The 228,009-nt window shown below is 37.3% G+C and overlaps 4 protein-coding genes and 5 pseudogenes across 13 annotated transcripts; 5 read left to right on the top strand and 4 right to left on the bottom strand.

The window, feature by feature from the left end:
• Nucleotides 1-5,328: 5,328 nt before the first annotated feature.
• LOC120588448 (uncharacterized) lies at nucleotides 5,329-5,447 on the bottom strand (annotated as a pseudogene).
• A 5,465-nt stretch (nucleotides 5,448-10,912) lies between these two features.
• Nucleotides 10,913-61,202, top strand: LOC120588305 (broad substrate specificity ATP-binding cassette transporter ABCG2). Of its 2 annotated transcripts, none has more exons than XM_039845674.1 (16): nucleotides 10,913-11,051; nucleotides 27,119-27,340; nucleotides 34,131-34,190; nucleotides 34,919-35,033; nucleotides 35,655-35,807; nucleotides 38,159-38,316; nucleotides 41,985-42,136; nucleotides 43,523-43,627; nucleotides 44,578-44,828; nucleotides 49,328-49,410; nucleotides 53,817-53,906; nucleotides 55,064-55,188; nucleotides 56,394-56,548; nucleotides 58,297-58,386; nucleotides 59,220-59,302; nucleotides 60,714-61,202. In XM_039845674.1, the coding sequence occupies exons 2-16, from the start codon at nucleotides 27,138-27,140 to the stop codon at nucleotides 60,859-60,861; spliced, it is 1,971 nt and encodes a 656-aa protein (XP_039701608.1). In that variant the 5' UTR covers nucleotides 10,913-11,051; nucleotides 27,119-27,137; the 3' UTR covers nucleotides 60,862-61,202. The 2 variants fall into 2 exon arrangements, with proteins under 2 accessions (XP_039701608.1, XP_039701607.1); XM_039845673.1 differs by lacking the exon at nucleotides 10,913-11,051 and adding an exon at nucleotides 11,193-11,332.
• On the top strand, nucleotides 11,225-161,907 carry LOC120588304 (broad substrate specificity ATP-binding cassette transporter ABCG2-like). 8 transcript variants are annotated; one of them, XM_039845669.1, is made up of 18 exons: nucleotides 102,368-102,785; nucleotides 103,096-103,203; nucleotides 112,778-112,854; nucleotides 127,805-128,026; nucleotides 134,757-134,816; nucleotides 135,426-135,540; nucleotides 136,155-136,307; nucleotides 138,658-138,815; nucleotides 143,509-143,660; nucleotides 144,862-144,966; nucleotides 145,958-146,208; nucleotides 150,500-150,582; nucleotides 154,796-154,885; nucleotides 155,510-155,634; nucleotides 156,657-156,811; nucleotides 158,593-158,682; nucleotides 159,535-159,617; nucleotides 161,702-161,907. In XM_039845669.1, the coding sequence occupies exons 4-18, from the start codon at nucleotides 127,824-127,826 to the stop codon at nucleotides 161,847-161,849; spliced, it is 1,971 nt and encodes a 656-aa protein (XP_039701603.1). In that variant the 5' UTR covers nucleotides 102,368-102,785; nucleotides 103,096-103,203; nucleotides 112,778-112,854; nucleotides 127,805-127,823; the 3' UTR covers nucleotides 161,850-161,907. The 8 variants fall into 8 exon arrangements, with proteins under 8 accessions (XP_039701605.1, XP_039701606.1, XP_039701603.1 ...); XM_039845667.1 differs by having other exon boundaries at nucleotides 112,754-112,854; XM_039845665.1 differs by having other exon boundaries at nucleotides 112,751-112,854.
• LOC120588507 (uncharacterized) lies at nucleotides 74,952-75,070 on the top strand (annotated as a pseudogene).
• On the bottom strand, nucleotides 78,517-88,179 carry LOC120588306 (polycystin-2-like). Its single transcript, XM_039845675.1, has 5 exons — nucleotides 88,174-88,179; nucleotides 82,405-82,410; nucleotides 82,047-82,049; nucleotides 79,273-79,420; nucleotides 78,517-78,916 (listed from the first exon to the last, which is right to left on the bottom strand). The coding sequence occupies exons 4-5, from the start codon at nucleotides 79,396-79,398 to the stop codon at nucleotides 78,680-78,682; spliced, it is 363 nt and encodes a 120-aa protein (XP_039701609.1). The 5' UTR covers nucleotides 79,399-79,420; nucleotides 82,047-82,049; nucleotides 82,405-82,410; nucleotides 88,174-88,179; the 3' UTR covers nucleotides 78,517-78,679.
• Nucleotides 102,041-102,159, top strand: LOC120588514 (uncharacterized; annotated as a pseudogene).
• On the bottom strand, nucleotides 107,936-108,054 carry LOC120588403 (uncharacterized; annotated as a pseudogene).
• An 8,528-nt stretch (nucleotides 161,908-170,435) lies between the features above and the next one.
• Nucleotides 170,436-170,554, top strand: LOC120588630 (uncharacterized; annotated as a pseudogene).
• Nucleotides 170,555-170,759: 205 nt separating this feature from the next.
• On the bottom strand, nucleotides 170,760-224,881 carry PKD2 (polycystin 2, transient receptor potential cation channel). Of its 2 annotated transcripts, none has more exons than XM_039845662.1 (15): nucleotides 224,238-224,881; nucleotides 216,610-216,723; nucleotides 208,817-208,950; nucleotides 206,004-206,254; nucleotides 201,795-202,019; nucleotides 199,179-199,407; nucleotides 194,745-194,912; nucleotides 192,319-192,500; nucleotides 191,092-191,212; nucleotides 187,804-187,902; nucleotides 178,164-178,285; nucleotides 177,794-177,911; nucleotides 176,471-176,634; nucleotides 173,476-173,623; nucleotides 170,760-173,131 (listed from the first exon to the last, which is right to left on the bottom strand). In XM_039845662.1, the coding sequence occupies exons 1-15, from the start codon at nucleotides 224,809-224,811 to the stop codon at nucleotides 172,895-172,897; spliced, it is 2,886 nt and encodes a 961-aa protein (XP_039701596.1). In that variant the 5' UTR covers nucleotides 224,812-224,881; the 3' UTR covers nucleotides 170,760-172,894. The 2 variants fall into 2 exon arrangements, with proteins under 2 accessions (XP_039701596.1, XP_039701597.1); XM_039845663.1 differs by lacking the exon at nucleotides 224,238-224,881 and adding an exon at nucleotides 217,922-218,429.
• Nucleotides 224,882-228,009: the final 3,128 nt, after the last annotated feature.

The raw sequence follows: 228,009 nt of genomic DNA, 5'->3' as shown, positions 1-228,009 counted from the left end.
ATAAGATAGACTCATTTTTATTATTCAGTCAATATATATTTATTAAATATCTGTTGTGTTCAAGGCCTTGAGCAAGGCAATATTTAGGAAATACCATGAGATGTCAGATATACTTTCTACCCTTATAATTTTCATTAATACTACAAAGTCTTTAGCTTCTCAGGTTTGAGATCTTGAAATCAACTCTCACCTTCAATGTTCTATCAGTTACCAGGTACTGTAAATTCTTCCTTTATAATGTCTTTTTTCATGCCCCATTCATCACAAATTTTTCCACTGTTGCTCTAGTTCAATCTATATTTTTTATTTACAGACTGATCGCTGCCTTCCAATATCCCTCCATAAACAGTACATAAACAGATTAACCTTTCTAAAAGACTATTTGGGCAATGTCATCCTTTTACACTAAACTTTTAATGGTTTCTCCCTCTCAAGATTAATCTGAACTCCTTGGTTTGGAATTCAAGGCCTCCACAATTTCACCCCAGAAAATTCTCTCACATTTCTGTTTAAGTTGAGATGCTTCTTGAGGGATAGGTTTTATGAATAAATGCTGTATACATGTTCTGCAATGAACATGTATACAGCATTTATTTAATTAACTTGTTTTTATCTAGCATTTCCCCATCTTTCTTTCCCTCATAACACTTATTATAGTTTGGAAGATAAAATAGTCTTTCTCTCATTTGATTATTCATTGTATATTACTGAGCATCTATGACATGCCTGGCACAGGTTCACAAATTACTGCCACACAAGACAGAATGTGCATAGCGGTAGACAGTGTTTTGGAGTTGAAAATAACTTCATGATCGAGTGATCAGGAAAGACCTCATCAGTGTTTACACTCTTAATGTTTAATTACGCAATTATACATTACTCAAGAATGAGTATTGGCAATTCATGACCACAAATAAACGAAGAGAACTATGAGCTTACATTAGAAAACTGTAAAATGAGCAAAAGCTATTTCCAAAAGAACTGCCCAGAAAAACAATATTTTTGTTGTGGTAAGATATACATAACATAAAATTAATCATTCTAACCGTTTATAAGTGTACAAGTCAGTGGCATTAAATACACTCACAATATTGGGTAACTATCACCACTATCTATACCCAAAAGTCTTCTGTCATCCCAACCACCCAGGAATTTTTAAACTTCTGCTCATACTAAGCTCGAATGTTTCCTCCAGGCTCAGTATTCCATGACTCTCATCCCCATATAGACTTAGTTATACCACCCACAGTGGCATAACACTTTTCATACCATTTTCATCATGATTTATCCATTTAGGTATCTGTCTCCCCTTTTCAATGTGTTATTTCTCTTCCTCCACAGGATGTAACACAAGGGAAGCCCTCAGGAAAATGTTGCTTAATTGGAGGCTGGCTGGCGTTCTGGCTAGAGAGAGAAATAGAACCATGGCTTATAGGTTCATGCTCTTCTATAACTCTGATCCTCTCTCTAATTTTTTTTCTTTATGCTATTTTAGCATAATCAAGGGGAAAAGATGATTTCAAATTTCAGGCCTCCACTTGTGCCATTCTACTGGGTGATGGGGTTAGTCGACCATTAGGATTCTTTCCTAATTTGACACTTTATGGTGTGTCTCAAAACTGGAAACAACCCAAAAGGCACATCAATAGTAGAATGAATAAATTGCAGTATATTTATACAATGGACTCCTACGCAAAGATGGAAATTAATAAGACTTTACTATGTGCAAACATGTGGATGAATCTCATATAAGTAACACTGAATAAAAAGAGGCAGTTTCAAAAAAGTAATTACTTTGTATATACAGTTTAAAAACAGACAAAACGCATGGATGATAGAAGTCAGGAGAGTGGTTACCTTTGGAAGGGATGACTAACCTAGAGCGTTAGGAGGCTTCTGGGATTTTGATAATAAATCAGATGTGTTCACTTTGTAAACATATATCAAGCCGTTTCCTTAGATTTTTCTACTTGTTCTGCATGTATGTTATACTTCAATTAAAAAGTTTACTTAAACAGGAGACTTTATGGACATGTGAAATTTAGCTTGGTGAACTCTCAACATTTAACCTTTCAGCCTGTTTTGAAGGAACAAATGTTACTCCTTCTATGCCACTTTCTGACTCTGCAGGCTAATTATGAGTACCTAACCATATGTATTCCACCCCACCCTACCCCCACCACTGTGCTCATTTTTCAGTAAAATGAATAAATTCTACCTCTATGAATTTTATAACCAAATGAGTTATTTCTTAGTTGGTCTCTTTTCTGCTATATAAAGCAAATTATATGAATCAACGTGGTCTGGCTCCAGATTCTAGGCTCTTAATACACTTGCCAGCTCCTGCCACACACACACATAAACTTGCACACACATACACACATAATGTCTCTCTCTGTATTAATGCCACCTTCTGTTCTCCATATCCATAAGACTTTGACAACTGTTTTTTGGCATTTTTCTTCTCTTCAAGATGGTTACTACTTGGGCAAAGTAGTAAGATGATCGAAAAGTATTTAGATGATCAAACAATCACTCTAGCTTCTGTGCTCTTTGATTTTCTCAACTTTACCTTCAGGGTGGTCAGAATTCTAAACATCCTCTCCTCCCCCAGCCCTCAAAAGTCCAATTCACCTACTGGTTATTTAACCAAACACTAGTCTATGTACTGTTCTGAGGAATTGTGCAGTTGTAGTTATAGTCCCAAGTCGGTTGACTCTAGGGTAGTGCAATTATCAAGGTGGGCCTGATTTAATCACAGCAGCCCTTCAAAAGGTAGAAGGGGAAGTCTTAGAGATACGAATTTTGAGAAGGACTCACCTGCTTTGAAGATAGAGGGAGTCACATGTGAAGGAATGTGAACACCCTGTAGGAGCTGGTTGAAGCAAGGAAACAGGGATCTCTGTCCTAAATCTGCAAAGAATTGGATTCTGCCAACAACTTGAATTTAGAAGCAAATTCTTCAGATAAGAGCCTCCATAAAAGAGCCTGGTTGGCTGACACTTTGATTTGGCCCTGTGATAACCTAAACAGAGCCTACTTTAGCCTACCTAGATTCCTGACCTCCAGAACTGTGAGATAATGAATGAGTGTTGTTTTAAGATGTTAAATTTATAATTTGTCACAGCAATAGAAGACAAATACATCTCCTTTCTACTTCCACAATCCTACTATCATGTTCAAGTGTTGGGACCTTGTCAAAATCTGGAATGCCAATATTAAATGTCAGTTTTCTATTTGGTGACCTTATCCTCCTGTTTCAGCTCTGAGTGACCCCTCCCTAGGAAGGGGTCTCTTCCTGGTTTCATTTTTCTATGATGAATCGCTTGATCCGCTCAACTTCTTGCTGCATCTTTCTATTGCCTTATCCATCCAGCAAAATCACATCTTAGAATTTTTTCAACCTTCTAAACTTCTCTATCTTTATTTATTTCTTTGTGAATGGGAAAGCCACGCCCGTTTGTGACTTTGATGCCACAGTATTTATAGACTCTAACCTTAGGCGTCCTCAGTTTTGCCATGCAGTCTCTCTAGGTCCCTTATTAGTGTTAGGAGGAAGAATTTTCCCTCTACCAATTTAAGTCCAGTGGGGCAGGGAAGGAGCTGAAAGTTAACTGACATCTGACAGATTAAAGGAGAAAAGATAAAGTTATGGGGTTTATAGGGGAGAGGTGAAAGGGGTAAAGGGGCTTCTATGGGAAAAACAAAGGACTTTTAGGAAAGACAAATGGGCTTTTAGGGAAACAAATGTAAGTATGATAGTTTTTGATAGTGTTAGTTTATGTAACTTCTTATCCAGGCACGAGTGGTTGGTCTTCCTAGCGGTAAAGCTCCCCAAGAGGGCATTTATGACAGCTTCACTCTCTGAAGGCCCTGCCTTTAGTCAGATAAGGGAAGTTCCAAAAAGGCTTCTTTCTGCACCAGCTCTATCTCAAATGTCTTCAGTTTAAAATAATCTTCATATCAACTCTGTGGGTCTGGGTGAGTCCCTACATTAGCATCTTCTTTGTTTCCTTAGGGCCTTGTAGTAGGCATCCACCCAAAGATGTCCATGTCCTAATACCCAGAATGTGAATGTTAGGTTACCTAGCAAAGGAGAATTAAGGTTGCCAATGAAATGAAGGTTGCTAAGCAGATGACTTTAAAATAGGAAGATCACCCTGGTCTATCCAGTGGGTCTAATGTAATGACCAGGGTCCTTAAAAGTAGAAGAGGAAGACAGAGGGTGAGAGTCAAATAAAGCTATGTGACCACAGAAGCAGTTAGAGAGTCAGAAAGATGCTTTTTTGTTGGCTTGGAAGCTGGCGGTATAGGGCCATTCACCAAGGAATGCAGGCAGCCTCTAGAATCTAGAAAAGGTTCCAGAAAGGTACCCAGACCTGATGACATCTTTGGTTTTAGTCCAGTGAGGCCCATATTGCACTTCTGATCTACTGAAATGTAAGATAAAATTTTGTTGTTTTAAGCCACTGAGTTTGTGGTACTTTGTTACTGCAGCCAGGGGAAATGAACACAGGCCTATTCTAGTATTCATCATCTATCTTCTCATTCACACTCACACTCTCAGCAGTTCCTCTAACTTCAGAGAGAAAGTGTAGTTATGGGCTAGACATTTCTTTCAGTCTTTTCTATTTTCCCTAATTAAAACATATGTCTGCATGAGACATACCCTGATTCCCTTCTCTTATGCCACAATTTAAAAAAAAAAAAAGGTTTTTTTTTTTTCTAATGCTAATTCCTCTGGATTCTGTTTCTATTCTGCTTCAGAAGGAACTTGATCATACCAATTAACCACTTTTTCTTCTTTATGGCAACTGCCTGTTCTGGGAACCAGCACAAACCAGCACAAACCAGCATGCTGTGGGACGTAGGGTTGGAGTCGATCAGATGGTGTATGAAGGAATTCAGGGGAAGCAATCTCTGTTCTGCCCCATATCTAGCTGGCAGGTACAGCAGCGCTCAGGCAGTGGTCATGTCATATAATAATCTTTCCTCTACAGATGTTACATATATAACCCAAATTCCCCCAGCTCCCTAATAAACCCTGCCTGAAACCTGGATTTGTGAGGAGAAAATTGAGTCTTCAGTTTACCACTAGGACTAAGCACTAAGGAACATACTGGGTTCTTAGAAGACTTTTGTACCTGGTAGCCAGGCGGGCAAATAGCCTGAGAGCTCAGGGAAGCTGGAAGAGGCTAGGAGGATATTAAAAATCCTGAGAAGGATGAAGAGAGCTTCTTTTATTTTTTTTATTTTTTAGGCAAGGCAACCCTTGGTTGACCCTACAGATTACAAGGACCTTATCAGTTTAAGATCTTTTATTTTATATGTCTACAGTACCTGATCTTCCTAGGTGGTCTCCCATTCAATTACTAATCAGGCTCGACCCTGCTTAGCTTCCAAGATCAGATGGGATCGAGCTTGTTCAGGGTGGCATGGCCATAGACAAGAGAGCTTCTCTTAGGTTCATATGGGAACTTTGATAGTAGTGTTAGGTAACTAGTCAGATGTGGGGGAACAAAGGAATAGGGCTCAGCGGATAGACCACCCAAAGTACATCATATTGGCAGAAAATCTCTCCTGCATCCCCAGAGACAAAGGACAAGAGGGTCATAATCTTAGCTGGCCTAATCCGGCTACAGATGCCAGCACAGAAGATACTGCTCTAATTTGCCCACAATTTAAGCTTCATTATAATACTATGTTTATGTCTGGAAGTTCATGAATCTAATTATAACAGATAATTCTGGGTAAGCACATGTGCACTAGGCAAAGAGTTAAATAGCAGCCAAGTGTCAATCAAAATGACCTCACTTGTTAATCACCTAAGAATGCCTTTGTAACCAGCCATCATGGCACTAATATAATGCAAACCCCTCCCCACCCAGGTTTGTTAGTTGTTATTGTTGGTGTTGTCCTTGTTGTTACAGCTCTCTGTTATAGCTGCGTTTGCTGAAATCATGTGCTTCCTTAGAGCGTGCTTTATCTTTCTAGAATATACTTTTAATAAATCTTTTCTAAATCTCACTGACCTGTGCTTCTTCACTGCATCAATGAGGAAGAACCGAGGAAAAATACTAACTATACTTTTGCACCGTTATCTGCCCCCCTCCCATGCTGTTGGGGCAACACCAAAGTTCAAATCACTCCGACTGTAACAGTAGGGCACCTGATTCATGGAGTTACAGGCCCAGGAAGTTTCTTCCTTTAATGAAAAGACTGCTTTGGTTGCCATTCTATATAATAAACCATATCCTTTATCAACATTAAATGAATGTGTATCTTTTGCCTATATCTATTGCTGACACTCCACCAAGCACTGATATCCTCATGAAAACCATACCAAAAAGCCCCTCACTGATTTAATTATTGGAAAGTATTACCCCACCCCAAATTCTCCCAGTTATTTTTGAAATTTTCAAAAGCGAGGCTCAAGTGATTTCACGAATGAGTCTATCTGCTCCCTTCACTGGAGGACATCTTCCTAACTTGTCTATTTATGTCCATAAACACTGCCTGCAAAAACACAGTGAGACACCTCACCCCTGCCAGTGCCCATCTAAGATCTCCATTGTGTGTGTCAAGGGTAGGGACTCTAGATGGCCCCTAAACCTTCAATTAGAATTGTAAAGAAAGTTTAATTTTGATAATTCTGTGGTTTGATTGCAAGGCACATAAAATGTGACAGTGACTTTAAAAGTAGCTTGGAGATAGCCCAGCAGATCAACGATATCATTAGAGATCCAGACTCTTTCTGTTTACTTGTTCTGCCATCTAAAAAGTTAATAGAAAGAAATGAGAAAGCCTTACATAGAAAAATTACAAATAAACCACGAATGATCATTAAATGTTTAAAAAGTTTACTTTCACTTACTAAGTCAAAGAAACATAAATTAAAACATTGATATGCCATTTGCCATATATCAAAAATTTTAAATTAAACTTATTATTCTATTCAGTATTTGTGAGAGTTTAGGAGAATAAACAACCTTTTAAATTGTTGGGAGACTGAATTTGGCACAAACTTTTTCTGGGAAAATTGGCTAAGTGTGTTAAAAAAATTTTTAATGAGCATAATCTTTTACCCCAGCAATTCCCCTTCTGGAGTTTACCTGGATGTGTGCAATGATGTAGCTATAAGGTTGTTTTTTGAATAATAGAAAGATTGGTTAAATTAATTACGGTACATAACAAACAACAATCACGCAGCCATTAAGTGTAAAGTTGTAGCTAGATACCGAATGACAGGGAAGCATGTCATCCCACAGAGAAGTTTATGAAATGATAATAGATACCATTTATTGAGTGCTAACCAGCCAGCGATAATAACTAAGTTCAGTGCTTTACACACATTATCTCATTTTATCTTTGTACCTACCTTGTGGAGGGAGGAGGGCTGTCGTCCAAGAAAAGCTGTGAGTCACCTGTTTATCCTAATTTTTGACCTGAATAAATTTGTCCACTCTGGAAGGTCATCTTTAAGTTCCTTCCTCGCTCATATTCTGTGTCCTAAGATACCTGAACACTAAAAGAGAAAAGATTTGAGAATAATCAGCCCCAAATAAAATGCTTACTTATAGTTAAAATGACTCATTTCTTTAAAATGCAATGCACTTATGTAGGGCTGGCTTTAATCTGAATTTGCCAAAGCAGTCTTGAGAAAAAAGAACGAGGCTGGAGGCATCACTCTACCTGACTTCAAATTATGCTACAAAGCAATGTTAATCAAAACAGCATAGTAGTGGCAGAAAAACAGACACACAGAACAATGGAACAGAATCGAGAGTCCAGAAGTAAACTCCTATTTATATGGCAAATAATTTTTGACAAAAGAGCCAAAAACATACAATTGAGAAAGGACAGCCTCTTCAATAAATGGCAAAGAATGAAAGTAGACTGCTATCACCATATACCAAAATTAACTCCTAATGGATTAAGGACCTGAATATAAGGCCTGAAACAATAAAATGCATAGAAGAAAACATAGGTACTAAACTCATGGACCTTGGGCTTAAAGAGGATTTTATGAATTTGACCTCAAAGGCAAGGGAAGTAAAAGCAAAAATAAATGAATAGGATTATATCAAACTAAAAAGCTTCTGCACAGTAAAAGAAACCATCAACAAGGCAAAGAGACAACCATCTGAACGGGAGAATTTATTTTACAAACAATGTCTCTGATGAGGGCCTAATATCCAAAATACACAAAGAACTTATACGACTCAACAATAAAAACAAACATTCCAATTAAAAAATGGGCAGAGGACCTGAATAGACACTTCTCCCAAGAAGACATAAAAATGGCCAACAGATCTATGAAAAGATGCTCAACTTCACTAGCTATTAGGGAAATGTAAATCAAAACCACAATGAGATACCATCTCACACCTGCTAGAATGGCTATCATCAGTAGGACAAGTGATAACAAGTCTTGAAGAGGATGTGGAGTAAAAGGAACCCTCATACAATGCTGGTGGGACTGCAAATTGGTGCAGCCACTATAAAAAATAGTATGGAGATTCCACCAAAAACTAAGAATTGAATTATTGTATGATCCAGCAATCCCTCTTCTGGGTATTTACCCAAAAAACCTGAAAACATTTATCTGCAAAGATACATGCACCCCATGTTCATAGCAGCATTATTCACTGTGGCCAGGACATGGAAGCAACTAAAGTGTCCTACTATAGATGATTGGATAAAGAAAAGGTGGTACATATATACAATGGAATATTACTCAGCCACCGGAAAAGATGAAATACTGTCATTTGCGACAACATGGATGGATATTGAGATTATCATGCTAAGTGAAATAAGTTAGAAAAAGTTGAAAAACACATGATATCACTCATATGTGGGATATAAAATTGAAACCAACAAACAAGACAAACAAACAGAGACTCATGGACAGGGACAATGGATTAGTGGTTACCAGAGTGAAGGGGGAAGGGGGAGGTAGGTAGGGGTAAAAGGGTTCAAATATTTGGTGATGGAAGGAATCTAACTGTAGGTGGTGAACACACAATGCAATATATATGACATACTGTTGAACTGTACACTTGAAATTTATTTGATTTTATTGTTACCCCAATAATTTTGAATAATAATAAAAAACCCTTTCACTAAAGACATTTTAGGCCTGGGACAAGACTACCCACCACGACCTGCACAGTTAGGAATTTATGATTTATTAAACTATCATTTTTTTGGTCTACATTGTCAAATAGAATTTTATGGGATGATCAACGTGAGAAAATATTAGAGTAAGGTTAAGTTCTAATATAACTTTAGCTAGCAAATAAACTGACATCAAAATGAAAAAACCACAAACTAAAATTATACAAAAAGCAAGGCAGAAAGTTTTTTGGTTTGTTTTGGTGATTTTAGCTCTATTTTGGATGAGGATATGACTCAGTATTATCATGTGTCTTTGTATGTATGTGTTACTGATTAAAAATAAACAGACATTTTATCACTTTATTTGATTTTTAAACAAAATTCATTTTTCCAAAATAAAAGTCGTATATCTGCATTATATCATATCAAATTTAGAAGATTATTGTAAAGTAGAAGAAAAAAAGAACCATGTTACTACCCAGAAAACAAATATTTTGTTGTATTGCCGGCTGTTTTCTATGTATAGGTTTTGGTTTGTTTTTATTTTATGTAATGGCAGAATGCTGTATTCAATTTAATATCTCTTTTATGTGCCTTTAAAGCTATTTCATGTGTGTTTTTTCCATTTTTATAAGTGGAGAATTTTTGTAATGGCCTTCAGAGTTTGCTAGAAAATTTTCATCTTTACTGCTAACAATAAAATTATATTCTTTAGAGGGTGTTTTTCAATTACGCAAAAAGTTATTATAAGAACCAGCTCTGGAGAATTTTTCCAAACCTTGGCTTAAAATGACAAATGTATTTGTGTAAGTGTTTTTAAACTGACTGAGATGTTTAATGCAAAAAACAATTTCACCCAAGTGTTTGGGCCCATCATAGATATATACTCTTTAGTCCTTAAAAAGTATACAGTATATTTTTAATATTTTTAAATATAATGTATAATCAATTTTCTTATCTAGGCCTCCTAGCCAACCCTATCTTGTATGAGGTAAAGAATTAACAGTAATTCCTAGTGTTGCTTTAAAAAACTTAGCTGATAATATGATTTTTGTTTGTAAATACAAACCAGAAATTATCTAGATGCAAGCACTAATTTCTGCGAGTAGATGCAGCAGGTAGATTTGAGCAGAGCCAGACACTCATAAAGTCTGAAAACCAGCCCTTTCCGTAAATCTGCACAATCACTTTCCAGCTCTTTCACTCGATCAGCGTCTTGCAAAGAAATGTTTATTACAGGATTGTGAAAAAAATATTTTTAACTGTTTCCAGTAATATTTTCATTCAAAAAGTTTTCCTCTTCCCCTCCCACCGCCCGCCCGCAAATCAGCACCATAGATTTAGTTTGTGATTTTATTGGCTTTGGGGCTCACAAACCTAAATTCTCAGACGCTCATTCAATGGAGACCGCCTACTTGCTCTAGGTGGGCAACATTCGAAACTGAAAAGACGAGGCGTCAGCGTCCAGTGGTGCTTAGGGGCACGCGCAACCGGCAGAGACTCAGTCCATCCAGGCCAGAAAAGGTATTGATCAACCATGGTAGGGTCCTATGATTGCCAGGGCCGACTGTCTATTTCGAAAGAGCCCTGGAGAAGGGAGTTTTCGGGCTGTCCTTGCGTGCTTCAACATAGTTATCACCTTTTTCCCGCCTAGCAGGCGCGGGGCGCGGCCGCATGCGGTGCGGAACTCGGTACCTGGACCACAGGGGGCGCGGGCTCAGCTCCGCTGCTTATCGCAGCCTGGCAGCCGGCGCCACGCCTTCCGCCCTCGGGCAGCCACTGACCCCCAGAGATTCCTAGGCGTAAGGGAGGGGCCAGAGGTGTGCGATATGAAGCCGGCGTCCGCGCTACTAGCGCTCGCCTCGGCGCCGCCTGCCGCCTCTGACTGTAGCCACCACCGCAGACCCCGCCTTCCCACGCTGTTCGTCGCGCGTGTGAGTGCCGGGCCCGTGGGGAGCGCGCCGGCGCGGTGGGGGACTGCCCGCGGGGCTGCGGGTGTCGGCGGGGAAAGTCGCCTGGGGCCGAGCTTTGCGGCGCGCGCGCGCTCTGTCCTGAGACCGAGTCCCGAGCGCATTGGAGGCTCGGAGAGGTGCAAATGCTTCCTTAGGGTATGTTCGGAAGGTCTGGCGGACTCATCTCAGCGTTTACATAAACGATTGATAGTGTTCTGCCTCGAAGCGCACGGACCCTGACATCGGAGCCTTCGAATCTCTGAGTGAGTAAATGGTGACAGCCCTTTGGGATGTGTGTGGCTTGAAAGGTCGGTGAGTATCGGGTGTATATTTAGTAGAAAATAGAAAACTGTTCATTTGAGATGACTAGGTTTTAATTAGTCCCTACCAGTTTCATTTGAAAGTGAACATAAAATACAAACTGAAAATTCAGACTGCTTTTTTAGAAAACGATGCGTTGGTACAACTGATTCCGTGTGTGGTAGTGTGTGTTAAGGGCCAGTTGGTAAAACTCTTGCCTTTCTCCAAACGTGTGAAACCAGGGCTGATTGATATTGGATAGTTAAAAACTTATTGAGCATGGACATTACTATAAGGTGGGAGGAAAGTTTGTTAATGTTAGTACCTTAAAAGGGATTAACCAATATATTCGATCTTCTTATCCCCAGGGCATAAAGTTTGTCCACAGCTTTGGATGATTTACCAAAAAGTTATTGAGCTCTCTTGCACAATTTTTCTGTGGTTAGTTTAATGATTAACATCAAAGAGTTAACCAGCTTCTTACAATACTGATTAAAAATAATACCGAAGACGTTAAAACAAAAGGAAAATAGACCAAAAAAGTTAAACTGCAAATCTTGCAAACAGTTAAAGAAATGTTGCCTAGGTTTATTTTCTTGCCTAGTATTAGACATATAAAAGCTGATCGCACTTTCAGATAAAAAAGTAGATTCATAGTAACAAACGTTTATTGGTCATCTTTGTCCAGGACTTGAGCATTCAGCAAGAGCTCTTTTAGGAAACACATTTTTTTTTTTTTTTTTTTGCACCGAGATGGTGTTAAAATACACTTACACCCAAAATCTATTTCTTATTTTATTAATATATATTTTATTAATATCCATGAAGCAGTTGAGGCAAACGTAAGTGTTAAAAACGGAAAATAAAATACAACTGATAGTTGAGTTACTGTTGGGGGGGCATGTTAGAAAGGGCATGGACTGACCATAGGACTCTATGCAAATTGAATTGCATCTTGGAGGCCATCACTTACAATTCAATGCAGATAAAGGGGAGAAACATACCAGCTCCTTAGAGAAGCTTTTCCTGGCATTTATTTCTGAGGGAACTATCTTGTGTCACAGAAGGATGTAGAAGAGCCTGAACCAAGGCAGTGGGAGGGCATCTTGTGTACCCATCTGATAGTACATGCAATGGTGCATTTTCTAGGACTGCTTGCTGTAGTTGTAATTTTTCTTACTCTTTATGAAAAATACTTTTTGCTTGCTAAGACCCAATAGTCACACATATAGTCACAGCATGTCGTTTAATGGCTTGGGGCTTCTTTAAGGATAAATGTAGATTTTCTAGTGGGATAGGTGGACCTGACATTCTTCAAATCCTTTATATCTTTCTGTCAAGAGTTTTCAGACACAATACAGTATATATATGCCTTACTGTTAAATTCTACACCTGAAACTTACTGGATTTTGTTAACCAATGTCACCATAAAAAATAAATTAAAAAATAAAAATAAATTAAAAATGAAAAAAAAAAAGAGTTTTTGGTAGATGTTTGCCAACAGTACAAGAATATATCAAGTGGGAAGGTTTATTCTGTGTTGCTTACTGGGGTCATAGGGTAGGATCGAGATCATTAGTAAAAATTAATGAACCTGAATGGCCATCCTCTCTAGGATATAAGATGTATAGGTCTGTAGGAAGCTGAAGTGTATCCTTTAAAAATTAAGGGTCCAGTTTTCTCCAGGGTGTGAACCAATCTATCTAGATGTATCTAGATGTCTTTGGCCTCTTGGTTTTTTTCTTTTTTACAACAGTTTTATGAGATATAATTCACAGATAATATGAAGTGTACAGTTGTGCAACCATCACATTTTCATCATCCTCCCCTTTAAAATCCCTCCTCCGTAGGGATTTTAGTCCTCCCACTCCATAGTTTTTTGAAGCAGATATCCTGCTTCACTGGGAGATTGTTAGAAAGTGGATATCTAATTTTTTAGCTATATAATTCGCTTATTTATAGAGAAATATTCTGAGAATTGTAGCATTGAAAGTTAGAAGTGTAGTGGTTGTTTAAACAGGGGTGGGTAGTGGTGGGTAAAGCAAAATTGCTGCTCCCATCTTTATTTAAATGAATTTGATTTCAACACTGAAAAATATTGGCATTTTATTCTGAAATAAATTTTACTTATTGGAAGTCGTAAAAAAAATGGTGTAGAATTCATGATGTGAAACTATGGAATTGATATTAAATAGATAAAAACTTACTGAGCATGGAGGTTACTACAAGGTGGGGAAAAAAGTGTGTTAATAGTAGTACTCTAAAAGCAGTGGCTGTATTATATAGCCAGTGAGGTTTATCTGAGACATGATTATTACTGCTAATTGAAAACTTTTCCCAGTACCCTGCTAAAAGGGACTAATTAATATAGTCTATCTTTTTCTTATCTCCAGGACATAAAATTTGTCTATAGCTTTGGATCGTTTGCTGAAGTGTTATTGAGCTTTCTTTTATAATTTTTCTATGGATAGTTTAATGATTAATTTTAAAAAATTAAGCTGATTATTATAGTACAGATTAAAAATAATACAGAAGTTAGTACAAATAAAATAAAGAAGTTAGTACAAAACAAAAATAGCAGAGCAAAAAGTTAGATTGCAAATATAGCAACAGTTTAAAAAATACCTATAATATTGCCTCGTTTTGTTTTCTTGACTGATAGTAGACATATGAAAGCTCATTCCTTCAGTAAAAATAGATTCATAGTAAACGTTTATTGCTTATCTTTGTTCCAGTAATTGGGCATAAAGAGCTCTCTTGGAAACACATCTGTTGCATCAAGGGTGTTAAAATACACTTACACCCAAAATCTATTTCTGCATTTATTTTGTTAAGCATTCATGAAGCAGTAAGGTGAACATATCTTTTACAAATGAAAAGTAAAATACGATCACGATTCTACTTAATGTGTGAGAGTACATTAAAATGGACATGGACAGACCAAGGACCCTATGTAAATTAAGTTGCATCCTGGAGGCTGCCAGACACAATTCATTAGGATTAAGGAAGGAAACATACTAGCTCCTTAGAGCAGCTTTTCTTTGCATTTACTTCTGAAGGAAATGTTTGTGTCACAGAAGGATGTAGAGGGACTGAACTACGGCAATGGGAGAGCATCCTGTGAGCCCATCGGATAGTACATGCAATAGTGCAACCATAGGGTCTTAGCATCCAACAAGTGTTTTTCAAAAACTTTGAGTAAGAAAAATATAGTAAGCAGTCTTACAAAATGCACCATCGTATGTACTGTATCATGGGCACTCAAGATGCTCTCTCGCCGCCATGGTTCAGTCACTTTTTAATAGTCTGGGGCTTCTTTTGGGATAAATCTAGATTTTCTAGAGGGAGAGATGGATCTCATGTTCTTCAGATACTCTATTTCTCTCTATCAAAAGTTTTTGATAGAAGTTTGGCAGTCACTTCCCCCTTCTCATGATAGATCCCCCCATCCCATAGGTTTTTAAAGCAGGCGTTCTACTTCCACTGGGAAACAAATTGGATATCTAATTTTTGAGCCACATAGCTTATTTATAGAGATAAAATATTCAGAGAATTGTAGCATTGAAAGTTAGTCTACTGGTTGTTTAAACCGGGATTGGATTGGTGTGTATAAAGCAAAATATTGCTCCCCTCTTTATTTCAATGAAGTTTTGTTTTCTGCTGGAAGGGTAAAATAAAGTCTTAACTAGGCCAGAAACTTCATCAAACAGGGTTTCTTACACTTTTCTTGATGTGAGGGAGGAAGAAACGTAAGTCTACCCTTAAGGTTCTTTTGGCAGGTCTAATAATCAAGTAGACATGAGACAGATCAGCAAGAGAAAATAACCAAATTTAATACACACGTATGTATGTATTAAATCTCACATACACGAGAGAGTCAAAGAGCCCACAGTTACAAGCGGTTCAGAGACTGAAAGGAAACATGGGTATACAAGACATTCTGAGCCAGGGATGAGGTAAGGTGCCTTGGGGACTTCAAAGGGTCATTGCAAAATAAGAGTAGATGTTTGTAAATAGAAGTTTGTCCTGTCATGTAGGTGAGTCAAAAAGATTAAAGTTGATAATCTCCTATTCTGGGCAAAACCTCTAATTCAAGTTGTTCTGGGTAGTCAACGGGGAGGCGGGGTGGGGGTGGGGGAGGCGCAGAAGTTCATGAGCCTGAGGTTGAAGTTGCCTTTAACTCAGAACATCCTCCATACCACAGAGACACATCTTGGGGTGACTTGTTCTGAACTCCAGCACTGATCACTATCTCAAATGCTTTGGGCCAGTTCTTAGGCCCAGGTAGCATTCGGTAGCTCTCATATCACTGACATTAAGTTCTTTGTTATCTGGAAGTATAAAAATGTAATTTTCTAGAAAGCAACAAGCCCTATGATCTCCTTCTGAAGCCACCTGAGGTGAGTATCTTACAGGGAAAGAGGAAAGCCTGCCTGAGAGGTTACCCAAACTTTGGACCCTCTCACACAGGAGGACTGACCTCTGCTTCCTGTCCTGCAAAACCAGACCCTGGCCTGACTCTGACCCCAGGGGTCAGGGAGAGAAGGGATGGAAAAGTTAGAGGGACAAAACAATACTTAGAAAGGAAGAAGAGTAAAACATTCATTTTGCCCCTTTTTCATAACCATCACATATTAGTTTGGAATGGCTTAAGACAAATTCAGTCTGTCCTCAAAAGAATTAAAGGAAGTGGCCATTAAGAAGGGGTGTGGTGGGGTTGGTTCAGTGCTTAGTGCATGTAGATGTTTCTTGCATTTATTCTCATTTTATGCTCATACTATGCCTTTCAGGGAGGTATTTTAGTCTCCTATTTGTAGAGGAAGAAGCTCAAAGTTCACAGGGTCACTCAGAGCTGGGCCAAGAGGACAGTATTGCACTTTATTAAATTTCACCATGCTTTCCTTCCTTCCTTCCTTCCTTCCTTCTTCCTTCCTTCCTTCCTTCCTTCCTTCCTTCCTTCCCTTCTTCTTCCTTCCTTCCTTCCTTCCTTTCTCTCTCTCTCTCTCTCTCTTTCTTTCTTTCTTTTCCTTTTTTTTTTTTGATCTAGCCTGATAATTTTTTTCATATTTTCTTTACATGTTCATACAGCAGCTCATTATAAAGGCATGCAGAGACAAGAACAGAATGCATGAGTTGGTAGATGTAGGAGGCCCAGACCTAACGTGGGTCTAATAAACTGTCATTTCTTCATTTTCTACCTTGGATGAAGTCACTTCATCTCTCTGGATCACAATTTCTTTATGAGACCAGAGAACATGTAAGTTTGGATGGAAGGGATCTGTATTTTATTGAAGTAGCCCAGAGTGAGTACAGGTCAATTGAAAGTACCAAAATCATATTAGTAGAGAGTGATAAGTGTGCTGAGAACACTTAGTATTCTTACCCAACCCATTACTGGGGATGAAAAGGCATCCCCATTATGATCCTGTTATTAGTAAATACTGTTCAAGTGATCTTCTTACCTAAGTGTTTGGCCAGTGGAGTCGTCACTCTATAATAGTCTAAAAGACCTAGGATCTGGTCCTGGTATGTCAATACTAGCTTGCTGGCTCTTCTGTAAAATGGAATAACTGCCCAAGTTGTGAGGATCCAGTGAGACCATATAGCTTAGTATTGTTCAGAAACTGCAAAACGCTACCTATATCTATCTATCTCTCTATGTAAACAACATATTAAAGACATAATTTCAATATGCAATCAATGTAGAATTATGGAGATATTTTACCTTCTTGTATTAATATTAAGTCTTTGAAATCTGGTCTGTGTCCTACTTATACAGCATATCTTAATATGATTGTCTACATCGCAAATGCTCAGTAGGCACATGTGGCTACTGAATTGGGTAGCACAGGTCTAGGGGCATTAATTGATGCACTGGTAGAAGTTGGTTTGGACGATGCCTCTTTCATCCTGAAGGTAATGTATTTATAAATGTGCCTCTTACTTTTAATAACTAATAACTTGTTTCTCATATCTAACTGTTCTTAATACAGAAGGCATAAAATTGCAGGAAATGCAAGAATCTAGAAAATAATATATGTCCATTATTTTAGTATATACCTACTGTGGGCAAGGAAGTCTAGACCTGAGTTTTGTTTCTGCCAACCTGCCATCTGACTTAGATTTACAACATTTCTTATTTTTTCCCCGTTTTATAATATGAGGATATTGTTATGTGTCTTTCCAGTATAGCTAACATGATAGTTACTCAGACGAAACATGTATGTCACAAACCATTAAGTAGTAGGCTAATTTTAGTTAAAAATCTAATGGTAGTATTTCAGTCTACTTAAATCAGATAGTGCTATTATTATCATGCCAAACCACTCACCTACTTCCATCTAAGCTAGAGATAGAATCCATTTGAGATGTGCAATGTTGACTTATGCCGATTTAATTTGCAACCTAGGGTCAGTTAACCCACTCCTGTATAAATCTGTTCTTGCTACTTATCTTTCCCTGGAGCTACAAACCACTTCTGTTCTTATTTCATAAATAGATGTTTGTCTTCCCTTTTCCCCAGCCAGATATGTTCTATCTTGCCTGATAGAAACTGCCACTCAACCCAGTGATAAATTCAAGTAGTTCGAATTTTTCAATGAACACCAAATTACTATCCTCCTTCCTCTGTAATTTCTACATAAAGAGATGTAAATCATTTCTGGAGAACAGTTTCTAAAATGAAAGCTTCCTGCTCTTACTTCCCTCTCAGTATGATTGAGATAGCCCCTAAATCTTGGTATTCAGGAGGATCTCACAATCTTCATATCATTTGAATTTCAGCTAATGATAAATATGCCAGAGTAACAGGAAAAATATGTCTTTGATATGTTATTTTTTATAAAACAATACTTTTCAGAATACTGTTGTGGAGAAACGAACTTTCCTCTACTCACAAGATTCTCCTGGCTGGGCTAATAATCAAATAGACGTGAGAAAGAGTAACAAGAGAAAATAACCAAATTTAGCACATACATATAGATGGGAACCCCACATACATGAGTGAGTCAGAGACCCCCACATGCAAGAGAGGTTCAGAAATAGAAAGGGCACATGAATGTATATGTCAATACTAGACATCCTGGGCTAGGGATGAGGTAAGGCTCCTTGGGGGTTTCAAAGGGTCATTGCAGGATAATAAGAAGAGCAGACCTTTAGTAAACAGAAGTTTGGCCTGCCCTATAGATAGGTCAAAAGAAGTTATCTCTGGTAATCTCTTATGTGAAAGGTCTATAATTTAAATTTTTCTATGTAGTTAAAGGGGAGAAGGTGGGGGAGAAGTTTCTCTTGAGCCTACAGCTAAAGTTGCCTTGAGCGCAAAACAATCTGCATACCATAATGCACTTTATGGGGTGACTTGTTCTATACCCTCAGGCTACATGTAGCTGTGACTTGGTTGTATAGATCTGGAAGAAGTTCTCAAGAACAAAGGTTTTTAAGTCTAACATTACACTTCCATTAAAAACACTGAAAATTATTGGCATTTTATTATTTCTTTTAATTTTTTATTTTGAAATAATTTTTAGACTTACTGAAAAGTTGCAAAAAGAAATGGTACAGAGTTCCAGTAACGTTTTGCATAACTATAGTACAATTGTCAAAACAAATTAACATTGATATGATACTTTAATATTGTTAAGTAAACTATATAGACTTATTTGGATTTCACCTGCTTTACACTATTTTTACTGTTCGAGATTTGGTCTTGGATGTCATGTTGCATTTGATTGTTATTCATCTCTATTTCCTCCAATCTATGACAATTCCTGAATGTTTTCTTGTTTTTCATGACCTTGACATCATGAAGAATATTGGTCAGTTATTTTGTATAAGGTTTTTGAAATAGTACTTGATGTTTTCTCTCGAAAAGATTGAAGGTATGCATTTTGGGAAAAAATACCAGAAGCAATCCCAGTGCATCATATCAGGGGTATGTGATTTCTTATTACTGATGTTAAACTGGATAGGGTGATGTTTGCCAGGTCCTCAGTGGAAAGTTATCATTTTCCCCTTTGTAATTAGGAGAGAAACTCGGACTAATATCCCGTTTCTACTGTAAATGTAACCATAAACTCAGATTATGCAAATATTCTTTACTTCTTAAAATATTATTCATTAATTTTAAAACCCATTTGTGGAACTTATTGTTTAGCACTATGTTGTTCTAATGGTGATTTAAATTTTTTTCTCATCTCTTTTATGTTTATTAATTAGAATTCTTTTGTAAGGAAGAGCTGTTCCTTCTCCATTTATTCAACTAGTGGTATCAGTACAGAGTCATGGGTATTTATTTTATTATATGAGTTATAATCGAATGCTGTTATTTAATTGGCAGCTCAAATTATTCGAGATTTAGCCTCTGGGAGCTCTTCTTTCAGGTCAGCCCCTGTGCCCTTTTGGCATACCACCATTCCTGTCTCCTGCATCTAAAAGCATTTCCTTACTTTCTGGTGTCATAAAATGCTCCAGGCTCATTTTGCATTTCCTTTCCATGCCTCAACCATGGAATCAACCATTTCCCCAAGACACTCTGGTTCCTTTTTTTGGAGAATGTTATCAGAAACCAAGATGTGGTTACTATCTGTGCTACTGGAATAAATTTGAGCTTTTTAAGTTTCATGTATGACTTAGCGAATGGATGTCTACAAAGAAGAGTGATGCCTTAAATTTTAAACACCATGCTGGACCCTATGTTAGTTGTCAGTTGGAGTTCGATCTCTTATGGGAAAGAAATGAAATTGGCAGGCTTTAGTGTTTTTAGAAGTTGCCAGTTTTTCTCAAATGATAACCCATAAACGCTTACAAAACAAACAGAATGAACATAGGAATTTTTATTTATTTGGATCTTATAAGAAAACAGTTTTTAAAATTTGTAACACAATTAAACTATTTTCTGACTGATGGCTGATTATATGTGAAGGAGAGATATGCACAGGTCATGTCTTCGAGATGTGCTGTTAACCTAACAATAAAGGCAACAAGAGAGATCCAAAAGAATAGTCATTTTGCAAGCACCGATTCAGGCAGCAACACAAATAGTATTCTGATTAGGAGGTGAAGGCAAGGGAGTATTTATGAGAAAGGGAAGAGGAATAATTATATGAATAGAAGGAAGGAATTTCTATGGGAGTCAAGCTAAAGAAGGAATTAGTATAGGTCCAGATAAGATAACATAATGATGCTAATCCTAAGCAATATCTTCAATTTGTCCAGTTTTAACATTCTAAGGGTTTGAGGAATAAGACCTAGGAGGCAGTTCCTCTGGGATGGCACCTCTGACTCTCTGTTAAAGTGGCTCCATTAATATTATTTTTTATATTTCCCTCTATTGATTGAGATCTTTCTTTGAAAGCATTGCTGATCAATCACTGGAAAGTAACATATATCATTTATTAAAAGGATTGTTTGTCCCTTGTTACTGGTAAAGCTTATTTTTGGTATGTCATTTCCCATGTGGGAGGGAAAATGGTTTTCTTAGAAATCTTTAGGCCACATTCGAGCAACATGGATGCCAGAATAACTGAGAAAGGCTTTATGTTTTGTTCTTTTAAGGGCAAATGTCTGAACCAGGAAATAATACCTGAGGGCAGCCAGCTGAAGATATCAAAGAACCATGAGGTGACAGTGGGCACTGTGTTTAACCTTTTAGCTAGTGCCTGGATTTTATCTAGCTTCTCTTAACTTCACAAGAGGTGTTTTATCCAAGTGCATCAAGAAGTTTTATCCAAGTGCATCAAGAAGTATTAACAACAGAGCAAACCCCAATTGCTCAGCTAGGATATGATCAAGAGAAATTCTACTATCTAAAACAATTTGTGCAAGAGAATTTAAAGATTTATCCTGGTTGACTATTTGGCAGTAGCTCCCCGCAGTTCCCCACCTGCCCAAGGAGAATGTATTCTTCTGAATCTGGCACCTTTGCTGAAGTGGCATCCTTTATATGTTTTTCACATAAGTATATCTGTCTCTTATGGGGTTATAAAATCAATTATTTGTAAAGTAATCCGGGAATGACTAAATATATTTAAAAATAATAAACAGTCTGGACCTGCATTGACCAATATGGTAGCCATTAGCAACATGTGACTATTTAAGTTTAAGTGAATTGAAATTAAATAACATTACAAAATTACTAGGGACATTTCCACATGTTTTTTTTTCTACTGTAAACAAAAGGTTGATTAGGGATTCCAACAGAAACAGGATTTATTCGGGAAAAAGAAAGGATCGTAATTAGCATTTGAAGCCGTGGCAAGACACATATAAGAGAGAGCAAGAGGGAGGAAGCTCTATTTTAGACGAGAGGAAGAAGTTAATGGGAAGGGTTGTTGTAATGACCAAAGAGCTGTTTTCACCATAGAGTTCTTCCTGTGGGCTTTAGGACTGACTTGGGGTGTGAGGATGCCTTTGCAGGCCCTCTCAGTGCTGTCTTGGTTAACGTCTCTGTCATAAATTTTGACAGCGTCAAAAGACAGTGCTATTTTATTCCCCTTTCATGTCGCTGAGGAATGTGGAAAGCATAGGTATTTTTCAGTCTGACCCCGAATTATGTTGTTCTGCGATTCATAAAATAATCACTTACTTGGGCCTTACTTACAGACTTTTTAATGTCAGGAACGAGATTATCATCTATTAAAGAAGTGATCTGTTGTGTAATTTGTAAGGATAAAAGGAGTTGGTAACATTTAACTTTGTTGAATTATGTATCTTTGCTTGTGCTGCTCAATTTTCACAAATTTAATCATAGACTTAGGCTTCAGTCTAAGAATTTTTTTCTCTAGCTAGAGTGTGGGGGTGAGAAAACATTCTCTGCTCTCTTAAGTTTGTGATTGGGGGACCCGCAAATTAAATCGATAAAAGACATATTAGCAAGAGAAAAAGATCAGATTTAATCATGTGATAAAGGAGTTGACAGAAAAATGTGACTCAAAGGGGCATTAGAATTTGGGCCTTAAAACCACCTTAATAAGAGAAGGGGACGGGGAGAAAGGCACATATGGGAAAATAAGTGGTTTTTAGGAGAGCTAAACGGGCCCTTAGGAGGGTAGAAGGGAAATAGGACAGTTTTGTGACAGGTCTGTTTTGGTGTGGTGCCAACTTGTCTTTTACTGTGATGGTAAGAGTCAGCCTTCCCAGGTTGCTTCTCGGAGAGATTTATGACAATTAAGTTCCTTTGAGAGGCTCTGCTTTCAGGCAGACAGGGATTTCGGGAAGTCAAACACCTTCAGCTGAATATAACTGCTGTGCCACATCGATGTACTCAGCAGCTACCCCACTTCGACCCTGTCCAAGTCAGGGCCCAACACCATCTCCAGGACATCTCTTGTGAACTGTGGACCCTCCAGCCGTCTGCATCTTCTCTGCATGAATATCTAGGAAGTACATGTTCCAAGCTGAGTTTCTAATTTTGTGTCCTGAAATCAAAGTGAATAAAGCATTTCTAGGAGGGAGTATTCTACTCTTGTCAGTGTTGCTGGTGGTTTGCCTCGGAGGAGGACTAAGAATTGATCATTAATACATGAAAATCTACTTAATTATCCATATTTTACAAGGGTGGATTTTATGGTCTGTGAATCATATTTTAATAAACAAATTGGTCATGAGATATGTTATTTTGTCAGTCACCTAATTTTGTGAAGAGTATGGGAGTGAAAACTGATTGGAGGGGATTCAAGAAGAAAAGGGAGGGAGAGAAACTGGAGGGCTATGGACAGGAACTGTAAATTTTTTTTTTTTTTTTTAAGAAACAAGGTGTAACTCAAAGGGGTAGTTAGTATTTGGGGCTTATCTGTCATCTTAATCGGAGGAGTATAGGGAGAAGAATTACAGAATTTTTATAACCAGTAGAGAAGGAAGAATTGGTGCCAGGGAGAAAAAGTGAGGGGTGGAGGAAATTCCTGGAGAAGGTGTCCTGGAGTAGGCTGGAGGGAATGAGAAGCTGGGTCAAGCAGAGGGTTCCCTTTAGGGAGCAGCAGAGGGAGTCCTAGGGGAGTTGGCCTCTGATACATAGAGGGAGTGGGTGGGCAAGGTTGGAGATGGATGAAAGATGAGAAAGAAAGGAAGGGGAGGTGGGCGAGACGACAGGGTCTTTTATTTATGATGCCAAGGTGGGAGCATGTGTGGCTGAGATAGTGGGGAAGGCGAGATCATTAGAGGAGAGAAGGCCAAGTGGCTAGCTGGGAGCGGGCAAGGACAAAGATCTACATGGGGTTTGAAATCCCCTGCAGCTACCAAGATTCTAAACTTCAGAATTGTGTATGACAGTGTAAATCCATCGACACCTATTGGAAAACAGTTCACACTTGGATGCTCAATTGAACTTCGGTATGTAGCATGTCCTTAAAATTGAAGAGCAATACATTATTGCATAATGAAGACCCCAAGAGAGTGGGGTGGTTTGTCATTCATAAGAGTCTTGTTTAAGGTTCTCAATTTTTAACCAAAGCTATCCCTTCCTGGGATATCTCACAGATGCCTAAAACTTACCAAGTTCTTGCTGAGCCCTTGGCCTTTTGAAGTCCCCCTCTGTCATGACCTAGGCCCATCCCCTTGTCCAAGCATGTCTCACCTGGTTTTCTGTAATAGCCTTCTAACTGGCCTTTGCTTCCACACTTGTCACACAGTAGCCAGAGTGGTCCTTTAAAAACCTAGTTAGTATCATGGGACTTTCCTGCTTAAATAACCGCAGTGGCTTCTCACTAACTGTACAAACTTCTGTGATGGGATCTATTCTTCTCTGTCTGATAGACTTTGTCCTCGGTACCAGGACAAGATACTGTCCTGTCCTGGACAAGATACTGTGCTACAAGGTTATTGGGGACTCATATTGCTCCCTCAGCCTGAAGACTTCAGTGCTCTACATTACTGAGCAGTCTTTGGACCTGAATATAGTGTCAATACTGGATGCTTCAGGGTGAATCTGTCAAATCAGAGGCAACTCATTAATTGATAGAGAACATTTTAAATGCAAGGTTTAATTTATGGAAGTTGAAATTCAGATTTTGTTTTTTCCTAACAAACTTTAATAGTGTCCTACTTTTGTGTCATTCATAAGTTTATAGATATCACCTGGCAGTGATTTGAGAACTCCAACTTCTTGTCAAGATTATAATCTCTTGGCCGGGCTTCTACCAGCCTTTGTAAAAATTCCATTGTGGGCAGGTGTCTGGGTGAGGACTTTAGAATCAACCTGTGTACTTTTCTTACATGCAATTTTCATTGCCTTACACACTCCATTTACATAGACTATCAGATTAAGAGTATGATAAAAAGTAAAATACAGGAAAATGGCATTTTAAATGCAAGTTATCATTTTTATAATAGGTATAGCAGTATCTATGGAAGAAAACTGTTTAAGCTTTGCAAAAAAAGTAAAATATGGCCTCATCAGTTAGAAAGCAACAAAAAGAGAGGAAAAGTGACATAGGTAGATTACTAGAAAAGGGACAGCTGGAAAGTGCAAAGGAATCTCATTATTCCAAGCCCCTTGATTCTGTTTCTTTAAAAAAAAGAATAAATAAAAATAAAAAGATTCTGGTTTTTGACAATAGTCTCTTTTCATTTACTTTCTTAATTATATAAAGCAATTATTTTAATGTCAATGTCTGATGACTTCTGTCTGCATTAACATGGGTCTAGTTTCTTGTCACTGGAACATTATGATCCTGTTTTCTGTAATGCCTGGTATTTTGTTCAATTATAGTAACAGTCAGTATTATTTTATACTAGTTTCAGGTGTACGGCCTAGTGGTTAGACATTTATATAATTTTCAATGTGATCCTCCCCAATAATTCTAGTACCCACCAGGCACCATGCATAGTTGTTACAATATTATTGACTATATTCCCTATGCTGTACTTTACCTCCCCATGACTATTTTGTAACTACCAGTTTGTACTTAATCTCTTCATCTTCTTCACCCAATCCCATAACCCCCTTTCACCTGGCAACCATTAGTTCTCTGTATTTATAAGTCTGTTTCTGTTTTGTTTATTTTGTATTCCTGGTAATTTTTCTTGAAAATCTGGATGATTATATCTCCTTTGAGATTGGACTTTCTTAGGGTAGACAAAGTTATTCAAGTAGAGGCTGGTCTGTTCCTGAGTTGCCCAGCTCTTCCGGAATCTCAAAAGCTTGGGTTTCTAGAGCCCCTCCTTTTTGGTAGGCTTGTCACTTCAAATTTTGTTTCCCTAGCACCAAGAGACTGCTGAAGTATTTGCTCAGTTTTTTAGGCTCTAGTAGCTTCTTTCTACGTGGTGTTTTTGAGTTTCGCCCCAGGTGTGTGCAATCTGCCTCGAGAGGAAGGGGCATAGGATGCAGGGTTTGCATTTGTGTTGTTCCCTCCTTTCCAGGATTTTGGCCCCTTTGGTACTGGCTGCTTTTGTTGCTCTCATCAGAGAGAGCTCTTCAAACTGTTGCTTCTTGTATTTTATCTACTTTCACAGTTGTTCTTAGGGGATGATTGGTTTTGAACAGCTACTCTGTCATAGCCAGAGTGAAAGTTCTTCATAGATTACTTTGATTTTTAAAAATTAAAATAGGTTTATTTAAGTTTCAGATTTGAAACCTATTCGCAAGCTCTTAAGTTCACTTTAAGGTCTTACCCTAATTAAATCTATTCAAGGGACTTTTTGTAACTTCCTTAATGAAACATTTGAAACTTCATTTATTAATTTAGGACTCAGTTTTGTTTTAAATTCATTAACTACTTAACTATTAGTTTTATTTTCTTAATCATTTTTATTTTTAATTCTAAATCTTCCTAGAATTTAAATATGTTTGCCCATTAAGGAAATGATTGTATCATCCCAAACAATTTTAGAGTTTATCTCCTGAGCTGCCTGAAAGAGAGTAACAAGTGATATAAATCCTGGAGCTATAAATTCAGAGAAATTTCTCTTGTCCTTGACTCCTGGCTAAGCCCCTTTTTGTAATAACTATGTCATAAAGTCCAAAATTACACACACACAAAAAATACCCCTAATACCCCTAAACAATAACATAGTCTGCCCTGCTCTTGAGTCGTATCATAATATGCTTTTAAAGCTAGATAAGTTTAACGTCTGGTCATTTTTTCCTGCTTCATAAGTAATTTTCATGCTCTTCCTATTTACTTATTAGATGTGTAATTGATATCTAATTGGAGTTAATGTATTCAGAGTTGTATCTGCCTCCCTAACATGGGTACCAAAGTTGTTCTTATCATAGTGATAAGTGCTGTTCAACAGAGCCATTTATTGCAGTGCAGTTTAAAACACTTGTTTTTTTAATGTTAATAATATGGGGGTACTGAATCCAATATATCCAAAACATTTTTACTTAAACATTTAATTAGTATAAAAATGAATCACGAGTCATTCTTTTTTTTAAAATTTGGATCTCTATTTTTATTTTTTAATTGAGATGTAATTGACATATAACATTATTTTCAGGTGTACAACATAATGATTCAATATTTGTATATATTGTGAAATGATCACCACAATAAGTCTACGTAACATCCATCACCACGCAGTTGTTTTTCTCTTCTCATGATAAGAACTTTTAAGATCTACTCTTAGCAACTTTCAAATATACAACCTAGTATTGTTAACTATAGTTACCATGCTGTATGTTACATCCCCAGGACTTATTTATTTTATAATTGGAAGGTTGTACCAAGATGAAGTTGTTTTAGGTGTACTGTTACTGAGTGTTTACAGTCTCATTTATCTGGATGGTCAACTTACTCTTGCTTTTCCTTCCACAGAAAAGCAGTAACTCTCCAGATGTCTTCGAATAATGACCACGTTTTCATCCCAATGTCACAAAGAGACACCAGTGGGCCCCCTGGGACAACCTCCAACGACCTGAAGATGGTTACTGAAGGAGCCGTGTTAAGTTTTCATAACATCTGCTATCGAGTGAAAGTGAAGAGTGGCTTTCCACTTGGTCGAAAAACAGTAGAGAAAGAAATACTAATGAATATCAAGTATGTGCATGAACTTTTATTTAAATCTCTATTGACATCACTTGAACTTCATAGGTTTTGCCTATTAGTAAAGGTACTATCGACATTTGTACACGTGTCTACAGATGTATAGACACACTTTCATTTCTTTTGGCTTAACTGAGTGAAATAGTTGGATCATGTGTTAGGTATATGTTTAATTTTTAAAAGCACTGCCAAAGTATTTTTAAAGTGGTTGTACCACGTGTATCAACTTTCATTTGAGAAGCTGAATAATGAATGTGTTATTTAGTTTTTCCTGGGCAACTCTTGCAACTCTTTAGTTGAAAGATGCCTGGATGTATGACTTCTGATTTTTCGATTGTGGAAATATAATTATAATCTCTGAGCTTCAGTTTTCTAATCTGTGAGATAAAAGATCTATCACTGTACTTTATGAGCCAGACACTTTAAGTACTTATGCACTTTATGTCCTTATATTCTAGAAGAAAGAGTCAGGAATATATTGTCATTTCAGTCATATTGAAATGACAATATATTGTAAAAGTACTTTGGGTTTCAATAGACTTGTTTTCAATGAGTGGCCTATTTGTAGTCGTTTATAATCTGTAGCAATTTATATAATGTTTTCCCCAATCATACAGACAGACAGGAGCAACTTACATATAAGACAACTCTAGCTTAGCTTAAGGTATGTTGCTGCAGAACAGTGTGATGGAAAATTTAGGATCCAAATGAATACAAAACTACGATTTTCATTATTTTCTTCCAGCAATGAATTCATCACCTGGTGGTGGCGTGGGCAGTGGAGTGGGGAGGGTAATGAGAAAAGAATTTAGTAGGTACCAAGTATCGCTCTTCTTTCACAGATGATAGCCATTAAGATTGTTCATGTTTTTCTTATTTCTAGAGAACTGAACCTGATTCTTCCTCTCTGTGGTTTGGGAAGTACATCTAGATTTGCTCAGACAGCATGGCCTCTGTGTTTTATTTTGTTAATTTTTGTTAATTTATTTGTTGGAGGGGGAATAATTCTTCCTAGATAAGACTGGCAGCCTTTTCTAATTCTCTTAGATTGGAGGAGTGGTTATAAGAACACTTTGGCCAGGTGTGGCTGCAGACCTATATAGAATCAGATGTTTCTCATGTTTTCTTGAGGCTTTCTCTGGGATTGTGGCCTTTTCTGTCACTAGCAGCCAACTGCTCCCAGAAGGCTAGGAAATGACAAATAAGGGAGAAAATTTTTGCATGTGGGTAGGGAAGAAACGATGGGGATCTGAGATTGATTGTGTGTGGCAATGTCAGGGGCTGTGTAGGGTTAGATAGAACTTTCTTCATGTAGTAACACTACTGTCAAGCCTACTTTCTTGGTTTCTTGTGTTGGTTAAAAGAAACCCTGACTAAGAAAATATGGAGAGGAACGGTAGACACAAAACTTTTATCTTTTGCCACATGCCTAGATAGAATTGACTGACTTGTTTGAAAGGTGACTCTTTTTTTGTGGAACACAATCAAGTTGGTCACTACAAATTTTGTGCTAAGTGAAAGGTAACACAACTTGACTATGTACAGATTGAATGGATTTCAAATGAATGCTGTGCAAGGATACATTTATCTTGCTTATGTTTTTAAGATTAGTAACTTAATGCTCTTAACTGTATTAAGTACAGTTAATACACTAAAAATGTCATCTAAGCACTGCTTCATCATGTTTTTATGGTTCAGTGGTATGCGTTCCACCAATAGATGAGTCCATCTTCACCTGCATTCCTAGGTTAATAAAAATAGTGTCACACTTTTTTTTCCTTTTAAAAATGATTTTATTTTTCAATTATAGTTGACATAAAATATTATATTAGTTTCAGATGTACAGCATAGTGTTTAGAAATTTATATACCTTGTGAAGTGATCTCTCCGATGAGTCTCTTAGGATATCAGGGATTTCCTGTTTACTCATATTTCTGGTTTAGGCATCCATGTGAAAGGGCATCCGTTTTATTCAATGTAGCATTTCTAATTTTTTTTCTATTTTCTATCTTCTACTAAATAGTGTTTCTGGGATGGAATAAAGGTTGCTTTCATATATCTTATTTTTGACTTATGTTTGATTGCACCATAATCATTCAAAATATTGTTTATATTCTAAAAAGTCCAATAATTTCTGTTTTTCCTTTGGAACTTTTTTGTAATCTCATGTTTTAGACATAAGTAACTAGAATTTGATGTTCTCTGTGGGGGTAAGAGGATAAAACAAAATCTGACTATGAGAATTCAAAAAGGTAAGATTTTACTACCTTATGGAAAATATTTCTGCTACGCTTAGTTTGTCTCCATACCCAGCATTCGAGCTTATTCTCACCAATGCCGAAGATGTATAAAAAAAAAAAAAATGGTACATTCCACTAGATGGGTGGATATCCTATAATCATCAGGGAAATTCATTATATACATAGGTTTTTAAAATTATAATTTATTTGGAAATAATTTCAAACTCAAACCTTGTGGGAACATAATCCTTTTACCCAGATTTCCTACCTGTTAACTTTTCACTGCATTTGCTAGTCATTTTGTCTCTTTGGATACCCATTGTCATTAGTGTTATTCTGAATCATTTGAGAGCAAGCTATCTATATGGAGCTCAATTATCCCTAAGTCCTTCAGTGTATATTTTTTAGAAATAAGGAAATGAGGACCCTCTCCAATATAACCACTTGGTCATTGTCTGGGAGTAGCCCAGGAGAAGCAAAGCGCCATAATGGATGCAGTGGTGGGCTCTAAGAGGCTTTTGGTTAACCATGTTCTTTGCATAGCTGACTGACTATGACATCATGTCTCTCCCCTTAGTCTCATCCAACCTGGCATTTTCTTGTCCCACTCCAGGTATGTTAACCTTGGTCACCTGGTCATGTTGGTGTCTGCCAGCCTTCACTCTAATGTTACCATTTCCCCCTTTGTAATTAATAAATATCATGAGGAGAGATACCCTGACATTATTCCAAAACTCTATTGTTCATTAAACCTCAACCCACCAGCTTTGGCCCATTTGATGACCGTTCCTGAATCAACAATAACTGTCACTATGATAGTTACCAAAGAGTGATTTTTCTGTTTTCATCCATCTCTTCTGTATAGAGTAGTTTTCATTTTACTAAAAGGAAAAAGCTTTATTTGGCATTGCCTCATTTATTTATATCAGTGTAGACTCATGGATTTGCGTTTTATTCAGTAGCATTCAATAGTAATGCATTATTATTATCTACCTTGAAATTTCTATTGTTCCTAATTTGGTCAGTGGGAGACCTTTCAAGGTAGGTTCTGTGTTTGTTTGTTTTTTAAATTCATACTTTTGACAAATTCTCTCATTCTTTGAGTATTTTGCTGGCACAGCAAGAAGTTTCAGACTCACTGTGTGCTTACCCTGCCTCAGATCTGGAATGAGCTGATGTACCTTTTTGTGGAGTTTGTATTTACCAACCCAGATCTGGGTGTTTGGAACATTCGTTGCTGTTGGGTCATCATAGCTCCCAGGCCTCCTCAGTGGACAGCCCTAGGGAACATATGTATGTATATTCATATATACACATCTAAACCTTTTTATATCTGTCTGCATATACATTAAAACCCATGACCTCTAATTCTGATCTTACACCCAAGGGTTATTTCCATGTTTTGATGTTCGTTAAACATTTTCCCCAAAAGTGAAAAACTTGGCTCTCATTATTTTTAATATATTGACTGACTTAATCAATTTTCTTATTCCTTAATATAAGCTATCTCTCCACCCCATAGCTGTCTCCTCTCTTTCTCTCACCTCTTTTGCAGCCTGTGTTCTTGGGTGCTGGTGGTTGCTGCACCTCCACCCAGCACTTCCATCACCTTCGCACTGTGAAGGGAAGGTAGAGTCTAATAGCCATGACTGATGTATTCTTTGAACATAGTATAGTAAGTAGGGAATGTAACTACCTATTTTCCAGTCAGGCTATACTTATTATCTATAAGTTATTCCCTACTTCTTGACATTTGTTTCTATTGAAAACATTTGATTTTCCTATAAGTAATTGTCATTTATAAAAATGTAGGGACTCATTTATTCAACAAATTTTGAATGTCTGTTAGGTGCCTGACATTGTGCAAGTTGCTAGTGACAAAGATATATCATATCCTCTGTTGTCAGAAACCTTTTAATCTAATGGGAGATTCAGACAACTAGAGCACTTCACTGTGTTCTACTGTGATAGAGGAATTAGAAGACAAGATGGAAGTCTGTAACCCTAAGTTGGAGGGCTAGGAGCATGGGGAGAGAGAAAGTGACGATTGTGTGTGTGTGTGTGTGTGTGTGTGTGTGTGTGTGTATTTGAGAAGGACTACGCTCTGAGCAGTGGGAATGACATTGACTTTCTGCCCATAAAGTGAGACCAAAGGCTTTACAATTATTCACAAAAATATAATAGATGTGGCAGGAATCTTGTAATTAGGTTTCATTTTATGTATTTAGTATTTAATCATCTACCCATTTTAGACCATCGTGCTGCATGCTATAGAGTTGAGAGTAAAGAAAGATGACACAGTTCTTATCTGCATGGTTTTACAGTATAGCAAGGGAGACTTTCTTGCATGCAAATATTATCAAGCAATAAATAAGTGTGAGGAATGGATTTTGAGGGATGATTCTAGAGTGGAGGGCAGCGTAGGGCAACAGAGGAAATGTAGACCATGGAATAGAACAGAGGTCAGCAAACTTTTTCTGTAAAGGGCATGATAGTAAATATTTTCAGTGTTATGGACTGTACTTCTGTGTTGCAATTACTCTGTCATTTTAGCATGAAAGAGCCATTGTCATAAGTGAGTGAGCATGGCTCTGTTACAATAACACTTCATTGATGCAAACAGAAAATGTGAACAGCTGTAGTTTTCTGATCCCTGAACTAGAATGTAAACTCCAGGAGAGCTAGGACTTTGTTTTATCCTTAACCCTGACCCATATTTTAGAAGAGTGTCTTCTATACACAAAGTAGATATTGAATAATTGTGTTGAATGAAGAATTCACCACGGCTCCAAACTGGAACTCTTGCATTTGTGATGGTCTCTTTTTGTTTTGCGTAATGCTAGGGTTTAGTGCCAAAGGAAGCCCAACTCAGAGGTCTGTAAAATCCTTTGAGTTAGAAAGTTCACATTGAGTTTTGGGTTAATCATTTAGTGTTGCTTGGTCTTTTTTGAGTAGATTTTGTAAAAGCCTGGAAAGTTTTTCTGACAAGGAAATCTTAGTGAATAACAAGCTGATTTCTAGTTATTTTAGAAACAGTTACTAGGTAGCTATTACTAGAGAAAGCACATCAAGAGCTACAGATAAATGCATCTTGAAAGTTCACCCAGCCATTAGCATATATTTCTACATCAGGGGAAAGGTCTCAGAAAGAATAAAATATTTTCCTGTTTTATAGGTTGTTTTACCTAACTCACTGTATTTGTCCAGTGTTTCAGTGAGAGGCTTCTCAGTTAATGAGCAGAGTGGAAGGTACACTTCATTCACCCTAGCACCCACCAGCCATTTTACCCTTGTGACAGTTTAAACACAATAGGCAGTAAATGCGGAGGTCCTCCTGGATTGAAGCACTGTGATACAGCTGCATCGTGAAGTTTATCACTCATGACACTTGTGTAGCATAGTGTTTGCCTCTGTGAAAGGCATTATTTGGAATAAAAAGCCTTCCACTTTACCCTTTCTACTTGGAATAGTTTTCTCTGGGTGATACATTTTACTTGCCTCCCCATCGTACAGAGATTGGCGTAGACACCAGGGTTTTGAAAGGGCTTCATCAGACCCCGTTTCATCATGCCCATTTAACTGCGGTGGTCCCGCCCCTCATTCTCCTTGCTCCAGTCCATTCTCCTTACCTTTCTACCGGTTACCTTCAGGATAAAATTCAGACTACTTATTTGCCTTTTTCTTGATTCTCAGCACAGTCAACACTGCCTTAATTTTTTCTACTTTCCTGCTCTCTGTCTGAATATTCTCTACCCTTAAACATCTACGTAATTTGTTGGGAACATGCAGTGTCTACACCACATCTGTACATCCTTAAGAAAGTGGCGTCTTCTCTTCTAAACTGAGAAGTTTCCTGTTTACTTATCTGACACTTTACAGGGAAGAAAAAAATCATATATTTGAAGGGTATGTATTTTATATTTCCAATTTGATTAAGTAGTCACTAAGGGTTAAGAACCGGTGAGGTGTTTTTTTGTTTGTTTTTGTTTTTTTGTAATGCCTGAGGTGCTTTTTTCTAACCATTAAATTTCTACTTCAGATATATTGTTTCTTGGTCTGACTAGATTCAAGCAGTGAGAACACTAATACTGGTGATTCTATAAATCCATTGACTTCTTAATTGTGTAGAACTTGACTAAGTAGCAAATGAGGTGACTATTAGATAATTATTATCAAATATTGCTCAAGACTTTGCCTTGTGTTAAGATAAGTATAACAGAGGCTTTACTAGAGTCTTTTTTTTTAAAAAAGAACCTTGAAAGTTTATGTGTCCTTTTGAATAAAATGTAAGTGGTTTAGAGAATAAGTGGAAGGAATTTAGATGGACCTGAGCCTTTTTTTCTTATAGATTCTGACTAGTAATGACATTCTGTGTATGCTGGACTTCTATTAATCAATCATTGGATTTCTTTTTCCTTTAAAAGCAGTTTGTGCTTGTTTTCTGTCTAATTCCATCAACTTTTATCAAGAGTTATGAAATGCAAACCCTAAATTAGTAGAACTGGGTTTAAAGTGAACCGGTAAATCTGTTTCTGCATTTACAGTGGGATCATGAGACCTGGCCTCAACGCCATTCTGGGACCCACAGGTGGAGGCAAATCTTCGTGAGTATAGCAGAGAACATCAGTAAGGTTTTTCTTTGCCATTTTAATGTGCTTTTAAAGATCACTTTTAGGAGGTATTTGTAGCGCATTACTGCATGCCTAGCCTGCTGTAGGTGCTACGGATCACACACAGTTATGCCGTGGTTCTGTCCAGAGGAATAGAGGTCATTAGGTCAGCTATACTGACAGGACGTGATAAGGTGGTTGGCATACAGCTGCCAGCTGTGAATTTGAGCTAATGAGGCAGAAAAGGAAGAGGATAAAACTGAAAGTGGGGAGATGGAGCTGAAGGCATAAGTGAAGACTAACAGAGCACATTGCCTGTGTTTGATTTCCCAAGGTCACACAGCCTGGAGGGCAGTTTGGGAGCTCTGTGCTGGGTCAGCCAACAGTGCTTTCATGTTTGGGGGCTTTATTGTAGCATAGAGGAAAAAGGAAGACAAGAATTAGAAGACTATATAATAATAGTTGAAACATAGAATTTCTTGATCAGTTAATTTTCTAACTTGAACAGAATTTGGATTCAGAGTAGCTAAGACATATAGCCTGCGTTTAAAAGAATCGATACCCTTTTAAAAATATATATTTTAAAAAATTAATTTTTCAATTATAGTTACATACAATATTATATTCATTTCAGATGTACATCATGGTGATTAGACGTTTATATACCTTACAAAGTGATCAGTCCAGTAAGCCTAGTACCCACATATATGTCCTTTTTGTAGGTTGTTAGATATCTTAGCTGCAAGGAAAGATCCACGAGGATTATCTGGAGATGTTTTGATAAATGGAGCACCTCGACCTGCCAATTTCAAATGTAACTCAGGTTATGTGGTACAAGTAAGTATTTGTCAATTTGCATTTTAGATTTCTCCTGTTTCTATGTGAGCATGTGCCTTGGCTGATAGTTTAGTATGTTTCCTGTTAGTTCTGTGCCCATGTCATAGAACCAACATACTTTAAACCAGCTTTTGATAATCTCCCATAACACGTAGTATTAAGTGAAAAGGCACAGAGAATAGAATATGACCCTTATCAGCACATTGATATGAATGCTAGTTATGGAATATGACCCTTGTAAGGGCAACGTTAGCAATTCTAGTCATCACATTACGGAAAGATACTGCTGTTTTACTTTTTTCCCTACCTTCACTTTTCTCCTTCCCCTTGCTTAGAAAACTATTTTGACAATATTTGTGAAAAGCAGTCTATAAATATCTGCTAGTAATAGTTATAATTACCTGTGTTCTATTTGAGTGTACAGATTCTGAATGAAAATTATTTGTCAGGCTTTGCATCTATCTGTATATAGATTATTATAATTTGTATAATTACAGGTTCATAATTAGCTAGAACTTTCCCTTGAGTATGTTATTTATGTGGATTAAGTTTTATACACTAAAGAATAATGGGACTAGAAAAGACCTGATATGTTTTGCTAAAATGCCATTCTGCCTTAAGGATGATGTCGTGATGGGAACTCTGACAGTGAGAGAAAATTTACAGTTCTCAGCAGCTCTTCGGCTTCCAACAACTATGACGCAACATGAAAAAAATGAACGGATTAACACAGTCATTCAAGAGTTAGGTCTGGCTAAAGTGGCAGATTCCAAGGTAATGTGGAAAATGGATGGTAACATTGCCAGAACATAGGACCTTTCCTGTGTGATAGTGTAACTTTTTTTTTTTTGATAATATAACTTATTTAGAAGTTTTCTATAATGCGAGTGGTCAAAAGTGGGTACTTTCCATATCTAAGAGCAAAGTGACTAGTTACATAATATGTAGGTGGAAATTAACGAGGGTAAAGTAAAAAAATGATTGAATCCTGGAAATGAGGTATGGCAGTGTGGTCTAGTAGTAGACGTGTTCTTTGCAAAGTCACATGCCTCTTCTCTGTGATTACAGTTTTTGATCCTCCTCCACAGTAATTGTTTAAGTCCAGTCTCAATATCTGTACACTAACTTTCCTTCTTTCTATTTTCTCCTTCTCTTCTTAGCTATTCTTCCTTTCTTTCTCCAGGGGTCTTTGTTCTGTTGCTTTGGAGGTATCTTTCTGGAATTCATAAATGATGAAAATCCATGAGATCTTGCTCTGTATGTTTCATTGTGCTAAAATTTGGCTTCTAATGTTATATTCAGTCAGATTAGGGTTTATTTCTAATTCTTGTGGCATCCAAGTTGTTTTTCTATACCATTTTTTTTTCTTTTTGGTACTTTGTCTTCTTTCCCTTTCTCTCTCCCCTCTTCCTTTGGCCAGTATCACTGCAGACTGTCATGTGCTGGTCTCCCTTAGGTTTTATAGATTACAGCCATGGGCAAGGGAGACAAAGTAACTGCTTATGTGAGTTGTGCAGGATCAGGAAGATGAAATGAGATGAATGAGTGAACTTTACAGTTGATAAGTAGGTATGGAAGGTTTGCTGGGAGGACATTTGAAGTTTTGGGTGAAGATGAACTTCTTAGATTGTCATGGCTCTAGTTTAATCCCCCTGCGATCTCTCTTCCTTAGAGTAATGAAGAATGGGAGTATTCTGCTGGTCACTGCTTTATTTAATACTTTCTGACAGCCTTTTATGTAAAATGTATTTTGCTTTATTTTATTTGGAAGAATAACTCTGAGATGCTACTGTTTACCACTTTTGTTCGTTTTATGAGTGTTTGGGTTCCCTGTGCTGGGGTTCTGTTTATTTGATTTTGTCTTTCCAGTAAGTGCTTTCCATTCTTTACCTTTGGGCAGCCATTGCCCTGAGTTCCTTGCATGGATTTCCAGGGAAAAGAAGCTGAAGGCAATTGATGACTTCTCAGAATTCCTTGATCTAATTGATTGAAACACCATAGTAAAAATGTTTACTTTTTATGAAATTAAACATAACAGAAATGTAGAGAGAATAGTCTGATTATTACAGTAATGACATAGTTGTAGTATAATTAATATGGTGTGATAAATAACATGCACCTAGATTTTCCAGTTGTTAAACATTCAATAATGTCTTCAGGTTTGTCTTTATGAACTATTTTTTAAAAATTTATAAATATTAAATTTTACCACTGAATATTTATGTATCTTTTTTAAAAATAAGGGCATTTGCCTACATTACTGCAATATCATTAACAATTAACAAAATTAATAATATTTTAATATCGATTATATAGATGGAGCCCATATTCATTCACATTTTTCCAGTTGTCTTAAAATGCCTTTAATAGCTCAGTGCTTATGGGATATAATAAAGGACATGAGTAACATTTAATGATTATCTCTCGAAGACTCTTACTATAAGAATCGTTTCCTCTCTCTTGCCTCCCCTAAAGTCTTCCACCTCCCCCAGTCACACACAGTGACATTGAGTGGTTGAAAAGACTGAGCCAGTCACCTTGAATTTGTCTAAAAGAATGAGTCAGGAATTCTGCCATGCATTAAAAGTATAGACAGGGTCAGCTTGGGAAGCCTTGCAGTGATCTAAGAAGTGCTAATGTGAATGGTAGAAAGGGAACTTTTTTAGCCGCCAAGGCCCAGTTCTTCTTGTAAGTCCATTTGAGGATTTTTCTTGGTGGGAGAGAAAAAGAGAAGTGTAAGAAGACTCATAAATTATAGGTACTTTCATCGTTTTCTCTCATATCTTTTATCCCTTTTTGGACTGTGATTTCATAGGGCAATATCTGTAAGTTCTAACATACAATCTTAAAACTAAATATTTGACTTGGTAAGGAACATATAGAACTGTTTAAAGCACGGGCTTCATATGAGGCTTAGCCACATACCAGCTCTGACTTGAGCCTCAGTCTACTCATCTAATTAAAGAGAAACCTACCTCTTCTCCCAGATACTCATTTATTTGCTGTTCAGCATAAATGAGGATGTGAGATAAAGTGCCTCTTACAGGGTTGGCACATGTTAATAGCTTAAGAAACTATAGTGGCTATGGTTGTTATTGTTAATAATGATAATATTTGTGTTTAAGGTTGGAACTCAGTTTATCCGTGGTGTGTCTGGGGGAGAAAGAAAAAGGACTAGTATTGGAATGGAGCTTATTATCGATCCATCTATCTTGTTCCTGGATGAGCCCACAACTGGCTTAGACTCAAGCACAGCAAATGCTGTCCTTTTGCTCCTGAAGAGGTAAATGCTATGGGAACATTATTTTAATATTTATGCACTATCTGATCACCTACTATGTGCCAGGTAGTATTCCTGGTGCAAGGGATTCAGCAGTGAGCCCAAGAGATAGACATTTGTTCCTTCTTTATTGTAGAGGATCAGTCAGTTAACAAATATATAAGTGTTTGAAGAGAAATGAAGCAGGATGAAAGTGTAGGGAGGACTGCTGTGTTGGGGTGGTGGGTGCCCTATTACATAGTGGGATAGTCAGGGAAGACCTCAGTGATGTGCCATTTGAGCTGTGAGCAAGACCTAGATGTCTGGGAGGAGAGAGTTCTAGTTGGAAGGAACAGCCAGTGGTCCTGAGGCAGCCCATGCCTAATGTGTTTCGAACTCAAGGGGCCAGCGGGATGGAACCCAATGACCTAAGGAGAGCAGAGCTTGGTTAGTGTATTAGTTTGCTTGAGCTTCCAAAATATGGTACCACAGACTGGGTTATGTAAACAACAGAAATTAATTTTTTTAGTCTTGGAGTCCAGGATTACAGTGTTGTCAGGATTGTGTCTTCTGAGGCCTCTGTCTTTGGCTTCTAGGTAGCTGTCTTCTCTCTGTGTCTTCACTTCATCTTCCCTCTGTGTGTCAATGTTGTGATCTCCTCTTGTAAGAACTAGTCCTTATTGGATTAAGGCTCACCCATAGGACTTTTCTCAGCCTTAATTACCTCTTTACAGAAAAAGTACAAGAATTATGCAAAGAAATCCCATGTCTCCTTACCTAGCTTCCCCGAATCTTAGCATTTAACTGCTTTTGCTCTCCCTTTGCCTCTCCCCTATCCACACCTATTTTTTTTTTGTCTTTTTTTTTCACATCATTCCTCATCACCCAAAAATACACTGTAATGTAACTCTAAAATATAAGGACACTTCTTTTACATTATCATCTTATATACCTCCCAGCCAGGAAGTCACATTGATACCACTGCCACCATCCAATCCACAGATGCCACCCAATCCACAGACTCTACTCAGACTTCAGCAACTGTCCTGGGAGTGTCTCTTTTTCCTTTCTGTGTCTGAGGCTCCTCTGCAGAAATTCTCTTCTTCTTCTTCTTCTTTTTTTTTTCTTAATGTGTTTAATATCTTTATTTTTTTTAATTAAGTTTATTGGAGTAACATTGGTTAATACAATTATATAATTTTCAAGTAGGAATTCTCTTCTTTAAGCCTGAGCAACTCTTTATTCTTTTTTTTTTTTTTTTTTTACCTCCCATGTCCTCATCTGTTTTTGAGAGTAAATATATAGGGTGGCCCTCAACCTAGGTCCAGCCAGTAAGTTTTTATGTGACTAGATCAGGCCATGAATTCTTGACAGGGATGCCACAGAAAGGAGGATGTGTTCTTGGCTGTATAACATCAGGGGCTGCATGGCTCTGGGTGATGTTAACTTCCATTACCTGGACATGTGCGTGTCTGCTGGGTTTACCTGCTCTGAAATAGCTAGTTATCCCTTTGTAATTAATCCGTATTTTGTCAGGGGAGATAATCAGATGTAATGCCAATATCCTGTTCCTCATCAAATGTCCACCCAGCAGTTTCAGCATGCACTAACAACTCTTTCTGTGTCAAGTACTAGTGCGATTTTCTGTTTACATCATTCTTTCCTCATATATTAGTTCACATTCTGCTGTAAAAAAGTTTTCCATAAGTTCATAGTAATATTTTCAGTTCGAAACTAACACCTGAGTACTGTTTTTCTCTTTACCCTTTCCATGTTTATAAGTGACCTTTCAGACAGTGAGAAACTTGGCTCCCATTATTTCAATATATTTACTTAATTGCATAGCCAACTAACTTAATTGCTCAGTATGACCTAACTCTGCCCATTCTCTTTACCTACCATCCCTGGGAACCACCTTCTCCCGGCTCCATTTTTAAAAAGATGCCAGACACACCACTTTCGTATGGCATTCCTTCCCTATTATTACGTTGCTTCCTCTGATCTTCATGCATTTGTAAGCAAGTCTCTATGCTAGGATGAGAAGAAGGAAATGGAAAGAAGTTTAAGATTTTAGACATCATAAGTTTGGAATGTCAATTGTACATATTAAGTAAAGATGCCAAGTAATTAGTCTGGGGTTCAAGTTCAGTTAGAGAATACTTCTGTGGTATTTTTATTATCTGTAACTATGTTAAAACAGTGTTCGCTAGGGACTGATGAATTACTAAAGAATACTGTAAATATTTTCACTATGCTTCAGACCAGTTAGCATGCAAGCATCTTTCCTCATGCTGAACGCTCTAACCCAGTCTTTCTCCAACTCCACTATGCACACTAATACCTAGCGTCATGTTATAATGCAGAATCGGTTTCTGCCGCTCTGAGCTGGAGCCCAAGATTCCCCATTTCTAATAGGAGATACTGATAACTGATGCCATTGGTCCTTAATAGCAAAGCTTTCACACCAGTCCATTACTTGCTTCTAATACTGTACCGATTACTTATTGTCTACTGACTAAAGTTCCAGCTTCAGAGTAAAGGGATTCGTCACAGCCTTGTTTATTAATGCATTTTCTTTTGTTAGTTTCTCTCTTCCCCACCCCCCCAACCCAATTTTGCAGTGACAATGAACTACGTGTCGTTTCCTGAATAGACCTTGTCATTGCACACTTTTTTCTCCATGTTTCTTCACCTTGACTACCCTTTTTCTTTCTATGACTTATTCCCGTTGGCTCCTTTGACATTATTCTTAAATCATCTTCAAACTGGGTTATAATCTATTTTGCTTACAAAGAACTCTCACCTACTTCTATTTCACTTTGTATTGAAATGATTGAAATACTGGCCTGATTCTCTTTGATGCATAACAAACTTGTATACACTGCTAGCATAGAAAATGCTAAAATTGAATGATTCTTCTCATAATATATATTTAATAATAACAGTTTTTAAACAGTGATTTTGGCCTTTGTTTCTTCTACCCATTGGTAATAAATCCTGTGTAAAGGTAGTTTAGCAATGTTTTGACCATGAGTCATTAAATCTTAGCCCTGCCACTTACATCTGTGACACATTAGGCCAGTTGCTTAACGCTCTAAGCCTTTTCTGGAAAATGAAGGCAATAATACTATTGGTATTGTCAATATTGCCTCATAACTGCCTTGTAACTATATTGTGAAAATTTAGATGGATTTATCTATAAAGCCTTTAACGAAGACATCATAAGTACTCAGTAAAGTTAATTGTATTATTAGGATAGAAGAATGAATACCAGTTTCTAAAGAGCAGAAGACTTCAATGATCAATGAGAAAGGGGCATACAACCACTGTTTTGATATTTAGTCCGTAATAAGTTCTCAGACTTGAATGTACTTACAAGTTTTCTGGCTGCTTTTTTAAAATGTGGATTACCAAGACATAAGAGGTCTGGGAAGACTGTCAAGGAATCTGGAGTTTTAGTTAATGTTGTAGTTGATTCTAGATCATTCATGGGATGCATTTTAAGAAACAGTCTTTCATAAAAGCATTGAATTTAGGTTCCTTAATAGGGAGATAACATGAAATGAGAAGTTAGTAAGAGAAAATCAAGTTGAATTAGGGTTAAGGACCTAAAGGCAGGAATAAAGTATTTTGCTAAGAAGTGCACATTTCAGAAGTTTAATGACATGTTATTTTCTCAATTTTTAACTTAGGATGTCTAAACAGGGCCGAACCATCATCTTCTCCATTCATCAGCCTCGTTATTCCATCTTCAAGTTGTTTGATAGCCTCACCTTATTGGCCTCAGGAAGACTAATGTTCCATGGGCCTGCTCAGGAGGCCTTGGGGTACTTTGCATCCACTGGTATGGCTGCCTTTTTCATGCGCCGAGATCCTTCATGAATATAATATTGAAAGAGAGCAGAAGAGGTAGACGAGAGTTCTGTTTGATCTTTGAGTAGATGTATTATGGGTTCCACTACTCGAGTATATGTTTGGTCAGTTTGTTGCTTTTTTCCTTCATTTATAGCACTGACTGTTATTTAGGTCTTTTTCTTATCCTAAATGAGTATGCATACATACTCTGTGTATGTGTAAGACTATTTTTCCTGGGCCTATATCTGTTCTGCTTCCCAGTTCTGGTGACTTTTTCCTAACAGTTTAATAAATATGTTGGCCTCATAGCAGTTATCTGTCAGTTGAACATTCTTAGAAAGATCTAATACCCCCAGATCATTTGTCTTCTTGATCATACGACAGATCATTTTTTCCCTTTGCGTGGGATGTTGGTCTGCATTTATGAGGGTTCATGGAGATACCGCTTAATTTTCTAGTAGCGTCAGATTACAGATTTAGGCCTGGAGTTGATGTGAGTGTCTTACCTGTCAATAGAATGGCTACTCCTGAGTTTGTCAATGATGGGCCAACATTTATGATAGTTCTGAGCTTCCTGGTTCTATTTCAGATGGATATAATATTTTTTATAGTTCATGCAGTCTGCTTCATTTTAGAGCTATTTGGAAATTATTATAGATCATGCTCCATGACCAACTATAATTTTAAATAGTCTCTATCTTTTAAAATTTGTTTTTGTTGACTCTATCATTTAAAATAATCAAGCACACATGGATCTGGGTCGTCTAGGGGAGAGGAATCTAAGAGTCAGACTCTAGGCCAAGTTGAGTTCAGATGATCAGGCACAAGAAGTCAAGGCAAGCCTTCAGGTAGGTGTGCTATGCTGGTCATGTCCTCATGAGAATGCTGCTCTAGTGATTTGTTCTCTATATTGGAATTATGTGAGCATAATAGATGATGATTTGGACCTGAATTGAGCTGATGGAGAAGGAACCATTGCTGTAGTGGGATACTGGCAGTGCCTAGGTGAACTCAGAGAATAGGACAGTCCCTGTGCTGCTTTGCTTGACGCCTTGCTTTGAGAAGCATTAGTCCTACCTACAGCTTTTTATTTTCTTTTCAACTCTTTTTTCTTGGACTGACATTTAGATTTTAAAAGAAGTACTAATAAACACCAGAGCATATTGATGACTATTTTATGAATTACGATAGGTAAGGCTTTCTGAGAATCCAAGCTTGGTTTAGAGTATGTTTTTTTCCAGGAGAAAAAGAATTGTTAACATATTGTGTGACTGAATACACAAAAAGAAAGGGTAACTTGGTGAGGGGAAAAGAGAGAAGATGAGTATCTTCCAAGACCATCATGTCTGTGTACCGGAGTTGCCTTCTTTTGTAGGTCACCACTGTGAGCCCTATAACAACCCTGCAGACTTCTTCTTGGATGTGATTAACGGAGACTCCTCTGCTGTGGTATTAAATAAAGAGTATGAAGATGGTGAAGGTATGTGAACCTGTTGAGAGTCACAGATTGTCACCTAACTGAATTGGCTGACATGTAGCAGTGTGGTAACTCATTAGAATGTGGTTTTATGAATTTATATTGCTAATGCTGTTCTCTGATACCATTTATCTTAGTTTGCTCAGGCTGCTGTAACAAAAATACCATAGGCTAGGTGACTTAAACAACAAACATTCAATTTTCACAGTTCTGGAGGCTGGGAAGTCTGGATAAGGCGCCAGCAGATCGATGTTTCGTGAGGCCCTGCTTTCTGTTCATAGACAAATGACTATCTGCTCATTATCTCATCACATAGTGGAAATGGAGACAGAGCTCTCTGGGGCCTCTTTAATAATGGCACTGATCCCATTCACGAGGGTTTCATCCTCATGACATGACGTAATCACCCCTCAAAGTCCCCACTTTCAAATACTATCATGTTGGGGTCTGGATTTCAGTATACGAATTTTGGAGTGACACAAACATTCAGTCTATACCACCAGTCAAAACAGATTTTGTTGTCCAGGAGTGCTGTAAGTGCTTCTAATTTGATTTATAAATGAGCATTTATCTGATAGTGTCAGTTCTAAGAGGAATTTTCTATTAAAAAATACACTCATTGTTTATAAAGTGTTTCACAATAAGAGAATTGGCAGTTTATGCATTTGCACATAGCAGAAAGCAAAGACGAGGTTTTATATTAAGAATTACTACTCCCCAAGGATAGAAGTTTATTTTAGAAGAATCACGGTGCACATATTATAGTTAGGGAAAGGTCAGCTGGTTTGCTGTATCCACAGTTTATGGAAGAAGTCAGGCCAATTAATTATATTTTTCTAATGTATAGAGCAATGACAGAGCACAAAATTTTTTATGCTCAAGCTTTAGCTCAGAAAAATGGGCTTAATCAGTCATTTTGTTAATGTTTTCCTCTATCTACTTTTATTACAAAGGCAAGGAGACCGAAAAGCCTTCCAAGAGAGATAAGCCACTCATAGAAAAATTAGCCGAATTTTATGTCATCTCCGCCTTCTTCAGAGAAACAAAAGTTGAGTTAAATCAACTCTCAGAGGTGCAGAAAAAGAATAAGAATGTAGCCTTCAAGGAGATCACCTATGCCACCTCCTTCTGCCATCAACTCAGGTGGATTTCCAGACGTTCCTTCAAAAACTTACTGGGTAATCCCCAGGCCTCTATAGCTCAGGTAATCAGATCCTTCTAATTAGGCTGTAAGTACTCAAGCAGGAACATTAAATTCTGATACAATCTGTTTTATGATTATGCTTATTTACTACCTACCCTTTCATTATTTATCGTTTTGGGTGGAATGTGGAATCAGTCAATAAAACAAAACACGATTAAGTTTTAACATGGAGATAACTTTTTTTAAGTGGTTTTTGGAGTACCTAATTCAGATTTTTTTGTTGATTTAGACAAGCTGTAATGGATAATCTTTGTAGAGAGAAATTCTTTTCAAAAACAGTAAGTAAAGGAATTCTTTAGCCACACTTGGGGTTTTCTGTAGCTGTGCACGTTCATGTTCTGATTTATTCAACAAGTTCTTATTGATCGTGTGCTACATTTGGGAGTTGGTCAATAGCTGTAATCAAAACGGGTAAAAATAAAAAACCCCTGTATATGGAGCACATTTTCTTATGAGGAGAGACAGCTGCTATATTTATACAGAAATAAAATATGTAGCAATGCAGAAGGTAAAAGGGGCTGTGGAAAAATTTAAGCAGAGAAGGGAGAAAGGAAGAAAGAGAAAGAGTGAGATGGAAAGGAGAGGAGGAAAAAGGGAGACAGGAAAAAGGGATTGATTTGTGTTTAAATCAACTGGTCAGGGAAGCCTTCATCTAGATGTGCAGGAATGCACCTGAATGTAGGAGGGATCAGCCTCTGTCTGAGGGAAGAGCCTGAGTGGAAATTCTCATTTAGGGATTCTAACATTAGGAGAGCACTAGATACCTAAAACAGTTTGCAGTTAACACAAAGGTAGTAAACAGACTTGACTTCTGTTAAATGAAGTGATTCACTGTCACATTAATTTTCTCTTCATTAAGATTAAATACTGTTCTTTTCCTATTTTGGCTGGCTCTGTTGTCAATTACTCTGTTGATTATTACTCCTTTATGGTTTTTCTGTCATTTTCAAGCCCTATGTCATACAAAATCTAGTATTACCAATTCACTGGTCCATCCTTTCTTAGGACGTTAATTTAGCAAGTTATTTTGGGGGATGTTAATTTTACTATCAATCACTGAATTTCTGTTGACTACTACACAATGCCATGTACTTGGCTCTAATGAGCTATTACTGACTTCTTACCCCGTGCATCATAATTTTCATACTTCAGTATGTTGCCTTCTAAGTATTCATACCTAGAGAGCCTAGATCCCTCTTTGAGATATACTGCTAACTGCTCCAAACATTTTTGGGGCTTTTTATTTGACATTTCTCTCAGAACATGACCACTTTTGTGTACTATCAATCAGGGGTAAATTTTAATTTTTTTAGAGTAGATTTGATGTCATTTGGAAACAGTCTGGTGAGTGAATCAGGTGAACCTAGGTGGCCATTGGTCAATGGTTAAATGATGTAATGGAGTTGATTCTTTAGTGTGATTTATGCATTCATTTTTTTTTTTTTAATAAATTTCTCTTGCCTCTAAAAGTGGATAATAAGTTTCTTGTCCAAGTCACAGGTATGGTAGTTCTGGGCAGGACAGATTAGAATGTGGAGCTACTACCAATGCAGACCAATTCTACATCTTCGGTGCTAGGCTTCCTTTAGCTGCAAAGCCCAGGCCTAGTGCCTCCAGGTTGCATGTTCAGTCTACTTACCTCAGTGAAGTCATGTCCGCAAAAGGAATTCCAGCAATCTTCAGAGTAGTGGCAATGTCATAGAATAAGGATAGAACATTGCATCTCCCTGAGCATCTGCTTAATGGGAGCAGCTCTAATTCAGATTTGTGAAAACTAGAATATTAGCTTGGGGCAGGAGTAGGCAAACCTTTTTTGTAAAGGGCCAGGTAGTAGATACTTTAGGCTTTCCAGGCCATGTGGTCTTTGTGTCATGTAGTGAACTCTGCCATTTTAGTGAGGAAGCAGCCACAGATAATCCATAAACAAATGAACATGGCTATGCTCCAATTGAACTATTCATGAACAGTACAATTTGAATTTCATATAAATTTCATGTGGCAAGAATATTTTTCCCTTTATTTTCCACCATTTAAAAAATGTTAAAAATTGTTCTTATGGACTAAACAAATAAATAATGGGTCCTGTTTGGCCGGTGTGCCACATGTTACTAACCTCTGGTTTGGGGTTTTTATTTATTTTATTTATTTATTTTTTCCCCCTCTTTAATTGCCCCTGCCCCACTTCCACCCCTGACCTATGGATGTTGCTGTTTCCCCTTAAGAGCTGGATCTCTGAAGGTGGGGTGTCTCCTTTCACATACTCACGGAGCACACCCGGGGCATGAACCCGGGGCACAAACCCAGGACCTTCTGCGTGTAAAGCAGACATGGTAACCACTACACTATGGAGCCACCCCTTGGTCTGGGGTTTTTAAACTTCCATGTATGTCATTTGCTTCTTTAAGTGTTTGAATGTGTAGGTATTAAAATGATTTATGGCTTCCTGCTGATAAATCTTTTATCTGTTGTCTTACAGATGTACTTGAGTTTGAACTAGTCATTCATGTGATTCAGACTTTGCTTATGATAATGCATTTAACCAAAGGTTGTTTTAGGAAGATTTTAGAATGAATATATTATCTGTATAAGAAGATTAATGTTCATTTGTTGTGCGAAGGGTTTCTTGATCAAATCAATTTGGAAAACATCATATCTCTTAGAGATTCATCGTTTTAATTAACATATTAAACATTTGACCATGCATTAATTTTGTGTGTGTGTGATGGCCATAAACATTCCTCAGAAGTCACCTTGAGAAATATTGATAAACATTTGAACAAAGATAGTCACATATTCAGGAAATTTTATTTTTCCTGTTCAAAACAGAGGCCAGATACATAGATTCACAGACAGGGTCTCTTTGTCTGCTCTGTTGTACGGTGTTTACTTTGTATGTTTTTCTCTTTCTTAATGCAAGAAAGAATAACAGACCTTGTAAAAGCATGAAAATATTCCAGGATTAATCATTTTATCAACATATTTGAAAGCTGACTTTGAAAATACTTTTAGAATTTTGAAAACTTTAGGAAACATCCTAATGATAATACCGATAATCTGTTAGTAAAAGATATCAAGTTTGAGTGCAGAAGAAGCAAAGCATGTGGAGTGTTAAGTTTAAAAAGTGTGAATATTCTTAATGTTATACTGCGTGAAAGTACAGGCTTGCACATGCATACGTGTTGGTGGAGTCCTCATTTGTTTTGGAGTCATCATGTCTGTTGACATGAAATAAAGTGTTTTCTGAGGATAATTGAAATATGGCAGGGTAATAGATTTTTTTCAAATTTCTTACTGTCTTATTAGCAAAAGAATTTTTAAGTCCTTCTCAAATCATATTCTTTGCAGACTGATCTTCATAAGCTTCATAGATCATGATCCTGTTTTCCAATTTAGTTTCTTTGTGCCAAAATTGTGCTTGACAAGTTACTTTAAGTCTTGATACTGTTGTGCTGTTGTAGTACTGAGATTTTTTTTTTTTTAACTTTGAAGGTTCCAAAGTACAAGGTTAGATGTTTTATTTCTATCAATTATCATTTATTGTATTTTTATATTTAATATAATTTAAAAGTACAATAAGTAGAATTTCTTTGAAGAAATTATATCATAATATAACCCTTAACCCTTTGCTGATAGAAGTGTCCTTAAGAGACATTTATCAATCTTAAAAACAAAGTGGTTTCTTCAATATTTTTAGTATTCATCAAGCAGACTGAGGGTAGGTAAGTGTGGCAAAGAATTAGAGGCTTAGCCCTGCACTGGGGGCTGTCGGCCCTACTGGCTGAGGTCGCTGGGGAAGCAGTGACAAGACAATGGGTAATGGAAGCACTTGGGTGCCCTCAGGGAAAGCTGTCTGAATGCTTGACGACAATGACAGTGCACTTTTTCATGCAGGCATGGAGTCCCCCTCTCCCCACCCCATGGATGGTTCCTTGCTTACCCCCACTTCTTATCATGCAGAATTCCATTGTTACAAATTTTGTTACATGTGCCTTCAAATTTTTACTTATTTTTAACATTAAGAGTAAAGATACCCCGTTTTCACTTGAAACCTCTTGAAATATTATAAAAATATGGATGGTCACTAACTCAAAAGTTGAGAAAAGTTTTGGCCAGAACTCAACCACTGAGATCTTATTTTATTCCCTAAAGGACTCTGCTAAGCACTTGTGGTATTCTACCCTGTGTGGTATTCCCAGGTTCAGTAGCTGAAATGGACCCCGAATTGGCAATTCTGGGGAAGAACTTGGAGGAATCAACTTTTCTAGTAGTCTACTTTGTTCTCCTTCAGATTCCTCAGCATAAAAATTAAATTATTTTTAATTTTAATTTAGAAAGTACTCCAACGACATATACTGTTTTATATTTTCTTAAAGACTTCGGTCAAGCCGTTTAAATTATCTGTCTTGATGGAGAGATTTGATTATAGCCATATATTATAATAAATGGTGTGTTAAGGTTTTGCCTTTAATTGAAACTCTTTTCTTTTTCTTTTTGAAAAGATCATTGTAACAATTTTCCTGGGACTGGTTATAGGTGCCATTTTCTATGATCTAAAAAGTGACGCTATGGGAATTCAGAATAGGTAAGTAAATTTGGACCTTGGTTTTGAGAAAGTGCTGTTACTTTTTTCAAGGTTTTGAAAATTCATTAAGTTTGAATTTTAGACAAGTACAGGACAAATTGAGGAATAGGGTAAGTCAGTGAATTGAAAGCTGAATGGAAGAGTTAATTTTCATATATATAGTGGTAAAATATACCGAATATAAAATTTACCTTCTTAACCAGTTTTAAGTGTACAGTTCAGTAGTATTAGTTACAGTCACATTGCTATGAATTATACCATTATACTTTCTGTCTCTGAATTTGACTGCTCTAAGTACCTCATATTAGAATCATACAGTATTTGTCTTTTGGTTACTGCTTATTTCCATAGCATAATATCTTCCAGGTTCATCCATGTTGTAGCATGTGTCAGAATTTCAATGGAATGACTGAACAACATTCCATTGTGTAGACACACCACACTGTTTAGCCATTCATCTGCCCATGGACACTAGGTTTGTTTTCACCTTTTGGGTGTTGTGAATCATGCTGCTGTGAACATGGGTGTACAAATAAATATCTGAGCGTTTGCTTTAAATTCTTTTGGGTATATACCCAGATATTGCTAGCAAGGAAAGCAGCTACCAAAGTAACACCTTGAACACATTTGTGTCTTTCCACAATGCCAGGTTTATTGAGTGGAACCTTCTCAGATAAACCAATCAGATACCCACGCAGATTAACACACAACACACAGAGAAGGGAAGTACAGAGTCTTATGTGACAGAGAGAAAGGAATTGAGTCTTTATCTCCAAAGCAAGTTCTCTTGACTGGCGGCTCAGAGAGCTGTACATAGGTCCCAAGCCAGTGGCTATGATGGGTAGAAGGTCAAAGTCTTTGGGTCTCAGCGCACCATCCATGATGCTCTCTGGTCAGGCTTGAGCAGCGTTTAAGGTGTTCCGCTTATATGGACCTTACAAGGTGGGATCCTTATGCTTATTGGCCCCTGCAGATTGGGGCTTATCCAGGGCAGTTGTTGCTGTTTCTGTGGTTTTGGGTGTTCCAGTCAAACTCGAAGGGTGTTCCCATTATGTGCCAGTTGACACTACCGTCATGGCTTTCATGGAATCCATTTTGTAAAGTCCCAAAAGTCCTCAATTTTTTATGCACTATACACCAGAAGCGGAGTTACTGAATCATTTGGTAATTCTATTTTTTTTTTTTTGAAGAACTGCCATCCTGTTTTTTACAGCAGCTACATCATTTTGCATTTCTACCTGTCGTGCACAAAGTTTTAAATTTCTCCTTAACCTGATCCACACTTTAGTATTTCTTTTCTCTATATTAGCCACCTTAATTGGTATGAAGTAGTATCTCATCGTGGCTTTGATTTGCAATTTTCTAGTGATTAGTGATGTGAGCACCTTTTCATGTGCTTATTGGCCATTTCTATGTCTTCTTTAGAGAAATGTTTATTCAAATCCTTTGCTCATTTTTAAATTGGATTTTTGTTGAGCTATAAGAGTTCTTTATGTATTCTGGATGTTAACCCCTCATCAGATATAACTTTACAGATATTTTCTGCCATTCTGTGGGTTGTCTTTTCACTCTGTTGATAGTGTTCTTTGATACACAAAAGTTTTAAATTTTGTCATAGACTGTTTTATCCTTTTTTTTTGTTTTGTTGTTTGTGAATTAATTTCCTTTCTATTATTTGATTTGTTGGCTGTGGGGAGGTAGATGGGACTCCGTTTTTTCTAACTGTAACATGGATTACCACCTTGAAAAGAATTAAAATACATTAAATTCTTTAACAGACACTATTTACTATAAGATAAATTCTTAACAATTCAGAAGGAATTTTACTATCTACTAGTTCAGAATCATTATGAACATTATTGTACTGTTAGATGCGAGACTTAGCAAATTGAGCTGAATTATTACCAGGTCTCATGTTTCTAAAATAAACTTTTACTTTTGAAATTAGTATTTACTTTGATATTAGGCTTTTTTTTCTGTGTCATTATGGTATATGGTTAGTACTTATGTCTGAAGAAAGGAAAAAATTTCTGGTGCCATATCCTAGGAGAAGGAGGTGTCTCTGGTCCATCTATCCTGACTCAATTTTACTTTTGAGGAAAGTTGCAGTGGCTGTAGTTGAATGTATTTTGATGTCTGGACAAGGATGGTTATTTATGAAAGGAAAAAAAAGTATAAAAATCAAGCCCTCACTCAGGTAAAATAAATAATCTCTTGTGTGGAATCAGATAGTGTTCTTCTGACATGAGATCATTAAGACAATTCTTACCACAGTTCTGTCGTTGTTTTTATCTTTACTTTCCCTGAGGACTGTGTTCTTTGCAATGTTTCCGAACCTACTAGTAGTTGATGGTTTGTACCTTTGTAGTTGCCATATTTCACCCTGCTGCACAGAGTTGTAGTGATAGCTAAACAAATTAATATGTATTTAGAGGAATAAAAATGTATTTGGATCCATAAGTAGATATTACAGACATGAATTACCACCTTAAAAAGAATTAGAATATATTAAATTCTTTAACAAAACTGTATTATCTATGAAATAAATTGTCATGATTTAGAAGGAATTTTACTATCTACTAGTTCAGAATCATTATGAATATTATTTTATTGTTATATGAAAGACTTAAAAACTTGAACTGAATGTTGCCATGTCCTATATTTCCAAAATTTTTTCCTTTGATATTAGGCTTTTTTGCATATCTAGAAAGTTGCATAACTGCTTGTGTACCAGGCCTGGCTATTTTCCATTTATTCATTATTGTATAAACATTTACTTTTAAAACAGCCTGTTCTCCATGTTCTATTCTTTATTATTATTATTTTTGCTGCTAAACACAATTACTGAGTTTCTATGGACTCTTTGTTTTTAGGGTTGTAACTTGGGCTCACATTCTTTTTTAAAACTTTTATTTTTGTGTCATTTAAATAATGTGCTGCTTCATCTCTTTTAGTTTTAAATCACATTCTCATTGGCCATTAAATTGGTTATGAAGGGAAGCCCCAACACTGTTTCAGGGATGTTGGCGTGCATTCATAAAATTTATATTTCTATCAAAGTGTAAATGAAGTGAGTACTTTACTTTTTAAACCTTAATTATTTCGCTGAGAGAGAAGCATTAATGGTTTTCCTTTCCTAACACATGCACAAACTGATCTTTCCTTTAATTATGATTTATTTTCTTTCCGAGCACGCTGGAAACCATTTTAGTGATGGATTGTCAAGGATAATATGAAGATTGTTCTGATGATTGTGTGGTAAATGAATATAATAAGGTTTCGATAGGAGTTTCTCTCCACAGCCTTTTATTTTGCCTCCTCATGTCTTTGTATTTTTTTTACTCAACTTTAAAAAAGTAGCTAAGAGAGATTTTAAACTTTTGCAGGATTTATTTGGCTCTATCTTTGTTTATGCACGAGGAATGGTACTTATTCAAAGTGATAATATTTTTATGACCTACGTAATCGTTAGCTTGGCTGTCATAATGAAGAATCACATACAGGCGGCTTAAAAAAAAATTTTTACTTCTTACAGTTCTGAATATCTAGATTCCACATGGTCAGGATCTGATGAGGATCTGCTCCTGGCTCGCTGTATTCCTACTGTGTCCTCCCATGGTACAGAGAGAGCTCTGATATCTCTGCCTTTTATTATAAGGGCAATAATCCCTTCATGAGGACCCTACCCTCATGACCTTACTAATTACCTAATTACCTTCCTGATTACTACCTAAATTACTACCTAAAACCTAATTACTTTCCAAAGCACATTGAGGGTTCTGACTTCATCATAGGGATTTAGAGAAAATATAGTTCAATCCTTGCCAACACAACCATGAATTTCAAACTGTGTCGTAAGGAGTCTTAGGGGCATGACAGTAGAGACACAAGGATGTGGAGAGACCTGAGGGGACTCATAGATCCTTTTATTTTTTAACCAGAAGAGTTGTTTAACATTATAAAGTATTTGATGAAGGAGTTTTACAGGTAGGTAGGTGTTCTGCAGGTTTGGAGTACCGAAGCTTGGAGTGCGTAGTTCTGGCAGCTGGAAGAATATGCGAGGAGCCGTGAGCAGATAACACATAGCTTTATTCAGGCATAGAGGACACAGCAAGGCACAGGCACAGTTTTAGCTTCCCCCAGGCCATACATGCGGGGCTTATAACTTGGCGCATAATAGTAGCTGAAGGCCAGGTACTATAATCAATCACAATCTACAGGTTGTATAGAACACTGTATCTAAGGTCACCTGGGACGCTGTAGCTAAGGCTGCCCAGAAATCTCAGGGTTTGCTGGGAGGGAGCCTGACTGCATTTTGTTTGTCAGTTCCCTCACCCAACAGTGGGAAATTGGTCTAAGAATGTTTATTTGATTGCGATGCTTTTGTTCTCTTTCTTTCATCACAGAGCTGGGGTGCTTTTCTTTCTGACGACCAACCAATGTTTCAGCAGTATGTCATCCGTAGAGCTCTTTGTGGTTGAGAAGAAGCTCTTTATGTGAGTATGTCTCTATTTCAGGATGAGCTCTGTCCAGTGTCAGGACTGCTGGTCAAACTGGTAACACTCAGAAGTGGGCCACGGTTTGGTTCCCGGAAATTACCATTGTTAATTGTGAGAGAAAGCAGCCAGAGGCTAGGAGGAAAATCATGAGGGGCCAGAGACCAGAGGAAAAAAGAGGTTCAAGTTGAGGGCATAACATTGAATGCAAATGCTACAGAGAAGGCAAGCAATAAAGTGGCTAGAAAGGATCTTTTGTTTTACCCAAGAAGAAGTCATGGTAACCTTCACAAGGAAAGTTTGAGGGGCTTGATAGAGAGAAAGTAGTGGGTTGAACAGTCAATTGAAGGTGGGGAGTTAAAAATGACAAAGACTATAGGGAGAATAGAAAGAGCCAGAAGGCAGCTTTGAATTAAGTGTGGGCTGGTTTGTTTATTGTGTTTTTCAGTGTTGGAAGAGATTTGTCCATATTTACACATTTGAAGAAATTAATCATTAGAGAGGGAAAGAATGAGGATTTTGGTGGAAGAGTTTGGAATCATGAGAGGAAGATGTTTGTAAGAGAAGGGTTCTAGGACTTCAGAGGGGAGAAAATAGGATTAGATAGCTGACAAGATGTACAGTTGTCAGGCACGATCATTGAAGAAAGAAATGCGGCTTTCTTCTTTCATCATGAGAAGGAAGGAGTAACCAGGGTTTAGTGGTCAGAAGCTGCACTGGGGGGTGTGGAGGATAGGCGAGCCACCTTCTTCATAATGAGAAGTTGAGAGAAAGAAAAGCCTCTCTGACCAACTGAGATCAGCTACTGAGTGCTCTTCACAGAGAGCCAGTGTCAGAAGAGAGGGAGGAGGTGCAGAACCTGTTTACCTGGAGGGGAGTCCCTGAGGGCAGAGTGGATGGCCTTGGGAGGGAGTTCTGTAATGAGAGGGAGAGGTCATTGCAAAGAGCTTGGCGGGGACTGTGCCTCAGGGGAAGCTTGCACTTGACAGTGTCTAATGCTGACTGGGTGGAGGTGGTGGGTTAACCTGGTAGATCTGAGAAGGTGCAGCTGTTAAAACCCTGGTGGCAGTAGAAATCTGTACAGAGGTGTGTTAATTATCTGGTCTGTGCCTTCTTAAATTAATGTGGGATGTATGATATGAATTTTTGTTTTTTAGACATGAATATATCAGTGGATACTACAGAGTGTCATCTTATTTCTTTGGGAAACTGTTCTCTGATTTACTATTCTTGAGGATGTTACCAAGTATTATATTTACTTGTATAACATACTTCTTGTTAGGTAAGCAATAAGACAAAAACTATGTATCTTTAGTCCGGTAGGTGAGGGAAAGCAAATTTCTTTTTGCAAGTATGTTTTTGATTCCCAAAAGTATAAACCAAGCCATGAGATAAGGAAGCATCTATCTATTGTGCACACTCTGAAATAGCTGTTCTCTGAGGACATTTTTGTCAAGACTTTCTCCAAACTAACATTTAAGCCTATTTATAAAACTACTTTTTACTGAGAGATGATATGTGTCATGTAAACCTGGAAAGAATTCATGAAGTATTTGAGACTGTGCTGGAGGAGCTGGAGGCGGGATATTTTATTACCTATCTAATTATATTCTTGTGTATATATGGATGGATGTGTGCGTGCGTGCATGTATGGGTATGTGTGTGCGTGAGAGAGAGAGATATAGAAAGATTCATTTGTGTATTGTGTTTAGGCTTCACCCCAGGCTCAAAGCCTTGGAATTTCCATGTATTTCACTGATATACACATACATACCAGAAATGTAAAACACTATAGAAGATTCACTGAGCCTAAACTTCCATTTTAAAAATAAGAGATATATCATGAATTAGGCATAGAACCTAGATCCTCAGACTCCTGACTGTTCTTATGGCTGTTCCAAAATGATTAGATTGTTTGACCCATAATAATAGCCCATTATAGTTTATAAGGAAGTTTTGTGAATCGTAATTTAACCCTTTCTTAATTTCAGAGCTCTATGGCACTTAGTCTCAGAGACTTGGATCCTGGAGGCAGTCCCTCAGATAGTGAGGCTACTTACTGGGAGGTCACAATATTCTAATCTTCTCCATTCTTCGCTAATGCACTTACGACAAACACTCAGTAATGTGGCGATGTCAGAGTAGAAAGACTGTGCTCTTGACAAGTTTCCTTCTTTAAGAGAAGGCAGTAGAATTCTGGCCAGGTGCATCGCTTCCCACTCTCCCTCTGAGGAACTCAGAGATTGTTACTACTGACACATAAGGAGCATAGGTGATACATGGCAAAGTGCCTGTGCAGTAAGTATAAAAAAGAAACTTTATACAGTTATATGGGGAGGAACAGTGAAACTGGTGACTCAGGGTGGTTGGATAGAGGATGAATTTTTTCATTCTGATAGTTTCTCAAAATATTATAGTGTTATTTGTAAAGAATCACAGATGTACAGTGCCCTAGGCAGTTAGACTAACCCCTCTTTTTTCCCTAAGGATTGAAAGCAGAGGTGGGAGCTTTCTTCATCATGATGCTTACTCTTATGATGGTGGCTTATTCAGCCAGTTCTATGGCACTGGCCATAGCAGCAGGTCAGAGTGTGGTATCCATAGCAACACTTCTCATGACCATCTCTTTTGTGTTTATGATGGTGAGTAGAAACTGTGCTTCTCTGAGAAGTAATTATTTCCCTTTGTCCCTTCCTGCAAACTCACCTGTCATGGAAAACCTGCTTTGAGGATTCTGTAAATGGGACTCTTTGCATTAAGGAAGCCATATATTAAAATATAGCTTGTATTAGGGAATGAATCGGCTTTTTCCTGACCTTACCCAGCCTTTTTTGCTACTGTTCTAATATAATGCCTTAACTTTAGTTAACATGTTGTTCCAAATGAGATTTTAAAAGATACTTCTTATGACATATAGTGAAATCTTGATAAATGGGAACTTCAAAAACCAGAAAACTTTGATTGAAAAATTCCCTCATGAAATGACAAATTAATTGCCTTTCTTCGGCACTGGTTTTAGAGAACTGCTGGCTTATTTAACCAGTGTCTCAGCTGGTTTGGTTGGATCAGACATTCTCCAAGGGAGAAACTGAGCTCCATGAACAGTATGTGGCATGGGTCATCCTTCTTGGGTTCCTCCCATATTTTGAAAAAGAATGTTTTAAAAATACTGAAAAATTCCAAAGTCCACACAGTGTTAGGTCTCCTCCTTTCTGGGTTCGTGACATTCTCTTATATAAATATTTCCACATCTTTTTTTTTTTAACGGTTACTTTATCCTAAGCTTACATGCCCCTTCACTTTGCACACACATAGATGAATCAACAGGTAAAGGGAAACAGTTAGCACATTTCCCCATACTACATCAAGTAAATAGGAATACTTAACCTACTTACTTAATACGCATGTCCTCTCTGCTAGAATAGAAGTAGATGTCTTTAAAAATTTGTAATTAGCACAAACTACACCATTGAAAACTACCAATCTAAACATTATTGAGAAGTTGATAAACTTTGTGTATGTTTTCTGTAACGTCATTCAATAGATAAAATGTCCTTTAGTATATAAAAATATTTTGTTTGACATATTAGATATTCGATTTATTATTTAATGGTTTATATTTAGAACTTTTTGAACTACTCATGAAATTATATTTTATTGAGAGATGATATATATTCAGCACTTGGTAGTCAAATCAAAAAACATGTAGTCATACCAGCAACATATTCATTATTATGCCCATCCCAGCAGACCGAGTGCCAGTTAGGAGAAGTTCTGTATGAATCTCTTCTTACGTGGCTGTCTGTTGCTGGAACGATCCTTCCTGGGGTCTCCGTTGCAGTATTGCTTTTTGGTAGTTTTAAATGAAGTTATTGACCATATTTTATGCTGCACTTCATGACATCATGCTGTGTAACAGCTCTACGTTTTGAGTTATTTAAAGCATGCATTTTGAACACCAAGTTATTCCTAAAGTCGTAAAGAGATAGAATGCAAACCTCTGCAAATAATGAAGCTTACTGTTGTGGAAGTAGAGAGGGGCAGGAGATGCTCAGAATGTGCTATGTATGTCTGTTGGTGGGAACATATAGTGGTTGTAGGATGAGGACAGTCATGCTTATGGACCTTCCATTGTGTGACTTTAAAAAGAAAGTAAAAGCCTCGACAAGTAAGGATCTTCCAATTAAATGAAATATATATTTTCATTCTTTTAAAATCATAAACAGCCTCAGTTATAGAAAAGTATGCACAAGCAAAGAGGATATGCTAAGTCTTTAGAGTAGTGGAACAAATTTCAAGAAAGATTGTAGGGGACTTAAGGAGGGTGTTGTCCAGAATTCTTCATGAAATCACTCCATCAGTCCCGATTCTTGGTATTCGCTTTTTGTAGATTTTTTCAGGGCTGTTGGTCAATCTCACAACCATCGTGCCTTGGCTCTCATGGCTTCAGTACCTCAGCATTCCTCAATACGGCTATGCGGTAAGTTTTCCTCACCTGTCCCTGTGACTGGTTCATTGCTCCCAAGCTAGGAACAACCAGAATAAAGCCTGACCATCTCACGTGCCCAGACGTGAGCTGTGGAAATCTCCAGGAATTTTCTTTTAGGAGCAATGAAGAAGACTTTTCTATTAAGCCTTAGGTCACCTTGGTTGTCACCTGGCTTTCCCCAGTCACCCTGTTGTTTGAGGGAGAGGCAAAGGGTGGGGAGAGAACTCATAGTGAAGGAGAAAGGTTGACCAATTGATGGAAAAAAATGTAGTTGCTTTTTAGTTCAGTGGGGAAATAAGTAGTAGGATGTTGAGAGCCTAGAATTCATATTTTATATGGAAAGCGAATTTAGAAGAAAAACCAAAACCATATAATATTCACAGCTACTATTGGCTTTAGAATGTAATACAAAGGAAACTGTCTGTCTTAAGTGGTTTTGATTAAAACAATATAAAAGATGTTACCATAAATTCACAAGTCATTGTGTACCACTGTATCATTTAAATTATAGTGTTTATGGGGTTATACATTGGGGAGAGGAGGAAGGAGCCATGGGGTAATATAACCAGAGGTTTCACCTCAAGGCCAAATACTTTATGTCCTTTGATTTAGAAGCTGAAGTCCTACCCCTAAGGCCTCTTGATTACCAGGAAGAATCATTTTAGTTGCTTTGGTGTGACAAAGACTAAATGTGAACCTGGTTTGTTGCAGAAACAATAAAGATTAAACCAGGAGAACGCAATTGTGATCATTCTTTGGAAACTTTTTGAAATTTAAAACTATTTAAATAGTTTTCCACTTGTCCACTTCCTCTTGTATTATAGGCTTTGCAGCATAATGAATTTTTGGGACAAAACTTCTGCCCGGGACTCAATATAACAGCAAACAACACCTGTAGCTTTGCAACGTAAGTTTGCATTCAGTGTGTTAGTGGGTTTGCTTACTGTGTGGTGTGATGCAGAAAGGCCACTGGGCTTAGAGCTGGTATGAGTCCTTTCAGGGACACTGACTTTTTTGGTCCTAAGTTTTCTTGCCTGTAAAGTGATTTGTCCACTAATGCTTGTCAAGGTGCTGTGCAACAACTAGGTCTTCTACTATGTTCAGAATTGTATTTACATTGGAGAAATTGTTCTTATGTATTGCTTGTTTGGGGCCTTTTAAAATATCCTTTTGCTGTTTTGATTGTGAGTGTGAGTTTTGATTTTCAGAACTTGCGAGTTTGAAATGCGTTGCTTTGATGTTTTACCAAGTCCTTACAGTATCTGCACTGTATAGATTACGTGCAGTGAATGGATCCACACACTTAGAGCTTCCTGTGAGCTCAACCCATGGTCAGCAGTAAGAGCTAAAAGGGCAGCAGAAGGAAAGGGAGTGGACATTTTCCTGCCATAGTCCAGACACTTGCCTCTTCCTCCTGCATTTAGGAGACATCATGAAATCAAACGTGGCACATTTTTGGTGTTTTTGGTATCCTAAATCTCATGACCTCATGACCATTCAAGTGGAACAGAAATAGCTTTGGATAATAATACAAAATGCTCTTCTGAAGTAGAGTTAATTCTTGAACAACACAAATTTGGACTGCACGGGCTCAGTTATATGCAGATTATTTTTCAATAAATGCTGTAAATGTACTTTTTCTTCATGATTTTTTAAATAACATTTTTCTCTCGCTTACTTTATTCTGAAGAATATAGTGTATAATACAGATAACATACAAAATTTGTTAACTGACTCTTTATGTTATTGATATGGCTCCAGGCAACAGTAGGCTGCATACAGTTAAATTTTGAGGGAGTCAAAGTTATATGTGGCTTTTCAACTTTGCATGGGCCTGTGCCCCTAACCCTCATATATATAGAGATTTGATCGTCTTTGTGAAGATCTCAGATGTCACCTGTTAAAGCTGAGGTTTTCCCCCTCAAGAATAAGTGAAAAATTACTTAGTAAATGTTTCTGCCCTTTGAAGGCATCATAGATCTGGACACAAATGAATCTGGAGAGGCAGCTTGGTTCAAAATGTGAGTCTGTGAACTTGGTCAAGTTCCTTAAACCATACTCTCTTCATCTTTTAATGTGTGTAATATTAACCCCATTGCATTGTTTTAGGTATTAAGTAAACTATTACATGCAGGTTGCTCAGCGTGTATCAAGCAGAATTGTAAGCACTCATTAACTGTTACCTAGTTTATACGAAGGGATAGTTATTTAAGACTTGGTAACCTATAGGCTTCTTAAACTAAGGAATGGTGATTATATTGAGCAAAATTGTACTCATGCTAAGATTGAAGTCATATTCTTTTTCTGTTGAATTTCAGATGTACTGGAGAAGAATTCTTGATAAAGCAGGGCATCGATATCTCGCCTTGGGGCCTGTGGAAGAATCACGTGGCTTTGGCATGCATGACTGTTATCTTCCTTACAATTGCCTACCTAAAATTGTTGTTTCTTAAAAAGTTTTCTTAAGTTCCTCTCTAATTTACCTGATCTGTCTACATATAAAAAGGGAGCACTTTAAGTATTCAGTGAAGTATTTTGTTGTCTTCTTTTCGTCTGCCATCAGATGTGCAGCCAGAATTATTTTGTACAGAAACTTTCATAGAAATCACAATGCACTGAATTATGCATGAAGCATCCAAGTCATAAATTAGTGGTATTATGTACTGCTTATTAACCATGGAGGAGAAATCTAGTTTAATTGATTTACCTAAAAAATAATTGAATTCTAGAAACTTGTGACAAGTTACTAATAATCTCTGGTAGCAGTTTCCTCATCTCTGAAATGAATAGTTGCTCTCCAGCTTCAATATCATATGAATCTATAAATCTGCCATTTTTAATAAGCAAGAAATAACAAATGTATTAATGCTGTAGTAGAATAATGAAATCTAAACTGTGTTGGAAAACTCAATTTTGCGTAAGCCTTTTTAGGTTAGTAGAACCTACTGAGATTGATTTTTCTGTTGTGGAATTAGGATATCTCAGGGGTCTCAGCAAGACCTTTGGATGGCAGATGGAGAGAGCCAGGAATCTGGTGACCTAGGCCGCCTGGGGTAGTTCAGTGATTTGTGACCTGGGTGTGCATCTGGATCACCTGGAACTTGCTTGAATGCAGATGCCCGGGCCTGTGAGCCCTGCTCCAGCAGTATCTCCAGGGCCCCTCCATAAGAACTGTTCATGCCAGGTGCTGGTGATTTCCAAGATCCTTCCCAGTTCTGAAATTTTAGACTTATGATACAACTGTTGTAACTGGCCCCATACAGGTTTTTACTTCTCTATGTATATATCTCATTTATTTAGACATTGTTAATACCTAACTTCTTTTTACTGAAGGGCAATGTAGGGAGAAGTACAGTTTAGTAATTATCATAAAAAGAACACACTGGGGCCTCCACCAATCCAGGTTAGGAAATAGAAATTACCAGCATGTAGCTGCCTCCCTTATGCCCTACTCCCAATCACTACTTCACTTCTCTCTGGGATATTTTTAAAATGACGCTTGTACACTCCCCTCTGTGCTTTTATCAGAAAGAACATCACCACAGCTCAGTTTTGTGTTCCTGTGTGAATAGGTACCTACCTAATAAACTATTAATTTTGAAAATTTTAGATTTACAGAAAAGTTGCAAAGGTAGTATAGAAAGTTCTCATGTCTGTAAGTCCATCTTTTCTTTCTTTCTTTTTAATTAAGTTTATTGGGGTAACATTGGTTAATACAATTATATAATTTTCAGGTGTACATTATCATTTGATATCTATATATTCTATTGTGTGTTTACCATCTAAAGTCCAGTTTACTTCAGCTACCATATATTTGATCTCCTTTACCCACTTCACCCTCCCCCTAAACCCTATATCTGACCCACTTTACTCTGTCTACCTCCCCCTTCCTTCCCCACCCCACTAGTAACCACTAGTCCATAGTCCTCTGATAACCACTAGCCTATAGTCCATGTCCATGAGTCTCTGTTTGTTTGTCCTATTTATTTGTTACTTTTAGGTTTATATCCCACATATAAGTCATATCATTTGATTTTCAACTTTTTCCGTCTGGCTTATTTCGCTTAGCATGATTATCTCGAGGTCCATCCATGTTGTTGCAAATGGCAGTATTTCATCTCTTCTTATGGCTGAGTAATATTCCACTGTATATATGTACCACAGCTTCTTTAGCTAATCATCTATCGTAGGACACTTCGGTTGCTTCCATGTCCTGGCCACTGTGAATAATGCTGCTATGAACGTCAGTGTGCAAATATCTTTTCAAATATGAGTTTTCAAGTCTTTAGGGTAAATACCCAGTAGAGGGATTACTGGATCATATGGTAGATCAATTCTTAGTTTTTTGAGGAAACTCCATACTGTTTTCCATAGAGGCTGTACCAATTTGCACTCCTACCAACAGTGTATGAGGGTTCCTTTTTCTCCGCATCCTCTCTAACAATTGTTATTACTTGTCCTGTTGATTATAGCTATTCTAACTGGTGTGAGATGGTATCTCATTGTGGTTTTAATTTGCATTTCCCTAATAGCTAGCAATGTTGAGCATCTTTCCAAATATTTGTTGGCCATTTGTATGTCTTCCAGGGAGAAGTATCTGTTCAGGTCCTCTGCCCATTTTTTGACTGGATCATTTGGTTTTTTTTTTTGTTGTTATTGAGTTTTTTGAGCTCTTTGTATATTTTGAACATTAGGCCCTTATTGGAGGCGTTGCTTGCAAATATATTTTCCCATTCATATAGTTGTCTCTTACCTTGCTGATGATTCCTTTTGCTGAGCAGAAGCTTTTTAGTTTGATGTAGTCTCATTCATTTATTTTAGTTTTTACTTACCTTGCTTTTGAGGTCAAATTCATAAAATCTTCGTTAAGTCCAACTCCTTGAGTTTAGTTCCTGTGTTTCCTTCTATGCATTTTATTGTTTCAGGTCTTATATTCAAGTCCTTAATCCATCTTGAGTTAATTTTGCTGTGTGATGATAGACAACAGTCTAGTTTCATTTTTTTTGCAGGTGGCTTTCCAGTTTTCCCAACACCATTTATTGAAGGGCTTTTCTTTCTCCACGGTATGTTTTTTGCTTCTTTGTCAAAAATTATTTGCCCATATAAATATGGGTTTACTTCTGGACTCTCAATTTTGTTCCACTGGTTCGTGTGTCTGTTTTACTGCCAATACCATGACGTTTTGATTACTGTCGCTTTGTAGTAGAGTTTGAAGTCGGGCAGAGTAATGCCTCCAGCCTCGTTCTTTTTTCTTATGATGGCTTTGGCAATTCGGGATCTTTAGTGCTTCCATACAAATCTGATGATTTTTTGTTCTATTTCTTTAAAAACTGCCAATGGGACTTTGATGAGGATTGCATTAAATCTGTATAATGCTTTAGACAATATGGTCATTTTAACTATGTTGATTCTTCCAATCCAAGAATACGGAATATCTTTCCACTTCTTTGTATCTTCTTCGATCTCTTTTAATAGGGTCTTGTAGTTTTCATTATATAGGTCCTTCACATGTTTTGTTAAATTTATTCCTAGGTATTTTATTCTTTTGTTGCAATTGCAAAAGGAATTATTTTTTCCACTTCTTTTTCTGACACTTCATTATTAGAGTATAGGAATGCTATGGATTTTTGAATGTTGATTTTGTATCCAGAGACTTTACTGTATTTGCTTTTTTCTAGTAGTGTTCTTGTGGAGTCTTTAGGGTTTTCTATATAGAGAATCATGTTATCTGCAAATAGTGACAGTTTGACTTCTTCGTTTCCTATTTGGATGCCTTTTATACCTTTCTCTTGTCTGACTTCACTTTCTAGGACCTCCAATGTTATATTGAATAACAGTGGTGATAGTGGACAGCCTTGCCTTGTTCCTGATCTCAGAGGGAAGGTTTTTAGTTTTTCACCATTAAGTATAATGTTGGCTGAGGGTTTGTCATAGTTGGCCTTTATTATGTTAAGGTACTTTCCTTCTATACCGATTTTGTGAAATATTTTGATCATAAATGGATGCTGTATCTTGTCGAAGGTTTTTTCTACATCGATGGATATAATCATATGATTCTTATTTTTTAATTTATTTATGTGGTGCATTACATTAATCAATTTGCATATGTTGAACAATCCCTGTGTCCCTGGGATGAAGCCCACTCAATCGTGGTGTATAATCTCTATAATGTGTTCCTGTATTCGGTTTGCTAGTATCTTATTTAGGATTTTTGCATCTGTGTTCATGAGAGATACTGGTCTGTAGTTTTGTGTGCGTGTGTGTTATCCTTACCAGGTTTTGGTATCAGAGTAATATTGGCCTCATAAAATGAGTTGGGAAGTATTGCCTCCTCTTTGATTTTTTGGAAGAGTTTGCGGAGAATAGGTATTAAATCTTCTTTGAACGTTTGGTAGAATTCACTGGTGAAGCCATCTGGTTTTGGACTTTTACTTTTTGGTAGATTTTGATGATTGTTTCAATTTCCATACTGCTGATCTATTTAGGTTTTCCTGTTCTTGATTCAGTCTAGGAAGGTTGTATTTTTCTAAGTACTGGTCCATTTCTTCTAGGTTATTCGATTTGGTGTTACATACTTTTCATAGTATTCTTGCATGATCTTTTGTATTACTGTGGTGTCAGTCGTAATATCCCCTCTATCATTCCTGATTTTGTTTATTTTGTCCTTTCTCTTTTTTCTTTACTGAATCTAGCCAGGGGTTTGTCAATTTTATTAACCTTCTCAAAGAACCAGCTCTTTGTTGCATTTCTTTCTTTTTTTTTTTTTTTTTCAATTTGATGATTTCTGCTCTAATTTTGATGCTTTCTTTCCTTCTGCTGACTTAAGGCTTCATTTGTTCTTCATTTTCCTGTTATTTAAGATGAAATGTTAGATTGTTTATTTGGGCTCATTTTTGTTTTTGGAGATAGGCCTGTAATGATATGAATTTTCCTCTTATGATCGCTTTTGCCGTGTCCCGATAGTTTTGATATGTTGTACTATTATTATCATTCGTTTCTATGTATCTTTTGATCTCTCTTTTTATTTCTTCCCTGACCCAGTTATTCTTCAGTAGCATGTTGTTTAATCTCCATGTGTTTGTAGTTCTTCCTGATTTCTTTTTGCAGTTGATCTCTAGTTTCAAAGCATTATGATTCAGAGAATACAGTGTGTATGATTTCAACCCTCTTATATTTGTTGAGGCTGTCTCTGTGTTCCAGTATGTGGTCGATTCTTGAGAATGTTCCATGTGCACTAGAGAAGAATGTATAAGCAGCTGTTTTGGAATGGAATGTTCTGTAAATGTTAGTTATGTCCAGTTGTTCTAATGTGTCATTTAAGAATGTTATTTCCTTATTGATTTTCTGTTTGGATGATCTTTCCATATCCAACAGTAGGGTATTTAGGTCCCCTACTACGATAGTGTTTTGAACTGTTTCTTCCTCTAGTTCTGTTAATAATTGTTTTACATATTTCATGGCTCCCTGAATGGGATCGTATATATTAATAAGTGTTATGTCTTCTTGGTGCATGATTCCCTTTATCATTATGAAGTGTCCCTCAGTGGTTTTCTTTACCTTTTTTATTTCAAAGTCTCTTTCGTCTGATATTAGTATCGCTACTCCCGCTTTTCTCTGAATGCCATTTGCTTGAAATATCATTTTCCATCACATTTCACTCTGAGTCTATATTTGTCTTTGGAGCTGAGATGTGTCTCCTGGAGGCAGCCAACGTTGCGTTTTGTTTGAACTCTGTGCCTTTTTATTGGTGAGTTCAGTACATTTACATTTAGGGTGATTATTGAAATATGAGGTCTTCTTATAGCCATTTTATCTTTTGCTTTCTGATAGCTCAGTGTTTCCGTTGCTTCCTTATCCTTGTGTTTCTGTTTTCTTTATTTTGGTTGGTTTTTGTGGATTTTGCCTCTGGTTCTTGTTTTATGTTATGTACTTCAGTTTTGAATCTCCTGTGTGTGGTTACCATTACGAATATGCAAAGGATAGTTTTTTATATATATACAGCCGTCCATTTTCTTCTGCGCATGCCTTATCTCCATTCCCCTTTGCAATTTGGATCTTTGAATCCCTCCCTTTTCAGTCATTGTTATATCAATTTGTCCCTATGTATGCTGACCGTTCATTATTATCTCATTATAACAATTCTCTTATTATTTAAGCTTATAATGCCCTGTTCTTAGTAAGGGTTGCACTCCTCTGCTTCTATTTGCCTGATAGTCACTTTTCTCCTAATTATGTTTTTTTTTTCCTTGTCATTTTGTTTTAGGTGAGCTGACCCCTTTCAATATTTCCTGTAGTGCAGGCCTTGTAGTGGAGAATTCCCTCTATTTTTGTATGTCTGGCAAGGTCTTAATTTCTCCTTCATATCTAAAGGAGAGCTTAGCTAGATACATTATTCTAGGCTGATAGTTCGTTTCACTTACTATTTTCAATATTTGATTCCCTTCCTGTCTGGCTTGTAAGGTTTGTGCTGAGAAGTCCAAGGATAATATAATGGGTTTTCCTCTATAAGTTACCATTTTCTTTTCCCTGGCTGCCATGAGAATTCTATCTTTGTCACTGATTTTTGATAATTTTAATACAGTGCGTCTTAGTTGGCCTTTTGGGGTTGAAATAATTGGGTGTTCTATTGATTTCTTGTTTTCCAAGCTCCAGCTCATTCCTTAGATTTGGGAAATTCTCGTTATTTATTTGTCTGAAAATGCTTTATATTCCCTGCTCCTTTTCCTCATCTTTGATAATGCCCGTTATTCTTATGTTTCCTCTCCTAATGGTATCAGCTAGTTCTTGAATTTCTCTTTCATTATTTTCCATTCTTTGGTTTCTCTTTTCTTGCTTCTGATTTATTTCTAGATTTCTGTCTTCAATATCACTGATCCTTTCCTCCATCTGGTTGACTCTATTTCCCAAGCTTACTATTTTATTTTTCAACTTTTGCAGTGTGTTTTTTTATCTCCAGAAGTTCTATTTGGTTCTTTTTGAGGGTTTCATTCTGCTTGCTCTCCTCATCTAGGTGTTTTTTCAATTCCTGAAATTGTTGATATGACTAGTTTCGGAATTCACTGAGTTTTTTTATAAATACCATCCTGAATTTTCCGTCATTTAAGTTTCTTATTTCTAAGTCTGTAAGCTTAATTTCTATGATTTTTCTCTTTCTTTCTGAGATACCTTGTCTCCTTGGCTGTTCGTGGTGTTTAATGGACTATTTCTCTGTCTGGACATTAATGGTAATGTATTCTGCTTTTTTTCCAGAAAGATTTATTATATAAAGGTCTTTCTTTAGCTGTTGCAACGAAGATGCTTTTCTTTTGGTTTCCAGTAGGTGGCATTTAAGCCTCTTTAATCCTTGCTTATAAGAAGCCTTAAAAATGCCTTTTTATTTTCTTGTAGATATTTAATCACGCTCACTACCCTCAGTTTCAGTCCTTGTCAGTGTTAGCAACAGTTTTGCTAGTGTTTGCTCAGATTCCCCTGGGGTTCTGTGGTGATTGGTCTTGGAGGGTATGGGGGGAGGGGCCTTCTGTATTAGGGTTTGAGGGCTGCAGCTCAGCTTCGGTTTTGCAACCAGGGCCGATAAAAATCACCTGTTGTTTTTCTGCCATCTGGCTTCTCTGCCTTCTGCCCTGATGACTTGGCACTGCTGCCAGCTGGCTGTGGGGAGCTCACAGCTTTCCCAGGCAGGGCTGTTCAGGGAACTCGCTGCTCCTTCTCCCCTCCTACTCCTCTTACAGGGAGCTCTGGAGGCTGCGAGAGGCAGCTTCTTCATTCCTCCCAGTCCACTGCCCAATATCCGGGGTTCTGACCTGTGGTAGCTCTGATGTGCAAATCCCATGCTCAGACATGCTGGTGTTCAGTTTGGATGTTTTTTGTTGAGTTTTAGATGTTCAGCTTATTGTTGTTTCAGGGGGAGAAATCTGGGGGTGTCTCTCACTTTGCTATGTTTCCAAAGATCTATCCATCTTTTCTTAATGTTACCATTTTATATATCATGGTGCAGGTCAAAGATAGGAAATTAACAGTGGTACTTTACTGTTAATTAAAACTCTCACTTTATTTAGTTTTCATTGCTTTTTCTCTAATCCTCCTTTATTGTTCCAGGATTCAGTTCAGGAGATCACTTTGCATTCACTATCCCCTTTTAAATGTAAACACATCTCAGTATTACAGGGATTAGGGACTCAGTGAGCCGAGGATCACCAGGGTGTAGACCCCTGTGACTGGGCATCTTAGAGTATCATTCAGCATCAGCAGATGCCCTGCCATATGGTTGCAACAATCAGTCTGAGAACATGGCATTATATTTTTATCTTTGAAATTTAAGTATAATTTTTCTGATTTTTTTTAAAAAGTGATGTATTAATACATCATCTAAAAACGCATTATTATACCCTCTTTTTACATGATTATTATATAACCCTCAGGGTTAATTAGTTTTTCTTTTTCTTGGTACAGTTTCTTCTCTTTCCATAACCCTGGCTTACCTGCAGTTCTCTGAATACACTCTTCCTCACACAGGAATAAATATTTTACACAGAGAACTGTGTAAAATATAAATACAGAGAGAAATATAGATCTATACATCATATACAAAAAATACTTTAAAAAACAGCCAAAAATACTAATACTACCTACTTTTAAAATTAATAAGATTTTAATATGTCCTGTCATTCTTATCTTCCCTTTGTGTTAGTTATCTTTTTATATAATTCTGTTTTAATAATCGTTTAGAAACATAAAATTTTCATCTTAAACATTAAGTAAATAAATTTTTTAAAGTATATGTAACAGCATAAGTCCTATAAGTAGAAAGAAAAATGTTAGTTTATAGAAATTTACTTCAGAATATGTCTATATATTCTTTTGAATTTTGTTTTTGTATGGTAGAAGAACATATTTATAATGGAAAGGATAAATAAATTACTTTGGTTTCAAGTAAAAGAAAACAGGTATAAATGAATGTCAGGTACTATTTATACTCCTTTATTTGCTCTAGTGAGGCTTTCAAAGAAGAGTACAGGAAGACTTGCTATGGAAGGCTCCTCGGCACGTTGGGTGAGGCAGTAAGAAAGGAATGGAAAAGTAGGAAGGCTGAAGAGGCAGTTGCTGGAGAGGAAGCGGATGTGCTCATATGTTTTCCCATCTTTGAAGCTATCCTTCATGGTCTTTAGATTTGAATTTTATTAACCTCAAAACCACCTACATATATTTGAAGCCGCATTACTCCTATTTATAAGACCTCTTTAGGCCACACCATGCTTGCTCAGTGGGCCCCAGAACAGACAAGTCGAGGTGCAGTGACGGAGGGCACTCATGGTCCAGCGGCGTGGGCTCTCACCACGGCTGGTCTCCTGACAGCCACTACTAATGACCAAGTTGTCAGTGAAAGGGGCTGATGCTGAGCTCTGCACATGCTCCTATCCTTTAGACACTTGGTGACAAGCTGGTAACATGTGATAACTTTATGATTGTCCCTGAAGCCTCTGAGGATCACTGTCTTGGGCTGTGGGTCCTACCGAAGGCACTAACTTTATAGAAATTTTGTGCTTTCTGTTTTATTTTACGTCCCTGTGGCAGAACTGTGTAATGTTTTATGATATCTCTTGCTGTGCTGTGTCTAAAGTTTTCTTTTGATGTAGCAGTAGGATTACAGAAGCTCGTTGGCTTGAGAGCACTTCCAAGTCATTGTAGTGTTAAAATTTTTGACTAGTGTCCATGGTAAAAAATATATATTCATATTGCTTATTTATATTACAACCCATTTTGTGTGTGCACACAGACATATAATCCAAACTAATTTCATGTGGTGAATTATGAATTTTTGAAAATAGTGTTTGAGTAAAACTATTTTACATGCCCACCAATATAATAAAATCAATTGTAATCGAAAAATACTGTCAGAAAGTTATATAATTTTATATGCCTCTTACTTTTTTTTTAGTCTCTTGGTATGATAAATTATATAGTTATGCTGGAAATATTGCTTTATCTATCTCAGATGGAAATCAGAAAGATTAAGTAATTCTTAATACTTACTTTACTTTTTATGTTATTTATTTTCATACATCTTTCCATCTCTGAATTCCTTCTTGCATCTATAAAATGATAATTTTTTTTTTTTTTATGCCTATAATACCCGGTCTTCCTAGGTGGTCTCCCATCCAAGTACTAACAGGCCCAACCCTGAGCTACCAAGATCAGACAGAGTCCGGCTTGTTCAAGGTGGCATGGCCATAGACCAAATGAGAATTTTTTTAGCTTTAAAATTTAATGATTACACGGTCGTATATATTGAATTGTTTATTGTCAACCAACTTCAAGAGAAGCAGACACCCATATGTACTTTTTCAACTTCAACTACATGCTTTTTCACTAAAATTTCTTTATTTTGAATTATTGCCAAAATATTTTGAATCTTCTGTTATGCAGATTTGGACTAAAGTTGCCAAAAGCAAGGAAGGCTTTCTTCCTTTGGTTCAAATGTCAGCTTTTCACTTCCTCTTCCTTCTGTTTAGTTTTGTAATGTTTTTGTTAGTTTGTTTGACATTTTTTTGAGTGGTGGCAGGACTGGGGATTGTGCTTTATTTCTGTACTAGGCATTGACAATCTTTTTCTGTGAAGGGACTGAATAATAAAACTTCACAGTCTACTGGAAAAACAAACAAACAAACCACTTTTTAAAAATGTAAAAACTATTCTTGAAAAATTTTAAATGGATTCTTAGCTATACAATAGGTAGTATGAACCAGATTTGGCCAAAAGGCCATAGTTTGCAGAGACCCCTGCTGTAAACAGTTGTTGCTCTGGCTTCATGTGAAACTGTAGTTAAAATGTTGGTAAACCAGATTCCTAAGAAATTTGCTGGTAATTTTATTAAGACATTTGATTTTCAAGATATATTAAAATCCTGTTTCTGCATAATAGAACAGGTATATTGCTCCTTAATACTTCATTCTCTCTTACCCCCCTCCCACTTCCTGAATTGTCAAAAGACAAAAAGTGAGTTTATACATCTGGAATTAGTTTTGAAGTTGCCCTCAGTATACTCAGCCTTTGTGACAGCAGTTCCTGTGGTTAAGGGGGTTAAGAGGGCTGGCTACCAGCTGAGATCAGGCTTCCCAGGGAGTTTGTGCGAGAGCCCATTTTGAATGTTCAGGAACGGGATTTTATTTTTTCAGTGCATCCAAGGGGTGTTGTTTTGCTCTGAGGAATTCATTCATAACAGCCAGCCTCAAAAAGGGATCATTAAGCCAGAACACCAGTTTGTTAATTTAAATAGTAAAATGTTATGTGGACATTTACTAATAACATTCATCTCAAGTGTGAAGTTGAGGTCAGAGGATTCTTGGTAAAGACAAGAGTTAGGACTTAAGACTAATTCAAACCATATCCATAGGAATTTGTATGTCAAGCTAACCCAAATAATTGCAACAACTCATCTTCACTAAGACAATGCAGGAGATAATCAGCATCCCCACCTCACCCTAAAAGGTTTGTTTATCCTCCCTGGAATAAAGATCCCAAGAAAAGAAAACTTGGAACCCCACCAGCATAGCTACCATCTTTGTGTACCTCCTGGCTTTCCATATCTTTGTATACACATTTTTTTAAATGGACGATTCACATGTTGACCTATAGCCTACTTTTTGTCCCCCCAGCAATATGAACATAAGATACTTGCATTCTAAATCAAAGTGACTCTTATTTTCTAGACTGAACTTCCACATTTCTTTGCTGTTACCTAGGGTGAGGTTTTCTTTGCCTGCCTCATAAGAATCGGTGATCATCTGGGATGCTTATGGAAAGAAGAGAAGAAAGAAAGATTATTGTTCTTTTTTTTCTCTCTGCTGTGTTGTTATCTCCGAGGTGTGGACCTGGGAATTCCAAGTGATTCAATGGAAATTTCTGATTTAGGATTGTAATAAGCAATTAAGGCATTTAACCTACATTCGTTATATATATTTTTTGAAGATAAAATTGGTTTTATTAAATCACTTATAAATTGGACAGCATCCATTTTAGCAACAAGAAGGGCCCTCCCCTTTCCTCATAATTTGATCTTGATCTAATGTGTAACGATTGTGTCAAAAGCCATATATTTTGTATTCACCAAAATATCAGAATCGTATTTAGAACTAAATGAGCCCTTAACATTACCTGGTCCTCAAATCTTTTTTAAACTTGCAGAATCATATTTTTTTCACCTGGAAACCCCACAGATTGGCATATCTGGGTCTCTGATAAATGACAGTTGAAAGTGGTGCTGCTCTGATCCAAGTAAGGATGTGGCCTCTCCATTTGGCCTCCTTTTTTTGCAAAGCAGCAAAACCTGAGGCATCTCAATAATTAAGGGCTTGGCGGTATACTGTTTGGAAAACCTCAAGCCGTCCTATCATTTTCATTTTGCAGATGAGATATCTTGAGTTTCAGAGACTGTGACCAGCTCAGAATCACAGACTATGTCCTTGCTAAGATTGGGGATGTACTGCAGAATTACCAGGGTAACTTGACAAATCACCTGTGGTGGGTCACTTTTGCAAACATACAGAAGCCAGGATGGGGACAGTGGGCTTCACCAGAAGCTAGGGAGTTGTACTTAAAAGAAGTGTTCCAAGAGTTCCAAGTGAGGGATACAGGGCCTCTTTATCTCCATAGTTACAAATTTCTTCCCTCTACTCCCATACCTCATCCTTCATTCATCAGGTCTGTGGACTTGATTAACTTACTTAGCTTAGTCTGTATCCTTATCCACAAAACAGGGATTCTAGTAGTATCTAACCTCTGCAGAGGTGTAAAGATTAAACAAGGGAATGCATGTAAAGTGCCTAGAAGTACCTGGTTCATAGGATGCTCTCAGTACATTTTGGCTATTACTGTTACAACCCACTGGTTATCAGCATCATGCTAGTTCCAGTTCATGGATGACACACTCAGCAGGGACTGGAGTGCCATCCTCCATGATGTGTTATATGCATTAAACTAGGGGTTAAACTAAGCAGTGTTGCTCCACTGCTTGTTTTTGTAAATAAAACTATTGGAACGCAGCCATGTTCATTCATATTTGTATTGTCTATGGCTGCTTTTGTGCTATGATGGTAAAGTTGTGACAGAGAACATTATGATTCATAAATCCTAAAATTACTATCTGGTCCTTATGGAAAGTTTGTAGATCCTGCATTAAACCAAGAGTACCTGTTCCCAACAGTTAGAATACACAAGTCCATATACCAAGTGATACTGGCCTCTCTCAGTATCATTCCTACTAACCCATTTGCAGAATTTGTGCTTCCTGTCTCTGTAGCTTTAGGCTCTGCTGCATTGGAGCTCCTGAATCCTCAAGAGTAGGGGACACTTTTAGTTACTGTAGGGGATACAGTAAGAGTTCTACTCAACCTGAAACCATCTGCTACTCAAGTCACTTTGAGATCCGCATGCTGGTGGAATTGCAGGCAAAGAAAGCAGTTGTCACGTGAGCCATCTCTGTTAGGAGAAGCTAGACTTTACTATTACTTGTCAGGGCGGAGAATTCACAGAGGTAACTTGGTGTTTACAGAAAACAGGCAATCTTAATAACCATAGCTTGAAAAAGGACAAGGGAACCAAAGACTTCTTTGCTGTCAGCAAAGAAGGTGTAGATTAATGCACCACATGAACAACCTAGTACAACCTAAGTACTGGCCAACAGCAGGGAACTGTAGAAAGGTGAGTAGAGGAGAAAGATGAGAAATAGTTATGATCTTGTGATAAACAGCAGCAACGGGGACTAACTAGCTCCACTAACCCTTCTGTATTATGTTTTCTAGAGGTTATATAGCCTCCTTCAAAAAGTCCAGAGTGGACTTAATGTGGGCATGAGTGGATCTGAGTGGTGCCGGGGTGGATGAAGCAGATGCTTTTGGTGCTCTGTGTCATATTTCCTCTGACCTCTGATTTTGGTTGCAGCTGTGGTGAACAGTTCCTTGTGTGCTCAGATCATGTTGCTAGCACTCCTGGTCAAGCCTATGACACAAATTTCTTCACTTTTCTGCTGTGAGGTCTTCTCCAAAGCTGAAAGAACCTGCTCCGCCCAAGGGCAAGCATAGCCTGAATGTGAAGGTGTTAACATCTCCGGGATGCCCCTCAACCAGTAGGGATTGGGGTCAGTTGACACATGCCCCAGCCTTATGTTCTTCGACAGGGCATTATGGGATGCATTTCATAGTGTATTCAGAGGTGGAATTGAGTTCCTGTTGCCTACAGGGGCAACTTCAATATTATACCTGTATATTGGCATTTTCTCCTTTCCTGGCACGTTCTGTTTTCTACTCCAGTTTCCTAGAATCACTCCCCAAATAAACTGCCTCAAGTCCTTGGCTTCTAGAGAAACACAAACTGAAACATTTCCATTAAAACCAGAAACAAGACAAGCATGTCTACTATCACTGCTAATTTTCAACACCGTACTGTCTTTATTTACAAAATGAGCTTATCTTCTACACAGAAACCCAAAGAATCTTCAGGATTTATTAGAGCTAGTAAAGGGGTTCGACAAGTGCAATTTATGATTAATTTATGTAAAAATAGTCTACAGCCATGCCACCCTGAACAAGCCCAATCTCGTCTGATCTCAGAAGCAAAGCAGGGTTGGGTCTGGTTGGTACTTGGATGGGAGACCACCTAGGAAGACCAGGTGCTGTAGTTGTAAAAAATAAAAAAATAGGGGATTGTAAGCCAACAAGGTCCTTGCAATCTGTGAGGTCAACCAAGGGATGCCTCGCCTAAAAAAAAAAATTATGTAAAAATAGTAATTTTCCTTTATACCAGCAATAACAAACTAGAAAATATGGAAGAAAAGATTCTGTAGCAGTAAAACTATGTTAAAGAATATGTAAGATCTTTAAGAAATTTTAATGAAAACTTAATGGACGTTAAGGAAATTTTGAATAAAGAGTTATATTTCTGGTATTATAAAGATCTTGGCTCTCCCTAAACTAATCAATAAATTCAGTGCAATTCCAACTAAATTTCAGTGAGAATTTTTCTCCACCACCCCCACCAAGAATCAATCAAACTTATCCTAAAATTTTTATGGAAAAATAAAGGTTCACAAAAATAACTGAGTTAATTTTTCAAAAAAATAAAAATTGTTATTTGTAGATAGGTGTAAGAGCCTAAGATTTCAAAAACACGCATATACATGAACATGAACTACGTTGGTGATACCATGAACTAGTAAAAAAAAAAAAATGACTTATTTAATAGAGTGTTGATAAAATTGATTCATTGTATGGAGAAAAATACCTATGGACCTTATGCAAAGTTGCTCTTAAGATATTAAGTATGAAAGGTAAACTATAATTTAATAAAAGTTTGTGACCTTACAATGAATGTTCTCTTTAACATTCCCCAAAACTATAAAAAAAAAAAAAAGATGGATTTTATTATATAAAAATCTAAGGAAACTTTGACAAAGTTATCAGTTGAATAAGAGATATTAACAGACTACACAATTGATAAAGAAATCAATACTTAAATTATACAAGAAAATTCTGCAAATCAACAACAACAAAAAGAACCCTTGACCCAGTAGGAAAATAGGCTATAAATAAAAATATACTTGTTTCCCATTAAATCAAAGTGTAAAATTTTTGAGGGTTTAATAGGCAATTTACAAAAGAAAAAAAATTTTGAACAACTAACTGTGAGGGAATGTTTAACCTTATTAGGAATCAGAGAAATGCAAAATAAAATAAGAACTCACTTTAAAATCATTCCATTAGCAAAGATTGGGAAGCTGGGTGGTACCAGTGCTGGTGAGGGTATGGATAACAGTGGTACTCTCATGCAGGCCGTGGATCTGTAGACCGGTGCAGTCGATTGGAGGGCAGCCTGACAGTTCTGGGTAAAATTAAATATGTATATCCCTGAGACTCAGCACTCTGACTCCTGTTATATACCCACTGAGGAACTCATGAAAAATCAACAAGGGAATTAGGTACAAAGATTTTGGAATGGCAGAAATATTAGAGACAACCCATCACTAGTGTGTGGTGGCTAACACTATTCAGTCATCAGAATAACTTACTAGAGGTACATACTGCAGAGGAATTAACGTGTCAATTATGTTATTTTTGGACATAAAAAGAGAAGATGTCTTTTTGAGAATCTAAGCCTTTACCATTAGGCTCATGATACAGGGCAAATTACACAACTGCTGCTACTTAAGAAAGACAACCCTTAAATCTGCTTTTATATCATGTCTTTATTAAGGAGTAAAATATTCAGTATTGCACATCACTGAAATTCTCTTTTGTTGAGAGAGACCAGCATATATAACATCTTAATATCAATATAGAGGGGAAGATGATAGGGGAAGGATGAGGACAGAATGTTCCGATTAAAGAAGAAAAAATATGTAATTTATGAATAAAAATAAAAAACTTGCAAACTTTTACAGGTGAAATGAAAACAGTATAATAGTAACTATCAAAAAAGACTTTCTAGTGACATAATTGATGTATATCATGTGGTCAATACACATGCATACCACATAATGGCTGCACTTCAGATTGAAGTTTGTTTACATGTAACAACTGGAATGCAGACTACCCAAAGGACTTTGTGTAGCATACTTCAAATAAAGCTAAAGCCATGGGAAATAACTTAAAGAAAACCCATGTGATCACTTCTTTACAAGCCATCTTAGAAAGGTTTGTTTCCTCATTAAATGGACACGTGCTTTAAAATATAGCATAAAAAAACAGGCCTCTTTTCTGTTATTCTCTGAGTGATTCACTAGCAATGCATTTTCTCTTACTTATCCAATCAGCTCTCAAAAGGGTCATCTACTCAACATTTCTGAAAAAAAAAAGATTTTCATTTTTTACTGAGTAGAAATTTCTTCCCCACAAATTTGGTGAGACCCTCTCCTTATGAAAACAAACAAACAAACAACAACAACAACAACAAATAAAAACCCCAAACTGCTGCCGACTCAAACTTTGGCTGATACCCTCTGATAATGGATGAACTTTTAATACCCAAAACTCCTTTTCATTAAATGAGCTCCATTTAGAGTATAAATTCTAGGTTTGAAATGCAGGGTCAAGAGTATTTGAATTGTGTATTCTTAAAACAGTATGAAACTTTAGTTTTATAGTATTTTTTAATGAATCTCAAAATTCCCCTAAAATTTTATTTAATATGAACATATTTGCTGAGGTAAAAATTTCAGTACATACTAAAAATTTTTAGTAAGTTGCTATTCCTAGATTAGTCACAACATTGTTTTTAGTTGCAAATAAGTTGAGACACATGGTAAAGAGAATATATAGTTAAGTCTTTATAATAAACTAATTATGGAAATAAGCAAAGCAGTGATAGGGCTCATTCCAATTCTCTGATGTTACGGTTAGAGATAATGTTTTAACCCATAATTGATCTTTAGTGGTTTCATGCAGTACATTTCAAATGAGAGTGAAAATAATGTAAAAAATTAAGCAAAACAGTTATTCTCACAGACATTAGATGTGATAAAATAACAAAGCATATTATTCAACATGTACCTTAATCATTCATACAAACTCTAGCGTAATGACTAATACTCATTCTGTTTGGAGTTCTTTTCTAGCTCATCTTTTAGAAAAGTTTAGCCTAAGAAAGTAGTTAAAATAAAAGGCTCTTTTCTTATAAGAAAGCTATGTAGTACGTCCATGAGCTAAGCCGGAAGAGGAAGGAGTGCTCCTACTTTCCCTTCACGCATTGGGCAAAAATGACAATACTGATTTTTGTGATTGAAAATGAAACTCAAAAGCCTTTTGCCAGTTCTCTTCTAACTTTAAAAGGCGACTTCATTGTCAGCTGAGACTCAGTCATGTTAGCAAGTGGACTTTCCACTCTCTATATACTTTACAAAGACTTTTTTTTCTGTACTCAACATTTACAACTAATTTCTTACCTGAAGAAAAGAAAAAAAATCTTTGATCCATGGGCAAGATTTACCTAAAATAAATTAAAGTGCAGAAGAATTAACAATTGATTACAACAACCAGCAGCATATGGTGGTCAGGGCATATAAATACAGTGGGCCCTGGATTAAAGTCGTTCAATTATAACGTTGATGAGATGCGGAGGAACTTAACACTTGCGTATGTCAATGAGCCTATGGTAAAGCCGGTTTCATTACGCCTCATTTCACCACCGTTCCAAGAACCTGTCCACAATGTTAAGTGAGGACTTACTGCAGTGTCGTTGCTATGGAAATTCAGGACGGCCTTCTCACCTATTAGGAACACATTTACGAACACATGTCCTAGACGTTGATATTGGAACTGCCGGTTCCACCCGTACCTTCTATTCCTTCCGTAGACTGAGAGGAAGAAGGGCGGGAGCTTCTGGGGCGAGGCTGACCATTTAGACCCACAGGTGTGCCTAAACCATGACTTATTTGGGAAGCTGCATCATCGGATTCCCAGCGTTCCAACTCTTCCCGCACTAGCCGTTCCATCTGTTCCCTGTGGATTTCACTGTCACAACCCAGTCTTTCATCCTAATGAAGGAGAAAGAAACCATGTTAGGGAATAGTGATGCATATTCTCATACTTAAAAATTGCTCTAGGAAATTTGGGGGGGCCAAATCTGTCTATAAGAGGTAAGGCTGGAGATTGAGAGCATACAACAGCAATTCTCAGTTACTAGAGTAACTTTTGCTTAATTCTACTATCTAGCAAAGGCAGGACCATCAGTATGTAAAGCTTAAAGAAAATAACACCTCTAGATAATCATTTGATCTACAGTTATGGAGAGAGAGAAACCTCAAATTAAGGGTTACAGAAGAGGGCATTTCTGTTTCAGGCGACCTGATACCTTACAGAAGAGGGCATTTCTGTTTCAGGCGACCATTACCTCGGCCACGCCATCCAGCAGCCTTCCCAGCACCTCTCTCCTCTTCAGTTTGGCCTGCTCCATGATCTCCAGCTTCACTATCACAGCATCGATCTTGGACACAATGCTGCCGATGGAGTGCTCCATTCGGTCCACTCGTCTCACGAGGCTGCAGGAAACCACAGTTGAGTGGGACAAAGCCAGTTGTCTTTTCAGCCCAGTTGGCTTTTCAAATGGAAGTGCTAAGATTTGTCCTTAAATAATATGATAATCTGAAATATTTTCTAAGCAGTCTCTAATTTTAGAGATAATCTCTCATTCATTGCTGGTGGGAGTGCTAAATGAAACGAAGTTTCTACAAGTCAACATTTTATCAGAAGTCTTAATGTATGCCTACCTTTTATTTATATATTCCTTGTTTTGAAAACTTTCTAAAGAAAATAAGCATATGTATAATTTTTGGCTAGCAGGATATTCTCTAGACTTTTGCTTATTAATAGTGTTTCAATGAAAATGATTAAGTAATTAATAAGAGATTACTTAAAAATATTGTTGTTCATCTATACAATGAAATTCTAAAGAGACACCAGAAATTATATCGTGACAGAATATTCAATGAAATAGAGTGATATTCACAATATAGTGAGTAAATAAAACAAAAGAGTATGTTCACTTATGATCCCAGTATTTTGCATAAACAAAATGTTATATAAATATTTAAAATCATAAATAGACAACTTCTAAAAGAGTAGCACGAGAGCTCTATAGGCCCTCTCCCCAGTAAGAAAATTACAAATACAAAAAAAAATTATTATTTTTTTAAGTTTTGAAAATTTTCTTATGGGCATATAGCAAATGAATGAGCATTTGTTTTAGAAAATCAACTAAATTTCAGTAAGAAAGAGTGAATGTCTGTGATATCTGAGCCATAATCTGCAGCATCTCTCCCACTCCCAGCTCAGTGTGACAGAAGCACCACCCTTGGGTAGGGTGGGGTGTGGCAAAGGACACAGGTCTCCTTCTCTCCTGAGCTCCCAGTGGAGGGCTACGGTATCTCTCAGAAAGGGACAGTATTTCTCATTTCTATGCTTCCATATCAAATCTATGTTTCAGAGGCTCTAATTCAGACAAGAGTGGCTGAGAGGTGAGGCTCTCTCCTCCCATTCAACTTCCAAATGTAGGGTGGAGATTGAATGCCAGGAGAGGCGAGCTGAGAAGTTCAAATGCCATCATCCCAGCACAGTATCTTATTCATGAATCAAGGGTGTCACTTTGAGAGAGATGGGCCACTGTCCCTGCCCCTATCTCTGGAGCAGTGGCACAGAGGTTTCACCTCTATAGAGTCAGGCTATAAGACAGAGAGCTTCGAAGCTCCCCACAAGTCAACCGGCTTTATCTGGAACAGAATGTGGGACATTTAAGCCTAAGAGTGCTCCTGAAAGCCATGGAGATGGTGGTAATAAGCAGATAATAGGAGACTGGTCATTTCAAGAGGTCAACAAGTTAAATTGTTTACCAGTGAGAACTAGGGAAAGAGACAACTAAGAAGACAGCTAAAGACTGGCCTCAAAGACTATTCCTCAAAGGGGCCTGAATTTAACTGGATCAGACTATAGAGTAATTTATATCCCAAGGCATTAATGATAATAATATGCCACTCAGCCAACAATTAGCAGAACCTAAGAGGTGGAAGGGATATCAACAGAGGGAGAAGGCTTAACAGAGAGATCAGGGAAAGACAATGAGAACCTTGCTAAAATCACCATCTTCCCAGGAAGGCTGTGTGCATGGTCATGGCTGTGCCCTCTGAGAAGCAACAAGTCCGGAAGTGGGGAGGGGCAGAGAACTAGTATCTAGAATTGCTATAATATATTATTTAACATCTCCAGTTTTCAATAACAAATTAAAAGCCATGCAAAGAAACAGCAAAATATGAGCAAAAGAAAAAGCCGGCAACAGAAACTACCTTTGAGAGAGATCAGATAGACTTAGCAGACAAGGAGTTCACAGTAGCTCTTCCAAATATATTCACAGAACTAAATGAAACAATGCTTAAATAAATAAAGGATGGTATAATGTCATTGTCTCTTCAAATAGAGAATACCAATGAAGAGATTATTTAAAAGAACCAAGTAGTGATGTCAGAAGCATGGCGGAGTGAGGGATCTCCCCAGATCTCTCCCCTTGAAATGATAATAAGCCGAATATCTAAAACTCAACAAATAACACCCAGCCTGCACACAAGCACATCTGAGAGATCTGCTCAGAAAAGCTTTTATAGGAAGAAAGGGGAAGGGATAAGAAAAAACGGGATTACCGCTTTTTTGGGGGGATGGAAAGGGTCTGTCTGGCAGTTTACCTCATTGTTGCTGACCAGAGAATTTCAGACTGACCTTTTAAGATCACATTCCTGCGGAAAGTTGAAACTGCATTAGGTCAGGTATTAAGCCTTAGTTTGGTGACATGGGGTTAGCACAGGTGACTCCATTTTGGACCCATTGTTTCTTTTTAATAACCAAACTCTACCTTACTGGACTGTGATCATTTCAAGTGAATTAACATAAAGTACATGATCTCATGTACTATGAGAATCTATGAGAAGCGTTTACTCCCACCAGTGCATGGCACATAGTGTTTTAATAAATGGTAATTTTCTCAAGTCACATGAATATCTTTGAATACTTGTTGAAAATAAGTTTAGGTGACTGGCATTAGTATGGGAAAATGCATTTCATGCAGGTGTTTTGGAGCTCTTTATTTACTGTTAATATTATTAGTGTATTTTTGAGAATCACACTCTGCTAGCATTAAAAGAGGGGAAGAACATGTGCCAGACTTATGGCCATGTGACTTTTTCTTGTATTCCAGTGTATAGTTGTTCATACTGTTCATTATTGGATGTATGTATATTTCGCCTTATTCTGCAGAAGAATTCAATGGTTTAATTTAACACAAAGAAACTCTTGACCTCTCAGAGTTGCAGTACTGAGGATTAATCTTTTAAGTATGAGAACCTGGACTTTTATTTTAATGTCCTTAGAGGCTTATCACTATGTCTGTTACTTAGTAGATACTTAATGAGCATCTGAAAGGCAAACCATCCATCGAATGGAGTGACCGTTAACTAGAATGACCTCTAGAGGAGAGGAAGACTGAAACCTATTGTAAAATGGTTGTTTGGGGCTCTTTTTTCTCCCCACGAAGGGATTTGCTTCCTAAAGAGAAGAACTTGGAAACTGTGTTGACCTTGGCTTTTCTAGAAATAGATGAAACCTTTTTGAGACACACCCACCTGTCTGCTGATGATAAGTAAAATAATCACATTTCTTAGGGTCCTGGGGAATGTCGGGTAAAATAGAAACCATTTAAATTCTTTAGGGGTTGGGAATTGGATGTTTATGTTGAAAATGATTTTACATAAAGAATCGCTTTAAACGCTTTAAATCCAAACTAATGTATCTCACTTTTGAATGAAATATATTGGAGAATTTTTTAGATCTGAAGCTCTAAAATGGTTCTGATATTGAATTTCAGTTTAAAAAAGACCAAAAATGTTTTAATCTCATTTGGTGGACAAGATGTTCATACTATGAGAGGGTTTATTATTTTTGTTTTTATCAGATGAATCTGATGAGCAAATACTGAAATACACTGCAGGGTAATCTTGTGTAGCCAGGACAGTAATTGTCCAAGCAAGAGGAAAATTACTAATTGGTTCTAGATAGGAAAGAACAATAACTAATATATACTACTTTGTATAATTAGAATGAAGATATATTTTTTCTCTCACTTATAAAAAGCTTGATCTTGCAGCTTTTCTGTGTTAATTAGTGATTTTTTTTATTTATTAAACACAAGCAGAATTAAAAATTTTTGTGTACTGTATGTCCTTAAATTTTGAAAGTAAAATGTTTCTGATTTTGCCTAAATTTATCAAACTATTTCAGGAAAATGTAGTGACTGTTTTTTAGTTAGCTGGCCCCCAGATCTTTTGCTCAAAGGTTAATTTTGAAAACTTCTGCAGCAAAACCATGTAAATGTGTGCCTATAGAATGAAAATGAATCATGCAATGATATTGAAACTGGAGGGAAACTGAGTCTGGACTCTTACTGCCTGTGCCACTCAGCCAAATGACTGACACAGGCATTGGGCTAACCAGTATAAGCATTTATTAGAAAATTGCAGTTTCCCGGAGACCCAGGTGAGCTTCTGCTCTAAAGACCTGGCTCCCCAGGTTTTTCGGGTGCACAGATCATATAGGGATATTGGTAGTCATGGAAACTAAGGGAGCGTCGTCATGGGAACTAAGGGAGTTGGGTTGGCCAGGCCATCTATCTTGTCTTTTCAGCAGGGGCTTATTTCCCAGGCCACCTGGAGGGGAGTAACTGCCTTTCCCAAGTGAGTGACAGCAAATGTGCTGCTTAGTTGCAGGAGCAGAGGGCGTTTTTTAAAAATGGTGGACCAGCTAGCTGCCTTTCTTGAGTGAGCAGGCAGATAATGTCCATGGGAACAGCCAAAGAAGCATACAGTGCCCATGGGAACAGCAGAAAATGTCCTTGGGATCAAGTATTGCCCAGAGAGTCCTTTGTTCATTGTCTTCCTTGGGGCTGCTGACCAAGCAGCCCTTTTTCTGTCTTCTGAGTATGTGAGGTCCTTCTTCAATATTAACCATTATTTGGTTCATCCTTTGTTTAAGAAGGTCAAAGTGCACCACTGAAATGTCGTTTTCACAGTTTTCACTTGGAGTGCCTAGGGATGGAAATTCCTCATTTTCCCAGATCAGGAACTGAAACTCAAAGAGAGGTAAAGGGCTATTGCTTGGGTTTTCCTGGCACCCACGGCAGCCTCTTTCATGGGTGTGTTTAATGATCAGAGAAGATGACTCTAGGATGGCTCTTTTTGCTATCTCAAGAGGTTTTTCCTGCTCTTTTTTGAGAAACTTTCCATCATCATACTCCTCAGAAAAGCATCAGAGTCCATCTCTTTGTTTAGGAATTTATTTTCTCATTTGTAGATCATCCGGCCCATTTTCTCTTCTCCTTCATTCCTTTGGACCTTTTTTTCTTTCCAGCTGGCCCCTCACCTTTTGAAAATAGGGGCTGAGAGAGTGTACCTTTTAGGCATAAGATTTACCTCTTGTTTCTAATGGGTAGAATATATGAGAAGAAGAGGAGATTAAAACACTTACTTATCATTTTATTTTTATAACTCTGAATATTGGTATCCATATTAATATGCTTGTTTCATCCATAATCAGATTGCCTGTATCTCACACTGCAATGTTTGTTGGCTGCAGTGCAAATGGTGTGCCCTAGATCTTCTATAAACATGCAGAGCTTACTGAGCAAGGTTTTCAGAAAACATCGAAGTTTATCTGGACATGTGGCCAGCAATCTACAACCGTTCATGGGTATAGTCTGCCCTTTCTTAAGGGAGCTAATCAATGAAGATGCTTAAGACATTGATAGATTCAGTGTAAATAATAATAAATTATAATTAAAGAGAACTTAGGAAGAGAATTTACTTAACTTGCCTTAAAAGAAACTTACTAACGCAGAAGTTTGTGCAAAGAAATTAATTATAAAAATGTCATCCATTCCTAATAATGAAATTAAAATGTTTTTATTTAATTTAGTTCCTCTGTCATATGTTTTGAGTTAGGGATCAGAACTTTCATAAAAGGATTCTAAATTTACTTCTCATTTAATGACCACTTGTTTGCAAGTATACTGAAGCATGGCAGAATGATGCTTTGTACGTTACTAAAAGAAAAAAGTCTATTATGACATTATTGTTTTTAAATCTTATTTTGTATGTATTCTTATAGATCAATTACTCTGTGTGTGTTTTTTAAATAAGTATTTTGAGAACAACTTTAAAATTTATTTTTAATAAGTTGCTAAGGCTTTCAGAGATGGCAAAAAAAATTGCTGTTTGATATTTAGGGCATATTTTATCAAATATATTAAAGCCAATAAAGATAGAATGCTATATGTTGTTTAACTTTTCAATTTGTGGATTAAAAAAACTTTTAAGGTTTCAAATTTATTATTTAAATTAAATTTTTTTTTTTCAGTTTTAGTAAGAACTGAAGCAATATCAGTATTTTGAGTAGATAATACTCTTGGTCATAGATATGAGTAGGACCAGTGTTAGTTAAATAAAATTATGAAGTAAATGCAGTTCTCCCTCTCCAGTTTCTTTCAATATCAGCCTCATTTTCCCTCCTTGAACCCTTTTTATGTGGACCTAGCAAGTAGAGACCATGCTTATTCAGTTTTGAATTTCCATTGGTGAGCATCTTGCATAGAATCTGGAAGGTACTCAGTTGGACTAAATTGGTCTCCGCTACCTACATTATTATAGTTTATTCCTTGATTATCCTATAGCTGATTTAATCAAGCTATTAATATAATGTATGTGTTTTAATGAGTTATCACTCCTGAATGGATTTGAATTTAAGTAGAGGAAGCCTGAATAAAAAATTGGTAAACTATAGACATGAATCACTAATGGTGAAATGGTATAAAAGGGAGGAGTGCTCGTCAGTCATGTTATATTAGCTTTCTTAAGAGAGAGAAAGTGAAAATAATAAAGTGAAAATAAAACATTCTCATTTTTCAAGACTTTAGTCCAAAGCTGTCACATCTACAGAGAGTACTTCAAATTATCCCATTAACATTTACTATTTCAGTTTAAACTGGGGGTAGTTCGAGGAGAATAAAATCAGAACATCACTTACCAAGAAAGGGCAAGAATCTTGCCCCTAAGATTGTTGGTTATTTTTACTGATTTGTTTTTTGATGAATTTTGAATTTACCCTTATTTCCAAATAGCCAATTTCATCACCATCTTTGAATATTTTTGTATTCAATTTATACCAATTTTAATAAAAAATTTCAAAAGAAATTAAAAGAGAATTTTATTCATATATGATTTGCAATTTAGGGATGTAGCCTTCAGCATTGTTTCGGAACTCAAGAGGTTCACCACTTGTGGTGTTCTATTCAAAAACGAGATGTGGTGTTCTATTCAAAAACGAGATGTGGTGGTTGTCAGGTAGTTTTATTTTCTTACAGCAAGTACAGGAGACAGGAGATTCACATCCAAAGCCTTCCCAAAGGAAGGCTTAGCCATTGCTTATATATGACATTTGGTCAATTATATGTTGATTTCTTCTTTGCAGTTGGCTACACTTATCCCTAGTTGGGTTCTTGTCAAGCTCATCCTGTTTACAGCTGGTCTGCAAAATATTGTGCTACATTTTAACATTTTGCAACAATAGCATTTAGTAACAATGGCCCAGATCTTGAGACTCTTGGCTGATCAAACAGTATGAACTGAAGATATTTCAAAATGGAGGGGATAAGACAGGATTTAATAACAGGAAAAAAGCAGGGAGCTGATAATTGGAGATAGGCTGCTAATGGAAACAGGACTATAAACTTACATTATTCATTTTCTGATTGGTGGAGGTAACATTTCAACAATGGGCTGGCTCAGTGGTCAAGCAAGTGGCGTTCTGAGATGAGAACAATGAGTAATACCTGATTAAGTATTTATCGACATCCTAGTTTCAGCCCCTGCCTATAGAATACAAATCTGTCTTTGATGACACAATTAAAGCACAAGGAGTATTATTTAACAACAATGCAAGGAGTACGATTTATGGAGCAGTACAACCAGCACAAGGGAGCTGCTCGCTCTGCAGGCAACTTTGGAGCCCAAAGGGCAAAGTTATGCTCTGTAAGTAGCTTCAGAGCTCAAGCTGAAAAAAATTAAAATATTGGGCCACAAGTTATGATATTAAAATTCTTATAGGTCCTCACCAGTTATGTGTCTTTTTACAATTAATGAAACCGGCCACTAAATTCAAATGATATCTCATTAGTCTATTGCTTGCGAACAAATTGTCACTTAAAACAAATGAGATGGTAGAAAACTTAGGTTTTATCCTATATACTCCAGAGTGTTTCTAGATTGCTTAAGGTTTGAAAGCAACAAAACTTTAAAAGACAAATGGATAAAAAAGAGAAGACTCGCTCTGTCTTTCAGAGTTGGAGGTGGTGACAACAGTGTGAGTCTCATCGGAAACTTCTGTGCTCTTCATGTTATGTGATCTCTTTATGGAAGAATTAAGCTACTACACAGCGAGTGTTAGAAACACCACGTTTTTGAGTACCCTTTTTAGGCTGGAGGTAGGCAAAAGAAAAAAAGAAAGTGAGGGCAGGGCACTGCATCGAAGAGAGATTTTTATTGTGCTGTTCACTGCTTTCAGCTCATTGCTTTGATTCGGGGGTTCGTGAGTCATACATGTCTGAAAAGCCCATTTTTTTTTAATATTTATTTTTAATAAATATTAAAACAGTATTGGTATATATATATTGCCGTTTACACAGTTAACTAGTTTCCGGGAAGGGAGAGGTGTTATACTTTGAAAAGTACAGCTTTTACTCTTTCTGTTGCCTTTCAAATTCTCCATCATTTTTCTTCTGATATGTGGACTTGCAACACTGGGGGAAAGAGAGAGCTGCAGAAACACCCATTTTATGAATTATATAAAACTATAAACATGCATTAGAGCTCAAGAGCCTTACGAGCCTTTATTTAAGTGATTAAATTAATCATTCTATTCCAAAAAAATGGTTTCTAGATACTGAAAACTGTATTGAACACCGGAACAAGTGTGTTACTCCTTGTATCTGATTTAGGAGGTGCTTCGATTCCTTCTTGTTATATTAAAATCCTAGTATTTTGGTGATGTATTGTAGTTCACATCCTCTCAATGTACTGCTTGTCAAATATGACAAATATTTAGTTATGCCCATGAAATTTCCCTTCTGTTATTGGGACGATTCTGATATTGCTACCAAAAAAATATACAGTGCATTTTTTTCAGTTCAATAAAGACACTGATTTACTCTTCAAGATCGATTGAGTGTGCATGTATGTGTGTGTGTGTGTGTGTGTGTGAGAGAGAGAGAGAGAGAGAGAGAGAGAAGGAGAAAGAGAGAGAGACAGTATATAAGTATTTAGATGTGTGCCTGTGTCACGCATATGTGTTTTGGTACACACGCATTTGTATATAGTTTTTCCTTCCTTGGGAAGCCACAAAACTTAAGTGTTACTCTGTGATGAAAAATAGACTCAACTACAAAATACCATCAACTTGGGCAAACTGAGTTTTGGAATCTTTGATTTGGCATCCCCTGGAATATTATATAATTTGCAAGTGAAATTTTCACCGAAATAAAAACCCTTCCCCTTATTTTACTGCTCTTTTTTTACCCTCCCCTGTGTTGCAGGTTTGTAATGTTTGAACAAAACTCCTGGGTGAATTTCCTATTTGCCTCTGTGCGTGTTATTTGTGGCAGAGAACTGTGCCTGGTCAGCAGCTCTAGACCTGGAGCCCGTGGACACTATATGCTGGGCTTCAGTGGCAAGAGAGATCTGCTTAATTTTGTCCCAGGTGGAGGAGTCCAGCGGTTCCTAGCCTGAACTACTGGAAGGTTTCCACATCCTCTTTGTCCCATTAGTTGAGATGACTTGCAGTAGAAAATGTCCAGTGAGTGTTAAGAACTTATTGAAGATGTCTTAGTTTTATAGTTTTGTTGTTAGGACAAAAAGTGAGAATTTTTACTTCTATGTTAAATGAAAATAAATGTTGATTTAATAGTTATATTCTTAAATGTTTAGCAAACCAGAATTGAGTTAGTTTTGAGAACTTTCTCATAAATGCTGGGATTTTGCAACTGTCATGTTGGGCTGGAAAAAAACACAGCTCTTTCAAATTCCTAAGTGTCTGAGCCATGAGTTATAATCCTGAATGGCTACTCTTGAAATTTTCATTTATGAAATCGTAACTCTTTTGATATAACTAATTAAAAGCAACTTTTTAAAAAGCTGCTGCTGACAGTTTAAACAAAGGAGAGGAATTCTGAACTCCCTGAGCAGTTATCACCTGAGTAAATGCTGTCTTCCCTTGCCTGGCTCCTCTAGTCATTTGAAAATGTTACAGAAGATAAACTGTCGAGAGTCATTGTATTTGGGGAAATTCAAGAGTTAACATTTGTAATGTAAATATTACTGATACACTAAAACATTTCTGAGATACACTGACAAATATATGTTAGCATTTCCAAGATATTATTGCTTTGGCACAATAGTTCCAAAATCAAGAGACAAATGGGAAGGCAGTAGAACTGTAAATATTATTTTTCAATAAAGTAAATTCAGCATGGATATAAAAGATTAAGTGGGTTTTATTCATGTTTTTCCATTTTACTTTTCTGATTAAATAAAGTATGCATTTTAATATACTGACTGAAAAACATATTTATATATATAGTTTCAAAATGCATTAATGGTGTATTTTTAAAAATTGTTTCTTTTAAAAATTTTTAGAAAGACTAAGCCTCAATCAGTCAAATTAACAGCACTTCGTTCATCTTAAATTTACCTTTGAAGTCAAAATCACTTTTTTCTTAAATTTTGTTATTTATTTATTTTACACCTACAGCACCTGGTCTTCCTTGATGGTCTGTCTCCCATCCAAATACGAACCAGGCCCGACCCTTCTTAGTTTCTGAGATCAGATGAGATTGGGCACATTCAGGGTGGCATGGCTATAGACCAAAATCATTTTTCAATGATCACTCGAATATATAATTTAGATGATTTAAAGAATTAACCATGTTATGGAAGACTACCTGCATTAAATAAGTTATTTTTTAACATTTTATTTTTATTTATTTTTTAAAATTATAGTTGATATACAATATTATTTTAAGCTATACAACATAGCGATTAGACATTTATATACCTACAAAGTGATCCCCAGATAAGTCTAGTACTCACCCGATACCATACATAGTTATTACAATATTATTGACTATATTCCCTATGCTGTACTTCACATCCTGTGACTACTTTTATAACTGCTAATTTGTATTTCTTAAAATTCTTCACCTTTTCACCCAGCCCTTCAACCCCTCTCCTATCTGGCAACCATCGATTTGTTCTCTGTATCTGAGTTTGCTTCTGTTTCATTTATTTTGTTTTTTAAATTTCACACATAAGTGAAATCATATACTATTGGTCTTTCTCTAAATGACTTATTTCACTTAGCATAATACCCTCAGGTCCATCCATGTTGTCACAAATGGCAATTTCATTCTTTTTTATGGCTGAGTAATAATTTATTGGATATAGGTATTCTTTATCCATTTGTTTATTAATGGACACTCCGATTGCTTCCACATCTTGGCTATTGTAAATAATGCTGCATTGAACATAGGGGTGCATATATCTTTTTGAATTAGTGGTTTGGCTTTCTTCGGATAAATATCCAAGAGCGAAATTGCTGGTTCATATTTTTGAGGAAACTCCATATTGTTTTCCGTAGTGGCTACATCAATTTACATCCCAATCAACAGTGCACAAGGGTTCCCTTTTCTCCACATCTTCACCAACACTTGTTGATTATTGATTTATTGATGATAGCCATTCTCATAGGTGTGAAGTGATAGCTCATTGTGCTTTTAATTTGTATTTCCATGATGATTAGTGATGCCAAGCATCTTTTCATATGTCCATTGGCCATTTGTACGTCCTCTTTTTAGGATAGTTGGTTTTCTTTAAATATTTCTTTGGAGGAAGGAACACCTATTCAATTAGAGGTCTTTTATTTTATTTTTTAAAATATATCATGCCATGAATTCATAGGAAATGGGCTCCAGTAGTTCAGGTTACTTTCCATTCATTCTCACAAAGTGCACTCCTTCTGGGTGGATCAGGCTGGCACTTCAGTTGAATCCAGGTACCTGTCTCTTCGGCTTCCTTCTTTTTTTTGACCATTTTCCTTCACACATTTCAGAAATCTATCTTGGCTCTTAGAGAGCTTATGCTCAATACATACATTAACTCTCTTGGCAAAAATCGTGCCCTTAACTTGTTTGTTTACAACAATGCCAACTGTATGTTGGGTGACACTGTAGACTCTTCCAGTTTTGCCATGGTAACATTTGTGGGGCATTCCTTTTTGAACAGTGCCCATTCCCTTGATGTCTACAATACCACCTTTCTTATAGATTCGCATGTATGTGGCCAAAGGAACAACTCTATGTTTTCTAAAAGGCCTAGGGAACATGTAGCCAGTGCCTCTCCTCTTTCCCTTTGTGTTAATTATTCTGGCAAATTACTGGAAGATGGCAGTTCTACCTGTGTGTCCTCTCTAGAGAAATGTAATCTAATCCCAGCCTTTCTTTCTCACACCTTCATGTAATCTTCCTTACATTTCCCCCTTAAGTCAAAATGCATCAAAGAAGCTGCAAACTGCCATTCAAAGAAGCATTTTCTCAGTCTGTTGAGATCTTGCTTCCAGGTGTCTTCTGTTTGTCTTGAATTCTTATAAAACTTCTCTACAGGTTTGGACATCCTTATATAGAAATGACTTTAACAGTATTTATATCCTTGACTATAAATTGAAGTCTGATTGGTTATAAATGCCAATTTCTCCCATCGACAGCTATGACAAACACTTGTTTGTTTCCGTGTTTGGATTAATTCTCCAATGATGAATTGCTGCTCATGCAGAAGTAATTGGTGCTTGGTAAGTACTACTGAGGTAAGATTAACCTAGCTAAGAGGCTGGGCCTCACCTACGTGGGTCCACAAACTGGATCTTTTCCGTGTTCTTGTACTGATGGGGCCCATACTTGCTGATTCATAATAATTAAATGCACAATAATTTGAGATGTGAATCAGAATGATAATTGATTTTCTTATGAGACATTTATTTCTATGATTGAGATACTCAAGTCTTCCAGTCAGGCACTTCCAGATATCAGGGAAAAAAAGTGGATACACTTTAGAGCGTTTTCATCCTAGTGGCGAGAAATGCTTGTGTGAGCTATCTCTACCCATAACAGAGTAAAATCTCTTTAGGGACTGGAAATTTTATATTGCCTTCATCCAATGTTAAAAGTGTGGTTAAGTATTCTTAAACTCTAAAAATTGTGACAAATGATAATGAAGACACCATTTACGAGTTGATTCTTCTGTGCCAGAAACTATGCTAAACACTCAATCCTCACAAACTCTTTGGAAGCAAAATGATTACACTTTGGTAGGTTAGAAAAGTTAAATGGTTTAGTTGAGGTCACCCACCCAGTTAGTAAAACTCGGAGGCAAGATTCAAACACAGAGCTCTCTGAGCTGACCATACACCATATGGATTCTCAACAATTTTGGACTGTTTACTCAATTTTCATATAGACCAAACCCTATGTGTTAACACATTCTTTATTCTGATAAGTTGTTGTGCAACTAGTTGTAAATGATTCAGTGTTAGCTTTGGCCAATTCATAAAGGTGATTGTCAAGTTTTCCATGAAGTTTTATAACCTAGAATTTTTAATACGTATATAAGTATTGTAGTAAATACTTATTTACCCACCATGAAGATTTTTACACATTAGCAGCAGTCTGTTCTCTACAGAGAGATTCTTTTAAAATATAAATCAATCAAGTCACTTTTTAAAACCCTTCAATGGCTTCCCACATCTAAATAAAAGCTCAAAATACCAATGAACCACTAAGTCCTAAGTACACACCATCTGGCTCTGTTAGCCCTCAGCCCATCTCCTACCATTTTCCTTCTTGTTATTGGTACTCCAGACACCCTAACCTTACTATGCCTTGAAGATGCCACACATTTCTTATCTCAGAGGTTTTGTGCCCACCACTCCCTCTATCCGCACCACTCTGATCTCAGTATAGTAATTAGGATTAATTTTAGTTGTAAGATGGTGGCATCAACAATATAAATGTTTATGTCTCATGTTCAAGAAATCTAAAGGTAGGCATTCCAGAGATAGTATAACAAGAACCCACATTCCTTCTATCTTGTTGCTTTACTCTGTGTGGCTTCTATTCTCAAAGTCACCTTACAGTCCAAAGCAGGGATAAGAACTCCAGTCAACATGTTTGGATTCCAGCCAACAGGAAAGAGGAAAGGGGAAAGGGCACTCTGTGTTTCTATGAAGTGTTGGATAAAGGAGGAAATAGAACATCTCATTTTTTAAAAATGTTTTTTGAACTTATACCTTCGCTGTCTAAGTAAAATCTCATTTGCCTTCATGGGAATCTTAGAGGACAATAATAAGGTTGTTGGTTTTGTTTTTTTGTTTGTTTGTTTGGTTGGTTGGTTGTTTTAACTGGATTTGTTTCTAATCACCCTTCTAGTACAAATGTAGTTGAGCTTGATCTTATTGTACCACCTGTTGATGTAAGAACACTGAAACCTGTAGAGAACTTTTGTAAGAGTTTATGTGAGCTCAAACTGACAAGAATTGCTGGGAAGCAAGACCTCAAATGCTCTGGAGAATGACTGTTTTACATTTTCTTTAATGTATTTGAGATTAAAGAGCAAATGTAAGGAATATTACATGAAAATGGGAGAACACAAGGTGAGGATTGGATTACAGGATAATTAACAAGATTATGTGCTCTCTTGATGGTGATTCGCTTATTTCAAAGCTATGTTACCTAGATGCACAAAAGCAATGGACAGAGCTTAAGGCAAAGACAAATTTTTTACTGAAGAAGTTGTATGCCTGGGGTGTGACTTACCCACCATGACCTACCTAGTTGGGCATTTATGATGAGATCACCCTGTGAGGGTACTTTCTGTAGAACTCCTTTCTGTCTACACACCTGTGGTCCAGGAGAGTTCAGATTTCCTTCATTTTAGCAACAAGTGCCTTTTTAATAAACAAATATTTATCATTATTTATGTGTTATAATTTTATAGTGTTTACTTATTAGGAAATTAGTCAACAAAAACAAAGTATTTTTGATGAGCACAAAAATGTTGTGATAAAGGTTTGTTATAGTGGCAGAAAGTCTCTGAAGTAATTTTTTTCTGCATTTGTTTTAATTGTACAGTACTGGGAAAAAATCTGATTCGTGGACTCAGTCAGAAATAGTTTGAGATTTTTGTATTGTTTGGTTCATCTGGCAATTTTATGATTTTCTCTGATTAAGCAGAGATGACAAAAGAAGATTTATTCCGAGATAATATAAAGAAAGCTCTAGTTAATACTCGGGCTTCCAATATGTTAAACTTTGGTAGATACTATATGAAAGAGCACAATATGTGTTTGTACAATTTCTTAAATGTTTTAAATAAATAAATGCTTCTCTTTATATGTAGAATGAACATTGTTGTTTATTGGTTTTTTAAAAAACTGCTTTATTGAAATTTAGATATCATAAATTAAGTGTACGAGTCAATGAAATTGAATAAATGTATACAGTTGTATAACCATTACTAGAACCTTTGTATCACCTCGAAAGTCTTCCTGCAAACTTATGCTTACTGGTGCCAGTTGCACCCCTTACGCCCCCTCCCCCGTATTTCCTGGCCTTCCAGGTGAGGAGAATAGATGGTTCCTGGAAGCTGGTGTGTTAGTGTCTCTAAAATATCCGTGGTCTGGGATCTTGTAAAAAGTGTCTGAATATAGCTGTAGAACTTGAAGCCTTGATCTCGGGATCCTACACAGAAGCACACAGCTTTATTGGGCCAAGGAGGGTTATTCCCTCAGGAAAGTGTTCTTAAGTGGCAGATCAGATGTGGTGAGGGGTTGTTCCTTCAGTGTCGGTACCGCGAGTGTGAGAGTCCTTGGTCCTTCATCTGACTGGTCAGTCTTTGCGGAGACGCCCTCAATTTGGATTTTGTTTTTCATCTTTGAGATGATTTAGTTCATGGTGACGTCTTGTGGCCATTCCCTGTAACTACACTCTGGGTTTTTGCTCTTGCCGGATACAGGGGTGATTTTTCACTCCCAAGGTAAGAGACAATCACTCTTTCCCTCCTTCTCGGGCGCGTTTCTAGACTCTTTACGAAAGAGTCTGGACTCATAAATAAATCTGTGAAGTGCTGTGGGTCTCGCCGGGCTCCCAACAGAAGAATACACCCCTAGCTCGTGGGTCAGAAGGGACGTCGCGGGCGCGTCGGGGAGGTACACAAAACGGCTTGGTCGCCTCGGTACCTCGAGCCCCCGAGTCACGTAAGGGAGTGGCCCCCGACGCAGCTGGGAGAGCACCCTCGGCCACGCAGCGCTCTGCTGACGGGAACAACTTCCCAGCCTTGGTCGTTTGAGAGCAATTTTAAATTATGGAAAATCAAACTTCTGACACGTCCCCGGCCCCACGCCACAAAATGCCTCCTGGTGCCATGAATAAGAAATATGAGACCGAATCGTGCACATTCACATCTAAATGGGTTAACCTTACTAAAGGTGACGTGTCTCTACAATTCCCCGAATGGAGCACTTCTGGTTTGGAAAAATTGGTCTTTTTACGAGCTAAATTAGGAATTAAACGTACTAAGCAATTAGAATGGGAAGTTTATTTTAATTGGTACGCTGAAGCTAGAAGGTGAGCTGCAGATATAAAATAGCTTTATACAAGAAGCTATTTCTAAAATGACTGAAACCTGTAGTAAATTAAAAGAAGAAAAGAAAGTTTTGGAAAGCCGCAAAGAAACTTTCCCTAGTACTAGTTCGTTTTCAATCTTCGAATCCATTTATGCAACCCCTCCCCCTTGCCCTGGAATCGTTTCCTCCCCACCAACACCCCTATCTTTCGCAGCTATTTCCTGACCCTCTGAGCCCATCTCAATGAATCCTTTTAAAATTAAAAACCCAACCATCAAGTGCAATACTCCCAGAACCTCCTCTTGAGGCGAAAGAAGCTGCCCCTGCAGTTGAGGCTGCAGCTGCGGCAGTCTCTGATGAAGGAGCAGGCTATTATCCTGTCCTAATTGACACCAGTACCACCACCCTTTCTGCCTTAAACCCTGTGCTGATTGAGGATCCCTCCCTCGGAGTACTAAGAAAATTGAAGTCTTAGGCATTGAGAACGCCTCATAAACAATACCTCTTTCCAAACCTCACTTTTTCTTTAATACCATTAATGGACACTCACTGCTTTCTAATCAGTCTATCTAACCGGTAAATATATTAGGTCGAGACATCCTACGCAAACATAAGCCCTCAATAAGTTTTTCTCCTAAGGGAAAATATCTTTAACATTGCACTATACTTTTTCAAATGGGGACACAAATGAAATTAATGGGGCACATAAAGGACATGGTAAAGAAAATATTCTTTTTCTTGAGAGTAACCCAAAACATCTAACTGATAACCACTCTCATGGGCCTTCTCCAACACTGATGTTGGCAGAATTCACAGTGCTGCCCCATAACAATCACCACTGATAAAATCATACCTTATCACAGGTTAACCAATATCCCCTCAGCATGCAGGCAACAGAAGGAATAAAACCAATAATTGAAGAATATATAAAGAAAGGGTTAGTTATTTCCTGTATAAGCCTATGTAATACCCTAATATTGCCTGTTAAGAAACCTTACAACAGACATTGGAAATTTGTTCAAGACTTGTGAGCCATAAATCCTATAGTAATTCCAAGACATCCATTTGTCCCAAATTGACATACTCTCTTCACCAGTATTCCACCAAGAAGTGAGTGTTCACTGTCATTGATTTATGCAGTGTTTTCTTTAACATTCCTGTGAATCCAGAAAAACAATTCTTATTTGCCTTTACCCGAGACAATCAGCAATTCACCAGGACTGTATGCCATAGAGAATTATTCAAAATCCAACTTTTTGCAAACATTGGAGCAAGATTTAAATGATTTCACATTCTCTGAGAAAACAGTTTTGCTACAATATGTCGATGACTCACTACTCTGTGCTAATTGTTTTGAGGCCTGCAATAAAAACAGCTATACAATGCTCTGAGCTCTGGCTGACAAAGCACATTAGTTATCTAAGGAGAAAATGCAGTATGTTGGTGAGTCTGGGCCATGTTCTACCTTCTGAAGAACTTAAGCTTGATGGTGATTGTTTGGCAGGTGTGCAAAGATACCCTAAGCCAATTACTAAGAGACAATTAAGAGGTTTTTGCAGACTGACAGGGTACTGTTGCAATTGGATCCCTACTTTTTCCTTGATTCCTAAACCAGTGTATGAGGTGTTGCATATCTGCTTATCAGAACCATTAATTTAGTCAGTAGAACAACAAAACGCTTTTAAGACTTTAAAGGACAGCTTGAGCAATCCTCCAGCTCTGGGTCATCCAAACTGGGACCTGTCCTTTTGTCTGTGCATGAACAAGATGGCACTACAGTAGGGGTACTCATGCAGAAGCATGAGGATCTCATCAGCCTTTAGGATCTTATAGTCAACAGTTGGACTGTGTAGCACAGGGAATGCCTCCTTGCCTGCCAGCAGTCCCCGCTACTGTCCTTTTAGTGAAAGCTACTGAAGACATTGTTGCAGGAACTCCCTAAATCATTTATGCTTCCCATGCAGTAGAAGACTTACACACCTCACATCCTACGTGGCACCTGTCTGTCAGCGGGATAACTTTGTATGAGACAACTCTCCTTTTGGCAGTCCACATCACCCTAATGATACGGCAAACACTCCATCCAGTAACCTTGCTGCCCGCAGAATTCGGTTACCGCATATTGCTGACTGTCACTATTTTGCTTCCTAGGAAATATTTAAAAGAAACTCCAACACCTAAAGCTGATGTATCCTGGTATACTGATGGTTCTCACTTAAAAAACAAAAATGGAAACTATATTGCTGGTTATGAAATAACTAACTTATTTAAAAAGTCATCAAGACTGGCCACTTACCTTATACTACCTTGGCCCGACAAGCCGAACTGCATGCTTAAGCATAATTAAAGCATAATTTAAGCATAATTAAAATCTTGCAGACGTTCATCGGCGATGCTTTCTTTGAATGACCTGGATGAAAAGAGGAGAATGACAAGGAGAAAATTCTGAGGTGTTCTAAATTAAATTACAGTTGCTGAAGAATGAAAGAGACAGAACTGTTAGTCTGTTAATAGCTGCTGACCAGCTCTGACAAGAGACTGCTCACATTCCTGTTTTGCCTGTAGGGACTTTGGATTAATTTCCAGGTGGCTATTACCTCAGGTTATTTCAGCCAGGCACCATCTAACTCCAGGAGCCTCCACTGGTGGGTTTCCTGGGCTGCCGCCCGCAGCCAATCTACAGGAGTGGACATTCGTTTATGGGACTCTGTGTCTATCCCAGGGCTGGCCTTGCCTCACCTTCTCCCAGCCCTTGTCTATAGCTCATGTAAATTCCTTCAGACATCTCTTTCTTCCCTCCTCCCCCTCCCTGATATACAAAAATGCTTGGAAAACTCGGGGGCAGTGAATATGCTGTCTTTTCTACCTAACCATGCTGCTGGTGGTTTAGAATCCATGCCCTGATCTTCTTGGCTAGCATTTTTGGCTCAGCAAAATCTAACTCACAAAATGACTTTCAGCTGTGGGAGTTAATTTTGTTTTTTTTTTTAATTTAACAGAGCACATTAAAAATCCCCTTAGAGAAATGAAGAGAGCCTCTCATAGGTCCACATGGCAGCTTTGAAATGAGGACACCTGATTTGTGGAGTTATAGGCCCAGGAAATTTCTTCCTTTAATGAGAAGACTGCTTTGGTTGCCATTCTGTATAATAAGCCATATCTTTTGACAACATTAAATGAATGTGTTTCCTTTGCCTGCGTCTTTTGCTGACAGTCCATCAAGCACTGATACCCTTGGGAAACCCATACAAAATAGCCCCTCACTGGTGTGATTATTGGAGAGAAGTATTACTACCTCCACCTCCTCTTTTAAAAAAAACTCCCAGTAATTTTTGAAGTTTTCAAAAGTGAGGCTCAAATGATTTCATGAATGAGTCTGTCTGCTCCCATCACTGGAGGACATCTTCCCTATTTGTCTATTTATGTCCATGCACACTGCCTGCAAAAACACAGTGAGACACCTCACCCCTGCCAGCGCTCATCTAAGATCTCCAATGAGTGTGCCAAAGGTGGGGACTCTAGATGGCCCCCAAACTTTCAATTAGAATGGTAAAGAAAGTCTAATTCTGATAATTCTGTGGTTTGTTTGCAAGGCACATACAATATGATAGTGACTTTAAGCAGCTTGGAGATAGTCCAGCAAATTTTCAGAGATCTAGACTTTTCTGTTTACTTATTCTGCCATCTAAAAAATTAATAGAAAGAAATGAGAAAAAGGCCTACATAGAAAATTTACAAATAAGCCACCAATGATCACAAAACATTTTTAAAAAGTTTACTCTCACTCCTTAAGTCACGGAAATATAAATTAAAACACTGATATGCCATTTGTCAACTACCAAATTAAAAACAAAACTTATCATTTTATTCAGAATTTGTGAGAGTTTAGGAGAATGAACAACCTCTGAAATTGCTGAGAGACTGAATTTGGCACAGAGTTTGCATGGGAAAATTGTCTATATGTATTAAAATTTTTTAATGGGCCTTACCTTTCACCCTAGCAATTTCCTTTCTGAAACTTATATGATTATGTGCAACGACATAGCTACAAGGATCTTTTGAGAGTAATAGAAAGATTGGTTAAATTAATTCTGGTACATGACAAACAATTGAATACAATGCGGCCATTGAGTATAAAGTTGTAAAAAGTTATTGAATGACAAGGAACCATGTTTGCAATAGAGGAGTTTACAAATAATAGCTACCATTTATTGAGTGCTAATTAGTGATAATGACTCTGTTCAGTGCTTTACATGCACATTATCTCATTTATTTTCTATAACTAATTTGAGAGATTGTTTCTCCTGTTTACTAATAACTCCGCTAAAAGACTAAGCAACTAGTTCAAGTTCAAATCTTCAGGGTTTGGGAGAGCCAGGATTCAGACAAAGGCCCTTGGACTCCAGAGATGATGCCCTTCATCCCCGTGCTTTGTATATAAACCCACTTTTGTTTTTTTTAAGAAAATATAGAGAAAAACTTAAAACAGATGGCATATGGCTTATGCGTTATAGGCGATTTTTATTTTCTTCTTGTTGATATATAATAAGAGAGAAAAATGTTTAGTTAAATGGAAAAGAAAAAGTGCCAGATTGAGAACACATTTAGTGAGAGTTCCAATACCAGGCTCTATAAACACTGGGCAGTTACTCTTTTCAGGTAAAATAACAATGGTATCATGAGGTGGAGGGCAGCAGGCCCTGGTCGGAGAAAAGCTGAGTCACTTGTTTTTTCTTTTGACTTTTGACCTTGTATAAATTGTTCACCTTTGGAATAGGTGACTCATCTGTAAAATTAGCAGGGTTATCCTTAGGTTCCTCCCTCCATAATATTCTGTAATCTAAAATACCAAAACACTAAAAGAGAAAATAGGGCACTTGAAAATAATTAACACAAAATAAAATACTAACTTATGAGTTAAAATGACTCATTTCTTTACAATACAATACATTTATGTAACAATGACTTTAATCTGAATTTGTCAAACAGAATATGACAGCAATGATCAGCTTGGGAAGTTATTAGGGTGACGTTAGGATCTAATATAGCTTTAGCTAGCAAATACATGAAAATATCAATATGAAAAAAATCACAATCTAAAATATTTTAAAAATTAGACTAAAAACAAGTCAGAAAGTTTTTTGTTGTTTGTTTTAGTGGTTTTAGCTCTATTTTGGATGAGGATATTACTCTGTATTATCATGTGTCTTTATATGTACTTTTTACTGACTAAAAACAAATACTGACATTTTATCAATTTATTTTGTTTTTAAACAAAATTCATTTTTCAATATAAAAATTGTATATCTGCATTATATCATATTAAATTAAGAAAATTATTCTAAAGTAGAAGAAAAAAAAAAGAACCATAATGTTACTACCCAGAAAATGAACATTTTCTTGTATGCCATTCTATTTTCTATGTATAAGATTTTGGTTTGTTTTTATTTCACGTAATTGCAGAATGCTATATTCAACTTACTATTTTTTTAATGTCCTTTTATTCAATTCCATGGTGTTTTCTCCATTTTTATAAGTTCTCCTCTTGGAATTGCCTTCAGAGTTAGCTGGAAATTTTTTCATCTTTACTAATATCAATAAAGTTTTATTTTTTAGAAGGTGTTTTTCAATTTTGCCAACAATTATTAAGAGCCATCTCTCAAGAATTTTTCCCAACCTTAGCTTAAAATGACAAATGTATTTGCATAAGGGTCTTTAAATTGACTCAGAAGTTTAATGCATAGAAACAATTTCACCCCAGTGTTTGGGCTCATCCTAGACATATACTCTTAAGTCATTTAAAAGTATACAGCATGGTATTTTTAAAATTCTAAAAAAATTATGCGTAATCCATTTTCTCATTCAGGCCTCGTGGCTAAAACTTTCTTGCAATGGAGAGTTAACACTAATTCCTAGTGTTGCTTTTAATAGCTTAATGGATATTATTTTTGTTTGTAAAAGCAAACCAGAAACTAGATACAAGTACTAATTTCTGAAAGTGTATGCAACAGGTGAATTTTGGCACAGCCATACATGCTCATAAAGCCTGATAACGAACCCTTTTCCTGAATCTGTACAATTACTTTCCAACTTTTCCACGTGATCAGTGTCTTGCAAAGAAGTGTTTATTACAGGAGTGCAAAGAATACCTTTAAACTGTTCTCAGTTATATTTTCATTAAAAAATTTTGTTCTCCTCATCACTCCCTGCCCTCCCACACCCCCCATAGATTTAGTTCCTGATTTTATTAGCTCTTGGCCTCAAAAATTTCTCGGAAGCTAATTTCTCAGAAGCTTATTCAACAGTGACCTCCTACTTGTCTAGGTGGGCAAGGTTTGAAACTGAAAAAAGTCTATGGCCATGTCACCCTGAACAAGCCAGATCCCATCTGATCTCAGAAGCTAAGCAGGGTGAGGCCTGGTTAGTACTTGGATGGGAGACTACCTAGGAAGACCAGGTGCTGCAGTGCTAAAAAATAAGGGATTGTAAACTGACAAGGTCCTTGCAGTCTGTGAGGTCAACCAAGGGTTGCTTCGCATAAAAAAATAAATTAAAAATAAAAGAAACTAAAAAAAACCAAGGCCATCAGCGTCCCCTGGTGCTTAGGGGCGCACGCTACAGGCAGTGACCCAACCCATCTAGGCCAGAGAAGGTATTGCTCAGCTGGGGAAGAGTCCTGGGATTACCAGGGCTAATCGCCAACTGTCCATTTCAGAAGAGCCTTGGAGAAAGGAGTTTGGAGTTGTCCTTGCGTGCTCCGGGGTAGTCTCAGTTTTCCTGGCTAGCGGGTACGGAACTCGGTAACTACGCTACAGGGGACACGGCCCGTCCAGGCGTGTATAGCAGCCAGGCAGCCAGCGCCAGGCCTTCCGCCCTGCAGAGGGCTCTGTCCCCAAGAGAGCCGGGCGTGAGGGAGGGGCCGCCGTCCCGCCTTCTCCCCGGCCGCTGCCAAAGGCGTGCGATGTGAAGCCTGCGTTCATTCTACTCGGCGTTCGCCTCCTCGCCGCCCGGCTCTCCTGGTTAACGTCTGCCACCCCTGACAGTGACCGTGACCACCACCGCGGACCGCACCTTCCCAGGCTGTTCGCCGCGCGTGTGAGTGCCGGGCCCGTGGGGAGCGCGCGGGCGCGGTGGGGGACTGCCCGCGGGGCTGCGGGTGTCGGCGGGAAGGTCGCCTCGGGCCGGGCTTTGCCGCGCGCGCGGGCTCGGTCCTGAGACAGTGGTTACAGACCGAGTCCCGAGCGCGCTGGAGGGGAGACGGAGTCCCGGGCGGTCAGGCAGACTGGGGAGATGCAGGAAGGAGGCAGTCTGGGAAGGAGCCAAGGAGATTTTGGAAAAGCTTCACGGTTTAGAAAACACAGTACAAATGCTGGATGTCATCGTGAAGCAGGATCTGCTTCCTTAGGGTATGTTCGGAAGGTCTGGCGGACTCATCTCAGCGTTTACATAAACGATTGATAGTGCTCTGCCTCCGAGCGCACGGACCCTGACATCGGAGCCCTTGAACCTCTGAGTGAGTAAATGGTGACAGCCCTTTGAGATGTGTGTGGCTTGAAAGGTCGGTGAGTATCGGGTGTATATTTAGTAGAAAATAGAAAACTGTCCATTTGAGATGACTAGGTTTTAATTAGTCCCTACCAGTTTTATTTGAAAGTGAACGTAAAATACAAACTGAAAATTCAGACTGCTTTTTTTTTTTTAGAAAACGATGCTTTGGTACAACTGATTCCGTGTGTGGTAGTGTGTGTTAAGGGCCAGTTGGTAAAACTCTTGCCTTTCTCCAAACGTATGAAACCAGGGCTGATATTGGATAGTTAAAAACTTATTGAGCATGAACATTACTATAAGGTGGGAGGAAAGTTTGTAAATATTAGTACCTTAAAAGGGATTAACCAATATATTCTATCTTCTTATCTCCAGGACATAAGGTTTGTCCACAGCTTGGATAATTAGCTAAAGAGTTATTGAGCTCTCGTGTGTAATTTTTCTGTGGATAGTTTAATGATTAACGTCAGAGTTAACCAGCTTCTTACAATACTGATTAAAAATAATACTGAAGACGTTAGAACAAAAGAGAAAAGTAGAAGGCCAAAAAAGTTAAACTGCAAATCTTACAGTTAAAGAAAATACCTGTAATGTTGCTTAGTTTTATTTTCTTGCCTAGTAATAGACATATAAAAGCTCATTCTACTTTCAGTAAAAAAGTAGATTCATAGTAACAAACGTTTATTGGTCATCTTTGTTCCAGGACTTGGGCATTCAGCAAAAGCTTTTTAGGAAACACATTCTTTTGCACCGAGGTGGTGTTAAAATACACTTACACCCCAAATCTATTTCTTATTTATTCTATTATTAATATCCATGAAGCAGTTGAGGCAAACATAAGCGTTAAAAACAGAAAATAAAATACAACTGATAGTTGAGTTACTGTGGGGGAGCACATTAGAAAGGGCATGGACTGACCATAGGACCCTATGCAAATGGAATTGCATCTTGGAGGCCATCACTTACAATTCAATGCAGATAAAGGGGGAAAACATACCAGTTCCTTAGAGAAGTTTTCCTGGCATTTACTTCTGAGGGAAATGTCTTGTGTCACAGAAGGACGTAGAGAAGACTGAACCAAGGCAGTGGGAAAGCATCCTGTGTACCCATCTGATAGTGGTGCATTTTCTAGGACTGCTTGTTGTAGTTGTACTTTTTCTTACTCTATTCATGAAAAATACTTTTTGCTTGCTAAGACCCTATAGTCACACATACTGTTGTTTAATGGCTTGGGGCTTCTTTAAGGGTAAATCTACATTTTCTAATGGGATAGGTGGACTTGATCTTCAAATACTCTATTTCTCTGTCAAGAGATTTTCTTTTTCAAATTTGCATACTTCACTTTATTCATCCACGCAGCAGAATGCATGGCTTTGTATACATTTAACATCACAACATAACCGATTCAACCAGTCTGTCATTCTGGTGGGTCTGAGAAGGCAGAGGAGCCATTCACTCAGGTTTTCAGTTCTAGCATCCCTCCAATTACTGTCAAGAGATTTTAATAGAAGTTCGCCAACAGTTGAAGGTTATATCGAGTGGGGATGTTTATTCTGTGTTGCTTACTGGGATTATAGGTTAGGGTTGAGATCCTTTAGTAAAAATTAATGAACCTAAATGGCCATCCTCCGTATAGGTATAGGATATATAGGTCTACAAGAAGCTCAAGTGTATCCTTTAAAAAATCAGTTTCCAATTTACTCTAGAATGTGAATCAATAATTGATAAATTATCTAGATGACTTAGGCTTCATAGCTGTTTTTTTTTTTTTAACAACAGTTTTAGGAGATATAATTCACAGATGATACAAATCACCTATTTAAAGTGTACAGTTTGTGTAACCGTCAAGTTTTCACCGTCCTTCAAAAACCCATTAGCAGTCCTTCCTCCATCTCATGATAGTGTCCCCACCCCATAGTTTTTTGAAGCAAATATTTTATTTCACTGGGAGACTGTTAGAAAGTGGATATCTAATTTTTGAGCCACATAGTTAGCTTATTTACAAAGATAAATAAATATTCTGAGAATTGTAGCAATGAAAGTTAGTAATGTACTGGTTGTTTAAATTCAGGGTGGATAAGTGTGGGTGAAGCAAAATTGTTGCTGCCACCTTGATTTTGATGGAGAAGTTTTGTTTTTGGCAAAGAAGGGTAGAATAAAATCTTAACGGCCCAGAAACCCTGTTGAACAGGGTTTGTTGCACTTTTCTGATGTGGGGCAGAAGAAACTTTCATTTACCGTCAAGTTTCTTTTGGCAGGTCTAATAATCAAGTAGATACGAGACAGATTATCTGGAGAAAATAACCAAGTTTATACATTCATATGGATGAGAACCTTGCATTCATGAAAGTCAGAGACATAACATGCAGGGGAGGTTCAGAGACCGAAATGGAACATGGGTATACAAGACATTCTGAGCTAGGGATGAGGTAAGGTGCCTTCGGGGCTTCAAAGAGTCATTGCAGGGAGAGCAGATATTTAGTAAAGAGAAGTTTGTCTTGCCCTATAGAAAGGTCAAAGAGGTAATCTCTGATAACCTTTTATCATGTATGGGCAAGGCCCCTAATTCAAGTTATTCTAGGTGGTCAACGGAGGGGCAGAAGTTCATGAGCCTAAGGTTGAAGTTGCCTTTAACTCAGAACATCCCCCATACCACAGAGACACATCTTGGGGTGACTTGTTCTGAACTCCAGCACTGATCACTAGCTCAAATGCTTTGGGCCAGTTCTTAGGCCAGAGTAGCATTTGGTAGCTCTCATATCCCCGAGCCATTAAGTTTCCCAAAGCAACAAGAGCCTATGATCTGTGAAAACTTTGAGGGTGAATATCTTACAGGAGAAGAGAGGAAAGCCTGCCTGTGGAGGCAGCTCCAAGCTATGGACCCTCTCTCACAGGAGGACCCCCTCTACTTCCTGTCACCCAAAACTGGACCTGGCTGACTCTACAGCCCCAGGGGTCAGGGAGAGAGAGAAGATGGAAAAGTTAGAGGACAAAACAATACTTAGAAGGAAGAAAAGTAAACATTTATTTTGCCTTTTTTCTATACCATCATATTAGTTTGGAATGGCTTAAAGACAAATTCAGTCTGTCCTCAAAAAAGTGGGAAGTAGCCATTAAGGGGTGTAATTGGGGTGTGGTTCAGTGCTTAGTCAGTGCAGATTTTCTTGCATTTATTCTCATTTTATGCTCATACCTCGCCTTTCGGGAGATATTTTTTAGTCTCCCTATTTATTGAAGGGAAGAAGCTCAAAGTTCTACAGGGTCTCCTCAGAGCTGGTTCGTTCACCATACCACTTACCTTCCTTCCTTTCTTTACCTTTCTTCCTCCTTCCTATTCCCTCCTTCCTACTTCCTTCCTTCTTCCTTCTTTCCCTTCCTTCTTCCTTCTTCCTTCCTTCCTTCCTTCCTTCCTTCTTCCTTCGCTTCCTTCTACCCTTCCTTCCTTCCTTCTTCCTTCCTTCCTTCCTTCCTTCCTTCCTCTCTCTCTCTCTCCTCTCTCTCTCTCTCTCTCTCTCTCTCTCTCTCATCCCCAACCTGGTAAATTTTTTAAATATCTTCCTTACATGTTCATACAGCAGCTCATTATAAAGGCACGCAGAGACAAGAACAGAATGTATGAGCCGATAGGGAGTGGGAGGCCTAGACCTAATGTGGGTCTAATAAACTGTCATTCCTTCATTTTCTACCTTGGACGAAGATCTCTGGATCAAATTACTTCATGGGATCAGGAAACATGTAAGTTTGAATGGGAGGGATCTGTATTTTATTGATGTAGCCCAGAAGTAAGTACAGTAGATTGAAGGTACCAAAATCATAGAGAGTGATAAGTGTGCTGAGAACACTTAGTATTCTTATCCAACCCATCACTGGGGATGGGAAAGGCATCCCCATTATGATCCTATTAGTAAATACCGTTCAAGCAATCTTCTTATCTAAGTGTTCGGCCAGTGGAGTCATCACCCTGTAATAGTCTAAAAGACCTAGGATCTGGTCCTGGCATATCAATACTAGCTCGTAGGCTCTTCTGTAAAATGGAATAACTCAGCCCTAGTTGTGAGGCTCAAAAGAGATCAAATAGTGCAGTATTTTCAGAAACTGTAAAACACTACCTGTAGCTATCTCTCTTTCTATATAAACAATATGTTAAAGATATTCTAATTTCTTAGTCTATGTACAATTTCTAATGAGCTGTTTTTCCTTCTTTTATTCATACCAAATCTTCAAAATCTGATCTGTATCCTACATGTACAGTACATCTTAATTGGACCATCCACATCTCAAGTGGCACATGTGGCTACCGAATTGGATAGCACAGGTCTAGGGGCATTAATTGATGTACTAATAGAAGATGGTTTGGATGATGCCTTTTTCATCCTGAAGGTAATGTATTTATACATGTGCCTCTTGCTTTTAATAATTAATTTGTTTCTCATACCTAACTGTTCTTAATACAGAAGGCATAAAATTGCAGGAAATGCAAGAATCTAGAAAATAATATTTGCCCATTTTTTAGCACCTGCTTACTATGGGCAGGGAAGTCTAGAGACCTGAGTCTTATTTCTGCCAACCTGACATCTCACTTTTGTGTGTGTGTGTGTGTGTGTGTGTTTTTTTTTTTAGTCAAGGCAGCCCTTGGTTGACCTCACAGATTGCAAAGACCTTGTCAGTTTACAATCCCTTATTTATTTATTTTTTTTTTACGCCTACTGCACCTGGTCTTCCTAGGTAGTCTCCCATCCAAGTACTAACCAGGCCCAACCCTGCTTAGGTTCCGAGATCAGATGGGATCTGGCTTGTTCAGGGTGGCACGGCTATAGACTGACTCACTTTAATTTGTAACATTTCTTATTTATTTCTCCTGTTTCATAACATGGGGATATTGTTATATGTCTTTCCAGTATAGTTAACATTATCCTTACCTCAGATGAAACATGTGTACATCAGAAACCATTAACCAGTAGGCTGATTTTAGTTAAAAATCTAATAGTATCCTCTCAGTCATACCCAATCTAATAATGGTATTATTATTATGCCAAACTAGTCACCCACTTCCATTTTGAATCTAAACTGGGAGTAGAATCCATTGGACAAGTGCAATTGATTTACGCCCAGATATCACTAGTAACCCAGTGTCATTGTATCCACTCCAGTTGCTACTGTATCTGTCTGTTTTTGCTACTTAGCTGTTCCTAGAGCTACAGACCACTCTTGTTCTTATTTCATATATAGATATATATCTTCCCTTTCTTCCTGCGATGTGTTCTATCTTTCCTCACAGACTGCCGCCTAACCCAGCATAATTTCAAGTAGTTTGAATTTTTCAACAGAAACCAAATTGCTATCCTCCTCTCTCTGTAATTTCTACCTAAACAAAAAAGAGGTGTAAATCACTTCTGGAGAACAGTTTACCAAATGTAAGCTTCCTGCTCTTACTTCCCTCTCAGTATGATTGAGATAGCCCCTAAATCTTGGTATTCAGGAGGATCTCACAAGTCTCATATCATTTTAATTTTATCCAATCACAATATGTCAGAGAAACAAGAAAAATATGTCTTCAGTGTGTTATTCTTTATAAAACAATGCTTTCAGAATACATGTAGCTGTAACTGGATTGAATAGATCTTGATGAAGAAGTTTTCAAGAACAAAGTTGACATTTTAAGTCTAACATTCTGCTTCCATTATAAACATTGAAAAAAATTGGCATTATTTTATTTATTTTAATTTTATTTTGAAATAATTTTTAGGCTTATTGAAAAGTTGTAAAAAAAAAAGCAAGCCATAGAGAGTTCCAGTAACATTTCGTATAACTATAGTACAGTTGTCAAAAACCAATAAATTTACATTGGTTCAATATTATAATACTGTTAGCTAAATGGTAGATTTATTTAGATTTCACTAGCTTTTCACTATCCTTTTTCTGTTCAGGATCTGATCTAGGACCTCACATTGCATTTGATTGTTATACATCCTTAGTTTTCTCCAATCAGTGACAATTCCTCAACTTTTTTTTTTTTCACGACTTTGCCACTTGTTAAGAGTACTTACTTGTCATTATTTTGTAGAATGTCTCTCAATTAGTACTTGATGTTTTCTTGTAATTAGACTGAAGTTATGCATTTTTTGGGAATAAAGAATACCAGAAATAATCCCAGTGGATCATATCAGGGATACACAAAGTCTTTTTATTTTTTTTTTTTATTTTTTTAGGTGAGACAATCCTTGGTTGACCTCACAGATTGCAAGGATCTTGTCAGCTTACAATCCCTTATTTAAAAAAAAATTTTTTTTACATCTACAGCACCTGGTCTTCCTAGACGGTCTCCCATCCAAGTACTAACCAGTCCTGACCCTGCTTAGCTTAGGAGATCAGACAGGTTTGGGCTTGTTCAGGGTGGCATGGCCGTAGATATGAAGTCTTATTACTGATATTAAACTTGATTAAGGGCTGTTTGCCAGGTGCCCAAGGAAAGTAATAATTTTTCTCTTTGTAACTAGTAGATTGCTTGGCAAAGAAACTTGGACTATGTAAATATCCTGTTTCTACTTAAATTTAATTTTGGACCATTCGAATATCCTATTTCTCTCTAAAATTTTATACACTAATTTTAGTATCCGTTGGTAGAGCTTGATATACATTATGTACTATATTATTCTAATGGCAGTTTGAAAAAAAATTTCTCTCATTCCTTCTATGTTTACTAATTAGAATTCTTCTGTAAGAAAGAGCTGTCCCTCCACCCATTTATTTATTCAATTATTGGTATCAGTACAGACTCATGATTTATTTTATTATATGGGTTTAATCTAATACTCTCATCATGTAATTTGCTGCTCAAATTATTCGAGCTTTAGCCTCTGGGAGCTCTTCTTTCAGGTCGGCCCCTGTGCCCTTTTGACATACCACCATTCCTGTCTCCCGCATTTAAAAGCATTTCCGTACTTTCTGGTGTCATAAAATGCTCCAGGCTCACTTTGCATTTTCCTTCCATGCCTCAACCATGGACTCAACCATTTCCTCAAGACACTCTGGTTCCTTTTTTTGGAGAATGTTATCAGAAACCAAGATATGGGTACTATCTGTGCTACTGGAGTAAATTTGAGCTTTTTAAGTTTCATGTATGACTTAGCGAATGAATGTCTACAAAGAAGAGTGATGCCTTAAATTTCAAACACCATGCAGGACCCGATGTGGCAGCGGAGGCCAAGCTAACCGTTTTCTATAACGGTTGAAGGTTGTTCACTTCCCTTCCCATAATAAGTAAGGGACTTTTCAGTGTCACATCTGATGTAGCACAGACCACCAGCCCTGGTTGGTCACTCCCCTTACGGTCTGCCAACCAATCGAAATACACTTTCCTTATATAGAAAGAACATGCAAGTCTGTAACTATGAGGACTATACGATGTGTATAAAAGGGAAACCCTGCTGTGATCAGGGCTCAGCCTTTGGATGCGAATCCTCTGAGCCAGTGCAGGCACCAATAAACGCTACTTCCTGCTATTGCCTCGGTGTCCCATCTCTCTGTCCGAGTATCCTGCAACACCCATGGTAGTTGTCAATTTGGGTTCGGTCTCTTGTGGGAAAGAAATAAAATTGGCAGGCTCTAGCATTTTTAAGAGTTTCCAGTTTTTCTCAAATGATGACCCATAAAAGTTACAAAACAAACAGAATGGACATAGGAATTTTTATTTATTAGAGTCTTTATAAATAAGCCATTTTTTTCTCCAGCATATTCACTTAAATTATATTCCTACTAATGGCTGAATATATGTGAAGAGGAGATATGCACAGGTCATATCTTTGAGAAGTACTGTTAATCTAAAATAAAAAAAAAGCAACAAAAATTTATTTGAGATCCAAAAGAATAGCTATTCCAGCAGAAAGACAAATAGTATTCTGAATAGGTGAAGGCAAGAGGTATTTATGAGAAAGGGAAGAGGAATGATTATATGAACAGAAGAAAGGAATTTCTATGGGTGTCGATAAGCTAAGGAAAAATTTTTATAGGTGCAGATAAGCTAATATAGCTATGCTAATTCTAAAGAATGTCTTTAATTATCAGTCCAATAGTCTTGATAACTGCTATCTTGGTTTTGCAAACAGTTATTTGGGATACAGTGCTGCTTTAGGCACAGTTCAAAGGTTGTTTTGCCCAGTTTTAACATTCTAATGGTTTATAGAGTGAAACCTGTAAGACTCCATTTTTGAAGAGGCTTTATTTATATTATTTTCACACAGGTGTAAGTATTTTTTATGGTTTATAAAATTGATTATTTATAAAGTAACTCAGGAATGAGGAAATGTATTTTTAAAAATTAAAGCATCATGACCTACATTTGACCAATATAACCATTAGCCACATGTAGCTATTTAAATTTAAGTGAACTGAAATTAAATAACATTACAATATCACTAGAGCATTTCAAGTGCTAAGTAGTTTTCACATGTTTAGTTGACCACAAATCAAAACTCAAATAGGTATGCTGTAAGCAAAAAGGATTTATTTGGGGAAAAGGAAGGATTGCAATTTGGTACATGCAGCCATGGCAAGCCACATACAAGAAGAGAGAGCAAGAGGGAGGAAGTTTTATTTTAGAGGGAAGAAGTTAAGAGGAAGGGCTGTTATATAACCTAAGAGCTCTTGTCACCATAGAGTTCTTCCTGCGGTGCTTTATGACTGATGTAGCGTCGCCATTGCTGTCTTGGTTAAAGTGTCTGTCATAAAATTTGACAGTGTCTAGGGGGGCAGTGCTAGTTTATTCCTCCTCCCTGCATGTCACTGAGGAATGTGGAATTTTTCAGTCTGACCCTGAATTACGTTGATCTGCGTGCGATTCATAAAATAATCACTTACTTGGGCCTTTTTTACAGACCTTTTCGTGTCAAGAACAGATTACCATCTATAAAAGAAGCAATCTGTTGTGTAATTTGTGGTAATAAAGGGAGTTAATTTTTAACTTTGTCTAGTTAAGTATCTCTTGATGGTGCTTCCTAATCTTAGCCTCAGGGTTCGATCTTTGAACTTCTTCCTTAGCTAGAGTATAGGGGTGAGAAAACACCCCTATAGGTTTGTAATTGGGGGACCTGCAAATTAAATCAATAAAAGACATATTAGCAAGAGAAAAGACAGATCAGATTTAATCATGTGGGAAGGGAGTTGACAGAAAAATGTGACTCAAAGAGGCTTTAGACTTTGGGTCTTAAAACCACCTTAATAAGAGAAGGGGAGGGGGAGAAGGGCACTTATGGGAAAATAAGTGGTTTTTAAGAGAGTTAAACGGGCCCTTAGGAAGGTAGAAAGGAAATAGGACAGTTTTGTGACAGGTCTGTTTCAGTATGGTGCCAAATCGTCTTTTACTGTGATGGTAAGAGTCAGCCTTCCCAGGTTGCTTCTGGGAGAGATTTATGACAACTAAGTTCCTTTGAGAGGCTCTGCTTTCAGGCAGACAGGGATTTCGGGAAGTCAAACACCTTCAGCTGAATATAACTGCTGTGCCACATTGGTGTACTCAGCAGCCACTCCTCTTCGACCCTGTCCAGGTCAGGCAAGGCCCAACACCATCTCCAGGACCTCTTCTGTGAACTGTGGACCCTCCAGCCGTCTGCGTCATCTTTGCGTGAGTGTCTAGGAAGTACATGTTCCAAGCCAAGTTTCTAATCTTGTGTCCTGAAATCAAAGTGAATAAAGCATTTCTAGGAGGGAATATTCTACTCTTGTCAGTCAGTGTTCCCGGTGATGTGCCTCGGAGGAGGACTAAGAATTTGTCATTAATACATGAAAATCTACTTAATTATCCATACTTTACAAGGGTGGATTTTATGGTCTGTGAATCATATTTTAATAAACAAATTGGTCATGAGATATGTTATTTTGTCAGTCACCTAATTTTGTGAAGAGTATGGGAGTGAGCTGGAGTGAAAACTGATTGGAGGGGATTCAAGAAGAAAAGGGAGGGAGAGAAACTGGAGGGCTATGGACAGGAACTGTAGAATTTTTTTTTTTTTTTTAAGAAACAAGGTGTAACTCAAAGGGGTAGTTAGTATTTGGGGCTTATCTGTCATCTTAATCAGAGGAGTATAGGGAGAAGAATTACAGAATTTTTATAACCAGTAGAGAAGGAAGAATTGGTGCCAGGGAGAAAAAGTGAGGGGGTGGAGGAAATTCCTGGAGAAGGTGTCCTGGAGTAGGCTGGAGGGAATGAGAAGCTGGGTCAAGCAGAGGGTTCCCTTTAGGGAGCAGCAGAAGGAGTCCTAGGGGAGTTGGCCTCTGATACATAGAGGGAGTGGGTGGGCAAGGTTGGAGATGGATGAAAGATGGGAAAGAAAGGAAGGGGAGGTGGGCGAGACAACAGGGTCTTTTATTTATGATGCCAAGGTGGGAGCATGTGTGGCTGAGATAGTGGGGAAGGCGAGATCATTAGAGGAGAGAAGGCCAAGTGGCTAGCTGGGAGTGGGCAAGGACAAAGATCTATCTACATGGGGTTTGAAATCCCCTGCAGCTACCAAGAGTCTAAACTTCAGAATTGTGTATGACAGTGTAAATCCATCGACACCTGTTGGAAAACAGTTCACACTTGGATGCTCAATTGAACTTCGGTATGTAGCATGTCCTTAAAATTGAAGAGCAATACATTAATGCATTATGAAGACCCCAAGAGAGTGGGGTGGTTTGTCATTCATAAGAGTCTTGTTTAAGGTTCTCAATTTTTAAACAAAGATATCCCTTCCTGGATGTCTCACAGAAGCCTAAAACTTACCAAGTTGGTACTGAGCCCTTGTTGATCTTTAGACATCCTCCTCTGTCATTAACTAGTGTCCCCGTCCCCCTTGTCCAAGCATGTCTCACCTGGTTTTCTGTAATAGCCTTCGAATTGGCTTTTGCTTCCACACTTGCCACACAGTAGCCAGAGTGGTCCGTTAAAAACCTAATTAGTATCATGGGACTTTCCTGCTTAAAAAACCTCAGTGGCTTCTCGGTGACTATATAAACTTCTGTGATGGGGTCTGTTCTTCTCTGTCTGATCAACTTTGTCCTCAGTACCAGGACAAGGTACTGTCCTGTCCTGGAAAAGATACTGTCCTGCAAGGTTCTTGGGGCCTAGAGTGCCAGACTAAGATTGCTCCCTCGGCCTGAGGACTTCCACTTTGGACCTGAATATAGTGTCAATGCTGGATGCTTCAGGGTGGATCTGTCAAATCAGAGGCAACTCGTTAATTGATAGAGAACATGTTAAATGCAAGGTTTAATTTATGGAAGTTGAAATTCAGATTTTGAGTTTTTTCCTAACAAGCTTTATAAGTTTATAGGTATTACCTGGCAGTGATTTGAGAACTCCAACTTCTTCTCAGGATTATAATCTGTTAGCCTTAGCCTCAGTAAATAGTTGAAGGACACGTGTGCTTATATAGCATGTCCTCTTGGCTGAGTGCAGCTCTGCATTTCCTAGCATTATTTCTAGGAAAACAATGTGAGAGAAAGGCCCGGGCTTCTACCAGCCTGTGTGAAAGTTCCACTGTGGGCAGATGTCTGGCTGAGGATTTTAGAATCAACCTGTGTACTTTTCTTACATGCAATTTTCACTGCCTTACACACTCCATTTACAATAGACTATTAGATTAAGAGTATGGTAAAAAGTAAAATAAAGGAAAATGGCATTTTAAATGCAGGTTATCATTCTTATAATAGGTATAGCAGCATCTATGGAAGAAAATTGGATAAACTTTGCAAAAAAGTAAAAATGTAGCCTATCTAGTTAGAAAGCAACAAGGTGACATAGGTAGACCACCAGAAAAGGGACAGCTAGAAAGGGCAAAAGAATTTCATTCATTCCAAGTCCCTTGATCCTGTTTGAAAGGACTTTTCCACCTAGCTGAGAGATGTAATCAGGCAGGTAACAGACTAGGCCAGTTCAGGTGAGTTGTGAAGCGTTTGGACATCTCTTTTATCTCTAAGGATTTGAAGTCCTTATCTAGGACACTGAGGGTGATAAAAACCCATTTAGGACTAGTAGGTGCTCTGGAAGCTAGGAAGCAGCAGTAGTTGGGAAGCTGATTTTTTTAATAGAGAAATTTAGATGCGATTTAGGTTTTTTTTTATGTAAAAAGGAAGAGAGCAACACACATGCCCAGAAAGCTTCCATCATAGGGAGAGGTTAATGTTTACTTGTAGTGAATCATATAAATCCAGTTATACTGTATAGAGATTGGTAATTATTACTATCTATTTTTTTTGTTTCAATTTAGAGTAATGCTCTGTTCCATATTGATGTCAGAAATTTAAAAAGTCTGTGTTTCGGTATACTGTGCTTCAGATGGGTGGTGAGCCTTGGTTACCCCATCTCTCAGGTGATTCCTGACTTGTGAATCACTAAGGCCCTGCTGTGTGTCTGAGGGAGACTGTCAGGATCTTAGTGAGGAACCAAGTAGCTAGGTGGATTACAAACTTAATTCTACCACAGCAAAGGCAAAGTCTTTGTATGCACAGGCTTCTAAAATTGTGATTGTATTTACTATCAGTTTTAGGCCCGAGTCATGTATGGGCATGGATGATTTTCTTTGGGTACTTGAGTTCTAGTTGGTGCTTTTCATTAGGAGGAAATCTCCTAATTTAAATTCTGCTAAATTTCCATCTTGAGCCAATGACTTATTTAAATTTATGTAGCCTGTTACCTGATTCTCTTAATGAGTCTTGGGAAGAGGGTTAGCACGTGTCCTCAGTGGCTGAATCACATCAAATGAACATGGCAGCAGGAGAAGTGAATGTTGTTTTTGGAACTGGTATATTTTGACTTCTGAAGACCTCAGGAGATGGCTTTGAAAATTTGTCAAGTCGAGATTTGGGGCCCTTGATCTTTGGAAACATGGCAAAGTGAGAAACGTCCCAAGATTTCTCCCCTTGAAACAACAATAAGCTGAACATCTGAAACTTAACAAAAAACACCCAAACTGCACACCAGCATGTCTGAGCGTGGGATCTGTGCATAAGAGCTACCACAAGTCACACCCCAGGTGTCGGGCAGTGGACTGGGAGAAATAAAGAAGCTGCCTCTAGCAGCTGCCGAAGCTCCCTACAGGAGGAGGGGGAGAGGAGAAGGAACGGCGAGTTCCTGCGGCGTGCTCCCAGAACAGCCCTGCCTAGGAAAGCTGCAGGGCCCAGTCATCAGAGCAGAAAGCAGAGAAGAGGAATGGGACTGCAGAGGAATAACAGTTGATTTTGCTGGCCGTGGTTGCAAAACCGAGGCTGAGCCGCAGCTCCCAACCCCGAACCCAGAGGGCTTCTCCCCTCATACCCTCCGAGACCGATCACCGCGGAGCCCCAGGGGAATCCAAGTTAAACACTGCCGAGACTGTTGCTGACACTGACAGGGACTGAATGAGGGTAGTGAGTGTGATTAAATACCAGAAAAATTTTTAAAAGGCATTTTAAGGCTTTATATAAAGCAGGAATCTAAGAGGCTTAGACACCACCTACTGGAAACTAAAAAAAAAGTGCCTTCTTTGGACCAGACTAAAGAGAGAACTTTATATAATAAACCTTATTTATGGAAAAACAGCAGAATACACTTCTATTAATACCTAGGTGAAGAAATAGTCCATTAAACACCAATGACCAACCAAGGTGACAAGGCATCTCAGAAAGAAAGAGAAAAATCTCCAGAAAATAAGCTTACAGACATAGAAATATGCATCTTAAATGACAGAGACTTCAGGAGGGTACTTCTGAAAAAACTCAATGAGTTCCGAAACAAGTCATGTCAACAATTTCAAGAATTAAAAAAAACAACTAGATGAGCAGAGCAAAAAGATTGAAACTCTCAAAAAGAACAGAATAGATCTTATGGAGATAAAATGAACACTGCAAGAGTTGAAAAATGAAATAGCAAGCTTAGGAAATAGAGCCGACCAAATGGAGGAAAGGATCCGTGATATCAAAGACAGAAATCTAGAAATAAATCTAGAAAGGATCCATGATATCAAAGACAGAAATCAGAAGGAAGAAGAGAGAAACCGAAGAATGACAAATAACGAAAGAGAAATTCAAGAACTAGCTGATATCAGGAGAGGAAACATAAGAATAATGGGCATTACCTAAGGTGAGGAAAAAGAACAGGGATTAGAAAGCATTTTCAGACAAATAATTGACGAGAATTTCTCAAATCTAAGGAATGAGCTGGAGCTTGGAATTCAAGAAGTCAACAGAACATCCAATTATCTCAATCCAAAAAGGCCTTCACCGAGACACATTGTATTAAATTTATCAAAAATCAATGACAAAGACAGAATTCTCAAGGCAGCCAGGGAAGAAAAATGGTAATATATAAAGGTAAACTCATTAGATTATTCTCGGACTTCTCAGCGCAAACCTTACAAGCCAGACAGGAGGGGAATCAAATATTGAAACTATTAAGTGAAAGGAACTACCAGCCTAGAATAATGTATCCAGCTAAGCTCTCTAGATATGAAACAGAAATTAAGACTTCCAGACAGAAAAATTGAGGGAATTCTCCACTACGAGTCCTGCACTACAGGAAATACTGAAAGGGGTCAGCTCACCTAAAACAAAAAAAAAAAAAAAAGGACAGAAAAAAAAAAAAAACCGTAATTAGGAGTAAAGTGACTAACAGGCAAATAGAAGCAGAGGAGTGCAACTCTTACTAAGAACAGGGCATTATAAGCTTAAATAATAAGAAGAGAATTGCTATAGCAAAATAATATGTACATTCGACATACAAAGGGACAAATTGAGATAACAATGACTGAAAAGGGAGGGATTCAAAGATCCAGATTTGCAAAAGGGAATGGAGATAAGGTGTGCGCAGAAGAAAATGCACGACTGTATAAATATAACTGTCCTTTACATATTTATAATGGTAACCACATGCCAAATATTCAGAACCGTTGTATATAACAAAACAAGAAGGACCAGAGGGAAAACCCACAAAATCCAACCAAAATGAAGAAAACAAAAACACAAAAACAAGGAAGCAATGGAAACACCGAGCTACCAGAAAGCAAAAGATAAAATGGCTATAAGAAGACCTTATATTTCAATAATCACCCTAAATGTAAATGGATTGAACTCATCAATAAAAAGGCATAGAATTGCAGAATGGATCAAAAAACAAAACCCAACCATACGCTGCCTCCAGGAGACACATCTCAGCTGCAAAGACAAATATAGACTCAGAGTGAAAGGGTGGAAAATGATATTTCAAGCAAATGGCATCCAGAGAAAAGTGGGAGTAGCAGTTCTGATATCAGATAAAATAGACTTCAAAATATAAAAGGTAAAGAAAGATACTGAGGGACACTTCGTAATGATTAAAGGTATCATGCACCAAGAAGACATAACACTTCTTAATATCTATGTTCCCAATCAGGGAGCCCCAAAATATGTAAGCAATTACTAACAGAACTAGTAGGGGAGAAACAGACCAAAACACTATCTTAGTAGGGGATCTAAAGACTCCATTGTCAGATATGGACAGATCATCCAAACAGAAAATCAGTAAGGAAATAATATCCTTAAATGACACATTAGACCAACTGGACATAATTGACATTTACAGAGCCTTCCATCCCAAAACAGCTGCTTATACATTCTTCTCTAGTGCACATGGAACATTCTCAAGAATCGACCACATACTGGAACAGAGACAGCCTCAACAAATATAAGAGGGTTGAAATCATACACACCGTATTCTCTGAATCATAATGCTTTGAAACTAGAGATCAACTGCAAAAAGAAATCAGGAAGAAATACAAATATATGGAGATTAAACAACATGCTACTGAAGAATAACTGGGTCAGAGAAGAAATAAAAAGAAAGATCAAGAAATACATAGTAAAGAATGATAATAACAGTACAACATATCAAAACTTTTGGGACACGGCAAAAGCGTTCATAAGAGGAAAGTTTATATCATTCCAGGCCTATATCCAAAAACAAGAACGAGTCCTAATAACAACCTAATGCTTCATCTTAAAAAATTAGAAAAAGAAGAAAAGATGAAGCCTTAAGTCAGCATCAAGAAGGAAAGAAAGCATCAAAATTAGAGCAGAAATAAATGAAACTGAAAACAAAAAATTGATAAAAAAATAAATGCAACGAAGAGCTGGTTCTTTGAGAAGGTTAATAAAATTGACAAACCCCTGGCTAGACTCATTAAAGAAAAAAGAGAAAGTACACAAATAAACAAAATTAGGGATGAAAGAGGGGAAATTATGACTGACATCACAGAAATACAAAGGATCATATAGGAATACTATAAAAAATATATAACACAAAATTTAATAACCTAGAAGAAATGGACCAGTACTTAGAAAAATACAACCTTCTAGACTGAATCAAGAAGAACTGGAAAATCTAAATAGATCGATCAGCAGTATGGAAATGGAAACAATCATCAAAAAACTACCAAAAAGTAAAATTCCAGGACCGGATTGCTTCACCAGTGAATTCTACCACACATTCAAGAAAGATTTAATATCTATTCTCCTCAAACTCTTCCAAAAAATCAAAGAGGAGGCAATACTTCCCAACACATTTTATGAGGCCAGTATTACTCTGACACCAAAACCTGGCAAAGATAGCACAAAAAAAGATAGCACAAAAAAAGAAAAACAATATCTCTCAGGAACATAGATGCAAAAATCCTAAATAAGATACTAGTGAACCAAATACAGCAACATACTAAAAATATACACCATGATTAAGTGGGCTTCGCCCCAGAGGCACAGGGATGGTTCAACATATGCAAATCGATTAATGTGATACACCACATAAACAAATTAAAAAATAAGAATCATATGATCATATCAATAGATGCAGAAAAAGCTTTCTACGAGATACAGCATCCATTTATGATCAAAACACTTCACAAAATTGGTATAGAAGGAAAGTACCTTAACATAATAAAGGCCATCTATGGCAAACCCTCAGCCAACATTATACTTAATGATGAAAAACTAAAATCTTTCCCTCTGAGATCAAGAACAAGGCAAGGCTGTTCACTATCACCACTGTTCTTCAGAATAACTTGGAAGTCCTAGTGAGTGCAATCAGACAAGAGAAAGGTATAAAAGGCATCCAAATAGGAAATGAAGAAGTCGAACTGTCACTATTTGTGGATAACATGATTCTCTAGAAAACCCTAATGACTCCACAAGAACACTACTAGAAACAATAGGCAAATACAGTAAAGTCTCTGGATACAAAATCAATGTTCAAAAATCCATAGCGTTCCTATATTCTAATAATGAAGTGTCAGAAAAAGAAGTGGAAAAAATAATTCCTTTTGCAATTGCAACAAAAAGAATAAAATACCTAGGAATAACTTTAACAAAACAAGTGAAGGACCTATATAATGAAAACTATAAGACCCTATTAAAAGAAATCGAAGAAGATACAAAGAAATGGAAAGATGTTCCGTGTTCTTGGATTGGAAGAATCAACACAGTTAAAATGACCATATTGCCTAAAGCATTATACAGATTTAATGCAATCCCCATCAAAGTCCCATTGACAGTTTTTAAAGAAATAGAACAAAAAATCATCAGATTTGTATGGAAGCACAAAAGACCCTGAATTCCCAAAGCCATTCTGAGAAAAAAGAACGAGGCTAGGGGCATCACTCTGCCCGACTTCAAATTATACTACAAAGCGACAGTAATCAAAACGGCAAGGTGTTGACAGCAAAACAGACACACGGATCAGTGGAACAGAATCAAGAGTCCAGAAGTAAACCCGCATTTATATGGGCAACTAATTTTCGACAAAGAAGCCAAAAACATGCAGTGGAGAAAGGAAAGCCTCTTCAATAAATGGTGTTGAGAAAACTGGAAAGCCACCTGCTAAAGAATGAAACTAGACTGTTGTCTATCACCACACACCAAAATTAACTCAAAATGGATTAAGGACCTAAATATAAGACCTGAAACAACAAAACACATAGAAGAAAACATAGGAACTAAACTCAAGGACTTAGACTTGAAGAGGATTTTATGAATTTGACCTCAAAAGCAAGGGAAGTAAAAGCTAAAATAAATCAGTGGGACTACATCAAACTAAAAAGCTTCTGCTCAACAAAAGTATTTGTCAACAACGTAATGAGACCACCATCCAAATGGGAAAATATATTTGCAAGCAACACCTCCAATTAGGGCCTAATGTTCAAAGTATACAAAGAACTCATACAACTCAATAACAACAAAAAAACAAATGATCTAATAAAAAATGGGTAGAGGACCTGAACAGACACTGCTCCCTAGAGGATGTACAAATGGCCAACAAATATATAAAAAGATGCTCAACATCACTAGCTATTAGGGAAATGCAAATCAAAACCACAATGAGATACCATCTCACAGTGGTTAGAATAGCTATAATCAACAGGACAAGTAATATAATAACAATTGTTGGAGAGGATGCGGAGAAAAAGGAACCCTCATACACTGCTGGTGGGACTGCAAATTGGTACAGCCACTATGGAAAACAGTATGGAGTTTCCTCAAAAAACTAAGAATTGATCTACCATATATGATCCAGCAATCCCTCTACTGGGTATTTACCCTAAAGACTTGAAAACCCATATTCGAAAAGATATTTGCACACTGATGTTCATAGCAGCATTAGTCACAGTGGCCAGGACATGGAAGCAACCAAAGTGTCCTACGATAGATGATTGGCTAAAGAAGCTGTGGTACATATATACAGTGGAATATTACTCAGCCATAAGAAGAGATGAAATACTGTCATTTGCAACAACATGGATGGACCTCGAGATAATTATACTAAGTGAAATAAGCCAGACAGAAAAAGTTGAAAATCACATGATATGACTTATATGTGGGATATAAACCTAAAAGCAACAAATGAGCAGGACAAACAAACAGAGACTCATGGACATGGACTATAGGCTAGTGGTTACCAGAGGACTATAGACTAGTGGTTACTAGTGGGGTAGGGGAGGAGCGGGGAGATAGATGGGGTGAAGGGTATAGGGTGAGGTTCAAGTGGGTAAAAGAGATCAAATATATGGTAGCTGAAGGAAACTGGACCTTGGGTAGTAAACACACGATAGAATATACAGATGTCAAATGATAATGTACATCTGAAAATTATATAATTGTATTAACCAATGTTACCCCAATAAACTTAATTAAAAAAAAACATTTGGGGCCCATAGATTACTTATTATGTGCCTTATCTTTCACTGATTTAAGAGAATAAGATTTTGGCTAATTATTGCCATTCACTTTGTGCACTGATTAAAAGTAAGCTATGTATCTTTAATTTTCTGGGTGCTAATCTTTAAGTGGTTTCCTACTTTTCCAGTTTTCAACCTTGACTACCGTGTTGAAATGTGATAACAGTAGGGTAGTTTTTGGCCACAGAAACAATTACTCAGAGATTAGTTTAGTTTTTGGCAGTTGTACTTATGATATGCCCAGGTGTGGTTTCCTGGTCCTTATCCTACTTTGGGGATACTAGAGCTTCTTCAGTCTGTGGCTTAATACCTTCATCAGTTTTGGAAATTGCCTAGCCGGTATTTCTTCATATATTAATTCTGCTCCATTTTTATTTCCCTTTTTTTATGTCTACAGTTACATGTATGCTAGATCATTTTCATCATGTCCCATATGTTTGTTAGGTTTTTTTTTTTTTTTTTCAACTGGTTTTCCTCCCTGGCTTTATTGAAATATAATAGACAATTAGTTGCTCATATTTATATTCTACAATTCAATGAGTTTTTTTCAATTATCGTCATCATACAATAGTATACTAGTTTCAGTTGTACAGCATAGTGATCGGCGATCCACCCCTGTTTCCCCTTACATATTTATTACAACATTATTAACCATATTCCCCATGCTACACTCTACATCTCCATTTCTATTCTGCAACTATCCATTTGTATTTCTTAATCCCTTTGCCTTTTTTCACCATCCTCCCAACACCCCTCCCATCTAGTAGCCCTCAAAATATTCTCTGTATCTATGAGTTTATTTCTGCTTTTGTTGTTACTGTTGTTTATTTTGTTCTTTAAGTTCCACATATACATGGAATTATGGGATATTTGTCTTTCTCTATCCTTCCCATTTCATTCAGCACAATACCCTCTAAGTCCATCAAGGCAATATCTTTTTCCATCCTCTTCCTTTTAGTCTGTGTGTGTCTTTTAATCTGAAGTGAGTCTCTTGTAGGCAGCATATGTAGGGGTCTTGTTTTCTTATCCTTTTAGACACTATCTTTCGGTTGGAACATTTAATTCTTTTCCATTTGAGGTATTTGTTGATAGAAATGTAGTTATTATCATTCTTTATTCCTGTTTTTGATACGTGTTTTTTTCTTCTTAAAGAAGTCCCTCCAACATTTCCTGTAATACTGGCTTGGTGTTGATAAATTCCTTTAGTTTATTTTTGTCTAGGAAGCTCTTTATCTGTCTTCAACTCTAAATGATAGCTTTGCTGGATAAAGTATTCTTGGTTGTAGATTCTGGGTTTTTATTACATTAAATATTTTGTGCCAAGCCCTTCTGTCCTGCATAGGTTCTTTTGAGAAATCAGCTGCCAGTCTTATGGGTGCTCCCTTGTAGGTAATTGCTTTTCTCTTGCTACTTTTAAGAGTCTCTCTTTCTAGTTAACATTTGACATTTTAATTATGATGTGTCTTGGTGTGGGTCTCTATGGGTTACTCTTTCTTGGGACTCTCTGAGCTTCTTGGGGTTGTGTGTCTATTTCCTTCACAAGGTGAGGGAAGTTTTTCATCATTATTTCTTCAAATAGCTCTTCAAGCACCTCTATGACACGGATATTTTTACGCTTAATTGTGTTTTCCCTCAGGTACCCCTATGACACGGATATTTTTACATTTAATTGTGTCCCATATGCTTTTTAAATTATTATTATAGCATTAGGTTCTTTTTTCTTGCCATTTTGATTTGAGTGTCTTTGGCTTCCCCATCCTCTATATCAGTGGTTTGAGCCTTTTCTTTATCTACTCTGTTTATTCCATCTAATATACTCTTCATTTCAGAAAATGTGTCCTTCATTTCTGACTGGTTCCCTTTTATAATTTCCATTTCCATTTCTATGAGTTTTTTTTACGTCTTTGTTAAAGTTCTCACTGAATTGATCTACACTTCCCTAAGTTCATTGAACATCTTTATAACCAATGTTTAGAACTTTGCATCTGTTAGATTACTTGACTCCATTATATCTGGATCTCTCTTCTGTTCTCTCATATGGTTTCTGCTTCTTTGTTTTCCCATTTTGGCTGCCTTTCTGTATCTGTTTCTATGTACTAAGCAAAGCTCCTAAGTCTTCCAATTTTATTAGCGTGGCTTTGTGTTGGTGTCCAGTGGCACAGTCCTGAGAGGGGTTCAGCTGCAGGCCAAATTTAGCTCCAGCCTGTGCCCTTCTGGGGCCACCTGTTAAGATTCAGCAAGCAATTCACAGATGTTGTGCTTATAGTTGCCTCAAGAAACCACACCAGAAACTGAGGCCAGCTGCCACCAGTGTGAGTCCTGGCGCTGTCCAGCAAGAAGCACCTGACTTGCTGAGGATACACTTGGATGTGGCTTGGGTGGAGCCAAGAGTGGGGGAGGCAGAATTTCAGGGAATTCTCTGGGCGGAGTGACCTCTGTTTTCCAGTTTGATGACGTCTCAGCTATGGTGGCGCTGTGTCCGCACAGTGGGAGGGGGGAAGGCCAAACAGAGGAACAATGGATACCGCCAGCACTTCTGCCAGGGAGAGATCCTTGCCCTCACTTGGACAACTCAGTGTCCCCCTGTAAGTCCCTGGTGCCCCCCCATGCAGCCCACCCAGCACTGGTGCACAGAGCAAGCAGGTCTGTTACTGAGAAAGTCCGTTCACCAACACGGCTGCTTTAAGAGGCATCTGCAGCTGCCACAGCCTCTGTCCCACTCAGCCACTGGGGACCAGGCAGCCTTGTATCTTCACCCCCTCCTACCGTCTACCATTGCAAGTTGATTAATGATTTCTCTCTCTAGTTGTAGTGCTTCTGTTTCTCTAGATCGCAGGTGACTTTCCTTGCTGTTTGCTCTGTGTTTCTGTCACAACTTCGACTTGGTCGCAAGAGGGGTGAACAAAGCCTCTATCGTCTATGCCATTTTTTCTTGTCTTGTTTCTTAGTCTTTTTAAAGTACAGTTTTCTTCCTTTACAGTCTGGATTTTTTTCTCTTCCATAGTGATAATTATCACCCCACACCTTATCTGGATGTTTTCTCATACCAGCCTACCACTAATCTGCATCTAAATTGCTGTTTAAATTATATATCGATTTTTAAAAAAATTATTATTTTATTTTTTTCGATTTTTTTAAAATAATAGACTCTGGTTCTTTTCAATTATCTTCTTAAATATGTTAAGCAGCTATTTTAATGTCAATGTCTGATGACTTCAGTCTCCCTTACTGTGGGTCTATATCTATTTTCTTGTTGTTGGAACATTAAATCCTGTTTTCTGTGATGCCTAGTAATTTTTTTTCAATTATAGTAACATCAGGATTTTCTATTAGTTTCAAGTGTACAGCATAGCAGTTAGACATTTGTATAATTTTCAAAGTGATCCTCCCCAATAATTCTAGTACCCACCTGGCACCATGCATAGTTATTACAATATTATTGACTATATTCCCTGTGCTTACTTTACATTCCTGTGACTGTTTTGTAACTACCAATTTGTATTTCTTAATACCATCATCTTTTTCACCTAGCCCTCCAGACTGCCTTCTAACTGGCAACCATTAGTTTGTTCTCTGTATTTATGAGACTCTTTCTCTTCTGTTTGTTTATTTTGTATTCCTGGTAATTTTTGATTGACCATTTGGATGATTATATCTTCTTTGAGAGTGGACTTAACTTTCTTCTGGCAGATCACTTTGATCGAGTAGAGGCTGTAGTACTACTTCTGGATTTGCCCGTATTACCAAGGCACAGCCCTTCTAGAATGTTGAAAGCTTGGGGTTTCCAGGGCCTCTTCTCTTTGGGTAGACTTGTAACTTCAAATTTTGTCTCCCTAGCACTGAGAGGCTGCTGAAATATTAGCTTAGCTTTTTAGTCTCTAGCAACTCTTTCTACCTGGTGTTTCTGAGTTTTGCCCCATGTGTGTGCAATCTGCTGGAGAAGCAGGGGCACGGGATGCCGGGTTTGCCTTCCTGTTCTCTCCTTTCCAGGATTTTGGCTCCTTAAGTCTTGGATGCTTTTGTCACTCTCATTAGAGAGAGCTCTTCAAACTGTTGCTTCTTATATTTTATCTACTATTATAGTCATTCTTAGGGGATGATTGGTTTTGAACAACTACTCTACCATAGAAAGAAAGTTCTTTATAGATGACTTTGATTTTTAAGAATTAAAACTAGGTATATTGAAATTTCATATTTCAAACCTATTCAATCTGTTAAATTTGCCTTAAGTTCTTACCCTGATTGAACCTTTTAAAGGGGCTTTTTGTAGTTTCTTTAATAAAACTTTTAAACTTTATTTATAGATTTAATACTCAGTTTTTCTTTTAAATTTATTAACTGCATAACTATTAGCTTGATTTTCTTAATTATTTTTGTACTTAATTCTAAAGCTTCCTGGGATTTAAATATGTTCACCATTAAGGAAATGATTATGTCATCTCAAACAATTTTGGAGTTTAGCTGATTGAAGGAGCATAAACCAGTGATATAAACCCTAGAGCTGTAAATCCAGAGAAATTTCTCTTGTCCCTGACTGCTTGGCTAAGGGCCTTTTTGTAATAACTATGTCACAAACTCCAAACTTATAAAAACAAAAACAGAAAGAAAAAATCAGTGATAATGGTGATCTGTCTTTAATCTTGGGCCATATCATAGTATGCCAAGTTTAACTCTTCTTATGTGTTTCCTGCTTCTGGAGTTTTTGAGTAATTTTCAAATTCTTCCTATAATTAGATATTTAATTGACATCTAAAGGGAGTGTTCGCCTCCCTAATATGGGTTCCAAGTTTTTTCTTATCATAGTGACATGGGCTGTTCATTGGAAATGGTGCTATTCATTATAATGCAGTTTAAAATGAACTTACTTTTTAAATGTTAATAATATATCTTATTGAACCCAACATATATAAAATATTTTTACTTAAAATGTAATCAATATAAAAATGACTGAGGTATTTTACATTTTTGTAAAATTTAGATTTATATTTTTAAAATATTTTTAATTGAGATATAATTGACATATAACATTAGTTCAGGTGTACAAGATAATGATTCAATATTTGTATATATTGTGAAATGATCACCACAATAAGTCTACTTAACACCTATCACCACACAGTTATAAGTTTTACTCTTCTCGTGATGAGAACTTTAAGATCTACTACTCTTAGCAACTTTCAAATATATAATAGAGTATTGTTAACTATAGTTACCATGCTGTACGTTACATCCCCAGGACTTATTTATTTTACAACTGGAAGTTTGTCCAAAATGGACTTGTTTAAAGTGTACTGTTAACTAGTGTTTACAATCTCATTTATCTGGACTGTCAACTTACTGTTTCTTTTCCCTCCACAGAAAGGCAGAAACTCTTCAGATGTCTTCCAATAATGACCACGTTTTCATCCCAATGTCACAAAGAGACACCAATGGCCTCTCTGGGACAACCTCCAACAACCTGAACACGGTTACTGAAGGAGCCGTGTTAAGTTTTCATAACATTTGCTATCGAGTGAAAGTGAAGAGTGGCTTTCTACTTGGTCGAAAAACAGTGGAGAAAGAAATACTAATGAATATCAGGTATGTGCATGAACTTTTATTTAAATAGCTTGATTGACATCTTGTGAACATCACAGGTGTTGCCTATTAGAAGTAAAGGTGCTATGGACATTTGTCTACAGATATATAGACACATTCATTTCTTTTGGCTCAATCGAGAGTGAAATGATTAGATCATATGTTAGGTATATGTTAAATTTTTAAAAGAACTGCCAAACTTTTTAAAGTGATTGTACCATATGCATCAACTTTTGTTTGAGAAACTGAGTAATTAATGTGTCATTTAGTTTTTCCTGGGCAAGCCTCATGTTTTAGTGGAAAGGAAGCCTGGGTATATGACTTCTGACTTTTTGATTGTGGGGATAAAATTGTAATCTTTGAGCTTCAATTTTCTAATCTGTGCGATAAAAGATCACTGTACTTTATGAGCCAGACACTATGGGTACTTATGCACTTTATGTCCTGTATGTTCTAGAAGCAAAAGTGAGGAGATCGAAATGACAATATATTGTGAAAGTACTTAAAACAAATAGACTTGTTTTAAGTAAGTGACCTATTTATAGTCGTTGTTAATCTATAACATTTTACCTAATGTTTTCCTCAATTATACAGACAGAAACAACCAGAGTATAAAACAGATCTAGCTTAGCTCAAGGTATGCTGTTGAAGTCCCAAGTGATAGGAGAATTTAGGATCCAAACCGGTACAAAACTATGTTTTTATTCTCACCTCTAGCAACGAATTGATCACGTGGTGGTTGTGTGGGCAGTAGAGAAGGGAGGGGAATGAGAATAGAACTTGGTACCATGTATCTCTCTTCTTTCACAGATGATAGGCATTAGGATTGTTCATGTTTTTCTGATTTCTAGAGAATTAAGCCTGATTCTTCCCTTCTCTGGAGAGGGGAGTGTATCTAAGTTAGCTCCGACAGCATGGCCTATGTGTTCTGTTTTGTTACTTTGTTTAATAGGGGACATTTTTTTTTAAATTTTTGTAAAAATTTTTTTGAAGCAATACTGAGAGTGTACACTGAGGAGCAAGATCTCAAATGCTCTCATAAGGGAAATTTTTATTTCAAGATAGAACAAGGAATCTTTTCTAGTTTTCCTAGACTGGAGGGGTGGTTTTAAGAGCCCTTTGTCCAGGTATGTAGACTCAGATGTTTCTCATGTTTTCTCCATGCATTCTATGGGATTGAGGCCTTTACTGTTACTGGCAGACTACTGCTCCCAGAAGAGTAGGAATTTACAGAGGAGAAAATATTTGGATGTGGGCGGGTAAGAAACAATGGAGATCTGAGATTGATTGGGTTGTGGTAAGGTCAGATTGTGTAGCATGAGATAGGGCTTTCATCATGCGGCAACACTTTCTGTCATACTTACTTCCTTGTTGCTTTCGTGCATTAGTTAAGAAACCCTGACTAGAAAAATAAGAAGAATGGTAGACACAAAGCTTTTATCTTTTGCTATATGCCTAGAGAGAATTCACTGACCTTTTTTGAAGAGTAACAAATTTTTTGTGAAACATAACAATAAAGAGTTAGTCACTTCAGATTTTGTGCCAAGCGAAAGGTAACAAATGATTTGACTATGTAAGTTTGAATAGATTTAAAATGCATACTTGCGAGAGTACATTTATCTTGCTTATGTTTTAAAGCTAACAGATTAGTAACCTGATACACTAAAAATGCCATCTGTTCAAGGCTTTATGTTTTTATGGTTCAATGGTATGCATTCCAGCAATAGAAGGAATGTCCATCTTTACCTGCATTCCTAGGTTCAGAAAAACTGTCAAATCTTTTCTTTAAAATTAAAAAATTATTTTAAAAATATAGTTGACATACAATATTATATTACTTTCAAGTATACAATATAGTGATTAGACATTTACTTACCTTACGAGTATTGCCTCTATAAGTCTTGTAGAACATTAGGGTTTTCTTGCTTCCTCATATTTCTGTTTTAGGCATCCATGAGCTAGCTATATTATCCCTTTTATTCATAAAGCATTTTTAATTTTTCTTCTATCTGCTGTCTTCTACTAGTATTTCTGGGATGGGAGAAAGGTCGCTCTCATTTATCTTATTTTTACTTGTGTTTGATTGCACCACTAGCATTCAAAATAGTAATTTTATTCCAAAAAAAGATGATGAGAATTTCAATTTCTGTTTTTTCTTTGGGCATTCTGTAATCTTATTTTTAGAACTAAGTAACTAGAACCTGACATCCTCTGTGGAGGAAAGGGGAGGGAGATAAAACAAAATCTGACTATGAGAATTCAAAAAGGTGAGATTTTACTACCTTATAAAAAATATTTCTGTAATCCTTAGTTTGTCTTTATACCCAGCATTTGATCTTTTTCTCACCAAAGCTGAAGATCTGTGCACAAAATGGTCCATTCCAATAGATGGGTGGATATCCTATAATTTTCAGGGAAATTCATTATCTTTTTGGAGATTTTTTTTAAAATTAATAACTTATTTTGAAATAATTTCAAACTTAAACCTTGCAAGAACATAACCCTTTATTCAGACTTCCTGTTAACATTCCAGTGCATTTGTGAGTCATTTTGTCTCTTTGGATACCCATTTTCATTAGTATTTTTCTAAATCATTTGAGAGCAAGCTGTCCATATGGAGCTCTATTATTCCTAACTCTTCCTGTGTGTATAGGACCCTCTCTGAGATAACTACCTAGTCATCATCTGGAAGTAGCTCAGGGGAAGCAAAGCTTCATAATGGATGCAGTGGTGGGCCCTAAGGGGCTGCTGGTCCACCCTGCTCTCCGCATAGTTGACTGACCATGACATCATGTCTCTCCCCTTAGTCTCATCCAACCTGGTATTTTCCTGTCCCACTCTAAGTGACGTTAACCTTGGTCACCTGGTCATGTTGGTGACTGCTAGCCTTCGCCTTAATGGCACTATTTTCTTCTTTGTAAATTGTAAAAACCAAAACAGGAGATGCCCTGACATTTGCCCAAACTCTACTCTTTATTAAACCTGAAGCCAGCAGTTTCAGAACCCGCTGATGACTCGTGCCAGAGTCAGCAATTACTGTCAGAATGATAGTTACCAAAGGGTGATTTTCTGTTTCCATCCTACTCTTCGATATGGATTTGTTTGCATTCTGCTTAAAGGAAAAAGGTTCATTTGTCATCTCTTCATTCATTTATTTCTATCAGTATAGACTCATGGATTCACATTTTATTCAGTAGCATTCAATAGTAATGCATTATCGTCATTATTTATCTTGATACTCCTGTTGTTCCTGATTTGGTCAGTGGGAGACTTTCAAGGTAGATGTTTTCTTTTTCTGATATATTCTCTCATTCTTTTAGTATTTTCTTAGCACAGCAAAAAGTTCCAGACTCACTGTGTGCTTACTCTGCTCCAGACCTGGAATGAGTTGATGTACCTTTTTGGGAAATTTGTATTTACCGATCTGGTTCTGGGTGTTTGGAACATTCATTGCTATTGGGACATCATAGCTCCCAGGCCTTTCAAGTGGACAGACCTAGGGAACATATATATGTATATTCATATACACATGTCTAAATCTTTTTATATCTGTCTGTATGTAGATTAAAACTCATGACCTCCAAGTCAGATTTAACATGCAAGGGTTATTTCCATGTTTCCATGTTTGTAAAACATCTTCTCAAAAAGTAAAAATTCTGGCTCGCACTCTTAATATACTTACTAATGTGCTCCATTTTTTTTTTTTTATTCCTTAATATAAACAATCTCTCCATCCCCCAGCTGTCTCCTCTCTTTCTCTCACCTCCTTTGTGGCCTGTGTTCTTGGGTGCTAGTGGTTGCTGCTCCTCCACCCAGCACTATGTATACCATGTATTCTTTGAACATGGTATAGTAAGTAGGGAATGCAACTATACCTATTTTCCAGTCAGGCTATACTTAATATCCATAAGTTATTTCCTACTTCTTGACATTTGTTTTTATTGAAAACATTTGGTTTTCCTATAAGTAATTGTCATTTATGAAAATGTAGGAATTCATTTATTCAACAAATTTTGAATGTCTGTTAGGTGCCTGACATTTTGCGAGATGCTAGTGACAAAATTATGTCCTCTGTTTTCAAAAACCCAGTCTAATGAGTGGTTCAGACAAGTAGAGCACTTCACTGTGTTCTATTATGGGATAGAGAAATTAGAAGACATGATGGAAGTCCCAAACCCCAAATTGGAGGGCTGCAGGCATGGGGAGAGAGAAAGTTAAGATTTGGGGTGTATGTTTGTGTGTATAGGGCAGGGTAGGGATGGATGATGCTCCAAGCAGTGAGAATGGCATTGACTTCTCACTCACAAAACAAGACAAAAGGATGTACCATTATTTACTAAAATGTAATAGATGTGACAGGAATCGCATAGCTTGCTTTCATTTCATGTATTCAGTATTCAGTAGTCTACTCATTGTAGAACATTGTGCTGATGCTGTGGATCAAAAGAATATGATACAAGTTTTTATTGGCAAGGTTTACAGTATAGTGAGAGATACTTTCTTATCCTGCATGTAAATGCTATAAAGCAATAAATAAGGGTGGGGAGTGAATGATGAGGGATGAGGGTAGGGTGGAGGGTGGGGTGGGGCAACAATTAAATTGTAGACTATAGACTAGAACAGAGGTCATCAGCAAACTTTTTCTATAAAGGGCCTGAGAGTAAATATTTTGAGTGTTATAGGTCATACTTCCATGTTGCAACTACTCAACTCTGTTGTTGTAGCATGAGAGCTGTCATAGACATAAACAAGTGAATGTTGCTCTGTTCCAATAACATTTTGTCGATGAACACAGAAAATGTGATCCCTAGACTTAGAATGTAAACTCCATGAGGGCTAGGACTTTTTTTATTCTCAGCTCTGACCTGCGTTCTAGAAGAGTGTCTCGTACACACATAGTAGACAATGAATAATTGTGTTAAATGAATGGAAGGACAGTTAGCCACTACTGGAACTCTTGCATTTGTAATTATACATTATTGTTGTTTTCTGTAATGCTAAGGTTTCATGGAAGCCCAACTTAGGGACCTGTAAAATTCTTTGACTTAGAATGCTCACATTGAGTTTTGGGTTAATTATTTAGTATTGCTTGGTCTTTATTTGAGTAGATTTTGTAAAAACCTGGAAAGATTTTCTGACAATGAAATTTTAAAGAATAACAAGCTTATTCCTGGTCATTTTAGAAACAGTTACTAGGTAGCTATTACTAGAGAAGGCACATCAAGAGCTATAGATAAATGTATCTTGAAAGTTCACCCAGCCATTAGCATGTATTTCTACATCGGGGGAAAGGTCTTGGTAAGAATAAAATATTTTTTTGTTTTACAAGTTGTGCCTAATTTTCCTAACTCACTGTATTTGTCCAGTGTTTCAGTGAGAGGCTCCTTAGTTAATGAGCAGAGTGGAAGGTACACTTCACCCTAGCACCCACCAGCCATTTTACCCTTGTGACAGTTCAAACACAATAGGCAGTAAATGCGGAGGTCCTCCTGGATTGAAGCACTGTGATACAGCTGCATCGTGAAGTTTATCACTAACAACATTTGTGTAGCATAGTGTTTGCCTCTGTGAAAGGCATTATCTGGAAATGAAATAGCCTTCCACTTTGTACCCTCCACTTGGAATAATTTTCTCTGGGTAATAAATTTTACTTGCCTCCCCATCGTACAGAGATTGGCGTAGATTTTGAAAGGGCTTTGTCAGACCAGGATTTTGAAAGGGCTTCGTCAGACCCCGTTTCATCATGCCCATGTAACTGCGGTGGTCCCGCCCCTCATTCTCCTTGCTCCAGTCCATTCTCTTTACTTTTCTACCGGTTACCTTCAGGATAAAATTCAGACTATTTATTTGCCTTTTTCTTGATTTTCAGCACAGTCAACACTGCCTTAATTTTTCTACTTTCCTGCTCTCTGTCTGAATATTCTCTACCCTCAAACAACTATGTAATTTGTTGGGAACATGCAGCATGCAGTGTCTACACCATGTCTGTACATCCTTAAAGGTCACCCCCTATGGAAAGTAGTGTCTCCCTTCTAAACAGAATTTTCCAGTCTACTTATCTGACACTTTACAAGGAAGAAAAAAATAATATATTTGAAAGGTATATCTTTTACATTTCCAATTTGATTAAGAATTTTGTGAGGGTTAAGAACTGGTGAGGTTTCTTTCTTTTAATGCCTGAGGTGCTTTATTCTAGCCATTGAATTTCTACTTCAGATATATTGTTTCTTGGTCCGACTAGATTCGAGCAATGAGAACACTAATACTAGTGATTCTAGAAATCCATTAACTTCTTAATTGTATAGAACTTGACTAGGTAGCAAATGAGGTGACTGGAAAATAATTATCATCAAACATTGCTCAAGACTTTACCTTGTGTTAAGAGAGGTAGTGTAACAGAGGCTTTACTAGAATCTTTATTTTCAAGGAAACTTGAAAATTTATGTGTCCTTTTGGGGAAAAAAAAAAAAACTTAAGCGGTATAGAGAATAAGTGGAAGAAATTTAGAGGGACCTGAGACCTTTTTCTTATAGGTCCTGAAAAGTGATGATATCCTTTGTAGATTAGACTTCTATTAATCGGCCATTTGGTTTGTTTTTAATTTAATAGTTGATTTGTGCTTGTTTTCTGTCTGATTTCATCAACTTTCATTGAGTGTATGAAATGCAGATCCTATATAAGTAGACCTGGCTTTAAAGTGCACCAGTAAATCTGTTTGTTTCTGCATTTACAGTGGGATCATGAGACCTGGCCTCAATGCCATTCTGGGACCCACAGGTGGAGGCAAATCTTCGTGAGTATAGCAGAGAGCATCAGTAAGGTTTTTCTTTGCCGTTTTAATGTGCTTTTAAAGATCACTTTTAGGAGAGCAGGTATTTGTAGCGCATTACTGCATGCCTAGCCTACTCTAGGTGCTACAGATCACACGCAGTTATGCCGTGATTCTGTCCAGAGGAATAAAGGTCATTAGGTTAGCTTCACTGACAGGATGTGATAAGGTGTTTGGCATACAGCTGCCAGCTGTGAATTTGAGCTAATGAGGCAGAAAAGGAAGGGGATAAAACTGAAAGTGGGGAGATGGAGCTGAAGGCATAAGTGAAGACTTGAGTCCCAGCTAACAGAGCACATTGCCTATGTTTGATTTCCCAAGGTCACACAGCCTGGAGGGCAGTTTGGGAGCTCTGTGCTGGGTCAGCCAACAGTGCTTTGTGTTCACGTTTTTGGGTGTTATTGTAGCATAGAGTTAAAAATGAAAGACAAGAATTAGAAGACTACATAATAATAGTTGAAACATAGAATTTCTTGATCAGTTTATTTTCTAACGAGCAGAATTTGGATTCAGAGTAGCTGAGAGATATGGCCTTAATTAGAGGGGAAAAAACTCATATATGTTTCTTTATAGGTTGTTAGATGTCTTAGCTGCAAGAAAAGATCCGCAGGGATTATCTGGAGATGTTTTGATAAATGGAGCACCTCAACCTGCCGATTTCAAATGTAACTCAGGTTATGTGGTACAAGTAAGTATGTACAGATTTGCATTTTAAATGTCTCCTGTTTCTACATGGGCATGTGCCTTTGCTGATAGTTCAGTGTGCTTCCCCCTGGTTACATAACATGGGTGTAGAACCAACTTACTTTAAACCAGCTTTTGATAATCTCCCATCAGATGTAGGGTAGTGCTAAATGGAAAGGCAGGGGGAATAGAATATGACCCTTATCAGGACAGTGATATGAATGCTAGTTATGTAATATGACCCTTGTAAAGGTAACGTTAGCAATTCTAGTCATTATATTACCAAAGGCACTGCTGTTTTACTTTCTTCTCTACCTTTACCTTTCTCCTTCCCCTTGCTTAGAAAACTATTTTGGCTATTTTTATGTAAAGCGGTCTATAAATGTCTGCTAGTAGTAATTACAATTACCTGTGTTCTATTTGGGTGTACAAATGCAGAATGAAAATTATCCATTAGACTTTGTATCTCTCTATACATGGAATTTTATAATTTGTATAATTACAAGTTCATAATTAGCTAGAACTTTCCCTATTTTTGTGGATTAAGTTTTATATACTAAACATTGATGGTACTACAAAAGACCTGATGTGTCTTGTTAAAATGTCATTTGCCTTAAGGATGATGTCGTGATGGGAACTCTGACAGTGAGAGAAAATTTACAGTTCTCAGCAGCTCTTCGGCTTCCAACAACTATGACGCAACGTGAAAAAAATGAACGAATTAACACAGTCATTCAAGAGTTAGGTCTGGCTAAAGTGGCAGATTCCAAGGTAATGTGGAAAAATGGAGGTAACATTGACAAGACATGGGCCCTTTCCTGTGTGGGTGGTGTAACTCTTATTCGCATATTTTCTGTAATGTTTGTGGTCAAAAGTGGGTGCTTTTTGTAACAAGAAAAGTGACTAGTTATATAATATGAAGGTGGAAACCAATCAGGACAAAATTCAAAAAAATGGTTGAGTCCTGGAAATGAGGTATGGCAGTGTGGTCTAGTATGTAGAAGTGTTCTTTGCAAAGTCACACACCCTTGCTTTGTGATTACAGCTTTTGATTCTCCTCCACGCTAATTGCTTAAGTCCAGTCTCATTCAGTATCTGTACACTAACTTTCCTTCTTTCTGTTTTTCCTTTCCCTTTTAGCTATTCTGCCTCTCTTCCTCCAAGGGACTTTGTTTCATTGCTTTGGAGGTATATTTCTGGAATTCATAAATGATGAAAATTCATGGGATCTTCCTCTGTGTTTCATTTTTCTACAGTTTGGTTTCTAAATTTATTTTCAGTCATATTAGGGTTTATTTCTAATTTGTATGAAATCCAAGTTGTCTTTCTATAGCCTTTCTTTTGAAACTCTGTCTCCCTTCCCCTCTCTCCCTTCATTTGGCCAATATTATGTGCAGACTTCAAGTGCTGGTCTCCCTTAGGTTTTACAGATATCAGTTGTGGGCAAGAGAGATGAAAGTAACTGCTTTTGTGGGTTGTGCAAGATCAAGAAGAAGAAATGAGATGAATGAGTGAACTTTACAGTCGATAAATAGGTTTAATAGGTTTGCAGGGCAGACATTTGAGGCTTTGGGTGAAGATGAACTTCCTAGGTTGTCATGGCTCTAGTTTAATCCCCCTGTGTTATCTCTTCTTTAGAGTAATGAAGAATGAGAGTATTCTGCTAGTCGCTGCTTCATATGATACTTTCCGATAGCCTTTTATGTAAAGTGTATTTTGCTGTATTTTGTTTAGAAGAATAACTCTGAGATGCTACCGTTTCATACTTATGTTTGTTTTATAAGTATATGGGTTTTCTATGCTGGGGTTCTGTTTATTTGATTTTGTCTTTCCAGTAAGTGCTCTCTATTCTTTATCTTTGTGCAGCCATTGCCCTGAGTTCCTTGCATGGATTTCTAGGGAAAAGAAGCTGAAGGCAATTGTTGACTTCTTAGAATTCATTGATCTACTTGATTGAAACAATATAGTAAAAATGTTTATTTTTATGAAAATTTAAACATTTTCTTTTTAACAGAAATGTAGAGAGAATAGTCTGATTACTACGGTAATGACATCATTGTAGTATAATTAAAAATGTGATATGATTACTATGATATGATTACTAATAACATACACCTAGATTTCCCAGCCGTTAAATATTGTATTCAATAATATCTTCTGCTTTTTCTTTTTGAGGTATTTTAAAGAAAGGTATAGATATCATATTTTATCCCTGAATATTTATTATGCATTTAAAAAAATAAGAGCATTTTGTCTACGTTACTACAATATCTACCAACTAACAAAAATAATAATATTTTAGTATCAACCATATAGTGCCCATATTTATTCTTATATCACCAATTGTCTTAAAATACCTTTTATAACTCAGTTGTTATAGGATATCATGAAGGGCTTGAGTAACATTTAATGATCATCTCTTGAAGACTCTTACCTTAAGAATTGTTTCCTATCTCCTGCCTCTTCTGAAATCTTCCTGCTTCCCAACCACATACAGTGACACTGAGTGGTTGAAAAGACTGAGCCAGTCACCTTGAATTTGTCTAAAAGAACGAGTCAGGAATTCTGCCAGCATTAAGGTATAGTCAGGGTCAGTTTGGGAAGCCTTTTGATGATCTAAGAGGTGCTAATATGAACAGTAGAAAGTTAACTTTCTTAGCTGCCAAGGCCCAGCTCTTCCTGTGAGTCCACTTGAGGACTCTCCTTGGTGGGGGGAAAAAAAGAGATGTATAAGAAGACTAATAAATTGTAAATGCTTTCCTCTTTTCCTGTACTATCTTTTGTCCCTTTTTGGACATGATTTCACTATGTCAAGACCATGTCTTTTGAGTTCTAACTTATAATCTTAAAACTAAATACTTGACTTGATAAAAAACATATAGAACTACTTAAAGCATGGGTTTCATGTGAAGCTTAGCCACATACCAGCTCTGACCTGAGCCTTAGTCTACTCATCTAATTAAAGAGAAAACTACCTCTTCTCCCAGATACTCATTTGCTGTTCAGAATAAATGAAGATGTGAGATAAAGTGCCTCTTATAGGGTTGGCACATGTTAAGAGCTCAAGAAATGATAGAGGCTGTGGTTGTTATTGCTAATAATGATAATATTTGTGTTTTAGGTTGGAACTCAGTTTATCCGTGGTGTGTCTGGAGGAGAAAGGAAAAGGACTAGTATTGGAATGGAGCTTATTATCGATCCATCCATCTTGTTCCTTGATGAGCCCACGACAGGCCTAGACTCAAGCACAGCAAATGCTGTCCTTTTGCTCCTGAAGAGGTAAATATATGGGAACATTACTCTTTCATGCACTATCTGATCACCTGCTATGTACCAGGCATTATTCTTGGTGCAGTGGATTCAGCAGTGAGCACAACAGACAAATGTTTCTTCCTTCTTTGTTGTAAGAGATCAGTCAAATAACAAATATGTATTTCAAGGAAAATGAATCAGAGTGAAAGTATAGGGAGGACTGCTGTGTTGGGGTGGTTGGCGCCCTATTACATAGTGGGATGGTCAAGGGAGACCTCAGTGATGTGCCATTTGAGCTGTGAGCAAGACCTAGATGTCTGAGAGGAGAGAGTTCTAGTTGCAGAGAACAGCCAGTGGTCCTGAGGCAGCCTATGCCTAATGTGTTTGAAACTCAAGAGGCCAGAGGGATGGAACCCAGTGACCTGAGAGGGATGGAACCCAGTGGTTGGTTAGTGTATTAATTTGCTGGAGCTTCAATAACACAGTACTACAGAATGGGTGCCTTAAGCAACAGAAATTAATTTTTTTACAATCTTGGAGTCCAGAAGTCCAGTGTTGTCAGGACCGTGTCTTCTGAGGCCTCTCTCCTTGGCTTATAGGTTGCTGTCTTTTCCCCTATGTCTCATTTCATCTTCTCTCAGTGTGTCTGTGTCATGATTTCTTCTTGTAAGAACATTAGTTCTTATTGGATTGAGGCTCACCCATATGACCTTTAGCCAGAATTACTTCTTGAAAGATTCTGTCTCCAAATACAGTCACCTTTACTGGTGCTGGGGCTTAGGAATTCAACATATGAATTTGAGCGAATGGGGGGATACAGTTCAGTCCTCAACAGTTAGAACAGGAACCAGATGGATTTAAGTAGTTGGCAGATTTTATAGGCTTTTGTAGGCCACCGTAAGAACTCTGACTTTGTCCCTTAGGTGACATAGAAGCTTTTAGAGAGTTTTAGAATGGAGGAGTGATAGCTGTGTAGAGAAAAGATTATATATATAATTGGAGAAGGGTAAGTACCAGGAAACCAGTCAGGAGGGTGTTTGTAATAGTTCATTTGAGATATAATTGTGGCTTTGACTCAAATGATAGTGATTAGGGGGGAAGAAGGAGGTAGATTCTGGATCTATTTTGAGTATAAAACCCATAGGATTAGCTTGTGAATTGGATGTGGGTTGTGAGTATTGAGAAGATGAGTTCTAAGATTTGAGGACTGAAGCATGAAAGAATGGAATAAAAACAGTGGCATTTCCTTTTATCAAGAAAGAAGACTGTGGAAGGATCATATTAATAGGAGAAATTTAAAGAGTATTTGTTGGCATCTTTATTTAACATTAAATTTTTTAAAGTTTCAATCTTACAGAAAAGGCATAAGAATTGCACAAAGAAATCCCATGTCTCCTTACCTAGATTGCCCAACTCTTGGCATTTAACTGCTTTTGTACTCCTTCTGTCTCTCTTCCCCTCCTCATATGTGTTTGTTTTGTTTTTTACTTTATTTCCTATAACCCAAAAATATATTGGAGTGTAATCCACAATATAAAGACAATCTTTTTACATTATCACCTTATACACCTCCCAGCCAGGGGGTCACACTGATCCTGTTGCCTCCATCCAGTCCATAGACTCCATTCAGGCTTCAGCAGCTGTCTCAGAAGTTTCTCTCTTTTTCTTTTTCCGTGTCTCAGGATCCTTTGCAGAAATCCTCTTTTCTAAGCCTGAGCAGCTCTTCAGTCCTTCCTTGCCTCTCATGTCCTCGCCCATCTTTGAGAGTACATATCATAGGGTGGCCCTCAATCTGGATCCATCCAGTAAGTTTTTATGTGACTAGATCAGGCCATGAATTCTTGGCAGGGATGCTCCAGAAAGGATGCTGTGTTCTGGGTGTATAACATCAGGGGCTGCGTGGCTTCGGATCATGTTAACCTCTATTACCTGGTCATGTGCATGTCTGCTGTGTTTACCTGCTCTGAAATAGCTAGTTATCCCTTTGTAATTAATCAGTATTTTGCCAGGGGAAATAATCAGATACTACGCTAATATCTTGTTTCTCATCAAACGTCCACCCAGCAGTTTAGCATATACTGACAACTCTACATGTGTCAACTACTAGCGTGATGGTTGCCAAATGGTGATTTTCTGTTTTCACCATGTTTTTCCTCACAGTTGGCATTCTACTGTAAAGAAGTTTTTCTCCTCTATTTATATTTTCTCATATTCTTATTTTAGTTAATGCATTATAATCTGTTATTCTTATTTATTTTTATGACCAAATTAACCCTTAGTTGGCCAATGAAAGCCCCTTGAATCTGGCTTTTAATTCCTTTTGACATGTCTCTGATTATTCTTCAAGCGTTTTTTTGCTTTATGGTCAGCAAGATGTTTCAGCCTCATCTTGCGCCTTTCCTGTGTCAGATGTTTCTCTATGGAGCCCTAGTTCTTTCTGATACTGTTAAGATTTAGAAACTTAGTGTGATCACTGCTGCTGGATTATCATTGCCTCTAGACCATTTAGCAGAGAGGGAAAAGAAATATACTGGTATGTGTGCATATGTGTGTATATATAATATAGAAATATATTTCTGTATTGGAAAATATATATTGAATATAAAATATAGTGAGTATATGCAGTTTGTATAGAAAGACTCATAAACATACATCTGAAAGTATTGCTGTCTTTATAGTTATGTATATATTGAAAAATCCATGAGTTCATAGTAATATATTCAATTCAAAATTAACAACTGAATATCCTTTTTAGGCCTCGCCCTTTCCATGTTTATCAGCGATTTTTCAGAGAGTGAGAAACTTGGCTCCTATTATCTCAACATATTTACTTACTTGTGGAGCCAACCAGCTTTACTGTTCAGTGTAACTAATTACCCTGGCCATTCTCTGTGCCCGCCATCAATAGGAAACTCCCTGCTCCCCAGCCCCATTTTTAAAAAGCTGCCAGACACTCCACCTTTGTATGGCATTTCCTTCCTTTTATTACCTTGCTTCCTCTGATAACCATGCACTCATAAGCAAATCTCTATGCTAGGATGACAAGAAACATGAAGATGGGAAGATGTCTAAGATTTTAGACATCTTAAGTTAGAGATGTCAATTGTACATATGAGTGAAGATGCCAAGTAATGAGTCCTGGGTTCAAGGTCAGTTAGAGAACACATCCATGGTATTTTTATCATCTGTAACTATGTTAACAGTGTTCATTAGAGAATTATGAATTGATAAAGAATACTGTATAAATATTTTCACTATGCTTTGGACTAGTTAGCAAACAAGCATCTTTCTTTATTCCAAAGAGCTCTAACCTAGTATTTCTCCAGCTCTACTGTGCACACGAATCACCTGGGGTCTTGTTATAATGTAGATTATGTTTCTGCAGTTTTGAGGAGGAGCCCATGAGTCTCTATTTCTAATAGGAGAAACTGATACTGATGCTGTCTGTCCTCAGACCAAACTTAGATTAGCAAGGCTCTCACCAATTTACTTGCCTGCATGCAGTCTTTTACCAGCTTTTTGTTCTCTACTGTCTAAAGTTCCACTTTCTGAGTAAAGGGATTCATCGTGGGCTTGTGTTTTGATGAAGCCTCTTTCGCTAGCTTCTCTCTTCCTCACCCCTCCCAGCATATCTCTGAAATAACACTGAACTACATGTAATTTCCTGAGTAGACCTTGTTATCACATACTTTGTTCTCCATGTTTCTTTACCTTGATTATCTTTTTCTTTCTTTCTTTGACATATTCCTGTAGGCCCCTTTGACATTACCTTATATTATCTTCAGATCAGGTTATAGTCTCCTATTTTGCTTACAAGGGATCCTCAGGTACTTCTATTCCTCATTGTATTGAAATGATTGGTTTACTGGCCTGATCCTCTTTGAGGCAGAACAAACTTGTATACACTGCTAGCATATAGTAGATGCTAAGAAAATGCTTAAATTGAAGTGATTGTTCTCTTAAAAATTTTTAATAATAACAGTTTTTGAATGGTGATTTTGGCCTTTGTTTCTTCAACTCATAATTAACAAATTCTGAGTAAAGGTAGTTTAGCAATGTTTTGGCCATGGTCCATCAAATCTCAGCCTTGGGTCTTACTAACTGTCACACCTTGGGCCAGTTATATAACCCTCCCAGCATTATCTATAAAATGAGGGTGATATTACTATTGGTACTGTCAGTATTGCCTCAAAAAAGCATTATGAAAAACAGATGTGGTTATCAATAAAGTATTTAGCAAAGACATAGTAAGTACTTAGGAATGTTAGTTGTAGTATTGGGGCGGAAGAATGAATACCAATTCGTATAAAACCAGAAGACTTCAATGATCAATAGGAATGGGGTATCAACCATTGTATTAATATTTAGTTTATAGTATGTTCTCATCCATGAGTGTACTTACAAATTTCCTGAGTGCTTGTTAAAAATACAGATTTTCTAGACCCAACAGGTCTTGGAAGACTGTCCAGGAATCTGCAGTTTTAATTAATGTTGTAGTTGATACTGGACTGTTCGTGGGATAATTTTAAGAAAGCTTAGTCTTTCATAAAAGCATTGAATTTAGATTCCTTAACCATGAGAGAACATGAGATGAGAAGTTAGTAAGGGAAAATCAGGTTGAATTAGGGTTAAGGACCTAAAGGCAGGAATAAAGTATTTTGCTAAGAAGTGCGCATTTCAGAAGTTTAATGACATGTTATTTTCTCAATTTTTAACTTAGGATGTCTAAACAGGGTCGAACCATCATCTTCTCCATTCATCAGCCTCGTTATTCCATCTTCAAGTTGTTTGATAGCCTCACTTTATTGGCCTCAGGAAGACTAATGTTCCATGGGCCTGCTCAGGAGGCCTTGGGGTACTTTGCATCCACTGGTATGGCTGCCTTTTTCATGCACCGAGATCCTTCATTAATATAATCCTGAAAGAGAGCAGAGGAGGTAGACGAGAGTTCCGTTTAACTTTTGAGTAGACATATTATGGGTTCTGCCACTCCAGTATATATTTGGTTAGTTTGCTGCTTTTTTCTTCATTTGCAGCATAGACTCAATTAGGTCTCTTGTCTTTTTTGAGTATGCATGCATACTCTGTGTATGAGTTGGACTGTTTCTACTGGGCCTTTATCTATTCTGCTTCCCAGTTCTGGTGACTTTTTTTCTAACAGTTCAATCAATATATTAGCCTCATAGCCACTTATCTGTCAGTTGAACATTCATAGAAAGGCCTGGTACCCCCAAATCATTTGTCTTCTTGACCATACAACAAATCAGGTTTTATCATTTTTTTCCCTTTGCGCTGGATGTTGGTCTGTATTTGTGAGGGTTTAGGTAGATGCCACTTAATTTTTTAGTAACATCAGATTGCAGACTTAGACCTGAAGTGGATATGAGTGTCTTACCAGTCAAATGAATGGCTACTCCTGATTTTGACACTGATAGGCCAAAATTTCTGACAGTTCTGGGCTTCCTAGTTCTATTTCGGATGGAAAGGTGCAATATTTTTATGGCTCATTTAGTTCACTTTATTTTAGAGATATTTGGACATTATAGATGATGCTTCAGGACTCCAAATATAATTTTAAATAATTTCTATTTTTTAAAATTTGTTTTTGATGAATCTTTATCATTTACAATAATCATGCATACGTGGATCTGGGGAGTCTAGGAGGAGAGGAATCTGAGAGTAGGACTATAGGCCAAGATGAGTTCAGATGATCTGGCTCAAGAAATCAAGGTAAGCCTTCATTTGTGCCACGCTGATTACATCCACTTGAGAATGCTGCTCTGTTGATTTGTTCTCTATATTGGAATTACAGCAGCATAACAGAAGATAAGTTGGTCTCGAACTTGTATGTGTAGAAGCAACCATTGTTAAAGTGGGTACTGGGGTTCTGGCAGCCCCTATGTGAACTCAGAGAACAGAACCCACCCTGGGCTTCTTGTAAAAACAATCCTGCAGTGCCTTAGCTGGCTCTGCTTGTGGCTTTGCTTTGTGGAGCATTAGTTCTAGATACTGCTTTTTTTTTCTTTTTCAAAATATGTTTTTTCTTGTGTACCAGAATTGCCTTCTTTTGTAGGTCAACACTGTGAGCCCTATAATAACCCTGCAGACTTCTTCCTGGATGTGATTAATGGAGACTCCTCTGCTGTGGTATTAAGCGAAGAGGACGAAGATGGTGAAGGTATGTGAACCTGTCGAGAGTCACAGATTGTCACCTAACTGAATTGGCTGACGTGTAGCAGTGTGATAGCTCATTAGAATGTGGCTTTGTGAATTTACATTACTAATGCTGCTCTCTGACACCAACTGTCTTTGTCCGTTTGGGCTGCTGTAACAAGAACACTATAGGTTGGGTGACTTAAACAACAAAGATTTATTTCTCAGAGTTCTGGATGTCCAAGATTAGGTGCCAGCAGATTTGGTGTCTGTTGAGGACACCAAAGATTAGGTGCCAGCAGATTTGGTGTCTGTTGAGGACCCTCTTCCTGGTTTGTAGGTGGTCGACTATCTTCCTAATGCTTCAACACTTGGTGGGTGTGGGAAGGGAGCTTTCTGGGGCCTCTGTTATAAGGGCACTAATCCCACTCATGAGGGCTCCATCTTCATGACCTAATCATTCCTTGAAGTCCCCACTTTCAAATACCATCACTGGGGACTGGGTTTTGGTATACGAATTTTGGGGTGACACAAACATTTTCAGTCTATAACACCAGTCAACACAGATCTTGTTGTTCATGAGTGCTGTTTTTGAATTAATTTAAAATTTGAACTGTTAGTGTCAGTATAGAGTTTTCATTTTTAAAAAATGGTCATTGTTTATACAGTGTTTCAAAATAAAAACTTGACAATTTTTAAATTCACACATAGTACAAAGCAAGGTTGAAGTTTTTATATTGAGAATTACAACTCCCCAAGGATAAAGTTTATTTTAGAAGAATCACAGTGCACATATTATAGTTAGGAAATGGTCAGCTATTTTGTTGTATCCACAGTTTTTGGAAGTAGTCAGGCCAATTAACTGTTTTTTCTAATGTATAATAAGACAGTGCAAAATTTTGTTATGCTAAAGCTTTAGAATGAAGGTGTTAGGGAAGAATGTAAGAAAGGGGTTACAGAAAAATGGGCTAAATTAGCTATTTTGTTAATGTTTCCAATCCACTTTTATTTCAAAGGCAAGAAGACCAAAGAGCCTTCCAAGAGAGATCAGCCACTCATAGAAAAATTCGCTGAGTTTTATGTCAATTCCACCTTCTTCAGAGAAACGAAAATTGAGTTAGATCAACTCTCAGGGGTGCAAAAAAAGAAGAAGAGCGTAGTCTTCAAGGAGATCACCTATGCCACCTCCTTCTGGCATCAACTCAAGTGGATTTCCAAGCGTTCCTTCAAAAACTTACTGGGTAATCCCGAGGCCTCTATAGCTCAGGTAATCAGACAGATCCTTCTAATTATGCTGTTAAATATTCTCTTGGGAACGTTAGATTCTGATAGTTTTTTTTTTTTTTTTTTAAGGATTATCTGTATCTTCTAGGCATGTTTCATCCCAGTCCATTTGAGATATAGAAATAGTCAATCGAAGAAATAAAACACATTTAAGGTTTTACTTTGAAACTTTTTATAGTGTTTTTTTTTAATACCTGTTTCAGAATTTTTGTTGATTTAGACAAGCTATAATGGATAATCTTTGAAGAGAAAAATTTTTTCAAAAATAGTGAAGTAAAGGAATTGTTCAGCCACATTTGGTGTTTTCTGCTTTATTCTACAAGTTCTTACTAAACGTGCTGTTTTCGGATCTTGTCCACAGCAGTGAGCATGATGGGTAAAAATAAAAATCCCTGGTCTCATGGAGCACGTGTTCTTATGAGGAGAGATGGCTAATAAACCCATACAGAAATAAAATATATAGCATGGCAGAAGGTAAAAGAGGATATGGCAAAGTTTAAGCAGAGATGTGGGGAAAGGAAGAGAAAGAAAGAGAAGGAAAGGAGAAGAGGAAAGAGGGAGACAAAGAAAAGGGGTTGGTTTGCATTTTAAATCAGGTGGTCGTGGAAGCGTTCATGTAGATGTTGGTGAATGCACCTGAAGGTAGGAGACAGCCCCTGTGGAAGGGAAGAGCCTGTGTACAAATGCTGTTCTTTATAATTGACCTTATTCATTTAGAAATTCTAATCTTAGGAGAGAAGTAGATGCCTAAAACAGCTTGCAATTAACACAAAGTAGTAAGCAAACTTGACTTCTGTTAAATAAGGCTGTTTGCTGTCAGATCAACTTTTTCTTCATTAAGATGAAATAATATTCTTTCCTCTTTTGGCTGGCTCTGTTGATAGTTGTTAATTATTGCTCTTTTATGGTTTTTCTGTTATTCTCAAACCCTCTGTCATATAAAAGCTTAGTATTTCCAGGTTCTTTCTGGGGAAATCAATTTAGCCAGTTGTTTTGGGGGTTGTTAATTTTATTATCAATTGTTGAATTACTATGGACTTCTAAACAATGGCATATAGTAGGCTCTAATGAACTGTAACTGATTTCTTATACCATGCACCATAATTTTCATACTTCAGTATGTTGCCTTCTAAATATTAATATCGAGAGCTTAGATTCCTCTTTGACATGTACTGCTAATTGCTCCATACATTTTGGGGACTTGTTATTTGACATTTCTGTCAGAACATGACCACTTTTATGTACTATCAATCAGGGGTAAATTTTTATTCTTTCAGGGTAGATTCGAGGTTGTTTGGAAACGAGTCTGGTGAATCAGGTGAAATTGGTTACCAACACTGGTCAATGGTGATTTGATGTAATGAGTTGATTCTTCAGTGTGATTTATACAGTAGATTTTTTTACTTGGAAAATAAATTTCTCTTGCCTCTAAAAGTGGTTTAAAAAGTGTCTTGTCCGAGTCACATGAATGGTCATTCTGGGCAGGACATGATTAGAGTGTGGAGCTAATTCTAGTAAACCACAATTCTGCATTTTTTGGTGCTAGGCTTCCTTCAGCTTCAAACCCCAGGCCTAGTGCCTCCAGGTTGCGTGTTCAGCCTATTTGCCTCTTCAGTGAACTCAGTTCCATAAAAGTAATTCCAAACTGTTTAGAGCAGTGGCAATCTCATAGAATAAGAGTAGAATGTTGCATCTCCCTGAGCATCTGTTTGGCGGGCACAGCTCTAGTTCAGATTTGTGAATACCGAAATATTAACTTAGGGGGAGTAGGCAAACCTTTTTTGTAAAGGGCCAAATAGTAAATCTTTTAGGCTTTGCGGGCCATTTGGTCTTTGTCTCACGTCATCAGTTCTGCCATTTTAGCAAGAAAGCAGTCATAGGTAGTACATAAACAAATGAACATGGCTACTCCAATTAAATTATAAACTATTCATGGACACTGATATTTGAATTTCATATAAGTTTCACGTGGCAAGAAATATATATATATATATTTTCTTAACCATTAAAAAAGTGGTAAAGACCATTCTTACCTCATGGATTGAACAGAAATAGGTGACAGGCCCTCCTTGGCCTGTGTGCCATAGCTTACTGACCCTTGGTTTTCGGTTTTTAATATTGCATATATGTCATTTACTTCTCTAAGTGTAGTTATTAAAATGTTTTATGGCTTACTGTTGATTAATCTTTTATCTGTTGTCTTAAAGATGTACTTGGGTTTGAACTAGTCATTCGCATGATTCAGATCTTGCTTGAAATAATGCACTTAACCAAAGGCTGTAGTTGGAAGATCTTAGAATGAATAGATTATCTGTACAAGAAGGTTTATTGTGCCAAGGGTTTTCTAATCAAATCAATTTGGAAAACATATCTCTTGGAAATTCATCGTGTCTATTAGCATATTAAACATTTAACTAGGAGTTAATTTTTTTGGTGACATTCATAAACATCCCTCAGAACTCACATTGTTAAGTGTTAGTAAAAACATTTGAACAAAGATAGTATCATATATATATAGGGAATTTCTTTTTTTTTTCTTTTTCTTTTTCCTGTTCAAAACAGATTTCAGTTAAACATGTACAGGCAGCATCTCTTTGATCTGTTGTTCAGTATTTACTATGTGTGTTTGTTTTCTTTTTCTTAATGCAGGAAAAAAATATATAGATACATCTTTTAAAGCATAACACTAATGTGGGATTAATCATTTTACCAATATGTTGGAAAGCTAACTTTAAGACTACTTTTAGAATTTGGAAATCTTTAGGAAACACCCTAATGATAATACTGATAATCTGTTAGTATAAGATAAGAAGTTTGAATGCAGAAGAAACAAAGCATGTAGAGTATCCAGTTTAAAAAGTCTGAGTATTTTTAGAGTTATACTGCATGAAAATACAGGCTTGAATACATGCGCATGCATACAGATTGATGGAATCATCCTCGTTTGTTTTGGAGGCTTGATCTGTTGATATGAAGTGTTTTCTGAAGGGATTTGAAATATGTCCTGGTAATAGATTTTTTTTCAAATTTCTTACTGATTTCTTTGCAAATAAATTTTTAAGTCTATCTTAAATCATATTCTTTGAAGACTGTGATCTTCATAAACTAGGCTTTACAGATCATGATCCTGTTTTCTAATTTGGTTTCTTTGTGCCAAAAGTGTGCTTGACAAGTTACTTTAAGTCTTGATACTGTTGTACTGTTGTAGTACTGAGATTTTTTTTTTTTTAACTTTGGAGATTCCATGATACAAGGTTGGATATTCTATTTCTATCAATTACCGTTTCTCATATTTTTATATTTAATATAACTTAAAAGTACAATAAGAATTTCCTTAAAGAAATTATATCATAATATAACCCTTAACTCTTTGCTGATAGAAGTGTTCTTAAGAGACATTTATCAATCTTAAAAACAAAGTGATGTTTATTCAGTCTTAGGACGCATCAAACAGACTAAGTGAGGGTAGGTAAGAGTGGCAAAGAATTAGCTGTTTAGCCCTGCGCTGTGGGCTGTCGGCCCTACTGGCTGAGGTTGCTGGAGAAGCAGTGACAGGAGAATGGGTAATGCAAGCACTTGGGTGCCCTCAGGGAAAGCTGACTGAATGCTTGATGACAGTGGCAATGCACTTTTCAATGCAGGCATGTAGTCCCCCTCTTCCCACCACATAGGTTGTTCCCAGCTTACCCTTACTTCCTTATCATGCAGAATTCCATTGTTACAAATTTTGTTATATGTGCTTTTGAATTTTTATTTATTTGTATTAAGATGAAGAGTAAAGATACCCTGTTTTCACTTGAAACCTCTTGAAATATTATAAAACTATGCATGTTCACTAACTCAAATGTTGAGAGTTTAGGCCAGAACTCTTAGCCACTGGAACCTTATTTTATTCCCTAAAGGACTTTGATAAGCACTTGTAGTATTCTACTCTATGTGGTATTCCCAGTTCCAGTAGCTGAACTGGACCCTGAACTGGCAATTCTGGGAAACGACATGGAGGAATCTTAGCTTTTCCAGAAGTCTACTTTGTTCTCCATCAGTCTCCCCAGCACACAGATACATTATTTTTTATTTTAATTTAGAAAGCAGTCCAATAACATACACTCTTCTGTATTTTCCCAAGGACTTCGACCAAGCCATTTAAAGTATCTATCTCAATGGAGTGATTTGATTATGTGGCCATATATATTGTAATAATAAATGGTATATTAAGTTTTTACCCTTACTTGTAACTTTTTTCTTTTCTTTTCTTTCTTTTTTTTTTTGAAAAGATCATTGTAACAGTTTTCCTGGGACTTGTTATAAGTGCCATTTTCTATCATCTAAAAAGTGACTCTACAGGAATCCAGAATAGGTAAGTAAATTTAGACCTTGGTTTTGAAAAAGTACTGCTACTTTTTTCAGGGTTCTAAAAATTTATTAAGAGTTTGAATTTTAGACAAGTACAGGATGAATTGAGGAGTAGGATAAATCAGTGAAGTGAAAGCTTAAGGAAGTTAATTTTCATATATATATTAGTGATAAAATATACAGAAAATAAAATTTACCTTTCTAACCAGTTTTAAGTGTACAGTTAAGTGACGTTAATTACATTTGTAGTGTTGTGCAACCGTCACCTCCGTCTATCTCCAGAACTTTTTTTTTCATCTTCCCAAACTGAATCTCTGTACCCATTGCATAATAACTCCCCAGTCCTCCTTTCCCCAGCTCCTAGAAACCACAATTGTACTTTCTGTCTCTGAATTTGACTGCTCTAGGTACCTCATATAAGTGAGATCATACAGTATTTGTCCTTGGGTGACCGGCTAATTTCACTTAGTGTAATATTTTTAAGGTTCATCCATGTTGTAGCATTGTCGGAATTTTTTTCTTTTTTAAATCTGAATAACATTCCATTGTATAGCTATACCTCATTTTGTTTATCCATTTATCTATTCATGGACACTTGGGTTGTTTATGCCTTTTGACTATTGTGAATAATGCAGTGAACATGGGTGTACAAATAAATACCTGTTTGAGTTTCTACTTTAAATTCTTTTGGGTGTATACCTAGAAGTGAAATTACTGGATCATTTGGTGATTCTATATATTTTTTTGAACTGCCTTCCTGTCTTCTACAGCAGTTAGTTATATCATATTGAATTTCTACCAGCAGTGCACACCCTAGTCAACACTGGTTATTTTCTGGGTTTTGTTTGTTTGTTTGTTTGTTTGTTTTTGTAAATAGCAATCCTAATTGGTGTGACGTGGTATCTCATCATGGTTTCAACTTTCTTTTCCCTAGTGATTAGTCGTATGAGCACCTTTCATGTGCTTCTTGGCCATTTCTATGTCTTCTTTGGAGAAATGTTTATTCAAGTTCTTTGCCCATTTTTAAATTGGATGTTTTTACTGTTGAGCTGTAAGAGTTCTTTGTACATTCTCAATATTAACTCCTTATCAGATATAAATTTGCAAATATTTTCTGCCATTCTGTGTGTTGTCTTTTCATTCTGTAGATAGTGTCGTTTGATATGCAAAAGTTTAAATTTTGTCATAGACTGGTTTGTCCATTTCTTTATTTTTTTGCCTGTGAATTAATTTTCTTTCTATTTTTTGATTGGTTTGCTGTGGGGAGGTGGATGGGACTCAGTTTTTTCTAACTGTAACATGGATTACCATATTGAAAAGAATTAGAATATGTTAAATTCTTTAACAGAAATGATTTACTATAAAATAAATTCTTTACAATTCAGAAGGAATTTTACTATTTATTAGTTCAGAATCATTATGAACATTATTGTACTGTTAGATGTGAGACTTAATAAATTGAACCGAATTATTGCCAGGTCTCATGTTTTTAAAATTAGCTTTTTATTTTGAAATTACTCATTTTTGATATTAGGCTTTTTTTTTTTTTTTTTTTTTGCATGTGGTTATGGTTCGTGTTTAGCACTTATGTCAGTTTACCTTACCTAGTTTCAGTCATTACGTTCCCTTAAAAATATAATTTCATGATGAGACATTGTAATGGGCTCCAGCATGCTCTGATTATAGGTGCTCAGCAATGTCATACACCATGGAGCTCTGTGCTTTGTCTGTGGAGAGCCTCTCTGGGCCAGGCACTGTGTTCCCTGCTTTACACCCATGGTCTCAGGTTACCCTCCCACCAAATTTGGAGGGGTGAATGGTATTATCCTCAATTTACTTCTGAGGAAAGTTGCAGTGGTTTAATGGAATCTATTTTGATGTCTGGAAAAGGATGATTGTTTATGAAAGAAAGAAAAAGCATAAACATCAATTCCTCATTCAGGTAATAAGCATTTCCTGTATGGAATCAGATAGTGTTCCTCTACAATGAGATTTCTATGGCAGCTCCTTTTGAGAGTTATGTGAATTGTTTTTATCTTAACCTTCCCGGACAGCTGTATTCTTTCTGGATTCTTTCCACACCTGCTAGTAATTGGTGGTTTGTACCTCAGTAGATGTTACATTTCACTCAAAACAGAGTATTATCATAGGTTTTAGAGCCTGCGGACCTTTTGTGTTGTACAGCAGGAAACCATTTTGAAAACAATATTGGGACACCTGCCCTCCACTGGGATTTTAAAGAGGAACTGGAAATCTAGCTATTAAAAATCTCAGTAAAAGAATCTAGAGAAATAAAGAAGAGCTTAAGCTGTTTCTTCCAATGTTTTCTGGAAAAGAGGGCATTGGATTTCTTTTAATTTGTATTTTGGGCTTCAGATTGCTACCAGTTTTTCATCATTTAAAATTGCTCAGGAGGCCAGTGGTTTCCTTTTCTTCTTTGGGAATGAATTACCCTGGAGGCGCTCTCTCTCTGACCTTTCTCTAACAAGCTGGGTTTTAATCATGTGTAGATTATGAGCCCCTTTGACCTAATAGGTACCTTACAGGATTGTGGTGATAGCTAAAGAAATAATGTGTTTAAGAGAAAAGGTATTTAAAAAATGTATTTGGGTCCATAATTAGATATTACAAACATGGATTACCACCTTAAAAAGAATTTAAAACAGAATATTTTTTAGCATAAAAAGTATATTTATTTTAAAATAAATTATCTTATGATTTAGAAGGAATTTTACTATCTACTAGTTCTGAATCATTATAAACATTATTGTAGTGTTAAATGAAAGACTTAACAAATTGTTGAATGTTGCTGAATATTGCCATGTCATGTTTCTAAAATTAGCTTTTCTTTTGGTATTAGGCTTCTTTTGAGTCTAGAAAGTTGCATTGCTGCTTGTTACCTGGGCCTGGATAGTTTCTATTTATTCATTATTGTACATTTACTTTTAAAACAGCCTGTTCCCTAAGTTCTGTTTTTTTATTATCATTATTTTTTTGGTGTTAAAAAAATCACCTAATATCAATGGAATCTTTGTTTCGGGGTTGTACACTTGGATTCACATTTTTAAAAATGCTCTCTTATTTTGTGTCATTTAAAATTGTGCCACTTTATTGCTTTTAGTTTCAGCTCACATCCTCATTGTCAGTTAAATTGTTTGGTTGTGAAGGGAGGCCCAACACTGACTGGTTCAAGGGATTTTGGCATGCTTTCATGAAATTTATATTTCTATCAAAGCATAGATAAACTGAGTACTTCACTGTTTAAAACTTTTTTTCTGAGAGAGAAGCATTAATAACAGTCTTCCCTTTCTTACATGTGCAGAAATTAATTTTTCTTTTATAAGCATGATTTGTTTTCTTTTTGAGCACATTGGAACCTGTCTTAGTGATGGGTTGTCAAAAACGTTATCAAGGTTCTTCTGATGATTGTGTGGGAAATGTATATAGTAAGATATCGATAGAGGTTTCCCTTCACTGTCTTTCATTTTGCCTCTTTATGTCTTTGTTTCTTCTTTGCTCAACTTTAAAAAGCAGCTAATAGAGGTTTTTAACCTTTGCACCCTTTATTTGACTGTTTCTCTGTTCATGCATTAGGAATGGTACTTGGTGCTTTTCTTAGTTAAAATTCAAGGTGATAGTATTTTTATGACCTATGCAATCATCAGCTTGAAAACAAAGAACCATAGACTGTGTGGCTTAAACAACAGGAATTTATTTCTTACATTTCTAGATATCTAGGTGCCAGATGGTAAGTAAGGATCTGATGAGGGTCCTCTTCTCGCTTACTGCCTTCCTGCCCTGTTATTGAATGAAGCAGAGATAGTTCTGTTTTTTCTCCCTTTTATTCTAAGGGCACTAATCCCATCATGAGAGCACCAACCTCATAACCTCATCTGAACCTGATCCCCTTCCAAAGACACCATCTCTAAATATGATCACATTGAGGGTTTGGGCATCAACATAGCAATTTTGGGTGGACATATTTCAGTCAATGGCAACCTGGGACTGTGAATTTCAAATTGTGCTATGGAGTCCCAGGGGCACCCCTGTGGAGACACAGGGGTGTGGAGAGACCTGAGGGGACTCATACTTCCCTCTGTTTTAACCCTAACTGTTGTTTAACATTATAACATTTGAGGAAAGAGTTTTGCAGATAGGAAACTGATCTAAGAAAGTTTCATCAGTGCAGTGCTTTTGTTTCCTTTCTCTTATCACAGAGCTGGGGTGCTCTTCTTCTTGACAAATAACCAGTGTTTCAGCAGTGTGTCTTCTGTGGAGCTCTTTGTGGTCGAGAAGAAGCTGTTTATGTGAGTATGTCTCTGTCTTAGGATGGGGGCTTTCCAGTTTCAAGACTGCTGGTCAAACTAGTCACTCTCAGAATTGGGCCAAAGATTGGTTCCTGGGAATTACCAATGTTAATTGAGAGAGAAAGCGGCCAGAGGCTGGGAGGAAAATCATGAGCACGTGGGGCCTGAGACTAGGGGAATAAGCAGGCTCAAGATCAGGGCATAGCCAGCAAATGCAGAGAAGGCAAGCAATAAAGTTGCTGGAAAGGATCTTTTGTTTTAGCCAAGAAGAAGTCATGGTGACCTTCACGAGGAAGGTTGTAAGGGCTTAGTAGAGAGAAAGTAGTGGGTTGAACAGTAAATTGAAGGAGGGGAAGTAAAGAGGACAAAGACTGTAGACCAAGCTTAGCCTTCAGTGGAAGGAAGAATGGAAAGAGCCAGAAGGCAGCCTCCCAGAGGAGGCACATACCTGACATAGTGTCCGATGCTGACTGGGTGGAGGTGGTGGGTTAATCTGGCAGATCTGAGAAGGTGCAGCTGTTAAACCCCTGGTGGCAGCAGAAATCTGTACAGAAGTGCTTTAATCATCTAGTCTGTGCCTTCTTAAACTAATGTGAGAAGTACGATGCGAATTTTGTTTTTCAGGCATGAATATATCAGTGGATACTACAGAGTGTCATCTTATTTCTTTGGAAAACTCTTATCTGATTTACTACCCATGAGGATGTTACCAAGTATTATATTTACTTGTATAACATACTTCTTGATAGGTAAGCAATAAGACAAAATTATATATATCTATATATGTATATGGAGAGAGAGAGAGAGGTAATGAAAGCAACTTTTGGGGCTTGTTTGTTTAACAAAGGTATTCGTATGATACATGTAGACAGATTCATTTTTACATTGTGTTTAGTCTTCACCCCAGGCTCATTGTCTTGAAATTTCCATATATTTCACTGATATACACATACACATAAAAGAATATATATATTTTTGACAACGTACTATAGGAAAAGATCCACTGATTCAGTTTCAACTTCCATTTTACGAATAAGTGATGTATCATAAAGAAATAGGCATAGATCAACTATAATTGAAAAAAATTAAAAAATAAAAATTTAAATAAATAAATGAGAAGTAGGCATAGACCTGTATCCTCAGACTCCAGACTGTTTTTATGGCTGTTCCAAAATGATTAGATTGTTTGACCCATAATAGTAGCCCATTATAATTTATAAGGCAGTTTTGTGAATTGTAATTTAACCCTTTCTCAATCCCAGAGTTCTATGGTACTTAGTCTCAGAGACTTAGATCCTGGAGGCAGTCCCTCAGATAGTGAGGCTACTTACTGGGAGGTCACAATATCCTAATCTTCCCAGTTCTTCACTAACGCACTTATGACAAACACTGAGCAATGTGGTGATGTCAATGTAAAAAGACTGTACTCTTGACAAGTTTCCTTCTTTAAGAGAAGGCAGTAGAATTCTGGCCAGGTGCAGTGCCTCCTGCTCTCCTGCTGAGGCACTGAGAGATTGTTACTACTGACACATAAGGAACATAGGTGATACATGGCAAAGTGCCTGTGCAGTAAGTATAAAAAAGAAAACTGTATGATAACTTTATGCAGTTATTTGAGGAAGGAACAGTGAAACTGGTGACTCAGGGTGGTTGGATAGAGGATGAATTTTTTCATTCTGATAGTTTCTCAAAATATTATAGTGTTATTTGTAAAGAATCACAGATGTACAGTGCCCTAGGCAGTTAGACTAACCCCTCTTTTTTCCCTAAGGATTGAAAGCAGAGGTGGGAGCTTTCTTCATCATGATGCTTACTCTTATGATGGTGGCTTATGCAGCCAGTTCTATGGCACTGGCCATAGCAGCAGGTCAGAGTGTGGTATCCGTAGCAACACTTCTCATGACCATCTCTTTTGTGTTTATGATGGTGAGTAGAAACTGTGCTTCTCTGAGAAGTAATTATTTCCCTTTGTCCCTTCCTGCAAACTCACCTGTCATGGAAAACCTGCTTTGAGGATTCTGTAAATGGGACTCTTTGCATTAAGGAAGCCATATATTAAAATATAGCTTGTATTAGGGAATGTATCAGCTTCTTCCTGACTTACTCAGCCTTTTTTGCTATTGTTCTAATATAGTGCCCTAACTTTAGTTAACATGTTGTTTCAAATGAGATTTTAAAAGATGCTTCTTGTGACATTTAATGAAACCTTGATAAATGGGAACTTCAAAAACCAGAAAAATTTTGATTGGAAGCTTCCCTCATGAAAATGACAAGTTAATTGCCTTTCTTCGGCACTGGTGTTAGAGAACTGCTGGCTTATTTAACCGGCATCTGAGTTGGTTTGGTTGGATCAGACTTTCTCCAAGGGAAAAACTAAGCTCCTTGAAAAATAAAACATATGTGGCATGGGTCATCCTTCTTGGGTTCCTCCCATATTTTGAAAAGAAGTGTTTTAAAAATACTCAAAAATTCCAAAGTCCACAGTGTTAGGTCCTCTCCTTTCTTGGTTCATGACATTCTCTTATATCAGTATATTTTTGCATACCTTTTTTTTTAATGGTTACTTTATTCTAAGCTTACAAGCCCCTACACTTTGCACACACATAGATGAATCAACAGGTAAAGGGAATCAGTTAGCACATCAAGTACTATGTACACCACGTAAATAGCAATACTTAGTCTATTTACTTAATACTCATGTCCTTTCTACTAGAATAGTAGATGTCTTTAAAAATTTGTAATTAGCACAAACTGTACTGTTGAAAACTATCAATCTAAACATTATTGAGAAGTTGATAAACTTTGTGTATATTTTGTGTAATGTCATTCAATAAATAAAATGTCCTTTATTATATAAAAACATTTTGTTTGATATATTAGATACTTCGATTTATTATTTAATGGTTTATATTTAGAACTTTTTAAACTACTCATAAAACATTTTATTGAGAGATGTTATATATGCAGCACTTGACAGTCAAATCAAAAAATGTATAGTCACACCAGCAACATATTCATTATTATGCCCATCCAGCAAACTGAGTGCCAGATAGGAGAAGTTCTGTATGAATCTCTTCTTACATAGCCATCTGTTGCTGGAGTGGTCTTTCCTGGGGCCTCTGTTGCAGTACTGCTTTTTGGTAGCTTTAAATGAAGTTATTGACCATATTTTATGCTGTATGTCTCCACATTACGCTGTGTACAACTCTAGGGTTATTTTAAGTACACATTCTGAACCACAAATTATTCTTCAAATTAGTCACATGGAGACGGGATGCAAAGCATTGTAAATAACAAAGCTTCCTGTGTCGTGGAAGTAGGCAGGGGCATGAGATGCTCAGGATATGCTGTGTATGTCTTTTGGCAGGAACGTATAGTGGTCGTAGGATTAGGACAGTCATGCTTACAGACCTTCCTTTACATGCCGTTACCGAGAAAGTAAAAGCCTTGACAAGTAAGGATCTTCCAATTAAATGAAATATAGATATATTTTCATTCCTTTAAAATCATAAACTGCCTCAGTCATAGGAAGGTATGCACAGGCAAAGAGGATATGATAAGTTGTCAGAATAGTGGAACGGACTTCAAGAAAGAGTTGGCCTTAGCACAAACGTTTACAAGGTTGTAGGGGCCTTAAGGAGGGTGTTGTCCAGAATTCTTCATGAAATCACTCCATCAGTCCCGATTCTTGGTATTTGCTTTTTTAGATTTTTTCAGGGCTGTTGGTCAATCTCACAACCATCGTGCCTTGGCTCTCATGGCTTCAGTACCTCAGCATTCCTCGATATGGCTATGCGGTAAGTTTTCCTCACCTGTCCCTGTGACTGGTTCATTGCTCCCAAGCTAGGAACAACCAGAATAAAGCCTGACCATCTCACGTGCCCAGACGTGAGCTATGGATGTGTTTAGGAATTCCATTTTGGGAGCAATGAAGGAGAGTCTTCTATCAAGCCTTAGGTCACTTGCCCCGGTCACCCTGTTGTTTAAGGAAGGTGAGGGGTGAGAAGATAACTCACAGAGAAGGAGAAAGGTTGACCAGTTGATGAGGAAAAAATGTAGTTTATTTTTAGTTCAGTGGGGAAATGAATAGGATGATGGGAGCCTAGAATTCATATTTACATTGAAAGGGAATTTAGAAGAAAACCAAGACCATGTAATATTCACAGCCACTGCTGGCTTTAGAAAGCTAATCAACTCCCAAGAAAACTGTGTCTTGATATAATATGATTGCTTTTGTGACTCCCAGGAATTATAAATGGTTTTGATCACAACAAAGAAGAACAATATAAAAGATGTTACCATAAATTCACGATAGTCATTGGGTACCACTGTATCATTTCAATTATAGTGTTTATGGGGTTATACATTGGGGAGAGGAAGAAGGAGCCATGGGGTAATATAGCCAGAGGTTTCACCTTGTGGCCAAATACTTTATTTCCTTTGTATTTGAAGCTGAAGTCCCACTCCTAGGCCTCTTGATTGCCAAGAAGAATCATTTTAGTCACTTTAGTGTGACAAAGACTGTGAAAGTGAACTTTGGTTGGTTTGCAGAAACAGTAGAGATTAAACTAGGAGGATGCGATTGTGATAATTCTTTGGAAACTTTTTGAAATTTAAAACTATCTTACCCACTTCCCCTTGTGTTATAGGCTTTGCAGCATAGTGAATTTTTGGGACAAAACTTCTGCCCGGGACTCAATGTAACAGCAAACAATACCTGTAGCGCTGCAACGTAAGTTTGCATTCAGTGTCTTAGTTGGTTTGCTTACTGTGTGGTGTGATGCAGAAAGGCCAGTGGGCTTAGAGCTGGTATGAGTCCTTTCAGGGACACTGACTTCTTTGGCCCTAAGTTTTCTTATCTGTCAAGTGATTTGTCCACTAATGCTCGTCAAGGTGCTGTGCAACAACTAGATCTTCTACTATGGTCAGAATTATATTTAAGTTGGAGAAATGGCTCCTATGTGAGTGTGTCATGGGCCTTTTAAAAGATCCTTTTGCTGTTTTGATTGTGGGTGTGGGTTTTGATTTTCAGAACTTGCGAGTTTGAAATGCGCTGCTTTGATGTTTTGCCAAGTCCTTACAGTATCTGCACTGTATAGATTACGTGTAGTGAATGGATCCACACACTTAGGGCTTCCTGTGAGCCCAACCCATGGTCAGCAGTAAGAGCTAAAAGGGCAGCAGAAGGAAAGGGAGTGGACATTTTCCTGCCACAGTCCAGGCACTTGCCTCTTCCTCCTGCATTTAGGAGACATCATGAAATCAAACGCTGAACGGTTTTTGGGTTTTTAAAAAACTGACTTGGAAACTACCTATCAAAGGATCTATTCCCTAGAGAAGGAAACATATATTTTTGTAAGCTAGGAAGGAATTCCCATTTTTTGTGTATTGCCAATAAAACCGAAATGTCAATAAAACAAATGCAGATTTTAATAAAATTAGAAGATGTTGTTTTTTTAAAAATAAATGACAATTTTCTTTTCAATGATTGTCATTAATGGTTTGGTTTTGATATATTAATGACAGAAAAGAGAATGGGGATATCCTAAATCTCATGACCATTCAAGTAGAAGAGAAATAGCTTTGAATAATGGCAAAAAAATGCCATTCTGAAGTAGAGTTGATTCTTGAACACAGATTTGAACTGCATGGGCTCAGTAATATGTAGATTTTTTTCAATAAATCTGTATATGTAGTTTTTCCTTTATAATTTTTTAAATAACATCTTCTCTACCTTTATTCTAAGAATATGAAATATAATACAGATAACATACAAAATGTGTTAATTTACTGTTATGTTATTGGTATGGCTCCAGTCAACAGTAGATCTTTTATAGCTAAATTTGGAGGAAGTCAAAAGTTATATGTGGCTTTTCGATGGCACAGCCCTGTGCCCCTAACCCTTGTGTTGTTCAAGGGTCGGCTGTATTACCGGAAAACCTCTATGAAGAGAAATTTTCTTTATCCTGCCCACTTCTGTTCTTTTTACCTGGGTATGACATTTTTGGGGAACTGCTTAATTTAAAGAGTTGTACAAAAATGGTATAAGGTAATAACTATGGCTGTGCCAGGTGTTTTTAGTACCAGGTGCTTTTCTAACCTGTGGCAGGGCAACTCCACCAGCTCCGCTCCATCTACCACGCAGGCCTCCCTGGTAACTTGGCCTTCTGGTGATGTCTTGTGGCCGAGCACCTGAGATGCTTATTCCAGTCTTGGTGCAAGAGCTGACGGAGTACAACTCTGGCAGGAAGCCCTTCCTCTCCTCTTTTCTTAGTTTTGGAATTCTTAGCCTATGTTCTTTTGTAGTGTTGTTTCTTTTGTATGGCTGATAGGTGGGTAATTAGTCTATATAGAGCTTTGATCATCTTTGTGAGGGCCTCAGATGTCACCTGTTAAAGCTGAGGTTTCCCGCCTCAGGAATAAGTGAAAAATTACTTGGTAAATGTTTCTGCCCTTTGAAGAGAGCAGCAGCATAGATCTGAACACAAATGGATCTGGAGAGGGAGCTTGGTTCAAAGTGTGAGTCTGTGAACTTGGTCAAGTTCCTTAAACCTTACTCTCTTCATCTTTTAATGTGTGTAATATTAACCTCATTGCATTGTTTTAGGTATTAAGTAAACTATTACATGCAGGTTGCTCAGCGTGTATCAAGCAGAATTGTAAGCACTCATTAACTGTTACCTAGTTTATACGAAGGGATAGTTATTTAAGACTTAGTAACCTATAGGCTTCTTAAAATAATGAATGGTGATTGTATTGAGTAAAATTGTACTTATGCTAAGATTGAAGTCATATTCTTTTTCTGTTGAATTTCAGATGTACTGGAGAAGAATTCTTGATAAAGCAGGGCATCGATATCTCGCCTTGGGGCCTGTGGAAGAATCACGTGGCTTTGGCATGCATGACTGTTATCTTCCTAACAATTGCCTACCTAAAATTGTTGTTTCTTAAAAAGTTTTCTTAAAGCTCTCTCTAATTTACCTGATTTGTCTACACATTAAAAAGGAATCTGTGCAATTTAAGTATCTAGTGAAGTATATTGTTGTCTTCTTTTCATTTGCCATCATACTGTTGTGCAGCCAGAATTATTTTCGACAGAAACCTTTGCAGAAATCACAGTGAACTGAATTATGCATGAAGCATCCAACTCATAAACTAGTGATATCATGTACTGCTTATTAACTCTTCTAGCCAAACAGTAACCATGAAAGAGAAATCTAGTTTAATTTATCAACCTATAAAAGAACTGAATTCTAGAAACTCATGACAATTTACTAATAATCTCTGGTAGCAGTTTCCTCATCTTTAAAATGAATAGTTGCTCTTCCAGCTTTAATTTTATATGAATCGATAATCTGCCAGTTTTTAATAAGTAAGAAATAACAAATGTATTAATGCTGTAGTAGAAGAATGAAATCTGTGTTGGAAAACCCAGTGTTACTTATAGGGTAAAAAAAACATTATGAAAGATAATTTTTGATAAGCGTTGTAAGGTTAGTAGAACCTACTGAGATTTTTCTGTTGTGGAATTAGAATATCTCGGGTCTCAGCTAAGCCTTTGGACAGCAGATAGAGCCAGGAATCTGGTGACTTAGTCCGCCTGGGGTAGTTCAGTGGTTTGTGACCTGGGTGTGCATCTGGATCACCTGGAACTTTGCTTGAATGCAAATGCCTGGGCCTGTGAGCCCCGCTGCACCTGTGGGCCCCTCCATAAGAACTGTTCATGCCAGGTGCTGGTGATTTCCAAGATCCTTCCCATCATCTTTTCATTCTAACCTTTAGCAGTAGTAGGAAAGTTTTTTTAACTACTTTTTATTGAAGGGTAATTTAGGGAAAAATACGGTTCAGTGAGATAGCATAAAAAGAACATACCCCTGTATTCACCAATCCAGGTTAGGAAATAGGAATTACCAGAGTGTGGAAGCCTCTCTCATGCCCTACTCCTAATCACTACTTCACTGCTCTCTGGGGCATTTTTAAAATGATGCTAGTATACTCCCCCCTGTGCTTTTATCAGAAAGAACATCACCACAGCTCAGTTTTGTGTTTCCATATGAATAGGTACATCTTTAATAAAGTATTAATTTTGGAATAATTTTAGATTTACAGAAAAGTTGCAAAGATAGTGCAGAAAGTTCCCATGTCCGTTAGCCTATCTTAATGTTAACGTTTTATATACCATGGTCAGAGCTACGAAATTAACACTGGCACATTAACAAGAGATCACATTGCCTTCAGTACCCTCTTTTAAATGTAAATACATCTCAGTATTACGGGAATTAGAGACTCTGAGCTGAGGATCACCAGAGTGCAGACCCCTGTGATGGCATCTCGGAGTACCATTCAGCATCCGCAGGTGCCCCACCATGCGGTTGCAACAATCATTCTGATTGTTGAGACAGTTGCTGGAGAGGAAGTGGATGTGCTCATATGTTTTCCCATCTTTGAAGCTATCCTTCATGGTCTTTAGATTTGAATTTTATTAACCTCAAAACCACCTACATATATTTGAAATTACTCATATTTATAAGACCTCTTTAGGCCAATCCATGTTTGCTCAGTGGGCCCCAGAACAGACTAGTCGGAGGTGGCACGGATGCAGGGCACTCATGGTCCAGTGGTGTGGGCTCTCACCATGACTGGTCTCCTGGGAGCCACTACTGATGCCCGAGCTGCCAGCAGAAGGGGCTGATGCTGAGCTCTGTACATGCTCCTATCCTTTAGACACTTGATGACAAATTGGTACCATGCAATAATTTTATGATTGTCCCTGAAGCCTCTGAGGATCACTGTCTTGCGCTGTGGGTCTTACTGAAGGCACTAATTTTATAGAAATGCTGTGCTTTCTATATTTCTGTATTTCTATTTTGCAGTCCCTGTGGCAGAACTGTGTAGTGTTTTATACCTCTTGCCATGCTGTGTCTAAAGAAGTTTTCTTTTGATGTAGCAGTAGGATTACAGAAGTTCATTGGCTTGAGAGCACTTCCAAGTCATTGCAGTGTTAAGATTTTTGACTGGTTTCCATGGTAAACAATATATTCATATTGAATATTCATATTACTACCCATTTCTTGTGTGCACACAAATAATCAAAACAGGTTTCTCTTGGCGAATTATGAATTTTTAAAAATAGGATTTGAGTAAACTATTTTATAGGTCCAATGATATAATAAAGTTAATATGTAATTAATAAATATTTTCAAAAGTTATATAATTTTATATACCCCTTACTTATTTTTAGTTTCCTGGTATGATAAATTATATAGATACACTGGAAATGTTATTTTACCTCTTTCAGATAGAAATCATAAAGATCAAGTAATTCTTAATATTTACTTTGCATTTTATGTTCTTTTCATACATCTTTCCATTCTCTGAATTTCTTCTTGCATCTGTAAAGTAAGAATTTCTTTTAGCTTTAAAACTTTGATTACATAGTTATATGTATTGAGTTGTTCATTTTTTGACTAACTTAAAGAGGAGCAGCCATCTAAGTATACTTTTTCAACTTTCTCTACATGCCTTGATGTAATCCTAAAATTTCTTTATTTTGAATTGTTACCAAAATATTTTGAATATTCTATTATGCAGATTTGGACTCAAAGTTGTAAGAATCAAGGAGAGTCTTCTTCCTTCTGTTGAAAAGTCAGCCTTTCACTTGTTCTTCCTTCTGTATGATTTTTGTGACTTTTTTTTTTACATTACGTTTTGTTAGGTGGGGGCAGGATAGAAGGAAATGGTTTATTTCTGCACCAAACATTGACAAACTTTTTCACAAAACAGGCAGTGTGAGCCACATTTGGCCAACAGGCCAGTTTGCAAAGGCCCCTGCTATAAATAATTATTGTTCTGGTTGCATGTGAAACTATAATTAAAATGTTGATAAAACAGATTCCTAAGAAATTTGCTGGTAATTTTATTAAGATATTTGCTTTTCAATATGTATTGAAATCCTGTTTCTGCATAATAGAACAGATATATTGCTTTTAATACTTCATTTCTTACGCCCCTCCCACTTCCTGAATTGTCAAAAGACAAAAAGTGGGTTTATACATCTGGAATTAGTTTTGAAGTTGCTCTCAGTATACTCAGCCTTTGTGACAGCAGTTTCTGTGGTTAAGGCGGGTAAGAGGGCTGGCTACCAGTTGAGATCGGGTTTCATGGGGAGCTTATAGGAAAGCTCGTTTTGCATGTTCAGGAATTGGATTTAATTTTTCAGTGCATCCAAGGGGTGTTGTTATGTTCTGAGGAGTTAATTCATACTAGCCATCCTCAAAAGGAGATTATTAAACCAGAATACCAATTGCTAATTTAAATAGTAAGATGTTATGTTGTCATTTACTTGTGACATTCATGTCTAGTTTGAAATTGAGATCAGAGGATTCTTTGGTAAAGACAGAGTTAGACTTATGACTAATTCAAATGGTGTCTACCACATCCATAAGAATTTGTGTGTCAAGCTAACCCAAATAATTGCAACAGCTCATCTTCACTAAGACAGTGCAGAAGATAATCAGCATCCCACCTCACTCTAAGAGGGTTGTTGGTCCTCCCCGGAATAAAGATCCCAAAGAAAGAAAACTTGGAACCCCACCAGCATAGCTACCATCCTTGTGTACCTCCTGGCTTTCCATCTCTTTATGTACACATTTTTAAAAATTTTTTAAATGACTCACATGTTGACCTATAGTCTACTTTTTGTCCCCATTGAGCAATATGAACATAAGATACTTACATTCTAAATTGAAGTAACTTTTATCTTCTAGACTGATCTTCCTTCTTTGTTCACTGTTACTTAGGGTGGGTTTTCCTAAACTTGCCTGATAAGAATCGATGATCATCTGGGTACGTATGGAAGGAAGAGAAGAAGGAAAGACTATTTTTCTTTTTCTCCCTGTTGTGTTATTATCTCTGAGAGGTGATCTAGAAATTTCAGATGATTCATTGGAAAATTCTGATTTAGCATTGTAATAAGCAATGAAGGTCATTTAACTTACATTTCTTATATATATTTTTTGAAGATCAAATTGGTTTCATTAAATCATTCATTAATCAGGCAGCATCCCATCTAGCCACTAGAAGGGCATTCCCCATCAAACTTATTCTAACATTTAGATGGAAAAATAAAGGTTCACAAAAATAGCTTAGTCAACATTGCCAAAAAAAAAAAAAAAGGCCAAACAGGAGCACATATGAAGATTGTATCACATATGAAGATTGTATCACATATGAAGACATACTATGAAGTCATAATAAAAAAAATTTTTAGGGAGGAATATTCACAAATTGGTGTAAAGAGTTCAAAAACAGACATATATACATGCAACTGAAGTATGTGACACCAAGAACTAGTAAGGGAAAGACTGATTTAATAGCGTATTGATAAAACTGGCTCATTAAATGGGGAAGAACACCTATGGACCTAATGCAAAGTTACTCTGAAGATGTATTAAATGTGAAAGGTAAAACCATAAATTTAATAAATAAAAGTTTATAACCTTACAAAGGACTCTATAATACCCAAAACACAATAAAGCAAAAAAAAAAAAAAAAGTTTTACTACATTAAAAACTAAGAAAACATTGACAAAGTTATCAGTTGGATGATGGATATTAACAGTCTACTACTGTTAAGGGATTAATATTTAAATCATAAAAGGAAATTTTGCAAATCAACAAAAAGACTTTGACTCAGTGGAAAAATAGACAATAAATGAAAACATCCGTTTCACATTATAACAAAGTGTAAGGCTGGTCAAGATGGCAGACTAGGTAAATGCTGTGCTTGCTTCCATTCATGACCACATCAAAATTACAACTAAACTACAGAGCCACCATCATTGAAAATCGCCTAAAGTCTAGCTGAACAAAAGACCTACAACTGAGGACATAGAGAGTAACCTTGAGATTGGTAGGAGGGCTGAGATGTGGATTGGAGTGGTCTCACACCTGAGTGGGGCAGTTAAAAATCAGAAGGGATATCTCGACTGTTGAAGTCTCCCTGGAGGAGCGAGGGGTCACAGCTCCACACCAGAAACCCTAGCCCAGGGTTCCAGTGTTGGGAAGAGAGGGCCCCACAAAATCTGAATGTAAAAATCAGCAGACTGTGGCTTGAGTGTGATGGAGGGCCATGGGAGTCCCAGGTCTTCCTCTTAAAGGGCCAATGCATGGATTTACCAGCTGATGAACTTGCTTTGAGCTCTAGTGCTGCAGTAGCAGCTCAAAAGATGTCAGGGAAACTGTGGGGGGAAACTGAATTGTCTGGCTCAGGGCTAGGACTGGAGGGGCAGCTTTCTCTCAGACAGAAGTGCTGGCTGAGGCCACTGTTCCTTTGTTGAGCCCTTCCCCAACCAAGCATGCAGACACAGAAGACTGCCATATCTGAGTCTCCATCAATCTGGCTAATACTAGTCACCCTGGCTTGGTGAATTCTTGAGATCCTGTCCCACCCAACTTGTGGGCCCACCTAAGCCGCTTCCAGTGGTTTTCTCATACAAATGGCCTCTCTTGTCTTATTCTTAGACTTCCCTAAAATCTCCCAAAGGTTCACAAAACCTAAATAAGCAGCATCTAGTCTCGATGTGGCCTGGATCTCTTACTGAGCAGCATCAAGCCCGGTACTAGTGGCAGCCAGCTTTGGCGCATGGCTTGGCTTCTTGAGGAACATCCAAGCCCAGCATGAGTGGTAGCAACCTGTAGATTGCTTGATGGCTCATGTCACATGGCCCTGGACAGGGCACAAGCTGCGGCCAAACTTGATCTGTCGTGGGTCCCCTCCCAGAAAGCAACAGTCTGCATGTCGTTGCTGGCTTTGGCTTAAGCCAGGGCACCACCACCTGGGGCCACATACAAGGACGACACACCCAAAGGGCAGACTGGGCAGCACCAGAGCCCTGCTGAAGTGAATCCTGCTCTGTAGAGTCAGCAACTCTACTATAGTCACTACCCAGTCCTCACAACCAATCAGGCCAAGGGTCAATCCTTCCCACTGATGTGCAAACAGCAACCAAGCTCAACTACAACAGGAGAACACACCACTCATGCAAGGGACACAGAGCACCCAGGTCAGGTGACCAGGGACACTGTGCTACTGGGTCCCCCAGTATACTCTACTGAGACTGGGAAACCTAGCAGCCCTACCTAATACATAGAAACAAACATAGAAAATGGGGAGACCAAAGAAACACATCCCCAATGAAAGAACAGAACAAAGTTCCAGAAAAAGAACTAAACAAAATAGAGACAAGCAATCTATCAGAAACAGACTTCAAAACAATAGTTATAAGAATGCTCAATGAATTTAGGGGAAGAGTAAATGAACTCAGTGAGAACTTTAGCAAAGAGACAGAGAAACATAAAAATGGAGATAAAAAAACGTAAAAAAAGAATCAGTCAGAAATAAAGAATACAATAACTGAAATGAAGAATACTACCTTAGGAGGAATCAATAGTAGATTAGAAGAAGCAGAGGATCAAATCAGTGATGTAGAAGATAAGGTAGCAGAAAACACCCAATCAAAACAGCAACAAGAAAAAAGAATCCAAAAAAATGAAGATAGCTTAAGAGGCCTCAGAGACAACATCAAGCATACCAACATGGGGATACCAGAAGGAGGAGAGAGAGAACAAGGAATTTAAAAGCTATTTGAAAAAATAATGATGAAAAACTCCACTAACCTAGTGAAGAAAATAGACATATAAGCCCAGGAAGCACAGAGAGTTCAAACAAGATGAACCCAAAGAGGGCTACACTCAGACACATCATAATTAAAATGCCAACGATGAAAAACAAAAAGAAAATCTTAAAAGCAGCAAGAGAAAAGCAATTACTTTTCTACAAGAGAGCTCCCATAAGACTGTCAGCTGATTTCTCAACAGAAACTTTGCAGACCAGAAGGGATTGGTAGGAAATAGTCAAAGTGATGAAAAGCAAGGACCTACAACCAAGATTACTCTATCCAGCAAAGCTATCATTTAGAACTGAAGGACAGATAAAAAGCTTCCCAGACAAGAAAAAACTAAAGGAGTTAATCACCACCAAGCCAGTACTATAGGAAATGTTACAGGGATTTAAGAAGAAGAAGAAATAAGAAAAAAAAAAAGATAAAACATATGAATAATAAAAGGGCAATAACTAGATATCTATCAAGAATTACTTTGAATGTAAATAGATTAACTGCTCCAATCAAAAGATAGGGTGGCTGAATGGATAAGAAAATACCTTTACATATGCTGCCTATAAGAAACTCACTTCAGATCAAAAGACACACACATACATAAAGGGATGGGAAAAGATGTTTCATGAAAATGGAAACAAACAAACAAAATAGCTGGGGTAGCAATACTTATACCAGACAAAATAGACTTCAAAACAAAGGCTATAAGAGACAAAGGACCCAGTAATAATAAATACCGCTTCTGGGTATTTATCGGAAGAAACCCAAAACATTACTTCAAAGGGACATGTGAATCCATATGTTCATTTTAGCATTCTTTACAGTTGTCAAGGTATAGAGGCAACCCAGGTATCTATGAATGCATAAATAGATAAGAGGTGGTACATATACACAATGGAATATTACTCAGCCACAAAAAAAGAATGAAATCTTGCCATCTTCAACAACAAGGATGGACCTAGAAGGTATTGCGCTGAGTAGAGTAAGTCAGACATAGAAAGACAAGTGCCATATGATTTCACTTACATGTGGAATCTAAAGAACAAAATAAACAAACATACAAAACAGAAACAAACTCATAGATACAGAGAACGTTTTGACGGCTGCCAGATGGTGTGAGGGGGGAAGGGATTAAGAGGTACAAATTGGTAGTTACAAAATAGTCATGGGGACGTATAGCATAGGGAGTATAGTCAATAATATTGTAATAACTATGTACAGTGTCAGATGGGTACTAGATTTATTGGTGTGATCACTTTGTAAGTTATATAAATGTCTAATCACTTTGTTGTGTACCTGAAATACAATATTGTATGTCAACTATAATCAAAAAAACAAAAATTATTTTAAAAAATCAAAGCGTAAGATTTTCAAGGGTTTGCAGAAAGGGAATTTACAAAAATGGAAACCCAAATGTTGAACAACTGTATGAGAGGATGTTTAACCTTCTTAGGAATCAGATAAATGCAAAATAAGAACTCACTTTAAAACCATTCCATTAACAAAGATTGGGAAGCTGGGTGGTACCAGTGCTGGTGAGGGTATGGATAGCAGTGGTACTCTCATGCAGGCAGTGGATCTGTAGACCGGTGCAGTCCATTGGAGGGCAGCCTAACAGTTCTGGGTAAAATTAAATATGTATATCCCTGGGACTCAGCACTCTTGACTCCTGTTATATACCTACTGAGGAACTCATGAAAAATCAACAAGGGAATTAGGTACAAATATTTTGGAATGGCAGAAGTGTTAGAGACAACCTGTCACTAATGTGTGGTGGCTAACACTATTCAATCATCAGAATAACTTACTAGAGGTACATACTGCAGAGGAATTAACGTGTCGATTATGTTTTTCAACATAAAAAGGGAAAATGCTGTCTACGGCCATGCCACCCTGAACAAGCCTGATCCAGAATGATCTCAAAAGCTAAGCAGGGTCGGGCGAAGTTAGTACTTGGTTGGGAGACAACCTAGGAAGACCAGGTGCTGTAGGCGTAAAAAATAAAAAAATAAAAAAAATAAGAGATTGTAAGCTGACAAGGTCCTTGAAATCTGTTAGGGTTGCATTGCCTAAAAAAAATAATAAAATAAAATAAAAAGGGAAAATGCCTTTTTGAAAGTCTAAGCCTTTACTACTGGGCTCATGATACTGGGCAAATTACCCAACTGCGTCTACTTAGGAAACCGACAAACTCTTACATACGCTTTTATATCACGTTTTTATTAAGAAGTAAAGTGCTCAGTATTAAACATCAATGTAATTCTCGATTGTTGAGAGATACCTGCATATATAACATCTCAATAATATTAATATAGAGAGGAAGATGACAAGGGAAGGATGAAGAGGGAATTCTCCATGATTAAAGAAGAAAAAATATGTAACTTATGGGTAAAAAAAGGATTTAGCAAAATTTTATAGGTGAAATGAAAACAGCATAATAATAAGTATCATAAAAGACTTTCTAGTGACCATAATTGATACATGGCACGTGGTCAATATACATGGATACCACATAATGGCTGCACTTCAAACTGAAGTTTGTTTACATGTAACAACATGATACACATACATAAATACACTCACTATCCCTGGAATGCAAACTTTAGTACCTAGTAATAAAGGACTTTGTGCAGCATCCTTCAAATAAAGATGGAAATAAAGCCATGGGAAATAACTGTTAAAGAAACCAATGTGTATCATTTATACACGAGCCAGCTTAGAAAGGTTTGTTTGCCCATGTTTTCATTGAAGATTTGACTGATATATTTTATCAATTAAATAATAGAAATGTGCATTAACACACAGCGTTAAAAACAGGGCTCTCTTCTATTATTCTCCAAGTGAGTTATTCACCAGCATGGCAGGTATTCTCTCTTGCTTGTCTTATTAGCTGTCAAAAGGGTCAACACTTTTGAAAAATAGATTTTTATTTTTTTCTGAGAAATACTTATTTCCCATAAATTTAGTGAGACTCTCTCCACATTAAAAAAAAAAAAATTGCTGCAAACTCAAACTTTGGCTAATACTTTCTGATAAAAGATAAACTTTCAATACTCAAAATTCCTCTCATTAAATTGAGCTTGTACAGATTTGAATTTCTAGTTCTGAAATGGAGGATCGAGTATTTGAGATATGTATTCTTAAAACATTATAAAACTCAAACTTTTGTTTTATAATTTTTATACGAATTTAAAAACTTTTAAAATTGTATTTTAAATGAATGTATTTGCTGAGTTAAAACTTTCAGTGCATATTAAAAAATTTTAATAAGTTGTTCTTCCTAGATTAGTTACATTACACTCACTTACAAATTAGATGAGCCACATTAGAAAGAGAATATCTAAATAAATCTTTATACTAAACTAATCATGAGAAAAAGTCCAACTTAGTGATAGAATTCCTTCCAATTCTCCTATGTTATGGTTAGAGATGACATTTTAACACATAACTGGTCTTTGGTGGTTTCATGTAGCTCTCTTCAAATGAGAGCGGAAACAGTGAAAAATTAAGTGAAACGGTTATTCTCACAGATATTAGATATGCTAAAATAATAAAAAAGCAGAGTACTCAACATTTACCTTAATCATTCATAAAAATTCTAGCACAATGACTACATACCCATTCTCTTTGGAGTTCTTTTCTAGTTCATCTTTTAGAAAAGTTTACCCCAAGAAGGTAGTTAAAGTAAGAGGCTCCTTTCTTACAAGAAAGCTATGTAGTAAGCCCATGAGCTAAGCCCGATGAGGAAGGAGTGCTCCTACTTTCCCTTCACACACTGGGCAAAAATGACAATACTGATTTTTGTGATTTGAAAATGAAACTCAGAAGCCTTTTGACAGTTCTCTTCTAGCTTTAAAAGGTGACTTCATTGTCAACTGAGACTCAGTCATGGTAGGAAGTGGGCATTCCACTCCCTATATCTTACAAAGATTTTTTTTTCTGTACTCAATATTTACAACTAATTTCTCACAAGAGAGGAAAAAAACTTTGATCCATGGGCAAAGTTTACCTAAAATAAATTAAAGTGCAGAAGAATTAACAATTGGTCACAATGACCAGCAACATATGGTGGTCAGGGCATATAAATACAGTGGGTCCTGAATTAACGTCGTTGAGTCATAACGTTGATGAGATGCGGAGGAACTTAACACTTGCGTATGTCAATGAGCCTATGGTAAAACCGGTTTCATTATGCCTCATTTCACCACCGTTCCAAGAACCTGTTCACAATGTTTAGTGAGGACTTACTGCAGTGTCGTTGCTATGGAAAGTCAGGACAGCCTTCTTCTCACCTATTAGGAACACATTTACGAACACATTTACGAACACATGTCCTAGACGTTGATATTGGAACTGCCGGTTCCACCCGTGCCTTCTATTCCTTCCGTAGACTGAGAGGAAGAAGGGCGGGAGCTTCTGGGGTGAGGCTGACCATTTAGACCCACAGGTGTGCCTAAACCATGACTTATTTGGGAAGCTGCATCATCGGATTCCCAGCGTTCCAACTCTTCCCGCACTAGCCGTTCCATCTGTTCCCTGTGGATTTCACTGTCACAACCCAGTCTTTCATCCTAATGAAGGAAAAAAAAAACATGTTAGGGAATAGTGATGCATATTCTTGTACTTAGAAATTGCTCTAGGAAATCTGGGGGCCAAATAATCTGTCTGTAAGAGGTAAGGCTGGAGATTCAGAGCATACAACAGCAATTCTCAGTTACTAGAGTAACTTTTGCTTAATTCTACTATCTAGCAAAGGCAGGACCATCAGTATGTAAAGCTTAAAGAAAATAACACCTCTAGATAATCATTTGATCTACAGTTATGGAGAGAGAGAAACCTCAAATTAAGGGTTACAAAAGACGACTACCCTGATACTTTACAGAGTCAGGGCATTTCTGTTTCAGGCGACCATTACCTCGGCCACGCCATCCAGCAGCCTTCCCAGCACCTCTCTCCTCTTCAGTTTGGCCCGCTCCATGATCTCCAGCTTCACTATCACAGCATCGATCTTGGACACAATGCTGCCGATGGAGTGCTCCATTCGGTCCACTCGTCTCACGAGGCTGCAGGAAACCACAGTTGAGTGGGACAAAGCCAGTTGTCTTTTCAGCCCAGTTGGCTTTTCAAATGGAAGTGCTAAGATTTGTCCTTAAATAATATGATAATCTGAAATATTTTCTAAGCATCCTCCAATTTTAGAGATAAACCCTCGTACACTGCTGGTAGGAGTGCCAAATTTAACAAAGTTTCTGTAATTTAACATTGTATCAGAAGTCTTAAAAATATATGCCTACCTTGTATTCATATATTCCTTGTTTTAATAACTTTCTAAAGGAAATAATTAAGCATACATATAACTTTTGGCTAGAAAGATATTCACTAGAGTTCTTCTTTCAATAGCATGTCACTGATAAATGATTACATCACATAATTAACAGAGATTATTTAAATATGTTGTTGTTCATATATGCAATGGAATTTTAAGCAGACACCAGAAATTATATTGTGACAGAATATTTAATGAAATAGACTGATGTTCAAAATATAGTAAGTAAATAAAGCAATTAGAAAGCAGTGTGTACACTTATGATCTCATTATTTTGAATAGACAACATGTTATATAAATACTTATAAAATATAAATAGATGACTTCTAGAATAGTGACATGAGGGCTTTGTAGGCCCTCTCCTCAGTAAAAGAACAGTAACTATTGAATGTTATTTGAAAAAAATTTCTAGAGATTTTCTTAAGGGTATAAAGCAAATAAACAAGCATTTACTTAATAAAATATACTAAATTCAGTAAAATGAGTGAAATTCTGTGCCACCTGAGAAACAATCTGCTCCCTGTCTACCACTCCCAGCTCAGTGTGACAGAAGAACCACTCTGGATATGTGAAGCAAAGGACACAGGGCTCTCTCTCCCCTTAGCTCCCAGTGGAGGGCTACAGTATCTTTCTGGGAAGGGCAATCTGCCAGTATATCTCATCTCTATACCCCCACCTCCAAATCCATGTCACAGAGGCTCTAATCCAGATAAGAGTAGCTGAGAGGTGAGGCTCTTTCACTTCCAATTGTAGGGTGGAGTTTCCATGCCAGGAGAGGCAAGCTGAGAAGACCAAAGGTTGCTATCCCATCCTAATTACCTTATTCAGGAAGCAGGGTGTCACTTTGAGAGAGATGGACAACTGTCCCTGCCCCTACCTCTGGAACAGTGGCACAGAGGTTTCACCTCCGTAGGGTTAGCCCATAAGACAGAGAGCTCCAAAGCTCCCCGCCAAGTGAACTGGCTTTATTTGGATCAGAATGTGGGACATTCAAGCCTAAGAGTGCTCCTGAAAGCCATGGAGATGGTAGTAATAAGCAGTTAACAGGAGACTGGTTACTTCATGAGGTCAACAAGTTAAATTGTTTACCAGCTAGTTTACCAGTGAGAACTAGGGAAAGAGACACCTAAGACGACAGCTAAAGACTGGCCTCAAAGACTATTCTTCAAAGGGCCCTGAATTTAACTGGATCAGACTGTAGAGCAATTTATATCCAAAGGCATTAATGATAATAATAGGCCACTCAGCTAACAATTAGCAGAACCTAAGAGGTGGAAGTGATATCAACAGAGGAAGAAGACTTAACAGAGAGATCAGGGAAAGACAATGACAACCTTACTAAAATCACCATCTTCCCAGGAAGACTGTTTGTATGGTCATGGCTGTGCCCTCTGAGAAACAACAAGTCCAGAGGGGGGGAGGGGCAGATAACAAGTATCCAGAATTACTATAATATATTTTTTAACATCTCCAGTTTTCAACAACAAATTATGAGCCATTCAAAGAAACAGCAAAATAAGACCCATGCACAGGGCAAAAAAGAAGTGGCAACAGAAACTACCTTTGAGAGGGATCAGATAGACTTAGTAGACAAAGAGCTCACAGTAGCTATTACAAATATATTCACAGAACTAAAGAAAATGATGCTTAAATAAGTAAAGGATGGTAAAATGTCACTGTCTCTTCAAATAGAGAATATCGATAAAGAGATAAAGATTACTAAAAAGAACCAACTAGAGTTGAAAAGTACAATCCATAAAATGAAAAATTCACTGGAGAGTCTCAGCAATATTTCTGAGCTGGCAGAAGAAAGAATCAGTGAACTGGAAGATAGATGGCTAGAAACTATGCAATCTAAAGAACAGAAACAAGAAAGAACTAGGGAAAATGAACAGAGCCTAAGAGAAATGTGGGATACCACTAAGCATCCCAATACACATATGATATGAGACCCAGGAGGAAAGGAGAGCAAGAAAGAAGGAACAAAATATTTGAAGACATAATGGTTGAAAACTTCCTAAATTTGATGAAAATATTACACATCTAAGAAAGTTAATGAACATCGAGTAGGATAATTGTAAAGAGATCCACACTCAGACATATCGTAGTAAAAATACTGAAAGGTAAAGAAGAAAAAATCTTAAAGAAGCAAGAGAAAAATTACTCATCACGTACAAAGGAATCTCAATAAGATTAACATCAGAAACAATGCAGGCCATTAGAAAATGAAGGAGCAGTAAAAATATTCCCGGATTAAGGACAACTGACAGAATTCATGCTAGCTGGCTTTAGAAGAGGTACTAAAAGATGTCCTTCAGGCTGAAAGCAAGTGATCCCAGTCGGTACTGCAATTAAAATCATGAAAAAACAAAAAGCACTGGCAAAGGTAATTATATAACCATAGAAGACGATATTAACGCTTATTTCTTCTCCTTGTTTCTCTTAACTGATTTAAAGAGAAACTATATGAGACAACATGTACATAATTGTATTGCTGGGCCTATAACAGAAATGTCACAAAATATTTGACAGGACAAATCAGGTGGGTAAGAGCAAAGTTGTATCGCAATTCCTTTATACTTACACTTGAAACTCTTCATAAGAAACCCCACTGGAGATGCTTCCCCTCCTTCTGGAGCTGTGCCCACTGTCTTCATCGTCATCTTCCTCAGAGTCATCCAGGCTTCGTGGGAAACTTCGGCTGCTCATGGGGCGTGGTAAAGAGCTGTGATCCAAGTCCAGGTCCTCCTGAGGAAAATGGGATCATTAAGCAGGAACACCCAGACCCCACGGAAGCTTCACTGAGGGCTTGGGCTGATGAAAAATGGCTGTGTACCTCAGATTTCTTTGTGGGCAACACCAGACTGTGATCCCCACACTTTTCAATTTCATAGATTGGCAAATTTTCAAAACAGATTTTAATTACCGGCAAGTAGTTGCTAACTTTTTGTTTGGATAAGAAAGAACATTAAAAATAGAATAAAGCAAAGAAAAAGTAAATGAAGAAATATATTATCACCTTTTCATAAATAACGCAGTAGTTAACAAAGGAGGAAGGATATAATTTGAGAATCAGAATTTTGACTAAATACAGACTTTAAATACAAAAATTTTACTCATTGTCTTCTTGTTCACATTTCACTATGAGTGGTGAAGTTTTTCACTTACTGGCACAGGATTTAGAAAGCACTGTTCTATACTATGTCCTCACAGGAAAGTGACTTGTGTATAACAGGCATCTTTATTCTGTGTACCTCAATTACCATGGAATTTTTTTGGTTTGTTTATCCATTTATTTTAAAAGTCATACTAAAGCTTTTAAATATTTTTTTCTAAAAGCCCATGTAAATTTACTTTTAACAGTTTCATAATAATTATTCAAATGGAAGGCAACTATTTTATTTTAAATGTTAACTTAAAAATCAAATAATTTTATACCTCCTGAGAAATCTTTCTTTCCATTCTTATAGACAATGTGAAGTATGTAATTACTCAGGTTTCTCTTTTCAAGTTGATTGCTGGAAAGTTTATGGCTAAATTTGTAGCCCAAGTTTTTTCAATGTTTTAAATAATGTTCTTTTTAATTTTTTAAATTTAATTAATTAATTTATAATAATGTAGCCCAATTTTAATAAGTATATATGTTTTTATGGGATGCATTTTTCACTTCATTCATAGTCTAGTTTTATATTTCACTTTTCTTTGTTTTGATTTTTTACATTTGTTAATTTATTGAATTTTTATGTATTATTGTGTTATATATCCTTGTTAGAATAAGCAGAGTACTAACACACAAATTGAGAGAGAGAGAGAGAAAGAGAGAGAGAGCGCGCGCCTCTCAATAACCCATTACTTAGTATGGTTCATGGCTGCTAAATAAAATCATGTTCTCCTAAACTAGACCCACCCTCTCTTTTTCCAAGTCGTCTCTCATCTGCTGATGTTCGTGTTCAGTCAGTTCTTGGTCTCCATCTTGGTCATACTTTGTGAATATTGCCTCAATCTCTGCATCAGTATGGCCCTTCCTGAAATTATTGAGAGATTACAGATGAACTCATTCACGAACATGGCCCAACCCAAACACAGAGATAACAAAATTCAGGAGAAAAGGAGAAATTGCTGACTCAGGGACAGTCTTCCTCTTACAATATGTTCTAGAAAGATATTCAGCTATAAAAATAAGTGCTTCTGTGAGTACTTGGGCCAGAAATACCCTTATCACTATGAATATATCTTTATAGAAGTCATGTCCCAGGATCTCACAATCTGTGTCTCACCCTTTGAGATCTTGTCGAAGTTCATCAAAGTTTAACTTGCCGCCCCCTTGCCGCAGACTCTCTGAAATGTCGTCCACGGTATTTTTTTTTAGTTTTAATTTGACCAAGGCTTTATGGCAGCCCTGTTGAAAAGAAAAGACTTGGTTTAGTGTATTCTCCTTTTGCATTTGCTTTACCTTTCAATTATGGTAATAACTACCACAAAGCCAGTAACCAGAAGCGTGCTTGACATAAATCGGCCCCTTAACAAGTGCATGTTGAACGAATGAATAATAAACGTATCCCGAGTTTTCCATAAAACTCCTGTGTAAGAGTTATGTGCAAAGAGTCAAAGTCTTTTAGTAAATTAAGAAGAACTAAAAGCCTTTTGCTCATATATGAATTCGAGTTTAAGTTATAGAAATGAAAATCACTACATATTTACAGCTGTCTGCCTCAGAGTATGTAGGAATATGCAACAGTTCACAAGAAGCCTGAGAAACCTGAGTCATGGATTGTTTATTTTCCATATTCTCTCATAGGAATTTCCTTATGTAAGTATGTAAACAAAATTCAGTAAAATGTGGATGCAGATTTTTCACTAATAAACTACAGGCAGGCCTTGCTCTGCATTGTAGTGTAGGACTAGAAAAATGACCATGCAAGCACAAATCTGTGAATTTTAAGTTTTATCCTAAACTTATCCTTAGATCTGCTAAATCACAACATCATGCAACTCCTCTACCCAGTGGACCTAAATGTTGGGATTTCAATGACTCCTCCCAAAGCGGCCATCTTTCTGACTGGAAGATTCTTCTCAGAGATGATATGCTGCAATTTTTATGAGACTTAGGATGTGTGTGCCAGCTCCATAGACTATGATGGTGAATATTCCCTAAAAGCAAACATGATGAGCAGATACTCCCCAAAATCACTTTTTCTAAATATTTGGGCAGCCAGGCCAGTGGGGATGAAGATAAAGGATGGCCACATCAAAGTCAAACATGCTATAAATAAAACAAACTGAAATTTTACTCTTTCCAAAAGGCAAAAAAAGATATTCCCTGAATATCTCAGAACTGAATATCTGGCATTGCGTATCTTAGAAGAAAAGTATGATTTACACTGCAACTTATTTCTATAATAACACTCTGGGATCCAAAAAATATTTAGACAGAGATGCTAAATATATAGAAGCATCTCAGTTGATCACTCTGAACAGTTCATATTAAGTTATTGAAAGGAGGAGAATGCACTAGAATTTGTCTTCCTATTTTTTTCTATCAAAACTAAACAAGTTCCTTTTGTCATGTATAAAGTCTTGAGAATGGGTTAAAGGCATAAACCTGTAGCTCGATAGACCTGGGTCCAAGTCTTGGCCCTGCCATATGGTATGGTCCAGCCCGACTGCTACGTAACCTTGGACATGCTTATCTTCTCCATGCATTAGTTACATCATTCCCAGAGTGTGGATAATAGCAATTAATTCACATAGCTGTCATCGGAAATGAATGAGATAATATATTGTGTTATGGGAGGTTAAGAATGAGTCACTCCAAGATCTGCCTCTGTGGTATGTGGATTGTTTTGAGCTAAAGGCAACTTTAGCCACAGGTTCAAGAGAAACTTCTTAATTACCTAGAATAATTTGAATTAGGGGTCTTGCTCATAATGAGAGATTATCAGAGAAAACCTCTTTTGACCTATCTCTAGGGCAGGACAAACTTCTATTTACTGAGCATTTGCTTTTCTTATCGTCTTGCAATGATCTTGTGAAGCCCACAAGGTACCTTACCTCATCTCTAGCTCAGGATGTCTTATACACCCATGAACCCCTATCTCTGAACCTCTTGTGCATGTGGGGTCTCTGACTCTCTCATATATGTGAGGTTCCCATCCATGTGTGTATTAAATTTGGTTATTTTCTTTTGTTAATCTCTCTCACGTCTATTTGATTATTAGACCAGCCAAAAGAATCCTGAGGGTAGAAGCAAGTTTCTTTTTCCTCTACAGCTGGTGCAGAGAGCAGGGTAAACTCACTGGCGTGAATCCCACACTTCCCCACAGGGCTGCTGCAAATGAGGAGATCCTGGGGCAACTGACACATGCCAGCAGAAGGTGAGGGTTCTACCATGTCAGCACACCTCTAGATCTCTGTCTGCAGGATCCAGGGAGAATCTTTGTACCTCTTCTAAATTTAGATTGGCAGGAGAAAATATTTGTGAAACTAGTTTCTTGGGCCTAGTGACCCTTGGTTACTTGATATGAGTACTCGTGGATTTTGTCTTTCTCTGTCTCTGTCTGGTTTCTCTCCTTTCATCTTGTTATACATCTTGAAAATTGGGCCTTATGACCAGTGAGAGTGTTTTCTCTTTGGCTTCTACCATCCAGAGGGTACACTTTCCAAGATGCACCTTGCTCTCTTTCTGGCCATGACAAACTCTCTACAGGGTTTTCTGTGTCTACCCCCATTCCTCCCAGAGATGGTTTATTATCTCTGCCAGCTGGAGGATGCTTATGCATCTGATGGGCAGCCAAATAGGCTGTGAATCCAAGTTTAGGGAATCTTAAAACCTTATTCTGTTCGAAGGGGTAAAGCATGTGATTCCTTGTTTTTTTGGAAAAGCTGCTTAAAGACAGTTCTCCCCTTACATCCCTTATTTCTTAGGCTAACTGAGGGAATAAACTTTCTTGTGAGGGTTGAATCTTTTTGCACTTTCCTTTGAGGATGCCTCTTACATTCTTAGTATTGGTTTGCGTCCCTATAGATTCTACTGCCAAGGCCAGACGACGGATCTTTTTAATTGGAAAAGCTTCTAAATTGAAAAGACAGACATTTTTTTCTTAGAGAGATCTCATATTGTTATAATAGTCATTAAGATTCCCTGAAGAAGATGGCAGGACAGAAATTAGAACAAAAATCAAAGTCCACTCAGATCCCTTCCTATTTGCCATCAGACATTGGCAGATACTGTTAAAAAGAACAACAACAAAATTACAACATTGAAAGTACAATTGCTCTGCACTTAAAAGGAAAATGAAGGAAAAAGAGTGGCAAAATCTTACTTAAAGGCAACCTAAAATTTTATGTCCTAAGAACTCAGCTTAATAACTGTCAGGTTCAAGTTCCAAAATATGGCCATACAGAAATGTGGCCTAAGCTCCATTTACAAGTAGAGTACTATCAAACTGCTGCCAGCCCTCAAGGAAATAACAATCTAAAGTTACAATGGCTATTGTGAGGAATATGATAATTAGAAAGAAAAAAATTGGAATAAATAAAACAGACACTGATGGGGTTAAAACAGGTTTTAGAAGAGCACTACCAAAGGCTAAATGGTCCAAACTGAACTCTTGTTGGTCCCCCCACTTTGAAAGGCCCCAAACAAGTCTGCTCTATTTATCCCGGTGTAAAGAAATTTAAGACTGTAAAGAAGCAATTACAATAAGAAAAACCTGACCAGCAGTCACCTGGGGTAACAGTTAAGTTGGCTTAAGCAAACAAGCACTTATATGAGAATTTTCAAAAATATAACAGAAACTAACTCAAAAACTTTTTAGAATCACATGATCTGAAAAAATATTTGATATTAAAACTGGTGTGAGTTTGGTTTGGTTAAACAGAATTTAGAATAATCAGTATTAAATATTACTTTTATTTTACCTGGGTTTATTAGTAAAATAAGTTCATGTTATTTCTGTTGCAAAATTTGTCAGCAAGAAAGTAACTTGGCATGATAAAATTTTCATAAGTAATCTAAACTTTAAGTTAGGAGCAAATAAATTAAGTAAACATAAATAGCATAAAAGGTTTCTTTTTAGGTGAACTTTTAGCAATAATTATATTGTTAAAAGTGGCTTCCTACATCTCTGGCAACTTGAAACTTTAAAATTTTGCTAACTAAATTAAGTGATGGATATTTATAGAAGGTCTAGACCATTTCCAAATAAGATAAAATAACAAAACATTAATTACTGAACATAAGTATTAACTTTCTGCTTCTTATTATAGAGAAACTAAAGATTTGGGTCTATTAGTAAACAGGCATACACCACATTAAAAAATTTTGCGTTGTGAGGAAATACATATATATCTAGAAGTTGATATGTGTTCATAAACCTATCAATTTGAAGAATACTGGTGTAACAGTGCACATTGCTTGCTTCTTAGTTTTCACTAGAAATTAAAGGTTTTAAAGAATTCTAATATAATTAAAGCTACAGAAATGAAAAATAATAGGGAAAACAACTGTGTATACAAGAAAAAACAGGATATATGTTAGCTTTAATAAAAGGTATGCGATATGGAGATGTATTGTTGAGGGAAAGGAAATTAATTTTGCCCTAACGTGAGGTTAGTTGCTTCAGAATGAAAAAGAGGAAAAACAGGACAAAAATCTAAATGCAGAAAGAAATATCGAGAAAGGATATTTTATGTGTAGTCAAGCTGAATAAGACTGAAATAAATTTAATTAAGTAAGTGAATTTAAATATCAAAAGTAAGCTGATGCAAAATTAGACTTAGGTGTTTTCTCTGCTAAACAGAACTGTTGATCTGACATGGTGATATGGTGATAAAGTTTTCTGATATGGTGGAAAAGTTTTCTACCTAGAAAGCAAAAATTCTATTGTTTTATCAACATAATTTTTTTGTTTTATGTTGTCTAGATCAGGTCCTTGATTACATAAGAAAACTGAATCTCCTCAATAGTAAGAACTAAGTTTACTAATAATCATGTAAACTTCTGTATTTGTCTTTGAAATCTTTTATTATCACTTAGGTTAAATGGATAATTAAGTGTGGCTTCATAATGACTTACGATCCTATTTAGTCAAATGTTTAAACCTTTTGATGTATTTTGACACACTTCCCAAAATTTAAATTATAAATAGAGACTTGGCCTGGGAATAACTCCCAAGTATTCCACAAGGGCCTCTTAGAACGCCTAAAAAAAAATCATTTTCTCTCCTTACAAAAATAAATATTAAACTAATTAGGTTTATTTTGGTGTGTTGAAACTATGTGAGAAGCACTGTCAAATAAGAAATGACATTGAGTCTTCTTTATATAAAAGGACTGAACCTGAGTATCAGATTGTGGCACATGTAGAGAAGTCCATTCTGTTTCTGCAAAACTGACCCCCTCATTGCCAGACCTTTGTCATCCTGATGTCCTTGCGTGGCAATAGTCTACTCCTGACTCAGAGAAATACAAATGGGTAAACAATGGCTGTGAATTAAATAAATTGTCAGAGCTATGGGAAACCCAAGACAGCCACTTGGTTCTTCCCAGCTTTCTGACATTTTTTCGCTTTTTGTATTCCTTCACCCACGGTACATTTAATCCAGATTTCATTCAACTGCCACTTAGTTTGGGTTATCGATGTTCCTGTTGTTTGTTGTTGTATGTATGTTCTATGGATGAGTTGAAGCTTTCCCTGCCACAAGGCTGATGCCCTCACAGTGGCAAAGAAACTGTCAGAAAACTGTTTTCCACTTGGGGTACACCTTCCACAGTCTCTAGTGATCAAGGCACCCACTTCACTGAGCCAGTCATACAAACCTTGACAGACAGCCTTGCAAACTTTTTGGAATTATCACTGACTCTATCACCCTCAATTATCAGGCAAGGTCGAGAGAACTAATGGAAAAACTGGATTCAAGCAAAACAAGTTTAATTACACAAGTCTAAATGAACTGATGAAAATGGTTACAATTTTTATGATTTTTTTCTATTGAAATTACCCATTTAAAAAAATCTTTTGTTTCCAGATAAAAGGAAACTGTTTCTCTTAAACTACCTATGACTTACAGCAACTTGATAAATTACACTTTTGCGAGCAGTATTAAAACATTTATATTTTTCTCCCTACCTGGTCCTTCCGGAATTTGGAAACTTAATAAGTATTTTTTTTTCATGACAATATGGTTATTTGCATAACAATAAGAATCTATTCTCCTTATAACGGGACACAATTGGAAACTTGTTTTATTGCCAAGGCTTTGACTGGAAAGTCACACTTGAGAGAGACATGCATAAATTGAGATATTACTAGACAGCTTTAAGAAATTAAAGCTGACTTATGGAAGCTAATAAAAATCCTTGGAAATACTGGCCTGCTACCTTGCTTAAAGATTTTCAGCGGCCTTACCATGTGAATAAAGAATGTCACTTCTTGGCAGGTGTATAGGAATCTTAGGGTATTTGGGGGTCCTAAAGAAGAGAGGAACTCACCCAAATCCATGGGTATTGCAGGAAATGTTTGATAGCAAGTCTTGCCTTGGCTTTTTCTTTGGCCTTGAGAGGCCTTTTTAAATTCAATCTGAGGATTCCTTATGGAAAATCCAGCAAAACAGACGTAAAGGAACCTATGTTTTTAATTACTATTTTTGCTGGATTTATATAAATAATCAGGCCGAGTTTACTGAAATTCAGCCTAATTTATTTGCAAATAAGTTAGTCTTAATTTGGCTATATTTGGTTAAAATGGGGGTGATTTTAGAGAGAAAAAATTATGTTTCAATAGAAGCCATAGTATAACTTTGTGGATATTGGATTCTAGTCTGTTTATTGACTTTTAAGTTTTTTTTTTTTTAACTTTTCTACCTGTAAAATGGACTGGATCCTGACTTTTTCTAGTTTTCTTAAATATTTGGCTACAACCCTTCGAACTAATATTTTCATTTCCCCATCCTTCAACTTGGAATCATTGAGAACGAAAACTGGCCTTTTCCCAAGGCCATGCAAGCTAAAGTGGGACAACTTGATTACAGACTTCAGAGAAATCACCACAAACAGCTCATTTATGCACAATCTTTGTGCTTGTTGTAGAAAGATCACCAGAGACAATCAAACTGCACACTAGGAGAATCTATCACACAGTAACTGCCTGTTTTCACTTCATCTGAAGATAATTTGAGACAGACATCTAGAAATCTTGACTGCCTGCCTTCAGAACTCAGAAACTAGGATTATAGTAACCTTTGGTTTTCCTTTGTTTCCATAAAGATGCCTCTTATTAAACATCTGATTGCTTGTACCAGAGCCTTAACTTTGGGAGCCCACCTGCATCACCATCTCTTGAAGAGAGACACAACTGTTTAAATCAACAGAACTTTTCTGAAGACTGAGACCACTTTAATGAGATATAGAACAACTTATCAACCCAATTTCTGGAATGTGAGACTTCCCGGGAAGTTTCAGAGGAGGGAACTGTGGGGGTTTAGAACGAGTCACTCCAAGAAATGCTTCTGTGGCATGCAGATTGTTTAGCGCTAAAGGCAATTTAAGCTGCAAGCTAAAGAGAAACTTCACCCCCAGCCTCAACTACCTAGAAGAATTTTAGAGGCTTTGCCCATGAGAGATTTATCAGAGCTAAACTCTTTCACCTATATATAGGGCAGGGCAAACTTCTATTTACTAAAGGTCTGCTCTTCTTACCATCCTGCAATTACCTTTTGAAGCCCCCAAGGTGCCTTACTTCACCCCTAGCTCAGGATGTCTTAGACACTCATGTTCCCTTTTGGTCTCTGAACCTCTTTTGCATGTGGGCTCTCTGACTCTCTCGTGTATGTGGGGTTACCATTCATACGTATGTATTAAATTTGGTTATTTTCTCTTGCTAATGTGTCTCATGTCTCTTTGATTATTAGACCAGCCAGAAGAACCTTGAGGAAAGCTTGTTTCTCTTCCACAGTATTCACTGCAAGGATGCAAAAGCATTAGCTACTATTATTATTGCTTGTTATTTATTAGCACATGATAATGATTTTCACTAGAGAAAAGGATCCCAGTTTGTCTAATGATTTGTGAGCCTTGGGAACAAGACAGGGACATATGATGCTGGTCCCAACACACTGCTTAAATTTGCACTGCGACTAATGGTTTAGTATAAAACCTGAAATATGTGATTTAGCTTTGAACTCAAGAATGTGGTTAATGGATAGTTAAATGTTCCTTAGGCAAACTCAGAAATTACTGGATCCATTAACTCCTTGGCAGGATAAGCAGTCCAGCTCTTCCCTCAGGAAAAAAGAAAAAAGAACAAAAAAATATCCAGAGTATTTTGAACACTGCTTGCCTTCTTCTTGCATAACTTTAACGATATAGAGTGAACAGATGTCTTAGTGAGTTACCATAATCCTTTCTTAACATGGCTCAGCTCCCAACATTTTATCTTTTTATGTTATTTTAACGTTGTGAAACATTGCCAAGAGTTCCATAAATGTGAAGTTTTTTGCCATTGTCATTTCCTGTGTGACATCTTCATCCATTCTGTCACAATCACTTTCCTCATTTATATTGATAAATTTGCCTTCGCTAAGTTATTTTGGCTGCATATCTAGATATTGTGAATGTCTGGACACTCCCATCACCAGCTACTTACTTCTTCTATAAATCTAATACATTTGTTTTGATTTTCACTTCCAGTGTTATCATTCTTTCTTTCTTTGCTACACTTTCATCTTTGCTGGCTCATTCTCTCTTCCAATTATTCATTTTGTAAAATGTCACATGGTTTATCACTGGTTGATAAGGAGGAAATATAACTACATGTTTGTGTGTGAACTGAATAGCAGGTCCTCAGTGACCAATCTGAGACTTTGCAAGAAGTGACATTATTGGTCACTAATTATGATGCACATCTGTCATTTATGTAACAATTTGCAGTGAAGTTTGCACTTTATGTTATTACTCAGTTAATATACTGTGATAACTGAAAGTGAATTTTGCACTTTATGCTATTACTCACAGTCAATATACTGTGATAACTAAAATTTGAAAAGCTGGTGTTATTTAACTGAAATAATTAAAATTTGTGGATATTAGAACCGAAGTGCCAAGTGAAGACTGCTTCCCTGGAGATTTGCTAAAATGTAATCAACTGTTATGCAAAATTCAGGAAAATGCAAATCTTAGGTCCCATCCAAAGGACCTTGTTTTATGAAGAGGAAGTTCTGAGTTAAATGTGATTCAAGTCGTATGGCTTGAACTAACAGAAAAGGAGCCATTGTAGCTTAGCAAAATGATGTTAGCGAACAAGTTATGTACTTTAGCTGTAGTTATTTGTTGTTTAAGTTTTATACTTTAAACCAAATAAAGAAGTCACACTAAGAACGAAGCTGTCCAATTTCCCTGACTTGCCCTTCTATTTAACAAACACTTCCTGAGAAGTAAGTGAGAGTTCTCAGGCCCTGAGGCTGTGGCCTTACTCTGTGGACCTTTCCTTTGACTATTTTAAAATTTCCTTGGAAGGTCAAGGACAAAGGGTGAACTACAAAATATTTAATAGAAAAAGAGGAAATATATTTATAATCTTCCCTTCTGGTTTATTCTGAACTCTGGATCTGGAAGTGAGAGCCAACTAGAGGAGATGTCAAAACAAATAAAGGGAATGAAACCACCAACTCAGCTCTAAGAGTCTAAAGAGTTTATTGAGAATTTAATTTCAGGACACTGAAGAATTTCCAGAACTTAAATCCAAGCTAGCAGTATATCCACCTCTAGCTCCAAGAACACTTAAATTATTCTTATAATATAGCAATCTACTCTTTATTTTAAACAATGACAATTGATTAATGTTAATTTGGAAATCTGGCTGAAACAAGGCTCATTTTATGTGGAAAATAAAACAATTTCGAGAATTAGAGCTTGTCATACCTTTCTGATAAGATCTGAGAGTTCCATTTCAGCTTTCTGCTGTGCCAAATCAGATTTAACTTCAGAGTAAGTATCATTGATGATGGCCAAAAACATATTCTGTGTGTAAATCAAAGGAAGGTTGAGGTTAAAGGAAAAACCTAAATATATTTATAAACATCAATCTTTCACATATGCTTTTTCGTTTACCTTTTTTTTTCAATTTGATGTCTTAAGAAGTCATCAATTTGATGTCTTAAAAAATTAATAGTTTTGCAACCATATTCTTTGGGAAAATTGTTTTTTTCAATGAAGTCATACCAAAGGAAAATGCAAGGTATTTTCTTATTTATAAAATCATATATTGTGATATACTTTATAAAAAGAGACAAGAATAAAATATGCCAAAATATTAATGTATTTATGAATGGAGAAATTATTTTATTATTTTTGCTTATCTATGTTCTCTAAATTTCCTTTCATTTGACAAATTATTTGGAGTGTAGCACTCTAAAACAGCTCATCACATTTTGAAAGTCAACAACAGACACATGGAATTTGTCTATGCTTATTCCAAATATTATTATATAATATTATTTTAGCTTTATAGAACACATTTTGAAGAGTTAAAAAGATCTCTGCAAATAGGGATATGGTAGGCCTAGTAGGGAGATAGTTAAGAAAAGCTTAGTGGATGAGACATAGACTTTGGAGTTAAGCAAACTCGGGTTTTAGTTTTAACATTGCCAAGACTACATTGTTTAAATTTTCTAATCTTCATTTAAAAATGTATTTATTTGTTCTTCCATTTATAAAATGGGAAAAATAACATACCTCCCCTATAGATTTGTTGTGAGGATTAATGAGAAAATCTACCTAAAGTGCTTAAAGACAGGGCCTAATGTATGGTAAGTGCTACGTAATTTATAGCCATTATTATTCAGTAATGGTTAGTTCATTGTCCTGACTTTTCCTTCCTCAGTATAATGATCTGCTTTTCCAATACCTGTTTCCAACAGATTTTTCTGGAAGCACTGCACCCAGTTACAGGTCCTTCTTTAACATGCTCTCTCTCTCTGGTATTCCTTTTTAGCACTATAGTTTATAAGTACAGAGTTGTGTATCTGATTATGTCTGTTTTCCCTACAAGTCTATGGAATCTTCATGAGAGCAGGGTTGGTCTCTATTTTCCTTACCACTGCATCCTCAGTATATAGCACATTGCCTGGAATACAGTGGCTCAGTAAATATTTATTGAATGTTTGATGAATGAACAAATGAAAGCTCTATTATTTTAATGGATTATAATGGGCTACTAAATTGCTATGAATTAAGAAGAAACGCTGTTTAAGATTCTGCAGCAGAAATGAGAATAGAATATAGAATACTTATAAGTTCCTGGCTTAATGCTAAATTGCAAGGTAAGACAGCTATAGTCAGAGTAACATCTCTCGCCTTCTACTTTCCAACCCAGGAATCTAAGATTTTATTTTTGTTTCCAAATGGTTGTTACCTCATGCCTTAAAATGTCTTAGTTGAAATGCATTAAAGTGTGAGTCCTCTGAAGAGATTTCAAAAAATAGGTGTTCAAGAAAGGCTCTTGAAGGTAGGGAGAGGAAGTTCATTCTCCTTTCCATTCCAACATCTGCAATCAAGGTCTTTCCTTGTGGATTATGGGGCTTTTGCTTCCTGCCTCAGCTGGGCCACCTCATACCACTGTGGCTTTTTGTGAAATAGGTGCAATTATTTAACACTTGGCAGTCATCTCAGAAAGGTGACCAACTCTGCAGCTGGCTTGTCATTTCCATAAAAGAAAGGGTTTGTATTGACTGTAGCCTCCCCTCTCTCTCTGGGGGGTGCAGGAGGAGCATTTCCTTTTTGTGCAGTAGTGCAACAAATTGTTTTAGTCTAAAGACAAAAACTAAGAACTTCTTTTCATATCCTAGTGATTGATCTAATAAAAAGGCTGAATAATTTAAAAGATGCTGCCTACTTGAGGACACCATTCAAACAAATCCACATCTGAGTATTTTCAAGTACCACAATTATGTCCCTCACTTGGCCACTGACATACAAATAAAACCTAGGTGGCCTGAAGTCAACTGAAGGGCCAGTGCAGAACTCTCAATTCTTGGGTTTGTTTTCGTAGTAGAGATTCAGGGATTCAGATGCTCCAGAATCCAAAGTGCTACCAATGTTAGAGTAACAAAGGCTTACTTTTTCCTCTATTTTTTTCTTTAATATATGATAGGAAGGAGAAACTTAAGAAGCTTAACTTTAAAAGTAACCATGATACATGGGAACAGCAAGATACAAATGAACTTGCAAGATATCCCTGACTCTTTCAGTCCTGTTAAAGTACATCTAATTCTCACTCTCTAAATACTATATAATTAACCACTAAATACTTGGACCAACTCTGATATTATTCAGTGATATTACACTGAAATACTAAATCTTATACAAATGATCTTCATAAAATCTATCGAAAATGAAAACAGTTTTGTTGTTTTAAGATGATAGTTGATGTAAGGAAATCTTAAGCATTAGCATTTAAATGAAAAAATACCCACTACCTATGTTAAGCTAATTTAATACTTTCTTAGTAGAGTGGACAAATAAATGTATAATTGTTAAGATAAGATAAACAACAAAATATTTTTGAAAAAAATCTTAATTAAGGCCAAATGTTAAAAATGTTAATTTGTACTAAATCGAGAGAATAAAAAATATTTTTGAAAATAATTTTTAAAGCAATTTCCATTCATTATAAGATTTAGTTTTAAATTTAAAATATAAATATTCTTTGTAGGTAGTCTCTAGATGTGCTAAATATGAGTAAGTAAAAACAAAATATCTTAATCTTGACAAACAATAATTCACTCATCCTGGATCTAGCTTGCTTTGTCAGTTCCTCTTTTTCAAACAGAAAAGAAAAAAAGAAATGCGAAGTCATGCTAGCAAGTGACCATGAAAGTGCTGATGTTTGTGTTACAACAGCATGTAACTATATTCTACTTTTTAGGCGAAACATTATTTTAGGTAATCATAAGTCTGCGTTTGATCTTTTTTTTTTTTTTTGCATTGAATAGACATGTATATTTATATATATATGAATAAATGAAAATCCATGGAAAAGATATCTGGCGAAGACTTAAAACTGTAAATCAGAAGTAAAATAAAATATGATTTCTAATATCTATATTTTTCTACTTCCTAAGTCTTTTAAAAAATAGGGAATAGAATGTAGAAAAAAGATGGTGATTTATGAAATTTAAATCACCTCCCTATAAATAAAAGTGTACGTACCAAAAGAATGAAGAACATAAAGAACACAAATGTAGTGAAATAAATTGGCCCCAAAACTCGATTAGCTTCCTCAATCTCTGCGAAGTTGATATCACCCAAAAGGATACGGAATTGAGTGAAGCTATAAAAACAAAACAAAACAAAACACAACACAATACCACAATACAAAAACAAAGAATGTCCAGTATTGATGCAACAGTTTTTAAAAGATGATTTCATACTTTCAGACTTTTTTTTTTCGGTGTAGAAAGCTGCCAAATAATAGAAAATTGTCAATCCCTTTGGAATACTCTCACTACTTATATGAGCAATTGAAGCCTTATGGAATAAAAATAATATGCTTTCTTTCTTAAATATGTTATTTCTATTTTTTGAAAAGAAAATATAATTATTATTGGATGACTTATAAAGCAATAGGCTATCAGAACTTAATACATAATCTAGGAAACACAGGGTAACTAAACTTCACTGTGGTCATTCTGTATCTGAATTTAAAATCTCTTTAAAAAAAGATTTTTGAAGGACAGCCAAAATGTGTGTTTCAAAGATCCAATATTCTCACATGCATGCAAAGTAGGGTCAAGAGTTGCCGCGTGTTGCCAATGCTGACCCTTAATTAGTAAAATCATTTTAATTTCTGATTTTATCCAATAGTAAAATTAATTAGGGCCCATGCACAAAGCCCTATTAACCTCCATTATCATGATCACCTCCTTTCCTAACTCACTCCTTTCTACGTGGCATGGAAATCTAATACTTGGCTACTTTTCTGTTTCTAATACCATATTTGAGAACTTTGGAAAAAGACTGAAAATTTCTGTACTGGTTTGAGAACATTAGAAATTCTACTTTTTTTTAACTTGAAGTTTAAAACATATGGCAACAATATTGAATAGAAATAAAAATAGAGGCAGATGGTCTCTAAAAAGCTACCATTTGAATTTGGTGCTAAGAAAACGCTGATCTTCAGAACACTGTTGATTTACTATGGCTGACCTACTATGTCATACTACTTTGGGGCTGTTATCTCAAGCATCAGCATTTCAGAATGTATGGTCATCTTTGCATTGGTGGGCCAGTGCTTCTGGGAAAGAATTAATTCTCATTTTAAGCAAGTATTTTTTAAAACACTTGGTGGTTAAATAGCAATCATGAAGATTCCTTTATCTTTGAGAAGGCAGTGACATCTCCAATTAAATTTTTCTTCTTAATTTCATATATACTTACATACACTCTTGGAAAGTACTGAAGTCATCAATCTGAGTGCCAAAGACAAGGTATGCCAACTGAGCGTATGCTAAGAAAATAATGAAGAACATAATTGCAAAGCCAAAGAGGTCTTTGGCACACCGAGACATAGTTGTGGAGAGCTGACTCATGGTCCTGTTAAAGTTGATGAATTTGAAAAGCTGTAAGAGAGGGAAGATATCAACAGATGAATGGGTAAATAGAATGTGGTATATACGCACAATGGAATATTATTCAGCCTTACAAAGAAATGAAATTTTGATATATGCTACAACATGGATGAATCTTGAAAACATTATACTAAGTGAAATAAGACAAATATTGTATGATTCTGCTTATATAAGGTGCCCAGAACAGGAAAATTCAGAAACAGACAGTGGAATAGAGGTTACCAGGGGCTTGGAGAGGGGGAAATGCAGAGTTAGTGTTCAATAGAAACGGTTTCAGCTGGGATGATGAAAAAGTTCTGAAAACGCATCGTGGTGATGGTCGCACTACATTGTGAATGTACTTAAGGCCACTGAATTGTACACTCAAAAATGGTTAAAATGGTAAACTTTATGTTATGTATATTTTACAAAAATAAAAAAAGAGGAGAAAAATGACTTGCTTTCTTTCAAACCTAGCAACTTCTATTTTCTCATTCACAAAGTATTTGTTCAATATCTACCATGTGCCAGGCTCTATTCTTGGAGCTGGGCATACAGCAGTGAACAGAAAAGCTCCTGTCCTCACACAGCTTACACGTGTATGATGGTTAAAATACAGCGAAAACCAGTTTAATTATAATTTAAATGATTAGTGATATTTTTCCCTTAAGAAAGATTGAAATAAAAGAGAGAGAAAACTCCTTGACAAATGAAAACTAGTAAAAAACAAATCTCCAGGAAATACTTATTGCATATTATTAACTTTTACTTATTGTGCATCAAATATATGCCAGTCATTATAGGGGAGGGCTTATGTAGATTGCCTCGAATCTTCACAGTGACCAAAATATTAGTATTCTATTTCAGGAATCATCTGGGGCCCGGAGTCAGATTTGAACCCAGCTCTGTCTCTCTGCAAAGTGATACTGAGCTTTTTTGTAGAGCAGGCACTGAGTGAGGATGGCTGCCCAGGCTGAGCAACCCAGAGGGCATGGCAACCTGCAGAGCTCTAGCGAGAAGCCTTGGTAAAAGAACACTGAGAGATACAAAGGAGTCATGACCCTGCCTTAAAGAATGGAATGGTTCTTAAAGTTCTAGGGGCAAGATATGTACAAGCGAAGCACTAAATAAACCACCCAGCCCAAGGCACATGTTGAAAGGAAACCTGTAAAATTTTACCTAAAGATCTCTTAAGTGTTTCTGGCCACACCAAAAATTTTTTCAGGGCTGTTGTAATCGTATTACTTAATACAATTCCTATCAGTATTTCTATGAGATCTTGATTGTTATTACTACTTTATGATGAAGGTTCAGTATGTTAATGATGGTTTCTCCTGTACAAGCATGTGACTGAATAAATAGCATGAGAGATACAAGATGAGGTCTAAGCCCTCTGACAAATCTCAGGCCTTCTAGGTCTGAATACCAATTCAGGAAAATAAATAACTCTTGTAAGTACCTTTTACAACAGTGCTGTTCAAAAGAATTTCCAACACAGTAGCTACTAGCCACATATAGACATTGTATACTAGGGTGACCGAAGAACTGAATGTGTAAGTGTATGTAATTTTAATTCACTTAAATTTAAATTTAGGTAGACACCTATGGCTAATAGCTACTGTTTGGATGGCACAATCATAGAACTTGACTGGTGACAGGCTAGCAGCTGCCTTGGAATTACTGAAATTTCTTGCAGCTCCAGAATTAAAGCTCATTGTATACGAAATGCCCTAACTTTTCACATACAGGGAAAAGAAGGAAATGAGTGATTAAGGAACTACTTAGAAGAGGTGCTTGTCCCAACCTCAGTTCTAGGTAAAGTTTCCCTATGGCATGTACCTGGGAAAGAGGCAATCCTTCCAGAGAACATTTCCAATGCAGCATCTCCCCTTTCCTTCCTCCTATTTCTCCTAGTTCCTTTTCCTTCACCTGGTCACCCCGTATCAGGTGATACTGGGACTTGTCCCTGTGTTAAAGTAGCCTGGGCTCCACAGGCTCAGCTGATATACTGAAAAGGCCTCTTATTGCATTTGTTAAACAAAACCTATGGGAATAGGCCTTGCAGGAGTTCAGGGAGCATCATTCCCAATGAAATAAATAATCACATGAGTCCTGCTAGTTTACTTGTAAAGTATGGAGAAGCTGGCTACTTGAATTTGGCCACAAAAGAAAATCCCTCCATCATTTTCTGTGATTCATGTTAATAAAAAGAGAAAAATATTATTAAAAATCCAGAACATAAGATTTATAAATTACCTTAATCCAGACAAAAAATACTATGACAGCAGCTATATTATTGAACTGTATTTGCCAATATGCCAGATGCTCAAAATTGGGGAAAGTATTTTCATCTTCCAGAAACTGTAGTAGCACCTCCACATTTGATGTTCTGTATATGTTAATTCCTATAGCTATGACAGATAGCTGGAAAATGAAAGATTTATATATTATTACAGTGTTTTAGAAATATATAACTTACCCTAAAGTGACTACTTTATTTTTCTTCATTATTGTTTTAATTCTAGGGCTCAACATTCTACTTACCCAACCGCATTCCCAAACATTGCTCACACGAATGGAAAGCATTGAGTACTGCCGTAAAACAAGTAAAACAATATATGGCTTACACTTCCTTAGTTAGGAACAAAAATCCAATGAGTACACATATGCATATGCATGCACACATGCATGCACGCGCGCACGCGCGCACACACACACACACACACACACACATGAGAGATGTCACTATGTTTCTAAAATCAACTCAAACAGGAATGTCTTCTGGTTGTTTTTTTTTTTTGCTACCCTTTAAATCATTTTCCACCCTTCTGCTTTTTCTGTCTCATTTTGTTTTCTGTTTGTTTCTTTTCTTTTTCAATTTTCAGCCATCTATTCTTTCCTCATTCAACAAATACACAGCGGATATTCAAGTATACAGAACTGTGGTGGGGGGCAAGAGGAGCAAACAGAAGTAAAATGCACAAACTCCATCCTCAAGAAAGGTTCACTCTGGTTTCAAGACCGGATAAATACTCAAAGATAAATAATACAAAAACCTACTGAGAAGCTGGCATGAAATAACATAAGGTGAAGGGTGAAAGGAATGCTCTTAAGAGGAAAGAAAGACTTGGTCTTAAAAGATAAGGGACTGGACAGAGAAGGCTGAGAAGGCTTGAAGTGGGAATACGTCAGCCAAGAGTTTTCCTCTTGCTCCTTTCTTTCCCTTAACTCATGACCACACAACTTTTGACATCTGCTTTGATTCTGAAATATAAAACCATATCTGAGGAGACACTGGGCTATACTTGCATCTGTCACCACTGGATTAACATGTATGTGTGGAAAGTGCTAGGAGTTAATCGTAACAACCTTGCTCTCATGTGGGGTCTGAATCCATGGCAGGTGGTGGCTGTGACTCGTGGGCTGTGACAGATGCTGTAACCTTTAGTGCTCATTCTCTCTCTCTTCTCGTGGATGATGGTAAAAGACCACTTCATTAGCCCTTCTTGAGAGGCCATCCAAATCATGGCCCCAAGAGATTATCATATCAAAGACCTGCCTGGCTGCTAATCACAGCTAAAAAAGTCAATTTCACCACCATCCTTTTCTTTTCTATGAATATTTCCAGAGCCAATATTGTATTTCCTTTGAGCTCTCTGGAATACTGAAAATGTTTTTCTCCACGGACTTAGCTGAGAGGGATGAAGAAGAAGCTGAGGGAAGTGCTGACTGACTAAATTCAACAATAACCCTTTACCTAATGCTTACTAGGTGTAATTTGTTCTCAATTTTAGTTCTTTTCACTCTGCACAGGACAAATATTTATAAAAATATAAAACGTATGGCCATTTATACGGTATCAATGTCATAGTAATACACTAAATTTCCTTGAGACTTTTCCTTTAGAATAGGGAATGAGAGAAAAGACAAGAAGAAAGATTTTAAGAGAATTTGGGTTGTTATGTCATTACTGAGTTTTCTTAGAGATTTGCACCCCTGTCTACAGAAGAACATTTTTTCCCCCTAATAAAACATAAGCCTTATGAGGGTAGGGGTTTTGTTGCTTTGTTCATTCTTATATCCCCAATGCCTAGAACAATGCCAGACACATGGTAGGTGCTCAGACAAGCTCTCTTGAATAAATGAATTAGTCATTTTCACTCTGTGAAATCTACCATTCAACAAAATTATCTGAATTTAGACCTCTTAATTATCTTATTTTTATCAGTAATTCTGCTAGTTTTTTGAAAGATTATTCTTAGGACAAAGGTTGATTGAAGTAAATCTTTAGAATTCAGAATATTAAGGGAAAAAAAAGAAAACTAGAGGAAATAATTTCAAAGTGATTCCAAGATGTTATATTTATATTTAAGATATCATTTATTTTCAAGTTTCAAGTGGACTTCGGCAAATTTGGGTCAGATGAAACAAAAAAGTTTTGGCTCTTTTCATAGGGTTGAAGGTCTAATGGAGGATAAGACACCTTTGAGGGATGAGTGGAAAGCTTGCCCTTATTTCAACTAGGTCAGGAAAGGTTTTAAAGAAAAAGTGAGATTCCAGTAGCCCTTCCTTGTTCCTTTTAAAAGCACACTGTCCAAATTGTTGTCTTGGCAGTACTAAGAGTCAAGAAAAATAAGAACAGTAGCACAATGAAGCAAGTTTTCAAAGAAATACTTGCAAAATGCTATGGCTACTGAGCCAAAGAAACTATCCTCAATTTCCATGAAACCACTAGCTATTTTTCCAGTGGTCTCCAAAGTGGGTACAAGGCAATTCATTGGGATGTGGGAAAAAATATTAAAACTTCTCGGCAGGTGATAAAAAAGCACTGAGATTTTATTTCTATTTGTTTTTACCCTAATCTTTAAAATTCTATGTTGCGTATGTTTTTACAAATGTACCTGTTATATCAGCACGCACACACACACAACACATACACTTTGTAAATAAATACAATACATTGGGGTGTGTTGTCAAAGTTTTCACTGACAGGTATACATAATCAAAATAGCTGAATGCCAGTGACTAGACTTTTGTTGATATGGAAGTAATTTAGTTAAAAAGACGACTTATTAATTAGCATATTACACTTACTTTTTAACCATTATCCTCATTGAGCTAAATATCAATATAGCCATTAAACCAAAACAGCAGGTTTTGCATCCTTAGATTTCCATCATACAGTAGGGAAATATTTTGAAAAATTACTTCCAGTATCACCATCTTTTTAGCATTGTTAAATACTGAAATTCTTTTGTAACTCTGCTCATTATTAATACATGGAGAATTTGGGGATCGAGAATTTACCTATAGGAACTGTGTGATGTTACACAACCATCTTGAAAGAAAGAATGCATTTCTAACTGCATCAAGGCCAGAGTGGTTCCATACTGTATTCTGTAGGAATTTTTATTAAGTAAAAGCTCTTTCTGAAGTACATATGTACGTGCCTGGTGAGGCAGTGGCAGAATGGTTAAGAGGGTTCTTGTGAAGATCAAATGAACTTCTCTATATGAAAAGCACTTGGAACTGTGCCTAGCACAGATAGCTTCTAAAGTGTTAGCAATTATTATTACTATTATTGCTCCTGTTAATATTGTTACGGCCATGAAATATATGTCTATATAGCTTTTTATGCCTTAAGTATTCTTTTACTCACATATGAATAACATATTTTCTATATTTAATAACATAACATGTTAACATATTAATGACATATTTTCTATATGTTACCAACTAATTCTAGTGGTGATTTGATAATGACTTGATGTAAAAGACCAAACAGATTTCCGGACTGAGGGAAGAATAATGGTTAGGAAGCAGGATACTCTAGAAAAGAGAACACTAAGAGGGTAATGCATCACTTACCGAAATTTCAGAGGGGAATCTCTGTTTTTGGACAGTAGAAAAAAAAGACTTTCAAACATGTGACATTTAAGCAAGTTTATATGCTTAACTGTGTAACAGGGCTTAGCAAAAGATTAAGTGTTACTGCTGAAGGGAGAAAAGCTTGCAAAAATATATTTCTAGACTGAGGCCTCTGATTTCTACACTGAATGGTTAAAATGATGCTGAAGAGAAAGCATCTAACAAAGTGTTAAAAGTATAAAAGACTCAAGGGCAGGCAAGAGGCCTACAAGGTGTCACAGTCTTGACTATCATAACTCTTAAGATTTCTTGCATCACACACTGTAAACCTTGATGGCCATACTTATATTTTGTACACTGTGGATTATTTGCAGGAAAATTTCAAAGTGTAGAAAGGTTTTCTCTGCTACCCAAAATATTTCAGGATGTTTCTTCTTTCCATAACTTAATACATGTGCATAAAAATATAAATTAATTTTGAGCAGTAGTTGAAGAAAAATATCATTGGCAAAAATCAGAATAAACAAAATGAAACACTGTTTTCTCCTCCACATCTCACATGGCATGCTGGAGGCAAATATGAATTACTGTTATTTTTGTTATTAGTGTGTCTGAGAGTTTATTGTAAATATCTCTCCATTTCCACATTCAGAAGGGTTATTCATGCAAAATTAGAAAATAATTAGTAACATTGAAATTAATGCAATAAAAGTTCTAGATTCTCTTTCAGGATTATCGAGATTCACAATGCTGAGGAGACTAGGACTGTAATTAACATGTTTTTGGACAGAGGAGGGAATTTGGTGTTATTCTCGAACCTACCACAACGATCACAACATCCAGACAATTCCAGAAACTCCTGAAATAGTGTAGTTTGTGAATGCGAATTTCCAATATCTCTTCCACCACATAGTAAAGGATAAAGAAACAAAAGATAATCTCACAGGCTGCCAGGAAGAAATCAAAAGTTGTGACATATCGGATCAGCTTTACAGGCTGAAATTGCCAAGATGGAATCACACCGCCTGTTGCTGGGAATTCAATCAATAACCTGCATTGTAATAAGAACAATTAAAACAGTAACAACAACAGATGGATGCACCCAGGAAAGGACATCCATCTATTCTGTCCCTGCATTATAAGGTAATAAAACTGTGACCACAGGTCACCCCAAACTAATGGCAAATGTTTTTATCACAGTTAGTGACTTCATATATGTAGAATTTGTGTCATAAAAGGAACAAGACTTTCTGAGGCCTCTCAGACCAAACATTATTCCATATTCAGTCTCCCCTTAACTTCTCTAGTTTTCATACTGTTCAAAATGCTATATACATATTTTTTAAATGTAGAAGTTAATCAACAAACAAGCCTTTCTAGAACTTTGATTAAATACAAGTCATTCTACTAGGCAATGAAGAACATAAGAAATATAAGTCATGCATTCAAAACATGAATGATCTGGTTGAGAATTCTATGTTTTTGTAATAATGATACAAAAGGGGCTAAGTTCTCATTCATATATTTGGTAACACCAAACTAGCATTAAATAGTGTGCTCTAGGAGGTACTTTTTTCTACCCTTCCCAGGGCCTTAGAGTTAATAGGTGCTAAATAAATATCTGATTGTCTGAAATAGTAACATATATTTTTTAAATTCATACTGATGGCACTGATCTTTAGTGCTTTACCATAATTGAAGTGAGGACTTTTTTTTTTTTTTTTTTTGCCAAATTGCCATTTTGTAGGTATTACAGTGAGAAAGTTAAATGATTCATTTAATGGTACGGTCTCCCTATCGAACTAGAAATACAATCTCTAGATCCTTAATTTTAAGATCATTAGTTATTCACCAAAACCATTTTTCTCATTACGGGATTGGTAGCCACACTAGAACTTGAGTATTTAGGACTCATGCATGAGCGATAATCAAGTATAAGCAGGGACTATGGAAAATTAGAATTGGTCAAAGAGATGTGAAATTTTTGCTTCCTCTTCACTGTCAGTCTTCTTTTCCTTCTCTCCTATTTTGATGTGTTGGAGAGAATGCGTAAGGACCAAAAACTGAGGAAGGAAATACTGAAACAAAGAGCCTTGTGACAACCTCACTGGGAACTCATGAGGGCAGGAAGTGGCATCTGTGCCAAGTCATCTCCCTGAAGCTCCTTCTGGCCCTGGATCTGTCAGTTCCTTTCAGAAACTCAGACTACAGTGCAGAGAAATGAAGTAACTGCCTTGACAATACTCACTTTTAAAGAATGAGGAGGAAGTGAAAGACAATACTCAGGACCTTCTATAAATAGATATTTTCTTAAAAGTCAATCAGAGTTGCCTGCCTGTTTCTATCCTCTTCCTATGCTTGCTGGAATCATTAGGAAAAGTTCAATAACAACTGCAATAGATTCTCATTCATTTCTAGTAATAACTATTACTTGTTCTAATGTGATATTACTTTCTGCAAAGGTTGTTAAATATAAGGACTAGGAAAATCCAACTGGTCATGCAAAGCAGAGTTGAGGTTACCCTCAAAAATGATCGTAAGTATTTATCCTTCTTATTTGATGGGTAAATATACATGAAGGTAATTCATGCCAGTGTTGGTGATATGTTCACCAGGAGGATTAAAGTGGGTGAACTTTGGATCCCCCTTGCTTTGCTTTACTTTTTCATTTTTTAGAGAATGTATTACCTTCTAACATACCACGTAATTAATTTGTTTTGTTTATTGTTTATTATCTTGTTCTGGTTAAATGCAAGCTCTGCAAGGTCAAATCTTTATTTTGTTCACTGATGAGTCCCACAAGCCTACAAGAGTGCCTAGCACATTTTAAGTGTCCAATATATGTTTGCTGAATGAATGAATGAATGAATGAACAAGAGGCCCTGCACAAGCCAGTGGGTTCTTTGCCAGTTTCCTCACTGCTACCTGAGTGGTCATGAGGGCAATGTCACAGGATCTATAGAAGGAACTTTATGGGCCTTTGGTGAATCTTGAGTGTGAGCAGGTACCTGGGGATCTTACTGAACCTGGACATAGCCCCTGACTACCGTGCTTCTGTTCTAAGAGCAGGGGCATCATCCAAGAGTGGAAAACTCAGGAAAATGAGTCAAACTTTGATGGCTGTGGGCCTTAGTAATGTAGCACCGATCATCCTCATGATGAGTAAAGACAGCTGTTAGCAAAACACAGTGCTTGGGGGACAAACCTGGACCACCTTAATGTTCTTCCTAACCTATAATATTCTAGGATCCTAACTCCCTTCCCTCAAATATCCTTATCCCAATCAACCTTCAGTTTTCACCCCTCCCTTGCTATCAGCTCTGTTCCCTGGCACTCTCATTTAGCCAACTGCAGAAAACATTTTTCTGGTCTATCTTCAAACTACAATGTATATACAAATACACAAAAAAGGGAGGGCTGAGTGCCCTTGGTACACACCTGATCACACAAAACAGGTTAACGTTGGCGTTGTATACTGAAAAGTCAATAAAAACTGCCCTGGTTCCTCGGTCTAGCCAGACATTTTTCTTGAGGTTAGCAATCTGAGCAGCTGTTTCCTCTCTTGTTCTTGACAAATCCAGGTAATAGCCAGCTCCACTATAAGTTGCAATCATTCCCCAGTGGCTACTCCCATTCAAGTCTTTTTCGCTTGTGTAGATCCAACTAATTAAAAAACAAAACAAACAGGTAAAAATCAGTAGAAGACTTATGGCAATTATAAAGATGGTTTTTGGTAAAAGAATATGTAATAAATATGTCTTATCAAGTTGGGTAATGTGCTCACATGTGTTTTCTTATTTAATTTTCACAGAGTCATTATTCCCATTTTAGGAATGAGGGCCCTGAGGCTTAGCGAGGTCAACTTAACCTCAGAGTGTTTGAGGGTAAAGTCAGGAACCTAGATCAGGACTGTCTGTCTGCAGAGCCTGTGCTATTAGCCCTCAGTTTATATGGCTGCCTTCCCTGGGTAATTGTACTCAGGGACTAGCTGACTCTAGGCCCTCAAGGAAAGCTGCAGCCAAAAGAAGGACAGGTTCATCGAGTGCCACTATTGGCAACTGAGCTAAATAAGACTCCACAAAGCATTTGGGAATTTAATCCACAGATATTTACATAGGCCTCACTTAGAAGCGAGATGCTTCTTTGGCATTAGTGGGTATATAAAAAGATGAACCAGGATCCTGTCCCTTCCAAATTTGCAAGAAATAGGAAAAGAAAAGTTGTAATTAGACAATTAAAATACAAGGTGGATGATAAGAACCAAAATAAAAGTATAGAGAAATTGCTCAAGCACCTCAGAGGAGAGGAAAGCTACAATTGTTTGGAGGTCCTGTGATGGGAAAGGTGAATCAGAGTAGGTTTTGGGAAGAAGCCTTATTGAATCTGGGCCTTGAGAGGTAAGAAGAATTCAGACTTACACAGGTGGATGGGAAAGGCATTTTCAAGCTGGAGACAGGCAGGGGCAGGGGAGTAGTTTGTACGGTTTGGCTTCCACATGATGAAGAAAAGAAAAGAAGGTCAAAAGGTAGACTGTGGCCAGATTGTGAAGGGCAAACACAGAGTCATGGGAGGGAATGTTGCTGAGGGTCACTCTGGTGGTAGTGGGAAAGACGGGAGTGGGGAGGAACAGAGGGCTCATGAGCAGAAAAGTGTTAACGTAGCGAGTCTGAGATAACCTTTCCTTAGGAAGTGTGCTCGCAAGGTTGGACCTTGGCTGGCATCTGGAACTTGACTGATAAACAGCCCTCTACACTGATATAAAACTTTCCCTGACTGAACCTAAGCTGTCTGTGCATACCAGGTGGCTTATGCTGAACATCTACTTTCCTTCTGGGAGGTTGGGATTTGGGTATGTGACAGGCAGAGAGTGCCTATGTGACCAGCACACAGTAAACACCTTAGGCACTGAGTCTCTAATGAGTTTCCCTGACAGACATTTCACACATGCCGTTACGAATTGTTACTGGAGGAATTAAGTACATCTTACGTGAGGCCACTGGGAGAGGACTTTCAGAAGGTTGCACTTTGTTTCTTCCAGATCTGCCCCATGTGCCTGCACCTTTTGTTGCTTTTGCTTTATTCCCTTTCACTGCAATAATCTCAGCCATGGATACAACTTTATACTGAGTGTTCTAGTAAATCACTGAACTGGGGCGTGGTCCCGAGGACCCTGACATAGCTCAGTTAGCAGTCCCTGCAACAACCAAGAGGTGGTGAGACTTGAACTAGAGCAGTGATGGTGGGACCAAGTGAGTGCTGCCACTGTAGTGACTGTCAACTGATTTGGAAGTTGAGGAAGGGAGAAGGGACATCTTAAAAATGGCTCTGTAGTCTCTTTTGGGGTAATGTAAAGATGGTGGTACCATCAACAGGAGGAAGAGCAGATCCAATCAGAAAGTGATGAGTTTAGTTTGGGGCATACTGACTTATAGGAGCTGATAGGACATATACGCAGAATATTTGTCTTCTATCACTGCAATGTAAGCTCTGTTAAGACGGGGTATTTGATTGTACTTTGTTTGCTGCTGCTCTGTTATCCCAGCCAGCACCAAGGGCACTAGCAAGAAAAAAGAGACCTTACTTGGAACATGTTGTGGACACAGGTAGACATTCAGTATATTTGATGAAGAGATGATGAATCATCAAATAGAGATGACAGTGGAAGCTATCTTAATGTCAAGGGAAAGAGAATAAAGAAAGAAAAGACGGAGACCTGAATATGTAACTTGGGAGTAAGAAAGAAAAGGTGAGAAAAAAAGGGGGTTATAGAATTCAGAGAACTCAAGTTCAGTGTCACTCACAGAAGGCAAAAGAATGAGCAATCAATACTGCCATATTCTTCAAAGAGGTTGAATAGAACGAAGACTGAGAATTGTTCAGTAGTTTGCTATCTAGAGGTTACTAGTATCTTCCAAGAGAGATGTCAAAAGCAAGGGTTTAAGTGTTAAGAGGTGAATCAATGGTAAGGAAATGGAGGTGTCAAATGAAGACTATTCTTTCAAGAAATCTGGAGTTGAAGGGAAGGAGAAATGGGAAACTCGAGAATACGGCAGGATCAAGGGGTGGCTAGATATACTCAAGAAAGATCCCCTTCAGTGGTGGAAATCACTTATTCATCTATGCATCCAACAGGTATTTACTAAGCATCTTTACAGACCAGATGCTGTTTGAGGTTTCGAGAATAAAGTAGTGAACAAAATAGAGTCCCTGCTCTCAAGAGGCTTGAATACTGATGAGGAGCTTAGGGCAGCAAGAAGCCACCTTAACAATGTAGTTGATATGGAAGAAGAAAACACAGGCTTTGGAGTCGGGCTTGTTAACTCAGCTTGGTTCTACTTATGAACTGTGGTGCTTTGAGTAAGTGAGCTTCTGTTTTTTTCATCTATAAAATGAAGCTAATACCTATTTTCAGAGTTGTTTTGTGAAGAGTAGATGAGATAATGCATGAAATCATTTCTTAAGTAGCATCTGGCATGGAGTAGAGGCTGCATAAATTTCTCATATTTATGATATGAGATAAAGTAAAATATTAAACAAGGTACCACAGTTCAAGGGCATGCTTATATTTTGCAAGAACAAGAAAAAGGAGTATCAGAAAGGAAAATCATTATCATGACCTGAAAAAAAATGTCTTTTCAGATTATTTAGTCTCTTTACTCTAAATCTTCTGATTTTTACTAAATTTTTTATGGACCCTGATACTAAATATGGTGTGTACTAGATGACAGACAAAGAATCTGATCATGGAAAGGTGCTTGCCCCTATCTATATGAACATGTATATGAACAAATCTGGATTCTGGGTGTCTCAGTTCCCAGGAAAGGAATCTAGGTGAACTGAAAGAATTAGCTTAGTACAGTTTAGATGACAGTTCTCACCACAGTGACTCACCCAGGGCAGTGACCCCAAAAGGCCTACCTTGGGACAGCCTGAGAGGTCTTCTCATTTAATTATAATAACTACAGTAATTCTAAAAATAATGACTGTCCTCCCAGAAGCATTTGAGATCTTGCTCCCTGGCATATATCATCCATTTGGCTCAAATAAGCTCTTATAAAAACATTCAAAAATATGTAAAAATAATGAATGTCCTCCCTTAATACATAAGAAGTTTTAACTATGGTTACCAAAGAGCATAAAAAATCTCTCTATTATACATATATATATGTGTATTACAAATACATACTCGAAATCATAAACACATATTTGAGAAGGATGGGCTTTAAGCCAGACAGAAACTGCCCCCACAAACTTATTATACACTTTAAATTATTACACTCTGAACAAAAATTTATTTGTAAAAGCTATAACAAAAAAATTTTTGTATCACAAAATTTCCTGGTAATAACCTAGTAAATGATATTACTGGAATCCAGGCATCTTAAAAGAAACATCTGAAGGACCACATAGCTTCTTTCTTGTAGGTTATAAGGTCAATGATTTGGCCATTTGAAAAATATTTACACAGAAGCTGAAAAAGAGTAAAAAGTAGAGAAAATTTGAGAAGCCAAAAGTCAATTTGACCATGGCCTTAAATATAAGCCTCAAGGCATCTTCTCCTTAGTGAAGGAGTCAGAGAATGAATGAATGAATGAATGAATGTCGGTGAGAGGCCAGGGCAAGTGGCCAAGAGCTACAGACACTTACGCGGTTCCATTTCTCGGACCAAATGGAGCCCTGTCCTCACTGCTGACAGAGTAGACATCATAGCACTCTTTAATCTCATCTCTCAAGTCCTGAGGGATAGAACAGGACCCATTTCTGACTTTGAGCTGCCGTATCCGTGGTACCCCTAACAGGAGATTCTCATAGTAGATGAAGCTTCGGTTGTCAGCTTCAGTTCCGTTGTTGGGCTGTGTCTTCCAGTACAGCCCATCCAATAACGTGCCTTCTGTGAACTGAAAGCAAAGGAAACATTTCTGAAAAGCTCCCAGCTCAGTGGCTGCCTTGCTGCTGCCTGGAATGTTTGTGTGACCAACAGTGTGGCACTTTGTGAATACAGTAGAGCGACAGGGTGGGTTTTGTTGTCAGAAATCTAAGTTGGATCTTAGTCCATCATTTGCCAGTTGTGAAGCCTAGAGCAGGAGCCTCCTTTGAGCCTGGGTTCTTGCGCCCATAATGTCCTTCCTTTGCACGGTTACTATACCTGACACGTAAATAGAGTTCTCAGGTCTCAAATAGGCTCAACTCATTGGGATTACCCTGCAGTTTTCACTTCACAGTCTGAATGGAAACTAAGAACTCCAGTTTGGGGATGTTTTCAGATTTCATTTTGAGTTTTGCTGAAAAGTGAACATAACATGCTCTAAATCTTTTAGAGGATTATATTTTTATTCCACTGATGGTTATCAAATGAGATTGTCCAGTGTGGCAAGTTCATAAAACCATTACATTTTATGATTATAATTTTTTTACAGCAGCACTTTCTACTGGCTTTAGTTGGGATTTGTCTTTCATTATGACTGTTAGCCATTCTCACTCGATTCCTCTAAGACTCATTTAAGTTACAGTTAATATTTAATATTTAGACTATTTTAAATATTAGCAGAATTTATAAATGAGGTATCTGCAAGGCATTTAAAATGTTAGAGATGTTTTAACTTAAAAATTATTTAACTTTTATTGGGTTAAGACCTTTTCTGTGTGTACCATAAATATTTTTTCAGAAAAAGATAAAACAATGGTGATGACTGGTTTTCTGAAGTTTTATGTACTGCACAATGATCCTCAAGTATACAAAAACTACATAAAGTAGCATTTTTTCCAGTCTTCTTAGAATTGGAACAAATGCCTATGTGGTTTAGTTGGATAAAATGTATATATGTTTCATATATTATAGAATAAATATATAAATCAAAATTTCCTATAGAAAACTAAATTTGGGAGTTGAGGCAAAAATAGTTTGAATATTAATTTATTTTTAAAGATTCAAGATAGGACTTTGTGCCATGTATTTTCGTAAATGCTTTCAAAATATTTGTCTTTGGCAGTGTTTCATTTGCTGCCTCCAAATTGGTAAGATGCTAATGTTTAAATGAAGAGTTTTAATTTTTAAATTAAATTAAAGTGTGATATTTCAAATGAATAATAAGCAACATAGTTCTTTTTTAAAAATGTAGAGTACTTAATGAATTTGCGTGTCATTCCTGTGTATGGGGCTACGTTATCTTCTCTGTACGGTTTCACAGAACATAGGTACAGGGTAGGTACTTACTAAATGAAAACGGATTTTTGCTCTAGGACTGAAGGCAGGAGTGGAAGGGGTGGTATGCATAAATCTATAGCCACAATCAACTTCATTTTCCCTTAGTAAAATAGTTAATAATTAATAATCATGGTTCTAAACTTGCTTGGAAAGGAAAAGTCTATAGTTTTGATTACCGGTCTGCCATCCGGTGGAACTTTTAATTGTTTGGATAATTTTACCATATGGTGAACTCTCCAACCCCACCTACCCCTGCTTTTAGAGCTTGACATTTATTATCATGGAATTGTGTACACGTGAGAAGTCTCTGGTTAGTTTGCCTATAGAGAAGGCAGATCTAGTCATTCTTAGTGTCTTATCAGATAATCAATATGGATAGACTGATTTTCCCCATTGAGGGAGGAAAAGATTCATATTATGAAAGGGAAATATTCATATTATGTAAGTGTGGTTTTAGATGCCAAGTATTTTTAGGCATTAGCATAAACAGGTTCCTATGATCTGGTTTCCTCTATCTTTAACAACAACATCTGACTGCCAGGGTTTTATAAGAATTTTAGAAAGCATCTCCTCAGGAAGAAACAATCATTTCCTTTCCAATTTCCCTCTCAATTTCCATAGATTCTGAGCACCACATCTTCCAGATCAGTTTAATATTTTTCCTACAGTTATCATTTATTGCTTATCTTTTGCCTCCATGTTAGAATTTGTGACAATTTGGGAAGGGGCTGGGTTGAATTTTACATTAGAGATCTTTAAAAGAATATGTTTGCCTTGTTTCAAGAACTGTTCTAGGATACTTGCCATCATCAACAAAAACACAAAAAACCTAAAAAACCAAGCAAGACAAAACAACCAAATTTTGCCCTATGGGCCTTATATCGTAGGAGATACTCAATAGATATTTACTGAGTGAAATGACTGCATGAATTATAAACTAGGTGAGAAAGTGTCTATAGGCTAGAATAAAGGCAATTTTTCCTACTCCCTGGCCATGTGTAAGTACTCGGAATCTCAGTTTCTTCATTTACAACATAAGAAATATCAGTACTTACCTTCTATGGTTATGATGGAGATTCAAAAAGATAGGAAACAGCAAGGCACATATATACTTCCAACAACTCACCGTAACTTTCACATCTTACACGGTCTAAGGCATAAGGGAGGCCCTACAGATACTGCCAAATTGAACTTACGAAGCCAAATGAACAATTTTCAGTGATAAAGAGGTACTCTCAAAGTCATTTGCAAATACCTTCCAGAAGTCTTCCATTGAAGAAAGAGTTTTAAAGTTAGTTTTCTCCGTTTTGGACACCGGGGTTTCTAGGAAGAGCTGTGACATTATACGAGTGTAGTAGTACACACTGGAGCTTGTCATCCCGTAGGTCACTGGAACACAGAGAGACCCAAATGAACTCTGTGAGGGAACCCGCACACTCACTCTCACATTCCCAGTGGACGAGCAGATCTCCATATATGTTCTGCTCTCACCTTCACCCTTCTTCCCCTCATCATGCTTCTAGGGTATCTTCCTTGCACACTGGCTTATACAATAATTTAACATTGGCCTAAAACAAAATTAGTTTACTGAGGATCAAATTAGGATCAAACAACTTTACTTGACACTGGAGACTTCCAACATGCCTCTTCATCTCCCACAGCCTTCAGATCAGACTCTCCGCACTGGTGAGGCTGTTCTGCACACGCCCCAACAGAGGCCATGCTGAGCTCCTCAGCCTACAGCTGTGCCCGTGCTGCTGACTCTCCCTATAGTAACATGGCAGGCCATTCTGTTTCCAGGTCACATTTCCATTCTTCTTGCCCTGCTCTGTGCCCCGAGGTTGACCTCTACAGGTTGTACCACACGGGGTTCCTCGATGTGAGGGCACGAGGAGAGAGAGGTTGGGTTTATTCCCACACTCTACGCCCCATTCCCTCACCACCTAGATGCAGTATGCCCTGGGACTCTCTAATCTTGATCACAGCTTCTGGGGGAATCTCTTCTCCCACAGCCATCTTGGGTTTACACCAGCCATGCCATTCCCTCCCTTTTCCTCCTCAAGCCTGGAGGTGATAACTTTCCTGAGTGCCTCGCTTCTCTTTGTTGGTCTCTGTAACCCCGCCAACCTTCATTAACTTCTTAATTATCACTCTGAATCTTGTATCTCTTTCCTTCCAGGATGCTGACAGATACAGGCACATCTGCTCCCACCTATTAACTCACGTATTAAACACTAAACTCAAGCTCCACCCCTGACACGAAGACTTGCTGATTATATCAGCCCATTCTGAACAGTCCTAGAAGAAGGTGGGAAGATAATATAATGTCCAATAATGGCGGTTCTTCCTCTTTAGTTAACATAACTATTAAAAATGTCAGCACTTTAATGAATTCTATCTTATGCTGGACTCTAATGACTATAGGTGTAATATGCTGTAATTCCTATAATTAGCTGACAAAAAACTTCTAGGGGAAGCACGTTTTATACTTCTTTTGATGATAGTCTTGACACTCAGCAGGTAATTAATTCTTAGCCAATTCTATAATAATCTCGGGCATCATAAAATATTTTAGAACCTTGTTATTAAATGATTTGGGGATTAAATGCTATAGAGTAAACTCTCTCCTGCATATCTCATCCTCTTCCCCATCTGAGCATCATAAAAAATTAAGAGTATTAAAAGAGAGGAGTAGATAATAGCACCCTCAACACAGGTGTCTAAGAGTCCATCTTCAGCAGCCAATGGAGCAATAAAAACACACAATTCACACAGCGTGTGTGCTGTATCTAGAGCAGGAAGAACGTCTTCCAGTCACCTCAGTTAGGTTTCCTCACCTGTCATCCCATGGCCCACTGATTAGGAAAAGAACACTCCTCTCCAAGCTTCACAAAACCAGCCATCTCTCAAGACCATATTGGAGTAGACTTTTTAATCCATTATATTTATGGAACAAGGTGTGGGATATAAAGATGAGCAAGATGTGATCTCTGCCTTCAAGGAGAGGAGTCAGAGAGTCCCTGGGGAGAGTACCACCTACACAGCCCCACAGAGGGATAGACAAGGTACAATGTGCTCTACAAAGGCTTTCTGTGGATCAGTCAGTTGAGGGAAGAAAGCTGATATGATGCTAAGGAGCAGTAGTGAAGGCTTCCCAAGGCTGACTAAATGATTAAGTTTAATTTTTCATTAACTTGAAATTAGAATTTGCATTGGGATTGATTAATATAGATCATTCTGGAATTTTTTACCTATGGTTTTTATTGTTGTTAAAAAGGAATTTTAAACAGTTTTTTGCTTATAAATATGGTAGTTATGTATGTATGTAAATCTTAGCCAACTATTAAAAAATATATCTCCTTTATGTTCCTGTATTTTCAATTCTGGTTTTGCTTTTGAAATTCTCGGGGCCAGTATGGAATTGAATGGCTTCACAAAAAGGGAAATGACAGATCTCTTTAGCTATGTAGCACCACCTGCTGCACATCCAGAGAAACAATGCCATCCAGCTTTGAAGGATGCTTATTCTAACTCATTCAATCAGCTAATATTAACTCAGTCCCTCCCTTGTGCCAGGCCCTGGGCTGGTCTGCGGGATATCTTCTAGTGACACTTCCACACATTCCGGGATTCGGTTGCACCATGAGTCCACACAGGCTGTAGCTAAAGGACCCTGGATCTGGAGTCAGAATAATTTGGGTTTGAGTTTCCACTTTGCCTCATCTTGAATATCTGCCTCTGTGTTAGGGGTTTCGGTGTCTTGGAATCTTGGACAACCACTTAACTTTTCTGGGCTTCAGTTTCATTATCTAGAAAATGGGAATAATAACATCTAGGGCTTTTGTGTAGTTTAACTGGAGAAGCATTATGCAAAGGCATTTTGCATACTGTTAAATACAATAGAAATATGACTATGATATCATTTCTCCATTCAGTTCCTGATGGAGAATGCCCACTTGGAAGGTGGCATTCACTCTTTAAATAAGCTGAATTATGAAGAAAAGAAACTACGGCATGATAGAGAAAACTAGAAAGAAAAGGAGAATATTAAAAATATAATGTAAAGGACTCATATATATCCTATGTGCCTACATTTCTTTTGCTATTTAGTCCTTGTCTTAACGGACTCATATATATCCCATGTGCCTATATTTCTTGTGCTATTTAGTCCTTGTCCATTTTCCATAAATAAGCCAGGATAAAAAATATTATCACAGTTCACAGGATCACCAACTAATCAGCATGTAAATTAACCAAAGCTGTCTTAAAAACATGGTCTCATTTCAAAATAGGCAACAGACACTATATTATTCTTAATATTGTGAAAATAAAGCTCAAATATTAAAAACAAATAACTGGAATTATACTAAATAAACTCCAAACTGTTAGAATAAAAAGCAAAGAAAAAATTTCCAATGTAATGAAAGAAAAAAAATTATAAAATAACAGGAAAGCAGAAAAACAGAGGTAAAAATAAGATGACAGAAATCTGACAAAACCATAAAATGTGAAGGTTAAACTTACTAGACAACAAAGTCTGAAATACTGGTTAAAAAATAAAAAATGTATCTCTAAAATTTTTAGGAGACTCACTCAAAATGAAGCCAAAAATAAAGGAATAAGAAAGTACATACTAAATATATATTAGAGATAAAATACTTTTTAAAATTTGTTAAGTGGTATAATAATCTGACAAAGGAGATTATAAGGTGAGTATTCAGTTAAATAAAAAGTTTTTTCAAGTGTTGGAGAGGATGCAGAGAAAAAGGAACCCTCACACACTGCTCATGAGACTACAAACTGGTACAGCCACTATGGAAAACAGTATGGAGGTTCCTTAAAAAGCTAAGAATTGATCTATCATATTCCCCAGCAATCTTTCTACTAGGTATTTACCCAAAAGACTTGAAAACATTTATCAGAAAAGATACATGCATCCTGATGTTCATAGCAGCATTATTCACAGTGGCCAGGACATGGAAGCAACCAAAATGTCCTACAACAGATGACTAGATAAAAAAGCTGTGGTACATATATACAATGGAATACTACTCAGCCATAAGAAGAGATGAAATCCTGCCATTTGCGATAACATAGATGGATCCTGAGGTAATCATGCAAGTGAAATAAGCCAGACAGAAAAAGCTGAAAATCACATGATATCATTTATATGTGGGATATAAATCTAAAAGCAACAAACATGACAAGCTACCAGAGATTCATGGACATGGGCAGTGAACTAGTGATTACCAGAGTGAAAGGCAGGGAGGAGGGAGGCAGATGGGGAAAAAGGGGTCAAATATGTGGTGACAGAAAGAAATATAACTATGGGAGGTGAACATACAATGCTATATATATATGACTTACTGTTGAATTGTACACTTGAAACTTATTGGATTTTGTTAATCAATGTCACCATAATAAATAAAAATATAATTATTAAAAAATAAAAAGGTTATTTTATATTGATAATACCATGTATAATGATTTAACTATAATGAACTCTAATGTATTGAATAACAACACTAAGATACATAAATCAATAGCTTCTAGTAATATGAGAATTACCAACATGATTGTAGTTGGAAACTTAAATTTATATTCTCTCAATCTTTTACAGAGAAAGCAGACAAAAGTTATCTGAGAATAATATGGGTTTTAATTGAATATGTGACTTAATGTATATACATCAAACTTTATGTTGTACCAAAAGAGATCATTCAAATTATTTTTCAAACATGAAAATTAGTAATATGCTAGGCCACAAAGAGAACATCAGTAAATCTCTAAAATTAAAACTCCACCAGGCAAGTATCCTTATAAGAAGGCCATATGAAGAGAGAGACACAGGGTAAACGCCCTGTGAAGATGGAGGGTTGGAGTGATGCAGCTATACAGCAGGGATGCCAAAGACGGACAGCAAACTACCACAAGCTAGGGAGAGGCACAGACAGACTTCTCTACAGGTCTCAGAGGGAACATGACCCTGCAGACATCTTGATTTTGGACTTCTAATCTTCAGAATTATGAGACAACAAATTTCTGTTGTTTTAAGCCAAAAAGCAAAAGAAACAAAAAGAAACAAAAACCTCCAAACCAAACAAAAAACCCCTCACAAAAACCAGAAAACCAACCAGGTGACATTTTTTAAAACCACAAATGCAGAAAAATAATATAAAAAGGATAAACGAATATACGGATAAAACCAAGCCATCTAGAAATTAAAAACTTTTTTTCTCTAAATAACTCTTGGGCCAAAGATGAAATCAAAACTGCCACACAAACATAAATACACCAGATATAAAGACAACAGAACAAAGGTGCTTTGGTCCCAGGATTCCAGGCCAACCACCACAAAGTGAAGCCATCATCTCAAACAGGAAACTCAACTTCTTCACTAGCTCTGTGTTGTACTATAACCTCACAGGGACGTGGTGGAGATAAAATAAGAAAAGATGTTTGAATTAAAAGTGCTCTATATAGACTAGTGGTTACCATAGGGTGGGAAGTGGGGGAAGAGAGGGAGGTAGATGGGGTAAAGGAGGTCAAATACAGGGTATAGGGGGAGGGTGAAGTGGGTAAAGGGGATCAAATATGTAGTAGCTGAAGGAAACTGGACTTTGAGTGGTAAACACACAATAGAATACACAGATGTCAAATTATAATGTACACCTGAAAATTATATAATTGTGTTAACCAATGTTACTCCAATTTAAAAAAAAATATATATATAGTGAAAAATTTCCAAGAAAAAACATAAAATAAAATAAAAGTGCTCTATATAAATGCAAAGTGCTATACATTAATCAAAGAATAACTAGGCTTGAACTGTTTTCGTTGCTGTATTAGGAAAAGCTCTGTTAGTGAACGAGAACTACTGGGGGACAACAGAGAATAAAAATGGGCAAAATGTCAACATTTACTGAAAATATCTATGTGTCATTTCTGAGATATGCCTAATAGCATCCCTTTCTCCCTCTCTGTGCTGAGGGAGACAGTTGCATGAACTAGTCTGACAATCCAGTATAAGGCATGTTGTGACAAAGGTGGGCCTGGAATGTCAGCACAGCTCAAAAAATGTAATGTGTGAAAAAGAACAAAAAGCATAAAAATTCTAAAATAAACAAGAAAATCCAATCAGTTATATGACAAAGCATGTTTCCCAAAACTCCAGCTATTCAGTTTATTCATCTGGCTTAGTTCCAAAACTTGTCAGTGCATCTGAAAATCCACTTTCCTGGGCCACATACGGAAGGCTCTGATTTAGTATATCTGGGCAAACTATAATTTTAAGAAGAAGTTACCTTGGTGATTCTGATGCTCAGGCAGTTTTGGGGACCACTAAAATTCTAAACTTACTTACAGGGGTACTTATATTTTGCATAAGAAACATGTAGGTATGTATGTATCTATTTATGCATGCGTGGTCATGCTTGAAAAAATTCAATTATAATTCTAATAAACTTGTTAATATTTAAGGCCACTGTAGTTTAATATTTAAGTACCATTTCTACACTGGGAGCAAACTCAACTTAGGTATTGTAAGTTCTAGCTTAGAGCTTAGAACATAAAAGTTACACATATCACACCTCTTGCTTTGTAACTTTTAATGTAATGAACAGATCATTTCTAGCTTTTCAGCATTTGTCTTAGATAACATGTTTTTAAGAGTAGTGAGACATTCCTTCCTAAACAAATAACAGAAAATTAGTAAGAAAAAACCAAGAATATGGATGTTGTGCATACAGATATACTTTTGAACTTAAAAAACTTCTTTTTGTCTTTACGTTCTCATCGGGATAGTCATAGTCTCAGAAAATGTAAAAAGAAGTCACGTCCTGCTAAAGCTCATTAAGAGCTTCCTAGTATTAGTAAAAACCAGTGTGGAGATATTAAGTAAATCAATATTCAATTTCTTAAAATGACAAATATTGAAACTTAAACGTTACTTTAATCTTTTATGTTCAACTTGCAAATCTTTTTATTTTTTATAAATTAGTAAATAAAAATTGTTTTTAAGGAAGCTTTTAGCACTTAGTTAATTAAATTTAAGGTGGTCAATTTTAATGTAGTAAGAAAGCATTATTAAAGTATTGATTAAATTTTAATTCTCTTCATAATTAAAGAAAGGGGATTCTTTCCAAGGTTGGTGAGAATTTTTAAGCATTTCTAAGTGTTAACTATAAGAATGATCTCCTTTCCCAGAGAACTATGGTAAAAGGTCCTGATGGTTATAAATCTCCTTTCTTGTCTATTTGCATAAAAGGCTTTAGAGGGAACACAAAAAGAACTCCAGCATCCTTTGATTCAGAAGATAAATCCATTGCCTGTGACTTTCTGGACTTTGAGGCAAACGGTTTCTAAGACTCATTTCTGGCTAAGCCTCGCCTATCCAAAGGATGCAAGGACTGTTGAAAGAAGAGAAGAAGAAAGAGATGAGTCTGCAGTAAGTTTCCTGTAGAGTAAAAATCCGGTAAATACTAAAGAATGAAGGCATCCACACAACACATCCAAATCAAAAACAAGGGGATTTTTTAATCTATCTATCTATCTATCTATCTATCTATCTATCTATCTATCTATCTATCTATCCATCCATCCATCCATCCATCCATCCATCCATCCATCCATCCATCCATCCATCCATCTATCCACCCACCCACCCATTCATAAAAGCAATATTAGGTGACATTATTTGTATTTCCTGAAATTTACACTTGGAAAGTCATTTTGCTGAAAATAATTCTTACGTACGCTTTATATTAATTGACATAATAATAGTGACACTAATTATTGTTACAATATCTAATGCAAAAACTTTTACTTAGTTTCTTAGTGTATGGCAGGTTGCTATGCTACATGCATCTTAAAGTGAAATGATCACAAATGACAACGAACTGGCCAATTAGACAATGCTGAATTGCAATTGAAAACAGAGAACTTATGAATTAACTCTTCTAGTGCATATATAACTCTTTTTAATTATGATTTTGACAGGGCAAATATTTTTAAAACTTCTCCTTAAGTGGAAGGAAACAGTCTACTTACAGATGCACAAGACTATGAGAAAAAGGAGGTATGTAGCCAGTTCCCGTAAAACACTTTTAAGGTATTTCTCTCGGTTAGTGTTGCTTTCCTCCATGAGTCTTGTTCCCCAGAGACCTTTAAAATAATAATAAAACATGTCATTTTATTTTTAAAAATCTTATGAATGGAAAAGGGAAAACACATAAAATAAATAGTATAACCTTTAAGGGAGATTCTCCTATATTTTTTTTAGCACACTCCGAATATAATTGGGAAGTTGTTTTAGCAGGAGTAAATGAAAGCAGCCTAAAAGAGAAGATTAAATAATTGTGCATACACATCAGCTCTTCTTATATGAGAGAGGACACAACCTGGTACTAATCTTATCACTAAATTTAGTATATGATGAAACTACATTGCAAATGATACCTTTTAGGTCGTCCCTGACAAAAAGGCATCCTGGTTGGAATACCATTTCCCTATGAAAACATCTATCAAGCGTCTAACACACTGGTGTAAAATCTCTCCTCTGAAATCATCTTTGTCCTTTAAGAAACTCAGTGCTGACTGACTATACTAAACATGCTTAGCTTAACAGATTTTTTTTAAGTGTCAATTAACGTATAATCTTTTATTTAAATGCAACAACTCATCTGACTTCTCTCTTTGGAGAAAGACTAAAATCAGCAACCATGTTCTACATTTTCGCAGATGGAAAAAGTGTTGGGCCAGCTGAGCAAAGATGACATAACCCTCCACGAGCTTGCTGGAGAGAGTTACCACAGTCTTGGACTCATAGACAGACACGGTGGCTGTCCAACCCCCATTAATGAACAGTGTGGTAAAGTCACATTGCTGGTTACTTGGAAAAGCCTTAATGTTTCCCAAAAAAGACAAACTTCTCAATCCTTTCAGTTAGATTAGGTATTAGGTCGGCTGTTAATGGTAGCCAACCTGGCCCCTGCATGTTGCCTCACTTTTATTCCACAGACTTTAATCCCTTCAATCACTGAAACTCACAGAGCCACTTAAGTCACAATCAACCCACACAGAGAACAGGGGAAAATGGTATGTGGTCTTTTAATCTGAAGCAATGACTTCATCACTAGTGTTTATGTATTCTCAAGTCTTATAATAATACATTAGTTCTACTGCTAAATTTGGGTATTTCATTTCCTTTTATTTTTTCTCCAAATTTCCTTTAGGAAAATTAGCATCTGAGTTCAAAGACACTGTGTTACGCATCATAGATTTCACCACACTGAAAGTGGAGCATAACTTATGACCAGGTTTGCTTCTGCCAAGATCTGGTAGTTGTCAGGGAATTACTCACTCAGAAGAAATGCAGCAAGCAGAATGTTTGTTCGCTGAAACTCTGTCATATTAAAGAATTATTACAAATTTAGATGACATGGAAAATTACAACTCAGAATAACACAGAGGCAGCCAAATATTAGGCTCAGTAGCCCTGGACACAACCACACCATTTCTTTGAATATATTTCTTTTTGAGGCCAGGTCTAAAATATACACGTAAGTAGAGATTGCTAGTCTCTTTACTGTCAGGAAAGATTGTTGCCTTGCCTGACTTAGTGATTTCATTCTTTCCCATGATTTACAAACAATTATGCACTATGGAACAGTCATGGTTCTTAATATTTACAAATGGTACTGCTTGACCTATAAACAGAAAAACCAAACTCCTTTCAAATTTTATTCACACTCAACTTGCAATGGTCTATGGCAATTTAATTCTAGCCCTCGAATGAAACATTTCAAATGAAAAGAAACAAGTACCTTTATTTATACTTCTATATAACATACTTTCATGTATATACTTTTTCTAAATTACTCTATTTACCTCCTCAAATACTTATTGCTTTAAAAATTTCATCCAATTTCCCCACTGGGTGTGTATGCTGGGTCTGTCTCAGGGTATAGGGACCTCCGTAGATTCTAATGGGTGAGAAATGGCTGCATTCATAAATAGGAAAAAAAAAAAAAAAGCAGTCCTGTAGCTACTTACTTCCCATATTTAGCAGAACTGACAGAATAAGAATGGTTAAGGATAGAGTTCATGTCCAAAATGGCAGCATTCTTCAAAATCAACTGTCTTTTCCCACTATTTTGTGGGAGGAGAATCCTCCCAGCATTCCAGGCACTCACATTCAAAACACAGGTGTCTGCAGCTGTTAGGGAGAACGTGATAGGAGGGGGACACCAAACAATATACTACTTCCTTCATGTTTAAGAATGTGCCTAGTTAATTCCAGAGCTCAAAGTTGGAAGACATCATCTAAACTATGTCTGTTCCCCTGCGTGGTATTACTTATTAATATGAATATAGGGGAACTCTGAGATGGATAATCCAAAACACAAAAGATGTCCCAAACATAAATAACTGACTTTGAAAAAAATGCTATCTTTGCAACTATTTTATCCAAATGTTTCCAAAACCTTTTTATTTTACAATATATTAAAAAAACAATCACAGAGAACATAATGAATTCCTGCATCTCTTACCCATCTTCAACAATTATCAACTCCATACCAAAACTGATTCATCTAAACCCATTCCTCCCAATTATTTTGAAACTAATCCCAGCTATCGTATCATTTCATCCATAAATATTTGTCCCATAGTTTAAAGATTCAGTGTGGATCTTTTGCCTCACATTAACTCTGCCCCATTTGAAATACACTAAACCCCTAAGACTTATTGATCATGACAAGGTGCAATGTGGAAATGTGGAGTCAGAATTTGTATTCAAATGAAAGCTCAGCCACTTATGGGCTATGAAACCTTCCCTAACTTCATGAGCCTACATTTCCTCATCTGAAAATGAGAAGAGTACCTCTTTGTAGGGTTGCTCTGGGAATTAGAAATATTATGTGTAAAGCACGTAGAGTGGTTGGAAGAGGCCTATCTATAGCTTCAAAAACAGGTCCAAATCTACAAAATGTCCTGCTTATGATACCTAGATGTCAGAATGGCATAAAGACCCAAATCCATGTGGACTTTGAATTCATTGTGAATTACCTGACCAAATGCTCATTGCATTTATATCATAGAAGAATCCTGTTTTTGTGCTAAGACACATGTGGGGCTTGTTTAGAAAGATAAATATAATCTTTCCTAATATTCATTTAAATTGGAGAGATAACTTTAGAAAGGAAGTGACTTTTTACTCCTATTGGTCTATTTTCTGTAGAAGAGTAAGTTGCTACCTTGTATGACATTGACTCCTGAATCTTGAATTCTTAGGTCTCTCCTGAGGTGCAGATAAGTATATGCCAGAACTAATCACCAGTTCCACCTGCATATTCCACAGACAACTCATACTCACATACCCCAAACTGAGATGTTTCTTTTTCTTTCTCTAGAATCCTATTTACCCTGTTTCAATTAATGGTACCAAGCCAGAAACATGGGTTTCATCCTAGAATAGGCACTCTTCTTAACCCTCACAGGGAGTTGATCTACAATTCTCATAATTTCTGTATCTTTAATGTAGCTCCCTTCTATCTCGGCTCACATGCCCTTATTGTATCCTTTATCACTCCTCTTTCTCGGTCAGACCTCTCCTGACCTAATTCTCTTAGCAACCCGTGCTATCTCCCTCATTCTCTACATTCTGGATAGACTCATCTTCAGATTGACACGTGATCAGATCGGCCCCCTGCCTGAAGCTCCCACTGGCTCTGTCTGCGGGATAAGGTATCAATGAGCTACTAGCTCGGTCTTAACTTGTTACTTTTTCCTCCTCTGACCATCCCCACCCTTATCCTTCAAAACGTACCTCGTTTCACTTTCTCTGGCTTCTCTCAGGTAGAGCTGGTCTTCTCTCTTTGGGTCCCTTCCATATCTGGGACCTGACGTTGAAATTATTTACTTACACTTCTGTTTTCTCTACTAAACTGAGCTCCTTGAGAGTAGGGAACTTGTATTTTTATCTCTGTATCCCTAGTACCTACCACAAAGGAGACTCTCCATATATGTTTGTTGACTGCACAGATTCTGTTACTTGCATAACCTATCACAAACCCCAGAGTAGCAACCCTCCCCCAAAACGCACCCCCAGCAATGAAAACACAAAATCTCATTTGTCCAAAATTATAGTGCAAATAAAAAAAGAAAAGAAGAGATGGTGTGAAGTTTAGACTAAAACAAAGGGATACCTAAAAGGTAAAAACAACCAAAGTGTTGATCACAAAATATATGTATATACATATGCGTATACATACAATGGAATATTATACAGTTATCAAAAGGAATGAAGTTTGGATACATGCTACAAGATCAATAAACCTTGAAAACATTATGCCAGGTGAAATAAGCCAGACAGGAAAGGACAAATACTATATGATTCCATTAATACTCGAGGTACTTAGAACAGGGAAATTTATAGACAGAAAGTGGAATAGAGGTAACCAGGGGCAGTGGAGGAGGGGGAATAGGGAGTTATTTCTTACTGGGTAGAGTTTGTTTGGGATGATGAAAAAGTTCTGGACAGTGATGAAACAACATAGTGAATGGGAAAGAAGGTATCTATTTGTTATAGCAGCTTAGCCTACCCTGACCAATACAGCTAGTACTTTATGATTTCTACAGGAAAAAAATAAAAACAAGCTTATATGTGTAAAAAACTAAATAGAAAATGACTTTAACAAGTTGATACATCCAGAAAACACATTCAACTTTCAAAATTCAGAAAATGTGATAACTCGTGTAGTGTGTCTAATTTTATCTTTTCACTAAAAAGTTTGCTAAGAAAAAAGTAAAAATGGTTATAGAGGATACCTTTAAGTTTGGGACAGTCTTTAAATCTTTCAGCCCCTCTTCACTTCCTTTGGTCCAGGCCTTCATCGTGTCTTCGCTGGCTGCCTCGTATCTGGTTCTCCTGCCTCCCTGTTTCCTTCTGCAAGCTCTCCTGCACAGCACACTACCTGACTCATATTCCCTTTCAGCATGTTCTGCTTCTGCTCAAAAACTTTGAACCGCTTCCTAACAGTTAGGGATTAATTCTTAATTACTTGGTTAGACACAACACTTCTCACAATCAGGCCTCAAGCATTTCTTCTTTGCTGTCATCTGCTAAGAAGACAGATCTACTGTTCAAAGAGCAAAACTGAACATTTGTTGTTCATCTTGAGTTCATGTCATTAAACAGTAACAGAAGAGCATGTCGAAGCTAGAATGAACCTGGGAGGTTCAACATTTCCATTTTATAAATGGGAACCTGAGGCCCAGGAAGTGCGAATGAGTTATATAAAGTCACAAAGGCGGGAGACTGTCAGGGAAGCTCCTGACCACTCCAAATTTGAGTAATCTCTCCTACCTTTAGAAATTGCAGTCTATTTTCTGTTCTGATCCTGGGGCACTACTAACATAATGCATATAAGATTTTTTGTCACTGGTATTCCAAGAGGAAAAAACATCACAACTCATTCATGGTTACTTATTTCAGTTTTCTGAGTTTCTGTCTATAGGAAAATGGTGATGTGCTATTTCTTTCTTTTTGTAGCACCTAGCATAGTATTATTTTCAAAGTAGGTGCTAAGTATTTAACAAATGTTACTTATTGAATAAGTGACAAGAATGTCAATTATATTTCTTCATTAAAGAAACTGAAATTTATTCTAAAATTTTCTGTAATTAAGATTTTCCTGAGTCTGTTCTCCTACTAATTAGACCATTGATAAGGTATGACTTGATGTTTTAGTATGAGCTTATTCATTGTGAATTTCCTGAAAATTTTATTTAAAATAAACTTGTATATACACTCATATAAACATATATATATTTCCTTTCATTATTCTCCATTATTGAGTTTATTCAAAGAAGGCTAAATGTTTTCAAATGCTTAAACTGAGTGAAAAGGATCATGAGGTACTATTACTTACTAACTTATAAGAAACTTTTCTTAGTATTTTAAAAAGTACATTTAAAACAATGTAAAAGAATATAGTTGACCCTTGAATAACACGGGTTTGAACTGCGCAGGTCGACTTACATGAGTATTTTTGTCAACCAACGGGTGGTAGTTCAAACCCGTTTTTCAAGGGTCAACTCTGCAGCTGGGAACCTGCATATACAGAGGGCTAACTAGAGTTATACAAGGTCAGTACCCCTAACCTCCTGGTTATTCAAGGGTCAACAGCATATAATTTGTTTGAATAGTTTTGAACCTTAAAAGATATTAGAATTTTTTACTAATATACTCACACAGGTTATTTAAAAAAGATCTTTTGTTCCCCACCATGCCCTGCATCAAATTAACAATAAGCACTTACATAAAAGTACCAAAATGTACACTTTTAGAATTTATGACTTAATTTATATTTATGAAGTACTTACAACATGAGAGAAAGTTGTTACACATTTTACATCTCATCTCATTTAATTCTCCAAAGACAAGAACTAAGTGTTATAATTATGTCTTTAAAAATAAATGTAAATACTGGGGATCAGAGGGGTTAAGAAATTTGCTCGAGGTCGCATAGCCAACTGGGTAGAACTGGAATTCTTGGTGGTAGAACTGGGATTTGGATGTAGGCCTTATCTTGTTGTAATCATGTCGTTAGAAAAACACCTGAGTAGTTTTATTTTGTACAAGAGTTTCAAAACTAACAGGATGGGAAAGGAAGGGAAAATTTCAAAAGAACTGAGAATGAAAACTTAAGGAGATTAAAATAATCTGGATGCTAAGAGCAAATTCAACTCTTTTCCAAGGATGCCTCTGACAAAACTCTGCAGAAAGAGGATCCCCATCTGCTCTTGGAAAATTTATGTCCTCTTAATGGACACTGGTAAATTTGAAAATTCCTTTCTTGCCTTTTGGAGTTGGGTGCACTGTACTCCGATACATTTGCACACAGCTGGTATCTGGTAACTTCACTGCTTTGTTGGAATTTCAGAGAACATGAATTTAGTTATTTAAAAACATACTTCCAAGTTTTTTCAACAATGTAACCTTTCTTTACAACTGTTTTAGGAAAACGCCTGGATTAGAAATGGCCAAATAACTGTTTTCAAAGATACTATTTTATTCTATTCGCGGTATTCTCAACAGCACCCCCTCCCAGAAACAACCACACACTTCACCAAAAACACATCAATGACAACCCAATGACACTCCTCCCACAACTTGGATAAGACTGTACTGCTACCTTTCGAGAACGGGATGAGGGGCAAAGAGGGCTCAAAACCTGTGGAAGGCCATGGGTACTAATACAGAATTTTCATTTGGATTTAGTGAAACTGGCAAATACACAGTGCGACCACTATTTGTTGTACTAGAATATGCATTGTTTCTCTTACAATAATGTTAATAATAAAAACCCCAGATGTACCCTTTCACTTTAATACAGCCTCTACTTATTTCCAGAAGTAAAACTACGCTGACATTTCTTCTTCTAGAAGAAGGAGATATCCAATAAATCTGCACCAACAAGGGCGCAGTGGAATTCGGCGGTGGGTACCGGAAATACAGCGGAATGAGCAGAGGTGGGGAATGCGCTTCCAAGGGAGGCGGGGACGCAAGGGGGATGCGAGGTGGAGCCGCGGAAAGCTGCCCGCAGCGGGCGATGGCTCCGGCCGGCGCCCGCGGTTCTGCTGTGAGCATCGGCCGGTGCGGGTCTCGCTCTTACCTCGCAGCCCGCGAACCAGCCTCTCGGCCCAGGCCACCCGCGGCGGCTGCCCGTCCAGGGGGAGGTGGCGATGCAGCGGGTCCGCGCCGCCGGCCGGGCCGGCGCTCGGCGGGCCCTGGTCCTCTCGCCCGCGCCGCCTCCCGCTTGGGTGGCCGGCGCCGTGGTAGCCCCGCAGAGCCCGGCCGGCCGCGGGGCTCACGGCCGAGGAGGCGGCCGACCTCCGGCTGCCCGGGCGCCACTCCACGTCCATCTCCACCACCATTCCCCCTTCCTCCCCTTCCACCTCCTCCTCCTCTTCCTCCTCCTCCTCGGCCTCGAAGCCCGGGTTGTCGCGGCTCCACGCCTGCCGCGAGCACGACGAGTGCGGGGGAGACGGCGACGCCGAGGCCCCGGCCGGGGGGTCGCGCGCGGCCGCCTGCCGGATGCGCTCCATCTCCATCTCCAGGCCGCGCGGCTCGCGGAGGCCGCCCGGGGCGAGGCCGGCAGCCACGGCCGCGCCGCCCGCCATCAGCCGGCCCGGGCCCGGCTGCGCGTCCGCGGGCTGCTGCGGCTGCACGCGGCTCGAGTGGACCATCGCGGTCACTGGCGCCCGGCGCGCCTCCGCCCCGCGCCGCCCGCCGCAGGAGCCATGTTCTTTTCTTCCCGGGGCCCGCCGCCTGCTGCTCCCCGCCCCCGACCGCCCCGCAGTCCCGCGTCCCTCGCCCGCCCCCTCGGCCCGCCCCCGCCTCGCCCAGCGGCCGCGGCGCGCTCCTGGGGCAGGCGAGAGGAAGCCGCCCCCGCGGCCGGCGCGTTCGGCGAGCGGCGCCCGGGCCCGCGTTCCAAGCGCAGCCGGATCCGGCGCGCGCGCCCACATTCCATTCGGGTGAAAGGGCCCGGGCGGGGACGGAGCGCTGACCCGCCCGCCTGCGGGGAAAGGGCTATCGGAGCTGTCACTGCCAGCGCCACCCTGAAGTATTGCTTAGGTCCCCGTACACTGCCAGCCACTTCTGCCTCGATTTACCAAGGTGCAGACACAGAGAAAAGTATTTTATGGGATGGTGTGAATTAGCGAGATCTATTCCGAGTTGGTCTGCAGCAAAGACAAAGAAATCTTCCCTTCATTTGAAAACTACCAACAAACTACTAATGCTGACTTCCTTGGCTTTTGGTGGCTCAGCTCTCCCTGGTTCTGCTGCTTTTTGGATGGTTTCTTCAATCTTTGGTTGGCTACTCTCTCCAAACGCTGTGAGACCCTAAGGACTCAGCCTTGGGACTCTCAGGTCGCTGGCGCTCCCAGCGTGAGCTCTTCCCCACCTACCATACCTCTGCAGGGGCCAGCACTGACCTTTGAGTAACAGAAGTCTACATCAGGCCCCAGGTCCAGAACTTTATTCTCACTCCATCAAGCACATCCAACTCGATGCTCTGAAATTGTCTCAAAGTTAACTTATTCCAAACTAAAGTTATCTTTCCCCTTCCTCTGTTAAGCGTCCTTCACCTCTTGTATTCCAGTTGAGATTTGAGGCATCGCTGTCTCCCTCTCTTCTCAAGCTACACTTCTTAATGATATCCTCATCTCTTCTCATCCTATTCCTAATCTTTCCCAAATCTTGTTACTCTTGCCCTACAAATATATCTCTGATAGGACCTCTGTTTTCTCATTCTCTTTGTCAATGGCTTAATCAAGAGCCCTTATGGTTATGTTTTGTTCCATATTAACACAAGAAATCTGTCAATTCCACCTCCATTCTCCACTTAAGGGACTCCACTGTTTCTAAATTATTTTCCAGAACCAAAGTTGCTCATGGGACACTGATGCTTAGACACCTCTGGGGGCTTGTGACAGCTTAAAGGATAAGATTTAATTTCTATACTTTGGCTTAGTAAATTCTCATGATCTGCTCCTGTATTTGTCTGCTAGGGCTGCTATAACAAAAGCATGGACTAGTTGGCTTAAACAACAAAAACTGATTTTCTCATAATTCTCAAGGCTGGAAGTCTGAGATCAAGCTGTTGCCAAGGTGGGTTTCTTCTGAGGAGTCTGTCTTGTATGTGGCAGTTTTCCTCCACTGTCTTCCCGTTATCTTTTCTCTGCAAGTGTCGGTGCCCTAATTGCCTCTTCGTATAAGGACACCAGTCATATTGGATTGTGTCCTATCCTAATGACCTCATTTTAACCTAATTACCTTTTTAAAAGCCCGTCTCTGAATGTGGTCTCATGCTGAGGTACTAGGGGTTAGGACTTGAACATATGAATTCTTGATGGGAACATGTTTCAGCCCATGACAGCTTCCCATCTTCTTTTCTAGCATGGTTTCCCTTCCTGTGCATCCATATGTAGCATCCTTTGTTGCTTCTCTGTGTGCTCTTAACATGCTGCTTGTTTTTAGGTGATCATGTGTACCTATTACCTGATCCTGCAGTTTATCTTTTTAGTTACCCATCTTTCACTTAACTGAGCTTCTCAAAGGCAGGACTGGTGGGTCTGGAGCACAGACATAGCTCATGCTACCCATTAATTCATTTTGAATACATATCCTGTGCACTGAATTAGGAGCTGAGTACGTTGAACAGAGTATGACACAGCTCCAGTTCTCAAGAGGAGACAGACAAATAAACCAGAAATAGCTGTCCTGGGTCATGGTTGCGATGCTTGTCATCTGAGGAATCTCCAAAGGTGCTGAGGCCTTGCACAGCACTCTCAGATGGCATGGGCAATGGATTCTGAAAGAACACATGGCCAAAGGAGAGCTAGGTCTGAAAAGAGAACACAGAATCTGAACCGAAGGGTTCTGCTGGAGGATAAATCTAGTGCAGTGTTTTAAATTGCAATCAAGAGACCATCACTTGCATCATTTGCATCACTTGCAGCGCTTATTGAAAATATCGATTCCCACATGATAATACTTATAAGTGGGATATAAACATAAAAGCAGCAAATGAATAGGACAAACAGAGACTCATGGACATGAACAATGGACTAGTGGTTACCAGAGGGGAGCGGGGGATGGGGAAAATAAATAAAATGTTACTAAATAAATAAATTAATTAAAAAATATATATCGATAGCACTCCAACCTGATTAATTCAGAATCTCCAGGATTTCAGGCCTGAAATTCTGGGTCTTCTCAGAGAATTCTGGGGCAATGTGTGTTTGAGAAGCACCAATGTGTCCCAAATAGAAGAGCTTTCATGAAATTATCCCTAGCGCATTATCATCAGTGATGCCATCACCTGGAATCCCAGACTTAGAAAAAAATGTCAGCAGTCCTTGAGTCAGAAGTACTTTTTGGCTTGAGCTTACAGTGTGCTAACTGTGAACCCTGGGCTCAGATCCGGCTCTGCCACTTCCTAGTTGTGTGACCTTGGGCAAGTCGCTCTACTTTCTCGCACTTATAAAATGAGAATAATTAGAATGTTCACCTCAAAGGATTGTTGTGAGGATTAAACAAGTTAATATAGGTAAGGCACATAGAACACTGGCATACTGTAAATGCCCAAATGTTGGGTATTATTAGCTCTTATATCTTAATCATGATAAATATTTTCATCTATTATAATTGTGTAATTGGAAGTCTTTGTCCCAACCAAACTGTGAGCTTCTTGAGGATAGAGGCTCCATACTTCTTGATTACCCACTATGCTCCAGGCATACCACTAGGACAGAGCGCAATCAATGAAACAGGTGAGAAGCTCCGCCCTTAAAGAGCTTACTTACATTCCCTGAGGATTTGTTGAGGACATGAATGGATCTAGTCAGGAGCCATCATTTTTAGTCACAGAACTAAACCTT

The sequence above is a fragment of the Pteropus medius genome, unplaced genomic scaffold (assembly GCF_902729225.1).
Source record: "Pteropus medius unplaced genomic scaffold, Ma_sr-lr_union100, whole genome shotgun sequence".
NCBI lineage: Eukaryota > Metazoa > Chordata > Mammalia > Chiroptera > Pteropodidae > Pteropus > Pteropus medius.
Note: the sequence above shows the minus strand (reverse complement) of the source record. Positions and strands in the feature narration are given on the sequence as shown.

Bases quoted from the DNA above. Each gene is read 5' to 3' on its own strand.
- LOC120588305 (XM_039845674.1), top strand. From the start codon at position 27,138: ATGTCTTCGAATAATGACCACGTTTTCATCCCAATGTCACAAAGAGAC. The intron at 43,628-44,577 runs GTATGTGAACCT...TTTATTACAAAG, and splicing joins AGAGTATGAAGATGGTGAAG to GCAAGGAGACCGAAAAGCCT. The intron at 56,549-58,296 runs GTGAGTAGAAAC...CGCTTTTTGTAG, and splicing joins TCTCTTTTGTGTTTATGATG to ATTTTTTCAGGGCTGTTGGT.
- LOC120588306 (XM_039845675.1), bottom strand. From the start codon at position 79,398: ATGGAGCACTCCATCGGCAGCATTGTGTCCAAGATCGATGCTGTGATA. The intron at 78,917-79,272 runs GTAATGGTCGCC...CTCCTTCATTAG, and splicing joins TGCTGGATGGCGTGGCCGAG to GATGAAAGACTGGGTTGTGA.
- LOC120588304 (XM_039845664.1), top strand. The intron at 143,661-144,861 runs GTATGGCTGCCT...CTTCTTTTGTAG, and splicing joins GGGGTACTTTGCATCCACTG to GTCAACACTGTGAGCCCTAT. The intron at 146,209-150,499 runs GTAATCAGACAG...TTTTTTGAAAAG, and splicing joins CCGAGGCCTCTATAGCTCAG to ATCATTGTAACAGTTTTCCT.
- PKD2 (XM_039845662.1), bottom strand. From the start codon at position 224,811: ATGGTCCACTCGAGCCGCGTGCAGCCGCAGCAGCCCGCGGACGCGCAG. The intron at 208,951-216,609 runs GTAAGTAGACTG...TCTGTGTTCCAG, and splicing joins TCTCATAGTCTTGTGCATCT to TGACCTACGGGATGACAAGC. The intron at 173,624-176,470 runs GTAAGTATAAAG...GGTTTCCTGCAG, and splicing joins TCTTATGAAGAGTTTCAAGT to CCTCGTGAGACGAGTGGACC.